The 288358-nt window shown below is 46.4% G+C and overlaps 2 protein-coding genes and 1 pseudogene across 2 annotated transcripts; 2 read left to right on the top strand and 1 right to left on the bottom strand.

Annotated features, from left to right (window-relative positions):
- The first annotated feature begins 106802 nt into the window (after positions 1-106802).
- NEK6 (NIMA related kinase 6) lies at positions 106803-196189 on the top strand. Its single transcript, XM_037797887.1, has 10 exons — positions 106803-106945; positions 149798-149916; positions 159270-159410; positions 160802-160864; positions 165975-166085; positions 170614-170722; positions 171680-171787; positions 184302-184396; positions 191210-191323; positions 194616-196189. The coding sequence occupies exons 2-10, from the start codon at positions 149827-149829 to the stop codon at positions 194724-194726; spliced, it is 942 nt and encodes a 313-aa protein (XP_037653815.1). The 5' UTR covers positions 106803-106945; positions 149798-149826; the 3' UTR covers positions 194727-196189.
- Positions 196190-197242: 1053 nt separating this feature from the next.
- PSMB7 (proteasome 20S subunit beta 7) lies at positions 197243-277550 on the bottom strand. Its single transcript, XM_037797886.1, has 8 exons — positions 277463-277550; positions 276937-277030; positions 276061-276158; positions 274661-274801; positions 263340-263455; positions 228834-228892; positions 200465-200616; positions 197243-197471 (listed from the first exon to the last, which is right to left on the bottom strand). Exons 1-8 carry the CDS (start codon positions 277522-277524, stop codon positions 197360-197362), a joined length of 834 nt encoding a protein of 277 aa, XP_037653814.1. The 5' UTR covers positions 277525-277550; the 3' UTR covers positions 197243-197359.
- Positions 277551-284046: 6496 nt separating this feature from the next.
- Positions 284047-287354, top strand: LOC119545279 (annotated as a pseudogene).
- The last annotated feature ends 1004 nt before the right edge of the window (positions 287355-288358 follow it).

Below are 288358 nucleotides of genomic sequence, written 5' to 3'. Positions count from 1 at the left end.
AGAGATTTATTTGGGGCTGTCCACATGGACAAGGAGGGGTGAGGGAGGGAGCTGAAGCTGGAAATGGCATGAGGCAAGGCAAAGGAGTGCTTGAGACGTCAATCCAAAGGCCAGAGACCCAGTCCCATCTGAGAGAATCTGGCCTTATGGTGTTTGGGTCTCACTTTCTCAGGCCCCTAAGCCCCTCTAAGTCACTCCTGCCTCTGTCAGTTCCTGAGACAGTCCTCTCAGTTTGCTTTTCCCCAGCCGCTTCCAGAAGGACCATTCTTCTCATGGCTAGCTCTGAACAAATCATTCCCTTGCTTTAAAAAGTTACCTCTGCAAGTCTTGGTTTCCTCACTTGTAAAATGAAAATAGTAATAGCTGCCCAGTAGTCATTGGCCTGGCTCAGGAGGATAAGACATGGTCAGGGTTTTGGATTGGGCAAGCCCCGCTGCCATGTGGCCCCAGGATAGCAAGCCTCTGTGGCTGCACTCCATGGTGTGGTTGCCAGAGAAGGGAGAGCTGAGTTAGTGGTTGCTCTGGTGGCTGCCCTAAGCCTTTGTGGTTCTGAGTTTTGCTCCCTAAGAAGGCCCAGTCTTCCAGGGCTCAAAGCCTTGCTCAAGGCTTATGTTCATTTTGAAATCCTTTTTGTTCCACTCTAGCCATGAAGAATCAATTGCAAGTCCTCAAACATGCCTTATTCTCTCATTTCTGGAACTTTGCACATGCTACTCTCTGGCTAAGGCTCTCTTCTACTCTGAGTTGTGTGGCTGATTTCTATTCAACCTCTAAGTTCAGCTTAGGCTCCTCTTCCTTCAGGAAGCCTTCCTTGACCTTTGGTCCACCTTGTGAACTCAGGTGCAGAGTGTGTTTGGTTGATGAGTGGAAGATGAGACGGGAGAGGTGAGACTCATTTCCTCCTGTCCATAATCCACACCTGTGGCTGAAGAGGCAACTGGCAGCTGGAGGAGTCATAAGCTGGGGCCAGGGAAGAACCCCTCTGGCGTGGCCTCTCTTGGGAAGGGCCCAGGTGTGGCATTTTGTGATCCTGGCCCCAAGGGTGGCTCTGCTTACCTGGTAGAGGCAGCAGCCTGTCCCTGGAAAATCTGAGCCAACTGCCCAACCCCCAAACTCTTACCTAGTAGGAGGGGGCAGAGGGCAGAGAAGAGAGGGAAGTCTGTGCTGGGACCTGCATCTAAGTCTAGGACTTATCTTGATGTCTTCATGTCAGTAAACTCAGCAGATGGACTTTATTAATATGTGCATCAGTGAGTCTGCTGGTACCTGTGTGTTGGTGGGTATGCATGTGTCTTTGTGTCTCTCTGCACAAGTATGCCACCCATGGGTATCCATGTGCATGAGGGTACCTAAAGGTATGCATCACAAAATCACGTGCTCTAATACACGATATGTGATCTGTGTGCAAATTCACGAGTATGTGATGTATGCAATTGTGTGTCAGCAAATATTCTAACGATTATGCACTCTGGCCTTGGATATTCATTCACCTGAGTTCAAATCCCAGCCCATCCACTTCTAGCTCTGTAACTTGGGCAAGTCACTTCACTTCTCTGAGCCTTATTTTCCTCATCTGTAAAATGGGGATGATAATGATAATGCCCATCTTAACTAATTTTTTATTGAGATTGTTCACAAACCATGCAATTATCCAAAGATCCAAAGTGTACGATCAATTGCCCATGGCACCATCATACAGCTGTGCATCCATCACAATTTTTTTTCCAATTTTTAGAACATTTCCATTACTCCAGAAAACAAATAAAGAATAAAGACAAAAAAAGGAAACCCAAATCCTCCCATGTCCCTAACCAACGCCCTCCATTATTGATTCGTGGTATCGGTAAAGTACATTTGTTACTGTTGATGAAAGAATGTTAAAATGCTACTAACTGTAGTATATAGTTTGAAATAGGTATATGTTTTTCCTATATGCCCCTCTATTATTAACTTCTAGTTATAGTGTTCTACATTGGCTCTAGTTCATGAGAGAGATTTCTAATATTTGTACAGTTAATCACGGACATTGTCCACCACAAGATTTACTGTTCTATACATTCCCATCTTTTAACCTACAACTTTCCTTCTGATGACATATGTGACTCTGAGCTTACCCTTTTGACCACATTCATAGACCATTCAGCACTATTAGTCATTCTCACAATGTGCTACCATCACCTCTGTCCACTTCCAAACGTTTAAGTTCACCCTAGTTAAACATTCTGCTCATAATAAGAAACCGCTTCCCATTCTTCAGCCCCTTTCCACATCCTGGTAACTTATATTTCATCTCTATGAGTTTACATATTATAACTAGTTTATATCAGTGACACCCTGCAATATTTGTCCTTATGTATCTGTCTTATTTCACTCAATATAGTGCTCCCAAGTTTCCTTCATCAATCCATTTTTTTAAGACGCTTTTGTTCACACACCACACACTCCATCCTAAGCAAATAATTGATGGTTCCCTGCATAGTCACATATCTATGCATTCACCACCATCACCACTATCTATATAAGGACATCTCCATTTCTTCCACAAAAATGGAGGAAGAGTCAAAAGAAGGTAAAGAGGCAAAAGAAAGAGAAAGAAAACAAAAACAAAAACAAAAACATGACAGCTAGGAAGCAACAAAAGGAAAGATAGCATTAAACCAAAGTAGAATAAAGAGTCAGACAACATCACCAATGCCAAGAGTCCCATACCCGTCCCTTCTATCCCCCCCATATGCATTTAGCTTTGGTATATTGCCTTTGTTACATTAAAGGAAGCATGATACAATGTTTCTGTTAATTATAGTCTCTAGTTTCAATTGATTGTATTCTTCTCCCAATCCCACCCCATTTTCAGCACCCTGCAATGTTGACATTCATTTGTTCTCCCTCATGTAAAAACATATTTGTACCTTTTATCACAATCGTTGAGCATGCTAGGTTTCACTGAGTTATACAGTTCCAGTCTTTATCTTTCCTTTTTCCTTCTGGTGTCCCACATGCTCCTAACCTTCCTCTTTCAACCATACTCACCATCATCTTTGTTCAGTGTACTTACATTGCTGAGCACTATCTCCCAAAATTGTGTTCCAAACCTCTCACTCCTGTCTTTTCCTTTCTGTCTGTAGTGCTCCCCTTAGTGTTTCCTGTAGAGCAGGTATCTTGTTCACAAACTGTCATTGTCTGTTTGTCAGAGAATATTTGGTTTTTCTCTTTCGGTATCTTAAATATATCACCCTCTTCCTTCTCGCCTCTGTGGTTTCTATTGAGAAATCTGCACATAGTCTTATCAAGCTTCCTTTAAATGTGATGGATCACTTTTTTCTTGCTGCTTTCAGAATTCTCTCTTTGTCTTTGATGTTTGATAATCTGATTATTAAGTATCTTGGCATAGGTCTATTCAAATCTATTCTGTTTGGGGTATGCTGCACTTCTTGGATCTGTAATTTTTTGTCTTTCATAAGAGATGGGAAATTTTCATTGATTATTTCCTCTCTTATTGCTTTTGCCCCTTTTGCCTTCTATTCTCCTTCTGGGACACCCATAACACGTACATTCCTGCATTTCGTGTAGTCATTCAATTCCTGGAGATGTTGCTAATATTTTTCCATTCTTTTCTCTATCTGTTCTTTGTGTGTAGGCTTTCAGGTGTCTTGTTTTCTGTCTCTTGAGATGTTTTCTTTTGAGTGTTTTCTTCTGTCTCTTGAGATCTGCTGTTGTATGTCTCCATTGTGTCTTTCATCTCTTGTATTGTGCCTTTAATTTCCATAGATTCTGTCAGTTGTTTTTTCAACTTTCACTTTCTGCTTTATATATGCCCAGTGTTTTCATTATATACTTCATCTCTTTTGCCATATCTTCCCTAAACTTTTTGAATTGATTTAGCATTAGTTGTTTCAATTCCTGTATCTCAGTTGAAGTGTAAGTTTGTTCCTTTGGCTGGGCCATAACTTCGTTTTTCTTAGTGTAGGTTGTAGTTTTCTGTTGTCTAGGCATCTGGTTTCCTTGGTTACCCCGATCATGTTTTCCCAGACCAGAACAGGCTTGGGTTTCAGAAGGAGGCAATATTATCAGGTCTTCCTGTGGGTGTGTCTTAGAAGATTGATACACCCTTTGAGGCCTCAAGCCACTGTGCTTTTCTGCCCAGCAGGTGGCACCTGTCAGCCTGTAGCTCCAGACTGGTGTAAGAAGGTGTGGCCCGTGGCTGTTTTCCCGCAGGCTCTGGGGTCTGGTTCTGAATGGAAGGCAGGTAGTAAAGCTTGGCACCACCTCTTTCCTCTTAGGGAAGATACACCCCCTGGGGAGATATCATTTGCATTCGAATAGTCTCTCTGACCCTACTATCTCCACCCTTGTCTGGGTCAGAATGCTGGGAACTGAAAATGGCTGAGGTTTTCTCCACTGAGCTGAAAAATGGACAGAAAGCCCCCCTTCAGGACCAGTCCATGGCCCCCTCAGTTTCACCCATCAGCCAGAGATAGCACCTGGTCCTCTGGGCTCCCCCTCCCTCCCAGAGAGGTCCTCCAGCTCTCCAAGGTCAGTCATCACCAAAAGCCTCTGTCTGCTTGTTGGGGATTCAAAGCTTGCATTGAGCAGTCAACATTTGGTAATTAAAACCTCAGTTGGGCTGGGCTGAGGTATATTCACTTGTTCAGAGAGCGCTGCTCTCTATCACAATGAGGCTTTGCAGTGGGCTCTCAGCTCAGGTCCGCAGTTTTTAGTCACAGATTTTATGCTGTGATCTTGGGCATTCCTCCCAATCCAGGTTGGCTTATGATGTGTGGACAGTCACATCTGTCCCCCAGCATTTATTCCAGGGTATTTACTAGTTGTTCCTGGTTGTTTATTAGTTGCTCCAGGGGGACTAACTAGCTTCCACTCCTCTCTATGCCACCATCTTCTTCCCATCTCCATCTTGACTATTTTTGCAAAGAGATTAAGTAAAACAATATGTGTCGAGTGCTTAGCACAGTGCCCATTCAGAGGAAGCACTTGACAAATATTGGTCATTGCTATTTTTTTATGTGTGCTCATAAGTATGTGGTTGTCTTTGGGTTTGTGTGTGCATCCAGGCATGTGATTCATGTGCCAGCCTGGGGTTAAATATGTGGCTTTATGTGTTTATGTTTAAGCACATGTGTCAGAGTAGGCATCTGTCTATATTTCACTTTTCTTTTTTGTTTTTTTAACTTTCCATGATCCCCTGGCAGCTCTGAACTTGGGTGCTAGGACAATCACTAGGAATGACACTTAAGCTTCTTCTTTCAAGTCCCTCCCTCCTCAACCCCTGGTCTTTAAAAACAGATGATTCTTCTTCCTCAAAATCAAATTTTGGGTTATCTGGATCCCAGACATGTACACATTGACCCCACCCATGCTCAGATGACATATACATGGTGCACACATGTATGTGGACGTATATCCACACACATTAGCACCCATGATAGTCCATGGCTTACCTGTAGATCCCCCAAACCCAGGAACCAAAACAAGGTGGGCACTAATTAGTACTTCTTGATTGAGTGACTCCATTTTGACCTTGGAAGGGGTTGGAAATATCTTCAAGCCCAAAGAATCCTGAGCATGACAGCTAGAAAAGACAGGTCCTGAATCCTGCCTACAACTTGGAGGCAATCATTACTACACGTTCCTTAAGCAGAGTGCACAGGCGTGGAGACCGATGGATATGGGGTCAAGATTTCCCCTCCATAGGCTCATCAGGTAGAGTAGAACTGCACTTGGCTGCATTTTCTCTGAGCCCCTCGCCTGAGCTTAGCCCCCACCCCAGTGCTGCAGATAGTGGAAGCTCAGGTCTAGTCCTACCCTCAGGGAATTCCCGATCCAACCAGGCATCCTGTGTGGGGTGGGGGAGGGGAGCGGTGTAGCAAAGGCCCAGGGAACTGTGGGACATGATTGGATGAGGGTGAGGGGAGATCCAGTCTGGGGGCTCAGGGAAGGCAGAACCTAGCCTGGTCCAGGGACTAGGTTAGCTGTGCTACTCAAAGTGCAGATGGTGGACCAGGGAGTTGGGTAAGGAAATCTGAGTCAGTGCTTACCAATTTGACAAAGTAATTTTACATTTGTTGAATCTAATAATTTTAAAAATGGGGTTTGTGTGTCTTTTTTTAAAAGTCATATTTATTAGGGGTATAATTTACATATAGCAAAAATTTCCCTTTTGAGTGTACAGTTCTGGGTCACTCAAGATACAGAAAATTTCCATCACCCCCAAAAGTTTCCTTTTGCTCCTTTGCCATCAGTTCCCCCTCTCCAAAACCCAGCCTGGAAACCACTGCACTGTTTTATGGCCCTATAGTTTTTTCCATAATGTCGTATAAATGGAATCATACAGAATGTAGCCTTTTGAATCTGGCTTCTTTCATTTAGCATAATCATTTGAGATTCATCCACGTTGTCATGTATATCAATAGCCCTTTCCTTTTCATTGCTGAGCAGTATTTCATTGTAAGGATGCACCACAGTTTGTCCATTCGCCACTGAAGGACACTTGAGTTGTTTCCGGTTTTGGGTGACTATGAATAAAAACACTGTAAACAATTGCATACAGGATTTTGTGTGGACATATGCTTTCATTTCTCTTTGTTGAATACTTAGGAGTGGGATTGCTGGGTCTTATGATAAGTGAGTGTTTAACTTTATAAGATACTGCTAAACTGTGTCCAAGGTGGTTATATCTCACTTTGTTTTTTAATTTCATTTTTTCCATAGGAGTTCATTTTTCATTGTATTTTACAAAAACATCCATCCATGATGGATCAGAAGAAAAAAAGCTAACTCTACCCCACAGTTAGTTTGAGAAGCACTAGTTGGGGGAAAAGTCAGTAGAAGAAGCGCTGGGGAAAAGTTTCCTGGCAGAGAACGGCCTGTGCAAAGGCCCTGGGGAATGAAGAGGCCCAGTGTAGCCAGAGAGCTGCAGCTGGAACTTTGGGCTCAGGTGGAGCGGGTGAGCTGGGAGGCTGCGGATGGGGGCAGGGGCTAGATGCAAGATGTTGGCGGCTGAGTTGGCACTTTATTCAGAGTGGGGGAAACTACCGCAGAATCTTAAGCAGGAGAGGGAAATGATTTCATTTACATTTTTAAAAGACCCTTCCAACTGGGGCATGTCAGCTCCCTAGAGGCAGGGGAGCTCTTTCAGGGCCAGAGAAGAGGAGGCCTAGACTAGGGCAGTGGCAGCAGTGGGGTTTAGAAGGTAAAATAGGATTGGAGGGTGGGCTAGATGTGGGTGGGCAGTAAGGCTTTGAATGAGGTGGGGGGGACCCATAGTTGCTCTGGCTTGGCCTGGATGCCTCTTTAGGGGAGTTGATGGGGTGGGGAGGGGCCTGCGGAGGTGGGAGTCAGGTGGGGAGAGAGCCTTCCCAGCTCTGTGGCTGGGGGCCTGCCTCCAGGAGTGCTTCCCCCGTCCCAATCTGGACCTGATTCAGCTGTCACTCAGGCAGGCCAGGCCTCTGAAGGGCTGCAAAGAGCCAGTGATCTGTGTAGGCCTGGCCAGCCCTTTGTCCCATTGGGATTTGGTCTTTGCCAAGAGTAACAAAGAGCTCAGTAAAGAACTGGCTCTGGGCTTGATGTGGGGGTGGGGAGGAAGGTGGGAGGAGGGGCAGGGTCTCATCTCAGGCTCAGCAGAGCTAAACTCCTTGCTTTCAGCCTTCCTTTCAAGCCTGGTGGGTCTCGGAGTGTTTGAGCTTGTGTGCATGTGGCTCTAAGTTGTGTGAATACATGAGTGTGCATTGTGCATCTCGGTGTGCATGCCTCTGAGTGTACTGTGTGTTGATACATGTACAGGTGTCAGATAGTCTCACTCTGCCCCTCCAGATCCACTCTCCACCCTGTATCGTGCCCCAGAGAGGCTGACCCTGTGGACCACACCCCCCAGGCTCCGCCCTGCCTGTCTTCCAGTTGGGTTTGCCAATGGGAGGCCTGGGCAGGAGATGAGAGGGCAGGGGCAGGGGCTGCATTTCTTTCATTGTCACAATTTCTGCTGAGCAGGCCTCTCCAGGGCTACAGCTCTCACGAAGCCTTGTAGGGGCTCACTCCCCTTGACTCTTCAGGCCACCAGCTGTGAAGGGCTCCCAGCTACCTATAGCCCCAGGTGCTTTGCTATGGTATGTTAGTTTCCTTTGACCTTGCCCTCTCTTTCATAAATTGTCCCTTTATTAAATTCTCCTCACCTTGTTTGGATGCACAAGTGTGTAAGTTTGTGCATGTGCGCACATGCACATACCTGCATCTGTAGGTGGGGATGGGCCTGGATGGACCTGCTTGCACATCTGTACATGCTTTGTGTATGTGGGCACCTTATGTGTGCACACGTGACCATCTGTGGCTATGTGCACCTGTATGTGCATGCCCATGGGAGTGTGCACATGGGAACATTTTTGAGTGTGTTTCTACGTGTTCATGGATGTGCATTTCAGCTGTGTGTGTCTGTGTGTGCATGTTTGGGAAATGACTGTGTGTAGCTATGAGTGTGAGTGCTGACAGAGCCAGATCGGGGAGGAGGACTGACGGTTGGAGACACCGGCTCCTACAGGCTCCCTGGCAGCCAAGTACTTCAGAGAACCTCCTCCCAGGCTCCCCCCTGGGGCCTCTTTAGAAGCTTTGCCTCTCAAAAGGGTTCTGCTCCCAGGAGTTCAGCTTGTTTTGTTCAAAAAACATCAATGGGGGGGGGCCATCTCTGCCTCTAGCACTATCCTCTGGGATGCCTCCTTGTGCCAGGCTGGGCAGAGGTGACCTCCTTTGGCTGCAGTCTCAGAGCCTCAAGTCACTTGGCAGCATCAGACAATGTTCAGAGAGCAACACCTACCCTACTGAAAGGGTTAATATCTTTACTCCATAAAGGGCTCATGCAAGCAAGACATGAAACCAAGAAGTTACCCAGCAAATGATCAGCAGTTTCAACTCTATTAAAAAAAGATTTCTGTGCAGTGAAAGGAATCAAATAAGTTAAAAAGACAAATGAATTGATTGAAAAGTATCTATCATTTACATTGTAGACAAAGAGTAATATCTATAACATACAAAGAGTTCCTGCAAGCAAATAAGAAAATAAAAACAAACCAAACATAAAATGGGCTAAATATATGGTTAATATTTTTAAAATATTTATCACAAATGACCAATAAATAAATGAACAAAGTTTACACTCGCTCACTAGTAACAGGGAAAGTTAAAATTAAAATGCATGAGAAACTCCTTTTTTTCCCCAACAGATTTACTAAACTAAAAAGACTGATAATGTTCAATAATGGAGGGGATGTGGGGAAATGAGCATACTCATAGGCTATTGGTGGGACTATAAGCTGATATCACTTGGGGCAGAGAAATTTAGTAATATCTACCAGAATATAAAGTACACATATCCTACACCCCCAAAATTCCACCTGAAACATCTATAAAATTACTAGCACATGTGTGTGAGATGTGTCTGCAAGGTTATTCCTGAAAGCATTGCCAGTAATACAAAAATATTTGGAAATAACTTAATGTTCTTTCAGAAGAAGTGTGATTGAATAAACTGTGGTATAGCTATACTCTGGGGTATATCTATAATGGAGTACTATGACAGTACTGAAAAGAATTAAATGAAAGTGTATTATTGACATAGAAAGATATACATAATGTTTTTCAATATAAAAAGCAAAATGTAATGTATTTAATATATGATATGTATTATAACAGTCCCTGTTGGGTGACAATTTTCCAGGGATCATTCACATTTCTGCATGACTTGTGAGCAAGGCACTGACTGCCCATTTTCTGGGTTTTCTTTTCAAGGATATTTGGCAGATAGAAATCATGACTCCCTCTGGAGCAAAGAGTAGCCCTGTTGACTGCCCTTTGTAAAAGATTCAGGTTCCCTAAGCTCAGGGTTCCTCTCCTGTAACATAATCCACTGTGTGTGTAGGTGACATCTGGTCCTCTTCATGTCACCCTGTGGAAACTGGGGCTTGGGAAACATGCAAAAACACTGATACTTTGGCCACAGCTTTTGCTGTGAGTAATAAACTGTCCTTTGTCTCTGACCCAGAAGTCTCGTGTCTTCTGCCCGCACTCAGGAAACTGGGGCAGCTCTCTTCTACACTGAGTCAGGGCTGTCCTGTGTGGCCAGTTGGATATAGCAGAAGTGATGCTATGTGACTTCAAGGCTAGGTCATAAAAGACAGTATAGCTTCTGCCTGGTTCTCTTGGGATGTTCACTCTCAGTCACCAAGCTGTAAGGGAGTCCAAGTTGCCCTGTGGAGAGGTCCACAGAGAGAGAAACTGACAGCCAGCATCAGCTTGCCAGAAATGAGAGTGAGCCACCTGGGAAGTGGATCCTCCCATCCCAGCCAAACCTTCAGGTAACAGCAGCCCTGACTTGGTCAGCATCTTACTGCAATCTCAGCCAGAAGTGCCAAGCCAATCCCCTCCCAAATTCCTCACTCAGAAAACCATGAGAGATATTAAATGATTATTGTTGGTTTATGCATTTCTTATGCAATGTAGAGAACAAATACTTGGGACACAGGCCTCACCCAGTGGCAGTGTTATCCAGCTGAGGAAGATTGCGCTTTTTGGAGCTGCCCTCCAGGGCTGTGTGGTGTGGTGTGGTGTGGAGGCTGAGGTGAGAGCTGGCAGACCTGCACAGGGTTACTGTGGCAGGAGAGGGTGACCCAGGAGCAGAGAGGGGACCATGGGCTCGATGGAGGATGAGAGAGGCTCTGGGCACAGTCTGAAAATTACAGCAGCTTCAGATGTTAGCCTGACAAGCCCCAGGATACACAGCAACCGAGGGAAAGGGGCATGGCCCCAGAGGCCAGCGGAGGCAGATGTTGGCACTGAGCCTAAGCCCTCTAACTCTTTCTACTCCACCAAAGGTCACCTAAGCCATTCTCTTCCCCCATTTCCTCCCCGGACATCAGGCACAACCATTAGGAAGAAGCTACTCGGGGAGACCAGACACTGTATGATGGATCAGTTGGAACCATTGGATTATACGAAACTGTGAACCACAGAGGAGCACTAAGAGTCCAACCTTTTTCCTATTGACCAATTCTTTTGGAGCTAGGAAGATAAGGTAAATAATGTTTATCTGCATCTTCACGTTGTGATGGGAATTAAGATTTGTAACCCTGGGGGTTTGAAGGATATGGCCATTCACCACCCAGCACCGGGGGCAGCAGTTGGGAGAAAAACTGGCTAGAAGTAAACACGCCAGCTCCTGCTGCTGCCAGCCCAGGGGAAGGAGGCACGGGGTGGGACTTGGGGTGTGGTCAGGGGGATCTCAGCTTTATCTGGAATGTTTGAGTTCATTTTTGGAAGGGAGAACATAGGCATATATTACTTGTGTAATTTTAAAAAGAATTGAAGCAAATCTTGACAAAAAGATTATTTGTTGTTAATCTAGATGATATGAATATGAGTGATGGTTATACTTTGGATTTTTCTGATTGTTTAAATTTCTCAGAATAATTAAGCAGGCGCATACACATATGCACATATAGATACACACATGCACATGTAAATAGATTGAAAAATGTCTGGAAGGATCTATGTTCACTTGCAAACAGTGATTATCCCTGAGGATGGGATCCCTGAATGGGACTGGAAAGGAGGGGCTGTGTGTGTAGGGGGATCTTTAGATTTTACTCTTTCTCTTTCTTTGTTTAACTAACTAAAAGCATTTAAGTCTACTAAAACTGTCCTCCTCAGGTTAGCTAGATCTAGGTTCAAATTCTGGTTCCACAACTTACCAGCTGTGTGATCCAGGGCAATTGAATGAGCCCATCTGAGCCCAAGTTCTCCCACCTATAAAACGGGGGGTGCTAGCATTACCGCCTTCCCGGGATTGGGGCAAATACCTAATGAGACAATCCATGTACGTCACTCAACACAAGGCCTGACACAGGTCAATGTTAACTTCTGAATGTAGCAAATTCTAGCATGAGCACGTACTGCTTTTGTTTAATTATTCCGAGAAATTTAAACAATCAGAAAAATCCAAAGTATAACCATTACTCATATTCATATCATCTAGATTAACAACAAATAATCTTTTTGTCAAGATTTGCTTCAATTCTTTTTAAAATTACACAAGTAATATATGCCTATGTTCTCCCTTCCAAAAATGAACTCAAACATTCCAGATAAAGCTGAGATCCCCCTGACCACACCCCAAGTCCCACCCCGTGCCTCCTTCCCCTGGGCTGGCAGCAGCAGGAGCTGGCGTGTTTACTTCTAGCCGTTTTTTTCTCCCAACTGCTGCCCCCGGTGCTGGGTGGTGAATGGCCATATCCATCAAACCCCCAGAGTCAGACACACCACGGATGGTGCAGATGCAGAGGGATGCCTCGAGAGAAAGGCAGCAGGTTAGCGGGAGGTGAACAGAAGCTATGAGGCAAAAGAAACCATAAGGAGAGCTCCATGAGCTACCCAGAGAGAAGCGGAGGAGAGAGAGGGGAGCTGCAAGCTGTGTCAGGCTCACCACAGGCTGGGGGAGCTGCTATAGCTTTCCGATATTTGGTTAGCCATGGTCACTGGCCCAAAGTCATGCAGCCACTTGCGATGCCACCCACACAATCCGCTCACCACACAGTGTCACCTGTACCATCAGCCCCACCACTCCATTTTGCCTGTATGGTCAAACCATCATACTTAGTATTACCTGCACATAGTGGGTCTCACTGTGAATAGCCGACACACTCTTATGGTGTCACCTGCACACAGTCAGATCTACAGTCTCTACAGCCTTCCCTGCACAACTGCAGTCACTATGATCTATGTTCATCGTGAATCTCACCAGACACTGTCATTCATACAGTTACTTAGTGTCACCTGCATGCAGCCAGGCAGTGTCCCCAGCTCAGATACACACAACCCTCCAGAGTCCCCTGCCTACACCAGCCACACCCAGTCATTTGCAGGCCCGTGACTCCATCAGTCATACCGTGTGATATGACATCACACACGATGTCACATGACACCTGCAGACCTGCCCCCCCGTCCCGCCCCCAGCCTTCGCTACACACTGTGTGCGCCTTCAGTCCAGCTGGGGCCTGGGTCGTCCTGCCCAAGGCCTGGGCCCGGAGCCTGCCTCTACCAGCAGGACCGCAGTCAGGGGAATTGTGGGCTCTCAGTGAGCTGAGGAGGCCGGAATCAGAGCACATGCAAAGGAAAGGCTTTGTTCTTGGTGGGCAGGTCATTAAGGGGAGCCGGAGCCCCTCTGCCAGCCCCTCCCCTCCAACAAAGGAACAAAACAGCAGCTATTTTTAGATTCGTGTCAAACTGCTCTCTCAGACCCTGGGGTGGGGAGTCCCGTGAGAGAGGCCTCTGTGAGGGCTCTAATGAGCAGCAGCAGTCGTGCGGGCCCTGACTCCAGCGGGTGCCCGGCCGCCCCTCTGCAGGCAGCTGGCCCCATCCCCGCTGGGGGAGGAGGGAGGCTCGGATGCTCCTGAGACAAAGAGAAGGCCCAGACAATGAGAACAATACCTGGGATTCTGGCAGGCCTGCTTCCCAGGGCACTTCCCCCACTCTTTGGAAGGAGTCCCTCCGGGCACAGGGCACAGGCACAGGGCAGCCTCAGGACCCCCACCACCTTATTTAGGCCACCAGGTGACCCACTGATCCCATTTCCCAGAGGAAGATGCTGTAGAGGAAGCCCTTGCCTGAAAATGCATGGACTCTTTCTACTCCACAAGCCTCACATGGGCAGGCAGCTTTGGGGTTACCTGGAGTTTGAACCCCAGCTCTGCCCGTTGCACCTGTAAAAGGAGATTGATAATTCACACCTCCCAGGGTTGTTGTGAGGATGCTAGAAGATGAGACCCGGGCACATAGTAGGTCTCAGCCAGCCCCAAGAGTCTTGGATGACTGTGGGCTCCTGGCACACTCTTGCTCAACACTGCATCTGAGAGCCCCAGCCACTGCCTGGCACATAGTAGGTGCTCAATAAATATTTGTTGAAGAGGTTAATGCAGGATCTCTACCAGCCTTCAGGTCTACGAGCTGGCTCCAACTGGAGTCACCCTCTTTCCAAGTCCTGCTCCCAGTGTCCTCTTAGAAAGAAATTTGACCCACTCTGGTCAAGCCCAGGTTCAGCCCGGGAGAGTCAGCCTCCCGGGTCTGGAAGCCCTAACCTGCAATGATAGGGCCCGGCCACGAGGGGGCATAGTCTCTTAAGGTTTTCGCACCAGCTCGCGTCCTTCCCGCCACTGGAGGGCCCGTGGAGGGCTGCAGCGGGCGCCGCTCACCCGGTGGGGTAACTCCCACCCCCTCCTGGAGCGCCGCGGGACGTTCTCCTCAAGCCCTGTAGAGGAGCAGCGTTTGCAGCCAATTCTGGTTACAGAAAAGCGCTTCTTCGGGTCTGACCTGATCCTTCTGCTGCTCCCCATCGCCTGCCCTGTGCTGTCACCTCTTCCTTGGCGAAGGGAGCCCAGGCGTCAGAGCCGAAAGGGCCCTCGAGCCGATCTGGTTTTCTCCCACCCCGTTTTGCAAATGGGAAAACTGAGGTCCACAGAGGAGAATCATTTTATCCGGGACACACAGTGAGGAGGTGGCCTGGCCAAGCCCAAAACTCAGGTTCTGTTTCTGAACTTGTGTCGTCTCACTCAAGAAGTATTTTACTATTGCTCTCAGGGAAGGAAAGAAGGGGCAGGAAGAAAATCTTTACAGGATTCTTGTGCTGTTTCAGATCCTTGGCCTTACCCCTTTTTTTTTTTTTTTAATAATTTCAAACTTACAGGAAAGATGCAAAAATTAATGCAAGAACTCCAATATCCCCCTACCCAGATACCCAGATTTACCAACCTTTAACCTTTTGCCACATTGTTATGTCACTCTATCGTCTAAATATTTGCGAGCAGGTTGCATACATCCTGCTCCTTTACCACTTAATACTTTCATGTATATTTCCTAAGAACAAGGATATTTACTTATGTAACCACATTAAGTACAATGATCAAGTTCAAGAAATTTAATATTGATATAAAGCATACAGTACATATTCCAATTTTTCCATTGTCCCAATAACATCCTTTCTGACCTTTTCACTCCCATTATTAGATCCAGACCAGGGTCATGTATTGCATTTAATTGTCATTGTCTCTTTGTGTTTTTTTTCTTGTTTTTTTTTTTGTGTGTGTGGATTCTTTTTTTTAATCTTCATTTTATAGAGATATATTCACATACCACACAGTCATACAAAACAAATCGTACATTTGATTGTTCACAGTACCATTACATAGTTGTACATTCATCACCTAAATCAATCCCTGACACCTTCATTAGCACACACACAAAAATAACAAGAATAATAATTAAAGTGAAAAAGAGCAATTGAAGTAGAAAAGAACACTGGGTACCTTTGTCTGTGTGTTGTTTGTTTCCTTCCCCTATTTTTCTACTCATCCATCCATAAACTAGACAAAGGGGAGTGTGGTCCTTATGGCTTTCCCAATCCCATTGTCACCCCTCAGAAGCTACATTATTATACAATTGTCTTCAAGATTCATGGGTTCTGGACTGTGATTTGATAGTTTCAGGTATCCACCACCAGCTACCCCAATTCTTTAGAACCTAAAAAGGTTTGTCTAAATTGTGCGTAAGAGTGCCCACCAGAGTGACCTCTCCGCTCCTTTTGGAATCTCTCTGCCGCTGAAGCTTATTTCATTTCCTTTCACATCCCCCTTTTGGTCAAGAAGATGTTCTCCGTCCCACGATGCCAGGTCTACATTCCTCCCTGGGAGTCATATTCCACGTTGCCAGGGAGATTCACTCCCCTGGGTGTCTGATCCCACATAGAGGGGAGGGCAGTGATTTCACCTTTCAAGTTGGCTTAGCTAGAGAGAGAGGGCCACATCTGAGCAACAAGGAGGCATTCGGGAGGAGGCTCTTAGGCACAATTGCAGGGAGGCCTAGCCTCTCCTTTACAGCAACCATCTTTCCAAGGGTAAAACCTGTGGTAGAGGGCTCAACCCATCAAACCACCAGTCCCCTATGTCTGTGGTCATGTTAGCAACCATCGAGGTGGGGTAGGGCAATACCTCTGCATTCTCCACAGGCTCCTCAAGGGGGCACTACATATTTTTCTCCTTGTTTTTTTTTTTGTTTTTTTTTTAACTTTTTTTTCTTTTTTAAATCAACTGTATGAAAAAAAATTTTTAAAAAACAAACAAACAAAAAAAACATACAATAAAAGAACATTTCAAAGAGACCATAACAAGGGAGTAAGAAAAAGACAACTAACCTAAGATAACTGCTTTACTTCCAACCTGTTCCTGCTTTACCCCAAGAAAGTTACCTAATATAGCAACATTTCTGTGAACTTGTTCCTACTATATCCATCAGAAATTAACAGACCATAGTCATTCCTGGGCATCCCCAGAACGTTAAATAGCTTATCTGTTCCTTTTGGATTATTGTTCCCCCTTCCTTAATTGCTCTCTATTGGTAGTTCCCCTACATTCTACATTATAAACCATTTGTTTTACATTTTTCAAAGTTCACATTAGTGGTAGCATATAATATTTCTCTTTTTGTGCCTGGCTTATTTCGCTCAGCATTATGTCTTCAAGGTTCATCCATGTTGTCATATGTTTCACGAGATCGTTCCTTCTTACTGCCGCGTAGTATTCCATCGTGTGTATATACCACATTTTATTTATCCACTCATCTTTTGAAGGACATTCGGGTTGTTTCCATCTCTTGGCAATTGTGAATAATGGTGCTATAAAACATTGGCGTGCAGATATCTGTTCGTGTCACTGCTTTCCGATCTTCCGGGTATATACCGAGAAGTGCAATCGCTGGATCAAATGGTAACTCTATATCTAGTTTTCTAAGGAACTGCCAGACTGACTTCCAGAGTGGCTGAACCATTATACAGTCCCACCAACAATGAATAAGAGTTCCAATTTCTCCACATCCCCTCCAGCATTTGTAGTTTCCTGTTTGTTTAATGGCAGCCATTCTAATCGGATGTGAGATGGTATCTCATTGTGGTCTTAATTTGCATCTCTCTAATAGCTAGTGAAGCTGAACATTTTTTCATGTGTTTCTTGGCCATTTGTATTTCCTCTTCAGAGAACTGTCTTTTCATATCTTTTGCCAATTTATAATTGGGCTGTCTGTACTATTGTCATTGAGTTGTAGGATTTCTTTATATATGCAAGATATCAGTCTTCTGTCAGATACATGGTTTCCAAAAATTGTTTCCCATTGAGTTGGCTGCCTCTTTACCTTTTTGAGAAATTCCTTTGAGGTGCAGAAACTTCTAAGCTTGAGGAGTTCCCATTTATCTATTTTTTCTTTTGTTGCTTGTGCTTTGGGTGTAAAGTCTAGGAAGTGGCCGCCTAATACAAGGTCTTAAAGATGTTTTCCTACATTATCTTCTAGGAGTTTTATGGTACTTTCTTTTATATTGAGATCTTTCGTCCATTTTGAGTTAATTTTTGTGTAGGGTGTGAGGTAGGGGTCCTCTTTCATTCTTTTGGATATGGATATCCAACTCTCCCAGCCCCATTTGTTGAAAAGACCATTATGACTCAGTTCAGTGACTTTGGCGGCCTTATCAAAGATCAGTCGGCCATAGATCTGAGGGTCTATCTCCGAATTCTCAATTCGATTCCATTGATCTATATGTCTATCTTTGTGCCAGTACCATGCTGTTTTGACAACTGTGGCTTTATAATAAGCTTCAAAGTCAGGGAGTGTAAGTCCTCCCACTTCGTTTTTCTTTTTTAGAGTGTCTTTAGAAATTCGAGGCATCTTCCCGTTCCAAATGTATTTGATAACTAGCTTTTCCAAGTCTGCAAAGTAGGTTGTTGGAATTTTGATTGGGATTGCATTGAATCTGTAGATGAGTTTGGGTAGAATTGACATCTTAATGACATTTAGCCTTCCTATCCATGAACATGGAATATTTTTCCATCTTTCAAGCTCCCTCTCTATTTCTTTTAGTAGAGTTATGTACTTTTCTTTGTATAGGCCTTTTACATCTTTGGTTAAGTTTATTCCTAGGTACTTGATTTTTTTAGTTGCTATTGAAAATGGTATCTTTTTCTTGAGTGTCTCTTCAGTTTGTTCATTTCTAGCATATAGAAACATTACTGACTTATGTGCATTAATCTTGTATCCCGCTACTTTGCTAAATTTGTTTATTACCTCTAGTAGCTGTATCGTCGATTTCTCAGGGTTTTCTAGATATAAGATCATATCATCTGCAAACAATGACAGTTTTACTTCTTCTTTTCCAATTTGGATGCCTTTTATTTCTTTGTCTTGCCGGATTGTCCTGGCTAGCACTTCCAGCACAATGTTGAATAACAGTGGTGACAGCGGGCATCCTTGTCTTGTTCCTGATCTTAGAGGGAAGGCTTTCAGTCTCTCACCATTGAGTACTATGCTGGCTGTGGGTTTTTCATATATGCTCTTCATCATATTGAGGAAGTTTCCTTTTCCTACCTTTTGAAGTGTTTTTATCAAAAACGGATGTTGGATTTTGTCAAATGCTTTTTCAGCATCTATTGAGATGATCATTTGATTTTTCCCTTTCGAATTTTTAATGTGTTGTAATACATTGATTGATTTTCTTATGTTGAACCACCCTTGCATGCCTAGAATGAAGCCCACTTGGTCATGGTGTATGATTTTTTTAATGGGTCTTTGGATTCAATTTGCAAGTATTTTGTTGAGGATTTTTGCATCTATATTCATTAGGGAGATTGGCCGGTAGTTTTCCTTTTTTGTGGCATCTTTGCCTGGTTTTGGTATGAGATTGATGTTAGCTTCATAAAATGAGTTAGGTAGTGTTCCATTTTCTTCAATGTTTTGAAAGAGTTTGAGTAAGGTTGGTGTCAGTTCTTTCTGGAAAGTTTGGTAGAATTCCCCTGTGAAGCCATCTGGCCCTGGGCATTTATTTGTGGGAAGATTTTTGATGACTGATTGGATCTCTTTGCTTGTGATGGGTTGATTGAGGTCTTCTGTTTCTTCTCTGGTCAGTCTACGTTGTTTATATGTTTCCAGGAAATTGTCCATTTCCTCTACGTTATCCAGTTTGTTGCCATACAGTTGTTCATAGTATCCTCTTATAATTTTTTTTAATTTCTTCAGAATCTGCAGTTATGTCACCTTTTTCATTCATTATTTTGTTCATATGGGTCTTCTCTCTTTTTGATTTTGTCAGTCTAGCTAGGGGCTTGTCAATCTTGTTGATCTTCTCAAAGAACCTACTTTTGGTGATATTTATCCTCTCTATTGTTGTTTTGTTCTCTATGTCATTTATTTCTGCTTTAATCCTTGTTATTTCTTTTCTTGTACTTGGTTTAGGATTGGTTTGCTGTTCATTTTCTAGCTTCTTCAGTTGATCCATTAGTTCTTTGATTTTGGCTCTTTCTTCCTTTTTAATATATGCGTTTAGTGCTATAAATTTCCCCCTCAGCACTGCTTTTGCTGCATCCCATAGGTTTTGGTATGTTGTGTTCTCATTTTCATTCGTCTCTATATATTTAGCAATTTCTCTTGCTATTTCTTCTTTAACCCACTGATTGTTTAGGAGTGTGTTGTTTAACCTCCAGGTATTTGTGAATTTTCTAAGTCTCTGATGGTTATTGACTTCTAATTGTATTCCATTGTGGTCAGAGAATGTGCTTTGAATAATTTCAATCTTTTTAAATTTATTGAGGCTTGTTTTATGTCCCAGCATATGATGTATTCTGGAGAAAGTTCCATGAGCACTAGAAAAGTATGTGTATCCTGGTGATTTGGGATGTAATGTTCTGTATATGTCTGTTAAATCTAATTCATTTATCAGATTGTTTACATTTTCAGTTTTCTTATTGGTCTTCTGTCTGGTTGATCTACCTATAGGAGAGAGTGATGTGTTGAAGTCTCCCACAATTATTGTGGCAACATCAATTGCTTCCTGTAGTTTTGCCAGTGTTTCTCTCATGTATTTTGTGGCACCTTGATTGGGCACATAAACATTTATGATTGTTACTTCTTCTTGTTGAATTGCCCCTTTTATTAGTATGTAGTAGCCTTCTTTGTCTCTCAAAACATCCCTGCATTTAAAGTCTATTTTATCTGAGATTAATGTTGCTACACCTGCTTTCTTTTGGCTATAGCTTGCATGAAATATTTTTTTCCATCCTTTCACTTTCAATTTCTTTGTATCCCTGTGTCTAAGATGAGTCTCTTGTATGCAACATACTGATGGTTCATTTTTTTTTGATCCATTCTGCAAATCTATATCTTTTAATTGGGGAGTTTAATCCATTTACATTCAATGTTACAACTGTGAAGGCATTTCTTGAATCAGCCATCTTATCCTTTGGTTTATGTTTGTCATATATATTTTTCCCCTCTCTCTATTAATATCCTTTATTGTACCCATACCGAATCTCTTTAGTACTGAACCTTTCTCCAAGTCTCTCTCTCCTTTATTTGTTTCTCTGTCTATAGGGCTCCCTTTAGTATCTCCAGTAGGGCAGGTCTCTTGTTTGCAAATTCTCTCAGCATTTGTTTGTCTGTGAAAAATTTAAGCTCTCCCTCAAATTTGAAGGAGCGCTTTGCTGGATAAAGTATTCTTGATTGGAAATTTTTCTCACTCAGAATTTTAAATATATCATGCCACTGCCTTCTCGCCTCCATGGTGGCTGCTGAGTAGTCACTACTTAGTCTTATGCTGTTTCCTTTTTAAGTGGTGAATTGCTTTTCTCTTGCTGCTTGCAGAACTTGCTCCTCTTCCGTGTTTGACAGTGTGATCATAATATGTCTCGGAGTGGGTTTATTTGGATTTATTCTATTTGGAGTTCGCTGGGCATTTATGATTTGTGTATTTATGTTGTTTAGAAGATTTGGGAAGTTTTCCCCAACAATTTCTTTGAATACGCTTCCTAGACCTTTACCCTTTTCTTCCCCTTCTGGAACACCAACGAGTCTTATATTTGGAAGTTTTATATTATCTATCATATCCCTGAGGTCCGTTTCAATTTTTTCAATTTTTTCCCCATTCTTTCTTTTATGCTTTCATTTTCCATTCTGTCATCTTCAAGGTCACTGATTCATTGTTCAACTTCCTCTAGTCTTGTACTATGAGTGTCCAGAATCTTCTTAATTTGATCAACAGTTTCTTTAATTTCCATAAGATCATGTATTTTTTTATTTAGTCTTGCAATGTCTTCTTTATGCTCTTCTAGGGTCTTCTTGATATCCTTTGTATCCCGTACTATGGTCTCATTGTTCATCTTTAGTTCTTTGAGTAGGTGCTCTAGGTGCTGTGTCTCTTCTGATCTTTTGATTTGGGTGCTTGGGCTTGGGTTATCCATATCATCTGGTTTTTTCATATGCTTTATAATTTTCTGTTGTTTTTTGCCTCGGCATTTGCTTAACTTGATAGGGTTCTTTTAGGATTTGTAGACCAGTTGAAGTCCTTATCTCTAATTTATCAGATCTACAGCTTCGTGGAGTACACTTTCTCTAACTAACCAGCAGGTGGCGTCCATGAGCCACCTGTTCTCCACAAGCCAGTTCTCCCCTGCTTTGCCTTTGTGGTGAGTGGGTAAGTGAGTCTTGTGGGGTCCAATTGGTGTACCAAGCTTGCGTGTGTAGTTGGTGTTGCCCGCCCTGTATATGGGGCGTGTTTCTGGGCAGTCAGGGAGGGGGGGTGGCTCTAACAATCAAATCTCCCTGGTGTTCCTGGAGTTTTAAAGCTGCTGCAATAGTCTAATACTTCAGTTCAGTCCTGCCACAGTTTGTCTCTGCCACTGACCCACAAGTCCTTGGTATTGGCGTATGGCTCCTGAGACTTGCAAGTGGGTCCCTATTCCAGGCCGTGCACCCCCTGGTCCTCTGTTGAGGGATGACTGTGCTATGTCACAGGTGAGTGCCATCCCCCCAGGGCAGTTCTGGGCTGCTGGGCTATGTAGGGAGGTTCCCAGTCTGCTGAAATGATGGCTGAATGGGGCTTTGTTAATTCACACTGCTCCACCTTCCCAACTCTGGGACAATCAGCTGAGGTTGCAGGGAAGGCTAATGTTCACACCCAGTTTTGTGGTGTGTGCCTGTTATTTGAAGCACTTCTGTCACACTGGGTTGTCTCGGGCAGCTCTGGGCTATGGGGCTGGCGATGGGCAGGAGTGTTTTCTGTCCACCAGGATGATGGCTGTGAGCGGACACCCCCCTTTTCTTGGGAAGTTGTGGTGTTTAGTAAATTTTATCAGCCACTGGATTATTGCCTTTTTTCTCAGACCTCTCTCAGTTCTGCTCTTGTCTTGACCTGCCCAAATTGCAAGTCTTTGAAGCTTTCTGTAATGGGCTTCTTAGAGTAATTGTTTTAGAAAAAGAAAAAAGAATTAAAAAAAAAAAGCAAAAAGGGCCCTCCTCACAGATCTAATGGGTTATTGAAATGCTAAGAGACAAAGCAATTAGGGCCATTAAGGAAAGGTCCACAGGGCAGAGAGATCAGCTTTTCTTCGGGATTTGCATATGAGCCTGAGGGCCTGAGCTGTGCCCTTCCCCTTTCTATGTTCACCAGAACTCCAAAAATCCTCCACTTTTATTTTGGAGTTTTTCATGCTGTTTTTTTCTATGCCTGTCTCCTCTCTACTGGGCTGGCTGCTCTCAGATTCTCTGGTGTCTGGTCTCAGTCTATCTATGGTTGGAGTTTGGATCAGTAAAATGAGTTTCCGATAAGGACTGCCACTGCAGTTCTCCCTTCTCCTTCCTGGACCTAACAGCCCCTCCTCCCACGGGACTGAGCCTGGCAGGGAGGGGTGCGGGTCCCCTGGCCGCAAAAACTTACAGATTTTGCTGATCTCAGCAGTTCGACGTGTTCATGAATGTTGTATGAAGTATGCCCAAAGTCAGATTGCTCTGTGGTGTCCAGTCCACGCAGTTCCTGGCTTTCTACCTACTTTCCTGGAGGAGTAACTAAAACATACAGCTCACTAGTCCGCCATCTTGCCCCGCCTCTGTCCTTGTCTCTTTAATCTCTCTCTCTCTCTCTCTCTGTGATAGCATATATGGAATATGAAATTTCCCATCTCAACCACTCCCAAGCATATAGTTCAGTTATTCATATTCACAATGTTGTGCTACCATTATCCATTACTAAAACTTCCCATCACCCCAAATAGAGACCCTGCACCCATTATGCATTAACTCCCCATTCTCTGTCCCCCTGCCCACCCTTGCTGCCCCTGTACTCTACTTTCTGTCTCTATGAATTTGCATACTCTAGTTATTTCATATAAGTGGAAGCATACAAATCTATCTTTTTGTATCTGACTTATTTCACCCCACATGATGTCTTCAAGTTTCGTCTAGGTTGAAATGTGTATTAGAACTTCATTCCTTTTTATGGCCGAGTAATATTCCACTGTATGGATATGCCATATTTTGTTTATCCGTTCATCTGTTGATGGACACTGGGTTGCTTCCACCTTTTGGCTATTATGAATAATGGTGCTCTGCACACTGGTGTACAAATATCTGTTTGAGTCCCTGCTTTCAATTCTTGTGGGTATATACTAAGAAGTGGGATGCTGGTCCATATGGCAGTTCTATGTTTAGCTTTTTGAGGAACTGCTTGGCCTTAGTCTTTACTCACCCTGTTTCATTGACTCTCTACCAACCTCTTGAAGAAGACTTTCTTATTTCCATTTATGGATGAGGAAAGTGAGGGTCTGTGAGGTTGCCTGAAGTTTCGTGACTAAGAAATATCCGTACTTGTATATGTCCCCAGAGTGTCTGATTCCATCCTTTCTGTTGTATTAGGTTATGCCATAGACCTCCTTATCATGAAGAAAGGAGTCATAAATTGGAATATTCTAGTGGCAGTAGGGGAGGGGGGATAGATTTTTGGGGGAGCAAAACACCCTGAGGAGATCACTGTTGCTGGAGAGAGTCTAACCTCAAACCCAAAGCGAAGATCAGAATCCTGGAGTGACCAGACAGGTCTAGAGGCCCAAGTTAAAGGACCCCTGACCCCAGAAGGGTCATGCACCTCGAACAGTAGGAGATTCTAGGAGAAGTGTTCTGAGATAGGAATGTGGTTTCTCCAGTCTTGCCAGGGAGACCCCTTGGAAAAGAGACAAACCCACATGGTATAAATTTAGACTGTCACAGAATGCCACAGAATATCATGGCTAGAATGCCATGGAGTGTTGCTGAATGTCAAGGAATGTCGTAAAATGCTCTGGAAGGTCAAAGAATGTCACAGGATATCGTGAATTCTTGTAAATGTCGTAGATTGCTGTAAATGTCAAAGAATGTCATAGAATGCTGTAGATTGTTGTTAACTGTCATAACATGTCAAGGACTGCCTTTCAATGTCATCGTAGAATGCGTAGATGGTTGTAAATGTCATGGAATGACTTAGGACGTCATCATCGAACATAGTAGGGTGTTACAGAATTTCAGCATCACAGAATGTCATGGAAACCTTAAGCCAGTTGGAAAGGACTGTGGAGATCTTCCAGGCTCATTTTTCAGATGGGAAAACTGAGGCCCAGAGGGAAGGGCCTTGTCTAAGGAAGCTCACACAGACAGTCCTTGCCAGGTGCACATTTGAAATCTGGGTCTCTCGCTCCCAATGCAAAGCAGCTCCCATTGGGATGGGGCTCTTGGGGACTAATTAACCCTGCAATGGAAACAGTAGTACCCAGTGGGTATTAAGCAAAACTCCCAATTCTGACTGGCACTAGCCCTCTGTCACGATGGAGCATTAACTCCACATTTGGGGCTTTCTGGCCTGGAATGTGAAATAATGAGTTACTTGCACTGATATCAACAATGTTCCTGTTCTGCAGCAGAGAGAGGGGTGGGTATGTTGGGGGAGGCCTCAGAGTCCTCTCCCCAGGCCCTTTGCCAGAAAAGGTGCCCTCTGCTTTTCCCAGGAGGCACTCCTTGCACAGCCAAAGACTCAAAAGTGTCTAATCTTGGCAGAGATCCTATGCCTGATTGACTGGGTGTGAGCCTGAGGGGTGAGGGAGCAAAAGGGAGACCCTGGAAGGAGAACATCAGATGTCACATTGGGTCTTTCCAGCCAGATGGCCCAGGTAGAAAGAATATCACTTTGGCTAAACTGATTGCAGTGAACGGGATGGAAGTTAGCAGTAGGGGCTGAAGAACCCTTCTGCTGCTTTGGCAGGTTTTGGGGGTGAGAGATCATGGAGGTGGGAGCCTCTGGGAAGTCATCTTCCCTGGCCTTTGCCCCCAACAGGAAGGTCCACCTTTAATAACACACACTGTCCTTCTCTCATTTTGTCCTCAATCCCCAAATTTCTTTTTCTCTTTCACTCTCCTTTCCTCACATAAAGATCCCCAGAAATAGCCTTCCCACTCCTCAATCCAGCTTCCTAGGTAAGCCCTTAGTCCTGTGAGCCAGCCTACAAATTCTCTGATCCACAAATAGAGAGAGTCCTATGCACCCTGCCTTAAAGGCAGGAGTGAAAGGGGGAGGATTTGAAGGATCTGCCCACAGCCTCACTGATGCAGAAGCCCCTTCCCCTGGCTGCCGGTTAAGGGACCTTTCTGGGCACAGAGCCCAGAGCCAGCCCAGGGTATTCCCAGCCCTGAGCAGAGAGTTGGCAGTGGCAGGAAGCTGGCTTGCTGACCAGAGCCACCATCCCAGCCAAGCCAGGGAAAATCTGACCCTCGGGAGCTGGGCTGGCAGTGACTCAAGGTGTTAGGCCCCTGCCCTCCTAGCAAAGTTTTCCCTCTTCTTTGAGAGTTTGCTCCCTGCAGCTGTAAAAATAACAAGGTCCCTGCAGAACTTGGTGGCAGAGCTGAGTTCAGGAAGGGGCACAAAGGGTGTGCAGGAGGAACAGTGAGTAGGGAGGGGCTCAGGGCCATGTACCAGGGTGGGTCCCAGTGCAGGGGGTGGGGTAGGTCAGTATCTGTGGAGGACTACAGAGTGGAACAATGGGGTTGAGTCATTTTTCTCTTGTCCACATTAATGAAGCTTTTCTAGCAGTGCATTCACACGTGTGTTGCTTGGGACTCCATGTTTGTGTGTGGACATGTGTGCCCAGGTATGCATGCACCCACCATGGGGTTCTGTGTATGTTTGCACCTATGCGTGTCTGCAGCTCAGTCTGCATGTTGGAATGTCTGCATGTGTGTGGCTCTGGATGTGTTTCTATGTGGGTGGGTGTGGTTGTGTGTGTGCACGTGTACGTATCTTAGCATGAACACAGTGGTCTCGGCATCAGCCGTAAGAGGATTTAGAGTTTGAGACAGCAGAGAGCAGAATTTAAGAGCTTTATTTTGGGTTCACTAAGATCTGGATTCAAATCCTGCCTGTGGTATCTTGGGCAGGTGATTCAGCTTCTCTGGATTACAGTTTTTCCATCCGTAAGTTGGGGACAAATCTAGTGCAAGGTTGCTATGAAGTCCTAACAAGATGGTGAATGTAAAAGGGCTTCCTAAACTATGAAAGGCAAACAAGGCATAGGAAAAGACTGTTCCTATTGTCCTGATGATGATGCAGGATTAATGCAAGACCTGAGGATAAATATGGTAATGATATGCAAACCATGCATGAACCTGGTGTCAGGAATAAGCGAATGAAAGAAGAGCAAACAATGTGCCAGGACCTTTGTGCACATGTTGGGGACAGTATTAATTAATGTGCCAATGTCATGTACATCCCCTATCCCTGCCCTTCATTTGCCAACCTGATTCCCAGATGGTGAATTGTGATGAATTGCAAGAATGGGTGCAGAGGAATAGGAGCAGAGAGACGGAAGGAAAGGGAAGAGGGCTGGGAGCAGAGAGGCTGAGATGATCCGTGTGATAAAGAACTGGAAGGAAGGGAGAGAAAGAAAGAGAAAAACAGAAATTTGGGGATCTGATGTGTGAAGGTGGTGGAGCAGGTGCAGTTGTGAGAGGTCGGGAGAAAAGAGGGGATGCGGACAGCTATTGCGAGCTGTAATCTGCATCTTTTCAATGCTTTTCTTGGAATTCAGTAAGGGATAGAAATCTTCTTAGAGTAATATTTGGTGGCAGCGCTTTGTGTGTTTGAGTGTGATTCTGTGCTGAGACTGGACCATTTGGGGCCACTGCCTGTAGTCTGAGTGTTTGTGCCCAGGAAGGATGGTCTGCCTCTGGTTGGAAGCAGTTCTGAGACAAAAGGGTTGTTGTGATACCTTGGAAAGGTGTCTTCCAATGAGGGGCACTCCTGACTCTTGATGCCAAGGCTTCTGGGTAGGTGCTCCCCTGCCCCAGGGAGGTGGATGGAAAGACTGGAGAGGATCCTGGGAATCTAGAAGTAGGGCCACTTGGGACTTCCAGCCTCAAGCTGGGCATGGCTCACTGAGAAGTTCAGGCAATGCAAAAATGCATTTACTTATAGTCTCTACCTCAAAGAACTTATACACTAGTATGGGGGAGAGAGAGAGAGAGAGGGAGAGGGAGAGACAGAGAGACAGAGAGAGAGGAGAGAGAGAGAGAACAGGACCCCATTTGACATTGTAATAATGATAATAAAGGTGTTACAAGGCAGGCTTGGAGAGGAAAGTGTTAACCAATCTACCTGGGCACAAGCAAGGAGCCACGAAGGTGATGACCTTCAACCTGAGTCTTAAAGGATGAGTTAGAGATTGCCAAGTGGACGTGGTGGTGAATTGTGGTACAGGAAGCAGGAATGGCATGTGCAGAGGCCAAGTGGGTTGTGACGAGTCTGGTACATAAGGAAAAAGGCAAATGACTGAAGCATTGGGTGTGCAAAGGAGAATAGAGAGCGGGAGAGGGAAGGAGGGAAGACATGAGTGGGTGCTAGAACACCGAGGCCATATCCAGGGTATGACCTTGAATTCAGAGTAAAGAAAGAAGTCTTATCTTGAAAGCAATGGGGAGCAATGAAGAGATGTGGAAGATTTTCATCAGGGCATAAAGGGATCAAGATGGCATTTTAGGAAGATTACTGTCTATTGGGTGGTACATGGGAGGGGAGACAGGAGGCAGCAAAAACAGTCAGTGATGAAATAGACATTCATTGAGTACCGTCTGTGTGCCAGGCACACTGTGGAGCACTTCATGTGCCTTATTTCATCTCACCCTCTTGACAACCCTAGGCAAGATCAGTATCCCTATTTTATGGATGAAGAAACAGGGACTCAGCAGATGAAGTGAATTTCCTAAGGTTGATCATCTTGCAAGTGGCCCTCGTGACATTCAAACCCAGACCCGTCTGACTCCAGAATGCTCATACTCAATCTCCAAGCCTGCGGTGAAGCACAAGGGCTCTGGATTCGGGTTGCCTGGGTTCAGACCCTGTCTTCACCCCTCAGAGCAGGTGGTATTGGGCAACTGACAATATCTTGGGCCTTGGTGTTCTCGTCTGTAAAATGGGGTTAATAATAGCATCTAATTCATGGGGTTGTTACGAGAATTAAATGAGTCAATGTGTGCAAAGGTCTTAGTGCAGTCCCAACCCACAGCAATTGCTCCCTGGGTTGATGTCTTTGGTGAGCACATGCTGACACCCCTGGAACAGGCCACAGCAGCTAGCGATCTGCGGAATGATGAGGCCTGGACAGGGAAAGCGCTTTGGGATGGAAAGAAGTAGGAGGAGTCAAGAGAGATTCAGGGAGTGGAATGGGTGGGACCTGGTGGGGAAGGAAGGGAAAGGAGGAGTTAAGGAGGTGGCTTGGCTCTGGCCTGGGGGTCAGGGTGGGCGGCGGTGCTGTTCACGCAGATGGAGATCCCGGAGGATGGGCAGGTTCGGGGGGGTGCGATGAGAGTGGCCTGGAGATGAGGCTCCCGCCATCCGCACTCCCCACCTGCCTCTGCGGCGTCTTCCCAGCTCTGACCCTCACTTAGACAAAGGCCTACTCCAAGCAGGGTCTCCTGTAAGAGCTTCATGTCCCTGGCAGAAGCTAGAGAGAGATGAGGTCTCACTAAAGCCAGCCAGAAGCTGCTGTCCCAGATGGGCCCAGACCCTCAGTCCAATCCCAGAGAGACTCCCGGGCTCCTGCTGGCTTGGCGACAGCTTGCTGAATTGGGTGGATCTTGAACGCCCACCATGTCTGGGAACACTTAGAGGTCTGGGGGCTCTTTTCTTAAATCACTATTGAAACTGCTACCAGACAGGCAACATCTTTCAAAATGTGGGTTTTACTCCTAATGTGTAATTTTGGGGGTATTTGGGATGCCAACACCTATTCAATGTTTTAGGAGAGAATGCACATATTGGTGAAGAAGACTGGTCATATATATGCTTCTTTCTTCTGAGCAAGCTGATTATAAATGCCATTTTTAAAAAAATTAAAGAAAAATAAGGCAAAATATACCAAACAGGAGTCCCTGTGGGCCAAGTTGTGTCATTTAGGGATTAAGGACCCGTTTTTTGTGTGTTTTTTTTAATTCATTTTTATTGTGATATATCCACATACTGTGCAGTCATACAAAGCGTACATTCAGTTGTTCACAGCACCATCATATAGTTGTGCGTTCATCACCAAAAGTAATTTTTGAACATTTTCATTACCACACACAGAAAAATAATAGGAATAAAAATTAAAGTGAAAAAGAACAATTAAAGTAAAAAAGAATACTGGATGCCTTTTTTTTTTTTTTTTGCCCCATTTTTCTACTCATTCATGCATACACTGGACAAAGGGGAGTGTGGTCCATATGGCTTTCCCAATCACATTGAAGGACCCAGTTTTGAATTCAGATAGTCCCAGTTGTGAATTCCTACTCAATCTTTCCAAGCTTTGAACCTCAAGCAAGTTACTTTTATCTCTTGGAGTCTCAGTTTCTTCATCCTCTAAATGGGTATGGAAATATCTACCTGACAGTGTAGAGGTGAGGATTAAAGAAGATGATCCCAGAGGGTGTGGGCCAGATCGAGTGCTTGATGGATGCAGGCTGCTCTGAAATTCTGGGGACAGGGGTGGGCCTGCCAGTGGTTGGGACTTGGGGTCAGGTGGCTTAGAGTTAGCACAGTTACGGTACGTGCCTTATCCCCCCCCACCCAACATAAAAATAGCTTTAAGTAAATAAAAGCAACATTTATATAAAAGATCCATCTGAGTGTAATATACTCTGTGCCACCTGGAGACCTCTTCCCATTTGATCCAGCTCCTAGCCCTTTCCCACATCCTGTGTTTCTGAGGCCACAGGATGCTTTGGGAATGAATGAGCTTACTCAAATTACAATATGTATATTTTTCTTAGTTTGCGGTTGAGGTATTTACATATCAAAAAATGCAACATAGCCAACGCTATTTGTGGCCCACACCACATCTGATCGGCCCATCTCTAATTTCACCTGCACCTGTGGTGGACAGTTAGGGTTTTCCCAAGGCAGATGGAAAGTCCAGAGGAGTTAACAGCCCCGTGGACAACTTTTAACCAATAGAAATAGGGGAGCCAGTGGACAAATATTTGTCTATGATCCTTTATTTAGATGGCCCATTTTCAGGTGCATTCTAGCATTCTACACAGTTCTTTAGAGAGTCCCCAGCAAGGTTGTATAGCATTTGCAGCTCTATATAATGCACCCTTTCCTGGCTTTTCCACTTTCCATGTCTCATTCCTCTTTCCACCTTACACCAGTTTCCTGGAATTACCATGCACCTAACTCTAGGACCCCAAAGTTCTTGTCACGGGCTCTGTTTCAGGAGGAACTCAAACTAAGATATGTAGGATTAGGTTTTGTGAACTCACAGCCTGGTGATTGGCTAACTGGAATTCTCCAGAAGTGGGCCACTTGAGACCATGACCCAAAGGGTCCAAGACTCAATGGACCCCTATAGTGATGATGGTTTCCTGTGCTTGGAAAACAGGCTGCAAATTAGGTGCCCACTTGTACCTGTGAACAGGAGATTTGAACCTGGGACAGAGGGTTTGTCATTTATCCAAGATTGTGGCAGGATGCTTAATATGACTGCTCCCAGGTGATGGCACATCCAAGTGCTGCATGGAGACCCTGAACTAGAGGAAAGAGACTGAAGCAAGGTGTCTGGGTCCACCAGGAACTCATGGCCAGTGGAGAGTTTCCTTACAACTTGAGTCTTAGTGGAGTTTGTCTTTTTGTTTTTTTTTTTAATGATTTTTACATTTACTTTCTTCATTTCATTTTTGAACTTTTTTTTTAAAGTACCTTTGACAGAAAAGAGTTATCTTTAAACATAAAAGAGATAATTTGAGCAATTAAAAAACTCTAAAAGATCAACAGAAAAATGGATCCAAATCCTGAAAAATAAATCACAATAAAATAAAGACAAATGGCCTATAAAAAAGGAAAATATGTCATCCTTTCTGGTGAGCAAAAAAAAAGTGGCAAATTAAAAATGATAAAATACTATCTTTTGCCATCAAATTGGCAAAGGTTTTTAAATGTTAGTGTCAAGTATGGTATGACAGACCCATGTTTATTTCATCAAATACATTCACTTCTTTTTCCATAGTGACAGTGTTTCAGGTGGGCACGTGGATACCCAGCTAGAGACTGTATTTCTCTGGCTCCTTTGTAGCCAAGTTTGCCCATGGGACAAAATTCTCACCAATGGAATGTGCCAGAAGTGATGTGTTTAATATTAGTTTCACTTGTTGTACTAGTCAAGGTCCCAACAGAAAACAGGGGACAGTCTCAAGTTGGGTAAATTGAGGAGTGCTAAATAAAGGAACTGTTAGAAAGATATGTGCAGGGTTCAGGAAATACAACAAGGGATGATCCAATATCTCTAGGCTATCAACAATATGGATCTGTTATTCTCCCTAGGCCTGAAAGGCAAGAGAAGGGAGCAAATACAAACCCAGAGAAAGAACTACATAGAATAAACTGTGAGGAAGAGCTTTGGTCTTCAGAAAAGGACAAAGGCAACCTGTGGGGACATGGAGGGGAGAAAACCAAGGAAATAGATACACTGATCTCCTGCCTCCACCCTCCAATCTCTTGCTGGTGTCACCCATTGACTGAACTAACTGGAAGAGAGAGGGCAAGAAAATTCAGAGGTCAGCCTCCCAGACACAGGGCAGAGCAGAGAAGGATGGAGAGTGGACCTGGGGTGGGGAAGGGTGAGAGTGAATATATCTAACACAATATCCACAATATCCAACTTGCCGCAAACAAAATTGCTTGCTCTTTACTGCCTCTCTCCTTTCTTATGGGATGAAATCAAATGAGGACTTGGGTCAACTTTGATTAGAGTTGGAGATAATCCCCTAGGGTATGGCAGAAGATGTAAGGAACTATGGACCCTGAATATTCTCAGGGAGGAGAACTGCCTCTCCAGCCTGATGCGTCCTACCTTTAGACTGTTATGTCAAAAAGAAATAAATGTCCATCTTGTCTGAGTAACTGTATTTTCTGATCTGTTTGTTACAGCAGCTTAGCTTGTACCCTATTTTATTGGCAAAGAAGTGATAATCCAGGCTCTCTAATACATTGTTGGAGAGAGGGCAAATTGGTATAATATTTCTCAAAGGCAATTTGACAAGATGTATCATGTGCTTAAAAAGTTAAAACCTTTTGTCTCCGTAATTTTACCTCTTGGAGTTTACTTTAAGAAAACAGTCAGAAATATTGACACAAGTGTATTTAAATATATACCCATAGCTGTGTTTTGAAATAAAAATAAATAGAAATGCTATAAAAATACCAACAATAAGGGAATGATTAATAGATTATGGCCCACCCATGCCCAGTGTTATATTATGCAGCTAGTACAAATGATTTTTTATATAGAATTTTTAACAACATGAGAAAGTACTAATAACTTAATGTTAAGTGAAAAATCAGGATGTAAAAGTATCATCTCAGTTATGTCAATATTCAAGGAAAAAAGACTGATAAGAAATATGCCAAAATGGTAGCAATGGTTGTCTCTGAGTGGTGGGATTATGGGCAATACTTTCCACCTTATTTCTACTTTTGTTTTTTCCCTAGTTTTCCTACATGACTATATATTGTTTTAAAAATAAAACAAAGTGTGTTGCTAAAAAGTACCCATGAAGAAATAAGTATCTATGAGCCAGCAAGAGTCTTTCCTTTGGAATTTAATAAATGTCCATGTGGTCTTTCCTCACTTGACTTTTCCGGTGCCCAAATTTGGTTCTTATATCCTGTCTCTCAGATATGCCTCATCTTCACTCTATCATAACCCCCAACTTCACTTCTGATTAGCTGGATGCTCTCATTTTCACCCACAGCTTCTCTGATACATACTCCCACAATTACCTGGGTTTGGGTCTTGTTAAATCCTACCTCATAACTAATCCTACACTTCCCATTCAGAATGATCCAAAGCCGTTCTTTGCGCATCCATTAGAAGAGTCTGGGTTCTGTTTATTTACCAGGTGCATCTCTGGCAGCTATGGGCAATCTGGTCCATGTGAACATTCGTGGCAGGTTGGAAAGTGGTAGGGAATCCGTAGGGAAAACAGACCAATTTTCAGCACCAAGGAGAGCTCCAAGTGAGTTGTATTCCTTGATGATTTCCTGCTCCTTTTATCCTGAGCAACCCATGCAGACCCTTGTAGGTCACATCCAAAGGGAAGAAATGTATATCCCTGGGGTCTCAAATGGTTTCATCTTTTATGCTAAGTATAATTGACTGGTTGTGGCTGCTCAGAATGCTCTATTGGTGAGAACTGTGGAACCTTGTATAGATTCAACAGGAAATCATGCCAAGGTTGAGTAATGATGTCTGCCAAAAGTAGAAAATGAGTGAGCCATGGGATGTTTGCTATGTATTTGCCAATTCTAGTCTGGTCTTTAGGGTACCTTGATTCTTAACTAGATAAAGCAAAACTATCCCTTCAAAAATCATAATTCTTTATGTTCAAGGTGCCATTGGGCATATATCTTGAACTTGTGCTTCATTTATTCATAGTCTTCTCCATTAGCTCTCATCAGATGACCATATGCACAGAGATCTACATTTGTGTTTGTTGTCTGTACATCCTGCCTTTCCAATACTCTGGTTCCCTGAACTCTAATTCATCTAGTTGAGACCCTGAACCTCTATTTTGGTTTTGCCAACTCATTTCCTGGATGTCTGACATTGCCTATGAATGCCCATCTCCTAAAAGTGTTCCTGCTTCAACCTAGATGGATTTCCCCTCCCCCCAATTACCAGAGCTGTGCCTTCCTTAAATGCCTATGTTTATGTCACAATCAGGGGATCAGGCCATAGAAATATCAATTCTATCCCAGACCATGATGGAGCACTCAGGTACCTTTGAAGTCTTTGATTTGATTTGATATTCTCCCTTCCTCCTGATTTGCTTTTCCATTAATGTCTCCAGTCTTGACCATGCTCAGTACTAGCTTTCTCTTTCCCACTATACCTCAAAATCAAGGACCTCCAATTTAGGAAGGTTACGTACAAAACGTGTTTCAACCCTCAACTGCCATCTCATCTGTCTTCTGCTGGGACTCAAGGCAGGATGTACAGACAACAAACACAATTGTAGATCTCTGTGCCTAACACCTTGAGACAACAACTCCAGGAAACTCAAAACCATTTCTTTTTCACTCTGGGTACCTATGCTCAGGACTCTTCTCATAGCAAGGAAGAATTTTTCCTCACTACAACAATCCATGAGAGACCTCCAGGGAATCTGAAAGCCCAAGACCTCCCCCTATAAGACAGTCTCCCTACAGAAGGAGGGAATAGCATGCTGAAATGGGTCTCTGGAATAAAGAACCCATACAATCAGTGACTCTGACATTATCCTGGCTTCACCATTACAACAGGCAGGATAGGATGTTGGTTTGGATGGAGAGATTTTGGTCCTGAGGGAATCTGGGCACAATGTTTGATTGGTGGAAACTTAAGGGAACATCTTAAGCCCTAGGTCAAACATCCACCATCACTTGCTCTTTCTCTTTTTTCTGTCTTTGTCTTTCAGAACTCCAGGCTCCAGCTCTTCTCCCTCTTGTTTTCTTCTTCCCTCTGTTCCCTTCTGCTCTCCTTCTTTCTTTTTTAGTTTTAAAAAGTTTTTAAATTTTTAATTAAAGAAGTTGTAGGTTTACAGAAAAATCATGCATAAAATAAAGAGTTCTCATATACCACCCTATTATTAACACTGCCTTAGTGAGGTATGTTTGTAGCAGTTGATGAAAGAACATTGTTATAATTGTACTATTAACTATGGTCCATGGTTTACTTTAGGGTTCACTGTTTGCATTATACAGTCCTATGGATTTTTTTAAAATTGTTATTCTAGTAATATATATACAAACTAAAATTTCTCCTTTTAACCACATTTAAATATATTTTTCCCATCCTTTCACTTTCAATTTGTTTGTGTCCCTGTGTCTAAGATAAGTCTCTTGTATGCAACATATTGATGGTTCATTTTTTTTGATCCATTCTGCAAATCTGTATCTTTTAATTGGGGAGTTTAATCCATTTACGTTCAACGTTATAACTGTGAAGGCATTTCTTGAATTAGCCATCTTATCCTTTGGTTTATGTTTGTCATATATATTTTTCCCTCTCTCTATTAATATCCTTTAATGTACCCATACGGAATCTCTTTAGTACTGAACCTTTCTCCAAGTCTCTCTGTCCTTTATTTGTTTCTCTGTCTGTAGGGCTCCCTTTAGTATCTCCAGTAGCGCAGGTCTCTTGTTAGCAAATTCTCTCAGCATTTGTTTGTCTGTGAAAAATTTAAGCTCTCCCTCAAATTTGAAGGAGAGCTTTGCTGGATAAAGTATTCTTGGCTGGAAATTTTTCTCCCTCAGAATTTTAAATATATCGTGCCACTGCCTTCTCGCCTCCATGGTGGCTGCTGAGTAGTCACTACTTAGTCTTATGCTGTTTCCTTTGTATGTGGTGAATTGCTTTTCTCTTGCTGCTTTCAGAACTTGCTCCTTCTCTTCCGTGTTTGACAGTGTGATCAGAATATGTCTCGGAGTGGGTTTATTTGGATTTATTCTATTTGGAGTACACTGGGCATTTATGATTTGTGTATTTATGGTGTTTAGAAGATTTGGGAAGTTTTCCCCAACAATTTCTTTGAATACTCTTCCTAGACCTTTACCCTTTTCTTCCCCTTCTGGAACACCAATGAGTCTTATATTTGGATGTTTTATATTATCTACCATATCCCTGAGGTCCATTTTGATTTTTTCAATTTTTCCCCCATTCTTTCTTTTGTGCTTTCATTTTCCATTCTGTCATCTTCCAGGTCACTGATTCATTGTTTCAACTTCCTCAAGTCTTGTACTATGAGTATGCAGAATCTTTTTAATTTGGTCAACAAGTTTCTTTAATTTCCATAAGATCATCTATTTTTTTATTTAGTCTTGCACTATCTTCTTTGTGCTCTTCTAGGGTCTTCTTGATATCCTTTGTATCCCATACTATGGTCTCATTGTTCATCTTTAGTTCTTTGATTAGTTGCTCTAGGTGCTGTGTCTCTTCTGATCTTTTGATTTGGGTGCTTGGGCTTGGGTTATCCATATCGTCTGGTTTTTTCATATGCTTTATAATTTTCTGTTGTTTTTGGCCTCGGCATTTGCTTAACTTGATAGGGTTCTTTTAGGATTTGTAGACCAGTTGAAGTCCTTATCTCTAATTTATCAGATCTACAGCTTCGTGGAGTACACTTTCTCTAACTAACCAGCAGGTGGCGTCCACGAGCCACCTGTTCTCCACAAGCCAGTTCTCCCCTGCTTTGCCTTTGTGGTGAGTGGGGAAGTGAGTCTTGTGGGGTCCAATTGGTGTACCAAGCTTGCGTGTGTAGTTGGTGTTGCCCACCCTGTATATGGGGCGTGTGTCTGGGAGGTCAGGGATGGGGGGTGGCTCTAACAATCAAATCTCCCTGGTGTTCCTGGAGTTTTAAAGCTGCCACAATAGTCTAATCCTTCAGTTCAGTCCTGCCACAATTTGTCTCTGTCACTGACCCACAAGTCCTTGATTTTGGCGTATGGCCCCTGAGACTTGCAAGTGGGTCCCTCTTCCAGGCTGTGCACCCCCTGGTCCTCTGTTGAGGGATGATTGTGCTATGTCACAGGTGAGTGCCATCCCCCCAGGGTGGTTCTGGGCTGCTGGGCTGTGTAGGGAGGCTCCCAGTCTGCTGAAATGATGGCTGAATGGGGCTTATTAATTCACACTGCTCCACCTTCCCAACTCTGGGACAACCAGCTGAGGGTGCAGGGAAGGCTAATGTCCACGCCCAGTTTTGTGGTGTATACATGTTACTTGAAGAACTTCCATCACACTGGGTTGTCTGGGGCAGCTCTGGGCTATGGGGCTGGTGATGGGCAGGAGTGTTTCCTGTCCACCAGGATGATGGCTGTGAGTGGACACCCCCTTTTTCTTGGGAAGTTGTGGTGTTTAGTGAATTTTCTCAGCCACTGGATTATTTATTGCCTTTTGTCTCAGAGCTCTCTTGGTTCTGCTCTTGTCTTGACCTGCCCAAATTGCAAGTCTTTGAGGCTTTCTGTATTGGGCTTCTTAGAGTAATTGTTTTAGAAACAGAAAAAAAAAAGAAAAAAAAAAAAAAGGCCCTCCTCACAGATCTAATGGGTTATTGAAATGCTAAGAGACAAAGCAATTAGGGCCATTAAGGAAAGATCCAGGGGGCAGAGAGATCAGCTTTTCTTTGGGATTTGCATATGATCCTCAGGGCCTGAGCTCTGCCCTTCCCCTTTCTATGTTCACCAGAACTCCAAAAAGCCTCTGCTTTTATTTTGGAGTTTTTCTTGCTGTTTTTTGCTAAGCATATTTCCTCTCTGCTGGGCTGGCTGCTCTCAGATTCTCTGGTGTCTGGTCTCAGTCTATCTATGGTTGGAGTTTGGATCAGTAGAATGAGTTTCCGAGAAGAGCCACCACTGCAGTTCTCCCTTCTCGTTCACAGCGCTGATGGCCCCTCCTCCCACGGGACTGAGCCTGGCAGGGAGGGGCGCAGGTCCCCTGGCCACAAAAACTTACAGATTTTGCTGATCTCAGCAGTTCCACATTTTCATGAGTGTTGTATGAAGTATGCCCAAAGTCAGATTGCTCTGTGGTGCCCAGTCCACACAGTTCCTGGCTTTCTACCTGCTTTCCTGGAGGAGTAACTAAAACATACAGCTCACCAATCCGCCATCTTGCCCTGCCCTCCCTCACTATTAAATATATTTTTCAGTGCTGTTAATTAAATTCACAATGTTGTGCTACCATCACCACAAAAACTTTATCACCATCCCAAATAGAAAGTCTGTACAATTTAAGCATTAACTCCCTATTCCCTGGTAGCCTACATTCTAGTTTCTAAATCTATGAATTTACTTATTTTAATTATTCCATATCAGTGAATCATACAATATTTGCCCTTTCTGTCTGGCTTGTTTCACTCAACACTAGTCTTCAAGGCTCACCGATGTCATTGCATGAGTCAGAACGTCATTCCTTTATACAGCTGAATAATATTCCATTTTATGGATATATCACATTTTGTTTATCCATTCATAGGTTGATGGACACTTGGGTTACTTCCATCTTTTGGCCATTGTGAATAGTGTCACTGTGAACATTTGAGTGAAAATATTTGCCCAGTTCCCTGCCTTCAATTCTTTTGGGTATATATCTAGAAATGAGATTGCCAGGTCATATGGTAATTCTATATTTAACTTTCTGAGGAACCACCAAACTATCTTCCACCAAACTATCTTCCACAGGGACTGTCAATACTTGCTTCATATATTTTGCTGTTAGGTGCATATATATTTATAATTTTTATGTCTTCCTGATGAATTGACCCCTTTATCAGTATATAATGCCCTTCTTTGTCCCTTGTAACAGTTTTTGACTTTAAGTCTATTTTATCTGATATCAGTATAGCTACCCCAACTCTCTTTCTTACTACTTGCATGGTATATATTTTTTCCATCCTTTCACTTTCAAGTGCTGATATCTTTGAATTTAAAGTGAGTCTCTTATAAATAGCCTATTGTTGGGTCATGCTTTTTTATCCATTCTACCAATCTCTGACTTTTGACTGGAGAGTTTAATCCATTCATGTTTAAAGTAACTACTGATAATGCAAGACTTTATTCTTCCATTTGCTACAATTTATGAAAGAACATTTTTATACTGTACTAGTAACTAGAGTTCATCATTTACAATAGAGTTCACCGTGTTGTACAGCTCTGTGTTTTTTAAAAAATTTTATTCTGTTACATATATATGTATATATATACATATATATATATCTTTTCAGATATATGTATATATAGTATAGCTCTAATGATTCCAATAATTGTGTCTCCAAGGGTTCTGTATCTATTGTTCATTTTATCCAGCATTTTAATATGAGAAATTTCAAACATATTAAAATGTGTTAGAGTTATACATTGAACACCCCTATACTCACCACATAGGGTCTACAATTAACATTTTGCTATATTTGCTATTTTAGTATCCTGGGCTACTGAAAGCAGATACTATAAAATGGATTGGCTTAAACAATGAGGATTTATTAGCTTACAGTTTGAGGCTGAGAAAATGTCCAAGTCAAGGCATCATCAGGGCAATGCTTTCTTTCCGACGACTGGCTACCAGTGATCCTGAGTTCCTCTGTCACATGTCAAGGCACATGGCAGTGTCCACTGGTCTCTCCCTTCTCTTCCTGGTTTTGTTGATTTCAGCTTCTTGCTTTCATGGCTTTCCTGCTCTTTGTCTGATTTCATTCTCTTATGAAGGACCCCGGTAAGAGGATTAAGACCCACACTGGTCTATGCCTTAACTGAAGTAACCCATTAAAAGGTCCTATTACAGTAGGTTTACATCCACAGGAAAGGATTAACTTTAAGAATGTGATTTGCTGTGGTACAAAAAGTTCCAAACCACCACATTTGCTTTATTGCATATCTATGCATCTCTCTATTCTTCTATCTACCCACCAAACTATTTTATATGTTATGCATTTCAGGAATCAGTGTGCTTCACCTCTAAGCACTTCAGCACACATATCATTAACTAGGGTTTGCTACTTGTTTATGGTTCTTATTTTTCTTTTGAGATAAAATTTACATATCTTACCTGCAAAAATTCAGTGAATTTTGATCAACACACACTTATGGAACCCAAACCCTGTCAAGATATAGAACATTACCAGCACCCAATGCTCTTTCTCAATCTGCTGTCAATCCCATTGCAGTGACTACCATTATTATTACTTTTTTTCCACCATAGATTAGTTTTGCTTGTTCTAGAATTTCATATAAATGGAATTACACAGGGTGTATACTCTTTTGTATAAAGTCTTCTTTCACTCAAAATAATGTTTTTTTTTTTAAAAAATTCATCCGTGTTGTTTCAATGGTTTGTTTCTTTCTATGGCTGAATACTTCATTGTATAAATATATCACAATTTATTCATTCTCTCATTGATGACGATCTGAGAAGACTCCAATATTTGGCTTTTAAGAATAAAGCTTCTATGAACATTCTTGTACACATATTTTTGTGTATTTGTACTTTAATTTACCTTAAATAAATACCTAGGAGTGAAACTGCTGGCCCATAAGCTCATACGTTAAGTTTTATAACAAACTTCCAGAACTTCTTCCAAAATGATTGTAACATTTTATACTACCGTCAATGATACGAGAATTTCAGTAACTCTGCGTAGTTTTGTCTAGAAGTTTTACGGTTTTAACTTTTTGTTTAGGTTTATGATTGCCAAACTAGTTTTTGTGCATACCATGAAATAGGAATCATTTTCCATATGCGTATCCAGTTGTTTCAGTCCTGTTTGTTGAAAAGACTTACTTTTCTCCAGTGAGTTTCTTTGGTATATTTGCTTAAAACTAAATATTTGAGCTCTTTATTTTATTCCATTGATAAATTGTTGATCCTTTTACCAGTGCCACACAATCTTGATTACTGTAGACTTTACAGTAAGTCAGGTAGTGAAAATCCTCCAATTTTTGTCTTTATTTTCTGGACTTCTGTCAACATTCTAAGTCTTTTCCATTTCCAGTAGAGTCAGCTGAATTATTTCTACCAAAAAGCTTGGTGGGATTATGATTGAGATTAACTTGAATCTATAGATCAATTTGTGGAGAATCGACATTTTAATATTTTTGTGCTTTCCAATCCTTGAACATCTTCTATCTCTCCATTAATTTAAGCCGTCTTTAATTTCTCTCAGAAATGTTTTGTTTTCAATATAGAGATCTTGAATGATTTTTATGAAATTTATTCTGAAGTATTTTATGTATTTTAATGCTTTTGTAATTTAAACTGTTTTTTTAGTTTCATTTTCCAATTGTTTGCCATTAATATGTATTAATTTTTGTATATAATCTTTGTGTTCTGTGGTCTTGTTAAATTCATGTACTAGTTCTTGAGTTGTTTTGTAGCTTCCCTGACGTTTCCTATTTAAACAATTGTGTCATGCCATATGCAAATAGAGATTTAATATCTTCTTTTCTGATCATCATCTTTTATTTCTTTTATATTGCCTTATTACAATGTCTAGGACTTCCAGGTCTGTTGTTGATTAGAAGTGAGTGAGAGTAGGCCTACTTGCCTTATTTATCACATTTGGGGAATGCATTTAATTTTCACCACTAGTGTTGTGTTAGCTGTACGATTTTTTAAAATGCCCTTTATCAGATTAAGAGAGTTCCCTTTCATTCCATTTTGCTGAGAGTGTTCTTTTTTTTTTTTTTAATCCTGAACGGGTGTTGAATTTTGTCAAATGCTTTTTCTGCATCAACTGAAACAATCGTATGTGTTTTTTTTCCTTATTAGTCTGTTAATCAGTGAATTACATTGTCTGATTTTCAAATGTTAAACTAACCTTAAATTCCTGAGATAAACTTCACTTGGTCATGATGCATTACACCTTTTATATATTATTGAATTTGATTTGCTAATGCTTTGTTGTAGTTTCTTTTGTTTTTGTTTTTGGTCTATGTTTCTCGGTGATAAGGATCTGTAATTTTCTCTTTTTTCATAATTGGTTTGTTGGGTTTTGGCATTAGGATTGTCATAGCTTCATAAAATGAGTTGGAAAGTGCTCTTACCTCCTTTATTCTCTGTAAGAGTTGTGTGGAGTTGGTTTTATTTCTTCCTTAAGTGTTTGATAGAATTCACTCATGAAAACATTTGGGCCTGGAGTTTATTTTTTGTGTGGAAAGTTTTTCAACAATAATTGCAATTTCTTTAGTGTTTATATTCATATTTTCTGGGTCACCTAGGGTCACTTTTGAGAATTTGTCTTTCAAGGAATTTGTTCATTTTATTTAAACTGTTGGATTTATTGGCATAAAGTTATTCTCAATATTCCCTTATCACTCTTTAATGTTTGTAGAATTTGTAGTGATAACCTTTCTTTGATTCTTGACATTGGTAATTTGTGATCTCTGTCTCTCTCTCTCTGTTTTCTACTTGATCAATCTGACTACAGGCTTATCCATTTTGTTGATCTTTTTGAACTATCGACTTTTGGCTTTGTTAATTTTCTCTATTGTTTGTCTTTGTTCTATGCCCTTTGAGTTCTGTTGTTATCTTTATTATTTCTTTCTACTTTATTTGCATTTACTTTGCTCTTCTTTTTCTAACTTATTAAGGTGGAACCTTAAGTAATTGACTTTAGATCTTTCTTCTTTTCTAACATAAGAATTTAAACTTTCTTGTCTTCCAATATGTGTTTGAACAGTCTTCTTTTTTAAGACAAGTATTTAAATCCATAACTTGCCCTCTAAGTACTGCTTTACATGTAGCTCACAGGGTTTTCTTTTTATAATTCAATTTTATTAAGATATATTCACATACCATGCAGTCATACAAAGCATACAATCAGTCGTTCCCAGTATCATCATACAGTTGTGTGTCCATCACCAAAATCAATTTTTGAACCTTTTCATTACCACACACACAAAAACACTAAGAATAAAAATTAATGTGAAGAAGAACAATGAAAGTAAAAAAGAAAACTGGGTGCCTTTTTTTTTTTTTTTTTTTGGCCCCTATTTTTCTATTCATCCATCCATACACTGGACAAAGGGGAATGTGATCCATGGCTTTCCCAATCACATTGTCACCCCTCATAAGCTACATTGTTATACAATTGTCTTCAAGATTCAAGGGTCCTGGGTTGCAATTTGATAGTTTCAGGTATTTACTGCTAGCTATTCCAAGCCATTAGAACCTAAAAAGGGTTATCTATATTGTGCCCACCAGAGTGATCTCTCGGCTCCTTTTGGAATCTCTCAGCCACTGAAACTTATTTCATTTCATTTCACATCCCCCTTTTGGTCAAGATGTTCTCCATACCATGATGCCAGGTCTAGATTCCTCCCTGGGAGTCAAATTCCACCTTGCCAGGGGGATTTACACCCCTGGGTGTCAGATCCCACATAGATGGGAAGGCAGTGATTTCACCTGCCAAGTTGGCCCAGCTAGAGAGAGAGGGCCACATCTGAGCAACAAAGAAGCACTCAGGAGGAGACACTTCGGCACAATTATAAGCAGGCCCAGCCTCTCCTCTGCAGCAAAAGTCTTCCCAAGGGCAAATCCCATGATTGAGGGCTCAGCCCATCAAACCACCAGTCCCCAATGTCTGTGAGCACATCAGCAACTATTGAGGTGGGGAAGCCCAACACCCCTGCATTCTCTCCCAGCAATGTTCACATTAGTGGTAGCATATAATATTTCTCTTTGTGCCTGGCTTATTTCACTAAGCATTATGTCTTCAAGGTTCATCCAAGTTGTCATATGTTTCATGACATGTTTCCTTCTTACTGCTGCATAGTATTCCATTGTGTGTATATACCACACTTTATTTATCCACTCATCTGCTTAAGGACATTTGGGTTGTTTCCATCTCTTGGCAATTATGAATAATGCTGCTATGAACATTGGCATGCAGATATCTCTCACAGGTTTTTTTTTTTTAATCTTCATTTTATTGAGATATATTCACATACCATGCAGTCATACAAAACAAATCGTACATTTGATTGTTCACAGTACCATTACATAGTTGTACATTCATCACCTAAATCAATCCCTGACACCTTCATTAGCACACACACAAAATAACAAGAATAATAATAAAGTGAAAAAGAGCAATTGAAGTAAAAAAGAACACTGGGTACCCTTGTTTTGTTTCCTTCCCCCTATTTTTCTACTCATCCATTCATAAACTAGACAAAGTGGAGTGTCTCACAGGTTTTTATATGTTGTATTTTTATCACTCAATATAAACTATTACACACTTTCCTTTGCATTTTCTTCTTTGTCTCATGGATTATTTAGAGTTTATATTGTTTAATTCCTGAATATCATAATTTTTATTGATTTCCAATTTAATTTACACTATGATAGAGAACAATTCTGTATAATTTCAATTATTTTAAATGTATTGAGACTGCTTTATGGTTAGCATATGTTCTATACGGTGAATGCACTATGTCCACTTGAAGAGTACTATGTTTTTCTGTAGTTACTAGATGTAGTGTTCTAGAAATATCAATTTTGGTAAATGTGATGGATAATGTTGTTCATAGTTAGATGTCTTTTCTTTTTTAATATGTGTCAAACTTTCTTCTTTTTTTAATTATTTTAATGATTTTGTATAATTATTCTATTAATTGCTGATAGAAAGGTGTTAAAATCTACAACTATAATTGTGGAATTGTTTACTTATCTTTTAATGCTATCACTTTTTGCTCATGTATTTTGAAGCTCTATTCTTAGGCACATACACCTTTATGATTGTTGTGTTTCCTGATGAATTGACCTCTATATCATGATGAAATAACCTTTTATAATCTCTGGAAATACTTACCTCTACACTACCTGATATTAATGTATGAACTTCAGCTTCTTATACTTACTGTTTACATGGTATATCTTTTTCCTTCCAATTACTTTCAGCCTATATTCAAAGTGGGGTTCATGTAGAAGGCATGTATATATAAAGGTCCTTTTAAAATTCCATTTTTGACAACCTGCCTTTTAACTGGAGTGTTTAATACATTCATATGTAATGTAATTATTAATATGTTTGAATTTAGTTCTAGCATTTTACTACTTGATTTCAATCTTCCCCCCTTTCAAATCCTTTTCTGCCCTGTTTTTGGCTGACTGAATTTGTTTTAGAATTCTATTTTAATTAATATATTGGGCTTTTGGCTATAGTTCTTTGCTGTCTTTTGTTTGTTTGTTTTGCTTATCAAACACTTCTGCATCATATTAAAAGCTTCATAACAACTTTTTAGGTGGCTAGACAATATTTTCTTAAACTTTCCCTTAATGTTCAATGTTTATTTCCAATGTTTCAAATTTATACTTATGCTTTGAAATATTTATGTAATTTTTGCATGAATTTTTTTAAAAAAACAAACCATTGCTGGATGTCAAATGTCTGTCTACAAAAGCTTTCACAATTTACACTTACAAGATTTGTGCCTCTGATTGTTTATTAGAATCATCATTATGATGCAGTGTGAATGAAGCACAGGTGCATGGGGACCGGTAAGAGTCCCCTCCCCTGCTACTTGGTCCTGGTGATATGGCTGAAGTATCTGGGCACCCTGTCTGCACCGACAGGATCCCAGGTGGTTCCTGTGCCCACCAGAGTCACCTGGTAGCCTAAGAAACCTCAAGCCAGTTGTACCCCAGGCTGATTCCATCAGGACTTCTGGGTGTGGTACCCCTGCACCAGCCCTATAAAAACGAAGACAAGAAACTTGCAAGTGGCTCTGTCAAGAGAATTAGATTCCACCTCTCTGTAGGAGGGTATATTTATAGGGATGGGACGACTTGTTGCCAGGTGTGGAGGGCTGTGCTCAGGGCGAGAGGGAGGGCAGATGGGAGCTGATTTTCTATCAAAGCTTGCTTTCCATAAGCCTGGCTTTTATTGGTTGAGTGCAGCTAAGCTAAGAGGCAGATCATCCTTATGTCATTCAGGCACTGAGATGATTCAAAGTTGGGCTTCATGCTTATGAAGGCTGCTCTATTTCCGGTGTTCATTTAAAGAAATCTGGGAATGTTTACCTAGTTTCTTCATCCTTTGCAGGTCTTAAAAGTCCTAATTTTATCCCTCCAGCCTCTGAGGCTGCTGAAAGTTCTGCTCAGCTTCTCAGACTCTAACCTGTCATTTCAGTTTTTGAATCAGCAAATCCCTTAGGTGGAAATATGCTGCCAAATACTGGGCTCACCTTTCTTATATCTCATTCTCCAGGTCTTGGCCCGAAATATCCACTACCTTGGTGGTTTTCTAAAATGCCTTCAAATTTTTTTTATTTTAATCCAGACTTTCTGTGCTTTTTCTCTCAGTGGGACGGCTGATACAAAATAAGCTATTCAGATGTTGTTAGGTGTGGAATGCCACCACTGATTTCCAAATATTATTATTTTCTGAACACTTTCAGCTTTTTTTAAAAGTTCAAACCAACAGTTAATTTTGACAATGTTTTTTTTTTTTTAATGAGGTTGTTTATTTTTAATTCTATCTTGCTATACTCAGAGAAGGTGGCCTGTTACATTATATTTATTTAGGTTAATTTTGAGGGTGAATAAAGAGTCAATTATTTTGTGTTTCATGGATGTTTGAAAAGAATATCTATTCTCTGTTTTATGGTTAGAAAATTAGATCCTTTATCTATCTATCTATTTTGTTCATTGTGTTATTCGATTCCATGCATCCTTATTTATTTTAAATTTCCTTATTTCATACTTATTTTATTTTTTTGATCTGTAATTTTCTGAAAGAGGTGGATATTAAAATCTGTCATCATCTTTGCATATTTACTTATTTCTCTTTGCAATTCAATCAGTATTTCCTTTATACATTTCAAAACCATGCCATTAGCAGCATCAAAGTTCAAAGTTGTTTTATCTTTCTGGTGTGGATTGTACCATTTTTTCATTTACTATGTTTTTACGTTAAATTCCTTTTTTCTATATTTTTACAGATACTACTTTCTAGTTGTTATTTATGTGGTAGATAGTTTCCAAATATGGTTGCCAACAAGTCCTCCCATCCCTATAAATATACCCTCCTACAGAGAGGTGGAATCTAATTCCCTTGACTTTAAATCCAGGCTGACCATTTGACTAGCTTAGTCTATACAGTGTGGGAGAAGTGATACCACGTCAGTTCCTTGACTAGCTCTTAAGGTCTTGCAACTTTAACTTTTGTGTTCTTGCAAGCCTGCTGCCATGAAGTAAAGAAGTTCAGACAAGACTACTGAATGGCGAAACCCATGTGGAGAGAGAGAGAGTCCTTATGTGGGAGCACTGAGGTTCCATATGTTAATAAAGCTTTCTTGGACCCTCCAGCCCAGCCCAACTACCTGCTGAATGCAACCGAGTGTCACCAGATGACACTACATGGAGCAGAAATCCTGACCCATGAAACAGTGAGAAATAATAAATCATTGCGGTTTTGTGCCACTGGGTTTGGTGTTATTTGGTACTCAGCAGTAGAGGGCTGAAACAATTTGTTTGGTATATCTCCTCCCACTGATTGAAATCTTTTGATCATATTTTTATTGGGCTGTATGTTTTCTTATTATTGAGTTTTGAGAGTTCTTTCTACATTCTAGACACAAATCCTTTATTAGATGTGTGATTTGAAAATATTTTCTCCCAGTCTGTAGTTTAATTCTCTTAGCAGTGCCTTTAAAAAAGTAGGAATTATTAATTTTGATGAAATCCAATTAGTAATTATTTTCTTTTATGGTTCTTGCTTTTGGTGGCATTCCTAATAAAAGTTTGCTTAACCCAAGGCAACAAAACTTTCACCTATGTTTTATTCTGGAGGTGTTAGGTTTCACATTTATGTCTAAGATAAATTTTGAGTAAATTTTGGTATATAATGGAAGGTATGGATTGTGGTTCATTTTTTCGCTTATGGATATATAATTTTCCCAGCATAATTCAATTGACTGCATATGTATGGGTCTATTTCTGGACTCTCAATCAATGCTAGTAATCTTTTCAAGAATCTTTTCAAGAACCAGCTTGTGATTTCATTGATTGCTTCTCTATTCTTAATTTCATTGGTTTCTGCTTGTATTTTTGTTGTGTCCTTCCTTCTGATTATTTGTATTTAATTTTCTATTCTTTTCCTGGTTTATTGAGTCAGAAGATAAGATCATTGATTTGAAATTTTCCTCTTTTCTAGTATAAGCATTTAATGCTATCAATTTCTCTCTAAGCACTGCTTTAGCTTTGCATTCCCAAATTCTCATAAATTGTATTTTCATTTTGATATGTTGTATTTTCATTTTTATTCAATTCAAAATATTTTCCAATTTCCCTGTGACTTAGTCTTTGACACAAAGGTCTTTTGTAAGTATATGGTTTAATTTTCATACATTTGGGGATTTTCCAGTTATCTATATGTTATTGTTTTTAGGTTTAATTCCATTATGATCTGAAAACATCCTTTGCATGAATTCAATTATTTTAAATTTGTTAAGGTTTATTTTCTGGCCCAGAATATGGTCTATCTTGGTGATTGTTCCATGCATATTTTAAAAGAAAGTGTATTCTTCTGTTTGGTGGAGTATTCTTTAAATATCAATTAGATAAAGTTTGTTGATGGTGTTGGTCTACATTCTTTCTGATATTTTTCTACTTGTTCTTTTGATTACTGAGAAAAAAATGTTGAAATCTCCAAATATAATTGTATATCTGTCTATTTCTCCTTTCAATTCTATTAAATTTTGCTTTGTGTATTTTTGAACCTCTGTTGTTATGCATTATGTCTTTTTGGTGAATTAACCCCTTTATAATTCCCTTATTTATTCATGGTAATATTCTTTGTTCTGATGATTGTTTTGTCTGATTTTAATATAGCTACTCTGATTTTCTTTTTTTATGCATTTTTTATTGTGAACTTTAACATATATGCATAACAGTGATAACTTTCAAAGTACGATTCAACAATCAGCGAACAAATTTCACAGAATGTCATGGGTCACCGTTCCACAACTTCAGCCACTTCTATTATTGTAAAACATCACATGCATACAGAAGGGTGTTAACTTTCAATGTACAGCTCAATAAGCAGCCATATAAGTAATTTAAAAAATTGTTATGGGTTACAGTTCCACAGTTTCAGTTCCTTGCCTATTATGCAATATAGAGTATACACAGAAAGCGAAGTCTTGCAAAGCACAATTCAACAAGTAGCCACAGAGCAAATTTCAAAGGATGCTATAGGGCATAGTTCCACCATGTCATCTACCTCCTTCCAGCTATTCCAACACCCCAGCATCCAAATAATATATATATTTATATGAAGTTTCAGTATTCATAAATCTTATGAATAATATTGTTAAATCTTATCTTGTTTGTGACTACCCCTTCCTCTCACTTAATGTCTTTCTCCATCTTCAAGGGTGTCTAGGTAGTGAGCACCCTAACTGGTTCAAAGGGGATGCTGACAGTATGGGGAAGGGGGCCGCGTCTGATTGTTGTTCTTAAAGAGGCTGTTGCCTCTGGGTGTTAGGACTTCTCTGGCATGGGATCACTCTGGTGGACTTAAGTTCCTAAGAGAAAAAACTTAGTGAGTGAATCTTTAATAGAATCTCAGGTAGGGACTAATATTCTTTTGATTAGTGTTTGCATGGTGTATCTTTCCCCATCCTTTTAGTTTTGCCCTGTTGATGCCTTTGTATTTAAAATGTGTTTCTTGGAGACAGTATATAGTTGGGTCTTTCTTTTTTATCCATTATGGCAATCATTATTTGGTGTATTTAAACTGTTTACCTTAAATGAAATAATTGAAATGGTTAAATTAAAATATAGTATTTTGCCAGCTGTTGTCTATTTTCTCTATTTTCTGTTTTATTTTTCCTCTATTCTTTTGGGTTAATTGAGTACTTTTTATGATTTCATTTTATCTTCACTATTGGCTTATTATTTATACCTCTTTAAAAAGTTCTTTTGGTGGCTGCTGTAAGGTTTACAATATCCATGTTTAATTAATCTCAGTCTACCTTCAAGTAATATTATACTGCTTCACATGCTGTGTAAGGATCATACACCGTATACTTCTAATTCTTCCTTCCCATCCTTTGTGCAATTATTGCCATAAATATGCCATAAACACACAATATATTGCTACTTCCTGTAACTTTGGGTTAATGCCTTTCCACAGTTTTGAAAAATTCTCAGCCATTATCTCTTCAAATAAATTTTTCTGCCCCATTTTCTCCCTTTTCTCCTTCTGAAACTACAATTACACAAGTGTAATGCAGAAAAGATAGGAAAACTCTCTCTTTTCCCATATGTCTTCCTCTGAATACCATGTCTTCCTCTCTTTTCTGTATTTTCCATTCTTTTGCCTATCTGACCCATCTGAATATTTTCTTCTGACCTATTTTCCACTTCGTGAATTATCCCTTCAGCTGTATTTAATCTGCTGTTAATCCCATTTTAATGAATTTTTAATTTCAGCTTCTGCATTTTTTGTTTTAGAATGTTCATTTGGTTATTTTTGTAGATTTCAGCTATCTGTTGAAATTGTCCATCTTTTTATTCATTTTCTTCATCTTGTTCATCTTTGGGTTTGCTTCTGTTGTTTATTTTTTCTATTGATTATTGATCACATTTCCCTGTCTCGATACATGTCTGGTAATTGAAAAAAAAATTATGCCACACTTTGTGTATAAAAGAATTATTGAGAGTCTAGGTGAAGGTTCCCCTCATTCCTATGTTAGGCAGACAGGATGGGGGAGCTAGTTTCCCCTCATTCCTATATTCGGCAGATAGAATGGGGAAACTAGTGACACTTCAGTACAATCAGTGATTTAGCTGGGTTGGGCTTAGTTGCACTTTTAGCCCAACTCTAATTTGTTCTTTTTCTTTCAGTATAGCCCTCCTGGGTTTTTGATTGTGAGAATGGCAGATTTCTAGCTTCTCAGCCCTAAATGTCCTCCTTTGGAGGTTCAAGTTTAGTCCTATAGCCTCTTGATGGGGAGAGCAGCAGAGTGTTTGGGGCAGGCCCCTCCTTTTAGGCAGACCAAGTACTGTGAAACCACAGGAGATTTCACTCCACATTTCAGAAGTTTCTAGTTCAGCCACTCAGCCTCCCACGCAGCCCCAGAACTCAAAAACTCTTCATGGGTGGCACTGGTTATGCATTGGGAATTTCTATAGTTTCCATCCATCACACTGACCCTATTAGACCACCAAAAGCCTTGCTGTCTTCTCTTTCCTCAGTAGAGACTCTCAGTCTGAGCCAAGCAAGACCTTCAGCCCAAACCTAGAATTGGGAAATGCCCTCAAAGAGGTAAACAGTGATGATACTCAATTCATTTAGGAAGGGCTCTCCCCTCTCTTGATTTTTGTTTGTTTTGTTCTCCTTACCTCAGCTCTGTGATGCATTTAATAATATGATTTTGCAATCTCTGTTTTTATTTCTAGTTAATGCAGTGAGACGATTGACTTGCTATAGACTACTATATCCTACCCAGAAACAAAAATCTCCTTCCCTTAAATATTTAACCCATATTTAAACTTGGATTTTCCTACATATGCCTAGACTACCTCAGTATCTATATCTTCTCCTGGAACAAGTTGAGAACACTTTCACTCCTCATTCTCACTCTTGAATACATCCCACATTGAGATCTAGGGTTTTAGTTTCTGAGTTGTTATTGTTGCTTCTGCTGCCACTACTGTTGTTATTTTACACTTTAAAAATTAGATGTAACTGCAAAGTTTTACTATTTGCCATTGTTGTTGTTCACCACTATTTCCTGTATCCCGTATCTTTTTAGTCTTGTCTTCATTTTGTTTTTCTTTTATGGCAATGCATGATTGATTAGTTCATTCAGAGGAGGTCTGTGATTGAGAAATTCATTCAGAGAGAAGATGTGCAAAGCATTTTCATTTCCCCTTCACTCTTGAAGCCTAGTTGAGTTAGGTATATGATCCTAGAATCAAAATAATTTCCTTCAGAAAACTGAAGCTCTTTTTCCATTGTCTTTCAGTTTTGCCAAAGAGAAATCATTTGTCAATTTAATTCTTATTCCTGAGAGTAACCCATATTTTCTCCTTTTAGCTTTTAATACTTTTCTTTTTGAAAGTTTACCCCGGTGTTGAGAAATGGATCTTTTTTTCCTTCATTTTTCTTGCTTAGCACTTGATTGATCCTCTTCAACTGAAAGACTCTTGTCTTTCTTCAGATCTGGAAAATGTTCTCACATTGTATTTTTAAAATTTGGATGTTTATCTTCTTCCCTCCATTTTCTCCTTATGGAACTTCTACTAGATACCAGATAAATGTTGAAAGTTGTGTATCTAGTCTCTTCATTTCATTGTGTTTTTATTTTTTTCATCCTTTTTATCTCTGGGTCATTTTGTGCTACATTTTGAGAAATTCACTCAGCTCATTTTTAACTCAATTCCTTCTTTCAAAAACAATTTTGAAATACTTCAATGATATAGAAAAGTATGGAGAATAAGTAGCAAACATACTAGTAAACATCACCCAACTTTGTCAGATCTTAACATTGTGCCGTTTTTGCTTATTTTTATTTTAAGAAACAAAATATTGCCAATACAATTGAAGCTCTTTGTTTTCTCCTCCTGATTTCATCCTCCTCCTTCCCTCTCCAGAGATAACAACCAAGTTGAATTTGATCTTTATGATTTTTTATGTTAACTTTTATTCACTTGTTTTAAGAATATCATTTGATAATTTTGGTAATTGTATACAGTTGTGTAACCAACACCACTGTCAAATTATAAAACAATACCTTCATCCAAAAAAACTTCTTCTTGCCCCTTTGCAGTTGATTCCCTGCCCCTAACCTCATCCCAGGCAACAATCGATCTTTCCGACACTATAGTAGTGCCCTGTCTAGCATTTCATGTGAATGGAATCTTTTGTATTTGACTTCTTTCAGTTAACATAACATTTTTGAGTTTCAACCATATTGCTTGTATTAGTATTTCATTACTTTTAATTGCTGAGTAGTATTCCAAAGCATGGATACACAACAATTAGCTTTTCCATTCATCAGTAGACGAATATTTGGGTTGCTTCCAGTTTGGGGCTATTATGAATAATGTTATGGATTGAATTGTGTCCCACAAAAAGATGTCTTAAAGTCTTAATCCCCAGCACCTCAGAATATGACCTTATTTGGAAACAGGGACATTACAGATGGAGTTAGACAAGATAAGATGATGTCCTACTGGAGTAGGGGCCTTAATCCAATCTGACTGGTTTCCTTATATGAATAGGAAATTTGGACACAGACAGAGGGGAGAATAACACATGATGACTGAGGCAGAGAAGGCCAGAAATTGCCAGCAAGCCACCAACAGAAGTCAGGGGAGGTGCCTGGGACAGATTCTTCTCTACAGACTTCCAAGTAAACGTGGCCCTGCCAACACCTTGATTTCAGATTTTTAGATTCCAGAACTGTGGGACAATACATTTCTGTTGTTTTAAGCCACCCAGTGTGTGGTATTTTGTTATGGCAGCCCTAGGAAACTATACAATGCTGCTGTGAATATGTGTGTACATATCTTTGTGTGGATGTATGTTTTAATTTCTCTCAGGTAAATACCTGGAAGTAACAATGCTGTGCTATGCGGTAAATGTATACTTGACTTTATAAGGTGCCAACACATTGTTTCCCAAATTGGCTGTACCATTTTGCATTCCCACTGGCAATCTATGAGCATTCCAGTTGCTCCATATTCTTGCCAACATCTGGGTATTGTCGCTCTTTTTAATTTTAGTGTGTAGTGGTACTTCATTATGGTTTTAGTTTTCATTTCTCTAATGACTAGCAGCAGCTGAGCATCTTTTTGTGTGCTCATTGGTCATTCATGTATCTCCATTTGTGAACTTCCTGTTCAAATATTTTGTCCATTTTTAATTGGGTTATTTGCCTGATTATTACATTATAAGTGTTCCTTATATATTCTGGATACATGTCCTCTCCCTATATTTTTTAGTGTAAATATTATTGAAGGATAACCGTTTGTATAATACGGAATGCATCAAAAAAAGGTGTATAGTAATGTTCATGTTTTTAACTTTAAATACTAGATACTGTACTGCTCTATCCTTCTGCAGTCATTTTTTCACTCAGCATTGTATTTTTCTAATTTGTCTCTGTGAATGTATGTAGCTCTAGATCATTCATTTTTTAAAATGTAATTTTATTGAATATATTCACATACCGTACAATCATCCAAAGTGTACAACTGTTCACAGTTTCATCTATAGTTGTGCATTCAACACCACAATCAATTTTTGAACATTGTCATCACTCCAAAAAATAAAAAATAAAAATGAAAATAAGAAAAAAAATAAAACAGAACACTCAAAACATCCCACACCCCTCCTCCCCTGTCACTTTTTTTTAATTGAAATATATTCATATATCACACAATCATCCAGAATGTAAAACAATTGTTCACAGCATCATCATATAGTTGAACTAATCAAGGTCCACACTGAATGGGTGGGGCCACGCCTCCATGGAAATTATCCAATCAGAGTTATCACCCACAGTTGGGTGGGTCCCATCTCCATGGGAACACACCAATCAAAGAATTGCAATCTAATCAACACTAACACATCTGCCCGTACAAGATTACATTAAAGATAATGGCGTTTTGGGCAACATAATACATTCAAACTGGCACACTCTCAGACCCAAATATTCTCACTCACTGCTTTGGCTTGTGTTTAAACTCCTCTGCTGTGGGCTTCTTGGCCCAAGCACTGAGTGGTGGGCGGTGGGGGATTGGGGATGGGGGGTGGGGGGTGGGGAGGATTGGGCAGGAAGGGGCCGACCAGCCTGGCTGCTCTAAATGCTACTTTAACTCACTCTTGTGATTGCCCCAGGTTCCCCTCCTAGTCGTACCCCATGGTGCTGTTGAAATTTAGGAATTCCACAAACTTTCTGCTCCACTGAGGACTCTCCTGTTTTCTACAACTTTATATATAGTATACATTTACATCTATATTTTTAAGGATCCAAATGGAAAAACCTGAAGCTATTTGCCTTTTTTTTTTATTTTAAAATTAGTTTATTTATCAAATAAAAAACACAACAGGGCACCTTCACTAAAGAATGACCAATGATGTCTGGAACATCTCCGTCTGCTGGGAAGGCACATGGCTGGCGTCTGCTGGTCCTGCATTGCATTTCAAAATGGCATTCTCCAAAATGTCCCTGGGCTTGTCTCTCTTAGCCTCTTCAGCTCCTGTGCATCTAACCATCTGGGGGTCCTCTCTTAGTTTCTCTGGAGCAAACTCTGGGCTAGCATCTCTTAGCTTCGTGTCTCCAAATGTCCTTCTGTCTGCATCTCCAAGTATCAGCTTTCAACAGCCATCTCGAAAATGTCTCTCTGCTCTGTGTGCGCTCCCTTTAAAAGACTCCAGTAAACTAATCAAGACCTACTCTGAATGGGCAAGGTCCAATCTCCATGGAAACAGTCAATCAAGAAGTCACACCCTAATCAAAAAGATTAATAACTCTGCCCCCTCAAGATTGCATTAAAGAATATGGCTTTGAGGGGTGGGGCATAATATATCCAAACCAGCATAGGGAGATAGGACAGTGTACCCAGTCTCTCATTTTTCTCCCATCTCTTGTGCTTCTTATCTTCCTTAAAGTCTGTCTTCTCTCTTTGTTTGGCCCTCTCTGACCTGGGGCCTCTGTGTTCCTCTCTGGCTGTGTTTGTGTTTGCCTCTGGGTCCCTGGCTCTGGCTCTGGCTCTGTTTTGATGTCTCTCGGTGACTCTATCCCAGTTCTGATCCTCTCTTTTCCTGCTTCTCTAAGCCCCATCATCCCCCGATCTCAGTGACGGCTCCCCATCAGTGGGAAGCTCTGGCCCCCATGGCTGGCTGGCTCTGGAGCAGTTTGTGGGTGGGGGAGCCCCAGATTGCTGCAACGTGGAACAAGGATTTCCACCACATGCTCCCCCTGGCAGACTGCCACCACAGCTCACAGCCTGCCAACATCACACTTCAACTTAAAGAGGGAAAACTGCCAGACCAATGTTTTAGCTACAGCCCTGTGTCAGGGTTGCATGGGGAATCTTGCAGCAGCCCCTGCCAAAAGCTAGAACTGTGAGGGGGTTAGGGAATGGGGCTCTGGGCTGCTGTGTGTTGGTGGGGGGTCCTGGCTGCCACCCTCCCTGGCCTATTTCTGGGTACCAGAAATCCTGCTTGGAATCCACAAAGGGCTCTAGACTGAGCTGAGTTCCTCTGTGCTCTCCCCAGGATGGGGGCTCATCCCTTCCTTGTTCATTCTTGGGCAAGTAGTCTCTCCATTGTTTCGCCTACAGTGTGGTGCCTCTTCCATCCATGGGCAGAGTAGCCCAGTGCCATGAACCAAGAGACCCCAAGCTCAGGAATAGTCTTGAACAAAGGAAAAGTCCCTGGAAGCACTCTGACTTTACTGGTCAAGAGTTAGGAAATGTCAAGACCAGGGTAGAACCACCCATCTCCAGCAGTGAAGAAAACCCATCCCTGCCAGTGCAAAATCTCCATTCTTTCTGGGACTTATCCCTGCCAGCATAGAAGTTTCCATCCTTGCTAGTGTAGACATGCACGTCTAGAGAAGCACTCATTCCAGCAACTGTAGGGATTCCTACTTATGAATGTAGAAGTGCCCTTCTCGGACAGTATAAATTCATCAGTACTGTCAGGATAACCATACCCGTCCCTGTCCCATTAGACATTCCCAGCTCAACCACTGCAAATGCTTTCATTCCTGTCAGCGTCAATCCCCGTGAAGAGCACACTCAAGGCCTTTCAATACAAAAGAGCCCTCTTGTTAGCTCCCACCAGGAGTCTGTTTAGATGCCCCTTCTTCCAGGCAGCCTTCCTATTCTTCCAGTGAAGATGCACCTCCCTGCAGATTGCATGTGCAGAGCCCCCCATTCAGGCCAAAGTAGCAGTGTATCCATAAGTATGGTATAGACGCATCTGGCACTGTCAGGGCATTATTTTCCCTCCCACTGTGAAGGAGCCCAGTATTCCAGTGTGAGCAATGCCCCCTTTTAGGAGTATAGTGGCTGTAGAACTGCAAATATAAAAACATGCATCCTTATTAGCATAGAAGTCCCCATTCTAACTAATGTAAAAACACCCATTCTTGAGACTTCAGAGGCTCCCAATGCTACCAGTGTAGATGTGCTCATCGATATGGAAGCATCTACCTGCGGGGGTCTACAGACTCCCGGCCCTGCCCCTGTGAATACACCCACCTGCTGCCAGAGGCAGGAAGGCCCCCTGAGACACCTGGCAGACCCAGAAGGAGCTCGTATCACCAAGGGGCCAGGGGCGGCAGCAGGGCGAGGTGGAACCACCTGATTGCAATCAACAACCTGGGGGAAGTGCCGCTGCCAATATAAACAGATAAGCACTAATAATCACTCTTTCTTAAAAGCCCCACTTGCATGTCCCATTTTTCTGAGAAACAGCCACCTGCACAGCTGCTCCTAATCAAGGACCATTTAATTCGTTCCCAGATCATTGTCTGCACTAATTGTCTTAAACAAACCGAAGTTCATTTCACCTTATTCCCAAAGGGCTTGGAGGGCTTCTAATTACCTGAAGGTGGTTCTCCACATCATCGCAGCCCAGCTTCATTAAAGATCACAATATGTTCCTCTAATAGGTTTCCCATTAAAATCCAATGGGTTCCCATCAAAATGAGTTATGTCCCAGAAAAAAATATCTACTAAAATATATTTTAATTAAAGGGAATTAAATATTGCATATGTCTGTTTCTGCCAACAGGTTGTACTTGAGACTGATGCTAGCAGAGTTGGAGGGGAGAGGAGGAAAAGAGAGGGAAGGAGAGGGGACAAGAAGGCTCAGTTGTGGGGTGAAGAGCTTTGGAATCTGATAGGCTTGAGTTTGAATCCCAGCTCTGCCACTCCTGGCAGTATGACCTTGGCAAGTTGCCTTACTTCTTTGGGCCTCTCTTTCCTCATCCCTAAATCCCTAGCTTGCAATTTGCTTTTGCTAGGTTTAAAGACTGTATATATAGCTTCACATATGAGGATTACTAAATATGTGTCACCATTATCATATAATATTATAAGTAAATATTGTATTAGTCAGCTGTGCTGCATAACAAACAGCCCAAAAAACTTTATTTCTCAGGAGGACTGCAGCTTAGCACTGCTCCACATATCATCTTGTTCTGGAACCCAGACTGAAGGAAGAGGCCCTCTCTGGAACATGCCATTCTCATGGCAGAAGGCAGAAATGCAAGAGAACAAGCTGACCCATGCGACTTGTGCCAGACATGTATATGTCATGTCACTCACTTTTCACAGGCCAGAGCAAACCACACTGCCAAGCCAGTGGCGGTGCAGAGAACTATACTCCCACGTATCAGAAGGCAAAGTAAGAGTGGGGCTGTATAATCCTTTTATAGAGGAGGGAAAGAATACCTGTCAAAAGGAAAACAATCTATCACAATCCTGTCATGAGGTATTTTAGCAACGTTTCCCAGCTTGCTCCAGCTTGATTCCTGGGACTAAAAAACATAGAAGCCCGAGTCCCACCTTGGAGCTACAAAATCAGGTTCTCTGGGGGAGTCTGTATTGTTAACAAGTGTCCCAGGTCATTTTTATCTTCAAGAATATTTGGGAAACACATCTTACAGAAAAGTGGTTAAGAAATGTGGGTTTTGAATCATACAGATCTGAGATTGCAAACCTTCTCCACCACGTATTAGCTATGTAACCACTGGAAAGTTGCTTAACCTCTCTGAGCTTCAATTTCTTCATTTTTAAAATAAGATAATGCATGCAAATCATATAGCACAGTGCCTGGTACTGGTTAAGCCTCCAATAAATAGTAGCTTCTCCTATTTTTAAGATAGCAGCAATAATAATGACAATAATGAATGTAAAGGGCCCTGCTCAATCCACTGCAATAAATGGTAACTGTAAGACAATAATATTAAAGACATAATATTAAGACAATATATTAATATTAAGACAATGATATTAAATTATGATGATGATAATAATATAAACATATAATCATATACTTGTAAGGATTAACTGGAAAAACTACCTACAGCAACAAACACTGGTTTGTGCTGTGAACTTTTTAATAACAGTTCACTGCCCTGGCTACACATTAGAATCACCTGTGGAACTTAAAAAATGTCCAATGCCCTGGCCCCATCCACAGAGATGCCAATTTAACTAGTCTGGGGTGCGGTCCACACTGGTCAAGTTCCCCAGGTATTTCTACCTTGCGGCGAAGTTTGAAAACCACTGCCCTAGAGACGTGCTACCCAAAGTGTGGCCCAGAAATGAGATGCATCAGCATCACTATCACCTGGAAGCTTGTTGGAAATATGGAGTCTTAGCACTCATCCTGGACCTGAGCAATCAGAATTTGCAATTTAACAGAACCCTTCCATGATTTTACATATGCTAAAATATGAGAGCCGCAGCCCCAAGGGCCTTGTTATCCCATCCTGAGCTCAAACCCTGCCCTGTTTTGCCTCTGTCCTCCTCCTCTCCAGCCCAAGCCCACCTGTCTCCTGCGGGGGCATCTGCAACTGGTCTCCCTGCCTCCTCTTTTACCTCCAGAGTATTAAACAATAAATAAGTAAATAAATAAACCAGATCCCAGCATGCCTCAGCTTGAAAGTTTCTGCTGGCTTCTGACTGCACTTAGCTTAGAATCTAAGCTCTTTGCCAGAGCCCACAAGGTCCTGCCCCATAAGGCCCCTGCTGGCTCTCTTGTTTCATTCCCACTCCCTCTCCTTGCACCCCTCCCTCCAGCCAGACTGAACGTCTTTCAGTCCTTGCACCTCTGGAGTCTTTGCAGAGGCTCTATCCTCTACATGGCTAACTTGCAAGCTTCCTGCAGCCCTAAACTTACAGACCCATCCCCTGGGCAGCCTCCCTGATGCCGTCTTCCCATTTGGGGATCACCGTTCCTTCTCTGGGCTTGAGCTCCCCCAGGTATCCCCATCCAGTACTCCAGTGCATTTTAACTGCCTGTTTTCATGTCCATATCCTCCTTCAGGTTCTAACTTCCGGAGGGGAAGCGGAGTGCAGTGTCTTTCTCTGCCATGTCTCCACTGCCTAGCTCCATGCCTGGCACACAGTCAGAGCTCATGAACTATTTGTTGAATGAATGAATGAAATTCCCCCCTGGCTGCTTATCTAGCCCTGCTTTCAGCCCAGAGTCCTGAGAAATGGACTGAGAGGTGATGGGAGGCACCAGCTCAGTCCCACCGGCGGCCCAGAGACTTGTTGTCTTCAGGTCCCTCTGAAAGGAGCTGCTCACCCATGCCCTCTGGTGACAGTCCATGGGTGTTGCCCTGTCCCCCCAGGTTTCTTCAGGCCAATGGCCCATGCATCCATTTTCACCATCTACTTCTCATCCACATTTTCCCTGACTGGCTGTGCTGGAGCTGGCTCGTGTGGGCTCCCGGGACCTGAGAGCCAACCATGCACAGCTCTCCCCAACTGTGTTCAGTGATGTCCTCTTGGTAGCCCGCCATCAGCCATGGTGGGAAGACTTACACCGTGGAAACTGGCAAATGCTGCAGAGTAGGACTTTGTTGGTGTTGCTTGGAGAGCCAGTTAACTAGCACTCCACTGGAATTACTCACTGCTTGCAATTTCAACCTTACTCAAACTCTCTGAGCTTTAGCATCAACACTCTGAGCCCAGTGTGACCAGGCTTCTCTCCCTCAGGTGGAATCTAGCTACTTTGGCCCCCAGTCCCACCCCACCCCCAGACAGCGGATCAGGGACAAGACCGTGTCCCTTGCCCCGGGCCTGGACCTGTTCTCTCAGCATCAAGGCAGCCACAACCCCCTTGGCCCACCTTGTTCAGAGCAGCCCTGGGGAGGGGCACTCAAGGCCCCCACTCCATCCCGTTGAGCAGTTCCTCTGATGTGAAAGGCTCATCACGGGACTCCTCTCCCCTCTGTCCTTGTCAGTGCCCACGAGGCAGCCTTGGCTTCTCCACTCTTCAGTCACACACGCCCCCACCACCCTCCTCTGTCCCGCTGGGCCACTCGGCCAGACTGCCCTGGGACCCTGAGACTTTACTTTTCCCTTTAAAAAGCAACTATTGGCTTATTGATTGCTTTATTATTTTAAATGCTTACACATGTTAATAATTAATTAATAAGTAATTAATACTTGCTGATTTTTAAAATTATCACACCACCCCAGTTACAGAAGTTATATATTTTCATATACACATACATATACAGGTAATGTGGGCTCCAAGATGAGACCTAATAATTTTTAAATTCTGGTGTACTTTCTAAGCTGTCAACAGTTCCCAGGTTTGCTTTGGGTGGGGAGGTTGCTCTTTGGTTTTGGTGACACCCACATGGACGGGCCTTTTCCTCACACAAAATTTCCATGTTCTGGAATGAAGAGGTTGGGCAAAGAGAAGCTAAACACAACTGCAGAATGGCTGTCGCCCTTGTGGGCATTCTCATCGGAGGAGGAGGCCTGTGTGTGTCCTGGGGTGGCCTGAAGCTGGGGTCTAAAAGATTCTTTCAGCCCTCCCCACTCCTGACTGCTGAGCCTCCGGCATTTGTTCACTTGTCCATTCGTTGCTTCACTCAACAGACCCTGTCCTGGATACAGGAGCTTCAACGGTGAACGAGTCTCGGTCCCTCCCCTCCTGGAGATTAGTGTCTGATGGTAAAGAAGTAAAGGCAGACAAAAATCAGGGCAACACGCAAAAATAGTTACAAAGTATGATAAAGGGACCCATATTAAATTGGGGGAGGATGAGGAGCCAGTGTCAGGAACAGCAGAGGCAAAGCAGCCAGGCAGAGGGCACAGCGTGTGCAGAGGGCCGGAGGCAGTGGAAGGCGGCCAGTGTGGCCGGAGAGCAGAGGGTTTCAGGAGAAGGAGGCAGGTCAGGCCCCAAAGGGCCTTGTGATCGGTTCTGAATGACTTGATCACCGTTGATGCCTCAAATGTCTGTCCTTGGTGCTGGGGGCAGGCCTGGTGGTGAGCAGGGGGCCATAGGGTTTGCTGAATGGGTGAGCGAGTGGAGCCCCTCTGGAGACAGCAGAGGATGGGGTGTGGGAGGCAAGGCTGGGGTGGGACCGAAAAGGGGGGGTGTAGCAGGGTCCAGGAGAAAGGGGTGAGGCAGTGACTGTGGGACTGGGGAGGCGACAGAGGGGAGAGATGGGTGAGAGCGGGCCTAGGGGAGCTGGGGAGACTGAGCCCAGGGTGACCCTGAGGTTTCTGGCACAGCAGCCCTGGTGAACCCCAAGCTCTGGGTCAGGAACTCACGGGAAAGCTTATAAACCCCCAAATTGCACAGGATAATCATGCTTTAAAATGAAGTAACGTGTTGAGTGTCTTCCATGTGCTAAGTGCTTCACACACTCATCCTTCTTCATCTTCACGACAACTCTGGCAGGCCAGTGCCATGATGAGGAGACGGAGGCAGGCAGAGGATGCTCCTGGGCCCTAGTAGGGGCAGAGCTGGGAACCAAACCCAGATAGTCTGACTGCAGAGCCCCACTCTGGACATGATATGCTGGGCAGAGTTCTCTTTGAAACATGCAGTCAACCTGAAATCCCACCTTGAAGGTGTCTCTGACAGCTCTGGTCCTTTCTGTCCAGGACCACTGTCCTTGCCTTTGGTGAAGTCCCACCAGAAGTCCAGCTTGAAACAAGGCTGGGAGCACAAGTAGTTACTGGGGAGAAGATGCCTGGAAGCAGCAGGAGGAAACTGGAGAAGTGAGACAGGGAAGGAAGGGAAGCCAACCCAGAGTGCACACGAGCAGGCAACCCCGAAGATCCCTTAGGGAGACCTCGGAGAACACACCTCAGAAGAACGGGAGCTGGGGTATTTATCTGCTAACTCCCCTCCTTGATTGGTTGGGGCTGCGCCCTGGGTGCTCCCTCCCTGGCACCTCCAGCCTGCCCCATGCCTGCCCTGAGTCCAGTTCTGTGGAGGGGAAAGCCCTCGGCCAGAGTCACAGGGGTCTGCAGCAAGAAGCCTTGGGCATTGTGACTGCTAAGGGGATTTGTCCAGGCTCCAGCATTCTCGGCGACGGCCCCACCTACAGCCTCTTGCCTCCGTCCTGAGCCGTTCTGACCTGGAGGCAGCAGGGCCACCTCAGTGCCCTCCGTGGGCCTGGCCTGCTATTGGCTGAGCTGTCATGGACCTGAGACCCAGGGGGTGCTGGGGAGCCCTAGCAGCCCTCCTCCCCTCCTCCTCCGTGGAAGACCCAGTGGCACCAACCAGAAGACTGGATTTCCCCGTGTGCGATTTCCATTGTCCACTAACCTGAGTCGCTGACACCCTTCAAGGGGGCTGCAAGCAGCCTTGTCCCTTGGGCAGGATGTGCTGCAGCCCCGGTAAGGCAGGGGCTGGGACCTGGAAAGTCATCGGGGCACCTGAAGGCAGCTTCTTAGGCTCCGTGTGGGCTATTTGTCTCTTTGGTTCCTTTCTCTCTTTCTTCTCTCTGTCTCTCTCTCTAACATATTGTTACCTCTGCCTCCCTTTCTTTCTCTCTCACTGTCTGTCTCTCTCAGCAGCACATTTCTGCTTCTCTACGATCAAGTCTTCTCTCTGCCATTCCATGAACGTGTGGCCACATACAGCCAGGCTGACTTAGCTTTAGGCCTCATCTCAGATGATCAGCCGAGAAGGCCATCCAGCATCTCTGAACCTCAATGCAAAAGTCACAGGAGACAGAAGCCAGTTGGCCCAGCTTGAACCTGTGCCCACCCCTGGTCCAACCAGCTGTGGACAGGGGAGCCCCAGGTGGGGGTGGGGAGAGGAAGTTCTGGGAAAAGGGAGGTTAAGGGCTGGCTAGGAGACTAAAGATGCCCACCACACCTGCCTGCCAGCTGGACCCTCTCGGAGATCGGTTTCGACCTGAATCAAGCTTGAGTCCCCTTGTCCCTCTGACCACCATCACCTGGACTACTGGCCAATCCCCACTCCCTTCAGCCCTGCACATGTTACTCCTTCTCTCTGGGCCTCAGCTTCCTTGTCTGTGAGATAATGGTAATAACCCCTTATAGAGGGTGGCGGCAAGATCCTACAGGGGACACGTAGGCTGCCACTTGTGGTAACCATGACACATTCAAGTTCCCCTAAAGTCCTAGAAGTTCCCCTGGTCCCCACCCACTTCCCCTCTTCCCCTGCCCTCTTTCCCCACTGCCAATGGGGTCACGCCCAGTGAGGTACCCCCCCACACACATACATCATGAATTTGGACACACACCCACGTGTGCCTGAGCTAGCTGTTGAAACCCCAACCTCTGACCATCCTCTCGGCTCACTGAGTGGCTCTTTGTGGACCAGCCAAACCTGCAGCCTGAAATCTGGTGGGGGAAACTGGGCAGCAGAAGGACAGGGAAACACCAGTGTCTTTAGGACATCAGACTCCATAGGTGTCTATGGACAGAAGAATCTGTTGATGTTATGTTTCTTGCATTATTGTTTGCTCATCCATTAAGCAAACATTCCCTGTGGCCCACAGCTCATTGGGGCTTTGGAGACACACAGCAGACGTGGTGCAGAATTTGGGAACCTCAGCCTATACTCTAAAACAACACAGACCTCACAGCTTACGGGGGCAAAAAGGTCACATGAAGATGAACACCCAGTCCTTCTAGCCCCAATCCTCTCCCCAGGGCTCCAGTCCACCACAAATCCCCCTGCCTACCACCCACACAAGGTATTTCTGATGGTCCCCAGGGGGTGTCTGCCATGTGCTCAGGAGTCAGGCTGGGCTGCCATTCACATCTCTTTGGCTCTGCCTTCCGACTGGGCCATGGCTATCCGTGGAGCTCTCCGGGCTCTGCCAGGCAGCCTGGCTGGCCTCAGAGGCCCTTGGCCATTGCTGCAGCAGCCCCTGCTCCACACAGGCCTGTGCCTTCCCCTGGCCTAGCCTCAGACCCTTCCCTACAAGGCCAGCCCCGAAAGCCCTATCCACTGAGGCCCTCACGTTCCCTGAGCCTGTGTCAAAAGGCTTTCTGCTCAGTCAGGAGGTTCCCATAGTGAAGGTGCTTCAGCCCCAAAGTGGTACTGGAATTGACGAAGCTGTTCTTTTAGTTCAAAAACACACAGCTCTTTCTCCCCTGGGTGCAACCCACACATAGCCAGAGTTGGGGTGACTTCCAGTTGCCAGCCTCTGCCTCAAATCTGGAACTGTCTTGTGCTCAGGCTCCATTTCTTCCTCCAGAATCCATCTTTCCTCCTGACTAATTCTCCTTGGGAGGTCCTGCAGTCCCTCCCTTCACCCAGGCTTCCACCGGCCATCCCCAGCTGCGAGTACCAGAAACCCCAACTCGACAGGTCTAGACTGGGGGGATTTCCATCTCAGGGAGGAGGAAACTGAAGGTAGGTGTGGCTGCCCCAGAGTCATTTACATCTGGGGCCCTGTGGTAGATGGAGTCTTGGTCAGCAAATATTCACCCACTCCCCCCACCTGGGGTGGGGACACATCTCAGCCATCATGCTGGGCATGGCCCCGTGGCTCGCTTCCAGCAAAGGCACGTGAGCATGAAGAGCCCAAGTGGGTGATTTGGTTTGGCCACTTGTGCTCCTTGGATCCAAACTGTCCCCGTCTCCTCTACATGTGGAGCAGCCAGAACCCGACCCACAGCCTGAAGCAGAGTGGCCCGGCCCAGCCTGGTGCCCTGAACCACAGTCAACCTACAGACCTGAGCCTGTGTGCAAGAGAATGTCATTGGTCACTGAGTTTGGGGAGGCTTGTTTCACAGCATTATCACAGCCATAGCTGACGGGGGCAGGGCTCTCGAGGAGTTTGCTTTGTCCCCAGGCCTATCCCTAACATGTCCTCTCACAGTCACATGGCAAGGCGGGAGAAAGGGCAGTTTTTCTTTGGTATTCTTTTTGTTTTTGAAAGCAAAGAGGACATCTTTCCCCAGAAGCTGCCCTGCTCCATAGACCTTTCCTCCTCATGTCACAAGCCCACCCATGCCCAAAGCAGTCACCAGCAAGAGGAGTGAAGTCATCGTGATTGTTTCAGGTTAGTGAGCATTTCCTCCCTCCCCGGGCTCGGGCAGGGGGTGCGTGAATTACACGGGCTCCCAGTGGTCGGCCAATCAGGGTTCCATTAGCAAGGATGAAGGTGAGCCACGGCAACTTGGTGGGAACCACGGCATCCTCCATGGATTCCTGCTGCCGTGGGAACAGGCAATCTAGTCCAATATCATGAATGTCAAAATAGGGCTGTTACTCCTGTGTTTCTGTGAGTACCGTAGATCCTCTTTCGGTTTGCAACCTTCAGGTCATGGCTGAACTACCAGATGCTTAGTTGCTAGACCATTTCTAAAAGCAAAACTTGAGACTGAACTTCAAAATAAAAATAGACAAAGCCAGAGACAGTCTGAATCATAGGGTATGTGTGTGGGGTAGAGGGGGTGAGGGGAAGGCAGGGAGCTCCAAGCCCTATTGGCTCTGCCTCCCTCTTCACTCCCTCCAATCTGGGATCCCTGAGATATCATCGAAGGACCAAGGATTCCACCAGAGCCAGTTAAGAAATCACTGCATAAAGAAAAAGGAATTCACTCTGATTGGGTGTCCATGTTCCAGGCGATTGTGCATACATTTGCTTCTTTAATCCAACCATATCCTTTATGACCATTTTAGAAAGAGATGAAGTAACTGCCGAAGGCTGTATAGTAAGCCAAGGAGCCAGGATTAGAAGCCAGATGTTGGATTGTCACAGTTTTGACATGCTAGGACCTAAATTTAGTCCACCCCAGCTGGCCTTGATTGACACCTGCCGGGGAAGTCCTCACCATTGATGAGACAGGAGCAGTACCGAAGGGCCCTCTGCACCCCGCCCACCCCACCCCACACCGCTGCCACCACCCGACCTCATGAAAACCCAGCCCGAGGAGGCCCCGCCAGTGACTCAGCCCCTTGCCCTATCTGATCGCCAGAGTCAATTCCTAGAAGTTGAAAGTCACTTCTCTTCTGTCCCCATTGCCACCACCTCCCACCACAAGTCAAGTTCTAATTTTGTCTTTCCACCACAGAGCCAGGAGGAAGGCAGTGACTGCATGAGGGGATTTCAGGGGAAAGTCTGGAGGCCGGGGCCTTGCCTGAAGTGTTAAGAGATGCAGAGGATGGCTCTAGGTGTGGGTGTAAGAGCGGTGTGCAGAGCATGGCATCCGCACCCAGAAACAGGGGAATAGGGACGAGAGCCCAGCTCGGCCACTCACCAGCTGTGTGACATTGGGCAAGTCACCTAGTCCCTCTTTGCCTCAGTTGTGTGTAAAATAAACAGGCAATCTCTCCTTCCCCATTTCACTTCAGAGAGAATCACTGTAATGGCTCAGAGTGTGTCCTTCCAGACTTTTTTCTTTGCAGGTCCACACTCAGAAGAGATGGATAGAGACAGAGATAAAGATGGAAATTGGGACAGAGAGATGGAAGTATGGGAATGGAGCTAACTCTAAACACAGCAAGCACATTATACTGTCCACTGCACTTGGAGAGGTTAGAAGGGTAGTACAGGCTCTGCTATAAAGTATTTGTTTTTGAAATATTTTTTATCTTTTTCACCAACCCCCAGTATAATATAAGCTTGACAAAAGCAGGGTCTTAGCCTGTTTTGCCATATTCTCAGGACTTGGAATAGTGCCTGGCATGTAGATGCAATCAGTTAACTTTTATTAAAGGGGGAAAATCAAGCACGGGGTTCTAGAGTCAGCCTGCTCAAGTTCAAATCCTGAATTTCCTACTTAACAGTAGTGTGACTCAAGCTATCTTTGCCTCAGTTTCCTCATCTGTAAGAGGGGGATAATAATATTACCTACCTGGAAGATTTGTTGTGATGATTAACTGAGTTAATATGTGTAAAGTGCTTAGAACCATTTCAAGCACATAGTAAGTGCTCAGTACATGTTGACAATTATTACAACTTGCTGCCTTCAGTAAATACATTATGGATGCTTTTTTCATGTCATTACATATGACACTATTTCAGTCTATTTAACAACTGTACAATGTTCCACTGGAGTTATATACAATGCATTTACCATAATTTTACTGTTACAAATAATGCTTGAGTGGACATCCTTGCACACATACCTTGGCAAAGTCAAAAACTGACTGCTTCTTTAGGATCAATTTTTGAAACGGAACTTCTGGGTCCAAAGTTACCCACATCAGACTTCCTGATTAGACTTAGGGACTGCGTTCTCAGTGTGGGTGATGTCATTCCCAAGGGGACAAAAATGGGTTATCGGGGGATGAAAAAAATCTTCTTGCTGTATATAAAGCACAGATAGACATGCAATCCCTGAGCAGATATGCAGTATATCTAAGGTATTATTAGGAACAAATGTCTAAAAAGGCTCCTTACAGAGGTGCAAGTGAAAAAAAGTTGAGAAGCACTGACTTAGACCAACTCAGAAACTGGACATGAAGTGGGTTCCAAATTGAAACAAACTGAAAGCCTCACGGTCAGTTCACCTTGGGAGCGGACTGTGACCGAAAGCGGGGAACTGAGCAATTATAATAAGGGCCCGGGCATAACTGAGATGGATGTGCTGACACAGGGCTCTGAACACGATAGAGACTGACTGCTCCACGTATGTCCCAGTGAAACACCCAGGGTCTTTGGGAGAATCCATAAACATCGGAGTTTTCTTTGATGGCCCATGTGTGGCTTTACTGCCGGCTGCCAGCTAATCAGCAGCTGACCCAAGGAAAGGAAAACAAAGTCTGTTGTTTTCACAATGTACGTGCGTTTTTCTTCTCTGCCCTCCTCTTTTTCTTATTGTATAAATCATGTTTTTTTTCTTTCATAGAAAAAATATCAAACTATTATTACTTTCCCTTGTATACAAGAAAAGAATATGTTAAGAATTTTTTAAAAAGATCCACACATTACATTTTTGAATACTACTTCAAATTACCCTCCCACTAAATTGTATCAATCTGTGTCCCCACCAACAATGCATGAAACCACCTGTTTTTTCTCCACACCCTCACTGGTGGTTCCAACTTTTTAAAGCCACAAAGTCCCTTATTTAAATGCACTCTTACTGGGAAGGCTTCCACCTTCTCTTGTCTGGGTTGTCACTTTGTCTTCTAAGTTGTCTACCTTTTCTCCACTCTTTTGTATATAGTGGATTGTGGTAAAGAATTGTATTTTACTGCCTTGCATAATTTACTTCTTTCTCCATCTTTTGATAACAGACCCTGCCCCTTTGCCACAAGAGGGAACCCAACCAATCAAAATATCCCTTTCCCTTGGATGAAATTGTTGCTCCAAGGGTAGCTTAAGACCTAACCAGAGTCAATCAGAATCCTTTGCAGGAACTGAGCCAAGAGGACATCTCTCCTTAACTGTGGCTGCTGAGCTGCCGACCACTGTCTTCTCTGACCACACAGCAGGAAGAAAACAGCACCAACACGCTGAAGGAAGCAAAGCAGAGCGAAGGGCAGAGAGATGGCATTATCTGAGCCCCTGGATCCAGCAATGCCTGAGTCCCTGAACATTCCAGTTGTGTAAGTTGATATGTTCTCTGTATTGCTTAATTTAGTTTCATCACTTGTAACTGAAAGTGTGCTAATACCACCTTTCCAATCAACCTACCAGAGGAGCCAGATTGATCTTCCCAATGACATTGATCATATCATTTCTAAACCTAAAAAGCTTAAAGACTCCCAATGGACCTAAGACAGAAAATTGGAAGTCTTGAATGTGGTGTACAAGGCCCAATAGTCTCAGGAAAGGAGAAGTAAATTATAACAGCTGCTAATATACATGAGAACTCTGGGAAATTGTGCACAACGCACCTCAGAGCTGTCTATGCAAGGGGGTATTCATTCTGCTACTCCCATTCATCATTGCTTGGAAGGATGCCCCTGGGGTAACTCCCTTGCGCCTCTGACCTGTTTTGCACATGGGCTGAGCTTTATCTGGAGAATCATGACACTTGATGTAGGGCACCTTCAGCATGCACTGGAAGAGTGATCGCTGAGGGGATCTGAATGGAGCACCAGCAGAGTCTGCTGTAGTCCACCCCTTGCATCCCCCAGATCTGCCCATGCCAAACATTAATTTCACTCCTATCTGTCACAATTTCTAAAAAAAGGAAAATGGAAACCTTGCAATAGAAGGGTTAATGGGACAGTCAATGTTGCAATAGGTCTCAAGGCCATAACTGATAAATGTCATCTCCTCTACCACCCATTGTAGATCCCCTTTTCCCTAAGTTGCTTGCCCAGGAGGGTAACCCAGACCACCATTCCTAAGAGGTCTGAGCCTCTGGTCATTGTGTCCCCATCAGGCTGTAGCTGCTACAATTGCCTGTGTATGGTGATCCCTGGGCACTGAAACACAAAGAGCTGCCCCCTGTGTCCCCTGGGTTCTGGACATACACCTCCCGATTCTTATTAGAAGGCAGAAACTCTATATCTGCCTGATGACCAAGATCAAGTACCCATGAGTAAAAGCTATTGGAAACTCATATCCCTTCTTACAGCTTCTCACACCAACTGCAATGCTTCAGTGACTCAATACAGTGCAATTCTGATGACCCAGAGTTAGGCCAGACCCCACAGGTTACAGACAACCTTCTACAAGCTTGCCCTTCAGATACCAGTCACAAGTTCAGGGGCCCAAGGCCACCTGCACTTCTGATGAACTGGTTACAAATTCAGTGGTTCCCACCACCCCCTTGAGCTTGATAATTTGCTAAAATGACTCCCAGAACTCACTGAAAGTGCTATACTTATGATTATAGATTTATTATAGTAAAAGGATACAAATAAGAAGAAGCCAAAAGGAGAGATGCAGAGGGCAAGGTCTGGGAGGGTCTCAAACACAAACTTCCATGTCTCTCCACGTGGAGTCAGAATGCATCACCCTCCAGGCACAGCAATGATGCATTTTCTCAATCATGAAAGCTCCTGGTGGCTTCAAGTGTCCCGAGTTTATAGAGTGTTTCATTATGTAGGCCTGGCTGATACAATCAATGTCCATTAGATTGAACTCAATCTGTGAGCCCCTGCCCCTCCCAGAGTTTGGGGAGTTGGGCTGAAATGACTAAAACCCCAATCCCCTAATCATCTGGTTGGTCTTTCTGACTCCCATCTGCCAAATCTCACTAAAAATGTCCCGTTGACCCACACTCACCCGGAGCTATTCAAGGAAGGGAACTCTGGGAAATGTAGTTTCAGCTTAGTTAAGGTGATGTAATGCAAAGCTTCCCTGGTTCAGATGATCAAAATCCCTTCGGACTGTATTGTGACAGAGAGCGGAAGAGCTAATATAACTCTGGAGTAAGACAGATGTGTACTTACTGTGTATACTGGTGTGTGCTCAGTATATACCTCTGTCTTCTCCCAGGTGAATACAAACTGTTTCTGACCCTCCTTTCCAATGGGGATGCAAAATATCACCTTCTACAGATCAATAGCCACATACCAAGCACCAGAGGCTATGACAATCTGTTCTGTTAAGACACTACATCTGGCACACCAGCTGTGATTGGGGCGATCACTTAGTAAAATCTGTGGTAATTCACCATCATCTGCCTTGATCCATTGGGTTTCTACAGGGTCTCTACTGGTGAACTAAATGGAGATGTGATAGGAACCACCACCCCTGCATCCTTTAAGTCTTCGTGGGTGGCTCTAATCACTGCTAGCCCTCTCAGTATGTGCTGTCAATTTGGCTTTACTCTCTTGGCTTGGGTGGGGGCAGTTCAGGGACTTCCCACTTCACCTTCCCTACTGTTGGGGATTGAATCATGCCTCCCACAATAGACACATTCAAGTCTTAATCCACGTCCCAGGAAATAGGACTTTTGAAGATGTTAATATTAGTTAAGGTGTGGACTCATTTGTGAATAGGATCTTTGAAGATCCTATTTGGATGAGGCCAAATAGAATCGGGGGGGAGGCCTTAATCCATATGATTGAAGACCTTATAAGCAAGCAAATCTAGATAGAGACACAAAAGATTGAGCAGGAGAAGTAGAAGCCAGTAGCCAGAGAAAGACACAGGAGGAGACCAAGGAGTCAGATCACCATGTGATGGAGACAGAGATGTAAACCGAAGAATCTCAAGATTGCAGCAGGCCAGCACCGGAACGGGAGGAAGCATGGCCTGTCAAGACCTTGATTTTGGACTTCTAGCCTCCAAAACTGTGAGCCAATAAATCCCTAAATCAACCCATGTGTGGTGTTTGTTATAGCAGCCCTGGCTAACTAAGACACCTACTGTGAAGTCTTTTATACCACATGGTAGGGAACCAAAGTGAGTTTCTCTCAACTGTTAAGTATGTCCATCCCAGTTATACCCCAAGACTGAAGAGATGACCACAAGGTGGATCATCAGCTCCATTAAACCCCTGTGAGATGGACTTAGGCCAGCACTCCATTTATTGCTGCTATACTCTGCCGTGAGAGTGAGTTCTCTGGTCTTACATAATAAATCTGTTCTAAGCTATCCACCTCTCTGAGCCTTTGGATCCCTTCCTCCGTGCTCTGCTAAGGCAGTTTTGTCATCTCCACATCATTTGCCATAGGCCAACTTCATCCCCAAGTCTCCAGAAGCCACCCCAGCAGCGTTACAGGATGGGCTCAGGGCTCCTGCATCACGGGAGAGTGCCGTTGTATCAGTAACCTCCTCATTTAGCATTATATCTCCTTGTCCTAATATAGGACCCCCAAGATCGCTCCCAGGGATGTTCTGGTTCCTGCTAGTACAAATTAGCTGGGTCCTGACACTCTTTTGGTGGATAATCCAATTTCTCCTATTAGAGCCCTTCCCTGCTTAGACCGTGTTCAGACCTGAGCTTCATTATTGGGCTGAATAACAATTAGGGAAAATGGGGAATGTGAGGAGGACTTCCCCATTATCTTGAGAAGCATCATCTCAGGCACTGCCGTCCTCTAGCAAAGGGAAGGGAGACACTTCTGCCAGCCCAGAGGTTCAGGGGAATCTGAGTTTCAGGTTTCTCAAATATATCCACCCAAAGGTCCCCACCACAGGTCTCAGGGTGCCAGTCGATCTGACTTCAGCAGAGAAGACTTTCTGGGCTGTGAATTTCACCCCCTGGGTACCTGCACTACGTTTTTAATCAGGTCTTGGGCCTGATTTTTAGCACAGTCTGCCCTATATTTTCAGGAGTTAAGGGTCTTTTTAAGCACAGCTCTGGCAGCCTTCAGGCTTTCACACTGTGCCCCAAATTGACAGTTTTCTGATCTGAACCTGTCATTTTTTTCTTTCAGGACTTTAATGGCAGTGAACCTTGGTCAACCATCTCTGCAAGCCTTAGGGTTACCATTGCCCCCATATCTCTGAAGTGCTGGAGCCACTGGATAAACTTGTGCATTTCCTTCCACCTGTACCTCTTCCCAAACCACTACCAATGAGAACCTGAATGAAGGAGAGACTGCAGCACACACGGCTCCACTCACCACCGGCAGTGCAGTCCTCATTGCCATCTGGCTGACGAGTGATTCAGTTTCAGAAACCCATCCTGAGGGTCTACTTCCTAGGACCATTTCCATTACCAAGTGGTGTGTAGTTGGGATTCCTAAGAAGCAGATCCTGAGACAAGGATTGAGTACAAGGAGATAGTTTATTTGAGAAGGCGAGCCCAGGAAATGGCAAGAGAGGAATGGGGAAGTGAAAGAAGGGAATAAGGGCAATACAGCGTGTGTTAATAAGCAGATTACAGATTACTCCTGTAGGCAACTGAGGCTCAATTTCACCAGGGAACTGACAGATCACAAAGTGCCCTAGAGTTGTGCTGCCCAAGGGGCCAGGAAGCTTGAGTATTTACCCCCTGCTCCTAGGCACCCTCAGCTGAGTGCTGCTACTGGAGGTGTTAACAACCAGAGCTGCTGGCTTCAGTCGGCCAACTCTGCAGGAGGGTGAAGAGGAAGCCCGCAGGCAGGGAACCACCAGTGTTTGCCCCAGTGTGTTCGAAAAAGTGAGTGCCGAGGGGATGTGGGTGGGGCCCGGACCGCGTCTGCTGCAAGAGGCCTGTTGAGAGGCCAGGATATGCATCAGAATTATTAAAGAATAAAAATTGCTAACATTCCTGAGGCTTACTATGTCTAAATACTGTACATGCTCATTTCATCTTCATCATAACTGTTATGTGGTACTTGTATCCCCATTTTACAGACAAGTAAAGTGAGACATGGAGATATTAAGCCATCTGCCCAAGATCTCACAGCTAGTAAGTCACTATTCTTCAAGCTCCATGTGGGCTATAACTGTGCCTGGTTTTGTTCACCAATGTTTGTGTAAACATTTAATACACATTTAGTAGACGGATTAAATGTATGATGAACTAATATGTCTATGTGCGGTGAGTTCCTTGAGGGCGGGAAGTGGAAACTTTGGTCTCGGTATATAGTGCATCCGGTCCATAGTTAGCACTCAATGAGAATTTATAGAATAACTAAGTGAATGACTTAGAAAGAGGCCAAGAACTAGTAGTTTCTTCCCCTGCCATGAATAGTTATGTGACTTTGGATAAATTGCATCCCTGACTTGGCCTCAGTTTCTCTCTCTATAAACACCCCGCACCAACACCTGCCTTATCCTTCCAGCCCCTTGCTTGGGTACTACTACTACCATAATCCTCCGATTGCCATGGAGACTTGCCCATCCATTAGCCCTGCTGCCTTCTCACTAACCTTTGGTCCCTCCATGCTTCATTCCCAACCCAATCAGTCCATTCATCACTACATCAGGTTCCCCTCTGAGTCCCCAACTCTGGATGTCCGTACCATCTTGCGCAAGTGGATCACATGCCAAGCTGGTGGGTTTCACTCTAAACTCATGAACATCGACCCCAGATGGATACTTCAAGCTGCTCCACAGAGCCCCCTGTGTTTCTCTTTCTGAGGTGACCATTTCCTTTCTTCTCTCTTTTCAAACTTATCACCCCCTGGGCACCCCCCTTGCTCTCAGCAGATAACCTTGCCCCTAACATCATTGAAAGAACAGATGTCAAGAGACGGGGGTGTCTTCTTAGTCCTGCCTCCATGCCTGTGAACCTATTGCATTTGCCTCATCTTTTTTCCTCCCTCCTGACACCCAGAGGCCATGACCTTTCTTGCAGAGGCCAATGCCACCACTTTTGGTCTGGATTCCATCCCTTCTCACCTTCTCCAGGGTGGAATCCTTTTGTTGTCTCCTCTCTCCTCCATCATTAGCACCTTTCTCTCTACTGCACATTCCCATCAGTGCACAGACCTCCTCCAGGTTCTCACAGCTTTATAAACGTCTCTCTTGGGCTCCATCCCATCCCTCCATCCTGTTTTCTCAGGACTGTTGCCCTCACGCACCGCCTCCTCCACCTCACCTCCTATCATCTTCCCTCTAGCTCAACCCAAATGGCTTCCATTCCTTGGAGCCCTAAGGTTTCAGGGAGGAGCGTAGGAGCCCAGGCAGGAGGCGGGGGACTCTGTGCCCCCCACTGGCTGCAGTCTCAGCAACAACGTGATCATCCAACCAAACAAGTTGGATCCAGCTTGAGCCACCTACTACTCTTTGTTGGATCACGCAAATGGACTCTTCTTGGCTTGTACTTCTCTTCGGGGCTCAGGTTTGGGACATATCATTTGACTCTTGTGTTGGGCCTGATTTGAGCTGATTCAAAGTGATTTGAGCAGGTTTAGGACAAATATAACTCACCATCACCAGCTCAAAATGATTTGAAACAGCTACATTGATTTATAAATCTCAGAGAAATTCTGCTGGTCCAGCTCGACTAAACTCAGGCCAAACTGGGGAGTTGCAGTCATTAGAGTCGGGGAGTGTCAGACAGCATGCAGCTTGAGCCAACCCAAACCTGTCTGCTGGTCCCATTGGGTTTGCTTTTTAAGTATATTGGGTTCCCTGTAAATTTTTTTTTTTCCATTTTTATTGAGATTGTTCAGATACTATACAATTATCCAAAGATCCAAAGTGTACAATCACTTGCCCCTGGGTACCCTCATACAGCTGTGCATCCATCACACTTAATTTTTGTTCAATTTTTAGAAACTTTTCATTACTCCAGACAAGAAATAAAGTGAAAGATGAAAAAAGAAAAAAAGAAAAGGAAACTCTAAACCTCCCCTATCCCTAACCAACCCCCCTCAATTGTTGACTCCTAGTATTGATATAGTACGTTTGTTACTGTTTATGAAAAAATGTTGAAATACTACTAACCGTAGTATATAGTTTGTAATAGGTATATAGTTCTTCCCTACATGCCCCTCTATTATTAACTTCTAATTGTCTTGTCATACATTTGTTCTGGTTCATGAAGTGATTTCTAGTATTTGTACAGTTGATCATGGACATTGCCCACCATAGGATTCAGTTTTATACATTCCCATCTTTTGACCTCCAGCTTTCCTTCTGGTGACATATATGACTCTGAGCTTCCCCTTTCCACCTCATTCACACACCATTCAGTGCTGTTAGTTATTCTCACATCTTGCTACCAACACCCCTGTTCATTTCCAAACATTTAAGTTCATCCTAATTGAATATTCTGCTCATACTAAGCAAGAGCATCTACATTTCTTCCACAAGGCAGGAGGGAGAGTCAAAGAAGGTAGAGAGGCAAAAGAAAGAGGAAGCAAAAAAAAAAATGACAGCTAGGAAGCAGCAAAAGGAAAAATAACCTTAAATCAAAGTAGAATAAAGAATCAGACAATACCACCAATGTCAAGTGTCTAACATGCCTCCCCTATCCCCCCTCTTATCTGCATTCACCTTGGTATATCACCTTTGTTACATTAAAGGAAGCATAATACAATGATTCTATTAGTTACAGTCTCTAGTTTATGCTGATTGCATCCCTCCCCCAATGCCTCCCCATTTTTAACACCTTGCAAGGTTGACATTTGCTTGTTCTCCCTCATAAAAGAACATATTTGTACATTTTATCACAATTGTTGAATACTCTAGATTTCACCAAGTTACACAGTCCCAGTCGTTATCTTTCCTCCTTTCTTGTGGTGTCACACATGCTCCCCATCTTTCTCTCTCAACCATATTCATAGTTACCTTTGTTCAGTGTACTTACGTTGTTGTGCTACCATCTCCCAAAATTGTGTTCCAAACCACACACTCCTGTCTTCTATCACCCTGTAGGGCTCCCTTTAGTATTTCCTGTAGGGCAGGTGTCTTGTTCACAAAGTCTCTCATTGTCTGTTTGTCAGAAAATATTTTGAGCTCTCCCTCATATTTGAAGGACAGCTTTGCTGGATACAGGATTCTTGGTTGGCGGTTTTTCTCTTTCAGTATCTTAAATATATCACACCACTTCCTTCTTGCCTCCATGGTTTCTGCTGAGAGATCCGCACATAGTCTTATTAAGCTTCCTTTGTATGTAATGGATTGCTTTTCTCTTGCTGCTTTCAGGATTCTCTCTTTGTCTTTGACATTTGATAATCTGATTATTAAGTGTCTTGGCGTAGGCCTCTTCATATCTCTTCTGTTTGGAGTACGCTGCGCTTCTTGGATCTGTAATTTTATGTCTTTCATAAGAGATGGGAAATTTTCATTAATTATTTCCTCTATTATTGCTTCTGCCCCCTTTCCCTTCTCTTCTCCTTCTGGGACACCAATGATACGTACATTATTGTACTTTGTTTCATCCTTGAGTTCCCGGAGACGTTGCTCATATTTTTTCATTCTTTTCTCCATCTGCTCCTTTGTGTGTAGGCTTTCAGGTGTTTTGTTCTCCAGCTCCTGAGTGTTTTCTTCTGCCTCTTGAGATCTGCTGTTGTATGTTTCCATTGTGTCTTTCGTCTCTTGTGTTGTGCCTTTCATTTCCATAGATTCTACTAGTAGGTTTTTTGAACTTTTGATTTCTGCCGTATACATGTCCAGTTCTTCCTTTACAGCCTCTATCTCTTTTGCAATATCTTCTCTAAACTTTTTGAATTGATTTAGCATTAGTTGTTTAAATTCCTGTATCTCAGTTGAAGTGTAGGTTTGTTCCTTTGACTGGGCCATAACTTTGTTTTTCTCAGTGTAGGTTTTAATTTTCTGTTGTCTAGGCATGGTTTCCTTGGTTATCCAAATCGGGTTTTCTCAGACCAGAACAGGCTCAGGTCCCAGAGGGAAGAAATATTCAGTATCTGGTTTCCCTGAGGGTGTGTCTTAGAAAATTGCTCCACCCTTTGATGCCTCAGGTCACTGTGCTTTTCTGCCCAGCAGGTGATGCCTGTTAGCCTATAATTCTTGACTGGTGTGAGGAGGTGTGGCCATGTTCCCCCAGGCTCTGGGATCTGGTTCTGAATGGAAAGGGCCCCACCCCTTTCCTCCTAGAGAAGACAGACCCCTCAGGTGGAGGTCATTAGCATTTCAATGGTCTCACTCTCTGCTTGTGCTGTCTCCACCCTTCTCTGCTTCACAGCCCTGGAAACTGAAAATGACTGGGGCTTTCTCCACTGAGCCAAAAAAGAAACAGATAGTCCCCTTCAGACCCAGTCCAAGGCAACCCTCCGGCTCTCCCAGGTCAGTTGTCACCCAAAGCCTCTGTCTGTTTTTTGGGGCTGCGTACCTGTAGTGAGCAGTTCACACTTGCTACTTAAAACCCCAGTTGGAGCTCAGCTGAGCTGTATTCGCTTGCTGGGAGAGAGCTTCTCTGTGGCACCACGCGGCTCCGCAGCTCGGGCTATGGGGGAGGGGGTCTCCCGACCTGGTTCCGCAGGTTTTACTTACAGATTTTATGCTGTGTTCTCGGGCATTCCTCCCAATTCAGGTTGGTGTATGATGAGTGGATGGTCTCGTTTGTCCCCCCGCAGTTATTCTGGATTATTTACTAGTTGTTTCTGTTTTTTTGTAGTTGTTCCAGGGGGACTACTTAGCTTCCACTCCTCTCTATGCTGCCATCTTGCCCCGATCTCCCTGTAAATTTTTGCTTGGAAAAATAATAGAATTTGGAAACCCTTGGATAGAACTATTAAGATAACTTCCAGTCTATAGTTTTAAATGTTAAGGAAAAGACTAAGCTGACTTCCATCCAATTTTATTTCATCAACATTATTGAGCACCTGGAGTGCAGCAAGAACCAGGCCCAACACCCCATATATGTTGCATTATATAATTGCCACAATAACCCTGCAAGGCAGGTACTGTTACCCTGGATTTACAAATGAGCAAACTGAGGTTCAGGGAACCGAGAAAACTTGCCCAAGGTCACTTATCTAAGAACTGGCAGATCCAGGATGCCAATTCAACTTGGAGGCTTAAAGAAACATGCAGGCCTGGGGGAGGAAGGCGAGTAGATTATCTCCAGTTTTCTTTGTCATTCAGCTTTGCCTCATTCCCTTTCATGGCTTGACAAACAAATACATTTGTTTGCTGATCTGGTTGGTCTCGGAGGAGTTTCCTTTCCTTCCCAGTCACTCCCAGTTTTTCTGACACAGAAGTCAATGACCTACTTTTGGTTAATAAAGGAGCCCCCTCTTCCCCACCCCGCCCCACCCCCAACCCCCACCTCCTATGAATCCCATTCCTCACCCACCCACAAGTCTCTGTGTTTCTTGACTCACTTAGAAGCTATACCTCCTAGTTGCGGAGAAACAAAACTCTTCAAATGGATGAATCCTTTTCTCTTAGGGGACCCGTCTCCCTTGGGTGACCCCTGATTGTGGATCCCCTGGGGAGACCAGGAGAGGGTCAGGCATGTGGGGGAGGTTGTGGGCAGCAACTTCTATGGACAGTTGTTCCAATGGTCTGTTGGTGGACGTGGACAACTGCTCCAAAGTTCCTAGGGTCATGTCACCCTGGAGTCCAAGGAAAATTCAAGCAGAAAAATGACTGGGCCCACCCACACCCACACCCACAGTTCAGCTGCCAGGCCCAGCAAGTACCCCCCAAATGGCCTTGCCTGCCTTTCCCATCCCCTGCCCCTTCCCTCCACCACCAGTCCCCTTAAGTACCAGTAATGGAAGTGCTTACTAGGCCCTGCAACAATTCACCCTTATCTTTTATTTATAGCTGACAAAGCTCCAAGCAGGAAAAATATAATCACACTTTAAATAATGGAAGTTGTAGGTATTAGAGCTACATGGGCAGTTACCGGAGTTGCAGCAATGTCTCCCTGCAGGCCTGACAGGGCGCATGCCGACTGCATTTTTAATTTTCAAAACATATTTCTTCCCAAATTATTCCGTGTTACAGAGGAGCCACATTTATGGGGGTGATAAATTACTGTAATAAAGTGCCTCTTCCTCAAATATATAGGACAAAGCCACGCTGCGCACAGCCCAGCACAGGCGGCCCCGAGAGAGTGGAGAGAAGTCCCACTGCCTCGCATCTCACTTTAATTATTTGGCCGATGTGTCCTACATTTTTAATACAGTCACAAGTTTTCTTTAAGCAAAGAGTTAGAACCTACTGCTAATTTGTATTTGTGCATGCCAGGGTGTATGAGGGGCACAGAGAGACAGGTACCTGTGTGTGTACCCACGGGTGGTGAGGCGTGCATGGGTGCCGATGAACCTGTGCTGTGCACACTTGTGCATCTGCCTGTGACGATGCCCGTGTGTTGCATGCGCGCCGGTGTGCAGTGGTGGCAGTCTGTGCGTGTGTGCATGAATACATCCCTGAGGGTGCCGAGCACACGTTTATGTGGCTACGTATGCATTGGCTAAACACGCATTTTTGTCTAGACCTGTCTGTGCACCTATGGGCACATGGGGACTTGGGCAGGTCAGAAGCACATGTGTATGAACATGTGTTCAGGCATGATTTTCTATGCTGCTCTGCCTTCTCCTCCCAGACTCGTGTGCATTAAAATCCTGCCCTCCTCCTGCCCTCGAACAATAAAGAACAGAGGTTGAAGCACAGGCTCAGACAGCCTGGGTTCAAATCTCAGCTCTGCCTCTTAATAGCTATGTGACTCTAGGCAAGCCTCTTGATACCTCAGTTTTGTCACCTGCAAAACGGGGTTCGTAACAAGAGTTTCTACTTCATAAGGCTGCTGGGAAGATGAATGGGTTTAATCTGTGTAAAGCACCTTGCACATAGTACCAGTGTTAACTGTTGCACTTCCTTCCTTGCTTCCTGCCGGACATGTCACAGGCTGCTGGAACCTCCCTTGAAAAGTTACATGCAGACGGGAGCCAACGATGGGGAAACCACAACTCCCTGAAGAAGAGGCTAAGCTCAGCATTTACTCCCTCCGTGCCCCATCTCACCTCGTGGGGTTGGGGGCACTGGCAGAGGGAGGGGTGAGGACCCACCCTGCAGTGCCCCTTGGGGGCCCACGTCCTGCTACGCAGGTTTGTGGACCCCCCAGGGCAAGGCTGTGCCCACTTCACCGCTGCTTCCCCAGCCCCCAGCATAGATAGGGCCCGGCAGAGTGGGCACCACTGGACATTTGCTATGTGGAGTGGGAGGGGAGACAGGGTGGATGATGGGTGCAGGCAGTTTATTGGGAGCAATGATTTCGGGAAGGAGAGAGGATGTGGGGCAAGTGTGGCAGGGAAGGAAGAAAAGCCAATGGGGGTGTGCAGTGAGTACCCAGGGCCCAACCCCACGGGGGAACCTCTGAGCCACCATGTGAGACAGGCCTCAGAGTTGTCCCCCAAGCCAGGGGCCAGCTGGTGTGTTTCTTCACTGTCCACCATCCCTCACTGGGTGAGGGATGCCCCTGGGGACTCTTAAAGCCCTGGCACTTCTGGGTTGCCCTGGGTGAAGGTTGAGCATGCTCTTGGGTGCCAGAGAAAGCCACAAGCAGAGAAGTGGAGATGTGGGTGCTCGGGTAGGAAGATGTCAGTGAGCTGGGACAGTCCGCAGTGGTGCAGAGGAATTGGAGGAGGACCAAGGGGATATAGGCAGGGCGTTGACAGCATCTGCTCCAGGTAAGTGTTGGGTGCATGGTCGTGAGGGTGACTGGACATGTGCATCTGTGGAGATCAGTGAGATTTCTCTTGGCTGGAGAGGAAGAGCTGGTCAGTGGAGTGGCCCCGAGGACTGGGTCTTCCGCTGGAGGACTGGTGGCAGTCCCTGAGTTGTCAAAGTCACAAGGGCAGCAGACAGCCCTTTCCAAGGGCTTCCCAACCCGAGGACTGATGTCGGAGACGAAGGCCTGGGCCTCCGACTGTGGCTCTTTTGTCCTGCCCTTGCCCAGCACACAAGCAGCTTGCCCCTCACAGACTTTTCCAGGACTGAAGCTAGTGCTCAGGGGTTGGAACCCAAGAGAAGGACGGAAACCAGGGGAGATGTTCTGCAGCCTCATCCCCACTACTGCCAGTCACACACCCCAGTTCCACAAACTCCAGGCTCCGTTCCATTCCCCATGTGCATTCTCCTGCCTCCAGGATTTTGCAGGTGCTGTTCCCTCTGCCTGGAATGTCCTTCCCCTACTATCAATAGGGAAAATTCCAGCCTGTTCTTTAGGGCTCTGCTCAAATGCCATCTCTTGTACCAAACCTAGGGCCAGATGGATCCTTGCCTCCCTCTGCTGCCTGGAGATTTTCCCTGGACCCCAGACCTTACACCTACCAGCAGGTATCTGGTGGTATTATAATGTACGTGCTGAAGCCACTGTTCCCAGCCACACCTGGGTTCCTCGAGGACAAAGACCAGGCCTGTGCCTCAGCTCACACCCCAGTGCCCAACACAGAGCCTGGTACGGATTTGGGGCCTCAGTTTCCTCTTCTGAAATATGGAGGTGATAACAGCACATACCTCATCACAATCATTGTGAAGCTTAAGAGAGTGAAAATGTACTTATTATAGTGTCTGGCACCAGAGAGGTGCTAGACAAGTGCTAGCCGTGGTTATTAGCAAGGTGGTTTAAAATGAGCTCAGAGGACAGGGCCAAAGGAGAATGGATAATAGAACTGCCACGTCCTGCTATTGAGTGGGGTGCCTACCACTGCCCTACACCACCCCATTTTACAGATGAGGACACTGAGACTCAGGAGGGGTCAGGAAGCTAGAAAGGGGCAGAGCTGGGACTCACCTCCAGGTCTGTTTAACCACAGTGCTCATGTCCTCCCCTGCACCATGCTGCTGCCAGCTCTCTCTCTCTCTCTGTGTCTCTCTCCCTCCCGGCTAACATCTGCCCACCCCACCCCACTGGGGCCACGAGATGCTGTCGAGGTTAGTGGGTAAAACGCAGGAGTTGATGTTTGACAAACCTGGGCTCCGTGCCGACCCACCACTCACCAGCTGTATGTGACCATTGCAGATTCTGTGGCATGGTCTCCCTGAGCCTCAGTTTCCCCACTGTCTCCTGAGGGAGTTCTTGGACTCTCTCCAAAGGCAGATTTTCCATGCTGCTGATAAAGCTCAAGTCTCAGGGTTCCTCATTTGTATGGACTCTTTCTAAACAAAAATTCACTTTCATAAATAAATCCATATTTGTGATTTTTTTTTTTTCTCCTTAAAGATGGCCCTCCAGAGTATAAACTTCAGGCCCCCCGAACCTGGATCTGCCCCAAGACTCTCTCAGGTCCCTCCAGCCGGGAACCAGAGGGACAAGATGAGGGGAGGGTGGCCGCATATCCCCCACCCCACCCCGACATTCTGCCCTCAGGTCAGCCTTCCCCTACCCCCCATCCTCAGTGGCAGGTCCCACAGCACAGATGGGAACACGGAGGCTTGGAGGGGTGGAGGGACTCATAGGAGCTCACACAGCAAGCAGTGTCTAGTGTGAGAGCTGGGCTTTGAACCCCTGCCTCCCAGCTCCAAGACCAGTGTTTCTTGTTCTGCTGTGTGATGAGGGGATGCAGAGGGCTGGCCTGGGGGTGGGACACTTTCTTCACCTGTGAGTGCTTCGGGCTGTGGCTAAGAAGATAGCTGGGTGCCTCTTAAAGGGGCCAGGGGCAGAGGCAGCCGTGGGCGGGGGTGTCCGGGGACCACTGCTAAAATAAGTAGTGGCTTCCTCTGAAATGCCTTCTGTGGTCTATGCAGGGGAAGGAAGTGGCGGCCCGGAAACAGGAGGGGGCCGAAGGGTTGGGGCCTGAAACTGCCGCTGGCAACTCGGAGACCAAGCTCGGGGCACCCCCCACCCACCCAGACACCGCAGCCTTGGGGCCTGCGACCAGGAGGGCCTGGGGAGCCCTGGCCCAGTCCTAATATGGCAGGCCTGAGACTACAGAGATTCCCTCCAAGCTGCTCTTGGCCTGGCCCCTTTCCCTCCCCCAAACCACTCCCCATTCCTGAGCCGTGTGGGGCCTTTCCATGCCTCTGTGCCTTTGCATGTGCCATTCCCTTCACCTGGAATGCCCTTCCCCACATTCTCCTTTAAGACCCAATTCCTATGTTACCTCTTCTGGGAAGCCTTCCCCAACCACCCTGTAGACACACACATGCACGCACACACAGACCTCATCATAAATAGTATTCATTAAGATGGCTAATGTTTATCAGGTGCTTTGTGTTTATAGCATGCCAGGACTGCTCCGCATGGATGATCTCATTTGATTCTTACAAAAACACAGTGCAGTGGGTTCTAGCAATAGCTTCATTTTACAGATGAGTAAGCCAAGGCTCAGAGAGCCTGAGCAATTTCCCCAAGGCTGCACACCTAGACAATGGGCAAGCCACAAGTGTAACCCAGGTCTTACCCTATGCCTAGTCATTTAACCTGGCACCATCCTCTTAGACCAGGAGGTAAATGGCGCAACACACCTGCCAGAGGAGACTGCACTGTCATACTCACGGAGCTTAATTTTTGGGGCCCCTGCCTTGCTCATGCCCCTGGAGTAGCTGGGAGCCACAGAGTGCTCTAAGGGGAGAGGGGAAGCTGGATTGTAATGAGGAAGCATTTCTGTGGAAACATTTCTGGTCAACCATGTGATGACATCTCGGAAGTATCTTGAAGTTTGCTGTACTGTCTTGGCTTTTCTAAATAAATACTCACTTTCAAATCAAATTTTGAATTCTGTTTCTTAAAGAGGGGCTCTCCAAATTGAAAAGCTCCAGGCTCCACAAACCCTAAATCTGTCCTGGTGGGACCCTACGACTTAGCCACTGCGCTGCCTGCCCTCTACCCAGCTCTCGCCAAGCTCTGCAACCACTGTACTAGCGTTTTCTGTTTATGAATTTGCTCCACTGACCCCACCCACCACTCCCATTGGCTCTGAGCTCCTCACAGGCAGAGTGATCCTTGGTTTCTTGGCAGACTAGAGCCCTATGAAGCTTGGTACCTATGAAGCTAGAACAGATTTGTTGAATGAACGAATGAACGAGGATAGGTCCCTTTAATACCATCAGTAAGTATGAGAGGTAAAATTCCAGTTTAAAAATTCTAGGCTGGTCTCCCTGTGTGCTAACCCTGTTAGGTGCTGGGCTGACCATCTGCTAAGGATTCCACTCAGGTCAGTGTCTGGCAAGAGGCCCAGGAGCCCCTTCTGCCTCCCTGCCCTCAGCAAGGCCCACAGCAGCCCCTCATGGCCTTTCAAGCCCCCAAGGAGGAAGCCTCCTTTCTGTAGCTGCAGCAGGTCAAAAGCCCTCTCCAGAAAAGAAGGAAGTAAAAGTCTTGCGGGGCATGAGTCATCAGATGGCACCCTGGGAGGGGACTGACGCCAGGAGCAACCTGGAGTGGGAGGGCTGGGCAGGAAGGGACGCCCAAGAGAGAAGCCATCCAGGGACCTGCAGGAGAACCTCGGAGGGCGGTCTGAGTGGGAGGGCTCCTGGGACCATCTCCTGGTCCCTTCCCAGACACTGGGACCCTCAGCTGGGAAGAGGACCTGTGGGAGACACCAATTCAGACCTCATGTCTCTGAAGGGCTGCTGAAGGGTAAAAATTAGATGCAGTCTGTGCAGCAGAAAGAGCCCACAGGGCCAGGTGGGCAGACCTCACAGAGGCTGCTCCCAGCACTTGGGTGGGGCTCTGGTGCCATGCTGTCTGCCTGGCAATAGTGATGTCCAGTGGCAAGTACAGAGGTCAGGGTGTGGGCTCTGGATGGGAACCTCCTGACTTGGAATCCCAGCTTTGCCCCCCACTAGCTGCATGATCTCAGACAATGGACTTCATCTCTCCACACACCCCACTTCCTCTTCTGCGAAGTGGGATAACGGTCCCTGACCCATAGGATTCGTGTGACAGTTAGATATATTAATATGTGTAAAGTGCTTAAAAGAGTGCTTGGTCCAAGGGAGCCCACAACAAATGATGACAGTTGTATCAGGCGGGGTATAGTCAGGAAAACAAAAATGCTCAAGGTCTTTCAAACAGAGGGAATTAAATTCAGGGAATTGTTGTGCAAGTGATAGAAGAGCTGAGATACAGAACAGGGGCTGGTGCAACAGCTCAGAGATTAGCAACAGCATGAAGCCGGTGCCACACCTGGGGCTGGTGGCCAGGGGAGGGGGTGGATTAGCAGAGCAGTGCTGGGAGCATGACCAGGAGGAGAGAGACAAAGGAGAGAGAATCCTCGTGACCATGCTGATGGGTTCTGCAGGCCAAAGAGGGTAAGGAATGAGTCTGGGGGACAAGGGAGAGAATGGAGGGGTTCAGGAGAGTGCCACAGACAAGAGTACGGATTTCAGTGATCCTCTACTTTCTTGGAGCACCATCGTCATTTAGATGCTTTACTTCTTGGAGACTCAATTTCCTCGCCTGTAAAATGGGAATAAAAATGATAAGACATGACTTGTTTATAGGGGTTGAATAAGATAATATTTGTAAAGGACTTGGTAGAGTGCTACTCAGAGTAATGAAGGATTCAATAATAGCAGCAAACACTTACAGAACTTTCAGCTCTCACAACAGCCCTGTGAAGAAGGTCCTACTGTGAATCCCATTCTACAGGTGAGGAAACTGAGGCACCAAGAGTTCAAGTCACACAACAAGTAAGTGGCAGAGCAGAGCTTTGAGCCAGGCTGTCAGGCTCCAAAGTACTGCTCTCAACTGCTATGCTAGGCTGTCTTGATTTTCCCATCAATGGCTCTCTCCCAGCTGGCCTCACCCTGGTTCAGTGCCTCTCCTCAGAATTTTACCCAGGGCCTCAACCCCAGACTGATAAGCAGCATCTGCTCCCAGCTGTAACACCTGACACCAACTTAGTGCCTTTCTCCCAGGCCTTGGGATCCCTGGAGTCCCAACGACCTGTGGTTGAGTCCTGGCTTTGCCATATTCCAGCCATGTGGCTTTGGAGGAGCTGCTTCCCTTCTGACCACCTCAGTTCCCTCGACTTGTCCTGAGTTTGCTGGGTTGTAGTAAGGACGATATGTTCAGGGAGCGTGTGGCACTAGAGGATGGCGGATTCAGTCCATTAAATGCTTACCAAACATTGGCCATGTACACAGAGTCCTGGGGACGGTGCCAAGTATTTCTTTGCTTTTCCCATCAAGTTCTCAGCCCATGCAGAGAGTATCATGGGAGAGTGGGCTGCCGTTGCCTGTTTGCCCTTCTCCCGCAAAAGGCTTTCCTTAGGCCCCCTTACCAACTGGCTTCCTGCCAGGTTGGGTCAATGGGCAGCAGGGGCAGGAAGTTGGAGGGTGGCAGGAGGGGAGAAGCCAGGGTATTCCTCTCTCCGCCTCTGCTTAGGGGGAGGGAGCAGATGTTAGTGTTAGGTTAGGGCTAGGGTTAGGGTTAGGGTTAGGGTTAGGGTTAGGGCTGGGTTAGGGTTAGGTTAGGGTTAGGTTTAGGGTTAGGTTGCTCTTCTGTGTTTTCAGCTCCAATTGGACCACCTATCCCACGATGGTTCCAGCTCCACCCCCCACCCACCCCCAGTGGCCCCTGCCGTGGTTCTAACTGCCGCCAGCCAGTATCACCACCTCTTCCTTTTGCCTCCCCAGCCTGGAGTTGTAGCCGCTTCCTGTCATTGCTGAAAGCCATTTGCTACTTGGCTTCTCAGCCCTTCCCTCTCCCATGTAACAAAATCCCTGCATTAACTTTCTTCCAACTGATCTACCTAGAGTGGTTTCTGGTTTAGTGACTGCCCCTGAGTCTTCTCCCCTAGACTTTCCTTCCTCTTCTCCACCCCTAGTGTCTTTATCCCAGAGGGTCAGAGTCAGACCCCTGAGGTCATGTTTCCATGCTGGACTGGAAGGGGCTCTAGCTCCTCATGGCTCTGCAGTGAATCAGCTCCAAGACAAACAAAGCTTTCTCATGCTGACACTGTCTCCGTGGCACAGCCTGAATGTGTTATTATGCTTCTAGGTTGTCCCTTTACCTCCTTTTACCCAAGACACTTCTGTACCCGGGCTGGGAGGAGCTGCTGGGACTTGGGACAGAAGAAAGTAGTGATGGGGCAAGGACAAGCCCATCCTACCTCCCTTGCAAACACCTGGCACGTGGTAGGCATTCACCTCCCACTTCACGACCTTCACTGTGGCTCAGACCAAAGCCTCAAATTTAAAAATAGGCACCAAGGGTCATGCTGGCTTGTGTCTGCGCTGGGAGAGCTGCCCCAGGCCCTGCGCCCTAAGGGGCAAATGCCTTTCAGGAAGCAGAGGGGTGTAGTCCTGTCTCCCACCCAGGGCTGCTGGGACCCCTTCTGGGGGCTGCTCACAGAGGCAGACCCACATTGGCCTTCCCACTCCCTCTCTCCCTTCCAGAACCCAGGGCAGAGGTCATGCTCGCCAGGCCCCTGCCTCCGGGCTGCAGCGGGGCCCCTGGAGCCCAGCACACCCTCTCTAGCAGTTCTCTCAGGCCCTTTCTGGACTCTGCCTGTCCTGGGCTCTGGGTCCCCTGGCTTACTCGGTCACTTCAAGCCCTCTGCCCCTCACCCAGGAACCCAGTTAAATTCCAGGATTTCTGGGCTGTCAGTGTCCCGGTACTTGTATGTTCTTTGGGGTGCTGTACACAAGCCACCGGAAGGGTAGAAGGAGCCGAGAACTCATCCAGCCCATCCTTGCCCCCTGGTACACGTGGGGAAATCGAGACCAGCCTGGAAGCTTGCAGTGAGGCTGGTAGGGAGGGCTGGGAGAGGGGTCCAGCCCATGAGGCCAGGGGCACGGGTCCTGCACCAGCACTTGCACAACCTCCACATGCTATGTGAACTCACATATACCAAAGAGATCACACACATTCATGACTCCCCCCCCCCCACAGACCACAGGCTCAGCGATTGGGGCTCACACATGCACAAATATACACACACATGTGTACCCCCCAATGGGCAGACACGCCTACATCCACACCTACATGCACGCTCATCAATAAACAGTCACAGCCACACACACAGGGCCCAGGCCCCCACAGCTGCATGTGACCCGCATAGAATCACTGCTGTGTGCACAATCACACTCTGCTAAGTGGTCCACAGCACATGCGCATGCAAACAGCTGGCATATACACACAGCAGTTCACCAAGGTGCCCTGCCCTATGTGGGCACATCTGCAGACACCGTGAATTCATGCATTTACCCCTATACAGGTACATGGGTCCAGACTACCCTCCATCCAGACGACCCTCCAGCATCATCCCCAGGTGGGTGACCATCTCCCACAGAACATAAATGTGCCGCCTGCCCACGTGCAGGCGCACACCGACACAGGGTCTCACACACAAGGAGCTCCCCCTTGGCTGGCTTCTTCCAAACCCACCGCAGCAGCCATGTGCTCTGACCCTCATTGGGGAAACCCTCCTGGAAGAATCTGGAGCCACCTGGCTGCCCTTGGGCTTAGGAAGACACCCTGCCCTCCCCCTCCCTGCCTCCTAAACCAGGCGCCTGGGGCAATGGGGAGGGGAGAAGGCTGCCCTCAAAGCTCAAAGTCCGGGGGCCAAAGTCTTGTTTGCAGGCACTGGGAAGTTGCACAACCTGCCCCAGCCAGCCGGGGTGACTCTGGTTTATTGTCTCTGGCTTCCCCTTGGCTGCAGGCCCAGGCCCAGCCACTGGACCCGACTGAATTCTCTGGGGGAGGGTGGGGAAGGCGGTGGTTCCCTCCCCTGCCTGGGGAACCAGGCCTGGGGGCCAGGAGAACACATGCCTGAGGCTGAGATGCACCGAATTTAGAACTCAAACTCTCCTTTCCCAGATGGGAAACTGAAGCCCAGAGAAGGCAGGGAGCTTGCTCAGGAAGGCACAGTGTTGAGGAAATACATTTAAAAACAAATCGTCTCCCACTCCAGAAAGAAAAATGATTTTATTAGTGACTAAGCATTAAATCAGAATGTGATGCATCACAAGCAATCTGCTAAAGAGAGTTCACCCTTTTTATGGAGCTAGGCAGATACAACCTACTACGTTCATGTTCTCAGCATATTCCTTGTGTCTTTATGATTGGAGGTAGGTGTGCCATTTGAAGTCAGTGCCTTCTGAAGTTAGGCCCATGTCCTCCAGGAAACTGGTAGATGGAGAGTTGTTTTCCTTGGCAATTGCCTTTCAAAGAGAAGGCTGCTAGATCCTAGGGGAAACTTTCCCAAGTTGTGAGTTTCCTCTCATTTGACCTTACAACAGCAAGCTGGGGTTGCAGTGGGGCAGGCACCCAGGCTCAACTGTCTTCCAGTAGCATCAGAACACAGTTCTAATGCAGATGAGCACAGCCACTCTGGGTGTAGGAGGGAACCCCGGAATCTACGAGTGGGGACCACCCTCCATGTCTACCTCTCACCGTGGCTGAATTGGTTTATCAGAGTGTCAGTTTGCCATGTCACCAACTCATTGGCCTTACCAAACTTACCCAGGCTTATACCTTTTCTTTAATTAGTGAAGTTTCTAGCAATGTGTATGAGATGAATTGACAAGGACTTTGAGGACAATGTGCAGCCAAGATCCCTGAAGTTTTGGAGCCTTCAAACTCCTCTTCACCTCTGGGAACTGCAACCCAGACTGGGGTGCAGGCACCCCTCCCCTGGGCCTTTATTTCAGTTCTTCTTAGCAGCGTAGCAAGGAGGTGGGGATTTACTGAGCATTCCTGCAAATATTTGGAAATCTTCAAAAGCTGTTAAAAAATCATCCTGTGCCTGCCTACCTTTTCTCTCCCTTCCTTCCTCCCACCCTCTCTCTGTCCATCCCTCCCTTCCTCTCCACTTTCCTTGCTCCCTTTCCTCTCTCCTCCCTTCCATGTGTTCTCAGTCAGTTAAAACCATTAGGCAGGCCTGAGTGGGGTGGCAATGGTGGCCCTTATGAGGTTGCAGTTAAAGTGGAGAGTGGGGGGCAATGGCAACCTGGTGGGGTCAGAAGATGTACATGTGTAGGGGATTGATCAGATAAATAACCAATAGTGGCTAAAGGGAGCCAAGTTTCTCACTACGAGGAAGGGAGGTACAAATACAGAGGGAAAGGAGGAAACCAAATGAACTCTGGGGTGTTGGCCTGAAATTGGACCTGTCAGTGAGAACACATGGTTTAAAATATGTAGAGATAGACGGCAAAATAAATATAGGTGGAAAGGTGTGTGTACATATATATGTATATGTGTATATGTATGCATATGTCTATATGCATACTATATATGTATCTACACATATATATACATTTAGTATATGTGTATGTGATGTGTGTATGCGATGTGTGTATGTGACATGTATGTGACATGTGTGTGCGACGCGTGTATATGATGTGTGTATGTGATGCGTGCGTATGTGACGCGTGTGTATGTGACGTGTGTGTATGTGACATGTGTGTATGTGACGCATGTGTATGCGTACATATATCCCCCAGCTCTATTCACTGAGAAGGTCTGGGAGCAACACCCCAGTAGCTATGAATACCTACCACCAAGATCTTGGTTTCAAAATACTGTTCTCCCATGAAAAGGAACCAGGTTTTTTGGAGGGACGGCTGCTTCCCAGGTTGGGGCAGAGAAAATACAATATGAGCCTGGAACATCTCTTTGTGTCAAAAAGTAAAGAAGTACCCAAAGAATGACGGGGACATTTCAAAAGGACATAGGAACCAGCCTGAAGGAGCTCCTTGTAATGGATTATAACTCTCAATAAAATAGGAATCTGTGAATCCAACCTGTTAAACAACCAAAGGAGTAAATAAATGGAGAAAAGAGAAAGCTCTTCCTTACAGTAGAATGCCAAATAATAAATGAAGAAGGAAAAATCACCAGTTGTCAACTATAATAACAACAATTAATTCAAGTAAGAAACATCAAAGAATGCTAAAACCAGTAGATGAAAATGGGACAAGGATTCGGCTATTTACAGAGTGCTGAAACATCTCTGAACAAAACACTTATTACTTACGAAAGTCACAAGGTAGGTTGATGGTGGAGAAACCTGAGCAAATGATCAACTGATCAAGTTAACACCACCAGTTGTGGGACAATGGACGTTGTGTGCAACCTGATGGAAGGCAGTGAGAACAGCATCTTCTACCTCCTTTCTCCAATCGGGATGCCCAGAGGGGCTAAACCGGACCTGGAATCACTTTTCAGGCTGACCCCAGGTCAACCCAGAAGGAATTTCTGAAGGAGGTGACAGTGTTTCTCCCTCTGGTTCCTGTTCTCTCCTCTCCCTGCTTCTCACATCCGCCCATGAGGCTCTTGGCAGCTCCAGTCCCCATTTCCCAGCATCAAGCCCTGGCAAGATATCCCGCCACAGCTCCTTGCCTCCCAGCTGGTAGCTGGGATCCCTGCCAACCTTTGCAGCCTCATTTCCCACCCTCCTTCCCCCACATACATATACCTCCACATATACCCTGAGTTCCAACCTCCTAGAACCTCTCTCTGCTCCCCAAACAAGCTCAGGTCTTTGTACACACAACTCCCTCGGTCTGGAATGCTGGCTTATTCACCTGTTGAACTCTGATTCATCTTTCAAAATCCAACTCAAACTATTCCCTCATTTAAGAAGACTTCCATCCTCTGGCATTCCCCCCCCACCCACTCTAATCCGTCTGTCTCCCAGACTAGCCTACGAGGGCCTGTGGGGTGAGGCCAAACCTGGTTCAGAGCAGAAGAGGATCCAACACTTATTGGGCTAACTCTAGGGAGACCCCGTGATGAACACCCACATTCCTGTTTGGTATAAATTCTTGACTCAGTTTTACAGATGAGAAAATGGAGACTTGGGGAAATGAATTAACTTGCCCAAGGAAGGATTCATAGTCTTTTAAAAAGTAGCCAAACTGGACTTGGCACACACAGGTTGATGAACTCCAAGACCAGCGTTCTTCCCTTGCTCCCTCACCCATTGGGTCTCCCACCTGCTGGCGCCAGACCTAATTAGGGCCTTGCTGGCCCTGAGCTGGGCTAGGAGGCAAGTGTGTCATTAGAGCATGAGATGGCTGGAAGCTCCCACCATGTGTCGTTATGTTTAATTACATGCGTTCAGTCTTCTGTGTGGGCTGCTGGAGCCAGAGCGTCTCCTTACCCAGGTGGCCAGGGATTTTCTGCAGCCAAGTGGTGGGGCCGGGGGTGCCGAAGGGCCCTCTCAACAGCCCTGGGAGCAAGGCTCGTGTTCCCTGCATTTGCTGGAGAAAGCCAAGCTCTAGGCCCCTCCCTGAGGCTGCCTGGAAGGCCTTGGTGGGGAGATGCTGTCAGTCCCTGCCTCTCTGGAAGGGGAAGACATTGGAGAAGAAGGAGAAGGCTACAGCCCCAGTTCTCTCCATCCCACTCCCAAACAGACACAGGCACATATACACACATAATGCAGAAATGTGGTTTTGGAACATTTACCCCAACCTTTGATGAAAGAGGTGCTAACACTTTTATTAGCTCCTTTGTATGTTCTCTTTGGGGAAGGGCAAGTGAGAAGGAACATGGAACAGAGAGAGGACAGGTCCACTGTCCAAAGATGGGCAGTGGAAGCAATCTGTTGCACATATTCATTTAATAAATATGTCTTCAGGGCCTTCTGTGTGCCTGACATTGTTCTAGGCACTGGTGTTAAACCAAGAAATGAAGTCCTTGTTCTCAAAGTGTTTAATTTCTAAAGGTAAAAGGGACAATAAACATATAAATAAATATATAACATACCAGATGGTGATAGGCAGGGGAAGGGGGAGGAGAACCTGTCCAGAGATGATGGCCAGGCTGAAGGAGCTGGATGGAGAACACTCGGAGGGCAAGAAAGGAGCCCACTGTACAAGTTACTTCCTCCTCCTCTAATATTGCTTTACTTTAAAAAAATAGAATATGCAGAACATACAGAAAGTATAGAAAATTATATGAGAAACACGTATGAACCCACTATCCATGTTAAAAAAAACAAGTCTTTAGATTGTCCAAAAAAACAAACAAACAAAAAAAAAATAGAAACTGAAAAAAACTCTCACTGATACAATCACTGTCCCCTCTGTTAGTCAAGGTAAGCTAGGTTATGCTGTAGTAACAAACAAATCTCAACTCAGTAGCTTTAAACAAGAAGGCCTATTTCTCTCTCACTCTCTGTACCCAATGAGAACGGACTGGAGACGGCTGTATTTATTGTGGTCTCTCAGAAACCCGGGCCAATGGATGCCCCTCCACTCTTTGATGCTGTGATATCAACAAAAGGCTTTAGGGTTCACTGTGGCAGAGAAGAGAGCATGAACTCATGCACGGGTTTTTAGATGTTTTCATTTAGAAGTGGCATATGTCACTATCTCCCACTTTTCCTTGGGCTAAAAGCAAGTCATGAGGCCATGTCTAATTTCAAGATATCAAGAAAGTAGACGTGCTCAAAAGAAGGAGAAAGTTGAATTTTTGGTGAGCAATGTTAATATCTACCATTTTCCCATCCCATTTTCTCCTATCCCTCACTCCCAGGTACAAACCAACCCTAATCTGGAAGTTGTTAAGTATTCTTTTCATTGATGGTTTTATTTTCAATATGCTTGTATGCATCAATAAAGAATATATGGAAAGGAATCGCAGAGGAAATTAGAACATGTTTTGAACTGAATAAAAATAAAAACACCATATATCAAAGTCTCTGTTGATGCAGCTAAAGCAGTATATAGAGAAAACTACATAGCATCAAATGGCTATATTAAAAAAAGACATTCCAAAATTAATGATCTTAGACTTCACCTCAAATAGACTAGACAAAGAAGAGCAAATTAAACCCAAAGCAAGCAGAAAGAAAGAAATAATAAAGATAAGAATAGCAGTCAGTGAAAATAGAAACAGTAATACAACAGAGAAAATAAGTGAAATCATAAGCTGGCTCTTTGAAAATGTCAATAATTTTATTTTCAGAACTGAGCCTGGCGATTCTTCTCTTTTCTCTCTGTTCACTTCCTATTCCCATACTTTTTCTTCTCTTCAACAAGTATTTCTTGGCCCTTCCCAAGCACTTCCTCTTCCAAATTCCCTATCTTTCTGTTCTACAAAATGTCCCTAATCTGCATCGGCCCATGAACTGAACTGCCAAAGAAAGCATTCTCTAGGGGAGCTGGGAGTGAGGGGAGGGAGATGCTCCAGAGTGAGCACAGAATTCTCTTTATCTACACGGGCAGGCTGTGGACACTAGAACCAGGGCCAGGGCAAGGGGCAAGCCAGCAGCCCAGGGCAACAAGTTTAAGGAGGCACTCACTCTCAGGGGCGTGCAAGGGCAAGGTTGGCACCTGCACACAAGGGCCTCTTCACTTTGGTGTGTGTGACTGTGGGAAAACACATATAAGTTACCATTTTAATCATTTTTAAGTGTACAATTAAGTGGCATTTAGTGTACTCACAATATGGGGCAACCATCCCCGCTATCTAGTTCCAGAATTTTTTCATCACCCCAAAAAGGAAACCCCATACCCATTAAACAGTCACTCCCCGTTTCCCCTTCCCCCCAGGCCCTGGCAACCTGTCGTCTACTTTCTGTTTCCATGGGTTTAACTGTTCTGAACATTCCTTATAAATGGGATCATACAGTATGTGACCTTTTGTGCCTGGCTTCCTTCACTTAGCATAATATTTTCAAGGTTCATTCATGTTGCAGCATGTATCAGAACCCCAGTCTTTTTTATGGCTGAATAATATTCCACTGTATCTAAATGTAGACATTGGATTGCTTCCACATTTGGCTGTTGTGAATAGAGCTGCTGTGAACATATGTGTTCAGTTTTTATTTGAACATCTGTTTTCAACTCATTTGGGTATATGCTCAGAAGTAGAGTTGCTGGGTCATATGGCAACTCTATGTTTACCTTACTGAAGAACTGTCCCCTTACATTTTGCACCCGAATATGGCAACTCTCATATTTAACTTACTGAGGAACCATCCTTGCATTTTGCACCCTGGCTCCTTGCCTGCCCCACCCTGGTTCTGGTCCTGGTGCATACTCACCCATTTACACCTTTCACCCCCATGCCACCACCATCCCCATCCTCGTCAGTGGCTCTGTGGCAGAGGGGTTGACATCTGCAATGATTGCATGTCATATTCAGGGTGGTGGTAGGGGGTGTCCTACGAAGATAGGGAAATGCCAGCACTTGGGGCTGAAGACATTGGCAGAGGCCAGAACCCAAACCACCTCTGACTTTACTCTCAGGAGCTAGGACTTCATGCTGTTGGTTGCAGGGAACCCAGAGAAGGGAAAGCATGGGGGTGGGGTGGGGGGGTACCTTTTCTGAGCTGAAGGAAAGTTTATACACTGCCTTAAGATTTGAAAGAGCAAGGGGCACAGGGGAGAGTTCATGGGAGGGGTCACTCCAGTCCAGTTCTACCCCAATTCCATGTAGGAGCGGAGAAGAGAGCCACTTCTGCCCTGTGGGCCTCTGTTTCTCAGATTGGGAAGTGGGGATAATAAGCTTCTCCTTTCAGTCATAGATGAGATTCTGGGTGTGAGCTGGCTTCACACCCAAGCCTGCTCAGGTGGCTTCTGCAACGTAGCATGACTTCCGGTAGATCCGGCCTTATTTGGCATCACTGAGCCTGCTGAGAAGTTGTGTGTAGTTTAAAATTCCTTAAAGTGAGACCAATAAAAAATACACAGGGAAGCTATTTAGAAGAACGCAGTGGTGGATCCTTCGGCGTGACTTCCAAGTTTAGTAAATCAGAACGCTCGTATGCTGGGTTTGCAGCTCAGCCAAGTTCTGAAAAGTGTTAGTCCAAACTATGTGGAGGAGGAGGTGGCAGGACTCAGATTTCCTTGGTTTTCAGGGTACAGGGACTCTCTTTTGCCCAATACTTTCATCTAAAAGAGGCTCAGATCCTCTCAGGTGGACTTGGAGGGAGAGGGCTCCAGAGAGCAGAGGAAAGGGGAGTCGGTGCTTTCCCCACCCACAGGGTGTGAAGTTCAAACCAGATTATGTCAGGGTAAGAGGAGGATGGCAGGGAAGGGGAGCAGGGGCCGTCTCTGGAGAAGGATGGGATGCTTTAGACTCCAATTCAATCTCCATTTCCAGAGAAACATAACTCTCTGTGGGGTGCTAGGCATATATTATCCCATTTATTTTCTCCAACAATCACTTAATTTATAGATGAAGCCAGCAAGGGTCAAAAAGGTAAAGTGCCTTGCCAAGGTCAAAGGGCAAGTTAAGCATTAGGGCCGGGACTTGAACCAGATCTCGTGAAGCACGCTTGAGGGTGTTTCCACCAAGCCACCTTGAAGTCCCCTTGGGAGCCTCAAAGAGTCAGGCATGTGGGTCGTATCTGGGTCAGAGAGTACCTTCTAAGTAGTCAGTGCTAATGTATTCTTGTGTGGGAGGTGGCTTCTCTTTTTGGTTTGTCCTGGAAAGTCCCATATCTTTCAGAGAACTCCTTCCTAGCATTCTTATCTGGAATTTATACCAAGAGCAGCCAAAGGTCAGGCTGGACTTGGAGGCCTGAGAAGGGGAGTGAAGGGTCAGTCCATCCCACGTAGCTCTCCTGGCCAGAGGTAAATCCATGTTCCTCAGCCCATCACTGTCCTGAGCTGAGGTCTGGTGGGCCTGGGAAGAGCCCCTGAGATAAGAAGGTGCCAGCACAGCAGCGCTGCCTGGGATTCTAAGAAACAGCAGGGACTTTAGAACTAGACCTGGGTTCAAATCCCAGTTCCATCACTGACTTGCTGTATGACCCTGGCCAAGTTTCCTCATCTCTCTGCATTTTGCTCTTTCCATCTGCACCGTGGGACCAATTCTCATCAGATAGGAGGGGTAAGATTCTATGAGAACACACGTCAGTGCAAGACCCCACATGCAGCACCTCCCATCAAGCTCTCCACGGGGTCCTGATCCCGCCCCCAGCTCCTGTAGCCCCCTTCCGAAGAGCAGGACTGTGCCCAGAGTGCTAGCTCTTCTGGGAAGGCCACTGGGGACCACTGACCAGGAATCACCATGCTTTATCTGTCCTACCACCCTTACCCAGGCCCATCCTGCCTGGGCACTGACTCGGCCCTGGGGAGAGAGCGTGATGGAACAGACGGGCCTGCCCTTTAGGAGCTGACAGTCCAGCAAAGGCTGCTGCAGTCGGATACACAAGGGACCCCAGAAGAGAGAAAGATGACTCTGCCTGAGGTTGGGGAAGATTTCACAGAGGGGAGCAGCTGAGGGAGAGTCAAGATATTTAAAACCTGTTTGTCATGGTCACTGACCAATCAGCAAGGACGCCAGCTATAAACAGTACACAGGACCCATCCATGTCCACCAGCTGATTATTAATGCCCTGGTAAGGGGCATTTGATTTGGGTCCTGATGGATAAATAAGAGTTCTTCAAATGGGTAGGAAGAAAGAGCATTCTAAGCAGGGGGAACAGCATGTGAGCAGACCTGATGGCAAGAAAAATCGTTGTATGCTTTAAACAGTGTGTCTGGAGCATAGGACACAAGTAGGGGAGGGGTAAGAGATAAGGACAGAGAGGGTCTTGAATGCCAAACTAAGTTTGGACGACTACAGGCATTCCACACTGTGCCCCAGACGAGCAGGCACTGCAGCGGGAGTTTCCAGAGGCTGACTGCGACTCCCATCCTAAGCACGTATACCCTATGGGGCAGGACTGTTTCCTAGGGGTGTGGTTCCAGGCTCCATTCTCCCCGCAGAGGGACTGGCAATGGTGGGCTAGGAGGAGGGACTGTAGAGAGTCTGTTGGGCAGGGAAACTGAGGCAGATACTCAGCTGTATGGGTGGAACCAACAGTGGCAGGTAGAGAGTAGCAGTCTGCTGGTGGCACTGAGGCTTCCTGTCTGCTAAGGGAATATTTTGGGAATAAGGAGCCTGGTTCTAGCACTAGCTTTGCTACTTATGCACTGTGTGACCTTAAGGAAGGCACATACCCTCTCTGGGCCTTAGGGTTACCACATGTAACATGAGGGAGCCTGTTGATTTTTCCCTTGGAAATTAAGGGTCCTCCAAGCTCCTGCCAGCCACCCTGCCCTGGCATTGTGGGCAATGAGGGCTGAGGACTCAGGCAGAGCTGAGTTTGAATCCTGGCTTTGAGCTTTATTGGATGTCTGGGCCTTTGTTTCCTCACCTATAGAATAAGGAATTAATTCACTAGGTCAATACTGTATGGAATAAATGATAAAAATCTGGTGAACTGGAGACAAGACCACAAAAGTGGTAGAAGAGGAGCCTTCCCCCCGCCTTACCTTCTAAGGGTGTTCTTGGTTTGCAAACCTGCTAAGTGGGAGTTCGGTGGAGAGCTCGGAGGCTCACCAAGTATTTACTGTTCTCCCAGAGCACTTTTGAGTGTGACCTGGGGCACTATTCCTAATAACCAGCCATAAACCAGGACTGTCCTGAAGAAACTGGAATCCACAGCCCCCTGGTGGGGCGTGGAGATGCAGAAATCAAGACGGAGAGACGGAGATGGGGTTCGTGGTCCAGCAGGGACTTGAGGGGCCACGAGGGTAACCTTTGGAGAAAGGGAGTCATGTCTCCGGCTGGCTTGAGGAAGATTTTCTGTGGGATGTACTGTTTAGTCCCCAAAAAACTTCAGTAAAAAGCTTTGTTTTTCAGCCATGAAGGAGTTGGATTTGTGTTGGATAGTTTTTTTAAATCTCATGCAATTGCTTGCTATTTTGGGGGGTGGGGAGGGGTGGGATGTGATTCCCAGCTGCAACTGGTCTTCGGATGGGAGCAGGGATTATAGTTGGTTACGCAGGTAAAGCTTTTATGACGCCTAGAAGGTAGTAAATGTGCAGTAAATATCCATCACCTTCCATCTGTACCAACATGTGCCCTTGCACTGGGACCCTGGCCCCCGTTTGTTTTGAGCCCCCAAACTAACCATACCTTTCCCACTCTCCAAGTGGTCTGTGGCGCTAAGGACTCCCCACCCCTCCCCACCAAGAATTCTTAGCCCTAGCAGCGCAGGAACTCCTCAGAGAGCCTGCTGGATTGGATTCCTTTCCGCTTCCTTTCTCTTCCTCGCCGGTGGGGGCTGGGCTGGGCTGCAGCTGGCGGGCTGGGGGAGGTGGAGAGGCTCTCCCCCAGACCCCTTCTCTGCACAGCCCCTTCAACATGTCACACCCGAGCCCGCGTTCCTCCATCCCTGATGCCTCTTCTGGGAACGCAGGCTTTCAGAAACCCGAGAAGACCGACTGGTGCAGGCCAGGGGGAGGGGGACCCAGACGGGGTGGGGGGTGGGAGGCTTGGCTGCTGCCTGTGCTGGAAACAGAAACGCAGGCTGCCCCCTCCCCTTGCGGCAGCTCTGGGCTTCCAGACCGGGGAGCAAACAGCACCGGCTTTTGCAAAACCGGTTTAGGGCGAAGGGGTGGGAGAAGGAATGGAGCCGTGGTTGTCTGTAAAGGTAGAGGGACTTTTGCCATGTCCACCTGACGAAGCCGATGTGTGGGTCATAGAAGTAAGTGCATAACTTAGTGCCTGGTGACAACAACTCACTCAAGATGATCTCTTCCTTCCTTTAGTATTCACTGGGCAAGTTACTGTTTCATTTGATATGAATAACAGGGTGGCCATATAATTTATCATCCAATCCAGGGCACTTGCAAGAGTGTAAGGGGACACAATTATCAATTTTGCTGGGATATTTATGGAGGCATAACCCAGGACCATCCTGGGCCACAGGGACACCTGGTCACGCCAGGAAAGTGTGTCTTCCCTGTGCCAGGCTCCGGGTGGATTCGGGAAATGAATCCATCACCTTCCCTGCCCCAGAGGAAATAGACGAGGCCACAGACAGACAGCCCTCGTTAAGCTCAGTATCAGGAGAGAACGAGTGTCCAGAAAGCAAAGCGGAAACAAAGCCCCCCATGTTTTGTGAGTTTATGAAATGTCTTAAGAGGCCCCCGACCCTGCTGCACGTTTTCCGTCTCTAGGCAGCCACTAATGCCAACCCTTGACTTCAGAGCTCAAGGCTTTTGAGTGTTCCAGCAGGGACTGACATAGCAGCAAACCCTTTGTTACCTGAGTATTAACCGTCTCTGAGTCTCAGTTTCCTCTTCTGTAAAATGGCAACAAGGAGCCCTGCCTCAGTGAAGGGAACATATGTGGATAAGGGGCCAGCTTAGTTCTTGGGGTGGGTGGGGGTGGGAGTACAGGGTGGTGGGGACAGCACGGGGGCATATGCAAGTCCCAAGTGGTTGGAATGATGGCCCCCAAAAGCCCTCCCTGCCTCCATATGACTCTCGTTGCTTGCACATTCCAGGGCCTCCTGCATGTGGGATCTCCCCTGTCTACTCCGCAGCAAAAGCTCAGAGCTGGCGGCCGTGGCTGCCAAAGCGGGGAGGAGATAACTGTTTCGTTGGATCAGCAAAGCATGAAAGGCTTACAAAGTGCTTCCCTCCGGGCAGGAAGAGCAGCTGACATAAGTGCACCTTTCCTTGGAGCCTCCCCTTAGCCTCCCAAGATCCTCTAACCCCAGAGCACAGTGTTTAACTCTTCACCGAGCATTTTCAGGAATACAAGCTCATGTAGCCACCTGGGTCTTGTGAGAGAGGCTGATTGCCCCCTGGAGGAAACTGAGGCCTGAAACGGGGAAGCGATTGCCTGAACTTGTGTGGCAAAGGAGAGGTAGAACTGGGCTTTCAAGTCTCAGGAGAACCCACATCTGGGCTCTTTCCACATCCCTGCAGATGCCTGGGTCTGGGAATCAAAATATATTAGCCCCAAAGCCAAATCTCACAAGCAAGAATGGAGACCACTGGGGAAATTGCTCTTCCTTGCTCCTCCAAAGTTTTGTTTTTCTTGTCCCGCAGCCAGACTGTAAGTCCTTGAGGGCAGGAGCCATGGCTCAAGCTTCTGTTATCCCTCACAGTACTTAGAACAGTACACACAGTAGGTGCTTGCTAAATGTGGAGTAAATGCAAATATTTTGGAATATTATATAGCCATAAAAAAGGAAGTAGCTCTTTATAGGGTGAAAGGAAATGGTCTCCAGGAAGCGAAGAAAACACAAGGGGCTCAGCAATGCAGATTGTGCAAAAAATAAGAAACATTTGTATACACACACATACATAGATGTATACACACCCACACAAGTTTGACAACACTGGTTTCTTCTGGAGGGAAATGAGGTAGCTGGGAGCAGGAGTGGAAAGAAATTTTTCATCATGTATCCTTCCATACATTTTGAGATTCGAACTGTGGGCAAGTATTACCTCCTCGAAAAAGAAAGTAAATAAACTTTTTAAAAAGTGGAAATAATGAAAAATGCAGCTCGGTATTTTAAAAAGTGAAACACTTTAACAACATGGAGTGGACTGATGTTTCCTGCTTCCCCAGTCCTCATGAAATGTCAGTTTAATTTTCCAGGGTGTGTTGGAAACCGGAAATCCTAGAAAGTCAAGGTTGGCAGGGCTCTTGGAGGACCCCTCCCATTCCATTAGGGAAACCGGGCCCAGGGTCATGCAGGGTGGGAATGGCAGAGCTTGGGAGAGAGGGGATGGAGGGAGAGACTCGTGGCCTTGACTTCTTGCCCAGTGGGTTCCCGGTCCTTGTCCACAAACTAGCCGCATTTGCTGCTCATGAAAATGTGACTCAAGTCCCACAAACTCTTGCGGAGGTTCTTAGATGGACACACAGCCATCAGGATGGAGAGAAGGGCCCGCAGACAAGAGGCTGCTGTTATGCCGTTGGCATAATGTCAAAAAGGGATCACCCCTGGAGACTGCAACACTGAGAATGTCCTAAATGCCACTGAATTTTTCACTTTAAAATGGTTAATTTTATGTTACATGCATTTCACCTCAATAAAAAGAAAGACTCCCCCAGCGCAGTGATCTTCACATACAACCCTGAAGTTGATCATGCAAAACAAGACACTTTCAGAGTGAAAGGGATGCTATTAATCATTAGGCGGGAAAAACAAGCACAAATGAGATTTCCTGGACAAACTGGGACTATGGTCCCTCTTCAAAAAAATCCCACCAACTGGAAGCTGGCAAGAAGACATTTTAGACAAAAGGCCTTCAAAGGAAAGTAATGATTCCTGATCCTCCTGCTTCTATTCCCTTCTCCCCTCTTCCCAAAACACTGACAACAACATCGGCTTTGGGCAGACACAGGTTCTAATCCTGGCTATGTTCAAACCACTTTACTTCTGAGTCTTCTTATCTGTGAAACAAATTGTGACTCCCGTCTGGGAAGGAGATGCTGTGAGAATTCAATGTCTCACGCAGAACCAGGCGCGGAGACCAGAGACCGTGCCCAGCAAGCATTAGTTTCTCTTCGTCTCATGCAGAGAAATAATGAAACGACGCAGGCTTAATCCTGAAACTCCTGGGGTGAACAGAGAAAGCCTCTCTCCCGGACCAGATTCGCAAATCCCCCCGTGGGAGGAAGAATCTCAGGCACAGTGTTGATTCAATTCTGGGAGTCATTTTGCGAAGCACCTCTTTGCAGTGACTCATTTTGGAACTCACTAAAAAATTCTTTGAGTTGAAAACAAAAGTTGGATGGGGCTCAGGTTGCATTGTGTGTTCTACCTCACCCTGGCCTGAATAGTGGGGGGTATTGCAAGGAATTTGGGGGATCTCTGAGCAGAATTTAACCTGATTTTTTTTTCTCAGCATGCCACTAGGGACGGGAACATTCAAGCAGAGCCCGGGCCAGAGGCAAGGAAGTGGGGGGCAGGGAAAAGGGAGGCCAGGAAAATGGGGTAGGGATGACTTTTCTCCTCCCCCAAGTCCTGCCACCGTGTCCCCCTTTCTCTGGAAGCCAAAGAGAACGCCCTGTCATCTTCTGCTCCTCAATTAAGTCCAAGGTGAGGGGACGACGGAGGATGGGCAGGGCTTCATCCTTTCCTACAATGCACTAGGAGAGTAGGGGGGTTCAGCCCAAGACATCGGATCTCCTCCGGCCGGACCCACCTCTGCCGATGGATGGGATGCCGATGGGATCCCTACCCCATTTTCCTGGCCTCCCTTTTCCCTGCCCCCCACTTCCTTGCCTCTGGCCCGGGCTCTGCTTGAATGTTCCCGTCCCTAGTGGCATGCTGAGAAAAAAAAAATCAGGTTAAATTCTGCTCAGAGATCCCCCAAATTCCTTGCAATACCCCCCACTACTCAGGCCAGGGTGAGGGAGAACGCACAATGCAACCTGAGCCCCATCCAACTTTTGTTTTTAACTCAAAGAATTTTTTTTTTTAGAAGTATCGCAAATTTAATGTTAAAGAATTTGAATTCAAGTACAAAAATTAAACAACACATGATTTCAACATTAAAAAACATAACACTTCTTATTCAAACAACTATACAATGACTATCAAAAACATATGAAGCATAACTACAAAAACCTTAAATAAATTAACAGCAAAATTACATTTTATTTTTACAACTTATAATTAACTAAAATATTTATAGTTATTTTTAAGGACCACAAAAGTAGACTGCTTTCTCTTTAGTACTGCATAAAATTTGCTTCTTAATCTTTTGGCTTCATCATTTCTTTCTACATAATAGTTAGATGCTTCTGGATAAATAAGTGCTCCAATCTCCAATACAGATAGTGATCCCTGGCAATCAAATTTAGTGTAACCATTGTCTGCAGGTGTTTTCATATTCTGAAATGCTATTTAGCAAAGTTATTATGCAAAAAACACAACAAACTGCTGGGTTCTATTGCCCACTCAAGAATTAGAATTATTTAAAATTAGGTCCTAAAGTTTAAAAAGAATAGTAGTTTGTTACACCTTTATCAAGAGAAACCAAAGAATTTTTTAGTGAGTTCCAAAATGAGTCACTGCAAAGAGGTGCATCGGACCCATCTCTGCCGATGGGTGGGTGTCCTGGGCCTCATCGCTTGACCTCTGTGAGCCTCAGCTTCCTCAACTAGAAAGTGGAGACATTACTAGCACCTGTTACAGGGATGCTGTGAGGCTGGAAAAGAGCTTAAAAATGGTAGAATCTCATACAGATATGTGGGGGTGTCCTTCTCTTCCCAGTGGTCCGGTGCTGCCCCCAAAGTCTCCTTCTAATGCAGGTTCGGGGTTCTTTGCCCTGTAGCTTGCCGGGGCAGGCCTGCCTGGCACACAGTGGATCTGGAGTCACTTAGCTCCTTCACGCAGGCCTCTGCTCGAGTGTCACCTCGTCAGAGAGGCTTTCTTTAAACACCCTCCATCAAAAAGCACCCCTGGCCCTCCCAGGTCTTCCTTACTTTATTTTCTCCCCTGAACTTATTATCATCCCCAAGAAGCCAGCAATTTCTGGTTGTTTTTGCGCCCCCCCCCCCCGCCCCCAACCCAGAATGAAGCTCCAAAGGAGTCAGGGCTGTATTTTGTTCACTGCTGTAACCCCAGTGCCTAAAAGAGGACCTGGCCCATAGAAGGTACTCATAGCTACGCGTTGGGTGAATGAATGAACCAATGTTTGCTGCATGATACGGCTGATATCACTGATCCCGCTAGCAACACTGCAACACATTGCCGCAGAACTTGTATTTCCTTTTATTATATTTTGCAATGTTTATTTCTTATATTTAACTCTTCTATCTACCTGACATTTATTATGGTGTATATTATGTGAGGGGAGGCTGTAAATGGATTCCCAACTAAGCAGCTAAACATCTGCAGAATGATCCACGTGCCCCCTGTTGATTTGTGACGTCTCCGTTTTCTTTGGCGAGAGGCTGGGACTGTGTCTGCACCACCTGCTGTGGTGCCCGCGAGGCCAGACTGCCCTGGGATTAGGCCACCACAGCGCTGGAGCACACTGGAACTGAATACTCTGTGGTCCACTTTCCAGCTCAACCACTTACCAACTAGGTGACTGTGGGTGTGGAAATTTGCTTTTCTAAGCCTCATTGACCCTGTCTGTAAAATGGGTGTGATTGCCACATCATGCCTCCTTCACAGGGCAGTTGTGGGGCTGACCACCGCTGCAGTGGGGAGCCTGGCACACAGCAGGTGTTCAGATGTGTCATTATTGTTCTCGATCATGGTACGTGGAAGCACGTCCACTTCACTGGATAGACATCTACCCTATGCCCAGCCCAGGGCTGTGACCAAGCCCGGCAGCTGGCAGGGGAGCAGGGTTGACCCCTGGATCTGGCCTTCCTAGGGGACAGAGCATGGTCTTGTATGTGGAGAAAAAGCAAGTGTGAAAATGCGCTGTCCCAACCAGGAGGGTCCTCAGCTGGGGGAGAGAGGGTTCCCCTAGGAACAGCAGGGAACTGAGCTGTCGCCTTCTGGCCCCTGGAGGCTCCCTCTCCTTGGAAGGGAGTGTTAAGCATTCGTTGGTGGATCTTCTATTTCTTCCAGAAACCTCTGCACATTGGCTTCTGCTGGTCCCAGAGTCCACAGGAGGTGAGGAACTCCAGAAGAGGCCTTGGAACTTGCTTCAGAGCACGCATTCAACCGGCACACAATAAGCGCTTGTTCTCAGCCGCTCTCGGTATGATCAGGGCTGTGGTGGGGCCAATGCTAAGTGACCAGAGACCCAAGGAGCACGTGGGAGAGGTCCACGGGTGGACTGACCGCAGACTCTCTGTTAAGTGTCCAGAGCCCGAGCAGAGGGGGAGACGCTGGGTCTGCCTTTCTGTGTGAGCTTGGGCCTCAGTTTCCCCGTCTGTGAAATGGGGAGGGGGTTTGGTTGAGTGGATTACTCTCCGTCCAAAGGACTTGGGGGAGTCGAAGGGTGAGGGAGCCGCCGGGGCGCCCCCCGGAGCCCGCGTGGCGGCAGCGCGCGCGAGCGCAGGGGGCGGCGCGGCCCCGAGGCCGGGAGGGGCGGGGACGCGCGCGCGGGGACGCGCAGGCGTCGGCGGCGGAACCGAGCGGTCGAGCGTGCGGCCGCGGCGCTGCCAACTCGTGTGGGACCCACCGCTCCCGCCGGCCGCCCGCGGGTCAGCGCGCCGATCCTCCCGCCGGGTGCCGGAGCCCGCCCGCGCACCGGTGAGTGGCCCGGGGCCGGGGCTGGGTCGGAGAGGACACCGGGACCGGGCCGCGGGGCCGTCATCCCCACACTCGAGTCGAGTGCAGTGCGCGTGCACTCGCGCGCGCCCGAGGCTCCGCTCGGGAGAGCGGGAGGGTGTGCTCGCGGGAGACGGGGGGTGCGCGTGTGAACGTGCGAGTCTGAGTGTGGCTGAGTCGGTGTGCGGCTGGGCGTGCGTGGGTGGTGTGTGTCCATCTGTCCCTCGGGGTGTGCGTTTGTTGGAGTGTGTGCGTGCTTGTGCTGGAGTTTGTGAGTGTGCACATCGAGTTTCTGGGTTGTGGGTTTTTTTTTTAATGCGCATTAGTGTGAGGAAGTGAGCATCACCCCCATTTATCCATTTGCGTGTTCACTGTGTACCAAGGATGCCAAGTGTGGCACATGTGATCTCATTTTGTTTTTGTGAACCGAGTATCCGTGGGTTTCACAGAGTATGTGTGCGAGTACACGTGTATTGCAAGCGATCTAGCAGACTGTGAAGCAAAGGTGTACATATGTGGATGTGGACGTGTAATTTGTGTACAGGCGTGTGCGAGTATGTTTATTATCGGGGGTGAGGGCCCCTCTTTGCGCCCACCAGGCCTCTGTGAGGAGCAGGCCTGGCGTGGGCCTCGTTTGGTGAAGGAGGCACCAGACGACAGACCCGCAGAGCCCAGCTGGGACTGGGCAGAGGTGGACACCTGGGAGCCAGGCCCGGGCAGGACCACTGGAAAGCTGCTCAGTAGGTTTGCAAGACACAGGCTGGGCAGAGCCCCTGGGTCTGGCACTGCAGGACTTGTGCCTGGTTCTTCCTAAAAACTCTTCTGGGTCTCCTGGCTTTGTGCTTGACTCCCTCCGGCCCACGGGGTTTTAACCCTTGCCCCAGGGACCCCAAGACACTTGTCTGTGTATCTGCCGGTCTCTCTCTGCCCGCCCTGCTAAGTAGGTAGATGTTGGTTTGACTGATTTGTTTGAAGCCTGGGCTCCAAGCGTGAGTCCTGAAGACAGTTAGAAGTTCATCTCAGTAGGCTTGGGACACTGTCTTCCAAGGTCTGTCCTTGAAATTTTGATGGACAGTTTTTTGTGCTTTATAAATGCTGAAATATATGCTGTCCCAAGTCTTAATTGCTTTAAGGCAAACTTTGAAAACTTTGGGGCTTCCTAGTTCCTCTGAATTTTCAATATTCAACTTGCCTTTTCCGAGGGGGAAAATGTCCTCTTAGGAGCTCTGTGTCGGCACAGGCAGGCCTTGGAGTCACAGTTAAAAACCACATCGCTAATGGAGGAAGAATTTCATTGAAAGGGACGCAGAGCCGGCCGGGAGCGCCTACTCCCAACACGGCAAATTCGCCGAATGAACTTTGGACGTCTTCTTTTAGACAAACAAAACCTGGAAGGAAACAAAAAAAGACCCACATTCTTTTTCTTTTTTGTCCTGAAAAATTAAAAAAAAAAAAAAAAATACCATTTGGGTTTGCTGGAAACACTGCCTCCCTCTTCCCCGATCAAGGCCGAGCCCTCCCTTGAACCCCCACCCCCAAATAAAATGTGCCTGTGGGGAGCTGCGGAATGAGTCACTCCCTGGCAGAGAGCCCCACGGGCAAACATTTGGGAAGGTTCTTGCCTAACTTCCCAGAAGAAAAGGCCCAGGATTTAAAATGGTCCCTGTGGTTTATCAGCCTCTGCCTTCCCGTCTGCTTCGGAAATGACTAAAAAAGTAGTTTCTATCTCCCCAAAATAAAGTCTCAGACATAAGAACCAGCCCATGTTGGTCTGGGTTTAGGGCCATTCAATTTTCAAGAAGCGGAGCTCCTGGCTTTGCCAGATCGCTTTGCTGCCAGGTTTGAGCAAGAAAGGAGAAGGGGATGGGAACGCATTATTTATGGAGCACCTACTGTGTGCTGGGAACTGCTCTCGGCTCTGTGACTCCTCCTGATAGTCTTTGGGAGGCGTTGCTGCGGAAAGTGGCTTTTGGTTTTATGCATGAGGAAACTGAGGCTCAGAAAAGTCACGCTGTCTCCTGGGAGGGCTGAGAGGAGGTGGGGGCAGAGTCCCCAGCTGCCTGCCTGACTTCACAGCCCATCCTCTTTGCACTGCAGCAGGGACATGACAGCTGATTTCCTAAGGTGCACAGACTCCAAGCTGAATGCTTTTTACACACATCCGCTCACTTACTTCTCACCAGGAGGTAGGGGTTTCTGTCTCCATTTTACAGATGAGAAAACTGGGAGTACAGAGAGATTAAACAGTGTGCTGAAGATCATGTGCTAATATGTGCCAGAGCCCGGATTTGAACCTAGGCTTGTCTGGGCAGAGCCCATATTCTTCCCACTGTACCTGGAAAGTAACACTGGCTGCATACCATGTGCTTGGCCTGGTACTAAGGTCTGGGATCATTACCCTGATTTCACAGAGAGGAAGACAAAGACTCAGGGAAGCTAAGAAATCAGTAAGTGGCAAAGTCAGGATTCGAACCCATGACCTTGAACTCCAGCTATGAGGTTCATAACCTCAAACCAAGTCTGGCTGCATTTGTCCAACCTTTTGCCTCTTATGCGCTGAAAAGCCAAGTGGATTAAGGCATGCCAGGCCCCTGCAGGACTGGGTCGCACCCTCCTGAAGGCTCTGCTGTCCTTCCTTGTCCACTCTTGCACCTCTGGTGCAGATGACCAGGGCCAGAGCTATCAGCTAGAAAGGGCTATAGTTTACATTTTTCTTTCCTTTCAAAGTGCCAAGGATCAGTTTCATAAGGGAGGTGTCAAAACAATTGTTAAAAGAGGAAAATATTCCCTTCATTTTCTCAGGTCAAACCAAGCAAAGAAGTTAGAGGGTGGAGAATGGCGGCCCCTGGATGGGCCATCTGAGCTTACAGACAGGTTGACACCTCCAGGCTTGTGTGTGGTGAAAGCAAGCTGGGACCCTGCTCCGAGGAAGAGCCCGTAGTTCCAACCCCGAGCTTGAAGAGTTACCTCCAAAGGGCCCGATGCTCAAATCTGAGTATCTGACAACGTGGTCATTTTTACATAGGCTCTTGTCAGCTGTCAGTTCAGTCCCGTGCCTGTCACTTTTCCTCGTTCATTTCCATATATATCACAGTTTATACTTCACCGGACTTGAAAGGAGTGCTTGGGCTTATGTGTGAGCGCCTGTGTGGTTTGAGTTGTGTTGTGCCTCTGCAAGTTTCCTTTGGTGTTGAAAGGAAAAGGTATTTCTCTCCCTTCTGAGCATGTTCTGCACATTGATGAACATTTGCAAATTGCTTTGAGATGCGTTAATTTAAGGTGTGAAATAATAGATCTTGTGCAAAGGCTCAGCCACATTTCTGGCATTGATGGATTTCTCTTCCGTCTGGTCTGTGATTTGGGGAGGTAAAAATAGTCCTTGCTTCCACATTTTTATCCCTTTTTTTTTTTTTCTTTTTTGCTGACATCATTCTTAGGAAGTGGTGCACACATGCCATACAGAACTTTCCTAGGCCATCATCTCTGGCGGCAGCAGGAACGCAGAGCTCTGGAGAGCAAGGGTGCTCTTGGAGAGAAGGCAGTCATCTGGGGTGGTCTGGGTCCCCCCTGGGTGTCTGTGAAATTGCTTTAAAATGAGCTGCCGTGGGTGGCTGGGCCTGGCTGCAGACCAGGGACAGACTATTGAGGGCTTCAGTGACTCCTTTTCATTTCCAACTTTGGGGTAGTGGCGAGATAGCTTTTTGGGAAAATGTTACCTTTAAAAAGAAAAAATTAGGCCAGTGACTTCACCCATTGCCGTCTGTGTTGAGTGGCGTCCATACAGCTCAGTGCCTTCCTTTGGCCAAACCTGAATTAAACCAATGGTCTTTTCAGGCTCAACTTCCAGACAGAGAAGCCGCCTTTGGGGCAGATCAGTCGGTGGTGTAATTTCCTGTGACGTTAAATTGGGGAACTTGAAATTGGAGTGTGATGTAGCATTTTGACATCTGTCTCTCTGAGGGGATTTGCTTGGGTGGAAACAGATCCGTATACACAGGCCTCAGGTTAGCTCCAGGCTGGCACTGTTGTCTCCAATTCTGGATTTTTCCACAGGCGCCTTCTCAGGTGGTCTGGTGGCAAAGGCACTGGACTTCTAGCCAAGCCTCGCTGGCAACCACTGGCAGGATCTTAGCGTCCCCACCAAACCCAATTCGCCCCCGTAGCTGACTCCTGGGAGGTGAATGAGGGGAGGCAGCTGGAGTTGAAAGATGGCGCGGTCTGAAATGCATTCAGTTCCAACGGTCTTGATTCACATGGAGCCGTTCTTTCTTTTAGGCATCTGCGTGACGGTGACCTCATAGAAAAGAGAAAAGGGGCTTTATGTAAGAATTCCATAGAGTGTGAAGGAATTCTGACAAGAGAAGGGGGAGGGAAGTAGCCGCTGGGAGCCTGCAGTGCTGCATTTTCCCCCATGTTGTTTAACCCTCACACATCAGAATTAGGCTGGGGGTGGTGGTGGTGGGAGACCCTGCTTGGCCCCAGAAACAAAGTTGCTTTTAAGAACTCCCCTGTCCCTGAGTCGTAGCTGAAGTGACGGGTTTAGTCCCTCCGACATGTTCTTCCTGTGGGTGAGCAGCAGGACTGCATTTGTCCACGTCTCCTTTCTCCAAAGCCTGCCGTCTTTTGTCCCTGATTGTCCACAAAGTCTTTGAAACTGGGAATTGTCGGGAAGAGATCTGCAGATAGATGGAGTTACTTTAAAAGGACCTTCAACGCATTCAGTAGGCTTCTAATCTAGGGAGGAGCGTCCCACAAGAGCCCTGGGGCTTGAGAAGGAGTTGTGGGATTTACAGTGGCCTGGGATTGACAGGCTTTGGGAGTTGGAAGGACTCTCGGCCAATTGGAAACTGAGGCCCAGAGAGGGGAGGACTCTCACCCACAATCAAAGCTCAAAGACTTGAGCTTAGGCCCCAAACGGAGGGAGGTTTTTGTTCCAGAGCTGGCACTTATGAGCAAGTCGCTTCAACTCTCTGGCCCTCAGTTTCCTCATCTGGAAAGTAGGGACAGTGTTATGACCTCATAAGGCATGGGGGAGAATGAAATGAAAATGATGCCCATGAAGTGCTCAGCATGGGGGTAGCACCTGGGAAGCACCTGATGCTCACTCCCTGAGATTTAAATTACTAAGGACTTGTCCAGGGTCACACAGCCAGGAAGTTTGGCTCATTGTCCCAAGAGTTTTCAGTGCCCTTGCACAGGACGAAAGGAGGTGTCACTGGCTCCTTCCAGGAGCTGCCGAAGCCCTTTTCTATGACCACGACCTCCCAAACAGAGGGGAAGGGGACAGCGGCAGGTTGCAAAGAGGCAGGATTTAAATGTCAGGATGGCCCCGAGGTGTCTTGGGAAAATGTTTGTAAATAAATAATTCGCTTTCCTCCCTTCCCAGCCCCCCACGAGGTGAGGAAAGGGAGCCTTCTACGTGTTTGGTGCATCCTCTTGGAGTTGGAGAGTTTCTGGAGGCCCCCAGAGCTGTGTCAGCCGTGGTGTTTTATTAAGCGAGGCAGATGTTTTGTTAATTATTTACACAGCATAGCCCCACCAGTGAGCTGTGCTGACAGAAGCGGCTGTCACAGACCCGGGCCATGGGGCAGACAGTTCTCGGTCAGAAGTGAGCAGGAGGCCCTCTTCCCCCAGGGGTCCTTGCGGAGGGTCCCCACGGCGAGGCCTGCGGGAGCCTGTGTGTGCTTTGCGCCCCTCCCTGGGCCATTTGGGGTTCCCTCAGACCAGCTGGTTTTCCCCGAGGGAGAGGGGAGAGATCCTTGTCTTCTAAGTGGCCGCCCTTCCCGAGGCAGCTTTGCTGGACCTATGCCGAGCTCTTTGGGCGGCTTCACACCCGAGACCCCACCGCGGTTTGTGTGCCAGGGAGAGAGCATCGGCAGACTCTGCACATCTTTGAATCCCGTGCCTCCCTGCCCCACTGGGTGAATTTGTCTGGAAAATGGAGGAGGAACCCCGGGCTCATGGCCCTGGCTTCTCAGGCACGGTTTGGAATGATTTGCCCTAAAAATCGAAATTTAGGATTAGAAATCTGTAAAGAAAGGGGCTTGGGATCGTAACCTTCCCTGAAAGGCCATTAAAGATGAGGGACTTGCTCTTCTCCAGTTACCTATTTTGCATAAGGTGGTTTTGCATAGGTGTTAATTTAAGAAAAGGTTCTGATGCGTAATAAAAAGAAGAGTATGAAGGCCTCCGGTTTACAGATGGAGATACTGAGGCCCAGAGAGCCCGACAAGCCTGAGGCCTCCGTGCGTCCGTGGCCGCACCACGCTTGAAATCCGCGTTCTCAACTTTCAGGCCAAGGCTCCGTTCCTGGCTGTTGGGTCTGGGCTGCGGGTGACGTGTAAGCACAAACCCTTCACTGCCTCATGGGTTGAGTGGACTCTGTTCAGTTAACAAGACTCGCCTGTGCTGGCTGGAACGTGGCACATCCATCCACCCACTCATTCATTCGTTCATTCATTCAAGGAAGACATTCAACCCTGTGGGTCAGGCTTTGTGCCCGGAGCCTGCACTGAGCTGTGCCCCAGCCTCTCACCTCCAGGTGGGGACAGAGGTTGGGTCACGACCACCTTTTAGGTGCTTGTGAACAATTTGCAACAGGCGTCTCTGGGGAAATGGAGGGTGGAGGTGAGGGTGCTTCCAAGAGTGAGGGGTGTCCGAGCCAGCCTGGAGGGAGATGTGAGGTTGGCTGGGCAGGGAGCGGGCATAGAGGCATCCTGGGCAGGTGTTTGGAGGCTGGGAGTTCTGAGAGGACTGGGGTGTGGGGCAAGTAGGCTGCAGGGTGAGTGGGTGAGTGGGGAGGTGTGGGACAGGGCTCTGGGTGCAGGTGTAGAGCCCTGGGCTGCGGACAGGCCTGGGTCAGGAACCTCCTGCCACTTCTTCAGCCTTTGATCCCTTCAGCAGCTCCTCTGTGCGCACCATGTGCCAGGCGCTATTCTGACCCCTTTCCATGGATTAATTTACTTAATCCTCCCAGCAGTTCTGTGGGGTAGGTACGGTTATACCCGATTTATGGATGAGGAAACAGATGCACAGTGAGTCCAGGATTCATGGTGCTTAATTACCTTTCGCATCAGGGCTGTGAGAAAACCTGCAGCCCGGGGGTCTGGTAGTGGAAGGCAGAGGCCGCCCCCCAGAAGGACCCATTATGCTGTGAGCTAGCACCAGAGGAGGCGGCTAATCCCAGGGCCTGGGGGACGGCCTCCCAGGTGGCTGGAAGGAACAGCACATGGCAAGATACCGTGCTAGGAGCACAGATTGCTTATCCAGTGCCCAAGAGAAGGCCAGGGAGGCTCAGCCGCAGAAAACACGGGTGATCGGCAGGAGGGGAGGCTGCTGAGGCCCCCCAGGGTCTGGGCAAGGTTTGGTCTCTATTGTAAGAGGTGGGCCCCTGCTACTTCTCCAACTTCACACTCAGCAGTCCCCCCCTTGCTCACTCCTCAGGTAACACTAGCCGCCATTCCTTTCCTCAAATGTGCCAAGTGTCCTCCCACCCCATGGCCTTTGCACTTCCCTTCCCCTCTCTCTGAAATCCTTTTCCCCTGATAGTCATGTGAGTTTCTCCTAGCCTTTATTCAGGACCCTGCAACTGCCACTTCTCTGGAGAGACCCCACCATCCTCACCCCTTCACTCTCCATCCCCTGGCCCGGCTTTATTTTCCTTCATGGTGCTTACCTCACCCTGACATCACATATTTGTTTTCGACCTCCCAGACTAGAATGTAAGCTCCATGAGGGCAAGGACTTGGGATGTGGACCACAGCTGTACATTCCATCCTCAGTGCCCAGCATCATGCCTGGCATACAGCAGGCACTCTATTGGGCAAATGGAAAGTTTTGAGTGGGCAAGTGGCAGGGTCCTTGGAGGGTGTTTACATGGAGTTAACTGATCTGTTAGCACACTTTGCTGGCTGCAAGGGCCCCTCCTCCCTCCTCCTGTGGTCAGTGAATGGCGGAGTTGCATCCAACTAACCCTTCTCAGCGGAGAGGAGGTTTCTAGAGAAAGGGTTCAACCACAAATTGCTCCAAGTAGGAGGAACTTGGTTGTTGAACCATAACCTAGAAGAGCTTGTACATTCCACAGTTATATGGGTCTCCTTCCTTTGCCACTTTTCCGCAGAGGTGGCTCCTAAATGTTTGAAGAATGGGTGCCTGGGGTCATGTCTTGAAGCTGCATTTTCATATCAAGCACAGTTTTTTTTTAGAGGCTACCTCTTTTGAAGTTGCTTTGAGAAGGGAAGGGGCTAAGCCCTCCAAGCCACCTCTGGGCACAGACATTGCTGTTTGGCAAATGAGCTGGACCTGAGATCTTGCCCCAGCCCAGCAAACAGGGAAACCCAGGATTGAAAGAGAAAATGGTTCCCCAGCTGCTACGGCCTTGGCTGGCCACCAGGGTGGGTGTCCAGATGGCGGGACCACTGGGCACCACACGGCATACAGACAGGGAGCCAGGGAGAGGGAGCCCACACCCTGGGTTTGGCGGGTCCAGCCGAGCCCAGCCGTGTTCAGTTACGGCAGGATGTCAAGTGTGGACTTGGCATTCCTGGCTCTGTGTCTGTGTGCATTTCCTTTGTTCGTCTCCCCCAGGAATTTCAGTGGCCTTTTGTGTTTGTTTTAAATGCCAGCCTCCTCCTCTGAGAGCCTAAGAAGAAATGAGGACTGCGTTTTTGTCTGTGCCAAGGCTGGGACAAGGGTGGGAGCTGCCTGCTCTTGGAGCCAGCCTGATGGTGACAGGGCAGCATTTGGGAAGCATTCAGCGGTTTGTCCTAAGGGGTGAGGGGCACAGAGGGAGCTGGGCTGGGCGCTGAAGCCACTGATGGATAAGACTCATGCCCAGGTTTCACGGTGCTGCCAGCAAGCAGCTGCTGAGCACCCCTTTGGGACTAGCACCTGTGCTGGCCACTGGGAGAAACACACGCGAAGACAGACGAGGTCCCTGATGCACCTTCTTGGGGAGACCTGCAAAGAAAATACTTAGACTCCAAGCTAGAAACAGTTTTCATTTAAGCATACTTTTATGGTGTCTTGTGTCTCCAGATATCAGTAATCCAGAGGGTAGGCACATGGCGACCATGGTTTCCAAACTCCCAAAAGGGCAATGGTCTGTAAAAGTATTGTGGCACCATTTGGGGGCAAGAGAGGCAGTTTGAAAGCCGTCTTTGGTTGCTGGTGTGTGAGAAGTTCCTGGGTAACTTGAATGGCTCATGGACGGCATCTTTGAAATTGCACAGTGCTGAGAATTTGGGGACATATGGTCACTGTGATGTGCTAATGTTACCATTCGAGATATTTAATTACCTAGAAAAAGTCCTTTTCCTACCCACCAAGGGTAACGAGATACTTGATACGTCCGGAGGAGGGTCTTTTGCAGTGTGATTTGGGTCAGCAGACAGGGAGTCATTATCCCTCATTAATTTTTTAGCTAATTAAGTGATTTATCCAGTCACACCTTTATTCCTTCAGTCGCCATGCATCCATCATTTTTCTGGGTGCCTAGTAAGTGCCTAGCTAGTGCTAGGCACTGGGGATTTAATGAAAGAGGAGAGCAAATATCACTGATCCCCACTGTGTGCCCAGCCCCATGCCAACCCATTGCGTGGGGCAGCAGAGGACAGATGAATTAATCCATTTCTCGGTGCACCTTTACTGAGCACCTACTATGCACAGACCCGTGGAGAGGCAGAAATGAATACGGCACAGCCCCTAGAGGCTTGAGCCCTCACCCAGCTTTGATGGGGTCTTTTGGTCCCCGCCCTCTGCTTTCTGTCATAAACCCGGTCAGCCCCCATCCGCAGACCACATGGTGACTTCTCCAGAATGAACCGGGAACCATCCAGATGCCCCAGGAGCCGATGTGAGAACAAGCATCCCCTTCACACATCGCGTCTCAGTTCAGCGTCTTGCCACCACCCAGCATTTTGAGACAGAATGTGAGATCTCGTGGTTGGCTAAATACATAAATATTTTATGTCTCGATATTCTGAAAACGAAGCCCAAATGCGCAGAACTGCAGCACATCAGTGCTATAGATCATATGTTATAATAATTTGATGACATGTTGCTTAAATATTTATGGACTGATGCGACATGACAATGGGGGAGAGTGGAGTCTAGGAGCAGAGTCATGGCAGATGCTAGAAAGGATGGAGCAGATCCGTGAGATCCCAGGAAACGTCACGCGATGCTCGGGCCTCTAATTTGATGTTTGGAGGCTTCGTGACAATAGCGACGGCTGACATTTATTGAGCACTTGCTGTGTGCCAGACCCTTCACTGACAATCACTTCATTTAATCATCACAGCAACCTCGCAAGAATGGTACGCCAATGACATATGGGAAACTGAGGCCACAGCTTCCACCCCAGACCCTACAACTAGTGAGGGCCCAGGGTCAAACCCAGGTGGGCCCAACTCTGCAATCTAAGCTGTCAATGGCTGTGCCATTTGGCTCCATTAGGAAGCAGTAATATCAGAGAAGCCTGCCACCCCTGCCTGGCCGACCCCTTGCGTGGTACAAACTGGACTTTCTAAATCACGAGAGAGGAAGGTGATGTCTGTAAAATGTCGGGGGGGAGGGGCAGCAGAAAACAAGGAATGAGTAACTAACTGAGGACGGGCTAATCACACGAAGGCAAGTGACGTGGGAAGTGGGCAGCAATGGGCAATGTGGAAGAGCCTCCTGTAGCTCAGGCCTGGCACATAGTGTTTAGGAAATGCCAGTTTCCACACCTCCGCCTTTCTTTCCGTGGTTGGCTTTGCAGTTGTTAGAGGAATTCACTGCAGACTGTCCCCCGTGCGGCGTCCTGTGCCTCCCAGCCTTCGCCTCTGCCTTACCCTCTCCAGGATGCACTTGGGAGAATCCAGTGCCCTGATGTCCGGGCCTGGGCTCCTAGAGACGGCAGCCTGTTCAGTCTCCTGCAGCTCTGTGAGTTAAGTCAGGGTGTCCCCATCTACAGATGGGGGTTTGTGCTCATCTCCCAGAACAGACCCCAGGGTCTTTGCTCCAGGGTCCGCCCTGAGTGAGCTGGCCACAGGAGCCATGGCAGCCGTTCTGTTCCTTCCACGGCCAGAGCTCTAGCCCCCCGACTGTGTTTTCCTCACTTCTGTCTGTTGTTTCCTTATACTGCATATGGGGAGCTCCTCGAGGGTAGAAGCCAGGAAAGGTGGGTCGCTGCATTCCCAGCACCTGAAACAGGGCCTGGCACACAAGGCGGCAGTAAGTGACAAACCAGAGAGGATCAAAGAACAAGACTTGCGGGGCAGGAGGGGACGGAGTGTCTGAGAAGCTTCCCAGGGAGTGAAGGTCTCAGGCCCAGTGGTGTCTTCCAGACCCAAGGCTTTTAAACCGCGTTCTCAGAGGCCTGGGCGTCCCCCATGGTGGAGAGGGCAGGTCGGCATATAAATGGAAGGCAGGGCTGGTTGTATAATTTGTGGGGGCCAGAAAGGAAAAAAAGCTTTTTCCTTTCCTTCACGGTCTTCCTCTCTACCTGTCATGATGTTTTTAATTTGCTATTGAATGTTCTGTTCCCTCGTGTTTGGGGATATGGCAGGCATCCGGGGCCCCACCAAGGACAGAGGGTGGCAGGGAGGTGGGAGCGGGCAGCTGAGATCCCATTCTGGGGGCTGGTGGGAGGTGGGAGGACCATGTGTGAGCTGTGGCTCCAAAACCCCGGTGCATACTTGCTGTTTCATCAAATTTCACTTAAAAAACAAAAACAGAAAACCACGAACCCAAAGAGAAAATGATTGAGAATTTCAAGATGGTGAACATAGAACATTAAACCCCAAACATGGGGCCCTCCTGAGCACAGGGCCCTAAGAGGTTGCACTGTTTGCTTGTGCATCAAGCCAGCTACGATGGGAGGGGGCTGTAGCCGCTTCGCAGGGGCATGCACGTCTCCAACGGAGATGCACGTTTCTCTGGTCTTGCATGGGGCTTCGGAGCCAGAGTTTGTTTGAAGGAGACGTTCTGCTGTTGAAGGAGAACTGGTCCACACACCACTGCCCGGGGAGGTGACAGCTGGCCCTCCTCAGCACCTGTCCCTGCTGTCACAGCCCCAGGCCTCTCGTGCAAGGGACGCGCTGTGGACCTGGCCCCTGTTTGGAAATGCTCTCCCTGTTTGAATCCCTCGCACCGTAAGCGGATGTTATTGCATCGACAGACCCATTCGCTCTGACTTCCTGTCCTGGAGTGACAAGGATCAGAAATCAAATGGCGAAGTCGCTGACCTGCTCACTCAGGAAGAACGCCAAGCAGGTGGTGCTCCAGAGTCAGGCGGGTGGGGAGCTTGGATTCCATTAGCCACCCATACTGTTCCCAGCCCTGAAAATGGGGGACCCTGCAGCCACAGGGTGTGGGTTCTGGCCATGCTTGAAAACGTGACTGAAGGAGACTCAGACAAGGAAATGAATGGTTACTTAGTAACTGCTGTACACCAGGGACCTGGCTATGTGCTTAAGATGTGTTGGCTTAGTTAATCCTACACGACAATGCTGGGCTGACCCCACTTTCTAGATGAGGGTAACTGAGGCTCAGAGAATGACATCACTGATCCAAAGCCAGAAGCCACACTGTTTGAAAGTTGGGATTTAAACCCGAAGCCAGTGCCCTTTGCACAATCCCAGGCCCAGCTGGGTGGCTGGGATCACCGCCTGGCTGAGCCTTCTGCCCTCATGGTCTGCTGCCTGTGCCTGGGGACGGGGCGGGACAGGAGCCAGGCCTCGGCTGCTGCTGCCTGCCGGCTCCTGCCTCTGAGCAGTCACCCTCGTTCTCGGCAGGGAGCAGGCCCCAGGACTCCAGCTCCAGCTTTTCTCCTCCAAGATGGAGTCAGTCTTGTGGCCATTCCTATGCCCAGAGAGGGAGGAGGGAGGCCGCAGGGCTGGACAGACCTGGATCCAGGTCGCACCTCTACCCTTGGCGTGCGTGTCTCCTTGGCCCGCCACTTCCCTGTCAAAGCCTCAGTTTTCTCATCTCTAAAGCGAGGGGTAATATCAACTCCTGGCTTTGTTAGATGCTTTTTCTGTATCTGTCAAGATGAGAATATGGTTTTTCTTTTTCAACATATTACAATCTATGGTCTTTATGGACAGTAAATGTTACTGTATGGCATGAGGGCTGGAGCTTGGCAGCCCCTGTGATGCTCAGGAGCACCTCTCCATGCTGGGGCACATTGGAAATCACTCAGCCAGAGCTCCCCTCCCAACCCCACCCCAGAATTCACTCATTCAGTCTTTCATTTGGTCGTTCATTCATCCAACCAGGCCAGACCCTGTTCTTAGATATAGTAGTGAACAAAACCGATAAAAGCCCTCCTTCTAGTTGGGGTGAGAGGGATCATGAACAAGAGAAATGAGAAAAATATGTACAATGTCACTGAGGAGAAGAGCGTTGGAGAGAGTGTGGGGAGAGCAGTGCCTTTGGGGCCGTGCTGTGGGAGAGTGTGGGTGTCCCAGGGCTGTCTCATGGAGTGAAACGCCCCTCCGTCTCTTTCTTCCCTCGAAGGGCAGTCATTAGGGATTTACCATCCTGCCAGTTGAGCGAGGACCCAGTTCTTCCAGAGGGCCCGGGACAGCCTTGTCGGACTTTGCTTTGGCTCAAGACATCATTGAGAGGCTTCTATGGTTTTCCCAGGTGGATTGCAGGAGTTTTTCTCGGGCTCTCCCAAGACTCGCCGCTGGTCACTCTGACGGCTGCTGGTCCTTAGGGCTGCCCTGGACTGGACTCTGACCTGTGAGTTTTCCACATATTGTTGCACTGACTCCTCATGGTGGCTCTGCAAGGCCGGTTCTCTTATTCCCAATTTGCAGATGAGGAAAGGGAGGCTTAGCCAGTCTAGGTCGTTTGCCTAAGGCTGCACAGTAGGTTCTTGGCTGAGTATCTGAACCCAGGCCTTCGCCCCCCAGAGCGTGCTTCTTGCCCCTCAGTGCTGTAGTGTGGATGGATTTTTTGTTATTCTGTCAGCAAAAAATGCACCACAGGTTCAGCCCAAAGCAGCAGATGTGCAGTGAGCACCTAATATGTGTCAGCCAATGCTGGGTGCGGTGGGAGAGAGCACCAAGAAGAGAAACAGAGAGTTGGCACTCAAATTGGCCTGAAAAGTGACTGTTTCCCGCCTCAGTGGGGATGGTAGGTAGTCCTAGCTCCAGGGCCGGGGGGTGGGCACCGTTAGGCCGTTTTATGGATGAGGAGCTGATTCCATGAGCATTTGCCCTGCCTGCCGCCACCCATCTGCTTCGGACTGCGACCACCTTGGCCTCCACCCTCGTTTCATATTTGGACAAACTGGGGCCCAAAGGAGAATTTAGAGGCTTGATCCTGAATTGGGGAGGGGTGTGAGCCCTTGGCGTAATTGTGGAAACAGAAACCCGTTCCACGCTGAAATTGCCTTCTCCATGCCACCAATTTCAGTGCAGGAGAAGTCTCAAAAAATGATAGTGAGTGAGCAGGGCCATACGTGTGTGATTGGGGAAGGGACCTTGTGTCAGACACTCCTCTTGGGACCGATGGTGAGGGCGACGGGGTTTGATGGCATCAGGAGGAGACAAGCCATTTAAAAGAAAATGTTTTTGAAGCTGTCCTGTCCCACCATTGGCAAACAGGCCTTAAATGGCCAAGACACAGCCATATTTCATATTCACAAAATGGTGAGCTGGCATTAAGGCCCATTTATTTAAACTGGGAGTCGACGAGGCTAAAGACTTCAGCTCTGAGCGGCAGCTGGCCGCCTCGCTGCGGCAGGGGGTCCTAATCTTCAGGGTCTTCTTCCCATTTACGGGTTTTTTTGTTGTATATTTGTAAAATGAGGCTTCTGCTGGCAAAAGCAGGTTTTAGCAAGAGCGGTGGCTCTTTCAAGACCTAATAAGGCCCCCAAGGAGGGTGTGTTCCGGCAACACTTTTCTACCCCCCCGGAGGCCGGGCCTGATTCCGTCTTGTCTTGTACGCTTTGGGCACAGTGTACCATCCGTCTTGCTTCCCATTAACGGAATTACCGCCATCACTTCTGGAGGACAAGATGGGCCCTGGGGAACTGCCTTGGGAGGGGAGGCAGGATTGGCTGCCAAGCAGTTTTGCTTAGAGGGGAAGGAAAAGGAAAAGAAAGAAGAAAGATCTTAGAAACGGGTCTTAAAGAGCCTCGACCGTGGAAGAAAGGGGCAACAGGGCAGGTTCCTTCCCGCTTCCCTGCTCACGTCCCGTGTGACGCCTCCCGGGAGAGTCATGGGCACACGATGGATGGCTTAGCGTACTGGTGGACTTGCAAGGGACTGGGTGGCTCTGCCCCTTGAGTTCATAGGAAGGGAAGGAGGATGGATGTTTATGGGGTGCTTGCATACACCCGGCCCCGTGCTGGCTGCTGTGGGTATGCCATGAGGAGTGAGTATCATTGGCCCCATTTTCAGATGAAATAGCAAAGGCCCAGAGAGTGTGATAACTTGCTCCAGGTCACACAGCTCATAAGCAGGAGCACTGGGATTTGAACTGTGGTCTGTCCACTTTCAGGGGCTGCCCTCCAGAGAACCCACAGGCCCCCTCCCTGCGACTATGGGAAGGAGCCAAGCAAGGACTCGCAGTCCAGACGCCTGTCACCCCCATTTTCCTGCCTTGCCCCCTGTTTGCATGGGAGAGTGTGCTGACGTCTGGGGGTCTTGGCTGTTGTAAGACAAGCTCTGAACCCAGAGCTGTGGCCATCCCTTGGTGGAATTTCAGGCATCTGGGACCCTGTGAATGAGGGAAGGAAGTGGGGAGGAGGCTGTCTTTACTCACTCCACCTTCCATCCCGCATGCCCTTCTGGAGCACAAATGGCAGTCACTGTCATCTTGTGTGCCCCCCTGATAGAGGGATAGTAACCGTCCGCAGGGCCGTGTAGAGAAGGCTTTGGAGACTGTGGGGTTGATTAGCAATGTCTGCTGCGTGCACAAGAATGAGGAGCAGGGGAAGGAGAGGAGCCAGAGCCAAGTTCAGGAAATTCTTAACCTGAGCTCTGATCCCAGGCCCCGCTACTACCACCCCGTCGTGTTTCATTCTCATTGCTGGTTGGTCGTGATGGGTCAGCAAACTCAGGGAGGGCAGGGCCGGACTGGGCTCACTCCCCGCCGAGCTCAGCACAGTGGGGACTCCACAAATACTGGAAGGGAGGATGGACAAAGGTGCTGTAGTCCCTGAAAGGGCCACCCTTTGGAATTCTTTTACTGGAAATGTTTTTAAAAACACATTTTTAAACTTCTAGGGATGAGATTTAGCTGTCCACATAATTTAAACCAGGGCCCTCCCCTCCGCACCACTAATTAGCTGTGTGCCTTTGAGTCATTGACAACCTCTCTGAGCCTCTGTTTCCTCACCTTTGAAATGATCATTCTTTGCTCACATGATGGCCCTGTAGCCCAGAGCCTGTAGGAGCAGGTGGACATTCAGAAACCTGCTGTGGGCACACGCCAGGCCCTCTCTCTGCTGAGTGGACCTTCCTGCCATCTTGGCCTGTCATGCCTTTCTTCTTTCTTCTCAAACATCTCTACTCTGGGAAGTCTCCTCTGGCCCCAGGACACTGCTTAGGGACCCAGGCTCTGAGCCCCCCAGCCAGCCCCTGCACTTCCCTCCCTGGTGGGGTCCCCCATCCCAAGATACCCCTTGAGGGTGGGTCTCCCGGCCCAGCCCAGCCCCTCAAGGGCTGGGTCAGACCCACCCTCCTCTGTGGCCCTGATGCCCAGCCGAGGGCCTGGCCCAGGGAAAGCCTCGGTGAAGATGTGATGGAGGGGCGCAGTGCACCCCCAGTTTATTCCTTGGGCCATGCTTCTGAGGGAGCAGCTGAGGTGTGCAGGGGACTCAGATGCCATGTCCAAAGCCCAGCCCCGTGTCCAGGGTGAATGGGCTGGTCAGCTGGATGAAACTGGCCCTGCGTGGCAGAATATTGTACCTGCCTGCCTACTGTGTCTGCTAGGGGTGCTTCTGTAAAGGACAGGTCGTTGGGTATCTGGGGGTGCTGGGAGTTTGGAAGGGCTCTGAGTAGGGGACCAGCCCCTGACGCATGGGTGCAGCCTGGGTGCAGACTGGAGGGGTAGGAGGGGGCTCCAGGCCTAGGAACAGAAAGGAGGGGACAGGGCTGGCCTGGGGCGAGTGGGGAGAGAGGTGGGCAGCCTGGAGCAGAGGTGAGGCTGGCAGCCTGGGCACCTACCTGGAGATCCCTTTGTTGGGGAGCGAAGAGGTGAGGCTATAGGGTCTCAAGGTCCTGATGGAGGACTGCAAGGGTGGCAGGGGGCGAATGAGGCCCAGGTCTTGGTGTCCTCCCTTTACAAGAGGGATGAGGTGCTCTCTGCTCTTTGCCTTTCCTTAGTCCCCAGACACTGATACCTGGATTTGAGGTGGGTGTGGGGTGGGGCCGAGGCCACATAAGCCATAGGGTCAGCATAAGAGTGAGAGGGGAAAACAAGAAAAAACCCAAAGCAATAATGAACTCCTGCTGCCAATCGAAATCAAAGGGGCTGATGAAGTCCCCAGGCTCAGTTGGTGTGAGCAGTGGGCCTGCAGGTCACTGAGACCTGCTCGGAGGGGAAAGCACCCAACCTGGACAGCCAGCGAGCACGGGGTGGAGGCTCCACTCCCCCCGCCCAGCTCCTCCTCCACAAATACCAGTTCTCTTCTCTTAACCAAGTTGTTATTTTTAATATTTAAATATTTACTATCTTTTTCATTTTTTTAACAACTCCCTCCTCTTAATGCTTTTTCATCAGAGCGCCTGGGTTTATGTGTGCCATCATCACCCATGCCTTGCCTTTACTGGCTCCATTTTTTGGATAACGAACCCAAGGCTCAGAGAGAGCATGACCTACCAAGGTCACAAGGTGTTGAGGAGTGATGTGCCCCGGAAAAGACATGTTCCCATCGTAATGCATGTTCCTGTGGCTGTGACCCTGTTTGTAAATAGGGCTTTTGAAGGTGTCGTTATTAGTTAAGGTGTGGCTAAATTGAGTCAGGGTGGATCCTAATCCATGAGACTGGAGGCCTTAGCAGGAGGAAATTCGGGAAGTCTGCAGAGAGAATTCAGAAACTAGAAGCAGCCAGAAGTCAGAAGTCAGGGGGAGGGAGGGCTCGCCATGTGGCCGAGGACAGCTGTCAGCAGGAGGCTGCCGACTCCGGGAGAAAGCACGGCCTTGACGCCATCCTGATTTTGGATTTTTAGCCTTCAAAAGCATGAGACAATAATGTTTGTCATTTAAACCAACCCATTGTGTGGTGTGTGTCACAGCAGCCCTGGCAAGCTGAGATTCCCATCAGGAATTTGAATCCAGGATCTGTCTCCCCTGGAGGCCTGTGAGCTGATGCCTTCAGGGGTCTGTAGGGGTCAGCAGGTGGAGACAGGTGTGCCAGGTGGAGGGGGGCGTGCCAGGCAGAAGGGGCGGGCCAGGTGTAGACAGGTGTGCCAGGTGGAGGGGGGCGTGCCAGGCAGAGGGGGTGTGCCAGGCAGAGGGGGCGTGCCAGGTGGAGGGGGCGTGCCAGGTGGAGGCGAGCATGCCAGGTGGAGGGGGCGGGCCAGGTGGAGGGGAGTGTGCCAGGTGGAGGGGGCGTGCCAGGCAGGGGGGATGGGCCAGGTGGAGGGGGTGGGCCAGGTGGAGAGGTGTGCTAGGCAGAAGAGATGGTGTCTGCAGGAGCCAGAGGTGTGAAGCCACAGGTTGTAGGAAACTGGCAGAAGCTCTGTGGAGCTGGTGTGGTGGAGTGATGGTGTCACCTGGGGTCACCCAGATGGGTAGGCCCTTGGGTATTAAGCTCAAGAGTGGTGATTTTATCTGGAAGCCTTAATGGGGTTGTGATCAGATTGGTGTTTCAGGAGGTTGCACCTGGTGGCAGGTGTGGAAAGCGGGTTGATGCTAAGGCCAGGAGGTGGGGTGGCTGATCAGGATGGCGGTGATATTGGCATGGACTCTCTGGGGCTCTCAGCTGTCCGAGGCCACAGGTCCACCCAAAAAGCACTTTTGACTTGGTCCCCACCGTGCCCCCAACCCTTTCCTGCTGGGTGTCAGAGCGGGAGGCTTCTCACGTCGCACCCTCAGCCTCTCTCACAGTTTTCTTGTGAAAAACAAGGCTGACGCCTACCCACTTGCTGGGGACAATGTGAGAATAGATGATAAAATATGTAAAGCTCGCCATGCTGCTTTTGGTGGGGGTGGGGTGCAGTGGATGTGTTATTTTCCCTAAATCCAGATTTCTCTGTGTCGTCTTTTTCTTCCCCCGCCAGGGAATCTGTTTTGATTTCTGGGGATGAGAGAAGCATCAGCCAAGGCTGGGCCCCGTTTGAGACATCTGCTGTAGAATACATTTATTTCTCTCGATTTCCAGGCTGGCTCATTAATCTGCAAGAGCCCTGCTTCTCACATGCTTCCCGAGGAGCGAATCATGTTGTCACTTTGATTGATTTCTGATTCTTCCTTCCTTCCTTTATTTGCTTATTTGTTTTTGGTCTGGAGAAGTCAGAGGTGAAGCCATGAAAGTGAGCAGCTGGGAGTTTTAGCACATTTCTGCATGTGTGGTTTGTTGGGGTTGGGAGGTCTTCACTTCCGCTGACCAGGAATGGGCCTGTTTTGCAGCCGATGTGTGCCATGCAGGGAGGAGGATGGGATCACAGCATGCCTGCTGTTGGGTTTGGTGTGAGGCAGGGCGAGGGGGTCTGTGGATGAAATGGCTGTGCACAGGATCTGTCCCACCGTCATTTTCCATGGAGGCGCGGTCCCTTCGGAAGATGAGCCCAGGCTAGCGCATGAGCCCCTGCTGAGTAACACCAGAGTGACTCCAGAGGGGCCTGGGTTCCACCCACCAGGAAGAGGCTCAGCCACATGCACACGTGCGCACGCACACACACACGCACACTGGCCCACCACAGGACCTTGCACTCCCTAGGGTCTAGAGGGCTGATGGGTGAGGAGCTGGATGAGGGCTGGGAGGGGGTCTTTGCAGAGGACCTGAGGTGGGGGCTCTTCTGGGCAGGGCAGGCCTTTTGAGAGGGGGCATGTGGGAATGCGGACCCTCAGGCAGAGGATGGATGGAAATCCCCAACTTGCCCTTGGGCCTGGGTGCTCTGCAGAATCTCTATAGAGGGGCAGCCAGGAGCCTGGGTATCTGTTAGGGTGACCTGGGGAGCTTTTAAAGCCCCAAGCCTGGGTCCCCTCAGACCATTTAATCACAGTCTGGGGATTGGGGCACTCAGTGAAGGTGTCCCAGAGGGGGTGGTTTCTGCTGGGTCTTGAAGGCAAAGTAGGAGTTCCCTGGGAAGGTAATGAAAAGGGAAAAAGGTGGTCCTGGTAGAGGGACCATCACATGCAAAGACACAGGGGGGTGGAGTAGGGGGTGTCTCATATCTGAGGGTACCACTTAGACAGTGGTATGCTGTAAGTGCTGGGGGCAGGACTGAAACGCACCCTTCCTGCCCTCTGTCCTTTTCCTGGATGACACATTGGCCCCCGGGTGGGGAAGGAAGTATGTTCCAGCATTTTCCTTGTCCCTTCCAGAACTATTGGTCAAGTCCTCCCTGGCTTTGTCTCTGAAATGCTGGCAGTTCCATCGGAGGAGGGCTACTGGTTTCTTCAGGCACATCTGCCCAGGGAAGCCTGGAACATTCTCTGCTCAGGGAGATGTACCCTTTCTCATTTACTCTGACTTCTAGGGCCGTCTCCCTGGGGACCTGCAGAAAGCTGGGATGTCAGGCATTGTGTTTGCTAATTGTAATTTCTTCCCAGAAATGTGTTGGGCACCCGCCTCTCGGGGTCCTCCTGTGCTCAGGACCTGAATGTCCCCATTTAGAGTGCTGGCCCCATGGCTTTGCCTTTCCCTCCAAGCACCAAGCTCCCCAGGCCAGTGTCCACACTCACTTCCTCCCCCGAGGGACGTTCCCCTCATCGAGAGCACCCCACGCCAACCCCCAGCCCATGCTGGGGAGGGACAGCAGAGACAGATGTAGGTGGGAAGGGACCAAAGTGGCAGGCACAGGCTGGGCACTCTACCTACATGATCTCTTTAAACTCCTCAAGCAGTTCTTTTAGGTGGGTCCTCTCCCCATTTTTCAGATGAGGAAACAGGTTCAGAGAGGTGATGAAATTTGGACAAGGTTTCCCAGCAAGTAGGTGGAAGACCCCAATTTCAATTCTGGCCTGGCCCTGGGGAGGACCCTCAAGGGGTGGAACAGCCCCCCGCCGTGGGAAAACAAACTTAAGAGAAGGCTAGACTCTCTGTGTGGGCTAGCCTGGGGCCTGATGTCAGAGGCAGAGCTTTCCCGCCAAGAAAGATCTGGGAGTCTGCCAGGGTCAGGCGGGGGATGGGAGGGTCTTCTCTTGGGCCCCTGGGAAGTGTGGGGGCTGGGTCAGTCCCCAAACCAGCACTTCTTTTTTCTGGCTTTGGTTACCTCGCCTATGCAATGGGAGGATGGGACAAGCCCGTTTGTCTGCTGAGTGCTTACTGTGTGCTAAGCAATGTGCTGCATGAACTGATTTAAGTGGCTCAACAACTCTGAAGCCAGGTCCTCTCATTTGCACCGTCTGACCCATTCCTCAGCTTCATTTCCCTCTGGCACTTGCTCTGGGAGGGCAGGGCCTTGTCCACCATGTCCACTGCTGTGCCCCCGTCCCCTCGAGCAGTGTCTGACTCAGTGAGCCGCTCGAGAAATGCTTGACCAATGATGGCGGAATAAATTAACCCTCGTTTTGTAGAAAAGGAAACTGAGGCTTACAGAGGACAAGCCCTGTGCCTTCAGTGGCACTGCAGAGCCAGGGTTGGTGCCCCGGCCTGGCCGGTGGTCAGCTGGGGCCCCCTTCGTCCCTTCTCCAGCCAACAGCCTGGAATTCCAGGGGTGCCTGTCTGTGTCCCCAGTCAGAATTCCCAGCAGGTTCACACTACCCAAAGAAACTTCTAGTCCTCACTTGCGGCTTTGGATGGGCTCAGAAAAAGCGTGTCCTGTGACTGCTCAAGGAATCTGGGCATTTCGCCCAGAAAGGAGTGTGTTTCCTGGCTTCCTGAGAACTGGGGCCCACCCCGCCCCTGGCCTGGGAGTGCAGAGGGGGAGGGAGAGGCGGACTCTAGCCCGGGAAGGTGACAAAGTCAGACCTTCTCATCCAAGGTCCACTGGGGGCCCTGCACCAGAGACTGTCCCAGCAGGGCCCCCCAATGCCCTGAGCATCCTTTGAGATGGGGCTAGTGCTCTTGAGTTCCCGGAAGAGAAAAATTCTTCCCGCTCACATGAATTTTCTCCGCCAGCCGCACAGCCAGCATGCCTCACTGGTTCCTGCAGGGCAGACGTGGTTGCGACGTTCACTAAGCACAGGGTGACCGGCATCTGCTGGGTCACCGGGCCTCCAGGGCCAGCTGTTTCCAAAGCTCCTCTGGAAAGCCAGGCCTCTGGGCCCCTGCTCTGCGGGTTTATGAGGTGTCTTGAAGGAGAGCTGGAGTCATCGGGCCCGTGATGTCTGCACGTTGCATAATTTCACAATTTGGTTTTCTTTTCATGGGAAGAGTGAGTGCTTCTCCCCTGACCCACTTTGTACTTTCCTTTTCTTTTCCACTTGACCAGGCGACTGCCTCCTTGACTGGCCTGGGTGCCTCCTCCCTCAGGCTGGAGGATCGCCTAGTTCTCAGAGGGGGTTAACTGGATATACTTGTCAAATTTCTGAGAGGGAGAAAACCTACTTTTTTTGCATTTACAGGAGAGCAGAGGAGGCCAGCTTTGCTTCTCCTCAGCCAGGATAAAAAAGAAAAAAAAAAATAAATCACCACTCAGAATCCAGCTGCTTGAGTTTGCCGATTCCCGAATGGTGGAGCAAGGCCAGGCCCAGGGCTGTGTGAAATTCTCACCGATCCACAGTGAGATGAGAAAACTTAAGGGCAGAGCGGGCGTCATCTACTTTTTTAATGCCGATGCCCTTTCTTTTATAAAGGACAGTGATAATAGATGATGATTTTATTTTTAAATGTCAAATGCAACTGGCAATTGTGTCCCCCAAAATGCCATGTGAAAAAAAAAAGAAAAACAGCTGGCAACCTTATGTCCATTTTCAAAATTTTGGTGGGGGGAGGCTTTCCAGGCCTGTGAAATCCCCAGGCTTGGCAACCCATGATTTAATTCCCCTGCAGCACCAGAAATAGAAGTTGAGCTTAGAGGAGTCTGTGATGAAGTCCCGGGAAACCCGGGGGGCCACGGGCACACACTGGGGGGCCACGAGGACCAGGAGGAAGGAAGGTCTGCTGGACGCTTTGCAGTGTCTGCGGCCATGCAGGTTGGGTTAAAAGCGTTGTAAGAAGATACTGCCCAGCTGCTTGCTGGTGTGTGGATAAGGATGATCTGTAACCAGCACACGAGTGCTGGAATGAAAAGCGATGCCTACTCTGTGCCGGGCACCAGACTGGTGCCGTGGGGCCAAAGGATGAACCAGGTGAGGCCCCCAGCTCCAGGGAGCTTCCTGCCGTTCCCACGGTGGTGAACACAGATGCAAGCAAAGATCCAAATGCAGGGAGGGAGAGCAGGCATCCCAGCTCCCATGGGTGGTGCCGAGGGAGGCAGGCCATGTTACGTCCCCCGGGTAGCACGGACACGCAGCCAAGGTGACCCAGCCCAGGGCTCTGTGATTCCGACTCTGTGCTCTGCAGCCTACATTCCTGTATCTGCTTTAATCCAGGCGCCAGAGACGAGGAGCTCGGTCAACTTCGGTACACTTTTTAAAACGCCAGCCCCCGGCGTTTAGTCCTTTGGCGCCATCGGCCAGGACGGCTGAAGGCTGAGAGCCTCTCGGTGCTCAGCAGACGCTGCCAGCCCTGGTTGCACTTGTGGAGCCGGGAGAGTGGCCCCTCCCGTAATGACGGCACCACACTTCTGGTTCCCTGACCAGACCCGTCAGCAAGGCCTCTGCCTGCTTTGTAGACCAAGGGTGGCCCGTGAGATGGAAAGGGAGTGAATCCAGGTCCTTCTGTTGCCCCAGTGACCCTTATCTATTTTGGCAAAGGCTCTGTGATCAGATGATTCTGGGTTAGCATCCCAGCCCGGACAACCCCTGTCTGGGTAATCTTGAGCAAGCAAGTCCCAGAGCCTCTCTGAGCTTCACTTTTCCCCTCCTGTAAATTGGAATAATCATTCTGGCCCTGCCCATCTCTGAAGAACCAGGTGCTTCCTCCCTTGGGCTGGATGATCAAAGTGAGGACTAAGTGAGTGAAAGGTTGTAATGACCTTTAGTGAATCCTACCTGTGAATCCACAGGGCCCGGCACACAGTAGGTGCTCAAGAAATACTCACCAAATAACGGAAAGTATCCTGGAGCCCAGAATGTAAACTTAATGCCATACGTGAAATACGACGTCGGTGCAATCTGCTAAGATGGAGCTTCCTTCCTTCTGGTTCAGGGAGGAGGGACGGGACGCAGTTACCTGGATGCCAGGCCAGGAGAGGGCAGGTTCCATGTACGCACACAGCGTTAGGGGTGGAAAGATGCTGCTCCTAAGCTGCATCTTGGGCTTTGACTCATCACATGACCCATCAAGTAAAATTATGCCTGGTCTGGGTACCGTGGCAGGCGGGATGGTGTGCAGAAGGGCACTGGGAGGGGAGCGTGGAGAGGGGAGTTCTAGCCCCGGCTCTGCACCTCTTACCTGCCAGGTGCAGACAGTTGGCCCTGCTCTCTGAGCCTCCCTCCTCTCTGCAGGCCTCATACCCCCTGCCTCTGTCTGGGCCTCTGTCCCACAGCTCGCTGCTGGGCCTGCCTGGCCTCCGGGCCTTGGCACATGCTGTGTCCTCCAGACGTGCCTTCCCCCCGCCCACCCATGCAGAGCTGCCTCCTATTCCGAGGAAACACCTCCCCGTCCCCAGGCAGACTGCACAGACCTCTCCCCGTGTGTCCACACCCTGGCTGTGCAAAGCAGTGGGCACAGTGGTTTGTAGTTTTTGGTCTGTGAGACTCCTGTCTCTGAACAAGGAGCCCACTGAGGATGGAGGCTGGTTCCCCTTGCCTGGCACAAGATAGGTATCCAATATGTGTTGTTCGAATGAAGAAGCGATTGAATGTCCTTGTACAAATCACTCTCTGCTCCATGCCTCGGTTTCCGTGTCTTTAAAATAAAGGACTGGTGGATTCTTTGGGGGGCCTTTCTGTGGTCTCTGGTGAGACCTGAGCCCTCAAATGAGCGGACTCCCCTCCAAGAATGGAACGGAAGCGTGCAGAGACTGCACATCCATTTGTTGAACCATTATCCACCATTGTCGCAGCCCTGTGAACCAAGCTCGGGATTTTCTGGGCTCGCAGCTCGACATTCCCAGTGAATGGATTTTGTGTTTTTGAAGAGCCATGACTGAGGCAGCCTCCTTGGGGTTATTTTAAACTGCAGTTGGGCCAGCCCGCCGGGTGATCAGGCCCTGCCCTTGCCCACCTGCCCCTCTGCGGGAATTCTTCTGATGCTTGTGGAAGGAAGAACGTGAGCATCCAGCACCCCCGAATGGCGCATGCATCAGGTTCTGCTGGGGTTCACCACGACTCTCGCACTGGACTTCCAACCCCAACTCTGCAGTCGTTGCACTTCCCTGACTCTCAGTCTCCTCATCTGCAAAATGGACCTAGTACCGCCCATCTGTGAGCTAGCCTAGCCAGATTCACATGCAGTGTGTGGCACTGGGTGGGTGCACGGGACACAGTGGCCGTTACTCCTTAGCCCATGTGTTCCTTACGCTAGAGATTAGAGCGGAATAGAGATCAGCAGCCCGTTTAACCCTCCAAAAAATGCCTGTTGTCTGAAGAATGTTGTTTTGGAAGACTCGGCCCAGGTTTTGGGTCAGAACCGAATTCACTCAGGAATCTCAGGGTTGAAGACCCAGACATATTTTAAAAGCTTGGTGACCCCCCCACCCAAGCCTTTGAGCCTTCCACATGGATGTGCCGAGGTCAAGCCCTTCGGGAATCTCTCGCACAGCTGGGCTGCTTGTTGCCTCGGGAGCCTTGTTTCCACAGAGCAGGCTCTGTCTGGTTATGAATAGATGTTTTTTCCTCTCTTTCTTGGATGCCTGAATGGCAGTCTCCCTCCTGCGGTCCCGACTCCAAAACGGACATCAGAGCGGGGGCAGCCATTCCCGGTCAGACTGCAGGCTCCCAGCCAGGCTCAAAGAAGCGGGTTGGTGGCCGCGGTGACCCGGGGACCCTCCTGAGGGTCTCCCGGGCTGCAGTTTATAAAGGCTCCTGAGCGAACTGGAGAAATCAGAGTTCATGGAAAAGGCAGCAGATTCAGAGCAGCAGCTGAGATTGAAAAGGACGGTTCAGTGTCTCCAGAAACAGGCCTGCTGGCTCGGTGGCATCCAGGCTACAGATGCAGAGCCTGGTAGAGCAGGAAGGACACTGGAGATGAGCCAGTCCACACCACAGACCTGCAGGCTGGCCGGGCCGGGGGCTGTGTGGCCATGAGCTCTGCAGCCAGCACTGCCTGGGCTGGATTCCAGGTCCTCCACCTGTACTGGACAGTGTCCCTAATCTCTTTATGCCTCAGTTCCCCCTCTGAAAAGTGGAGATAATGATGCACCTGCCTCCCATGACTGTTACGAGGGTTAAGTAGCTTCCTATCACTGTAGTGCATTAGAATAATGCTCGGCACATAGGAAATAAGTAAGAGGAAACTGAGGCCCAGGGAGGGAAAGGGAATTGTCTGTGGTTACCCGGCCAGTCATCGGGGCAGCCAGGATGGAAACCCAAGGCTCGTGATTCTAGTCTCGGGGACATTTCCCTCCTCCCACTCTTCCCCCGCAGTCAGACTTTCTCAACTCTGCCTTTTGCAAAGGAAATCGCGTGACCCTTCAGCCCGCAAGAATTCAGACTGCACAGAATTTCTGAAACCAACTTGGGCTGGCTGGGGGCCTTGCTGCAATTCTATTCAGCTGTTAGTTCTTTTCTTCCTCGTCTTCCCTTTTTTTAAAAAAACTTTATAAAGTCTGTTCTTTCTGTGTCCCCAGATATAAAAATTAATGTCTTGGCAAGGGAGTTTGAAGACTTAGGTCCCTGCCATGTGTCCCTGAATGGAAGCCTCAGTTTCCCCATCTGTGAAATGTAGTTTCTCCCGTTGACAGGTGGGCAGCCCCACCTGCCAGCCTGTTGGTTGCCGGGGGGACAAGCAAGCCAAGAGGTGCCCCCCAACGCAGGTCTGTGTTGATGGTTTGGGCAAGTGCTGACTAAACAAAGCTGGTGACGCATCCTTCTAGGAAGCGAGGTGAAACCCACCAGAAATGCTGCCCGCTTCCGCCCAAAGGTCACTTGAGTCATCAGAGTTGCCTGCACTTTTCTCAATCTCTTGTTCCAGCGAAACTCTCCTGGGCCACCCCGGGCTGAGTCAGGGGCGGCGAGGTATGTCCCATCTGCAGACTTGCAGGGCACCAGAGCCCGATTCTGTGGGGCGCCCCCGCCATGAGCTCTGAGGCTGCCCCTAGGCTGTGAGTGCCAGTCCCAGCCTGCCGGTTACCCAGAGAGGTACATCCCCCTCTGAGCTGCAGTCTCCACATCTAAACAGTGAGGCGTGATCCTGCCTGGCAGGTGCGGTGGTGAGCCCAGCATAGCTGACGGGAGCCCCACCTCACCCCTTTCCCTTTTTCCTTCCTGCCCCCGAGGCCCTGGCTCGCCTGGCATCCACCAGGGCCCCGGGAGATGTGGACATGCCCAAGTCCTCCTTAGCTGAGGGTGGACAGAGGACGCTCAGCTGAGACAGGAAGCCTGGAGGCTGACCCTCGACCATCAGGGCCCAGGGCACTGTGAGTGGAGCCCTGTTGGCCTGTCAGTGGGGACCCAAAGGGGAAGCACCTGCTCGGGGCTTCACCCCAAGCAGGCCACGTTGCTGAGCCGAGAGCCGGGGAATCCCAGTCCTGCCCCCTGCCCGCTGTCTTGTTCTCTGCATATCAGCCCTGCACCCTCCGGGAGGCCGGCCCCAAGTGCCCCGCAGCAGGCCCGGAGCAGAGGAGGACAGACGGGCTGAGCCCCACACTGCTCTACTGCCCAACAGGGTCCTCAGGCAAGTTTCACCCACCTGAGAGCCCCATTTCCTCATCTCAAAAATGGGCATTGCCCCCACTTGCTCACCTCCAGGGTTGTCTGGTGTGTGTAAAACTCCCTCTGAGCCAATCAAGAGCTGTGTCCAGATGTGAAGAATCTGTCTGTCACATCCCCTGCGGCAGGGACCTTTTCTTGGATATTTCTGTAACACCAGCTCTCAGAAAGTGCCTAGTACAGAGTAGGTACAGAATGAATGAAGGACAATTATTTATTAAGCACCTGCTGTATACCAGGTGTCACCCAGGCACTTTACCTAGGTGCTCTAATCCTGACAACTACTCCAGGAGTTTAGATGTGTCCCCATTTTACAGATGAGGAAACTGAGGCTCAAGAAGCGGAAACAACTTACTTTAGATCACACAGCAGGTGATTGGAGAAGTCAGGATTCACACCTCTTAATTAAGCCCATGGGTCCTTCTAAACGCTCAGGAAGGGCCACTGGGTCCCCCTCTCCCAGGGGTGCATTGGTAAAATGCCTGATACACTGTTCCCCCAGGGAGGGAAAAAACACTGGTTTGTAACATTTGCCAGTTTCCATGGTGTAAATATTCCCACTCTGACTGATTTTGCTTAAAATCAGCTGCCACATAAAATTCCTGACTGTTGAACATTCAGCCCTCGAAAGCCAGTAGTGATGGCCCCAGTACACCTCTGCACCCCTGCCCTTTGCACAGACCCTCGCATGCCCAAGGAAGACCCCAGCATTAGGAGTGGCCTGTGGCCAGGGACGGAGAACTGGAAGTCAGCCAGCGGGCTTGGTGGAGAGCAGCCCACACCCACGCTTCCAGGCCCCCCAGCCCTCCTTCTCCAGGGGCCCTGGAGCCCCCTGAGGTCTGGGTATCACACAAAAGCCCGGGCAGGAAGGATGGGACCTAAAGGAGGATGTACAACACCAAGACTGGACTATTACGGCCCGCCAGTGTCACCATGTATGATATTACTGCTAGGGTCTGGAGCAGAGCCCTGTAAACGCCGGGATATAATGGACAATAAAAATTGCTGGAAAATAGTGACTCTCTTAGGACCACTGTCATCCCTGCCACAAGCCGCCTGCCAGAACCGTGAGCCCCGTGATCATGAGGCTCGATTGTCATGTAAATATATAGGGTCTCTTGCCAGCTGTGGGCCACGATTTATTTTATTGAGCCGGGGTGGGGGGAGGGGAAGGCTCAGGTTCATCTTCATGGGAACTTCGTAAAATGCTTTGCCATCGCTTCCCAGCCTCGGGGAGGGTGACGCAGAAGCCGTGCGGCCTCTCCTGTGCTGCCAGAAGGGGAGACCCTCCAGCGGCCCTGGGTGCCCCCTGCCACGTCCGCAGGCCCAGGGGCCTGGCAGGCCACGAGACGGGGATTCCCCCTGAGAGCAGGGACTGGGCTTGCCACGAGCAATTGGTTTGCTGAGTGGGCTGCCAGAAATATTTGTAGCAGGGATATTGCTGTTGAATGGGTGCTGGTTTTTTATGATGATAATAGTAATCTTAATAGCAGCAGCAGCGCCATTTACTGAGCTCCTGGGTGTTCCTGAGCTGTCACTTTTGTGTGCAGTCCCAGGCTGGCCACTTGACTGCATCTCTGTCCTTGGTCCTCGCAGCAGCCCCACGAGATGGGACCTCCCTGTTTACAGAGGCGGAAACTGCAGAGAGATGACCATAGGAGTGGCCCAAGCCTGTGTGGCTGGACGGAGGCAGTGCAGGATTTGAACTGGGGGCTCTCAGACTCCAGAGCCTGTGCTGGGCTGCCTCTTTGCCGTCTCATGGCTTGGCCCTCTAGTCCCAGCTCAAGTGCCGCCACCTCCATTGGCTGCCCCAAGTGGGAGTTAACGGCTCCTCCTTCTGGGATTCTGTGTTTTCCTGGTTTGCAGGTCCTTACCTTGCAGACAGAAGACTCAGGTTCATGTGCCCATCTGGGCCCTGCCTCTCTCCATCTGGGATGTCTCCAGCAAAGTCGCACAGTCTGTTTGAGCCTCTGTTTCCTCCTCTGTCAAATGGGCACTGTCTGCCTTGCAGGGTTGCCTTAGGAGCACATGAAAGCCCTTGGCCCAGCCCCCGGCACTCAGGTGTATGTGTGTGTGGACACCCCCCCCATATGCTTACCACCCCCACAATGCCTACTCTGCCTGTGTGTCTGCAGCCCCAGAGGCATCTGAGCCACGTGCCCATGTGCTTTTGCTTTGCTGTCAATGGGGAGGACAGAGTGCAGGGATGCTGGAGGACTCAAAAAGTATAGAGAGCACATCCTCTCAGCGATGCCAGACCCAGAAGATCTGGTTTTCCTCCTGGGAATGAGCACATGGTTAGATATAGGATCCTGAGCTCAGCTGTAGGGTGCCCAGCAGGTACAAATCTTGCACCACCTCATAAAGAAAAAAAGCACAGGAAGGGCTCTCCTAGGCTGGGGAACCCAACCCACCTGTGTTGTAGGTCTGGAAACTGAGGCACAGAGACAGGTCGCACAGGCCCAAGGCCACGCAACCGTAAGTGGTAGAGCCAGCCAAGTTCAAAATGAGCACGTGCTTCCCAGGCCCGAGTCTGGAGGTCAAGGAGGATCCTGGTGGGGAAAGTGACACTGGAAGTGGGGAGGTGCCATGCTGTGGCCCTGGAAGCCATGATCACGTGCTGGCTGTGGCTCCGTATGGGGTGGCAGGACGGCGTGGGGGAAGCACCACCACCCAGACAGACGGAACTGCGCCCCGCCTCACCAAGGTGCTGGAGGCTCGTGGTGACTTTCAGGAGGCTCCGAGTTTCCAGCAGTCCCCCAAGGGGACCGCACGCTCCTCTGTCTCCCCTTGGCACGGCTCTCTGCCCTCTCTTCTGTATACCCAGCGGAGCACATGGGGAGGGATGGGCAGCAAAGGAGGGGGTGGCTCCTAAGGGAAGGGGGGCTCAGCCGAGCCAGGTTAGACGTCTCGGAAGCAGAACACCATAGGGTTGGCTCGTGTGGCTTGAATCTGCGTCTTCCCTGGGTCCCGACCTCACTGCTCAGAGCCCTGCACTGTGCCCCGGGCGGGAGAGCCACGTCTTTGTGCCTGAGGGGATTCCTTTCCAGCAGACAGGAGGCTGGAAGCAGAAGGAAAACAGTAATTAGGGAGAAAACAGTATTTAGCAGAAAGAAAAAAGTATTTGGGCAACTCAAGGCCCTGACCCAGCCGGTCCAGAGCCTCCTCTGTGAATCAAAGCTGATGACACCCGGGCCAGCAGGGTTGCAGCAGGACATGGATCTGTCACCCCGCTGCCTCCTCAAGGAGGGTGACCCAGACCAGGAGTCCAGCCCCTGAAACCTGGGGACAACTGGCCTGGGCCCAGCTGCGGGCACTGAGGGGCCAGCACCCGGCATGTGCCCGACACTCGCGCCTGGCAGCAGGGAAGGTGTGTGTGCTGGCAGGCGGCCGCGCTCCAGTGCCAGAATCTGGCTTGGCGCATCTCCGGGGCTCAGCTGCCATATGCCGTGCCCGTCCCAGCGGTCGAGCTGCAGATGGGCGCGGGGGGTGCTTTGCCCCGGGTAGAGGCGGCTCTTGTTCTGAAGGTACTGGCCACAGAGAGCTCTTTTGAGGACTGAGGGCCAGGGCTGGGCTGCAGAACCTTCCAGAATTGCCTCCCACAGACTCCCTTTCTGTCCAGACGGACCCACGGGCCTGTCCAGCCTCCAGCCTTTGATCCCACTGTGTCCTCTGCCTGGAATTCCCTTCTTCCGTTTCCAATCCTTCCCATCCCTCTGGGCCACCGCAGACTCCACCTGTGGTAGAAAGCCCGCCATGGCCTTAGCTAGCCGGAGGCTGGGGTCCGTCAGTCCTTTTCTTGGGGGCACTTTTCATCTTCTCTTCTGGCTCGTGGTTATCCATACCGAGGCACTCTCCTGTGGCCTGTATGAGTCTTGTTGGGGTCCCCACTTCTTAGCGTGGGTCCTGCACAGAGAAGGCAGTCAGAAGGATGTGCAGAAGTGGGGAATGTGGGAACATGCAGAGTCCTCAGTTCCTTGAGCCGCAGCCTTGTTCATTGGAGAGACGTAATAATCAAACAGTAACCCCATTGATTGGTGTTGTGATGTGCCAGGCCTGGTGCTAAATGCTTTTGATTCATGTAATATCATGCAACCCTCCAGCAGCCATGTGTGTGTGTGTGTGTGTGTATGTGTGTGTGTGTTGGGGGGAAGGGGTGGTAGTAAATACTATTTGTGTCCCTGTTTTATGCGTTAGAGCACACCAGGGCACACATAGCCAGGATGGGGTAGAGCCAGGACTCAAACCCAGGGCCGCCGTCTCCCAAGGCTCTCGTTTCTCATGGGCCACAAACATTTTTTGGCCCAGCTTTTGTAGGAGAGAATAGAAAGGGTCAAACCTAAAGGGACAGTGAGAACTTTTATGCTTCTTAGCATTTGCTTGGTCCCAGTGGGGATGGGGGTCATGGAGCACATGTGCTGAGGGTAGGGACCCCCCCCATCCCACCCGGTGCCCGGCTTAATCCTGCCACCTGCTGTCTGCGTCCCTGCTTCTGGGCTGGGGTGAGGGGCCGATGGAGCCAGGAGGCTCTCCCTTTGCCTGAGTCGTGTGGAGTGCGGGGTGGGGCTGAGGAGTCCCGAGTCCCTGGCCAGATGCTGCTGCTGCTGTGCCCAAGGCCTTGGATATGTCCCTTGTCCTCCTGCCTCAGCTCCCTGGCAGGGAAAATGGGGGAGCAGGCCCGGGAGATCCCAAAGTGGACTCTGATTGCGTCCCAAGCCACGCTGGCTTGGGGGACACATGTACTTGCTCTGAGACTGTCCGGTGACCACTGCCATCGGATTCCAGTCCCTGGGGTGACAGCAGCAGGCTCTGTGGTGGCTGTGACAAGTTCCATTCGACATGGAGGTGGCAGCTGGAGCTATTTTTGGAGTAGTGTATGTTGAGGGAGTTTCCTCTTGGCGGAGGCTGGGGACAGGAGTCTTGGGCAGGGGAAGTCCCAAGTGGAGACGGGGTGCCCTCTTCCTTCACCTGCCCTGGAGACGCCTCTCCCGTGGCCCGGAATAGAGGCCACCAGATCCCCAGGGGCTCCAGCACTGTATCTGCCCTCCACGCCGAGCTGAGCAGCCCTGAGCTTCTGGGGGGCCACTTCACAAGGTACCTGGGCTTTGCCCTGCCCCCTGCCTTGGGAAACCCCTTCACCCTGTCCCGCTGGGCGAGGCTGGTGGCTTTGCCCTCGGGGAGGTGCCCAGCTGTGACAAAGAGCCAGGCTTGGAAGACCTTGGGTCCTGGGCTCAGCAGCCACCTTGTCCTGGCTGCACCTCTGCCACCTTCTCCCCGCTTGACCACCTTCCCGGTGGGAGCTGCCGGTAAGGCCAGTGCCATACGCCTGGCATGACCTTCGTCACTGCCCTGGTGGGGGGAAGGTGCCGCCAGCCGCTTTCCTGTTGAGTAATCCCTGGGCTTCACCAGAATTCCTGAGGTTACAAGGGAAGCAGAAAGAGCCATTCTTATCTCTCTGGGGTAGGTTTTGGTGCTCCGGCCAGGTGACAGGGACCCAGCTGCCTGGGTCAGCAGAAGTTTCTCCTGCGGGGAAGATCCATGCCTTCAAACCTTAAAACGGGTGGAAGGGAAGATTAGGGGAGGCCAGGGGTTCAAGGATTTCCCTAATTGGAGAACCCTGGGTGGGACTACTGCTGCTCTCCTGGGGCCCAGGGGAGGGGTTTTACAGACAGTGGAGCCCTGCATCCCACCAGGGCTGTTCTGTTGACTCGCCTCCTTGCACAGTCTGTTTGCAGAGCTGGGGCTGCAGTCCGAGACAGGATGTGGGAGTAGAGGAATTTCTGCTTCTGAAATCAGTCCCTTCCCTTAAGCCCCAGGGATGAGATGGCCAGGGGGCCCCAGCTTCTCACTCCTGGCCTCCGGTCTACTGGGTCAGCAGCCGTGTATCTGGCCCTCCCTCTGCCATCTGCTAGGGCCACAGACATGAGTGATTTGGTCTCTGCCCTTGAGGAAATCTCTGTGTCATGGGAGAGAAAGACTCATAATCAGGCAGTGACAGCCTGGGGTTGCCAGGCCTGGGAGCCACAGGGTGACTGCCCACCTGGGGGGTCATGGGGGACTGCCTGGAGGAGGTGCCCGAGTTAGGCACCAAAGGAGGAGTGGGATTTGCCAGGGAGGTAGTTCATTTCAGGCAGAGGGTGCAAAGTGTGCCAAGGCCTTGAGGAAAGACGAAGTTCATCTCCCTGGAGGGTAGGGTCCTTAGGATGGCAGGCCCACCTAGGGCCCCGTCACCTGCCAGAGTGAGAACCCAGGTTCTTAGGCTCCTTAGGGGCTCTGTGGATCACCCCAGGCTAAAACCTGAGCTTTGGAAAGACTTGGATATAGGTTCAAACACAGGCCCTGCCATTTACCTGTTGTGCGAGCTTGGCAATCACTTAACTTTCTATGCCTCAGTTTCCTCATCTGTAAAATAGGGAGATTGTGGACATCACGATAGGAATTTGGTGACATTCTGTGTGTGAAGCCGTGGCTCCACGCCTGGCACAGAGGATGTGCTCAGCAGATCCTAGCTTCATCTCCAGTTGGGAGGGGACAGGTTGTGAACTTGCTAGGTCCCTGGAAATGGGCCTTCTGGGACAGAAACCAAATTCTTCGTTGCACGTTTAACTAAGAGGCAAGACGTTTATGGCTCCTACATTTTTTTTTCCTTCCAGAATTGGGTTTTATTACCCTAGAAGAAGGAGGTGAAAGGTGATAAGGAGCCTCCTCAGTTTTCAAAAGAAGATTCTTGGAAACCCAGCACTGTGGGGTGCGGTCGGATTTGAATCGCCTGGTGATTTTTGTCTGATCTTTGATCATGGGGGGATTCTGAGCTTGAAGGCAGAGGTTTCTTGGTTAGGGTTTCGGGAGGATGGGAGGAGCCCCCTCCACCTCCTATCAGTCAGCAGTTTATTCAACCAGCTCCCACTTGGTGCCCACTTTGTGCCAGACCCTGGGCTGGGCACTGGACATTTGGAGATGACCACCAAGATCTGTCCCCATCTTCAAGGGCTGCAGGGGAGGCAGTAGCCCGTGCTCCAGAAAGCCTGACTTTAGGGAGGGACTCACGGGGACGCCATCGGCTGGGGAGGCGAGGGAGGGCCTCAGTGTCACCTGCGTGACCACTGTGTGCCAGGACCCCGGGGTCCTCGTGGCCACCCTGGGAGGTCGGGGCTGTTTCTCTCCCTTTATGGATGAGGATGAGGACGTCAAGGCTCCAGGAGGGGACAGGACTTTCCCAAGTCCCCACGAGAAGTGCTAGTGGTTGAGTAGGACACAGAGACCTGGACACAGAGACTTTGCCCGTGGAGATGTCGCAGGTGGGCGATCAGCCAGGGGTCGGCATGAAGAGCGGCCCAGAGGGGCCAGGGGTGCTGGGTCCTGGGGAAGCACAGGTGCTGCAGTGTGGCTGCCGTGCGGGGGGAGAGACGCTGGAGGCCAGCTCGGGCTGGGTGGGAGGAGGCTGGAAGGCCTTGCTCAGACACACGAGCCTTTTCCTGTCGACCTTTGGGAGTGGTGGGTTCAGAGTTGCTTGTTAGAAAAAGCTTTCTTGTGGTTTGGAGGCCGGGCGGAGGGGGTGCTGGAGGCTGGGAAGGAGAGGAGGCCATTGCAGGGAGTCTGCTGAGGAGGGGCCGCCAGCCCAAGGGCTCTGGGGTGAGCGGAGGAGTATTGGGGAAACAATGGGCAGGACTGGATGAAGACCAGGCGTGAGCCGTGAGAGAGGGCAGGGAGTTCCGGTTGAGCCCCTGGGCAGACCTAGAGAGGCTGGCCCTGAGACGGGGTCCCGGGGAGGACGGGCAGAAAGCTCCCCCTTGGGTGAAAGGAGCCTGCGGTGCCTGGAGGCCCCAGGCTGGAAAGAGAAAGATGAGAGTGGGTGGTGGGTGAAGATGGAAAGATGGGGGCATGGTGGGTGGGGAGTGAGTCCAAGTGGGAAGACAGACCCGGCACCTGGGCTCGCTTGGTGTTGTCCCTCCACCTTGCTGGTCCCCAGGCTCTGCAGCCCCACCTGTGCCCTGAGGAGGTGGGAAGGTGGTTAGGAACCTCTCTGTGTGGCTGCACTGTCCTTCCAGAGAGCTGGGCAAGGCTCCATTTCTCTGCACCTTACGGAGGCCAAGCTGGATGTGGAGCCCCAGAGTCTGAGCAGCGTGTGCGGCTTCGGCAGGGGGGTGGGCAGGACCAGTCAGGAAACCAGATGCCATCTGTGGCTCATCCCCTCCAGCTTGCCAGGCCCCGAGGACTCTGGCCTGAGATCTGGCTGCTTCCTGTCAAGTGATGAATGGGTAACGTCCATTTATCCCAAGACAGAGGAGAACGGGGGCTGGGGTGGGGGGAAGACACAGCAGCCAGAGTCACACCTCTGGGCTAGAATTCATTCATTCACTCACTCATTCATTCATTCATTCACTCTTCCAAGACAGTAGGCACTAGGGGAGCCAGGCACCCTTGGTTTCTAGTGAGTTCTGCCTCTCACCTGCTGTGTGGGTTTGGCCATGTCACCTAAACTCTCTGAACTTCCATTTCTCTCTCTGCATAGTGGGGATTATGGTAGCCCCTGCCAAGGGTGACTGTAAGGTTGGCTGAGACACTGCACGGACAGCACTGGGGCCTGCCTGGTGCGTAGTCTGTGCTCTACTGGGGCAGGCTGTTACCGTCCTCCCCACCAGCCAGTCTGCGTAGGGTGATGCTTTCTGCTCCAGGTCTTGCACTGGGGACTTGAGTCAGTTGAGTGTCTGGTTGCCCACAGTGTTGCTAGTCTAAGAAGGAGCTGTGAATTGCAGCTCTCTCTGCTATGTGGACTTACTTTGGCAAGTCACTTTTCTCCTTGGAAGCTCAGTTTCCTCTTCTGCAAAACAGGAGTGATGGCACCTCTTGGGTTTCCTGGGAGATGTCAAATCACCCAGCTCCTGGGAAGCACTTGATGGGGGTGTTGGCTGATGCTGAAGCTGGCCCAGCCTCGAACTACTGGTGGCTGGGCTCTGAGAGCTGTCGTGCCCCCTTGCTGGGCCTCAGGTCTCCAGCTGTGTGGGGTGCGTCGGGCAGTGCTGGCCTGTGGCGGGCCGAAGGCTCCAGGCAGTGAGCATCCAGCCTAGCCTTCACCACCAGCTCAGTGGTTTTTCACAAGCGAAATAGCCCCAGGTAATTCATTCGCTCCAGAGGAAAGAACACTGTGTGTGTAAGCCATAGGAATGGGTTCCTACTCTGGGGAACAATGTGAAGCTGTTCATGCAGTTGGAGAGACGTAGAAGGGCCTTTCTTGGAGAACGCGCCCAGGACGTGGGGTCCACACGAGGCCAGGCCTCTCAGGGCTGCCTGTGCGATTATCCTGAGGGCTCAGCAGGGCCTGTCAGCCCAGGAGCCACACTGGCCTTGGCTGCCTGTACCCCAAAGCGAGGGGCAGTGACACCCCTGCCTCTGTGAACCAATTCCAAGTGTGCTGGGCCCCAGCCTGGTGGACACCCCGTGAACCCTGGCTGTACGGGCCCATGTGCACACCTGTGCAGAAGTGGCAGGCAGGACTCAGACTGCATTTCCCCCTCAGGGTTTCAGAGCAAGGTGAGGCGTAACCAAATACTCGCTCACACACAGTGTGCAAATGTACCTCCATAAAACCCCCAACACTCAGACCCTTGCACACTTAAGCCCCCCCAAACCTCCCCCAGGCAGGGTCCTTGGCCAGAGCCTTTCTGAGCCTTCCTGCCGTCTTGGGTTCATCTTTCACTGGGAGGGCCACAAGGAGCTGCTGGCCCCCACCAGGTGTGGCACTTGTCCAGGGGCAAAGGAGGGGCACAGCTTCCCCCAGATGAAGTTTCTAGAAATTGGGAGGTCCAGGTCAGGTGACAGTCTTGGTCAGAAAGGTCCCTTGGGCATGGCCCTGATCCCCTCCAGAGAGCACCCAGATCAGACCCAAGCCCCGCATCTCCCTAGGGTCACACCCCACATCAGTAAGAGCCTTGTGGGGGGATGGGGGGAGCAGGGCGGAGAGGGGAGCATCAGAGGGCTTTGTGAAGACAGGCAGCCCGGTATGCATAATGATGAAGAAGGCGTTTGCTCTAGAGCAGTCCCAAGAGGCCGTGCGGTAGGCAGAGCAGGCCCTCTGGGCCTGATGTGAACCTGGGCAAGTCACTTTCCCTCTCCAAGCCTCAGTTCCCACATGGGTCACATGGGGCGCTGGTTCCTCCATTGCCAGTGAGGATAGCGCCAACGATGCTGACAGCGGCTAAATCCTCGGAGGGCCCTTCTCATGCACCAGCCTCTGTTCTAAGGAATTTACCTCTGTTAATGCCTAAGCCTCTTAAGGACCCTAAAAGGTAGGTCTTTTTATTAGCCCCATTTTCCAGATGAGGAAACTGGGTAAATGTGGGTAAATGAATGTGGGTAAATGAAGCCGGGCCAGGATTTGAACCCAGGCAGTCTGGTTCCTGACCTGCCCACATTTAACCCCTGTGGTCCTCCTGATCCAGCCCTGGGCACCTGGCAGACACGTCGGTTCACACCAAAGTCGGGGGCTGGGCAGGGGAAGCCGCACTGTGTGTCCACAGAGCCTCGGAGACGGCAGGGCCCTTGCTTCTCCAGAAGAAAGGCCCTTTGTGAGGTGGCGTTCAGTGGGGGCCTGTGGCTCCGAGTCTCACATTCCATGGATTTTTCGCCCCTGACTTGGACCTGGCAGCCGCCGCCTCATTGTTCTGCAAGTTGGCAGGAGCCACGGGAGCAGGGGGCAGCAGTTCCCCACGTTACCCAGAGGTGCTCAGCCACCTGCGTGGAGGGCCTTTGCCTGCTCTTGGGTCTTGTCCCTCCAAACGCCCTTTGCCTTGGTCTTTCTGCATCCGAACCCCTTAAAGAATCAGTTTCTGGCAGGAATTTCTGGGGTAAGGGGGTTAGGTTTTGGTCAGGGATAGAGAAACAATAATGCAAATTCTCTAAAATCAAACACCCCTGGAGAGCTCCAAGAGGCACTGGCTGTCTTGGAACCAGCAGGTGCTTTGGAGTCAGTGAGATCTGGGTTCAAATCCCCCTTCTGCAGCTTACTAGCAGCATAATATTGAGCCTCCCTTCTCTGAGCTTTATTTTCCCCATCTGTAAAATGGGGCCACCCACAGCCCCAAAGATGAATGGGAAAGACCTGGCCCACTGAGAGTGCTGAGACCCTTCACGGCCTGCCTTCTTTCCTTCCTTCTCTCCTTCCGCTGCATGTGTGGCCCTCTCTGGCACTTGGGGACAATGAGCCCTCCTTGACTGCCTCTTTCCCTCTTTCCTGGAACAGAAGTCATTCCTCACCATGCAGCACAGTGGTTATGGGTAAAGATGTCATAGATTCAAGTCCTACCATCCACGCAGCCTGGGCACATCGCGAAACCTTTCTTACCTCAGTATTCTCATCTGTAAAACGGGCACAGTAATAGACCCTATCTCCTGGGGCTGTTGTTAGAATGAGATGGGCTAATATGGGTGGAAGAGCTTCTAGCAGGCACATGCATAATAAGGACAAGACAGTTGTTAGTTGTCATCATCATCATTGTACTATTATTTCCGAAGAGGCCTGGCCCCGCCTCTCGCTGCTGCTGGAGACCCCATTTGAGGTCTCCCCGAGTGAGCTCATCTACCGCTGCCTCCTTGTTGGAGGATGCGGATAACGTCACCACACACAGAAACACCCATTAAGCTCCAGCCCACTGAGCCTTGCCCAAGGTCCCAGCTGGTGAGATGGGGTAGGGGTTTGGATGCAGGCCTGCTGGCCCCGAAGCTCCTAGGATTTGTAGGCATGCAAGGCGGGGCCACGGGGAATCCAGAGCTGGAAGCCCACAGGGGTTCCAATCCCTAGGAAGCCCCGGGCAGCCGAGCAAGGGCGTGTGTGGGTCTCCACGGGAGGCCTTTGGGCCACCTGGTGCCTCCTGAGATAAAGAGGAACCTTCTTGCTGAAGACAGTTCTCCTCCAACCTTTTCCCGGAAGTCTCCCTAAGGGCAGAGGATGCTGAACATGTCACCTGCAGGGATCTGGGGGTGCAGCCCAGAGCAGCCCCAGAGCCTGCGGGAGACTCCGGTTTTATCTTAAAATTCATGCGCATTTTTCATTCTGCTCCCTCTTAAATCACTGTGCCTTTTCTTCCTGAATAACAGCCTGAGCCTCTGGAAGCTTCTCTGGTTTATCTGTTTATCCTGGGGCTTTTCCTACTGGTCCTCAGTGTGTCAGGGTGGGGGTACACCCCAAGTGCAGAAGCTCAGTCACAGAGAATGGGGAGACCTCGACAGGGGCCGTGGTCCCATCTGCATTCGGGGAGCTCGTGGCCCACATGGAGGAGGAGGGCATGGCAGGGAGAGTGCCAGGTGCTGGGACTCCTGGGTCCAGGTGCATCCAGGTGGGAGACAAGGCCTGCACCGAGGCAGCGGCAGGGCTGTGCGGGGAGGGGGAGGCACACCCAAAATGTCCCTTCATGTGACGCTGGTTCCAGATAATGCTCTCTGTCTCTGACTGGTGTCCTTTAGAGAAATAGGTGTACAGAGAGAAAAAAAGAGAAAGTGAGAGATTTACCTATTTATCATGATAGGCATTAGTTTGAGCCATATACAGTTGCCATGTTTGTGGGTCAACACGAGTTGAATTTCAGCAGTTTCCTGGGGTTCTGCTTAGTGTCTCCCAGGGTGGACTGATGGGCCAGGCTTGGTGGGGAGCTCTCAGCTGGCCAGGGCTCCCCTGCTCCCCTGGGGCCAGTGCTCTGCGGTCTGAGGTGTCCGCTCCCTTGCGGCCTCACTTTCTGTCATTTATGTTGTGTGCTGGCGAGCGGCCTTACCCTGAAATGGCCGGCGAAAGGCATGTAAGGGGGTGCTGGGCTGACCCCAAGGACGAAAAGAACAGGTGCTGGATGCCAGCATGGAAGTTCTAGGGAGGCTGGGGGTCCTTCAGGGCGCCGCTGGGGAGGCTGAGGGCCGATCTCTGCAGGCAGTTTAGGGGGTGGTGGACGTCTTTCGATCATGTCAAAGGGCATCATCAACATCCCTGCAGCCTGGGAGGTCTGGCCCACCAACCACTGCAGCCAGAGAAAGCTTTACCGTGGGGGAGGAAGGAGGAGTGACTTCCAGCCCCAGATGCTGTGAGCACATCTCCAGGACCTTGGCTGTTACAGCCTCCCTGGCGTGGATTCCTTTCCCAACCCCACTGCCCAGAAACCTCTGTGTTAACGTGCCTCCTTAGATGGTGCTCGAGGCAGGGATGGCTGCTGACCCACTGGACCTGGGGAGGACTCCCCATTTTGGAATTGGCTGGTGGGCATGGCTGGGGGTGCAGATGACCACGTTAAAGATGATGAGAGGCAGAGTCGTCAAGGGAGAAAGGTGATGTCTTAGGTTGGGTCCACAACCCGGGCACCTCCTCCAGGCAGTCCCCCATGACTCCACAGGTGAGCAGTCACTCCGTGGCTCCCAGGCCTGACAACCCCGGGCTGTCACTGCATGATTATGAGCCTTTCTCTCCCATGACACAGAGATTTCCTCAAGGGCAGAGACCAAATCACTCACCTCTGTGGCCCCAGCAGGTGGCAGAGGGAGGGCCAGATACACGGCTGCTGACCCAGTAGATAAATACCAGATTCCAGGAGCTGTCCACATAGGGGCTCTATTTTGGCTGTGTCACCTGAGAGGTGTCCTTGGGACATCCAGAGTGGGGTCTGATAGGAGCAGCAGCGGCCAGTTTCCTGGGCCCCTCCCCTCGGGCCCCACACCACCCTGCTACTTTCCATGCATCAGCCCCGGGAGAGCCCAGGCCTGGCCCTGGCCCTGGTACTTGCCTGCTGAGGAGATTGGCAGAGGCTTGTCTGACACCAGAGCAGGTGGCCAGGAGGGGAAGCGAGGCTGGCGGTGATGCTCAGTGGTGTTTAGTGTTTAACCCAGGACTGGGCACCTAATGGGTGCTTCCTCGGGCACGGCTGCTGCCCTCAGCCCAGGTTGCTGAGTCCTTCTCACCTTCCATCACTTTAACCGACTTTTCTGCTTCCTTCTTCCTCATGTAAGGAAGGACCTTGTGGTTACACTGACCCCACCTGGATAATCCAGGATAATCCCCCTATTCTAAGGTCAGCTGATTAGAAACGTTAATTCCATCTAACATAGTCACAGTTTCCGGGCCATGATAGTGCCTACCTTGTGGGGTTAGGGTGTGCTTTGCATCAGATGCTGTGGCAAATAGCAGGTGCTCAGTAAGCACCCGTGGCTGCTGCTGTTCTTGGGTGAGCAGGTGAGGAATGTGGTCCCTGTCTGGAGCCAGCAGGCCAGGGTTGGAGTCCAGCTCCTCCTGTGATCTTGGGCAGGTTGCTTAACCTCATTCTGTCTCGATGTCCTCTTCTGTAACATCGGGGTGCTACAGGGAGGTTGTGAGGATGCGCCCATTGTGTAAAGCAGGTCGTGCAGTGCAGCTCCCCGAAGCACCATCCTAGTGCTCTCCATGGTGGTCGTGGTGGCTTTCGGGACACAGAGGGCTGGGGTCATGGCGTGGTCAGGGTGGCTGTGGGGTCACAGCCACCTGTGGTGCCCTGAGCACTGTCATCCCCAGTTTGTCCTCACCCTCAACCAGTCCTCGGCTGAGTGAGGTTTGGGGGGAAGGCGGGGCTCCCTCTGGCCCAGTGGTGGGGTAGAGAGACCACAGCTTTTGCCACCAGGCCTCCGTGCATGCCCTAGCCCTGCTGCTTTTAAGCTGGCTGACTGCATGCAAGTTATCTAACTGCTGTGCACCTCCACTTGCACTTCTCTAAAATGGGGCAAATAAAAGTCCCTGCTCCTTGGAGACCATTGGAGGAAAAGGTGAACAGGCACGTGTGTAAGAAAGTCCGTTTTCTGCCACAGCCCGTGCCCGCGTGAGGCTGGCATGCAGGATGGCGGGACAGCCAAGCCCCATGCCCCACGGAGGGAGCCTGAACAACCTCTGCCACGTCCCCGGGCCCGCGCACCCTCCTGACCCACAGGTAAGACCTTTTCCTGGACAGCTCTCTTTTTTCTGGGAAGTCTACATGGATATAGGAGGACTTTCTGGTGTATTGAGCTTCTGAGGAATGCAGATCCCTGAGGCTGCTTTGTCCAAATCCCCATCCATTGAAGGAAACCTCTCAGCAGGCTCCAAAATGAGCCTCTTCTTGAATGCTTCCAATGATGGAGAACTCACTATCGAATCAAATGAGCCTTTCATTTAATTCAGCAACGCTCAAAGAAGCCTCTTCTCCATCAGAATCTGGGCTGGGACTCCAGACTCCAGTCCTGCCATAGGAGATTTCTTTGTGAATGGAACAGCTTTATCTCCAAGGGATCAGTACTGGTCAGAGGGACCTAGAGGGGGCTATGGGAGCCCAGAAGAGAGAGTGAGGGTCTCAAAGATAGGCAGAGGATGGGGGTGAGGGTTACTCAGGGTCAGAAAGTTTTTCTTTACATTGATCCAAAGTCTGCCCCTTTCTTTGGTCCTAACTGCATCTGCCCCTCTTCAGCCTCGGTCTCTAGAACCAGGCGCCTCAAAGAACACGAGTTTCCCTACACCTGCCTTACCCTCTGGAGGTACCTGGGAGAGGCAGGCAGCCTTCTGCAGCTTTCCTGAAGATGCCTTCAGGGTTTCTGAGCCACCACACATGTCCCATGCATTTGCACATGCTGTTCTCTGGGCCTAGAGTGCCTCCCCAGTCGTGCCCCCAAGTCTCAGCCCAAATGCTGCTGCATCTGGGGAGCCTTCCCGTTCGCCCCCACCCCTGTGGATGAAAGGCCTCCTCCATGCTGCCGCCACACCTGTGTGTGCCTGGATCGTGGCCATGGTCAGGTCATGCAGGGGGACTCGTGCCTGGGTCTTCCTGAGAATCCCTCGAGTGGGGCCTGCACCGACACACTCCTCCAGGCCAGGCATGGAGAAGCCCCTCGAAGCTTGCTGAATTAATGAACTGCATGGATAGGTAGTGCACCCACCCAGGACATGGCTGCTTTCAGGGAGCACACAGCCTCATGGGAGAGAAAGATAAGAAACAAGGTGGAAGGAGGAACTCAGGGGGCCTGGGACGCCCCAGCAAAGCATCTGATCCGAACTAGGGGGTCAGGGATGCTTCCTGGAGGAAGTGATATGCAAAGACTTGGAAGGGACAGAGAGGTTGGCGGGGCCAAATCCTGTAGGGTCCTGTAGGCAGCCTGGAATACATGCAAAATAATTGCCCGGGTTGGGTTTTTGTCCCAGGACTGTGAAACCTGAGTCAGGAGGAGACTTAGAGACAGCAGCCTTCCTGAACCATGGAAGGCTTGGCATGGCTTCTAACTGCCTAGCTCCTGTTAGAAGCTTAAGGTTGAGTAGTATGTAGATTTATTTGTACAGGTTATGCACGGCACAAAGGTGCCGGGCCAAGGAGACATCTGGGTCTGAAGTCCTCCCACAGCCGTGACCAAGCCATGGTCCCTGGTCAGAGACGGGGGTGCCTTTGCTGCTTCACACAGAGGCCTCATGTGAGCCAGCACACTCTGGGCTGTGCACATGTGTGCAAATGTGCGAGTACATGGGGGTTCCATAGGCATCTGGGCTATCTGCACCCTCCATCCCCATTCTGGACTGGTTGCAGGGGCCCATTTCCTAGGTGCAATCTGGGGAATCAGACCCCAGAAAGTCAGGAAGCCTGTGGACACTGTTGGTTCAGTCCACCAGGATGTTGCACTGATGGCTGGGGGCAGTGGGGCCTCCTCAGGTAATGTAGCAATTTGTCATACTAAGTCATTCACTAACAATTGAGTCCCCCTTGATTAATCTCCCAGAATTAGCCAGTTGCATTTTGAGCAATTAGGGTTAATTACGGCCTCATTTGGCAGAGGAGAGAGGCCCTTAATTATTTCACGAATGAGGCAAGGAAGCGGTGGGATGTCACTGCAGCGGTGTCCGCGGCGTCTCGTCGCACATACTGGAGTGGGTAGCAACATAGTTAAGTGTAATTAGCTAGGACCACTCAGTGTGAGGCTGCTCCTGGACAGCAGCCAGTGGACAAAGACACCCCCAGTCCCACCAGCATCTGACTGGGTTTGCACAGTCAGGGTGCAGAGCAGTGTTTGCTCTGGGACTGCTCCAGTGTGGGGCGAGGAATGACGACAGTCAGGCACTTTCTCTCCCCCAGTCTCATGAAGCACTGATATTTAAACACTGGGGAGATGTCATGGTCCAAATCTCACCTGTTTCAGGACAGAGAGGTGTTTCGAACTGACAGCAGAGGCATTTTCTTTTATGGCAGGAGGCACTCATGTTTCCCGGAGACCATCCTTAGAAGCAGGGAGCCAGGCTCCACTGACGTCAGCAATGCCTTGACATGGGACGAGCTGGGCTGGGTTCCCAACTCCATCTCACCAGCCAGTGACACTGGGCAGATGACCTCTCTGACCCTCAGTCTCTTCATCTGCAAAATGGGGATAATAATAGTCTCTCCCACCTCATGAGGTGGACGTGAAGATTAAGTGAGATCATGTAGTTTGAGCATCCTGCATTACGTCTGACATGGCCGGTCTTGAGGAAATGGTGTGTTTTTTATCTTATTCTTAGTTTTAAATTCATTTTAGTTTTCACAGCCAAAGACCCCAGAGCTGACCAATAACCCCAGTGTAGAAAGAACAATTGAGGAAACACTGAAATTGTGGATTTTTTTAACCTTCTGTGCCCAAGCCTTTCCAGCCTTGAGAGCCATCAGCACATGAAAAATGTGTTTGCTGAACCTGGCAGAATCATATGTGAAACTCAGATATACTTGGGAAAGCTAAAAATGCTTGCTTTGATTGTGGTTTCTAATGAATGACTTAGAGAAAAGAAGCTTGAAACTCCCCATTCTTTATGATTTTATCAATTTGCTGCAGACCGTTTTCATCTAGAATGAAACACGAGGCTCAGCTGACCCACTAAGAACCACATGAATTTCCATGAAATTAAAGATATTCTTGCCTGAGAAAGCCCCAACTAATGTGTCTTCCATCTGGAAAGTCTTTGCAAACCTGCCTGGGACGTGCCAAGTTCAGTTATATTCGAGCACTATTTTGAGAGAGGAATGTGCGTAACTTTGGAGGGGATGGGGTTAGCTGTCGCTATATGAGGTCCAGAAATCTTTGTGGAAATCTTCCCAAAGAAATGGTGTAAATGGAGAAGGTTTAATGACCAAATATTAACTGTCATTAAGATTCAAAAGTGTTTGCTCAGTGTTGTAAATTCAGCAAGTGTCTGTCTGGTTTCCATGGTGGGGGGCGGGAGGTGTTGGCAAACCAGTGCTGGTGCCTGCCCTGGGGGGCTTGCATTCTGCTGGGGCATCCCCCACCCCGTGAATAGGGAAAGAGGCCCCAGAGGCTCAGCCTGCTATGGAGGGGTGGACAAGAGGCTGAGGGAGCCCAGAGGATGGGGCAGCTCGTTCTGCTCCAGGCGTGGGGGTGGGGGCAGGAAGAGCTCTAGAAAGGGGTAGATGGGCAGACTAACAGATGATCAGGAGTTAGGAGCAGGCCAGGGGAGGAGGACATTTCACAAAGAGGAAGGAACACAGCACATGGAGCCCTGGAGGTGTCGGGCCAGTGGGATCAGATGTTTCAGTCCCTGTGCTTAGACAAGGTGGAAAAATGGCTGGTGTTTCTGAAGAGCCTTGAGTCTGTCTTAAACAGTTTGGATTTGAATCTGGAGCCAACGGAGAGCCCATTATGGGCTTTAAGTTGACAAGGAAGTCCTTGGGTTTTGGTGTTAGAAAGCTCGCTGGCAGCCGAGGAGGAAGGTGCCCTAGAAGGAGGTGAGACTGCATCGGGGCGACCAGGGAGGAGGTGGCTGCAGTCACCCAGGCTGAGGTGATGCCTCGGCCTTGAACGGGGCCACAGCTCCGGGCCCGGGCCAGGGAAGCAAGGATTCCGGAAACTTCTAGGGGGGAAAAGTCAACCACACTTGGGAACTGAAAGGATGAGGGAGAGGCAGGCAGCAAAGATGCATCTACCTTCTGCCTTGGGGCCGGATCTCTTTATGGCTTTCACCATTCAAACCTTTGCTTGTTAGCTTTTAGAGCTGGTTCCAGATTCTCTCTTCCATGTGTTTAAGCCCAGCTTTCCCTGAGTTTGGTTAATGAGAAATATCCTAGGGGAGCCACTACAATTCAGATCATTTTGGGTTTTCCTAGGCATCTCCCATGCTCTGGGCACCGTACTTACTGTCCCCATGAGCTGAAGACCCATCGAGCAGAGTGTAGACTTCAACGTTGAGGCAGTAACGGTTGTAATAACAACAGCACGATGTCTGTCACTTATTTCATTTCGTTCTCCTACCAACCAGGAGAAGTAGGTCCTGTCCACTCCATTTTGCAGGTGAGGACACTAGGATGAGTCATATGCCCATTTTGCTGCAGACGGGCGAAGTTACGATCGGAGCCAGGTCTTTGTGGCTCTACATTGTCTTCTCACCACTAGGTCTTCCAGAGTGCAGATGAGCTTTTGGTTTGAAATTAGTCAGATCAGGAGGAGCTGAGCAGGGTTGGCCTCCTTGTAAGGAGTCTGACAGTGAGGTCTCTGTAAATTGTGCCCCTTTTGTGCACACGGACTTAAAACATATCGCTATATACACACACACTTAATCCCTTAGAAGTTCCCTACACACAGTGTCAGATGTCTTTAAAGGCGAAATTCATTTGCAGGAAATGTCATCCTGATGAAGTGCGCCTTTTAAAATCATAGAAATGGTTGCCTTAAAACTAACCATGCATTGCAAATATCAGGGAAAAAAAGACCCATCCAGTGTAAAGATGATTAAAATTCAGGTCAGAAGTCTGACTTAGTCAGGCTAAATTTTTTAATGGGATTTCAGAAAATTAATTGGGCGAATGCATTTTTATTCTTTAACATGTAATTTTATGCTCCCGTTAAATTTAAAAAAAAAAAAGGATTTATCGATGGCTGAGGCTTATTGTGGTTTAAATATTTTAAACTCAAATTAGTGCTCTCCCCCGGCCTTCAGCCCCCAGGCCCACTGTGACCTCCAGGGAGGGCGCGGCTGGACGCGCGGGCTCAGCTTCCCTATCTCCTCCTCTGACCCCCGACCCCTGCTCTCCTCCTAAGGGGCTTGACACACCAGGGAAGGGATGAAGAGTCAGAAATGGCCCTGAGCGGCATGTCCCTGCCAGCAGCCCACGGCACAGCCTTGGAAAGGGAACCCATGTGAGCCTGTCGTCCAGCACGGTCCCAGGTGGCCTGTGTAGGTGACGAGGAAGTCAGGCTGCATCTCTTACCCACCAGTGCAAGGCAACCCCACGGCTTGACCGCAGCCCCAAGGTTACCGCCGGCCCCTCAGGTCGGCGGACCCTCAGTGGGGTGGGGACAATTATGGGGATTCCGACAGCAGCGGAGAACTCCCTAAGTGTGTTCTGGGTCAGGCACTGGGCACGGTCTCTCTCAGCTCGTCCTCACCCCTGGGTAGTAGGGCCGCCAAGACGTCTGTTCCACAGATGCCAATAACAACGTTAACAATAATAATAGCGGCACTCAGCATATGGCTTCTCCTGTGTCCCAGGTCCCCTCCATTCATTAACTCACCCCAGCAGCCTTCTGCAGGGGAGCCACTATTATCTCCCATGTGCAGATGAGGAAGCAGAGGCCCAGAGAGCTCACCAAGGCCCACAGCCAGGAGGGAGCAGAGCTGGGTTTGGAACCCCAGCCTCCAGGCCCTGGCGTGGGCGTCTTCACCCATAGAGCCAAGCAGTAGTGACCCCGCTGCCCACCTTGCCCCAGGCAGGGGATGTTTGCATTTTCCCCAGTTGCCAGCACAGAGTCTCGGATGTGGCAGGGGGCAGTAAGCATTAGCTGACTATCACCTGAAAGGTGATCGGTCATTAGTCAACAGTTATCCTCATTGGGGCCACCCTTGCTTGAGCTGTTCTGGCAGCTTGGGGAAGCATTATCTTGTTAAGTCCTCAAACTCCTCCCGTGACGGGCACCAGCTCCGTGTTTACCCAGTGCACCCTTTTCACCACATCACCCCCTGGAATCCTCAGAGAAATCCTGCAGGCCAGTACTGACACCCTGAAGTCATGGACGGCTGACCCAGGGTCACCTGGTTGCAGGGGCCCCCGCAGGCTCTCCAGGAGGGGGCACAGGTGTCGGAGGCAGCCTGTGTTACATTGGTTCCCTTGGAGCCCCTGAGTTAAATTGGGGTCAGGGCTCTGCTGGCTCAGGTGGCTGTGCCAGGGACAGGGCCCCTCTAGGGCGGTGGTCACTCCCTGAGCCCGCCCAGCCTCTGCCCAGTGCCCGACACTGCCCAACCCCCCACATGTGGGGCTGCTGCCTGTGTCACCTGTCCCTGCCACAGAAGCTGCATTCTTCTAATTAGGTCAGATGGGTTATGATGGGAAATGCAAATCTGGGTCACTGCGTGAGCACTTGTGCAGTGGGAGTCCTGCTGGGGCTGCTGTGATGTCATCTGCATCAGCCGGGAGCTTGGGGGCCACCGTGGACATCCCTGGGCTGGGTGATGGGGGGAGGGGACTCCTGCCACGGTCCCACCACTACAGTGGAAAGAAACCCAGTGTCCCCGGAAAAGGTCCCTTGGAGGTCACTTTCTCCAAACTCTTCACTGTACTGGGGGGAGACTGAGGCCCGGAGACAGGAGGGACCACACCCCTTGTCACCTGGCAGTGCAGCTGGGGCTCTAGGTTAGACAAGGAGCTCAAAGCCCGGCTCCCCCACTGACCAGCTGTGTGACCTGGGGCTCAGTTTCCCTATAGAATTGGTAGTCACCCTTGCTTTACCAGGTTACTACAAGATTTAAGTCATGTAATCCATATAAGCAGTTAGTATAGTTAGTGACACAGACTAGGTTCCCAGTACATGACAGTGTGTCATTATTTTTATGATCATGTGTGATTCTTCGATGTGCCAAGAAAGGTACCTTGGCTTTTTTGGAGGGTGTATGATGACGGCCACGTTCGTAGAGATGCTGCGGTGCAGCTGCACACCAGCCTGTTTCGTGTTGTTCAACAAATGTCTCTAGCACTTGTGCTGGGCAGGTCAGAGTAACGGGGTGGGGTCGACACCCCGTAACACAGGACCGAGACAAGCCCACTTTTGGAGGGGAGCTGAAAGAAGTGTGGCTGAGGCAGGAAGTGGCAGGCCTTGCTAGTCGTGGGGTCTTGAAAAGCAGAGGAAGAAAGTGAGCCTGATGGCCTTTGGGTACAGAACTAAGGGCTTAGGCTCCCGAGTTCCCCCAGTCTGGGTTCAAATCCCAGCTCTGCCAGTACTCGCTGAGGGGTCTGGAGCAGCGAGCCTGAGCTTTCTGAAATGGGGATACTGGTGATGTCCAGTTGCAGGATCATTTTGAGGACTCAACAAGATGGCACATGGAAAGAGTTTTGCATGGTGCCTGGCATGCAGTAAGTGCTCAATAATCGCCTTCTGTTCTTAGAGGGGTACTCAGTATATAGGTAGGTTAATTGCTGTTTCCAAAAGAGCTCACCCAACAGCAAGTGGTAGAGAAAATCATCATCTTCCTCCTTCGCCAGCCACTTGGTGCCCAGGCAGGAGCACCTTCCAGTCACCTGCCACGTGAACTAATTACACCTCAAGACTGCAAAGTCAAGGTTGGCCCAACTTTGGGAGGGAGGCAGTGGCCCCAGGCTCGGACTTTCATTATCCTGGCAGGAGAGCGCATGTTGGGTTTTCCTTGGCACAGAGCTGGGACGTGGCCCAGAAAAGCTGGGAGCAGGGGCCAGGGAATTGGCTGCCCAGGACCCCCGTAGCCCCTCAGACCCGGCAGCTGGCCCTGAGCACCTACGGTGTGCCAGGCTCAGCAAGAAATGATTTACGTTGCTATGTCATGTCACCTCAGAGCCACCCTAGGAGATACGTTTGCTTCTATTGTCTCTCCTTAACAGACAAGGAAACTGAGGCAGTGAGTGACTTGTGTAATGGCCCAAGGCCAGCAGCCAGCGAGCGGCTGAACCGGGACTGAAACCCAAGCCGACTGTCCCCGGAGAGCATGCTGTAAGCCCTGTACTCAACAGCCAGTCACACATGGCTCCAGAGGCTCCTTCCAGGGTTCATTGGTCTAGACACCTGTGTTGAGGGTGAGGGAGAGTTCTGGAACACAAGGCAGTACCTGAATCTTCCACCCTCACAGGTGCTTCTGGCCCAACTCAGGGAGAGATTTTTCACTTCAGAAAACTCAGCTGCTTATTCCTGCTTTAGTGGAGCTTCCGGTGCTTCTCACCTCACCCCTGCCCCCCAAACTGAACTCAATAAACATTTCTGAGCTCCCAGCATGTGCAAGGCATCCAGCAATGACTGGAGCTCAGTCTCTGTCCTCACAAATGCCAGTGATCCCCCCGTGCTCCCAGGCACTCAGGAGGGGGAAGGGGCTCTGCCCAAACCCACCAGGGAAGGCTGCTTGGAGCTGTGTGACATGGGCAGGGCTGACCCCTCTGGGCCTCGGTTTCCCCATCTGTCAAGTGGAGGCATAACAGGGCCTCCTCACCAGGGGCAGACAGGAGGTGGGTCTCTGCCCCTCCCCATCAGGGCCCAGCGCCGACACCTCTCTCCTTTCCTTTTCCGAAAGCATGTTTGCATGTGTGTTACGGGGCAGGGGGTCACAGGGCCACTTGCTGTGTGGCAGCTCCATCCCTGGGCAGGTCCTACAGCTTGAGGATGCATTTCAGTACCATCCCCTGTGGAGTCGTTGTGAAGTCTCTGGTTTCCTCATGTCACCCCCAGTAAAAGAGGCAGTTTATCCAAAGAATGGGCTCAGAACGTAAAGCTGCAAATTTTCACCAAGCCAAGGAATCAAGCTTTGCCTCATTTTCTCGTCTCTGAGATGAGGGGAACATGCCATTTCTTACGATGTGGTCCAGCATTGTAGCAATACCTGTGGTGGCTCAAGAGTTGGGCTGGGGGGTTGGTGAGGCCTGAGCTGTGGTCCCAGCAGAGGCTGCCCCGAGCCCTGTGACAAGTCCCCTATCTCGTGCCCTTACCCTGCATGCTGGGGTCTGACCTGGGCCCAGGGACTTGGGAGAGAACAAGGCAGGGAGGCCCCCGGGGTCACAGGGCCCACCTTCTGGGGCAGGAGACGGAGAGTGGACAAGCGAACAGGTTATCAGGTAACTATGGGTGGTGACATCCTGTGGAGGGAATCAGCAGCCTCAGCTTTTCATCTGCAGAGTGGGTGGGGCAGTCATGGGGTCACAGGGGCACCCGGGGAGCTCGTGTTAGTGGGGTTGCTGGTGGAAGGCCCCCTTTCCCCTTGGAGGGTCCCTGCTGGGGGTGCCGGGGGCCCCAGAAGGTCCACCTGTCTGACCGCACACCCTCTGTCGCCCCCCTGCAGAGGCATCTGGCCACCTTGTCTTTCCGCTGCTCGCTGGCCGACTTCCAGATTGAGAAGAAGATCGGCCGCGGGCAGTTCAGCGAGGTATACAAGGCCACCTGCCTGCTGGACAGGAAGACGGTGGCTCTGAAGAAGGTGCAGGTGAGCCGACAATCTTGCAGGTGAAAGCCACACGGTGGGAGCTGCCTTCTGTATCTGAACAGAGTGGCCTGGGCTCGCCCTTGACTTTTCTTCTCTGTCCATGAGGGAAATAAGCGCCCAATGCCCTGGGCTACAGAGAGAATCAGGTGGACTGTGTCTGCGAAAGCTCACTGTAAACCCTAAAGGAAAAGAAAAATGAGCATGCAATGAGCACCTGCTGTATACTGGGTTGCACTAAAGAGCTTCACACAGGTGACCTCAGGGAACCTTGGCCCCAGCCCCATGGGTGGGGGCTGTTATCCCATTTTTCAAATGAGGAAAATGTGGTGGAGACTTGATCACCTTGCCAGGGCCACGGTGAGTGAAGTGGGAGCCGACTTTCAAACCCACATCCGACTGGCTCTGATGCCCAGGCTCGCACCACGGATCTGGGCTTGGAGCCCCCTCCCGACTTCTGTCCCTCCTAAGTGGAGGAAGGAGTGTCAGGCGGGCAGGTTTTAAGAAGCAAAGTCAGCCCAGGAGCATTGAGTGAGAACCAGTGGGCCCGTTTGAGTGCTGCTTTACTGGAGAAAATCAGTTTTCAAGCCTCCGGCAAAGCTTTCCAAGCCCCTCAATTTGCTCATTTGTCCTTAAAGAAAGAAATTAACAGCCTGGGCAGAGGATGCCGGGAGAGAGAAGGCAGCTCGGATGAAGTCACGGGGACGGGGAGCCAGGGCCGGAGGTGCAGCTTGACGGTTCCCTCGTACGAATGTCGCACGCAGCTTAAGGTGGCCCTGGCTGGCTGGAGGACAGATCGGCTCCTCTGTCCAGAAAAGGCCCATTTTCTGCTCTTCATCTTCCAAGGAAGATTTTACCTAGGTCCTCTTTGTCTTGGCTGTTTTCTTGCTATGTTGTGGTGCTTTTATTGGGGTGTGGAGGGGGTAGCTGCTAGAATGCCCACCTCTTGTTTGCACCTGGAAGTCAGAAGGTGCTGAAATGAGCTCACCTTTCATGAGCACCACGGGGCTGGGTGACCTCCCGCTTCTTCTGACTATTCCACAGAAGGACCCCGTGAAGCCAGGCTGTTGTCCCCATTCACAGAAGTGAAAACCGAGTCTCCACTAGTCAGCTGTGTGGCCTCAGCAAGTCACTTGATTCTCTGGGCCTCGGCCTTCTCCCCTGTAAGTCGGGGACAGTAACCCCCGCCCATGGGAGTCGTCGTGAGGGTCCAACGTGGAGTGGTTTTTGCCACGCCTGGCACGTCGTACGCACAAGCAAGGACCACTGCTCTTACGAGGTTCCTCAGCCAGGAGGGGAAGAGCGAGGGCTTGAACCCAGGTCCTCGAGGCTCCCCGGGTGGTGCCGGGCTCCATGTTTTAACCACCCTGCTTCTTTTTTTCCTTCCTCCGAAGATATTTGAGATGATGGACGCCAAGGCAAGGCAAGACTGTGTCAAGGAGATCGGCCTCCTGAAGGTGAGCGTCCTGGGCCAAGTGGAGCCCCTCATGTCCCCAGACTGGCCACAGCATGTCCACCACAGCCCACTGCCACCTGGGACCTGTAGCCCCCAGTAGGTTCAGAGACGACCCCCTGAGGGAGGCAGCAGCTCCTCAGGGTCCCTGTGGGGGGATGGGGCCCTGCCTCACATCTGCCCAGACTTCATTGTCCCCTGCACCCAGACTTGTCCTCCTGCACACTCTTGCCTCCTGTGGACAGCGGTGCCTGGCATGGACCCCGCCAAGGACATGCAGATGCGGCCACTCCGTGGCCTGTGGAAGGAGTCCAGGGTGGGCAGCCGAATGATTGCTGTGCTGTTTGTCTCAGTCTTTTTTCTCACCCTTTCTCTACCTTTGTTTCCTCCTCCTCTCTCGCATCCTTGTTCCTTCTTTCCTGTCAGCCTCTTATTGTTTTATTTTCCACTGTGGCAAAGCACATGCATTTGAATATCCAGCTGAACCCCACTCGGTTGGGGCTCCCGCAGCAGGACCATCTCAGCCTTCCAGAATCCACACAGTCCCCTGGCCTCTGTGGGGCCTGCTCAGGAAGTGACCTGTCCCTGGGTTCCCCTGGCCGTCAAGTGTGTGGCCGGAGGACACTGTGCCGTCATCCTGCTGAGCTTCTCCCCAGGCACCCCCCACAAAGAGCAGGCAGCTGCTCAGCTGAGGCCCCTCGGATGCAGGCGGGTCCCCCTCACAGACATGCCTGCTCCTCTGTGGGCAAAAGCCCTTGCTCAGCCGGAGCCAGGCTGACTGGGTGGGGTTGTACTGAAGGAGGCATATGATGGGGGTCTGTGGTTGCCCCTCTCCCCTCCCTGCTGGTTCCACGTTGGTGTCCCAGGATCAGAGGTGACAGAACCTCTGGACTAGACTTAGGCCCTGGTCTGGCCTTGGGGATTCGCCACATTCTCCCCATGCTTAGAATTCTGCCTGAGCTCTCGGAGGTGACAGGGAAGGCTGGGAACAGAGAAAAGGGCAAGCTTTGTCGGTACAGGTTCAAATCCTGGTGTCTTCATTGATGAACTGTGTGACCAAGCCTTTGCCATCACCTCCCTGAACCCCGGTTTGCCCACCTGCTCAGTGGCGAGAACACCCGGCTCACAGGATAGGGGAGGGATGAGAGGATTAAACAAAATAACACCTGAGAAGGGTCCATCAGTAGAGCACACAGTGGGCACTCACTCGCTGTCCCCCTTCCTTCCCAGGAAGCACACAGTTTCTGCAGCGTATGGTAACGCGGGCTGCCCATGGCATGGGGCTCACCAAGGCAGAGGCTGCAGCGTCTCGGTTTAGCAGTGTAATCCTGCCCTGGGTTCTCAGGCCTGAGCCCTGCCTCCCAGGTGGTGAGGGGCAGGCAGGCAGCCGACAGTGACTGTCTCGGGAGATCAGGCCAGGGGAACCCAGAGGAAAGCCACTTCCTGGGCAGGCCCCACAGAGGCCAGGGGACTGTGTGGATTCCAGAAGGCTGAGATGGTCCTGCTGCAGGAGCCCCAACAGAGTGGGGGAGATGAGGCTGGAGAGGTCAGAGGGCAAGATCATGGTGGTCTCAGGGCCAGGCCAGGACACTGGACTTGAACTTGGGATCAAAAGGGGAGCCACTGAAAGTGAGAGAGCCAGGGGCAGTGTGACCCGGTGTGAACTTTAAGCACTCACTCTAGCGGCCACGGGCAAAGATGAGTCACAGAGGCAGGGAAGCCTGTGGGGAGGTGTCCTTATCTCTATGATAGGTTGAAAATGCCCTTCAAATACTCATATTTAAAATTTTTAAATAATGGTCAATTCTGAGACCCAGGTATCTTCTTGGGGACTCTGACCGATTTCTCCCGCCCCAGGAACGGTGGTCGAGATCACCCACTCCCCCACCGTCCCCACCCTGTGGCCAAGAACAGCCGTGTGCCGTAACGTTGGCTGGAATAACTACAAGCCTGCGTACCAAGCGCCCGTTCCAGGTCAGCCCAGTCCAGGTCCCTGGGCGCAAAAATGGGCGGCCGCAGCCCCTGCCTTGGAGCGGCCCCTGCCTTGTTTCCTCCTGCGTGAGCTGGGCCTGCTGGGGAGAGGGATTGAGTCCCCTTCCCCAGGGCCACGGTGGAGCCAAGTGCCATCGAGCGTGGGCGTCAGAGGCAGGCACACCCGTCTCTCTGGCTCTCTCGCTGTGCAGCCTTGGGCAAGCTGTTGACCACTCAGAGCCTTGGCTTCCTCTTCTGTAAAAGGGGTTGATGACACGGCACTGTCTTCAGAGATGTTGGGGGAGTCAGTGGGAAATGTTTGCATAGCTCGGCCTTGTGTGTGGTGTGTGGAAGTGCTCGGCCAGAGGTGGCCCTGCTTGTCATGGAGCTAACCTCTGCCCGGCAACGCCAGCCCCGCTCAGAAAGTCAACAGGATGTGCCAGGGGCATGAGGCGTTTCCTGTAAAACAGAAGGAGTTATGGTTCTCAGAGGGGACACTGGGGGACAGCATGCATATCGTTTATGCCAGGTCCCCCAAACTGAGGCCTCCCAGTGCCCGGGCATGGCGGGGCAGGAAGGCAAGCCCAGTTTGAACGCAGGCAGATCGTGCATGTGAGCACCAGCGAGTGCTAGACAGTGGGGATGCAGGGCAGCAGGGAGGAGAGACCCATAGACAGACAGACAGACCATGTTCCATATTACGTCAGGGGCGGACCACAGGGCCAGAGAGCAAAACCGCCAATGGCAAAGATTCAAAGCTGGGAGATGCTATAAACCGGCCAGACCCAGCAGACATCTGTGGAGCCCTCCGCCCAACAGCCGCAGAATACACCGCTTTCCACGTGCACAGGGAACCTTCTCCAGGGTAGACCGTATGTTCAGCCACAAAACAATAAATTTAAAAAGATGGAAATCATACAAAGTATCTTCTCCAACCACACTGGAATGAAGCTAGAAATCAATGACAGAAGGAAAACCGGAAAATTCACAAATACGTGGAAATTAAACAACTCCCTCTTGAATTACCAGTGGGTCAAAGAAGACATTACAAGGGAAATGAGAAAATTCTTAAGAGACGAATGAAAACGGAAACACACTATATCAAAACTTAGGGATGCAGCAAAGGTAGGGCTCAGAGGGAAATTTATAGCAGTGAATGCCTACATTAAAAAAGAAGAAAGATCTCAAATCATTAACTTAAGGAAAGAAGAGCAAACTGTACCTAAAGCTAGCAGAAGGAAGGACACAGTGACGATCAGAGTGAGAGTGAAGATAAACAAAATAGAGAACAGGAAAACAGTAGGATTAATGAAATCAAAGAAGGGGCACCTTACATTGATGGGCATTTACTATAATTTCCTTCCTTCTGGCCATCTGTCCGTCCCTCAGCAACCACCAGCACAGCCAGGACCAGGGGCCTCCAGGACCCCCCCCCCTCCGAAGCTCATAGTCTGGCAGCAGAGAAGGACAAAGAACAAATCTTTGGGTGCGCGCTCAGGACAGGGGCAGGCATGGGTTGTGAGGACACCGGAGAGGCAGAGCTGGCTGGGGCCGCCAGGAGGGCCCCCCGTGGAGCTGAACCTTGGTGGGCAGCTGTCCTGAACTCCCGATGCATGAATCCAAAGGCTGCCGGCCCCTCCCTGACCCAGATGCCAGTGCCAGACAATGCCAACAGCATCTCATACCCACCCAGGCTCACCAGGATGCCACCGGCTGAGAAGTGGATTCTGAGTGGAGAAGGGTAGGGGGTTCTAGGCTTGGCTCGGCCCCCAGCTTGCTCTGTGACTGGGGGCCAATCCCTTCCCTTCTCTGGGCCTAATTGGCCTCCAGGGCCCCTTTTTGCCCCAATCTGTGCCTCCCTGGGCCTCGGGCCTGCTCCAGGAAGGGGAGAGGGGCTGCCATCGTGAACTATACAGGGACACTTCTCTCGCAGTGTGTGTTTGGGTGTTTACTGAGCCAAGATGCTGGGCAGCCCAATGGGACAGGGTGGGCAGGAGTGGTGCCACGGCCAGGGGTTGGTCCAGAACAGGTGGGCTGAGAACTCAGATGGGCGGCGGGCACCAGGGCAAGCGGGTTCAGTCTCTGGGGAGCCCCAGTGGGGAGTCAAGGGAGAGACAGCACATAAGGCTGCCTGGTTGCAGGGTGCCCACCCACTGGGGCTGGCTTGGAGAATGCGTGAATGGGAGAGGCATGACTGCATGGTGTGCCAAGGTTGCTCCTGGTTTTAGAAACTGAGGAGGGACCCAGGTCAGTGTGCAGCCTGGATGCGATGCACGTCTCTCTCCCACATCTTCTGTCCCTGCTCTAAGTTGGCCTCTGTTTTGGGGCTGCAGAGAGCCCTGAGGACTGCGCCAACCCTGTTGGGGCAGAATATTTGAGTCCCCTCTGCTGTCTCCAGATCCTGGAATCATTTTGCTGTAAACAGTCAGTTTTGCTAATAAGCAGACCTTGTTTTGGCCTTTTGTAAACCCAAGTGGATGCCAGCAGGGGCTGAGAGGCGATGGCACTGTTGTGTCCAGCTGCACGTCCCAGCTCCACGCAGGAACCTCGTCGAGCACCGGGCCATCCTGGGGGCGCCAGGGCAGGGTGTGGGCACTGAGCACATTAGAGCAGCCTTAACCCAGAAATGGTTTTTTCAGATTTCATGGGGGTGGGGGCTGGGTCAGAAATAGAGTAAGAAAGGGAAGGAAGGAAGGAGACAAACCCTTGTGAGTACCACGGGCTGAGCACCAGGGACAAAGGAGGGGGTCAGCCCACCCTCGAGGGTCGTGAGTGTTGATGAGGATGACGACGATATCTACGACCATCTGTTGAGTCTTAGCCCTGGGCCAGGCACTATGTTACATATTTCAAGGGCATTAGTCCATCCAGTCCTCACAGCTGCTCTTTAAGACATTGTGCCAATTTTACGGATGAGGAAACTGAGACTTGGGGATGCAAATTGGCTTTCCCAGTGTCACCCAAGCAGGAAGAGGCAGAGCTGAGATCCAGACTGACTCCCAAGCCTTTCCCCTGGCCACCTGCCTCTCCAGCAAATGCCAGGGCTCCCGTTATGGGGTGCTGGCTGGGGGCCGGTCCTAGGCAGCTGCTGAGGCTGTCCTGTCTCTGACTAATGTCGTCTCCCTCCCTCTCTCCTCGGGCAGCAATTAAACCACCCAAACATCATCAAGTACTTGGACTCGTTTATTGAGGACAACGAGCTGAACATCGTGCTGGAGCTGGCTGACGCGGGCGACCTCTCACAGATGATCAAGGTGAGGGTGCGCAGCGGGAGGGCAGGGCCCGGAGCTGCCCAAACACAGGGGGCCCAGGGGGCAGGCAGCCCCCTCCTCGGCCTGCTCTCCTTGCTGCTCCAGCCTCAGCCAGAGGCAGTTGCCTGGGGACACTGAACCCCCTTGAACCCCCTTCTCTGGTGCCTCAGCTGTGGTCCAGGGAGTTGACCACTCAGGCTCTGTTCCCAGTTGCCATTGCCGGGCATTCCCTTTTTCTTCCCATCAGCCTCAGGGAGGCTCACCTGAAAAGAGAGCCCAGTCTGCCCAAAGCCAGGCAAAGCCAATGCTCAGACAGGCTGGTGGCTGGGAGCAGGCCTGCCCCGGGCACCTGGGCCACTTCTCTAGTCTCACAGGAGCAGACCCAGCCCCCTGGGCTACGTCAGATCCCGGCACATGGAACCTGGGAGAGTATCTTGTGGGACCAACTGCCTCATTTTACAAAAGGGAAAACCGAGCCCAGAGAGGTTAAGAGACTTGCCTGACAGTGCCCAGCAACGTGGGCACAGAGCCTTGCCTGTGGTCCAGGTCTCTGTTTCCCAGCCTAGGACCCCTCAGTGGACGTTGTCCCCAAGGTGGTCTCCCCAGGGCCCCACCAGCCCCTGAGGGGCGCCATCATTCCCATTTAGTGGCCAAGGCCAGGACAGCTCTGGAAGGTCCGTGACTCTCCGGGTTGCACAGACAGGCTCAGCTCTGGGTCTGGCTCTTGCTCTGCCCTGCATGGCAATCCTTACACCACTTTGCATCCTTTGCACACCTCCTGGGTGCTCAGGACCAGGCCCGCTGTGAGCCTGGACTCAGCCTCAGTGACCATCCCCACTCTACTGGCCAAGCTCCACTGTGGGCCATGACCATGCCGAGCACACACATGCACCACTCACTGAGTCCACAGTATCCTCAGATGAGGAAAGCAGAGCTCAGAGGGGTTCAGTTACCTACCCAAGGCAGCACAGCCTCTAAGTGGGGGAGCCTATGTCTCCCTGAGCCCTCAGTCCCCACTACCGGCTCTGCCCTGCTGGCTGGGACCCATGTCCCCAGGCCACTGTTGCAGGTCCCAGTTGCCAACCTCCTCCCCAAGCCCTGTCTGTCAGGCTCTCAAGCAGCACTGGGCTGTGCTCGGCTTAGAAACAGGGCCGGGAGTGCATTTTCTGTCTTTCCCACTGGCACTGGGGATTGAGCGATTGCTCAGTGCTTGCTCTTCTGAAATTTGGCTCCAAGGAATACGGACATCGTTGGGAAGCGACATTACTTGAGCTGTTATCACCTGCTTTTATATTTTCGTTGACATATTAATGCGTTTGCAGAGATGTTAATCTTCACACAGATCCCTGGTGGGAACAGATGTGGTATATCATGTCTTAGTTCTTCTTTCTCCCTCCCCCCTCCCCTTACACTTGTTTCTCCTTCACATGTCATTCTCTCATTGAACACGCATGCACGGAGCACCCACCATGTGCCAACCCCCATGCTGAGACCTGGGGGTGCTGCTGGCGTGGGTCCTGCCCTCCAAAGCTCGTGTTCTGAGGGGAAGGCAGACCTTTGAACGGGCAGCTGTGAACCCACACCAACAAGCCAAGTTCAGATCCTGGGGGAGCCTGGGAGGGTTCCTGGAGGAAGTGACACCTGAGCTGAGCCCCGAGTCTGGAGGCAGGAACAGCTTGTGCAAGACCCAGAGGGATGAGATACCCAGGAGCCCACCGAGCAGTTTGGTCCGGCAGGAGTGTTAAGGGAGGGAGAGCATGAGGCCGGGAGGTTGGGAGGTGGGGGGCGAGGAGGGTCAGACCACACAGGGCCTCGCGGTCCAAGCTCAGGATTCAGGACCATGCCCCAAGTCAGCGAGGAGCTCCCTAAGAATCATGGGGCGGGAGTTACATGGTCGGCTTTGTGCTCTAGGAGAAAGATGGGTGCTAAGTGGGCGGGGGAGGGGTAGGAAGGAGGTGGGAGACCAGCGAGAGGCCCAGCACTTGTCCAGATGGGTCGAGGCCGGGCGGATGGAGAGGAAGGGCCAGGCCCCTCCTTGCCCTCACCCTGGGACACGGGCCGGCCAGTGTACCCCACACGCCTCGTGGCCTCTCAGTCTGTGGAGTGGGCTACAGTAGCACAGAGTCCTGGGTGGGGGGCCTTGGGTATATCCCTCCCCAGCCGGAACCTCAGTTCCACCCCCGTCCCCGGTTGATGCGCAGGAGAGAGCACTGTGGGACTGCAGGCCCTGGGCGCCCCTCTGAGCAGTGTAGCACGTGGTGTCCAGCACCTCTTCGGCACCTGGCCCAGGGTGGGGTGCAGGCCCCCTTACCCGCCCACCCTTCCCACCCTCGCGGTGCCCCTTCCCTGGGTTTCCTGAGGCCAACGCTGGGACTCAGGGATCAGATCATCCTCTAACTCCAGCAGGGATTTGAGTGCCAGGACGTGTGTCGATTGGGTTTCTGGGGCGGCGGCCTGGCTTCCCGGCTCCTTGGCCCACTCAGCATCTGCCTCTGGCTCCGCGGCTCAGGTTTCCTTCTCATCACTCAGCATGGTGCATCCCTTCCCACCATCCAGAGCCCCAAGCCCCTCCCCTGGCCCCCCAGCCTGGCTCGGGGTCCTCACCTGCAGAGCCTGGCTTGGTGCTGTCCCCAGCAAGCAGGAGAGGCCCGGCAGGGTGGTGGACATACCCCGGCCCTGGAGTCGGACACAGCAGCGGGCTCCCTGTGCCTCGGTTTCCTCCTCTGTCACATGCCCAGCAAGCACAGCGTCTGGTCCTTGGCTCAGTTTCCAGGCCCAGTTTCCAGGCCTTTCCCACTCTCAGCTGCCTCTGGGCCTCAAGGGCAGGGGGTCCTCACCGTGGTCACCCCCTGCCCCGGGCTGGCCTGGGAGGCTGCCGGACAGCAGGGTCTGCATCCCGACCACCACGGCTGCTGTGCCGGCATTATTTACGAACACACTGACACTGGGAGCTGCCGCCGCCCCAGAACCCACCAGAGACTCTGCGCCTCCCTGCTAAATGTCAGGCAGCACTGATACGATGTGACATTTAGAAAATCACCACTCGCGGTTTTGCGTGTCCTGCTTAAATGCTATAATGAGGATTAACTAAACATCACAGCATAAATAAATAACAGCTCAGCCCAGTGCTGACGCCTGGAGGTGGCCAGGGGGGTGGGGGTCCGTGTTGGGACCTGGGGTGGCTCCCTGTGAGGACCCTCTCCCAGAACAGAGCCCCAGAAGAGCCGCACAGGGCTGTCCCGCAAGGCCAGGGGCTTCCCCTTGACCGTCCCCATTGGAGGTGCCCAGGTCAGGACCCCAGCTCTGTGACCCGGGGCCCTCTACTGGGGCTCGGCACCTCACCAGGTGGCAACTGGTGTCGTTGGAAGGGGGTTAAGAGCGTGGACTTCCCAGGTGGGAAGTGTGGCAGGAGCTGAGTCTGCCCTTTAGTAGCTGCTGTGAGCACCTCGGTTTCCTCATCTGTAAGATGGGCCCAGCACAGGGCCTGGCATGCTGTGGGTGCTCAGCAAATGGCAGGTCCTTTCTTCTACCCCAGGCCCCTTGCCTGGGCCAGGGAGTATGTCCTGAGTCAGTTCCCATCATCCCTGACCAGAGCAGACGGCCCCTGCATCAGAGCAGCCGCCCTGACGAAGGGCTCCCAGCTCTGCCTCTGGCTGCTTTGGGGAAAATGGTTGCGATGAAAGCCCCTAGACAAAAACCTGTTCTCAGGTTGCTGGTGTCTGAAGGTCATTTCCCCCTGTCCCCTCCTCCCCCCTCCTCCCCCCTCCTCCCCCCCTCCTCCCCTCCCTCAGCTCCCCTCCCTCAGCTCCCCCCCTCAAACCCAGCACCCAGCCCTGGGCCTGGCACACGGGAGACCCCGAGGGCTTGTTTGTCAGAGCCGTGGACAGGGACACAGGACCTGCCTGTTTTACTCCTTCAGGACCTTTTGTTACTCATGGCATCCCCGGTGCATCCTGTTTTTTTTTTCCTGGAACATTAAATGTTTTTTCAGCTAATAAAGTAGATTAATGCCTGTTTAAACTGGAGTGAGGTCCATTTCAGAATGTCAAGCCCATTTCCACGAGGCTCTTGCCATACTTGTTAATGATCATGTTGCAGTGAGACTCGCCGGCTCCGAGGAGGTGGGGGGCAGGCGGGGTCAAGATTTAACCACCAGACGTGTCCTGGGTGCCTGTCTCCTGGGTCAGGCTGGGGCTGGGGGCAGAGAAGACACTGTCCCAGTCCCTGTCGGCAAGGAGCAACCTGTTGGGGGGTGAAGGGAGATGGACATGTGCCCAGAAGATTCCAGAAAGACTGACTGAGAGCAGCCTTCACCAAGATGCAGACCAGGGTCCATTCCTGGACACCCACTCTGGGCCAGGCCTAGGGACGAGTAAGACCTGCCCACCCTCCAGGAGCTCGCCCTTGGGTAGGGTGAGCAGCTGGACCACAGCGTCCTTGCTTCCCAAGTTTACAGTTTGTTCGGCAGCCTGACCCCTCACACCCGCTCATTGGGGCCTGTCTGTCTCTCTCCTGCCGTGCCCCACCACAGTACTTTAAGAAGCAGAAGCGGCTGATCCCCGAGAGGACAGTGTGGAAGTACTTCGTGCAGCTGTGCAGCGCCGTGGAGCACATGCACTCCCGCCGGGTGATGCACCGAGGTACGTGCTGGCCCTGCCAGGGCCGCGGGCAGGGAACCACACCACGGGGCCAGGTCACAGCTCACCCAGCTCCTCCCAGCTCCTCCCAGCTCCTCCCAGCTCCTCCCAGTCCGCCCAGCTCCCTGACCGCCCAGGAGGAGGATGGACCCTTTATTCCCTACACAAATGGGTGTCCACTGTCTCGCCTGCCTGTAATGAGGTCAAAGAATGGGTGCATGTGTGACTGCACACACACGCCTCATGCCTCTTGCCAGGGACCTCCCCTTTGTGGGGACACCTGGTGCCAGATGGTTACATGAACCCCAGGGAACAGTGTCCACATTCAGCCTATCGTCTCCAGTGCAGGACCAGCCCAGATTGGTTTGCAGCAGTGGGCAGCGGAGGGGCTGGCCGGGGAGACAGCACAGTCGTGGCCAGTTCCAGTACTACCACCAGCTCTGCTGGGGGCAGCATCCTGGACAAGGGAACTTTTAATAGGGCCTTTGACGTCTTCACAGGAGTTGGCTGGGCATAGGAGGTGAGACACCTGCAAAGGAGTGTTTACAAAATTTGACACCATCCCTGAGCTGTGAGGAAGGAACTGATTGTTTTAAGCACTGCTGGCTGCCAAGCAGGGTGCTGGGTGCTCAGCGACTCCTCCATTCATTCATCTACCTGTACTTGCCATCATCTGCTATAGGTGAGGCTCTGCCCTCTCCACTGGGGTACAGCATGGGTGCACCATTCATTCATTATGCTAAGCTTTACTGAGTGCCTACTGTGCACTAGGCATCAGGGATACAGCTGTGATAAAGGAAACGGCACAGAAGTCCCTGCCCTCCTAGACCCCCCAGCAGCCTTTCACAGGCTCAGAGAAGAAAGGAGAACCTCCGAGGTCCCTGCAGGGCCACCCTCCCCTGGCCCACGCCGGCCTCCTCTTTCCTCTCGTCCTACCCTGGCCCTCCACTTCCCCTGCAGACATCAAGCCTGCAAACGTGTTCATCACGGCTACGGGCGTCGTGAAGCTCGGGGACCTCGGCCTAGGCCGCTTCTTCAGCTCCGAGACCACCGCAGCCCACTCCCTAGGTAAGCAGGGCCTGCCCATGCCCCCGGAGCCCCAGAGTCCCCAGGGGTTCCTTGGTCCCCATGCAGGGAGATGCGAACATCCTCCCCACTTGCTCCTGTGGTTCCTCCAGGGAGTTCAGGCAAGCACCCCTCTGAAAATTGGCATCTACCCTCCATTTATTCCTCCTGCTCCGGAAAGCACCGGCTCTGTGCCAAGAGCAGTGACCTAGAAGGGAGCAAACCGGGCCCTGAGAGGCCCCTGGTCACCCTCAAGTCACCCCAGGGTCCTTCCTGACAGGATGGCTGAGTCCGTTTGAGAACTGGGGAGATGTATCTCTGTTGGTGCATGTGAGCGTGATTCCATCTTTTTAATTTGACGGACCACACTTCCTGGGGGTGGGTATTTGGGCTGGTTCCTGTTTCTGGTGTTTAAACAGGCCATTTTGAAGTTGTGTGAACTGGCTGCTCACCTGGAGGAGGTGACATTGTAGCTGGACCATGAAGGGTGAAGAGGAGCTGGTGGGGAAGAGCATTGCAGAAAAGGGAACTGGTGTGCCCAGGTAGCTGAGCCAGCTGCTTGGTTTGGCCGGAGAGCAGCGTCCTTGGGGAGGGTGCTGCAGGAGGTGGGGCACGAAAGGCAGGCAGGGTCTCAAATGCCGAGCTCGGTGTCTGGACACCATCCTGGGAGTGCAGGGAGGGGGCTGCTGAAGAGCTGGGAGTGGGAAGAGACTTGGTCAGATGTGTGTTTTGGGTTATGCGAAACAACAGCAAACTTCATAATGCTGCATCAGGTATGTTACTTAATGTGAAATTTAGAATGATGGGCACTGGGAGAAATTTTCATTTATTAGAATATAGGAACCAGCAAAGCCCCCAGTAAAACACCAAAAATAGGACTCCTTGTGTGTTACAGAGGCCTATCAGTGCTCCCCACTGCTGCCATGTGGGAACAATTCACAGAGGCCCACGGGGAGGCCAAGGGCATCCTGCTTGCACCAGAGCTCAATTCCTGGGCTCTTTGAAGTGTTGTTTGCAGAGGAAGGTGCCCCAGTGGCTCACTCCCTGGAGCACGGCCCCAGATCTGGGCAGGGGCATCCTTGTGCCAGCAGGAGGGAGCAGGGTCCTGCCCATGCAGGCTGATCAACTCCCCTGAGAGGGGCTCAAGCCAGTGCCTCTCACCTTCCCATACCTGCGTGGTCCATGGCCTGTGGCTGGACAAATAGCGTCATCTGGTGATAGTAAAGGTGCTTTCTGGTGGAAACTCACTATTCATACAGGTCCCAATGACATAGAGACTGAGCATACAGCACACAGGAGAAATGTTCTCACTCTAGAGATCAACAGCTCGAGTGTGTGTGTATGTGGTATGTGTACATGTGGGGTGTGTGTGTGTGGTATGAGTTTGTGTGGTATATGTGGGGTGTGTGTGTATGTGGTATGTGTACGTGTGGTGCGTGTACATGTGGTGCATATACGTGTGTGTGTGTGGTGTGTGTGTGTGGTGTGTGTGTGTGGTGTTTGTGTGGTATGTGTATATGTGGTAGCCATACATGTGGTGTGTGTTTGGTGTGGGGTGTGTATGTATGTGGTGTGCATACCTGTGGGGTGTGTACATGTGCTGTGTGTGTGCTTTGTGTGGTGTGTGTGGTGTGAGTTTGTGTGGTGTATGTATGTGGTATGCAAACGTGTGGTATGTACGTGTGGTGTGTGTCGTGTGTGGTATATGTGGGTGTGTGTATGTGTGTGTGCAGGGTTGTGTGTGTGTGGTGTGTTTGTGTGGCATGTGTGCATGTGGTGTGTGTGTATGTGTGGTGTGTGTGTGTGGTGTTTGTGTGGTATGTGTGTATGTGGTATCCGTATGTGTGGTGTGTGTTTGGTGTGTGGGGGGTGTGTATGTATGTGGTGTGCATACCTGTGGGGTGTGTACATGTGGTGTGTGTGTGTTTTGTGTGGTGTGTATGTGGTGTGAGTTTGTGTGGTGTATGTATGTGGTATGCAAACGTGTGGTGTGTTGTGTGTGTGGTATATGTGGGTGTGTGTGTGGTGTGTTTGGTATGTGTGCATGTGGTGTGTGTGTGTATGTGTGGTGTATGTGGGTGTGGATGTGGTGTGTGTACGTGTGTGTGTCTGTGTTTGTGTGACGTGTGTGTGTTGGCTGTGTGGAAACTCCCATCCCCCCTGCCCGTGTCTGCCCCCGTCAGGAGCAGGTTCCTGTTACTGGCTCCACAGGGGCCTTGGGCAGGCCTCCCCGGGAGCTGGCACTTTATGGCTCTTCCTTCGGCTTTGAAGGAAGGAGTGCGAGAACCCACCACCCGTGAGCTTTAGGATCCTTCACTCAGCGTCATGACAGCTCTGCGGGGTCCCAAGATCCTTACGTTTCATGGATGAGGAACCTGAAATCCAGGGAGGTTGGTGACTTTTGTTCAGAAGTCGCTCTGCTGCAGAGCTGAGGCTCCGGCCCAGACCTCTGCTCCGGAGCCTGTGCCTTACCCGGGCTCCCCAGCCACTGACTCCGGATGCATGGAGGAAACCCTGTCTTTCCCGGGCTCCTCAGACCCTTCTCTTGTTAAAAGCGTTTGAAGAGCAACTAGACACCTTGACAATTCAATAAACAATAGATGATCCTGGACAGGATCTAGCAATGGAGGAGAAAAGGCACACTGGGGCATTATTGGGACATATGAAAAAATCAGAATATAGCTGTAAGCTTTTTATCAATGTAAAATCTCTTGAACTTGATAACTGCACTTAAGGTGGCTGCATAAGTGAATAACCTTGTTGTTAGAAAACGTACATGGCAGTATGAAGTGTTCAAGGAGCATGATGTACACAGCCTACAAAAGTAGGGGTGATAGCATGATACAGTAATTATGGCAAAATGTTAAAATTGGTGGATCTGGGTGTCTGAGGGGATAGGAGTATGTCACCGTTCTCTGGGTTTTTTATTATTTTTGTAACTGTTCTGTGACTTCAAAAGTATTTCAAACTAAAAGAAAAATTTTTTTTAATTAAAAAGGTAGGAAAAAAAGTGAACCAGTTTGGGACTGTGTTTACCTCTTTGGTTTAAAAACTTTGAAAAGGCCAGAAAATTAAGGGAAACTGTCAAAGAAATGAGTTAAAATTGCTGCCTCCATCCCCGTCAGTCAGGTTCCAGCCCTCCTCGGCCCCACTCCAGAGGAGACTGCAGCGCTCCGTCAGAGCAGGTTAACATCACATCATCAGGAGCGGGCAAAAATACCATCTCGTCCGACAATGTGATTTTATGCTCTTCGACTGGTGCACTTATTATATTAATGAGAAGGAATTGGAACTTGGGGAAAAGCTGCGCCGTGGGCTGGGCTCCTCCCGTGGCCCCTGAGCCACCGACCAGGCCCCGTGCTGGGTGGGTAGGGACCCTCCTGGGCCCTGCCCTCCCTGCAGGCCGGGCTGTGTGCCCAGGTCCAGCAGATGCCCCTGAGCTGAGAGGCCAGCATGAGGTTTCCAAAAGTCACAGGCTCCTGGAACCAAGGGCCTCAGCCCCAGCAGCAAACCCAACTCTGCAATCCAGACAGTGCAGCAACAAAGCCCAGGGCTGGAGGTTTCCAGGACACCGGGAGACACCCTTTTCCATAGCTTGGTTCTGCAGACAGATGACTAAGTCTTGCACCCACATGCAGTTGGGCAAGAGATTGGACTAGTTGCCATTGCATCATGACCCGGGAAGGATGGGGGCTGGGGCACTGTCACCCCTGCACATGGGTATGAATTATGCATCTGCCGCGTCTCCTGTGCACCTACTATGTAGGGATGCTGTGGGTGCCCTGGCAAGCCCCCTGGCTCCTAAGGCTACTGATCCAGGAGCTGGGCTTATGCAAATCCCCTCTCCTCCGGCCTCTTCCACCCTGGCCCTTTTGCTAACACGAGGCTGGCATGAAAGGGTATCAGTGCCATGGTTGGGCTGACAGGTGCGGTACCCAGCGGTGGCAGAGCTGCTGCCTCGGTGTCAGGAATAGGAGCTGTAATTAGAGCGCGGAACAGAATGAGCGTCAGACGAATTACCAGGCAGCAGATCATATTTGTCAGGAAGGATTGCATACATAAAAATTAAGTGACAGTACACGCCGGTGTAATGAAAGAAAAATGAAAGATTTGCCTATACACAGCTCACAAGCTACAAGCAAGTGTCTCGCTCCAAGCAACAGCAGCAGCTGCAAGACAAATTGTGGGGCTGGGAGAGCAGGCCCTGCTTGCTCGGCGGCGGTGACAGGGCAGCCGTGACAGGGCAGCCATGGGCTGGGCTAGGGGTGGGAAGGGAGGCCTGCTCGCCTCAGGCTGCCTCTCAGGAGCTGGAGGAACAGGTCCAGTTGAGGGCAACCCCCCTCGTGTGCAAGCTGACCACCTCAGCCCTGGGCTGGGTGCAGGGGACATGAGGGGCCCCCAGACTGGCAGGGAGCAGACACAGTCAGTCCTGGAATTAACGTGGTAAAGGGACAGGCAGAAGTGTCTCCAAGGCCTCCTGTGTGCAGGCAGGTGCTGGGCTCAGGGGTTCTAAATGGCACCCCCAGGAGTTCCGGGATCCACTGTAGGGTTCAAGCCGCCTCAGCCCCTCCCTTTACTTCCCTGGTCAACTGAAGAGGTAACAGAACGTAAGCCTTAAAAAATGTTTGAGCTTTTCATGAAGATGGCGCCGAAAGTAAAGAAGGAAGCCCCTGCCCCTCCCAAAACCGAAGCCAAAGCAAAGGCTTTGAAAGCCAAGAAGGCAGTACTGGTACTGAAAGGCATCCACGGCCACAAGAAAAAAATCCGCACTTCATCCACATTCCAGTGGCCCAAGACGCCGCATCTCAGAAGACAGCCCAAATATCCTCGGAAGAGTGCCCCCAGGAGAAACGAGCTTGACAACTCTGCCATCATCGAGTTCCCCCTGACCACTGAGTCACCATGAAGAAGACTGAAGACAACACACACTTGTGTTCATTGTGGATGTCAAGGCCAACAAGCTCCAGGTCAAGCAGGCTGTGAGAAGCTCTATGACATTGACGTGGCAAAGGTCAACACCCTGATCAGGCCTGATGGAGAGAGGGAGGCACCTGTTCCACTGGCTCCTGACTGTGATGCTTTGGATGTTGCCAACAAAATTGGGGTCATCTAAACTGAGTCCAGCTGGCAAATTCTAAATATAAGTTTTTTGACCATAAAAAAAAAATGTTTGAAAAAAAAACATAGTGCTTTTTATCTTTAATCATCATAAGACTCACTGTCTCCATTTTACAGATGAGACTGAGGGTCAGGGAGGTGACCATGTGCCCGAGGTCCCCCAGCAGGTGGTGCTGGAGCTGGGGTGTCAGCCAGGTCTGAATGCTCGTCTCTGGGGCACCATAGGAGGGGGCTGACAGAGGATGGGCAGGGTGGAGGGGGACCGACCACAGCAGAAGAGGCAGCCCTGGGACTAGTGGGGGTCGGGGGGGTCTAGTTGTGAGCCTACAGGGAAGGAGGATGGCACTTCCTCTCCTTGGCAGCAGGCTGGTGCCCCATCAAGTGTAGACCGCACTGTGCTGTGAGGTGTCTGCTCCACACCTGGGCAGGGTGGGCCTCATGGAGTGTTCGCTGGACGTATGGACGACCTCACGACCAGGTTCTCCTGGTGAGACACCCGTCAGTGTGGGCCCAAAGGACAGTGCACACGTGTTCCCAGGCCCTCTACCCCCACCTACCACCTGGCCGTCCTCGCCCTGCTCCATTCCAGGAAAGCAGGACACCTTGGGGGAGTCCTTGGGAACTCTGCCTGTCCAGAAAACCTGCTTCAGCAGATAGACCTCAGGCCTGAATCTTCAGCCCAAGGCTCTGCGCCCTGATTCCTGGGTTGGGGGGGCACAAGTGGCTGCCAGGTGCTCCTGGCTTGTTTGCCACGTTCCTGGCATTTCCAGGGACACAAACTGTTAGGAAGAGTTGAGTGGATGCCAGAGAGGGGACAGGGAGGGTCTCGGGGAAAGGAGGTGAGGAATCGACCTGGGCCTAGGATGCAAACTACAGTTCATTCATTCGTTCAACAAGCATTTGTGCCAGGCCCCAGGCCACTCACTGGGAAGGCAGACTTGGGCACTGCCCTTGTGGAATTTACATTCTGGGAGACAAATCCATGTAGAATTCTCAGTGTCCTAATCACCACTTCCAGGTTTTATCTCAGTTAGATCTCCTGGGGCTGGGAGAAAGCAGCTGTGCCATGGGTGAGGCCCCTTGGTGATGCCCGTTGGCACCTACGGCCAGAGCCACGTGGCAGTGGAGCTGTGCTCCCCCTCCCCTCCCCACTCCCATCAGCTCCGATGCCTGATGCCTGTAGAATCGCGGGGTCGCCCTCCCCCATTCTCTGCTTTGTTAAGAGGCCCTCAGTGCCAGGAGAAATGGGCAAGTATTTGTATGGATGTAAACAACCTGAAATTAAGTCAACACCGATAGAACTTTTTTTTTTTTTTCCTCCAAAATTGCTGCTTTTACTGCCTCTGTGCCTAGCCCAGCAGGGGTAATTAATTTGAGGAGGACTTTGATACTAAGTGGTAACATGGGTGAGCTCAGTGGTGGGTGGGTGGGTGTGTGTGTGTGTGTGCCCAAGGATCCAACGGAGGGGGGTTAGAGGTGAGCATGGACAAACCTGGAATGCCAGGCTGAGGGTCTGGCCCTTCTCCTGGGGGCGGGGGCGTGGCCTCTGTCAGGGTGGAGCATGGGCTGGAATGGGGGTGGGTGAGGGGCTGAGCGCGCTTCTAGGGGAGTGCGGTGGGGGGGTGGAGAGGACGGAGGGCACATCCTCAGGCCCCGGAGCCTGCTGGATGCCGGGGTGGGCGCAGGGCGTTTTAAGGACAGGGTCACAGGTGAGATGAAAATGCAGACCCCTGTGCGGGGTCTGGAACGTGGCCTTTGTCTGCTTTTTTTTGTCCTTCCCCTACTCTTGTCCTCGCCGCCCCCTTCCTTTCTCGCATCCACCTTCTCCCTCCCAGTCTGTGAGCATTTCGCTTTGCCCTTCATACGGCAGTGTCTTCTCGGAGCCCTTTCAACCCACACCTCCCTGTAAGGTGGGTTTTATGATTCCCATTTCTAGAGAGAAACGAAGGCTCCAAAGGAGAGGAAAGGACCCCAGGGACCATCGCGTTGGAGCCCTTGATGGGGAAACCAAGGCTGAGAGGATGTAATTTGCAGCTAGCGAGGGGCTGAGTCTGGCTCACACTCAGCTGCAGCAGCTCCAAATCCGCTCCTGTCCGGTCGAAGCTGCTGCCCCGCGGCGCGCGCCCGCTTACCGGATGCAGCTCGGCCACAAGGCCACGTTTCTCCGGCCATTTTCACAACCGCCATTTGGGGAAGAGTTGGTTTCACAAGCACGAGCTCACGTCAGCGTCTCCTTCATGTGAAATCTTTGCCTTCATCATGTCTAATGAACACGTTTCAAACACCGCGAGCATTTCAGAACGCGGCCCAGTTTGTTTTGCCAGGAGCGGCGCATCCCGGGGAAGCGGGGCCTCTTTAATCAGCTTCCGCCTTTGAGGTCCCGCGTCCTCCTGGTACCTGCCGGGTTTGAAATCCGGGAGTTCTGGGGGGAGGTGCCGGGAGGTCAGGGTTTGCCGGGCTCCTCCTGCAGACGCGGAGCTCGGTCCCCCGCCGAGAGGAGGGAGCGGCTGGGGAGGGGCTCCCGGGAAGGGGCGCGGAGACCCCGGCTCCCCGGCGGCCGGGCGGGGGCCAGGCCCAGGCTTGGCTTCAGGGCCCCCCTGTCCCTGGGGGCGCCTCCTCGGCCGGCTTCTCCCACTCTTCCCCAGAATCATCGACACGTCCCACTGGCCCACTGCAAGCTGGGGAATTCTTTGAAGTCTCCCGTTTTTATCTTTAAAGCCCATGCAGGTTGTGAGTTACCTTCCATAATGTTTGAGTGTTTGTTGTTGGTATAAAATCCGGGTTTTACGTGACTGACTGACTCTCAGGTGAAGCTGGCATAGCAGAAACAGGTGCTGGGTTCACCCCCTGTGGCTCCGTACCCCCAGCACAGTGCCGAGGACCCCCGGGTGAGGTAGAGTACCCGGGTCAAAGAGGCACAGGCCAAGGCGGAGCAGCCCCTCCTCTGCGTCAGGGGACTGGGAAGCCTGCAGGGCCGGGGACGCGGAGCACGCAGGGCCTCACTCGGGACGGCGCAGTAAACATTTCACATCTATCCATTCCCGTGTTCCACAGATGTTTACTGGACATCTGAGAGAACGAGAGGTGGGCGAGTGAGGCTCTGCGGAGGCCACTCTCGGGCTTTAATGGACGTCAGCTTGTGAGAGACGCAGGCGCCCGACCTCCCCCCCCGGAGACCGATCATCCGGGTCCTGGGTTGGGCTGGGGTCGGGACTTAAGCCCCTCCAGGGGGTTCTGCTGCAGCCGCGGATCACGGCAGGCTCTCCTTGGTACTCATGGTCTCTTTCTGGACACTTCCTGGGACTGCAGCTCACTACTTCTGATGGGCCCACTTCCGGGAGGGCCCAGCACAGCATCAGGGTTCACTTAACATTGGATGGAGATGGGTGGACAGACGGATGGATGAATGGACAGATGAATGCTTGTTAACACTGGATGGGTATGGAGGGATGGATGGATGGATAGATATGGATGGATGGATGAATATGGATGGATGGCACGCAGATGAGGGGTAGATGGACAGTGAATGGGTGGTGTCTGCAGCACTGATATCTTAGAAGAAAGTCCAGATTACATTTGGGCTTTTGTCTTTTTTTTTTTTTTCAAACCATTGGAAAGTGGGGGGTGGGGAAGAGCAGTGAAGAGGTAGAGAGTGGGGTCGGAGAGTGGAGGGTAAGGGTGGGCACCCCCTAACTGTTCTCTCCCCCACTCCCCCAAGGCTTCCACCCTGAGCAGCGCTGAGGCAGGGCTCTGGAGCAGTGTCTGCCTGCCTCGGAGCCCCAGCCGAGGGAGAAAGTGGGGACAGAAGGGAGGGACGGACCAGATGTCCAGGCCTTCCTGAGCAGCTGGCTCTCCCTAGCCAGAGGGGGCAGGTCTAAGCTGGGGCCCACCAGGCGGCCGAGGGAACAGCACGAGCAAAGGCGCAGGGGCAAGAGCAGGTGAAGGGCAGGACGGGGCCAGGTGGGGTCGGGGGTGGGGTGAGGACTGGGGCCGGACGCCGGGAGCTCAGGGGCCTCGCTCCAGATGGGCCTGGCCAGACAGCCCCAGACCCGAGCACTGGCCCCTTCTGCGGGTCATCTCTCACCCCAGAGTCTCTCCTATGGAGACCCAGAAAGGTCTAAAGTGAGTGGAGAACACGGCTAAGGAGGGGGAGTGTCAGGGCTGGTCCCACATCCCCGGCTGGGAGGGGGCTTATTTCATCCTCACTGGGGACGAGGCCTCGTACCTCCACCCCTCCCCGCCATCTGTGTGTGTGCTCCTATCGAAGGTGGAGACGATTTACACCTCACAGGCACATCCGCAGAGCTCAGGGTGCTGGAATCCTCTTACAATTTGTCCCGAGAGTCCCACTGTTAACCGAGAACTGTTCGGATTTCATCCTGTGGTTTGGATATGGCAGGTCATCCATTTCACATATGGCCATTCATTTTAGTTTTGCTCCCTCATGACCAAAATACATCTACTTGGAGTTGCAGTTTGCTTTCCCAATAAAATCTCACACAGGTTCATAAATTGACTGACTGTTCTTTCTGCTGAACAGCAATTAGCCCCCTGATTCCAGCCATAAAGTATCTATAGAGGATGATGCATCTTTCAAAAACATGTATCTAAGTGAAGGCTGCTGTCCTTGATTAGGGGTCACTGCGATTCAAAGGGTGCTTGGTGCCCTCATAAAGCCAGAATCGGGTTTGAGATGCTGGGGCTAACAAAGATTGTCCTTCTTGGGCAGCCATTGGTTAAATAGATAAGGCACTAGGCTACAAGAAGAACGTGTCGACACTGACATACGCTATCTGATAGCATGCTAACCTAACGTGTTCCTTGACGCAGCAAGTAGACAATTACAGGGTACCCACTGTGAGCTGCTCCTCTGCAGCCCAGAGCAGTGGTTTCCAGCACTGCTCACAGCCATTCCTCTGTGAGTTTTTCATCCTTCTCCAATAAAATGAGAAAAATAAGAAGCATATATTAAAGTTTTCAGCAAGCTAAACTTTTTTGATTTAAAGGGCTGCCCTTGATTTTGAGATTATAGATTTTCTACTTTTTCCAGTGTTAAACTGTCCCTTTCTTTCTAAAATAATAGTGGTACTAAATGGATGGCTTTTGTGTTTTCTAAAACACCCTTACTTGGTAAAATTCAAGTTACCTACCCTGTATTTGCGGTTGTCCTAGCCTGTGAAGGTCTGAAGTCTGGGCCCCTGCTTTAGGGCACCTGTTGCTTTCCGAATCCAGCTCAACAAATGGCTGGTTCTCCTCCCAGGGTCCCCGTGTTTCTACATGTCTCTGTGTTGCTGGGCGTCCCCCTTCCTAGCATCTTAGGCCATCCCTCAGGCTCAGCCACACTGGGCTCTAGCTTCCCACACAGACTCTGGTCAGAACAGACACCCCACTGCTGCCACATTACTTGGTGTCCCAAGCCATTGAAAGTGTTCTCCAGACAACAACCTTAAAAATCTGGTCCTAAAGCCAATTATCCTCCAAATGGTCTGAGATCAGAATCAGATTCCTGGGTCCCACCCCAGACCTGCCAAATCAGTCCCTCTGCTGCAGCTTGCATGCCTCCAGGGATGGGGAGCTCACTTCCTCTCAGGACAGCTCCAGCTCTTCAAAAGTGTTTCCCCTCTGCCTATAGGCTGCACTACAGGGACTTTTAGCCAGACACATCCCTCCATGGTTTCCTGAAGTGTTGGCCTTTGCCGGGGGAAGAAGAGGGACCCCAAGGAGAATTCTGCAGTCTTCTTGATGCCAAACCTCATCCTCACCATTAAAAACTCCTTTTCTATTTGTTAATTGAGGTATGATATACATAAGGAAAAGTACACAAATCATAAGCACACAGCGTGATGACACAGTGTAAACACACCCATGTGACCACCACCCAGGGCAAGCTGTAGAATATTTTCAGGGCCTCAGAAGTCTTCCTCGTGCCCTTTCCCTATCACTACCCCATAGACCAGTTTTTCCTGTTCTTAAACTTCATATACAAGGAATCAGATAGCATGTGCACTTTTGTGCCTGGCTTCTTTCACTCGATATGATGTTTGTGAGATTGATACATTTTGTTGTGTGTATCTGAGGTTTGTTCTTTTTCATTGCTATATAGTATTCTGTTGTGAGCATATGCCATCATTTATTTATCCATTCCATTGTCGGTTGACATTTGTTTCCAGTTTGGGGCTGTTAGGAATAAAACCACTGTGGACATCTTTGATCATGCCTTTTGAGGACAGAAGCACTCATTTCTCTTGGCTATATATTTGGGAGTGGAATTGCTGGGTTATAGTGCAGGCAGGGTTTGGTTTTAGTAGATACTTCTAAATCATTTTCCAAGGTGTTTGTACCATGTTGTGCTCCTATCAGCACAGTGTGAAGAGTTCCAGTTGCCATTCAGTGCCCAGTTTGGTGATATCAATCTTTTAAACTTGAGCCACCCAAGTGGGCGAGGTGGTAGCATCTCATTGTGCTTTTGATTTGCATTTCCCTGATGAGTAATGAGAAAAATAGCTCCATTTCATGTGTTTCTTATTCTCTTTTGTGAAGTGTCTATTCAAGTCTTTGGATAATTTGGGGGAGCGGGTTGTTTGTCTTGATTTGTAAAGTTTTAAAAATGTATTCTGAACATGAGTCCTTCCTTTGGGTGTATGTCCTAAGACTATTTTCTCCCAGTCAGGGGCTTGCTATTTTTCCGCTGTGAATGGTGTGTTTTGATGAACTGAGGTTCTTAATTTTAATGAATTCCAATTTTTCATCTTTTCCTTTATGGTTAGTGCCTTTCCTATCTTGTTTCAAAAATCTTGACTTACCCACATCTGGACGTGCCGAACGGCAGCAGCCGAGGGTGGTGGCGTTTCTGGAGCCTGGGGGTCTGGGTTGGAACCCCAGCCTTGCCACTTTGATGGGAGTCTCTAAACCTGCCTGGGTCTCACTTTCCTCATCTGTAATATGGGGGTGCCTCGCATGGGGCTGTCAGGAGTGGTAACGAGATAGCACAGGTGAAATGCTTGGTAAACATTAACAGTGCTTGTTTTCTTCTCACCTCAAGAGCCTGATCTGGACTCTCCCCAGATTCCTTCAAGGTCATTGGGTCAGTTGCTTCCCAGAGCCTGGCTGCTGCTTCTCCCTCCCTGGAGAGTTGGCAGACCCTGATCCCAGCTGCCCACCCCCAGATGGATTCTTAGGTCTGGGGTGGCTCCTGGGAATCTACTTTTATAAAGTTCCCCAGGTAATTCTAACTGGAGTATGGGAACCTCCAATCTAGTCCACCCCATCGTCCGACAGAGCAGGGGGCAGGCCCAGAGAAGGAGAGGAGCTGCCCAGGGCCCCACCCCCTGCCTGGGTGTTCCTGTGGGGGTCCTGCCCCAGCACGGAGCCTAAGCACTGCCCCCTCCCTGTGTTGCAGTTGGGACACCGTACTATATGTCTCCAGAGAGGATCCACGAGAACGGCTACAACTTCAAGTCCGACATCTGGTCCCTGGGCTGTTTGCTGTACGAGGTGAGACTCTGGCCCGCAGCTTGGCGGCATTTGGTAGGACACGCATGGTGGGCCCCTGACTGGGGTGGGAACTCAGGGACATGCCGTGTCTGTGTGCGGCATCCAGACCGACAGGGTCCTGCCCTGCACCCCCTCGGCCCACCCCCCACCCCCCACCCCTTCAGCAGCGCCAGGCTGGAGGAGGCTGTTAGAGGATGGACAGTGGCAGGCTGGGTATTGTCTCACCTTTAGGTCACTCAGAGTCTGGGAAGGGAGACAGATAGAAGCAGAAGTGCGAGTTCAGGGTCTGCTTGGGTGAAGGAGGGAGACCGGGCAAGAGGATCTAGTTGCTTGGGCCACCTGTGCTTGCTGCAGACCCCCTGCAAACCCCAGGTTTTCCTGGCAACCGCACTGACACACTGATGATGTCACTCATTCATCTGTCATTCTCTGATGGATCAGGCCTGGATACGGGGACCAGGGAGGAATCACACTGGCCTTGCCTCTGAAACTTTCCCTGCTGGGGGTGTCCATACTCTTCCTGGCCCAGGAACTTGGGTCTCACAAAGACCACTGCCCCCTGCCCCAGGTGTGAGATGGAGCCGCCAGGTGGCCATTTCCAGATCTGGGGCCAGTCTGGACAAGTCAGGAGCAGTTCAGAGTCTTGGTGGGCTCGGGTATAAGACAACCTCAGTTAGCAGAAGTCCCCTCCCATTTTGGCTGGCCACAGCTGGGCAGGCCCCTTGGGAACAGGGATCTGGGGAGCACATGCCACTCGTGGCTGTGAAGCTATGGCAGCCACCAATGGGACGGAGGCCTGAGCCCCCTCGGGGCTCCCACCACCCTGCCCTAGACCGCCTGGTGCTGGGCAGCTCCAGAATCCCATCCAGCTTGCTGAGCCCAGTCTCCCCACCTGTAAAATGGAAATAGAAGTATGTGTGCTACGTCACCACAGCCCAGAAAAATGAAATAACAGGCCTGAAGGGGCTTTGGATCCCCCAAGTGCTGTGCAGGCACCTAACCTGGTGTGGCTTTAGAACTGGAACTTGGCTTATATTTCTGCTTTCCCTGGAGCTGAAGTGAACTATGTTGGACTCGGGCTTGGAGCTGATACGCTGAAAGAATCTCACCATGAAGCTGATGTGGCTGGTGATGGTCCCATGGCTGCAGTGCTCAGGACCGCGTGCTGAGGGGCCCCTGGGTGTGTTTTGTTGGTGTCTGCAGGGACTGAGTTCTTCGCCTCCCTGAGACTGTGGACTCTGGGAACTGACCATGACCCTGGTAGGCAAAATGGAGGAATATGCCGCTGCTGTGCTGCCGTCACCATGGGGGCCTGCTCAGAGAAGGCGCCCGGGACACGGAGAGCAGGCCCCTGCAGCCTGCACAGCTCCCTGTTTGCTGTGGCCCCTGGGAAGCCAAAGTGCAGCTCAGCCTCTGAAGGACCCTGTTTTGTCCTTCTCCCCCTTTATATTGTCCCTGGTCTAGATGTTTTTTCCCTTTTACTTTCCCATGTTTTGTTTTGTTTTGCATTTTCATAAGCCACTTAAGCCCTCTATGAACCTGAGGGTCTCCAAATGTGGCCAGGCTGGGGGCTGGCAGTTGACTCTCTCTGCTCACGCCAAGCCCTTGCCTGAGCACAGCCTGAGCCTTTGTCTCAGCGCCGCAGAGGCATGCGCAGTCTCGTTGGGGCCCAGTCGGGCCACTCCTCCTCCTCGCTTGTCTTGGGCACCCAGATGCATGTCTAAGGAGGCCACGTCCCATGTTAGTGAGGCCACATCCCACGTTAGTGACTGCCCTGCAGCAGGGCTCTGGGTGGGCCAGAGCAGGGCCCAGCGGCCTGCAGCCAGGGAGGGAGGAGTCGGCAGGAAGAAGTCAATAAAATAAGTCAATAAAGTCCCACGGCAGGATTGGGCATCCTTGGGGACAGCGGGAGCTGATCTAAAGCTCACGGCCCTGGCCCCCGCAGAAGAGGATGTGCGGAGCTGCCTTGGCTGACGGGGCAGCCCCTCCGAGAGTGATAGCCCGGGGTCCGGCCCCCACCCAGGCCTGTGGCTAACCCCCCAGGCTGCTGCCCCCTCCTCACTCCCCCAGCCCTGCAGGGGAGGGGAAGCAGATGTTTTCCCCGGCAGTCAGGGAGGGGGGATGCATTCGAGCCCAGGGCTATGGTAATTGGAAGGAAACATCCCGCAGGCACGACTGGCATCTCCCGTGACACAGCCTGTGGCGGCTTCCCCAGGCGCCAGTCTGAAGAGCTGGTGGCAAAGGCTCCCCCCTGCCACACACACTCACACTCACACACACTCCAGACCAGGTCTGAGGACTTGGCTCACCCCAGTGGCACGCACACTCGGGCTAGGATGGCCTGGGTCCAAAGGTGACAGCTCAGGGCCAGAGGAAACCTTCTCCAATGCAGACAGACGTGCCCTTCCCCAGCACCCTGTGGGTTTGGAAGTCGCTAAGCCCCCACCCCACCCCATATTAGTTTCTTATGGCTGCTGTAACAAATCACCATAAACTTGGTGGCTTAAAACAGCCACATTTGTTCTCTTACAGTCCTGGCATGGGAGGTCTGAAATCAGCTCACTGGGCCAAAGTCAAGGTGTGGGGAGGGCGGTTCCTTCTGGAGGCTCTAGGGGAGAATCCCTTTCTGGACTTTTCTAGCTTCTGGAGGCCGCCTGCCTTCCTTGGCTCACACCACCCCAACGTCTCAAATCCGTCCTCACGTGGCCTTCTCTTCTGCAGTCAGGTCTCCCTCTGTCTCCCTCTTACAAGGACTCGTGATGACATTGAGGGCCCACCCGGATAATGCAGGGTGATCTCCCCACCTTGAGATCTGCACAGGCCCTTCTGACACGTATGGTAACAGCCACAGGGGCCAGGGCTCCGACCTGGTTCTTGGGGGACCTTTATTCCGCCTGCCACACCCCCTTTCACCTGGGCTTCCAGACCCTCACCAGCAACCTCCTGAGGTCACCCGAAGGCGCTGCCTGCCCTGCCTGTGCTGGGTCGGGTGCCAAGTGGAGTCTGTCTGATCAGGAATCACATGCCCAGTTCCTCGGCAGCCGGGAGCATCGCAGTCCTGGATGCTGGAGGGAGTTGTCAGAATCGCACGAAGCAGGTACCAGTGCTGTCGTTAGGGACTCTTCCTGGAGATGAGGGAACTGAGGCTCGGACAGATGTCCCAAGGGTCACACAGCTCAGAAGTGTTGGGACAGGCATAGGTGCCCACGCTGTCTGTCCAATTCCACTCTCCGGTCCAGCCCCAAAGTGGGAATGGATGTGTGGTCTTTCCAGGGCCGGGCCCTTCTCCCCAGCCACCGGGCTTAGGCCTGACCACGGTGGCTCGCCCTCCACCCAGAGCCGCTATGAGGGCGAGAGCCTGGGCTGACCTCAGAGCTGCCCTCAGCGGGCACAGCGGGGAGCTCCCCGCAGAGATGCCTGAGCTCAGCTGTGTCGGAAGGTGGAAGGCCCGGTGCTTTATTTTCATTACCCAGCACGCCCCGTGGAGGCACCCAGCAGGCTGCCTGGGCTCTGCAGAATTTATTTATTTACATGGGAGTTCAGCTCTGACAATGGAGCTGAAGGAATTGGCTCGCCTGGCGCCAGCCCCAGGATCCTCAGCAGGGGGACAGCTCGTGGCAGCCTTGAAAGAACCATCCGGGATTGAGACTGACAAGAAAGGGGGCCAGTTGTGCCTTCCACGGAATCCCATTTGGGGATTCTAGCCAGGGCTGCAGAATAGCCTGGGTGCCCCCTACTTTGTGGGGGAGCAGGGCCGCCGGCTGCTTGGCTGCCTTCTCTGGCTCATCATTTACTCCAGCACATGCTTGGGAAATACTGGACAATGAGATGGTGTCTGAGGCTCTGTCTGGGTGGGAGTCAAATGTCATCGTTGTCCTCTCTGAACTCGACTGTCCCATCTCCCTCTGACATCTCAGATCATAGCGCAGTTCCTCTGAACCTCCCAGAGGGGACAAGGGCCCATACTGTCCCTTTTCCTTGGTTGTGTGTCATCCTGATAACACCAAAGAGGAAAAAGTTTTGCATTTGAGAAGCAGCACTGAGAGCCGTGGCTTTGGCAGTTCTAACAAGGCAACCAGTCTCAGCCCGGAATGGTAGTTTGTATTCTGCTTTGACCTGTCAGGGGCCGGGCAGGCACGTGTACCAGGAGATCTTAACCATCCTGGGAAATCATTCTAATCCCAGCATCACAAGTGACCCCAAAGGTTCCATCACAGCTGGCTGCCCTGATCTGGGTGGAAAGCCTGTGGCCAGCAGCTGGACGGGAACAGGCAGGGACACAGCTTCCGCTAGAATCTGCGTGTATGAAGCCTCTTGGGCTGCAGGGGTGGGTTTGGAGCTTGGATGGAGAAACTGCTGTTAGCTGGGAGGGTGGAGAGGGAGCCTCAGGTATAGCCTCTGCTGATCCTGTCCAAAAAGAAGCTTTTCTGAAATGACATGATGAGCGCGCTGGAGAGGACAGAGGGCTATCTGAAGTAAGGGGCAGGTACGGAGGCCTTTTGGACTCTTAGAGCAGTGAGACTGAGGCAAACCTGCTCTAATCTGCAAGGACCACCCAGTCCTCTCCCAGGTCAGACACCTGACAACCAGGGTCTGGCATTAGCAAAGCCAACATTTAAACAGTCCCTTTCTGCCCCAAACAGAAACAGCTTCCAATAGAATCCATCTCAATCCTTCAGCTATGACTCAGAGGGCACCGGCTCACCCCAAGTGACTGCCCTGGGGTCTCTGCTACGACAGCAGATGTCTTTCTGGAACTGCCTAGTTAATCCTTTGCAACCTAGGGTCTCATTTTAATTATTGGAAATGTGTCACCCAAGTGATGCCATGCTGCATACTCTGTGGTAAAGCCAGCTCCTGGGCAGACTGGCAGGACCCTGCACCCCCATCCTTTCCATGCCAAACACCAGAACCACCCTCTGCAGCCCTCCTTCAAGGGAGGGTTTCATGGTCTGGAAGGTTTCCCACCCTTCTCAGAAGGGCCTGAGCCCCCAGGCAGCCATCAGGAAAGGAAAGAGAGCTGTGATGCTGCCCCTGAACTGCCCCCCACCAAAGGCCACCTTGGCACGGCCCAGGCACTGGGCCCACAGGTGCTGCCCAGTTCCGAGGAACCCCCAAATCTCCATTCCACACTCTGCTGCCTCCCCAAGGCTATTTCTTAACCCAAGAACACTGCCCAGGCCTCTGAAGACCTCTGGGGTCCCTCTCAGAGAGACTGGTCCTGCTCTTGGGGTCACCACACCTGATCAGAGGGACAGAGATAGGGCAGGCTGGGAAACAAAAAATGATGTCACCCAAAGACCCAGTTAGCACAGGCTCCTCCCTACCCTAGATGAGGCTTGCTGGATCCCCTGCAGGGCACCAGGAGGAGGGAGGTTCCCGAGGTACACAATGCCCTCCCAGAGCCTGGGGGCCCTTGACCAGGGTGCACGTGTGACATGGCCCTGGCAGCCAGCTCCTCAGAAGGGAACCAGGGCGGGCACAGCTAATTCATTAGCAGGAGGTGTTGAGCCATCCTCTGGCGGCAGGCAACAGTGAGCGGGAGTGACAAGAAGCCCGTGAATCCCATTATAATCAGCAGATGGGGCTGGCGGCACCTTGCTGGGTAGCCACGCGGCTGCTCCCTAGCTTCTGCAGCACCCCCTTTGAAGAGATCCCCTCATCAGTGTTCTGAATGGTGGGGTGGGGAAGTCCAGGCACCCTCAAGAAGGAGGCTTGGTGTTCCCCGACTGGGAGAGGACCCACTGGGGCTACCACCCAACAGTCTTTTCCCTCCCCAGTGCCTTCAGGGTGGGCATGGGTGTAGCCAGGTTCTATGGCCCTTGTCCCCAGGGATGGGGACAGACATGCTTGTAGCACCCCTCCATGTGCCAGTCCAGGCCTCACTACAGTTCCGCAGGGTGGAGCCTCTTCTCTTTGTACAGATGAGGAAGCCAACAAGGCCAGATCAGGAAAAGGACTGATTTGCCCAAGGCCGGCCATACAGCAGGCAGGTGGCAGAGCTGGGATTCAGGCAGAGATGTGACAACTGCAGAGCCAGGCACTTCCCTTCCTCCCTGGAGCCCCCTGAAGCAGAGGGTCTCCGGCCCCCTGCAGCCAGGGGCAGCCAGCAGGCCAGCGGCCTTCCGCCCTGGCCATGTCTGGGCAGCCGCTTTCCACAGTCCGCAGCCGCCGCCACCCTGAGCTCTCAAACCTTCAGACAAAAGCTCTAAAATGGCCTGGTGAGAACGGCTTAAAAAAAGGCAAATATGAAATGCCTCCCCTCCCCTTACCCCTTCTCCCACAAGTTAGTCCTTAGGTAAGTAGTTTTCTAAATTTATCTTTGGAATTGCTTTTTAAATAAATTAGGTGGTATACCAGAGAGAACCTGCCAGGCCAAGGCACAAATCCTAGCGCCGCCTCCAGCAAGTGGAGCCTGTTTCCCCATCTGCTACATGCACACGACCAGATCCATTCCTTGAGGGCTGAGGCGTGAGGTGGGGAGGGGCCTGCACCCTGCTGGCCCACCGTGTTCGGCTGTCCCTCCCTCACTGCCACTGAAGATTAGTCACTGAAATCCTTGTCCCCATTTGTTCATGTAGAAGAAAAAACAAATGGGGTCCTCAAGGATTGTGTTAAAACCGCCCTTTTCTGTTGAAACCCAGCTTCCTTGGGGTTAGGAGAAGTCCTGCTGGACAAGTCGCGGGGACTCGGCCCCTCAAACCCAGAACCAGCGAAGGACCACACCCCCATCTGGAGGGGCCCCTTTCACCTCTCGTGTCCTTGTCAGCCTCAGGCTGGAAATTAATTTCTGTCGTCTCCCTCCCCTTGCAGATGGCAGCTCTCCAGAGCCCTTTCTATGGAGATAAGATGAACCTCTTCTCCCTCTGCCAGAAGATCGAGCAGTGTGACTACCCGCCTCTCCCTGGAGAACATTACTCTGAGAAGGTGAGTTTGCTGCCTGGCAGTGGCTGAAGCCGGGGACCAGGCCTGGTGAGCCCCACGCGGCCAGCAGGGGCTCAGGAGGGGCAGTTCCCAACTGCCACAGCTATGGGGTCAAGCTTTGGTTCACATAGAGTAGATAAGGGAAGATTTCTGGGAAAGTGACTCAGAAGAGAAAAAAGTAGATTAATTTTCTCAAAGAGGGGCTTCACAGGCACCAACCGGTATGGGCTCCCTGACAGCAGGAATGCAGCTTGCCCACTAGCAGCAGGAACAAGCAGCCCATCAGCACACTTCTGCCAACGTTTGGCTCCTAACCCAGGAGCTTGGCCAGGGACGGCTCTGCGTGGTTTTAGACACCGTGAACCAGACACACATGGAGGCGGGAGGCGGGCAGGGCCCCATCTTGCCCACACCACCAGTGGCTGCCACTCCTGCTCCCGTGACACAAAACCACAGCAAGCGCCAACTCCCTTGTACTGTAACAGAACTAAGTCACACCTGGGGTTTTTATTTTCAACACTTTATATTCAGCGCAGGGGCTCTGGAGACAGGCTCTGACAGGTTTGGCACTGGGCTGTCATGGTTAGATGTGTGTGAGATGGTGTGTGAGCGTCATCTCGTGGAACCTCAGTTCCATCATCTCGAAAACAGTGCTAATATTCCACCTTCGTGGATAAATTGTGAGGCCGAAATGGTTCTGAAAGACAGGTGCTCAACACCTGGAAGGCTGTACAGCACAGCAGTGGTTAAGGTTGTAGACAGAGATAGGTTCACACATGCCCTTCACTGTTCTTGGGCAAGTCACTTCACCTCTCTGAGCCTCGGTTTCCTCATCTGTAAATGGGGTAATACTAGAATCCACCTCACAGCACTGGTGGGGGAACTAATTACAGTAATGCGTGTGATGTGCTCAACCTAGCACCAGCTAGCACGTACTGAGCACTTAGCATCGTCATCCAAGGTGGCCTCTACTGAATGTAGCACAAGCCTGGCTCAGAGTAAATGTTCAACCACCATAAGCTGCTTAACTCCAGTGCTATGGGTGTGAAGGGGAATCTGAGACCTTCCCGAGTCTGCCCCACAGGACCACAAGCCATTGCCTCAAGATAGATAATAACAGCTCATGTTTAATTAGACTTGCTGTGTTGAATCCTCATGTCATTCCATTTCACCAGTGAGGAAACTGAGACCCGACAGGTTAAGTAACTTGCTGGAGGTCATGCAACTTTTAAGTGGTGAGGGCAGAATTGGAACCCAGATTACTGTCTGAGCCTGCACAATGCACCCCACCACTGTGCCACCCCGTTTCTTGACAGCATGTCTCTTCAGTAGCCGATCATCCAGCTGGGGTGAGTCGGTGCAGCTCACTAGTCACGTGCTGAGGCTCTGAGGCTTTGGAAGGATTAGCCCTTGCCCTCCAGGGGCCCAGGCCTTTTCAGCCGAAGGTGGAAAACAAAGTCTCCCGAGGCACCTCAACCCTGTGTCCAGGCAGGCCCCGCCAACCAGAGGCCACCTGGCCTTTGCACCCCTTCTCCAGCAGCCTTAGGGGTCAATGCCATGTTCACTGGCTTTGCGGGCCCCCAGAGGACGGAAAGTTAGGGTCGGGAGCCCCCTTCCTCTCAGCCCTGGCTTCTGTTTCAGTGGCCTGCAAAATTCTTACGTGTACCTGTGGAGGAAGGACTTAGGCTCTGCCGCATAAGTTGGCAGGAAAGGAAAAACTAGTTTGGTTTCTTTACCAAAAAGTTAATAGTTGTGTTTGGTTCTTCCTTTCTCATCTTTTGTTTGAATTTTAAATTCTTTCCTACTTAGAAGGAAGAAACTTGGAGCCATGCAATGCAGAGCAATCACAACCTCTCTCTGCCTCAGAGCAAATGGGAACTGTAATCTCTGCCTCACAGTTATGAGGCTGAAATGAACAAAACCACGGGAAGCCCTCAGCCCCCTTCTCTCCCGAATCAGTCGCTCAGTCCTCACGAGCTCCTACTCCCTAGAGCACCCGGTTCCCAGCAGTTTGTGCCACACTTCCAGGGCAGGCAGGTGGTCTTACGTTGATGCACGTGAGGTGCTTCTTAATGTTTGATTCATGAGAATTTCAAATATACACTTACTGCCAACGTTGTCGTCTGCTCATAAGCGAGCAATTCAGGTCACAGAGACATCACCTTAATCCGTTTTCTTGGATGTTTAACCTGTCAGAGGCCAACCACAGCTACCTACTTTACTCTGAATATTGTAAGGTTCAGAAAAGAATTGTCTCATCCATAGGCGACCTCAGACTCCAGGAATATCTGATGAGGCTGCTGAGCTGTCCTCTGTCAGGGACATCCCAGTGTTTTTAAAACAGTAGCGCCCCCCCCCCCCCCAAAAGACACAAGCACAGGTTGAAGGGGCTGCCTTAGTAAGGCTCTACAGAGACCAGCTGGAAAATCCTGGATCTGGATGAGCCCCTTATTTTGCAAGAGGCGCAGCCCTGGCTCACCCAGTCTGAAAACACCTCACTGGGGAATCTGTATGATAGCCCTGGGCCACAGGAATGACCCTTCACTGCCCAGAATCCCAGAATGTGGCAACTGAGCCCACTTGAACCCCTTCTTATTCAGGACCTCCCCTCTGCTGTGGCCTGTGACCCTGGACCCATCACGACCCCACAGGGCCAGCCAGCCCCTCCATAGCAAGTATTTAAATGAAAAACATTGCAGTGAGCCCAGAGATGGAAGTTAAGATATAGGCTTTTTAAGGTCATTATTTTAATTACCATTAAAATAATTGGCACTCTGGCTATCTGAAGAATGTGAGGTGATCAGAGGCTCAAGGCACCCCCTCCCCCACCTCGAGGCAGGAGCAGCCTCCAGTGTCTATAATTAAAAGCTCTGGCTTTCATGAGCACAATAAAGAGGCCAGGGGGTGGGCAGACTGCAGCCCTGCTGCATGTTAATGCATTTATTATGATCAATAAGCCTTTTCCCTGAGTTTTGTCCTCTGGTTTTGGCATCTGCATGACTGACAGCAGACACACACACACACACTCACACTCACACGGGAACAGATTTGCCCAGTGGACAGTTAAAAGTTCAAAATTATTTGGAGTTCTCAAAGCATGGCCTTTGGGGCCAGCCAGGCCTAACACTGTCCTGGCTATCCCTTGGAAGCTGTGTGACTGTGCACCAATCACTTCCCTTCTCAGATCATCTTCTAGTTGCCATGAGGATTAAATGGGTAAAGCAGGTAAAAGTGCTGAGTGCAGAGCTCAGCAAGGCTGCCTTCTTCAGAATAACAGTCACTCTCTCCCTTGCAGTTACGAGAACTCGTCAGTATGTGCATCTACCCTGACCCAGGCCAGAGACCTGACATCGGATACGTGCACCAAGTTGCCAAACAGATGCATGTCTGGACTTCAAGCACCTGAATTTGGATGCATCGTGCCTTATAAGAAGCCAGCACCACTTTGACTCGAGTCTTCTTCTGTCTGAAGTGGCCACCTGGTAGCCTAGAACATCAAAGGTTCAGCAAGTTCCCTGAAGGGGGTCAGGCTTTTTAGCACAGATGCTGATGGCAGAACATCTGGGGGGTAGGGGCACTGGTCACGCATTACTGATGGTCAAATTCAAAAGTTCTTTCTTTAAACTGTTGTGAACAACCCAGGCTAGGTTGTTAACATGGATGGGTGGCTCCGCGAGCCACTGAAGGACCCCTTATATCTGGATTGTAATGTGAATCCTTAGATAATTCCTTCAGTGACTTGTCAACATCTATACTACCAGAATTGCAGGAAGCTGATTTGTGTAGGGGGCCTTTGAAATGGTTGGTAGCAATTCAGTTTAGTTCTTAGTGTCTTTTCAAACAATCAAGCTGTGTGCTTAATTTACTCTGTTGTAAAGGGCTAAAGCGGATTTTTTTTTCCCCAGTAGAGTGGAGATTTTACTAGTAGTTTTGTCTCCGTTAGAACTTGATGAATGACAACGAGAACCCAGCATCTGACATGGAGCTTCAAAAGGCAAATGGTATTTGGAAGCCATGAGTGCTATCCTTGCAGTCTGGTCCAGTCACCTTCTACTGAACACCTGCTGTGTACCAGGCACTTCCTCATCTGCTTGATTCCATTATCAGTGTTAAACTGTTTTCCTCAGTGGGAAAGAAGCATGGGAGACAAAAAACACAAGGGCTTTGTGCCCAGGCTATTCTCTGTACAAATTCTGGGTCTGCAACTGCTTATCATGACCTTGGGCAAGTTTCTTAACCTCTCTGAGCCTCAGTTTCCTCATCTGTAAAATGGGACTAATAATACCTACCTTCAAGGTTGCTGACAGAATTTGAAATAAAATATGCAAGTTATTTAGTACAGTGTGGATTCTCCAAAAATGGTAGCTGCCACTCACCTCTTCACAAAACTGAAGTCCATGGTCTGTATAAGCCAAGAATTAGCGTACAATTGTTTATGTGTAGGAAACCAGAGATGTGTTTTTATTTCTTGTTCCCAGATAGGATTAACTGTGAAGACTAATTTATAAATGTGAACTTACGGAAAACTCAAGCTCTGAAGGAAATAGTCTGAATTTTGTTTTTATACTCAAATTAATCCTCAAATGGTGTAAACTGTCTTCCACTGACTTGGTGACAGTCTAGCCCTCTGGGCTGTGGGATGTCCTGGCCAGGTGTTTGCTGACATCACCTGGCTGGCCCCGGTACACTCACTGACCAGGCCTCGTGGGAATAAAGGAGTCGGGGCTGGGACACTGCTCTTTTTCCACATGTGAACTCTGTTCTGCTGTAACACTGTAGGTTTTGAGATATTTTCTTCAGATACAAACCTTTGCTTTGTACTTGTTCTCCATGTTTGAAATAAATTGGGGGGTAAGAGGTGTCTGTGAATGAGTATGATTTATGGATAATTTGTAAATGGCTTCACATATTTTCCTTCTAAACCAGTAGCGTCAGCAGCACAGTTTCTTGAGGAATCTTTAAAAACAACTTCCCAGTAATTCTGAGTAATTCTGGAATTTTTTTAAGCTCCCTAGATAATTCTGATAATCATCAGCCAAGCTGGTTCACTAAATAATTTCACTGTTCTACCCACACCACTCCTGCTGGTTGTAACAAGGGAAACTGGCCTAAGAATGGGTTTGTTCAGACCACGGTACTGGGCGTCTTTCTCATGTCCCCCAACAATGCTCTCTCCAGGAGAGTCAAGTCCCTGTCTTCCTGCCTAGCACCTACCACTCAAAGTTTTTCAGAGCCCAAAAAGATTTTGAGCAAATATTCTGCTTACAGTCTCAGAGCCCCTGTTGTGCCACTTCTTGGCAGAATCAGCCTCAGAACACAGGAGAACCTGCTTTCTGTACTCCATCCACTTTCAACACCATGAGAACAATTCTGTTTAATCATCAGGGGGCCTACAATTTTAACCATTCACCAGACATGAGTATTTGTGAAATGACCATGTCCTAATTATTACAAAACAATAAACCCACAAGCACTCCTTTTGATTTCTGTGAAACTAGCCAAAGTGGAGTTCACCCAATTTCATGATGCCATGGCAAGGAAAACTAGGAAAACTGTCCACCTACCCCAACTCCCTTTTCTTGGTACTTAGATCTGAACTAGACCCTAGAAATTGAACTTGGGAATTAATCTTTGTCTATTTCTTTATTTTCCTACTTGGCTTCTGTGCTGCACCCATCCAAAAAAAAAAAAAAAGCCTGGGGTCAACTTGAACAAAGAGAAAGTTAAGTAGTACAAGGGATGGGTATAAATGTTCACCTGAAGAATCCAAGTAACCCAACCAGATTTCCTGAGGCTTTAAGCATGCTACCTTGCTCTGACACCCTCCACAACCCAGACTGGTACTCATCCTGAAAGGGAGGCCAGGTCAACAGGCTTCAACAGCCAAAAACCCCACATAGCCTCCAGACTTCAGCCACTGAATTTGGTTTTCATTTTTTATTGAGTTTCACTCACCAAGCACTGGCTGAATGAATGTCTTACAGAGGGGACCTCCAATACCCCACTCTTCTATAGCAGTAACCACTGGCCACTGACCATTCAGGAAGTGTCCATTGTTTGGACTGTTTCTTCCACCACCTCAATTTCCAGGGTAGTGACTTTTTCAGTGAGGACTGCAGTGGTCCCTTTCTCACAACTGTATCGGCCAAACCTAGTGAGAGAAAAACAAAAGCACAGAGTTAGATTTCCCTTCAAGGTGCCCCACTGAGGGCTGAAGAGAGTGAAAAATATTCAGGCAAGGCAGCGAGCTGTCCTGGCCTGGAACCCCAGCTCTGTGACCACAGCGGGAGGGCGGCTCACCCCCCTCAAGGCTCAATTTCAGCATCTCTCGAGTGTAGTTATAATGCACATTTAAAAAGATATGCAGAAAGCAGCTGGCACTAAGGGGGCACTCACATTTCCTTCCCCACCTCACATCCCCAGTAGATGCTGGAAAATATTTGGTCATTTGACTTCAAGTTTCAAGCACCTTTCAGTAACCAGCAGAAAATAAACATTTATGTTTGTGATCACTCTTCCCTTGTGTAGGAACAAGGATGACTTAACTATTGGCTTAAATGTTTTAAAAACATTTGAAAGCATGAACAGTATAAAAATCATCTGCAGCCAAACTTGTCACTTTAGACCACACTCAAGAGAGGAGAGAGAATTGTCTCTACAGGGACAAGGTAGATCACCACTAGGACACACCAACACCTTTTCTTAGAGCAAATCTGACAGTGGTCTCTCCGAGCACATGGCAGTCTGTAAGATACATATTTGAACTGTTAATTCTCACACTGGGGCCAGGAATTATGATACTGTCAAACAGCAACACTAACCCAACTGTTCCTCTGGTATGTCCCCAGCTGGGACACTGCTTCTGTCAACCTGGCATGCCTAGTACGATGTAACAGAAGGCTGCTAGCTGTGCCATGGCCATGTGCTCCTTGAAACCCATCCTCTCACTGAGCACTTGGGCTCAAAGAAGGATCAAGAAGCAAAAAAGAGAGAGAGAGAGAGAGAGAAAGGAAGACTTGAAGAGCTCTGCGTCAAATTCAGGAGCTTGGGCAGCAAAGAATAACTTGCCTTTATTTTTGCAAAATCTTCCCATCCCACCATACTCTCTTAAAGGATCCAGGCAGCAGCATTTTTATGCCTCAATCCCCCCCCTTCTTGGTTTGAGGAAATCTCTCATTCCCCAGCAGACTGGAAACTTGGCCAGATGGTAGTCTTGGAGCCAATCATAAGTGGCTCCTACTGTATGCCTGACTCATCTGAACCACACCCCAATGTCTGCAAGAGGCCTGAACAAGAGCCTCTTCACTATCCTGGGTTACAGTGCCTGGTTTTGGCAGCTTGCAGGGGTGGCTTCTACCTTAAACAATATGGATTGCAAACAAGGCTGTGGAGGGCTGAGAGCCAGAGGAGGCCACAGGAATTTTTAAGGCAAGGGTTGCACTGGTATCAGTCCCCCATCCTGACTGTCCACTCTGAGAAAGGGGTCCCCCAACCTATGCAGTGCCCCAATCGGTCAGTCACTAGCAGAAAAGATGACAGTTAAGATCCAGTAGGGTATGGACACTGTTGGTGCAGTGCCCTCTGCCCCAAGGCACTGGGAGAGCAGCTCTGTCCAGAGGGCAGGTCCCTGCACACCCACCATGTGCCCAGCACCTTCATATCACCTCACTGAATCTTCACACTAGTTGACTGGGTTGTTTGTTTTGGTTCTTGTGTGTTTACAGTCTCTTTTACAGATGAGTAACCTATGCCCCAAAGATGACATGCCGCTACTGCATTCCCTTCTGGACAAGAATTTCAGTGCTGAGCACAGGGTCCTAGTGCAACAACACACACTACTTTGCACTGTCTCAAATGTGGTTTCCAGAATTCTCACCTAGGACACTATTCAGTGTGAAAAGAGTGTGAGCATTCCTGCCTCCCACTCACAGCCTCTTCAACACAGATTTGCTCAAGTCATGCAACATCTTGCCAATACCTGGTGAAACAGGCCATGCAGGGGAACTTGGCTCAGGTCTTCAGGGAGCTCAGCAAAACCCATTCCCTCAACAAAGCTTCAGGCCAGGAAGGTTGCTCACCTTTCTGCTAACGGCCTGAGGAACTTCGTGGAATCACTAGAGTTCACCTTGTCAAGCTCCATCATCTCACAGACAAGGAAACTGACTTGCCCAAAGTCACCAAGCCAGTCACAAACATTTCCTCAAACCCTGAGCCAGAGCTCTTTCCTGCTGTGCTGCCCCCACCCCTCACCCCCCATCAAGAACACATTCAACTTTCACAATTTTGAGTGCAAACTACAACTACTACCTGCTGAGTTTGAATGTTCTTTCTTGTGAATTACATCTGATATGAAGACTGAGTATGGGTGAAGGTTAAAAGCAAGCATTACAGAAGGTGATGTCCTTGCCTAGCTGTGGGGCTAAATAGGAGGCCCAGTTTATGATTACTGCTCTGCTACACAAGCCTTCTTGGCCCAGCCACATCAGATGAATGCAGCTGGAGACAAGCTCAGAAGCCACAGGATGGTCTAGGCTCACCTGCACACACACTAGCCACCAGGTTCTGCTCGGCAAGTCAACTAAAACCTCATCCCCCACCCCCTGGGTCATATCACTGAGATGTGGCTCCCACGGGCAAAAGGGCAGGATTCTCTCTAGAGTAGGAAACAGCAGAAATGCACCAAAAGCTAACTTTTGGAAACTATTATCCAATGGTTTATAACATTTGAGAAGTCTTGGATCACTCTGAGAAAAAGCTATGGGCTGTCTGCCCTGAAAAATGCACCTTCCATGGCATTTCATATAGAATTTCAGGGGATTCTTTAAGAGAAAAGGACAACAGATGATTCCCACTTCTTCCCACCTCTTCCCACCAACTTCTAGCTTAGGGCTCTTTCCTGGGCCTCACATCACCTGTCCCATCACTATTTTAAAAATTAAATCACTTTTCTACATTGGCCAACAGCCCACAATCATAACACAAGTAATGACTCAAAGATCTGTTGTATAAGGCTGACTTGGGGAAATACTGGATTTACTTAACATGGGAAAGAATCAAGAAGACTCTGTCCAGCCACCATGGAGATATCAAGGTTGGTCATGGAAGTCAGGAGGCACAAGGAAGATTTTAATCCCCTTCACTTACCTGGTCCCCTTCTTGTTGGGCACTGCGTATGGGCGGAGAAAATCCAGCTTGCTCTTGCTGATGACACAGAGATCAATGTTGCTTCCAGACCCCAAGTCATTGAAGATACCAGCTGCAATGGCTTCACTTACCAGCTTCTTGGCTTCCTCCTCCTATGAAAGAGAATGGCAACAGCAATGTCCACAGCCAAGATGAGGCCCTGCTCTGAAGTCCTTCAAGTGTTTTCATAGTGTTCAACATCACCTGTGAGCTGCTCTCCCCACTACGTGGGACCTGACTCCCAGGGGTGTAAATCTCTCCAGCAACACAGGACATGACTCCCAGGGATGAATGCGGACCCGGCATAGTGGGATTGAGAATATCTTCTTAACCAAAGGGGGGATGCGAAATGAAGTGAAATAAAACTTCAGTGGCTGAGAGATTTCAAATGGAATCGAGAGGTCACTCTGATGGACATTCTTACGCACTATATATGTAATACTTTTAAGGTTTTAATGTATTAGAATAGCTAGAAATAAATACTTGAAACTATCCAACTCCAAGCCAGTAGCCTTGACTTTTTTTTTAATTCAATTTTATTGAGATATATTCACATACCATGCAATCATACAAAGCATACATTCATTTGTTCACAGTACCATTACATAGTTGTGCGTTCATCACCAAAATTTTGAACATTTTCATTACCACACACACAAAAATAATAAGAATAAAAATTAAAGTGAAAAAGAACAATTAAAGTAAAAAAGAACACTGGATGCCTTTTTCTTTTTTGCCCCCATTTTCTATTCATCCATCCATACACTGGACAAAGGGGAGTGTGGTCCATATGGCTTTCCCAATCACACTGTCACCCCTCATAAGATAACATTTTTATGTAATCATCTTCAAGATTCAAGAGTTCTGGTTTGTAGTTTGATAGTTTCAGGTATTTACTGCTAGCTATTCCAATTCATTAGACCCTAAAAAGGGTTGTCTATATTGTGCGTAAGAGTGCCCACCAGAGTGACCTCTCGGCTCCTTTTGGAATCTTTCTGCCACTGAAGCTTATTTCATTTCCTTTCACATCCCCCTTTTGGTCAAGAAGATAACCCTGACTCTTGAAGACGACTGTATAACAATGTAGCTTACAAGGGGTGACAGTGTGGTTATGAAAACCTTGTGGATCACACTCCTTTTATCCAGTGTATGGATGGATGAGTAGAAAAATGGGGACAAAAAGTGAATGAAAAATAGGGCGGGATGGGGGGGATGATTTGGGTGTTCATGGATGATCGTAAGTAATGTGAATATATTTCAATAAAACTGAATTTAATTAAAAAAAAAATCACCTGTGAGTAGGCATTTTTTTCAATGCCTATATTACAGATGAAGAAAAGTACTCAAAATGACCTGATTTTTTGCCCAGGTCCGCAGCTGGTGAGTGGGGGAACTGGCTGGGCATCTCAACCCCTTTATGTACACATCCCCTCTTCACCACACCACTTCACAGTCAGGTGATCACCATAAATCTGAGAACTACAGGCTGACAGCAATTTATCACCTAAAATAGGAGCCAGTAAACATTTCTTGTAAAAGGCCAGGTAGTCAATATTTTAGGGTTTGTGGGCATATAGTCGCTGTCACTGAAGCACAAAAGCAGCCAGAGACAAGAAGTAAACGAGGTGTAACTGTATTCCAGCAAAATGTATTCCAATAAGATTTTATTAACAAAAACAGGTGGTGGGCTGGATTTGGTCCACTGGCTGTAGTTGGCTGACCCCTGATCTAAAATGTCCGATGACGGCGGGAACCTGCTTCCTGGTCACAGAATGAAAAAAGTAAATATCATGGGGAAAAACTAACATCAAAACACAACAGCAGTTCTGGAGAAATGCTGGCAGAGCCAAGAGTGGAGCCTCTTGTCCAAGAGAATCTGTCTTCTCCCACTAATAAGCCTAACAAGTTCACCAAAGTTGCTTCATTAAGAAGCAAATCTAAGTCCCAACAGTTACCAGTGAACAAGCAGATTAATTCATTTTTCACCCAAGAAGGCCCATTATGTGCTAGGTCCTATGGTAGGAGCTGGGGCTGCACAAATGGTTGAGGCTCCAAGGTCACTGCCCTCTAGGGGCTTAAAGCCCAGTAGGGGCATCAGACCCAAGTAACTACAATGGCATCATACCCAAGTAACTAAAAGGCTAATGGGTAACTGACAAGGAGCTGCAGGGGCACTGCCCGGGACAGTGAAGGCTTTGGGGAAAGGCTGAAGGACAGGCCATGCACCAGGCACCTCAGAAAACAGAGCAGTGAAACAGAAGGCAGGCAGCAGAGGCAGCAGGGCAGGACTGGGAGAACACCAAGTTCAAGCTCTTTAAGCAACAAGGGAAAAAATTAACCTTCCAAAGAAGGGAATCCAACCCGCCAGGGCATGAGAGCCCATAAAGCATGTAAGCTAAACTAAGGGCTCATCTAAGTGATCCCCTTTGAGAAACACTGATCCCCCACCCAAACCCCTGCCCAGGATCCTCAAAGTGCAGGCTCACAGACTTCAAGTTGTGAGAGATCTGCCAGACCATTCAGGGCTCCTGTTCCTCTGCCTGCCCCAAACCAGGAAGTGGGATTCCAGGGACAAGAGCGCCCTCTATGGACTCAGAAAAGGAGAGAGAAAGCTCTGCTGAAAATGGGATCCTCATAACCCAGTAGCAAGGACTAGGAGATTATTATGATCGTTATCCCACCAGGATTTGTTCACCTTCTCAGTAGCACATAAGTGGGGCCAAATGAAGCCAGTTATTCTCTGTCCATGTACGGCTCCCATAAGAATTCATTCAAACAAAATTCCCCTGATCGGGAAATTCTCTCCTGGGATTTCCAACATTTTGTGAGGCCAAAAGCCTCACTGGAAACCAGTAAAGCATCCAGTGCATTGCCGACGAAAGCATCTTAGAACACAGATATGGAGATGGCAGCTGCTACTATGCAAATAGCAAAAACCAACCACTTTAATGAATGCGACCTTATTCCAACTTGGTTCTTTGAAAGTGGTCAGTAGATTTTTATGATTAAAAACAAAAGTGAAGCCCTAGAAATCAAGAACTTATTAAATGACCCTAGACATGCATGCATGCACAGGTGCAGGGAAGGCACCCTGCTTGTTCCTCTGCTCCCAATCTACTGTCTCCCCTTCCCCTCTGCTTCTTGGCTGTTTCATTAGTTCCTTTGCTTTGTTTTTCTCATCACCGCTGCTGGTGCCTTGAGCCAGTCAGCAGTACCTACGGGGCATCACAAATCCTGCATGCAAGTTAGGACTGTAGATTTAAATTTCTCAAATTGTTTTTTCTTTGGGGACTGAGATGGAGGAAGATTTAAAGGAAACTGAAATAGTCACATGATATTCAACATGCAGATCTAATGTCATTCAGATTTGGGATATGGAGATATATATATAGTACATATATACCAGAATGGTGACAGTGCTATGAAATTATAGGTGATTCTTCCTCTATTTTGCAAATATTCTGGAATGTGAGTAGATAATTTATAAAACTTAAAAACGTGTAAATTTTTAAATGTATGATTTACTCATGAAATTATCATGCTTGCTGTTATTTAAATATAAGGCCTTTTAAAAATAGGAAAATATTCCTTTTAAACTACTCTCCTCCTCCCCACCAATTCAAGGGGAGATAATTCTGTAAAGAAGAAAATCTCACAACTCCTTTATTTATTTTTTACTTTCCCTCATATACACAGGACTGAAAATGTTATGTAATGAAATGAACCTTCTTTTCATCTATCAAGCACCTGTTATAATGAGCCAAGTACTAAGGCACTCTGATGGTCAATGCACATCCCTCAACCATCCTAAGGTGGTATTATCAGAAACTATGGCTGAGAGAGATTCAGTGACTCATCCAAGGTCGCACAGCTAGTAAACAGGGAACTGCTATTCAAACCCAGGTCCATTGGGCTCCAGAACCAGGATGCCACAGTACATCAGCTCACAAGTAACCTGCCTCAGTCTTGCGTTAGGGGCTCCTCAGCTCATCAGGAGCAGCGGACAGCAGTTCCCTGGTTCAGGGCTGTGTCACTTCCCCATCACCAGTGATCTTGAGAACCTGGGCAAGTAAGGAAGTAGGGTGGTTGCCAATTTCTCTTCGGGCCAACCTCCAAAGGTCGTGTCATTTCCATGTTTGAGGGCAGGGAGCATGTTTCCCAAATTGTCCACAAATCACCACCTAAAGAGCTTTCTTCACTCTCAGTAGTTAAACTGCACATCTCTTCAATCTAAGTGCCAACAAGCAAAGAGGGTCAGCCATGACCAAGTCAACTCTATATTCCCTACAGGCTAAGAACGACATTAGAGTAACATTTCCACAATGGAATTTGTCAGAGATCAGTATTTAAGACCTAAGGTGTTATTTCACAAATTCCACAACAGGAAAAGAAAAAAAAAACCTCAAATGAAAACATGGTGAAAACTACCAAGGCACTACTGTCTACCCATTACTTCAACAAATATGTATGGAGACCAACTATGTTCCAGAAACTGCTTCATATGTCGGATATTGTCTTTGACTCCAGTATTTCTATACCAGGAATTCCAGATGCATATGCAGGCATGGTCATATTGTGTTTTCTTTAAAAAAGAATTTCACAATTAAACAACTTTTGTCTTTAACACATACTACCAAATATTTAGAAAAACCATCAAGAAACACCACAAACTAAGAGCAAAGGTGGAGGGAACATCACAGTTTTATCCATTTCTGGCCCACAATAAATGCAGGAAGCATTGTTTCTTCCTTTAGGATTCATTCTTCATAGGGAAATTGCACCTCCCCTTTCCGAAAGATGCAGAGTGACCACTGTCCTGAGCAGCATCTGCCCGGAGACAGCTCCAGAGAGGGGCTCTGACTAGGGCCCTGCAGAGCCCATGACCCCAGCTGCTCAGACCCAGGTGCGATGCTTTTCCCCACTGCCGAGGCCGGCACCACCCCCCACCAGCTGCTCATGGATTTACATTGCTCGTCAGAAGGGAACCTGGAGATTCAATGTTTAGATGGACCAGTGGGACTCAGCCTGGCTACTGGAAAAATGGCCTTTCAGGACAATGGCAGCTTCCTTTTACTTTGAGACACTCAGCCAAAAGACTACTATGACCCCAGTGACTGAAAGCTATTTGGGGGACCGAGGTTCAAAGTCATCCTGGCAGGTATGAGGACAGACAGACTGGGTGTGACTCCTCAGTCTCCTACCTACTGCTGTGCAGCTTTGAGCAAATCACTTCACCTCTCTCAGTTTATTCTCCTCCTCTGCAATACAGCAATAATAAATCCTACCTCACAAGATTGCTGCAAGAATTCGAAATGAAGCCCAGAAAGCACCCATACTCTCATGACTGGCACATAGCTGCTGCTTAATAAATGGTAACTTATTAAATAAAACAAGCCAAAGAGCACCAAAGAACACAATTTATCTCTAAGCAGAGATGGCCTATACCAAACCAGGCCAGGAGGAGGTCCAAACAAACATGCTGACAAATCTTCACACAGCGCCATGAAGACGTTCCTATAATAATTAATCCAAGCAAAAAGCACACTCCCTAAAAGTTCAGAGAATATAAAAGGAATACTTCCTGCTTTATGGCTACAAAGACCAAACTAACTGGGAGTATCAGTCCCCCGGGCCACCCCTGCTTCTTAAATGAGATTACAATAAGAGTGATGTACTGTACTACAAGTCAGCTGTGACAAGCAGCACTTTATAGAGCTATCTGTTTGTCTCCATCACTGCATCACACAATGTGTCCCTGGACTCCAATGTGCAGCTCCATTTACCGCTACATGACAAATGGGCAGCACTTGTAAAAGGCACAAAGAGGTCCACGTCAGCCATGTAATGGTCACCACAGCTGTACCCCAGTGCTTGAGGGGACAAAACAGACCCCCAAGTTCATTAAACTGACCAGTAATGGCTCTTTCAAAAAGTGCCTTAGGAATCATACAGAAAAGGCTAAAATAAATAACTCAGCATGGAGGGCTAATCTGAAATGGTGTTTGATAAATTATTTATAACACAGGCAATTGTCTGCATTTAATATTGGAGCTACTAGTAGCATCTTTAAAAGATGATTTATGTGTTGTAATGCTATTAAACTTTATATTGGCCCACTGCTAGCTATAAAGTCTGCTGAGATTTAGAGAATGAGTTTTAAACTGTCACTGCAACATCATAGGAGATGGAGACTGTATTAAATCTTTACTTTAAACCTGTTATCTAGAGAGTTGCATTTTGTAGACACTCACAAATTGATAGATTACCTCGGTATCAGCTATGGTGCAGATCCAAAATAGTACTACAAAAAAACTTAGCACATTATTCTTGTCTACAGCTACAACCGAATTTCTCTTCTCACTTAGGTGATTTTTAGATTGGGAATATCACTAGAGTAAAATGTAGGTGCCCCAGTCAATGGGCATCCTGGACAGTCCAGCATCAAACTAAGACTCTTTAAATAAACCTTCTATATTTGACTGTTCAGTTATGCATACTGAACAGTGCTTTACTTGCATTGGGGATGGGCAAAATATTAAATATGCATTTGTGTGAAAACCTAATTTACTATTTTAGATACATCTTTGGAATGTGAAAATACACAAATATGGCAAGTCATTTTAAACAACCATTTTTTAATTAAAAATTTTTAAAACATTTAAAAAGAGAATTGGTTATCTGCTAGAAAATACAGCCCTCATATATGTAGCTGAGGCAGTAGGAAAGGGAAGAAATATTCAGCCTTTTTTAATGAAAAAGACAGTCCCCCTGGCTTTCCCATTTTCCAGGGCACTGCGGAAGTGTCCCTTTGTTTTATGTCCCACCAGCATGCCAGGAGTCAGCGGACAGTGGTTCTCCTACCATTGCTCCAGGCAACCAAGCCTGAGGACAGCATCACAACTGAGCCCCCACACAACTTTCATCAATTCTGCTATTTGCTACTGAATCTACAAGGACCATTTAGTTTAAAACAGTCTGCACCTTTATTAACAACTAAGGACTTTACTTAATGAGAACTGAAGCAGTCCAAATTCATCTTGTAAAATCTGTATTACCTTTTGTCACTTTAACTTGAAACAGCAAAAAATTCTATTGCTCTGATGATCTGTAGTAGAGCAAGAAAGGGTGTGATGAGAGTTTGGACTCTAAAAACGAAAGGACCAAAACTGTGTATCTCAAGGGTGCATTCCAGGCAACTAGCACAACAGTGCTGGGCATACATGTCAAACAGATAAGTACAGAAACATTAACGTCAAATGTATCCATGGTTTTGTCAAACTAAAAGATAAAATTATGAGAAAGATCAATACCAAAATGAAGTTATTCCAAAATCAGATCAGTACCAACTGGGGACCAGGGAACAAGAGCATTCGAAGACAGCAAAACACTACGAGACTTAAACACAAGGCCCTGTAGAGACCTGTGGACATGATGAGGTTCTGACTATGCTATCAGTGTGGCCTGAAGGAGCCATTAATGGTTGATGGTTGAATAAAACTGAAAGAGTTCAGGAATTATTTAAAACAGTCCCCCCAAAAGCAGTATGCTTCCCGTACCATGTAACAGTCTGATGTATCCCATGTATAGCCATGTATTTTATAGTAGAAAAAGTTAACTTAATCTTTGTTTCATACTGGTCTGTGTGACAAAGCAGGGCGTCTGAGTTTTGTTTTGGGTTTGCACTGTTTGGGTAAACAGAGTCCACCTGGGAATTGTTAAGCATAATTTAATTGGAGCTGGTGCCATGTGCGTCCACACAGAGGGGGGTGAGTTAGTGACTGTGCATCTTTAGGTTCTAGATAGTACTGCCGTTTCTTTCCTCCACAGTTTTTTGTTTTGTTTTTTGGGTACCAAGACCTAGGTGATGGAGATATAATGGAGAGATGGAGAGAAAGCATGCTGTGGGTACAGGAGTGATTTAAGGGGTTTTAAATAAGGATGGAAAGGGGTGTTCATGTTCAAGGAATTGCCAACCAGGTCACTGAGTGCTGCAAAAGCCTGATGACAACTTATGGCTAGGAGAGGAGATGCCAGAAGCTGCACAAACACAATGTGCCAGAAAAGTCTGTCACAGAATAAGGAAAGCTCCAGGAGGGGTGGGTCACTAAGGAACATAGTATTTAATGTTCTCTGAGCCACAGGGTGCCCCATCAGAAGAATGGGGATAACGCCTCTGTCCAAGGGCTGTTGTGAGTAATTAAGGGGTAGGACTGAACCTGACAGAAATGAAACTGTTAGCAAGTTCTTAGGTAGAAGAAAAGAGCTAAGGATGTGAAAGAACTATACTGGGCACCCACCACACATCCCTGGGTTTGAGCCAAACACATTTATATTACTTATTTAATCCTCACAATTACTTCTTGAGGTGAGACCTCTTATCCGTATTGTATAGATGAGAAAACTGAGGCTCTCAGGACGGTTGGCTGATGCATTCAAAGGCACATGGCTGTGTAGAAATGGGAGAGCCAGGATTCGTACCAAGTTAGTGCCTGGCATCACCAAAGCCCATGTTTTCCTATTCCACCAATAGGAAAATTGGTGGTGGGCAAGCAGTTTCGCTAGATTCTGTGAGAGAAAGGAAAAGCAACAATACTTAAGCTTCCAGAGGGAAAAAGACGAAGAGAGACAAGAACAGATTGCTTCCACAAGAAGAAATCCATATCTTCAGTATATGTGTATACCAACATACATTTCCAGGGCTGCATTAAATCAAATGTAATCAGAGAAAAAAACAAGAAGGGTTTAAAGAGAGTGAGAAATAGGCTCAACAATCCTCAAAATGAAAACCAAGCTTCCTCAGATAATAATAAAATCTTAACATCTCTCTCCACAAAACAACCTGGTCAATAACAACTCTGCCAATAAATTACTGGAGACACTTAAAGGGCTATCTACCTGAAAACAGAGGGGGAAAGAATGAAATGAATTTGTTCCTTGTGCCACAACAAAAATAAAAAAGAACAGCACTAGGATTTCCCAGGATAAGGAGATGAAGTGCTGTCAGACACAGAGATTGAAACCAGGATCTGAGCCAAACAGAAGAGCCATGTCCACATAAAGCCTGTCCACCTCCTAAGTCTGGAGGACAGAAAAGCACTACCCAGGAGCAGGGAGTGTGTGGGAAGGCAACTATGGGGAGTATATCATACTGGAGGAGCCTGCTTCTATAGGCTCGGAAGGGTTAGGAAGGAAGCACAGAGCACCCTTGTTCTAGGAAGTTTAAAAATGACCACAAATCAAGCAAACATCAAATGATGTAAATATCTTTGAAAGAAATGTACAGGTCAGTTTAGTTCAGCAAGCATTTACTAATGCCCCAATACTAATACTCTCTCTACATAATGTGTCAAACACTGGGATTAATCTGATCAGACACAGACCCTGCCTGTGAGTGTACAGTCCAGAGGGAGAAATAAGTAAAAAAAAATTCACTACAATATGGTAGACGCTATTAAGACAGATCTGCCAAAGGAACAACAGGTTAACAGAGGTTTCATGCAGCGAAGCGATGTCTTGAAATACAAGTCTTGAAATACAGGTAGATGCAGTCAAGCCAAAGGATGGTGATAGAAGGAGTAGAGAGAGCCATGAAAATGGGAAGTAGAAAGGTGAGGTCAGGTAGGTAGTACAGTGTGGGTGAAGCACAAACCATGACATGGTGAGTGGGCTAAGAGGAGGCTGATGATGCTGGCAGGGGTTGAATATCAGAGAACCTTGTGGGCCCTACAGACAGCCAGTCTTTCATACCAGGCAGCGGGAAGCTGTGGAAAATTTTAAGCTGGAGAATGACATAGTTAGATTTGTGCTTTTAGACACTGCAACCTGGAAGAAGTGAGGGAGGAAAGGCCAAGGGCCTCTGTGATGGCAGTATTCCTATGCGAAGGTGGGGCAGCAAGGATGGGGAGGAGAAGACAGGCTGCAAGGAGACTCATCAATAGGAGTAGGAGACCGGTGTGGGCAAGGAAGAAGCAGCAGTCAGGTGAGAGGTGCAGCGGAGGGAGAAGCAGAGGGTGCCACACAGAATTCTAGCATCAGTCCTGAGCACGGACCACTCTTTGAACAAAACCCAGCCTTCACAGAAAGGGTTTTTTTAACTTCTTGGCAGCTATTTCTCTGGTGGATGGATGGGAAGACAATGATGAAGTTAATTACATTTTCTACACACTGATAATCCTCTGCAGGAGGCACCCTAAAGAGGGTCACCAAAAAGGGACAAAATAAAAGGTAAAGCTAGTCAACATGGGACATGGATTCCAGGAACAAGCCTGGCATCAGGAATTGAAAATACCTTTCTGACCAAAAGGGTGAAAAGAGAGGCCAACAAAATAAGGTTTTAGTGGCTAGGAGAATTCAAGTATAGTCAAGAGGCTGTCCTGGGGGTTACTCCTATGCAAGTTTCAGCTAGATATGCCATATGGCCACAATATGATAAGCCCAAGTCAGCAGTAGTCCCGAAAACCTTAAAGAATACCCAGATCCCTATCCAAGACTCTATAAAAGTTTCACTCACTAAGTTTACTTGTCAGAAACTTAAATCCTTCCGAGTGCTCTATGCCAGCTAAGTCCAAAAACCCAGAGGCATTAGCCTCTTCAAGAACATCAACCAGATGTGTCCCCTTTGCTGATAAAGTTGACACCCTTTTCAACATGAACAGGTTAGAGTGGTCCCTGCCTAGACATCCCTGAAGATCAGGAAGTGATAGCAACAGAAAAGATGGAATTTAACAAAGGATTATGAATACTGAATCTGAAAATAATTTTCTTTTTCTTAGTTGCTAGGGTATTAGAATAGTTAGAAGGAAAGAATAGAAATGGTGGAACATAACCCATAGCATCCTTTGAAATTTGTTCTATAGCTACTTGTTAAATTATAATTTGAAAGCTATACCTTTTTGTATATATGTTATATTTCACAATAAGGAAATAACTGTAACTATGATACTATAACTCATAATAACTTCAGAAATTTCCTACATATCTACTTGTTAAATCATATTTTGAAAGATATTACCTTTTTGTATATATGTTAAATTTCATAATAAGGAAATAACTGAAACTGTGGAACTATAACCTATAATATTCTTTGAAATTTGCTAACTACTCATTAAATTACACTTGGAAAGTTATCACTTTTATGTATATGTTATATTCTATGATAAAAAAAAGAATAAAGAAGAGAAAAAAAAAAGTAAAGCCAGTGAATGTTCTGCTCAAGTTGTTTTAGGAAAAAAATACCTTCACTAAACCAACCCTCTGTCAGTGGCAGGGGCTCTCAAAATATACCTCTCTTGCATGGTAGAAAAGAGGTTAACTCGGGGAAAGAAAGTGCTGAAAGAATGTAAAGAGAAGTCCCAAGAGAGAAGTGTGGTTACGAGGGGTTGGCCATGTGCACAGTAAAGCTATGAGGAAACAGAAGCGCACCAAAGCAAAGCAGACAAGCAAGAGCAGTTGCATGGGGGAAACCCAGTCAGTAGGAGCTAACTCAGGTACTTCCTCTCTATGACACCCCTGGATGAACACCCTTCCCTGGACTCAGGCACATGCAGACCTCCAATTAACTCTTAGTTACTTAAGGTTTAAAAGGGGGTGGATTACAAAGGGGCACAAGGAAACTTCTGCAGCGGATGGATATAGTCACTATCTTGAATGTGGTGATGGAGGAGTTGGGGGAAGAGGAGGGGTCAAAGAATTTAAGAGACTAAAGATCCAGGTATGAATCCAGTCCTGTTACTTACCAACTGTGTGACCCTGGTAGTAAAGTCACTCAACATTTTTAAATCCCAGTTTCCTCACTCATTTGCAAAAGGGGCCTAAAATCAGCCAGCACCCAGGGAGGTCATGAGGAGAAACTGCAGGCACAGTACCTCGTACGCAGAACGCCCATGATGGTTTGCTAACAGGATCGGATTCTACCCTTTTCTCTTATGCTCACAAACACAGTTATCAAGGCAAAGTCTAATTCTTTGAACCACTGATGCAATGGGCAACGGGTATGAACACGTTATTTTCAACCCCCAATTCAAAATAAACCAATTAAGTAGCCACTACACTGCAAATAAAATTCAGTATGATGCTGCAAACCCTTTATTCACTTTATTTACTGTCATATCAGTAAGAAGTGTACTATGCAGCACATTTTCATGTAATGCATTTCATTAGAAACTGTATTCTAAAAAAAGGCGGAAAGAGAACTCCCACATTTATTGTATGCAGACACTGTGCCAAGGACATTATTCCACTTACTAATCTTCAAAATGACCCTTTAATGTAGGTACTTCTCTTATTCCTATTTTACAAATCCAGGAAACCAAGGCTCAGAGAGGGAAAATGACTAGTCCAAAGGCACACAGCCAACAAATGGAAGGTCTGCGATTCCACAATTCTGTCTGACTCCAAAGCCCATGATTTCCCCCCCCAAGACAAGAGAACCTCCAAACAATTAGTCTCCAAAATTACTAATGATGCCTGTCTAGTCTATCAGTTATGTAACTGATAAATCACTCATGGGTCTATCTTTTTAAAATACCTCATCCCTAAACTTCTTCACAGTTGTGAAATATACTGCTTAAATAACATCATGCTAACATTCTGTATCATTCATCTGGCTTGTTACATTTGATAAAATTAAGAATATCCTCATGAGTTTTTCTAATACATAATCTATACTCCTCAAATCCCAAAGCAAATCCCTATCAAATCCACTGCATAAGTACTACATTCAAACGTTTACAGTTTCCTGAAATACATGTATAAACCTACCACCAAATAGTATGAGTGAACTTGTTTTGTGAACACTCTGTATATGAATAAAAAGATACCATTTAACTTAACTTTCACATCAGGCCATTGTGGATTGTAAATCTTAACTAAAACTGACCAAGACACACACACTAATTTTCTTTATAACTTTCAGGGGAAGAGGTAATTAAAGCATAAGAACGCAAACTCTTGTTAAGTCTGACCAGCAATTTACAAACATGGTCCTCCTAACAATCCCTTGAAGTACTGACTTAAGCCCATTTTGTGAGTGAGTTTTATATTTTATATACTGAGGCTACAGAGGTACACAAGAGGCAAAAATCAGCCTTCAAACCAGACCCTTTCAAAATCCATGCATGCATTTTTCCATCATGCCTCTGTCTTTGCTCCTTTATCACCCCGTTTCAATTTACCTGAGTTAAAAGAAGCCAAGGTATTTGTCAAGGCATCAAAGTTAATGAGTCCTTAAATCTTTTTAATATTCTGCTATCACTGCAGTGAATGTAAAGTTACCCCTTCTGAATTTAGAAAAACTATATTCCAACATCACGACAGGAGGGACAACTATGAGCATGACTGCGTTCTACAGATACAATGTTCATCGCAAATCTTTTCAAAAATCTGTAATAGTAGGCGGAATTTTAAAATATCTCCTCAGCACAACTTCACATCATTTTTTTTATTTTTGTTTTTTGCACAATTCAGGGTTAGGGGAGAGTGGTATAAATTACCTCACAGAAACCCACAAGTAACATTAGCTGTTAAGGTTAAAACTTTAACTACCTTCCCGAGGTATGCTGTTGGGGTCTCATTACAGCAGGTAATCTCACATTCCGCCATGCACAACACGCCAAGTACCAGCGTCTCCCAATTACGTTGCAACATAAATCTCAAAGGACATTTGAAAAGTCTACACAGCTCCTGCACCCACTGCCGAAACACAACCACCTCTAATGGAACGTGGCAGCTTTCTAAATTAAATATTCACACACAGGGACAGGGATGCTAAGCTTCGGTCTTATCTTGCACTGAAGAGCAGTTGCTAATTAAAAGGCCACACTGACTCAGGAAATGACCACCCAGACAACTTTAGACACTGTCTGGAGTTTCAATTTCTTATTTCCAAATATGTTTCAACTGTCCAAACTTCCAGGCTTACACAACGGAAAGAGAACTCACATGACATGCCTTTGTACTTGTCCCTTGTCTAAAATGGTCTCCTCTCCTTCTCTTTGGTCTCCACCCCTTCCCCAAACCCCAAGACAAAAAATTCAGGAGTCACTTGCTCTTGGAGGCCGTCTTAAAAGTCCCCCATCAGTTCCTCATCTGCGTTAACCTCTATGCCCCCCTTACATGTACCATTCTTGTACTTTTCACACCATACTTTAAGTAATTGTTTGAGGGCTTGTCCACTCCACTAGACTGTAAATGTCCCTAAGAAAGAGACTGTTTCTCATTCCTGTGAACGTAACCAGGCACAGAGCTTGGCCCACGGCTGCAGACCAATAAAACCCAGACGAATGGGACACGAGCCTACTCTTCATCTCCCTGAGCAACCACAACTGGCCAATAGCTGCCAAAGGCCTTACTGGCAACTCCAGTGCTGATATAGATGTTCTCCTGGTGATGCAGGGACCAAGAAACTTCAGCCCAGTGCCCTTCTGCCTTTGCCAAATTTATGTCTCTTAGGAGTTTTTTTAAAAAGAGCATACCTCTCCCCCCACTTTTTAAAAGACTCCACAGAAACAGAAGGTATCCAGGGTGTATTTGGCTATTTTTGGAACTGTTTTTACTTCGGTTAGCAAAACCTAGACTTGATACAGGCTGTCATACCAAAAAAATGACTGTCATAATAGTAGTAATGGCTTCGAAATATCTCATCTAAGCCAACTTTATTCTCATCCTTCTCTACTTAAGAATTGCCAATCCCTTCAAATATTGGCAGTTCCATTTATTCAGATCTTCTGATACATAAAATTTGCTGACTTTTCCCCCCTTGAATTGATAGATATATGAAAACTGTGAAGCTTTTTTTGGCTAGAAACAAAACTTCTCTGTCTGTGCAAACTATAGGGACATTTTTAAATTACCATATGTTTTAGATCAGAAGGCAATGGTAGCACAACATTGTGAATGTAATTAACAACAGTAAATTATATATTTGAATGTGATTAAAAGGGGAAATTTTAGGGTGTATATATATATGTTACTAAGATAAAAATTAAAAAAAAAATACAGTACCGTACAACACAGTGAACTCTAATGTAAACCACAGACTATAGTTAATAGTATAACTATAAAAATGTTCTTCCATCAATTGTAGCAAATGTACCACACTAATGCAAGGTGTTAATAATATGGAGTATATGGGAACACTGTATTTTATGCATGATTTTTCTGTAAACCTAGAACTTCTTTTTTAAAAAAAAAACAAAGAAACAAAACAAAACAAACAAACCACAAAAAGAGTACAGTAGCAATTAAAACTTTCAGCCCGTGAAAGCTGACAACTCACTGAAATAAGGTTCAAGCCCTCCAGTCCTACTCTTTCTGGAAGTGGTCCCATTTAACATTCAAATGCCTGTGTTACTAAGTTTATCGTTTTTATTTTATGTTAATTTTCATGTACAAATAAACCTACACAGGTAACACATATAAATATTTAGCCCCAAATGCTATTTAAACTTAATTTTTCTACAGCGCTATTTGATTTAAAAAAAAAGAAACTTTCCTAAAATTCCTAATCACACTTCAGTGTATATAGCAAATGTGTAATGTTTGGCTGCTTTGCACACCCACATGCCCACCACCTCCCCCTTTCTGACATCACACACCACACAAGTATAATAAACCATGTTAATATTTCATACCACTGTGAAATATGCTGGAGTATCAATTCAACATCTGCTGTCTTTAGGGTCCAGGAGTCCCACAGAGACACTTTCAATTTGTAATTGAGTTCTATGCTGAATTAATCAGCAGTTTATCTTTTCTACTAAAATAACATCTTCACCACTAACCCAGATTTACATTAACAATTTATGCCAAATTACCTGCCAAGGCAAAACTTATAAGATTCTAAGCTACCATCCAGTAACACTCAGTCCTATATTTCATTTCTTATATTTCTCTAACCTACATATACAAGAAAAGTAAAAATCCATTGTTTAGGAGCTAGCAAATCTCTAACTACAGATGACTTCTTGGATTTGTAACACAGTTTTACTTTTGACAGTGAAATTCATGGGGATTTTCCCCTCTTCCCCAGAAAGCCACTGTTCAATAAGTAGTTATGATTCAAAATTTCTACAATGGAATAAAATCAGTGAATAATAAAAGACCTTCTTTTATTTCTTTTCCGAAGGAGCTATGACATTCCAAATATTGCTTTGGCTTGAGTAATAGAAAAAAAACAACCTAGATGAAGCGTGCATGTTTAGTGCCTTAAGTTCCGTACCTTTAACCCAAATTAGCAATCTGATAAGAAATGGATAAGGAAGTCCATCGTCTCTTTAAAATCAAGATGCAGATTATTTTACAAGCAATGTTGACCTTTTAATTCTACCTTTACAGTTGAAAATCAGAAAGCAATTATTTGATTCAACATTATCCCTGAATACAGCTCTTACCTCTCTCTGGTTAAAGAGTCTCTGGTCACAAAGAAGTTTTATTTGGCCTGCTGGGTCTTTGCCGCAGGTGCAGCAAGAAATATACTTTGTGAAATATTTCTCCTATATGGTACTTTTCCCCCTATATTTCAGATATAGGAAATATGTAAACCAAAAATATTTCAATTGAACACCTGCACCAGAAAAAAATGCATCATAAATAACTGCCCATTACAGATGAAAATTAATCCCTTCTTTTCAATCTAATTTTCCAACAGATGTATAAGGGAATTTCCACTGTCATATAGAATGGCCTTTTTGAATACTACCCCTGGATGATAGTACCAAGTATAATGCCCTGCACTCAGCTACTATCCAATAAATTCAGTGTTTACATAGCAGGGTAGAAGACACAGAAAGATTTTTGCACAGAAATATCTTTGGTAAAAAACTCAAAGAGGTCTCAAAGTCAGTAACCATGCCAGTATACCTTTTGTAGATATCCTTTCATTACTCCTCAAAAAATTGAAAAGAGGGACCATTAAAACTTTCACAGGCACGAAAAGATGCTCAACATCATTAGCCATTAGGAAAATGCAAACCAAAACCATCAGATACCACTTCACACCCACTAGAATGGCTTATTAGTAAAAATAAAATAAATTAAAATAGCAAGTGTTGGTGAAGATGTGGAGAAATAGAACACTTGTACATTGTTAGTAGAAGGGTAAAATGGTGCAGCTGCCCTGCATAACAGTTTGGCAGTTTCTCAGAAAGTTAAACATAGATCTACCATGTGACCAGGCAATCCCACTTATGTGTATACAACCAAGAACTGAAAGCAGGGACTCAGATATTTGTATACAATAGACAAAAGGTGGAAGCAACTCAAGTGTCTATCAACAAATGAGTAGATAAATGAAACGTGGTATACACATAAAATGGATATTATTCAGCTATTAATGCTACAAAAGGATGAACCCTGAAGACAACATGTTGAGTGAAATAAGTCAAACACAAAAGGTCAGATACCATATAATTTCACTTATATGAAATATCTAGAATATGCAAATTCATAGAGATAGAAAGTAGACCACAAGTTACCAGGGGTGAGTCTGGGGTGCTGAGAGGGAGAGCTAATGCTTATTGGGTAAAGACTGTCTAATTGGCATGATGGTAGCCCAACACGAATGTAATTAATACCACTGAACTGTATACTGGAAAGTGGTTAAAAAGGGGGAATTTTATGTTGTATATATGTTACCACAATAATAAAAAAAGGGGGGGAGGGAGTCTTCCCAGGTTACCAGGGTTTCACATATTAACCACACGATGCCCTGGATCCCTCCTATTCCTTCCTGTTTGGGATCATCAGTTTCCTCTACTAGTTTACTTGATGTGAGTTTCTGACATGGCTCTTCACCTAGGGTTTAAGCTCCTCTGAAAACAGGGCCTCTGGCTGGTGGTTTTTGTAACACCATCCCTACCCCATGCACAGCTCACAAAAGGTACTCAATAAACCATGCCCATCCAAAATAAAAAAATAATAAAAATAAATTAGAAAGGATTACTTTCCTAAGAGTTGTTGATTCTTGAATTCCAGCATACTGGCCCTAAGAGGAATCTATTCCCAGCTCACTGGAGATTTTGGTGAACTATAACTTTCCTTTTTGGCCTCCTCCTATCAATCCCCTTTATTTCCTGAAACTAAATGGAAAGAATGAGACACACTTTCTAAAATTTCTTCACTGCTTGCCCAAAACATCCTGCTTTCAACTTCAACTTTTATCAAAGACAGAACAGGATGGCAGGTGTGGAAATGAAAACCAGCCACCAACATTAAATGGGGCTCTGGAGACCCAGAAACAAGGAAGGCAACAGACTCTTAACAAAAACTTAAGTGGCCATTTCTAAGTCAAGGAAAATGAATGAATGCTAGAGAATCAATGGAAGAGAAGCAATTATTTTTGAAACACCAAACATTTTGTGTGGTAGTAAGCAAAGTTCTGGTCTTGAATCATCAGGTGAAGGACCAAAGAAAACTTCTGACTGCCCTATAAAACACCACAAAATGAAATTTTGAGCAAGAAGATCCAAGGGAGTAACCCTAACTCAAGAAGTCCCTTTTTGCCTCCCCAAAGTTGGCCCACCAGTGGGCTCAAACTCAGGAGAACAAGCTAACTTTTTAAAAGGGGACAACTCAAAATATTTGAAGCTGGTGGGAAGCATTAACCAACAACAGGTTTAAAGGGAAATTCTCCAAATCACCCACTGAATCATAAATGCCAACTTCAATATCCATTTCTAAAATTAACTAGTCAATTCTGTTGGGAATCACTACTAAGAATGTTCTGTACGTTGCCCCAGGGATTGTATCTTTGGGTCCTGAAATTCTACAATTACTGGGTAAAATTAATAAATCTCCTGAGCTATATTAAAGACACAATTTACTAGGTCTAATGCCCTTCTTAAGGAATGCCAAAATGCAAGGATTATGAACAAAAGCAAAAGACAGCAGCAACCTCAGGGAGAGCCTCTAAAAGCAACCTTTTAATATTTAAACAATGCACAACGAACCCAATTATTGCCCAAATACAGTGCATAAAGACCTGTGCCAAGTGTTTCAGTAGTTCCATCTAAATATTTCTATAGTTGCATTAGTTCTTAACCAATAAGGAATCCATCAAAACCACAATGAAATACCACCTCACAACCACTAAGATGGCTATAATCAAAAAGACAGCAACAAGTGTTGATGAGGATATAGAGAAATCACAACCCTCATATATTGCTAATGGAAATGTAAAATTGTGCAGCCACTTTAGAAAAGTCTAGCAGTTTTTCAAAAGGTTAACTATAGAGTTATAATGTAACCCAACAATTTCACTCCAAGGTACATACTCAAGAGAAATGAAAACATGTCCACACAAAAACCTGTATACATGAATGTTCTTATTGGCATTATTCATAATAGTCAGAAAGTGAAAACAATCTAAATGTCCAATAGGATAAATAAAATAGGTATAGCCATACAATGGAGTATTACTGAACCATAAAAAGGAATGAAGAACTGATACATGCTATAATGTGAATGAACCTTGAAAATATTATGCTTAAAGAAGCCAATCACAAAAGACCACATAGAATATGATTCCAACTATATGAAATGTCCACAATAGGCAAGTCCATAGAAACAAAAAGTAGATTAGTGGTTGCCAGGAACTGAGAGAATTGGAGAGAAATGAGTAGGGGTTTCTTTTACGGTTCTAAATTTGACTGTGGCTGCACAGCTCTGTGGATAGACTAAAAATCACTAATTATATACTTAAAATAGGTGAATTATATGATATGTGAATTACATCTCAATGAATGTTACTAAAATAAATAATACTAAGGCATCCTACACATTTAGAACAGAGGACCTAAAAAACCACAATCAAAATATCTAGTGACATGTCACAAGTCAAAGAACATTCTAAAAGTAATTAAAAAAAAAAATACATCTCACAATAAACAAACATGTCAGCATAAATCCTTATAAGCATTTAATAAGAAAGAATTTTGGCTCAAACTCTATTATTTTCCCTACACATACAAGATACCTAAAGAGATATAACAACTAGATAAACATAGCCTTAAAATTTAAAATCTGGAGAAGTTAGTTCAGCTCATTAAGCTGACACCTATTAAGGTACTACAAGAAAAACAGCTTTAAATACCATCAATACAGATAGGAAAATCATTGTTTACAATAGTTATCAGTCAGATTTTTTTTAATTTTACATTTACTTAATATTCTGTGTTTGATGCTAACAGGGTTCAAGTCACACAGGAAGGTGCTTTGGCTTAACACTGAATGTCTTCCTTGATCTCCATTGTCTGCTGTGTGGGTTCTGTCAGCAAACCTCCCAGCAAGTGGTCACCTTCCTATGGAGTCATTAAACCTCTGAATGTCAGCTGGTGGGATTAGCCAGCAGTTTCCACACCTGAGCCCCTGTGGCAGGGACAGAGGCATTTAGATCAAGATCACTAATGAATACAGAATTCATATGCCGCTTGTCAGGGCTCCTGAGCTCAGAGTTGCACAGATGCAACCTAAATAAGACAGAGGACAGAACAATTGTTGACAAAGATTAAAAAGTTTTGGCAGTTTGGAAAAAAAGAGCACCTCGTTACTCAAATTTGATAGTCTTGCTTATTTTTTTTTTATTTTTGTTCAAGTTATTCATGATTTGCCTCAAGTGGACAAATGCCATCCACCAATATTTAAAGACTTCTTGGTCTCATTACTAAATGTGAGGAGGGCTATGACATCTTATTAGCTATATTGAGAATACTGAGTAAAACAGCTCTCCCATAAAGAATATTGAAAACTTTTGGGGGGGGGGTTGGAAATCACAGGATATTTGGAGTAGAGGCAGTTGAAAGACGAAAAAAAAAAAAAATATATATATATATATATAGAGAGAGAGAGAGAGAGAGAATTCAAAGAGAAAAAATATCCTCTATAATTAAATGATTATTTATATTTATCAATATCTCTTCATTTCTGACTCCCTTGCACCTTTCTATTCCCTGGGTTCCTTCCAATCAGTGATCTCAACAATGAGGTTTACACACCTCCTCTGACATTTGTTTGGCTTTCTGCCATCTTCATAAAACTTCAGAGAAAAGAAGCAGTGGGAGCAACCCACACCTCTGCTCGCCTGGAGTAAGATGTCTTCCTCACTCTGTGGTCAGAGAACTTCAGGACTAGCAAAAAGGCAGACTGCATAGTAACTGAATATTTCAGAGTGCTCAAAAATCAGACTGACCAGGGCTCAAATCTAGACTTTATCACTTCCTAGCTGTACGACCTCAGGCAAGTTATTTAAACTCCTCTCAATCCAATTTTCTTTCCTACAAAATGGGGATAACAAAGTATGGACCTCACTGGATGGTTGTGAAATGAACGAGATAATGCATTGAAAGCTGTTAGAACAGAGCCTGCTGGCATGCTGAAGCACTCAATAAGCATTAGCTATTATGATTACTCTGTTTTCAATATTTCCCCCATAGTTAAAAAGGCACATACTTTAATGACCTATGTTATGTGTTAAATAAGCTTCTTCTACGTCATAGGTCTGTCACTGATTTTAAGCTTTCAGATGAGAAACAATGATCATATCTATTTATATCATGCTATAAATCGCCAAGCTTGATGCCCACACAATCATGTTAGCTGTTACTATGTGATATCTGTATCCTACCAGTGAATAATTAAAAATAAAATAGCTGCCATATTTGAGAGCCTATGCTGTGCAAGCCACCATAAAGGGTGTTTTACAGACCATATCTAATCCACACAGTAACTTGGGAAGTAGGAATCTGGATCCTCATTTTATAAATGGAGTCTTAGGGCCATGACTTGCCCAGAGTCATGCCATGAATACACAGTGGAAGCAGACTCGCAGCCCAGTGCTTTAGCTCCTAAGCCTGATCCCCCTTTCCATCACACTCTTATATTTTCCTTTAGAACTAATCTACATGCCAAATGGAACAGTTTTTTTTTTTAATCAAAATAATGCAGATCTCTCACACTATTGTCCAACTGCAAAGAACACATGAATCTGCAACTTCACTGTCTTTCTACTCTTGGACTTCAACAACAACAAAAAAAACCTATAGTTTCTTCTAAGATTTGCTGTCAAAATGCCATATTAGTTTCAAGTCTTTCATTATTTAAGGTGGATCTACAGCTGCTTGCAATGACAGATTAATTCCGTTTTCTCAGTAGCTAGGTGTTTGGCATCACGTTTGTGAGGTAACTACAAGCCTTTAGGGTAAGAGCTGCTCACATCTTTAGCAATCTATAAGGGCTTCTCTAGAGGCCAGCACTTGCCAAGTGATGAAATATGACTCCATAAATCAGATAGCTGAAGTGGCACTTGCATACGTCACCATCTATCTTCGTAGCTATTCTCTGAAGGGTATAGTGTAAGAGCTCATCTCTTGGTATTGCAAACAGAAAATGGACCATCACACTTGGCATTGACTAAGCATGTGCTACTTAAAACTGAAGACACACTAAGGCTGGGGGAGGGGGGAGATCCTGCTGGTGTTAACACGCCTTAGGCAGTGGTAGAAGCTTCAGCAACTCATCTTCAAAAGGCCGAGAGCCATAGCTATAGAAACCTGCAAAAATTGGCTAAGCCTGCAGTCTTCATTTCTTTAAGTTGAGCATCTTCAAAGTCTAGAATTCTAACTGTAGGGCACAGCAGCTGCCACTGCAGATCTAATCCTCCCAGCTTTTGGCAGCTCTCAACTTGAGATTCCAGCAAAAGAATTTTTCAAGTTGCTATTATTGCCTGTCATGGATTTATAAATATTGTGCACTATCTGCTGTGGCATGGCTCTCATGGGACACCAGAGCATGCCAAATGCATAACAGAACGAAAAATAGTTTCTCGTCTTCAAATAAATGCTAATTTTTTTAACTGTGCTCACACGATGTGTTTGGTGACCAACTTCAATAGTACAGAATATGTATCAGAGGGGGGAAAAAGCTGATTGTCTTTTCCAGCAGCATTCAGCTGCTACTTTCATTAAGCTTGTTTAATTAGATTCCAGATGCTAATTTGCAAGTCGATACCAGAGGGTGCAGGACAGTCTGCCTTTGAATCATCTCCCTGTGATGTGAGGGTCCTGCCGCACACCACTACCCTTCAGCAGCCCTCGCACGATATTCTGACAATTAGTGCAAAGAGGGAACAGTATTGATCTTGACAGACTAAATATTAATCTTCTGCCCATTTTAATGAATTGTAATCTTCAAGAGTTTAAATTTCTCACCAGGCCAAATGAAAACATTCCTTCTTACAAAGAAATGGAATGGAAGTAAAACTAACCAATGTGATCTGATTCATTTCCTTAATTCCCTCCCCACTCTACAACAAAATTTGTATTTTATTTTGGCAATTTTAGCAATTTTCAAGATACATAGCTCCACCAAGCTAAAACCCTGAAATTATATTTCTAGGTACTATGGACAAATTCGTTATACTTAACTGGAAATTAGACGATAAAGGCCACAGGGTGGTTAGCTCTAGCTTCTCATCCAGCTGGCCTTGGGTAACAATCAGGATCAGGGGCTTAATTCTTATACCAGCCTTAACAATAGTGGGGAGAAAAAAAGTCTGGGGGAGTGGCTCCGTGCAACTCATCATCACCAAAAAGAACTTGTCACATAACCAACTCCTTGTCATTACGTCAACGCACACATTTCAAAATCTACTATTCTGCTAATATTTTGGTACAATGTTTGAATAAGCACCTCTTGACAAAAAATAGAACCTGAGATTTATCACCAGTAAGTAATACAAACTTTTATGCCTTCATTTCTATCACAGTTGAGGACAGAGCACTGAAGGTGGAGTCGGCAAACAGTTTCAAAGGAAAGTTAATCTGGTAACTAATGGAGGAATGTGATAGTCTCATAATCCAGCCACTGAGCAGGTGAGGTCCTGAGTGAAGTTGCTTTTGACACCTTTTTACCTGTCTATTCAAGAAATACTAGCTGAATACCTACCATGTACCAGTTACAATGCTGACTGTAAGGAAACAGAAATGAATAAGTACAGTCCTTGCCCTCAAAGAACTTCCAGACTAACAACAAGGATAAAAACAAGAAAATAAAATTTACAAGAACACTAAAAAGGCAGCATTAGGGCCACAGCCAGGTGAGAATTTTTGAAGATTTTTAATATAAGTGCCTTAAACTCACATGGTTAGCTGGCAATTTTTCTGAAACCTTGAATCAAGGGTTTTTACCTGAGAGTTCAAGTTACTGGCTCAGATAACTTGAAACAGCAGAGGGCCATCTTAGGCACTTATGAATCCCAGCTGGGTTTCAACATTCTGCTTTTGGGCCTGTAATTTCCAAGTGAGCATTTGCCCTTGGCCCCAACTTTGCTCTGTCTGTGTATTTAATGGGGTGCTTGCCTTGTTGACTCTCACCCAATACTGTTCATTATTTGAGAAGTGTGCTGTTATCTCTAAAAGATGTTCAGCACTTTCCAGATGGAAAGGAGTCTCTTCTATTTCCCAGGTAGTTTTTGATGACTCCGATTTTGCTTTAGTGCAGAGTTATCCCATCTCAACTGAACAAACGTGTACTAAACATTAGGAGCTGGAGAAATATTTCAAAGTCCCTACCCTCAAGGAGCTCCCTCTCTCACTAGCAAAAGGGGGAGATGCTCCTGAAAAGCCATGAAGCAACAGGACAATTGAGTATAGGGACACAAATGAGGAAGCAACTGAGGGCGTTTCTGGCATACACTGAAGGATTTAATGGCAAGCAAGTGCACACTATATTCAACAGTGAGCAAGCAAGAATGGTTGCATGGAACAGGAATATAGACCTGTTTCCCAAAGTTTAATATTCATACCCCTAAGGTGACATATGATGGTGGTACATAAACACATCTTTATGTATATTAATAGTATGTACTCATTTTCATGTGTCTTGGAAAAAATATATAACCAGCACATCAAACCTAGGCTTCCATAGATAAAAACTGTGTTTTAAAAATAAATTTAAATTAAAAAGATGAATTGATGTGATTGCGGGAGAGAAAGGAAATGGAAGTGACTAGAAAGGAAAACTTTTTGCGGAAGGAAATGTTCTATATCTTGACTTAAGGGATGGTTACTTGGGTAATTACAAATGCCAAAACCCACTGAACTGTACGCTTAAGATCACCACACTTCATTACATGTGAGTTAATTTAAAGAAAATTTTCAAGAAAAATAATAGTAGAGGTAGCACCTGGAAATGGCAGAAACCTTAAATGTGGTATACAAACGAGAAATTCAAGAAATCAGGCTGTACCAGCCCCATCCAATAGAAATAAAACGTGAGCCACATACATAATTTTAAATTTTCTGGGAGCTAACTTTAAAAAAACTTAAAAAAAAAACTTTAAAAAAATAGGTAAAATTCATTTTAATAATATTTTTACCTAAATACCACAGTCCAGGTCCAGCAATGCCCAAGGCACAGGATTCTACTACCAGAAAAAAAAAAAAGCTTTGGGCTTTCTATAATTTATTACTTTTAACAATAAACCCAAGAATTTATTCCATTAGTCGACCTAAAAATTACTGTTTGACAAAGAATTCATAATTACAACAGCCTAAAACCACCCCCTCCCAATGCAATTCTCCATGAGATATGCAACAGTTACTGTCCTAGCAATCCAGTGCAAAATGGGAGAGGCAGCAAAGCTGCACAAGGCATGCCCAGAATTCTTTCCCATACCAGAAGGAAATAAGCAGACTTAGTCACCCAATCCTGTAGTCTCAAAATAGGCAAGAAAGAAAAGTTCTGGAGAGCTTCTTGCCACAGAAATGTAGAAAGCCTCCCAGGAAATAACAAAAATAAAACACTTGAAAATCTGAAACGAAAATGTCTTTGTTTCCAAGACTCTTAGAAGGTGACAACACCTTGGTGGAATTCTCTTTCATTACAAAGAGGTCCCCAAACACTGTTTCCTTGCAACTTTGCTAGGCAATCTCAGCTTTCCCCAGATAACGCATCATTTAATATTCACTAAAATGCAGCAGTGTGGCCAGCACAATTACTTGCTTGGTCTCACAATATATATAAATATTTTTTTTAGTATCTATTAACATCTCTTTAGATTTTTAAAATATTATGTACTGTCAGTTGTTATACTATTATTTGCCCTCTGTTTCACTCTGAAACTCAACCACTGGAGAAGCAGATACTACCTTCATCTTAATAAAGTGGTTTTAACCGACTGTTAGTCTGCATTAAATATCAGTAACTTAGGTGAACAAAAACCAGTCACCTAAAATTGTAAATTTAAGTAATCAATCTGAAATGGGAACTTGGTTAACCTGTTTTAAGATCTCACAGACAATGAAGAGCATTAAATGCTCTGGGTTACAGATAAAATTGACCTAAGGAGCACATTCTTCAGATTGATAATATCTGAAAAATTTTATTGAAGGGATGCTTATATTTCCCTTTGCTTCCCAAAATGACATTAATATTAAAGTCATGACCTTTGAATCATTTCAAATTCCAACTCTAAATCATGTAAAAATTACTTTAGTAGACTTTTTAGTCACTTAATAGACCTCAAATATTCAACTCTGCCTGCAATTCCCATTTTTCTTTAACATATGGAGGTCCCAATGAGTTGAAAATAGACAAAGCTTTCAAGAAAATTTGAAAAGATTAATGTGATTTAAAGGAGGACTTGACATTACTGAGGTGGTTTTCTAAATGAAAATCATCCGAGTCCTGTGCCTGTGTTAGTTAAAATGGACTGGCAGAGCCTTAGAAATTCCTCCCCTTTAGTTAGAAAGCTGGGATACCTTTTTCTTTTTCTTTTTCTTTTTCAAATGATCTAGTATATACTATTTTTTTCTCATGTACTTAAGAACCCCAAACAGAAAATGCTGATATGGGAATAAATTTTCACATTGAGAAATGTGAACAGAATCCAAAACTCATTTAAAGTTGATACTTGGACTTGTTTACTACTTGGACCTGTTTACTACTCCAATTAATTACTTACTCCAATTAATTGGAGCAAGACACTACTATTTGAAGTATTATTTTGAGTATGAAAACAAGTAGCTAAATCCTATCTTTAGTCATATGCTTTAATTCCTGCAGATGTCCAAGAAAGGCAAGAAATTTGGTTGTTGGTAGCCAGATCACTCATCTGTATAATGTTTTCCAGCAGGAGACCCCTGTCCTGGTCTAAACCCTACTTTCTATGGCTCTCACAGCACTTGGCCCAAAACTAAAGGGCCAAAAGAGCTTCTGACACTTGGTGCTCCCATAACAATGAGATGGTGGAGATGTTATTACTTTTAACAATAAACCGAAGAATTTACTCCATTAGTCTGGCCTAAAAATTACTGCTTGACAAAGAATTCATAATTACAATAGCCTAATTTAAATTTAAAATATGCAATCTTCTCCAGAGATGATCAGGCATAAAGTACTTTCAAAAATAACTCCTAGAGATATCCTTTGGTACCTAAATAAAAGAATACTACATAGTCAGAATTGGCAGAAACCTACATATTAATAAATAGGGTAAATCACTTCATAAACTGCCTACTAATTTATTGAAAATAAGTTGATACCCCCATCAAAAAACAGACACATGAAAAAACTAAGAGCTGATGAAAGCTGCCTTCAGGACTTATGTGCCTACATGCTTTATTAGTGGCGAGGATGAAGGACACATAGAGGAATAATACTGAACATAATGAACACTCTTTTGAAGGTGACAATGGAAGACCTATGGATTTGTTCATGGAGATTTTGGGGCATTGCTTAATGGGGGAACACCTATCATGAAAGCAGTCTTAAGTGGAATGTCATTAAGACACCACCTTCCCCACCACCTAAGAAAATAAAAGGAAAGAGTCTCTTAAAATATGTTTGAGACACTAGATCCACAAAACCTGAGAGGAGTCTGTCACACACATGATCTCACTCCCATCTTCTGCCAGATAAAGAACAATCTACAGGAATTTTTTAAACCGCCCCCATTTTCAGGTCAGGTCTGTGTAACATGCAAAGACATACAGTTTCTCTATTCTTAGCGAAAGAAAAGAAAAACCTGTCATTTTGAGATACCTTCACACAGAAAGCCTAGTGCACAAGAAAACATTCTACACTGCAGCAGCATTTACAGCCAAGAAGATTCCTAGACAGCCAGAGCCAGGGGAAAAAACTAATAGTGTGGACTTAAGCCCGAGAGAGGCGACAACAGGGCCACCACAAAATGAAGCTTTCCCAAGTCTTCTCAGTGCCAAAGAGCATTCCAACTAACAACAGTATTGTACAAGATTTGGAGGAATCAGCAATTTGCAAATGTTCAACATACAGCTAGAAAATATCTGAAAGTGAATAAAACTGCAAGAACTTTACATACCTCCATATCTGGCCTAAACTTATCTTCAAACACAGCCATTGCTGCCAAGGAACCAGAACCTGTAAGAAAAAGATGCACTTTAGTGTATTTTACCTACTCCAACATTCTCCATCTAAAATTTACCTCAGGGCAGTAAAACTGGCAGAACACCTCCAATGTCACGTTTAAATACAATGTAAATATTAATCCTACAGGACCACATAAACCAGGTAACCACTGATCTTCCTGGAGTCACACCATTATCTCAGGCAAACCTGCAACAGGCCCAACCACTATTACTGGGAGGAGTAATTGTAAATCATTTACAGTAAAATGCTGAAGCAGGAAAATGAGGCTATGAAGAATTTGGATTTTTTCAAAAAGTGAATGCCACACAATTTCATATATCTTATTCTGTGAATCTTGTGCTCCACAACAGTGCCTCGCCAGGATGCTGAGTATAGTGCTAAATACCAAGCCAGTTTGAAAGTACAGATTGTTTTAATGAGCTGGCCCTGGTGCAGTCACCTTGACATGCAGGGAAGAAACTACCGCATCGGCAATGGTAACAGGACTACAAGCTGCTGCCGCCAGGTTATTCCTGCTACAACTGTAAAACACTTTATTATGCGGCATTTATTTGGAGCTATTATTTTTAGTTTGTACTTTGAAGAGTAGCAGCAGAGTAGACAAAACAACAAAGAAACAAAAATTTATTATCATGATAGCAAATGGCTGAAAGGTTATGCTGCACAGATATTAACAGATAGCAAATTTATCCTTACAAAAGTAGGAAATAAAAGCAATACGAATAAGTATGGGCTTACGAATGGTTGTAAAAGGCAGCTCAGCACTATTTGAAAATTTAAACTTGCTTTGTTCAGAAACCAGAGAATCTTTAGGAAACCATCATCTTGTCTTTACAGGGTCCTGGCAATATTTCAGGATACTCTACTTACAGAGAGAGGATAGAGTAGCCCACAATTTTTTACTCCAATTAGAAGATTTTTTTGGCATTTATTACTTTTTAACTTGTTTTGCATAACACTATCTATTTAGCTGGGTCACAGAGAAAACCATATTTTCTATTTAAAATGATTTGTGCACATCGCTTGACCACCTCAATGGTTTAGCAAAGGAAAAAGGCAGCGATTAAACAGTTTCAAATGAGGTGTCCTGCTGATTTTATCAAGTCTGCTGAATGTATAATGAAAAAGGAGAAGCGGACAGCAATGCTGCCTTGAGAAAATACAGACTACCTTATCTGAACCATTTAAGGAGGTCCAATTATAGATCAAATTTAAAGGGTAGAAACAGCAGATTTACAGACACAAATCAATGAACATGGTAATCCTGATGAACATGACAGATACTCCCCTTATGGAATATTGTTGTGGTTGAGGATCATTACCTTCACAGTACCGGATATATCACATCTAAAGCAGTAGGAAACCTCAAGTGTAGACCAGCATTACAAGCAATGACTATTCATTTAGACTTTGGAAGCAAAAGGCAACCCTATTTTCCCCTCTCACACTTTCTTTCTCCTTAAAAAAAAAAACTAAACTAAAATGGAAATCTAAAAAGGATATTAAAAGCCCTTTGAAAAGGAGATAAGAAATTAAACTAGATATAAACCAGTGTACTCAAATAAAACTAGCATATACATAAGAGCAAATTCACCCACCAAACCGCTGAATTTCAAAGTAAACATGTTATTGAGAATCTGTAAAACGAGTCAAATTCCACCAACATTTTGTGAGTCACATGCTAGTTAACTTTAAGATTCAGACGTCAAGGGGTGGGGTGGGGAGGGGAGTAAGCTTTCTGTTTTAAGGCAAGGTAAGAACAAGTCTTAGGCTTTGTGTTGGTTTGAATCTATTATGTACTTCATAAAAATCTATTATGTACCTCATTTTAATCCAACCTTGTGGGGACAGACCTATTGTTGGGTGGGACCTTTTGAATAGATTATTTCCATGGAGATGTGATGCCACCCACTCAGGGTGAGTCTTCTTGGTTTACTGGAGTTCTTAAGAGCTGACATAGACCCAGACAACTGGAGATGCAGACAGAAAGATGTTTGGAGATGCTAAGCTAAGAGATGAAGCCCAAAGTTTGCCCCAGAAAACCTAAGTAAGAACCCACAGATATCTAAAGAGAAAGCCACTGGAATCAGAAGCTGAAAGCGATGCAACCCGTGAGCAAAGGACCAGCAGACTCCAGACATGCGCCTTCCCAACTGACAGAGGTGTTCAATATGCCTTACACCTTTCTTCAGTGAAGGTATCCTCTTGTTACACCTTAGTTTGGAAACTTTTATGGCCTTAGAACTGTAAATTTGTAATCTAATAAATCCCCTTTATAAAAGCCAATCTATTTTTGGTATTTTCCATTCCAGCAGATTTAGCAAATCAGAACAGACTTCGTAATAAAAACTAGCTGATTCTGTGTGGAAAACAAAGGACAGCTGTCTTGAAGAAAGAAGAAAATTGCATATGAGAAAATCTCAGAAAAAAATATTTCCAAATACAAAATACTCTGCAAAGAACCCAACAGCAGGCGCAAAGTCCAACAGTAAAGGAACCAGAGGCCCAAAATAAACATTAGAAAAGGACAAAGGAAAGGCAGGTATTTACCTAAGAGCTAACAACTTTGTGGAAAACTGCAAAGAATTATTGTTAAAACCCATTTGAATAGATCATAATAAAATTTTGTTAAAAAAAAAGAAAACTCAAAGTTACCTTAAAGGCTTTTTTTTTTTTTTTTTAATTATTAGCCCAATTTTTTCTCCTGAGCCAGGAGAAAAACTTCTTTGGTAGTTTCATAATAAATAAATTATTTTTACTCTTCGTTTTCCTAGGCATATATATTTCCTCTGCTCAGCTTTATCCAATATTGTAAGAAATGAAACATATTTCTCTCCCAATATTTCCTTTATCAAAAACTTTTCTTAACAATAAAATAAAATAAAAGCTTTTTTCCTGCTTAGAAACAACACTGCAGAAAATTTTTTATAAATGTAAATTACAAACTAAATCCATAGACTCTTAGAACAAGAAGAGATTATCCAGTGTAGGGATTCCCTCAACATTATCAGACATGTAACTACTGGGGCTCTTGTCACTTGTATTTCTGGCTTCTTTTTACACCAACCCCTAGCCCCCACCCTACTCCCAACAGACTGGCAGACAAAAACACACACACACACACACACAGCTGCAAAATTTTCTGGGAAGCAAGAGCTCCCTAAACTTCCTGATTCTGCTTCACCCCAAATCAAAGATGAGCAAGCCCCAAAATATACTTGAAAACAAAGGTAAATTCAACAGTAAAAACAATTTCTAAATTACTTGCAAATTAGAAAATGGCCTCTTCAGAAATACACAGAAGTGCTAGGAGTTGAAGTACAACTGACTTTGTCAACAAGCAAATAGCAAGAAAACAAGATGCAAATCCTCACAAAACGTCAAGTCAGTGCAATTAAGGGATGGAACAAAGATGGCCAGTAAAAGAAAAAAAAGATGGTAAACTCAATGAGACTAATATCTTCAGTATTTTCATTTAAGTTGCCTAGATAACGGTACAACACCCAAAAACTCTACATAATGTCATCAGAAAAAATGCCATATTAGTACAGAAGTGACCTAAAAAAAACCTTTAAATATTATATCCCATTTTCCCCATAAACCATCATAATGTCCATTTCAGTATCTAAATGATCTAATCTAGGACTCTCTCTCATACCCAAACTGTAGGCAAAAATCCTCTGAAGGATCATTTACCCTCATTTTCTATTTCAAAAACAACAGCTGAAACATCAAAACTGTCTGGTTTGAATAAATGAACAGGAAAGCCAGAGGACAGTTTACCCAGTACATGTGACCTCTGCTATAGACAGTAGGTATGTCATGTGAAAGAAATCAGTGTCAGAGGGAATACACATTTAACAAATGCGGGATGAGCTCTATGAGCACAGCTTGTGAAGCCTGCCCTCAAAGAACTTATAACACAGTAGGGAGGAAAATGCAGTAAAGAAGATGCAAGATCATTTTCTTGAGCACCCATCATGTGCCATGCATGATATTTTGTCAGTTACTCATCCTTAAAACAATCCATTAAAACAGTGAAGCTTCTTGCCTAGCAATATAGGACTAAAAGCACAGGGGTAGGATTCCTGCGCCTCAGGTATGACCTTTTGTCACTCCCTCATTCAGAAAGTTCTATATGCCAAAATACGGTTTCAAAGAAGACATGTACAACCTTCCATGATCAGATCATCAGCCCTCTTTCCCTCCAAACGCACCCATACTTTATACTCCACCAATATCAAACCCAGGCCATTTCAAGTCTATCACATCTGGGCACATGATATACCCTTTGCCCATTTAACTATCTATAAAAATCCTAGTCAGAACTTTCAAACTCCAGCTAAAAGATTATAGCCTCCCAGAAGATTTCCCTGAGAACCATCACACACACTGACCCCAAGAGAGTATATCACTTCCATCTCTGCAACTTGTCCATCCTTTCATAGCTGCATCTTCCAAACCTAATGGTCTGTGGCACACAGCAAGCACTAAACAGGTATTTGTTGAATTCAGCTGTACTGAATTGTAAATACAATTGCCTAAATGGAGGAGCCAAGGAAACTCTGAGCTCACCCTGAAGGAATGATAATAGCCGTAAATGCCTTAATGAAGTATAAAAGAAAACATTTATTTACTGCCTGTTTTCCATACTGGGCTGAATATAAGAAAAACTCAGCTGTAAAGCAAGTTCAGTTTTTAAAAAGAAAAGTCTTTAAAACCACAAAACCATGTCTTATTATATGTCCTAGAGTGGGTCCAATCCACCGTGATATCATAGGATTGAAATGCCCTCCTTCGGTTTCTGCATTCTACTACCAAAGCTCTCTGTCTCATCAGTAGTTTCCATGTAGCTGCTCCTTAGCAACCTCCACCAAGTCTGCCCTTTTTAGCCCACCCACAGTTACTGAGGAGCCAGTGTTGCTTCTGTAACAAAGCTCTTTAAAACAGAAAAATGAGGTGCAATTCAGTGACCAGCATTGAGAATGATAACATGCAAGACACTGTGAAGGCTACTGAGTTACCTCTCACTCACCTCCTGCATCTACCGTCTTCCCCAAGCTCACCAGGCCACCCCACCCTCCCTACTCAACCATTCCTTGACTCCCAAACCACCCAGGAACCAGGCTGGGAGAGACAGGGATGGAGGGTTGGATACATAACACAGCCCTCTGTCACTAGTGGGGTTCCAGGAACTGCTCTGCACGTCCTGATTCACTGCAGTCCACTCAGATGGCCAGCACCTCGACTTGGCCGCTCCCACTATGTGCTCATTAAAAAACTCCTCCTTCTGCAGGCACTCATGTAGAATTCTCGAAAGAGAACATGACGTGGTCCCCCTGTCTGACTGTTAGAACCTGACTCACCCATAGACCTTCAAGGGGACAGTGTCAGTGGCCTAATAACTGCTGACCCTCAAGAGAAGAGGTCCCAGGCACAAATGCCCCAAGGGCCGCGTTCCACTTCGCTTTGTCTTTAATAACAAGATCAATCTTTTAAAGTGGAGTATCTGTCCTTATTAATAGCACGCCACTGGCTTTTAAAAAATGACTCACTCCTGTAGGTAATGTAAAATATAAGTCCTGAAACTCAAAAGAATATGTACAACATGCAGAACATTAATAACTAAAAAGAGCACATGGATGAATAATATGAATACCCCAACAAAGAAAAAGACACAGCAGTTTACAAAAAGAGAAAAGGCAAAGGCCTATAAAATTTGGAAACACTGTTCAAGTTCACTAGTAACCAAAGAATTATGAATTGAAATAAAATAACCATTTTTTGCCTTTTAGTTTAGCAAAGATTTAAAAAGATTAACAATACCCAGTGCTGACAAAGGCATGGTAAAATAGGCACTCTAAGACACTAGTAGAAGTATAAATTGACACAGCTTTTCTAACGGTCAATTTCGAAGCACTGATCATAAATCACAAAGCTGTACATAATCACCAATCCAATAACTCTACCTACTAAGGAGTTATTCTAAACATATAAATGGAAAATTTCCCAAATCACATACATAAAAAAGATCATTGTTTAGATTAGTACAAAAAACCTGGAGGCCCCCGTCCTGATCAAGATGGTGGAGTGAGACTCTTCAGGACTCTGTAGCTACAAAGAAGCTTTGAGCAACAAGCACGGTTAAAAACTACAGTAACAGGGTAACCTCAGGCCCACAGCCAACCCATGCTACCAGTGCAGATCCCTGATCCCAGTTCCAGAGAGAGAGCAGAGTAACCCTCGTGCACGTACCAGGAGCATACATGTATGGCCCGGTCTATCTGATGGTGGCCTGAGGGATTCACTGCCCAAGAATTTGCCCTGCATGTAGAAGGCAGCTCTCATTCTATAGAGCTCTTCTACAGAATGCTGTGGGAAAGCAGTCAAGTCATGCTGCCTGGAACAAGGGACTGCTGGCCATGGGACATACAGTGCAGTGCTAGGACCGTAAGGACACTGTCACCTAGGGAAAGGGGGAATTTGTATTGTGTAAACGGGGGAATTCCTAGAGCCACACGTACGTGTCTAAGACAATACACATGCCCAAAAAGAACCAGGCCCCTATGCTTTGGCCTGGAGCTATTCTCTAAACTCAATGTATGAGTAAGCACTGAAAGAGAGCACTGGCACAAGTCAATATGCAAAGCTCTTTAAGCTGTGTCAAAACACTAGCTGAATTCAAGCTTAGCAAGCAAACACCAAACAGTCCAAATCCCAGTAATACATTAAAAATATTGAAATGTCCAGATTTCAAGAAAAGATTACAAAACATACAAAGAAACAGGAAGCAATGGCTCACGCAGAGGAGAAAATTAAAGCATTAGAACCATCAATGGGGAGGATCAGACTGGGACATACCAGACAAAGGCTTTTTAAAAAATGGTCCTAAATATGCTCAAAGAGCTAAAGAGAAACATGGACAAAGAACTAAAGGAAATCAGGAAAATGATAGATGAACACAAAGAGAGTATCAATAGAGAGATGGAAATCATGAAAAGGAACTAAACAGAACTGAAGACTACAATAACAGAAATTAAAAATTCCCTAAAGCAGATCAACAGCAGACTTAAGCTGGCAGAAGAAAGAATCAGTGAACTTGAAGGTAAGGCAACTGGATTTATCTGGTCTGAGGAGCAGAAAGAAGAAAACTAAACAGAGCCTAAGATCCTGTGGGACACCATAAAGTGAACCAATATACATATTGTGGGAATCCCAAAAGGAGAAGAGAAAAGGGGGCAGAGAGAATATTCAAAGAAATAATGGCTGAAAACTTCCAAAATTTAATGAAAGACATGAATATATACATCCAAGAAACTCAACAAACTCCAAACAGGACAAACCCAAATAGACCCATGTCATGGCACATTATAATCAAACTGCTGAATGCCAAAGAGAAAGAGAGAATTCTGAAAGCCACAAGAGAGAAGCAACGTGTCACATACAAGGGAGCCTCGATACGATTTCTCACCTGGCTGGCTGCTGCTGCAGTCTGGGAGAGACAGGAAGGCCCTCCCCGTGGGAAAAAAGGAGGAGAGAGTACAGTCCTGATCCAACTGTTGGCCAGCAAAGTTGACCCTCTGGGTCCTGCAGCCTTCATCCCTTCCAGGCAGGAGCCCAGGGCGCCCATGGTGCCATTGTTCCCACACACAGAGAAACTGTAGTGAGTGACTCAACTCCACCGTGGCTCCCAGAGCACATCCCTCACCCTTAAAGCCAGCAGCTTCTGGTTGGCCCAGTTCTCACCTGGCTGGCTGCAGTGGACTGGGAGAGACAGGGAAGCCCTCTCCCCAGGATCAGAGGGGGACATGGCATAGTTATGATCCAACGGTTGGCCACAGAAGTTGACCCTTTGGGTCCTGCAGCCACAATCCTTTCCAGGCAGGAGCCCAGGGTATCTGCAGTGCCATTATTTCCACACACAGAGAAACTATGGTGAATGTCTGAACTCTGCTGTGGCTCACGGCACCCAGCCCCCACCCTTGAGGCCAACAGCTGCTGGTTGGCTTGGATCCTGCCAGGTTGGCTGCTGCAGACTGGAAGAGTAAGGTAAACCCTCCCACCTGGGAACAGAGGGGAACACAGCACAGTTCTGATCCAACTACTGGTCAGCAAAATTGGACCTCAGGGTCCCACAACCTTGGTCCTTTCTGGTCAGGCATCCACAACACCACAGAGCCATTATTTTCACCCAACTCAAAAAGAGAGGGAACAGAGGACTAAAAATAACTTACCTTTATAGGGCTGTGGAGAATAGGTTCCTGAAGAGTAACATCCGCAGGGAGGGCTAGGAAAGTGCAGTCTAGGGAAGGTGCTTTTCTGACCCTTTCCCCATGGCCCTCTGGAACTGGTCTACACTCCCTGCAGGCTGAGAAATACTGACAAACCAAGTGCCAAAGAAGACCTTTAACACAAACCCAATCAACAACAAAATCTTAAGACAAGAGAGGGAAACCGACTTACAAAATACTCTTATCAAGATAATCAGATGCCCAAAGACCAGCAAAAAATTACAAGATGTATTAAGAAACCAGATATGGCCAAGCCAAACAATCAAATCAAAAAGTTGGAGAAGATAAAGAATTTGGAACTAATCAAAGATGTTCAGACAAAATCTCCTAAATAAATTCAATGAGATGGCTAAAGAGATAAAGGATATTAAGAAGACACTAGGGGGAGAGGCGGGGCAAGATGGCGGCATAGAGAGGAGTGGAAGCTAAGTAGTCCCCCTGGAACAACTACAAAAAAAACAGAAACAACTAGTAAATAATCCAGAATAACTGCGGGGGGACAAACGAGACCATCCACTCATCATACACCAACCTGAATTGGGAGGAATGCCCAAGATCACAGCATAAAATCTGCAAGTAAAACCTGTGGATCCAAGTCCCGAGACCCCCTCCCCCATAGCCCGAGCTGCAAAGCCTCGTGGTACCAGAGAGAAGCTCTCTCCCAGCAAGCGAATATAGCTCAGCTGAGCTCCAACTGGGGTTTTAAGTAGCGAGTGTGAACCGCTCACTACAGGTACGCAGCCCCAAAAAACAGACAGAGGCTTTGGGTGACTGACCTTGGAGAGCCGGAGGGTTGCCTTGGACTGGGTCTGAAGGGGACTATCTGTTTCTTTTTCGGCTCAGTGGAGAAAGCCCCAGTCATTTTCAGTTTCCAGGGCTGTGACTCAGAAAAGGGTGGAGACAGCACAAGCAGAGAGTGAGACCACTGAAATGCTAATGACCTCCACCTGGGGGTTCTGTCTTCTCTAGGAGGAAAGGGGTGGGGCCCTTTCCATTTAGAACCAGACCCCAGAGCCTGGGGGAACATGGCCATACCTCCTCACACCAGTCAAGAATTATAGGCTAACAGGCGTCACCTGCTGGGCAGAAAAGCACAGTGACCTGAGGCATCAAAGGGTGGGGCAATTTTCTAAGACACACCCTCAGGGAAACCAGATACTGAATATTTCTTCCCTCTGGAACCTGAGCCTGTTCTGGTCTGGGAAAATCTGATTTGGATAACCAAGGAAACCATGCCTAGACAACAGAAAATTAAAACCTACACTAAGAAAAACAAAGTTATGGCCCAGTCAAAGGAACAAACGTACACTTCAACTGAGACACAGGAATTTAAACAACTAATGCTAAATCAAATCAAAAAGTTTAGACAAGATATTGCAAAAGAGATAGAGGCTGTAAAGGAAACACTGGGCATATATACGGCAGAAATCAAAAGTTCAAAAAAACAACCAGTAGAATCTATGGAAATGAAAGGCACAACACAAGAGATGAAAGACACAATGGAAACATACAACAGCAGATCTCAAGAGGCAGAAGAAAACACTCAGGAACTGGAGAACAAAACACCTGAAAGCCTACACGCAAAGGAGCAGATGGAGAAAAGAATGAAAAAATATGATCAACGTCTCCGGGAACTCAAAGATAAACAAAGTACAATAATGTACGTATCATTGGTGTCCCAGAAGGAGAAGAGAAGGGAAAGGGGGCAGAAGCAATAATAGAGGAAATAATTAATGAAAATTTCCCATGTCTTATGAAAGACATAAAATTACAGATCCAAGAAGCACAGCGTACTCCAAACAGAAGAGATATGAATAGGCCTATGCCAAGACACTTAATAATCAAATGTCAAAGACAAAGAGAGAATCCTGAAAGCAGCAAGAGAAAAGCGATCCATTACATACAAAGGAAGCTTAATAAGACTATGTGCGGATCTCTCAGCAGAAACCAGGGAGGCAAGAAGGAAGTGGTGTGATGTATTTAAGATACTGAAAGAGAAAAAACCGCCAACCAAGAATCCTATATCCAGCAAAGCTGTCCTTCAAATATGAGGGAGAGCTCAAAATATTTTCTGACAGACAGTGAGAGACTTTGTGAACAAGACACCTGCCCTACAGGAAATACTAAAGGGAGCACTACAGGGTGATAGAAGACAGGAGTGTGTGGTTTGCAACACAATTTTGGGAGATGGTAGCACAACAATGTAAGTACACTGAACAAAGGTAACTATGAATACGGTTGACAGAGGAAGGTGGGGAGCATATGAGACACCAGAAGAAAGGAGGAAAGATAATGACTGGGACTGTGTAACTTGGTGAAATCTAGAGTATTCAACAATTGTGATAAAATGTACAAATATGTTCTTTTACGAGGGAGAACAAGCAAATGTCAACCTTGAAAGGTATTAAAAATGGGGAGGCATTGGGGGAGGGATGCAATCAGCATAAACTAGAGACTGTAACTAACGGAATCATTGTATTATGCTTCCTTTAATGTAACAAAGGTGATACACCAAGGTAAATGCAGATAAGAGGGGGGGATAGGGGAGGCATGTTAGACGCTTGACATTGGTGGTATTGTCTGATTCTTTTTCTACTTTGATTTAAGGTTATTTTTCCTTTTGCTGCTTCCTACCTGTCATTTTTTTTTCCTCTTTCTTTTGCCTCTCTACCTTCTTTGACTCTCCCTCCTGCCTTGTGGAAGAAATGTAGATGCCCTTATATAGATAGTGGTGAAGGTGGTGAACACATAAATGTATGACCATGCAGAGAACCATCGATTATTTACTTGGGATGGAATGTATGGTGAGTGAACAAAACCATATTAAAAAACAAATGGGTTGATGACAAAACCTCAAGGGCAATATACTGAGTGAAAAAAGCCAGACACATAAGGACAATTATTGCAGGGTCTCACTGATAGGAACTAATTATAATATGTAAACTCATAGACATGAAATATAAGGTACCAAGATATAGGACGAGGCTTAAGAATGGGGAGTGGTTGCTTAGTAAGAGCAGAATGTTCAATTAGGATGAACTTAAATGCTTGGAAATGAACAGGGGTGTTGGTAGCAAGATGTGACAATAACTAACAGCACTGAATGGTGTGTGAATGAGGTGGAAAGGGGAAGCTCAGAGTCATATATGTCACCAGAAGGAAAGTTGGAGGTCAAAAGATGGGAATGTATAAAACTGAATCCTATGGTGGGCAATGTCCATGATCAACTGTACAAATACTACAAATCGCTTCCATGAACCAGAACAAATGTATGACAAGACAATTAGAAGTTAATAATAGAGGGGCATATAGGGAAGAACTATATACCTATTACAAACTATATACTACAGTTAGTAGTATTTCAACATTTTTTCATAAACAGTAACAAATGTACTATATCAATAGTACGAGTCAACAATTAAGGAGGGTTGCTTAGGGATAGGGGAGGATTAGAGTTTCCCTTTCTTTTTTTATCTTTCACTTTATTTCTTGTCTGGAGTAATGAAAAGTTTCTAAAAATTGAACAAAAAATTAAGTGTGATGGATGCACAGCTGTATGAGGGTACCCAGGGGCAAGTGATTGTACACTATGGATCTTTGGATAATTGTATGGTATCTGAACAATCGCAATAAAAATGAAAAAAAAAAAAAAAAAGAAGACACTAGGGAAGCATAAAGAAGAATTTGAAAGAATACATAGAAAAATAGCAGACCTCACAGAAATGCAAGATAGTGTAGATGAAATTAATAATATACTAGAGACACATAACAGCAGATTTCAAGAGGCAGAAGAAAGTATCAGTGAACTAGAGGACAGACAAGCAAACTCGAACACATTAAAGAATAAATGGAAAAAAAACTGGAAAAACTTAAGCACACAAATATACACATTATAGATGTCCCAGAAGAAAAGGGTAATGGGTCAGGAAAAATATTTGAGGACATAATGGCTGAAAATTTACCAACCCTTATAAAAGATATACATAGGCAAAACCAAGAAGCCCAATGTACTCTAAATAGAATAAATCAGAACAGATCCTCTCCAAGACACATACTAATCAGAATGTCAAATCCCAAAGAGAAGGAAAGAATCCTGAAAGCAGCAAGAGCAAACTGATTCACCACATACAAGGGAAGTCAAGTAAGACTCAGTGCTATCGTCTCATCAAACACCATGGAGGTGAGAAGCAGTAGTGTGATATATTTAAGAGAAAGAGAAAACTGTCAGCCAAGAATCCTTTACCTTGGAAAGCTGCCCTTCAAAAGTGAGGGAGACCTTAAAACATTCACAGAAAAACAAAAGCTGAGAGTTTGTTAACAAGAGACCTGTCCTACAAGAAATAGTAAAGGGAATTATGCCAGCTGGGAAAAAAAGACAGGAGAGAGACTTGGAGGAGAATATAGTAATGAAGATTATCAGTAAGGGTAACTAAAAGGATAAAAAGAGAGAAAAAAACAGATCTGACAAATAAAAGCCGAAGGATAAAAAATAGCTGAAGTAAGGATGACTTTTACAGTAACAACATCGAATGAATAACAATTGAAAGACATAGACTGGCAGAATGGGTAAAAAAGAAAAAAAAAAAAAAGATCCATCTATAGTCTGTTTACAAGAGACTCATTTTAGACCCAAAGATACATCAAGGTTGAAAGTGAAAGGACAGAAAAAGATATTTCACACAAGCAGTAACCAAAAAACAGCTGGGGCAGCTATACTTATATCAGACAAAATAGACTTTAAATGCAAAAATGTTATGAGAGACAAAGAAGGACATATGTATTGATAAATGGAGCAATTCACCAAGAAGAACTAACAATCATAAATATTTATGCACCTAATCAAGGTGTCCTTAAGTACATGAGACAAACACTGACAAAACTAAAGGGAGTAACAGATGTCTCTACAATTATAGGGGAAAACTTCAAGACACCACTCTTCAATGTATAGAACATCTAAACAGAGGATCAGTAAGCAAGCAATGAACCTAAATAATATGATAAATGAACTAGACCTAACATGCATATATTGAACATGGCACCCCAAAACAGCAGGATATACATTCTTCTTAAGTGCTCATGGAACACTCTCCAGGAAAGACCACATGCAGGGGCACAAACAGGTCTAAATAAATTTTAAAAGACTGAAATTATACAGTGTTTTCTCCAATCATAATGGAATGAAGCTGTAAATCAGTAATAGCCACAGAACAGGAAAATTCACAAATACATAGAAGTTAAACAAAACACTCTTAAAAAATCAGTGGGTCAAAGAAGAAATTGCAAGAGAAATCAGTAAACTTCTCAAGACAAATGAAAATGAGAACACAACATACTAAAACTTATGGGGATGCAGTAAAAGCAGTGCTGAGAGGGAAATTTATAGCCCTAAATGCCTACATTAAAAGGAGGAAAGAGGGAAAATCAAAGACCTAACTGAACACATGGAGGAACTAGAGAAAGAACAGCAAACTAATCCCAAAGCAGGCAGAAAGAAAGAAATAACAAAGATTAGAGTGGAAATAAATGAAACAGAGAAAATGGGGGGGGGGTGTCAATGAAACCAAAAGTTGGTTCTATGAGAAGATCAATTAAAATTGACAAACCCTTGGCTCGACTGACAAAGACAAAAAGAAGATGCAAATACATAAAATCAGAAATGAAAGGGGGGTCATTATTATGGACCGAAAAGAAAAAATGAGGGAGAAATTCCCAGAAAAACAAAAGCTGAGGGAGTTTGTCACCACTAGACCAGCCCTATAAGAGATGCTAAAGAGAGTTCTGCAGGTTAAAAGGGAAGGACAATAGACAATAGATTGAAGCCTCATGAAGAAATAAAGATCTCGGATAAGGGTAATGAGGAGTAAATATAAATGCCAGTATTATTGTATTTTTGGTTTATAACTCCACTTTTTACTTCCTAAGGGATCTAAAAGGCAACTGTTTAAAATGTAATGACAAATCAATGGTTTGGGACTCATAATGTATAAACATGTAATTTGTGACAAGAACTACATAAAAGTAGGAGGGTGGAGGGTATAAGAACATAGTTTGTATATACTATTGAAGCTAAGTTGGTATCAAAGCAAATGAGATTCTTACATATTTAGGATATTAAATTTAAGCCCCATGGTAACTACAAAGAAAATATCAGAGAATGTACAAATTCAGAGAGACAGAAATTAGTGTACAGGTTGCCAGGGGGTGGGGTGGGGGCTGGGGAACAGGGAATTAACGCAAAATGGGTTTAGGGAGACGGGAAAGTTTTAGGAGACGGGAAAGTTTTAGTAATAGAAGGTGGTGAGGGTACCACAACACTGGGAATACGATTAATCCCACCGAATGGGATGCTTGGGAGTGGTTAAGATGGGGAAGTTTATGTTATATGTTTGTTCCCACTATAAAATTTAAAAAAAGAGTGACTAAAGACACAATGACAATTAAAGGCAATACATAATCCTAGACACGATCTAACAAGGGAGGAGAGAAGGCTCAAAGGAACATTATTGGAACATATGAAAAAACTGGAACACAGACAGTAAGCTTTATATCAATGTTAAACTGGTAACTGTACTTAAGGTAGATATATAAGTGAATATTCTTGTTCTTAGGAAATGTACATGGCAGTATTAAGTGTTCAAGGAGCAAGTGTTCAGAAAATGGGTTGACAAATTTTAAAGAAAGAAGACTGATAGATTAACGGACAGACATATTATAAGAGAAGTGTGACAAAACGTTAAAATTGGTGGATCTAGGTATCTGGAGGGATAGGGATATGTTGGAGTCCTCTGTATGGGGTTTTATTATTGTTTTTAACTATTCTATAAGTTGGAAAATATTTCAGAACAAAAAGTTTAAAATTAAGAAGTGGGTTAAAAAACAACACTGTAAAGTAAGAAGAAAAAAAAGAAGAACTGCAGTCATTAAAAATGACAGTTATATATATATATATATATATATATATTTTTTTTTTTTTTTTCTGGCCATGGAAAGATGTCCATGATCTAATATTTAGTGGGGGGGATAAACACATTCAAAGCAATACTGAATAGATATATTTATATAATACGTATTACAAAAAATCTGGAAGAATATTGTTTTAGTTTCCCAGCTGCTAAAACAAATACCAACAATGGGTTGGCTTACATAATGAGAATTTATGGTTCATGTTTTTGAGGCTAGAAGTGCAAAACTGAGGTGTTAGTAAGGGGATGTTCTCTCCTGAAGACAGTAGGGTTCTGGGGCTGGCTGCCAGCAATCCTCACTCCTTGGCATTTCTATCACATGGCAATGCACATGGCTCTCCTTTTTCCTCCAAGTCTGGTTGACTTCCAGCTTCTGGCTGCTCCCCATGGACTCACTCTGTGGCCTTCTCTATTAGGCCTCCAGTAAGAGGATTAAGACCCATCCTGATTCAGCTGGGTCACACCCTAACTGAAGTAATCTCATCAAAAGGTCCTATTTATCATGAGTTCACACCCACAAGGATGGATTAAGATTAAGAACATGTTTTTCTGGGGTATATAACTGCAAGCCACCACAAATATAAATCAAAATATTATTATGCTTATTTCTGGGTAGTACTATTTTCTTTTTTCTCTATCTGTATTTTCCAATTTTTCTTCAAAGAGCCTGCATTCCTTGCAATTTTGTTAAAGCATAAAGTTGGAGAAAATAAGAATCCAATATTGTGAAGAGATGAAAAGAAAATGCAAAAAGACCAAGACTTTGCTGTAAGTCTTCCTATATAGCAACATCAGCAGGTAGCTTACTCCTTAAATTGTATACAGAGGCCTCAAGGTCAATCTATGCGGAGTCAATAATCCCAAGGAATGGCAGCAATCATCACAAATAAGTATACCATGTGTCTCTTTACCTCCATCCTTAGAATGATCTTAGAGATAAAATCTTAATAATGAAGTCCTTTGAGTATATCAGTGCGGAGCCAAACCCCATTTTACCAGAAGTCTACTAGTGGCAAACAAAGTACAAAACAGATTATAATGAAAACAGCTGCAATATGTACACATGGTATTTAAGATATTTAACACCTTAATTAGCACAGTCTCATCTATTTTGGTTGCTCTTATGACAATAGAAGGGCAGGTAGTATTAGTCCTATTTTACAAAAGGGTAGACTGAAGTTCAGAAAAATAATGAACTTGCCGAGATCACATAATCAGTGATTATCAAATCAGGGATTTTGAATCCAGATGTTTCTGAATTTAAAGGGTGATGTTCTTTACATTCCACCATGCTGCCTCTTACATAAAGCTAAGTCAAATGCCTAAAATCAAGATTGGCAAGCCTGGAAGAAGAAGCTACGTTTTCTTACAGCCCAACTCCAAAGCAAGCCTTCTTTTCAAATTTAGTTTTTCTTCAAATTTCAGCAAAATGATTCCCACACATCTGGATATAATTATTTTGCATTGTTTCGTTTGTAAATTCAAGTGAGACTGGAATTTTATTACATATTTTAAATGACTAAGCATATGCCAGTCCCTGTTTAGCAATGCCACTCAAGTATCTGGTTCTAAAGACATTTATTTTAAAATAGCTAGACTTGAAAATGGACTCATGCTCATGCCCACCCCCCCACCACACATCCCATCCCCCCCAAAAAAAACACCGAAATTAGTCTTCATTCTCTAAAACCTCTACCGGGTCTTTAACCTTAACTTATCAGCAATTATTAGCTCAATTTGAATCTAACTTTCTGAGAGAACAATTCAACTCAGGACAAAATCCGAAATGCATCAAGAAAATTTTATAATCTTGCTCTACATATTGCTTTTACTTGCTTCATGCATTTAAAATTACTTGCATTAATATGGCTTGGAGACAGTGTGTTTTTTTTTTATATGCATCAGAGTTCACTAAAGTACTAACATCAAACTTAGCAATTCTATTATCTGTCATTAGACATGAAGAAACAATAGAAAGGTGAAATTATTTTCTAAAAGCTGCTGCTCTAAGTCGAACTCTATGAGGGATCTGAAAACCAGCAGGTAGAACATTCGCTTCTTCTAATTTGCTTTTTCTAAAAAAGGTCTACCTATGCTCACAAACTCTCAGATTGAGGAAGGAAAAAATATTTATTGGAGTCTTTTATGTCCTGGACCCTAAACTCAAGTACTATAGGTATTTCCCCATTTTACAGACAAGGAAACTGAGACTTGACTAGTTTAAATAATTTGCCCAAGGCAATATAGTCAACAAGAAGTGGAGCCAAAGTTCAAACCTAGGTCTTGTGGTTCTTGAAACCATACACTGTTCAGAAGGGCAACTTCCTACTCACTCCCTCAAAGGATTTCCAGGTACCCACCTGGAAGCAGGCTCTAGGAACACAAAGATGCACAGGACGTGGACAGCTCTAAAGCTTCCCAGTTATTTTCCCTCAGCACATCACTGAGGCCCTCTGGACCCTGCCAAGCTCCTAAGCTGCTCCAGGATGCACGCTGCATCAAACACAATGAGAAGGCTTCCCCCTGAAACTGCAGTGCAGCAGCCCTAGTTTCCTTACACACCAAAGGGGATAAGACTATTTCTCTTCCTCAGACAGTGGCTGTGAGGGCTAAATGAGATGACACCTGTAAAGCAGAAAGCCTGTTACATAGTAAAATCTCAATAAAAGCTAGCTACTGTAATTATTCTCAAAGTCCTCATCCTTCAGGAGCTATTTTAGACAATCACTCTCAACAAATCCAAGAGTTGGCAGCTTTAACAGAAAGAGAGGTCTTCAAAATATGTTTTCTCCATGTCATGAAGTTCCGAGTAGTGGCAGAAAACGGATTTCCACTGCTCTTCCCCAAATCAATTTAACCAGATCTTTTCAGGAAAAAAGCTGCTCCTTCTCTTAAGGAGTGGTCCATTTTAAGTATCCAAGGACCTGTCTGCCACTGTGGCCTGCCAAGGTGTAAGATGTACACAGCATTAAAAGAGTAACACACAGAACTTCCTAATCCATCAGTGTCAGCTCTCCCTGACAGAGTGCTTACTCACACTTTCTCACGGCCACTCGTCCTGAGTAAAATTTGGTGCTTTCCACAGACCCATGGATTAGGATCATTTTTCACTGTTCCTGACTGTGAGGCCTCATCTCCTGGTGTTGGTGCTTGCTCTGGAGACCAACACTGCCAATGTATGAAGAGCTGATTTATGAATATGTAACAATATTGGTGCCAGGGGACTATGCTTAGCCACTAGAGAGCAGGGGAACACCTCTCAGGACTGGGTAAAACTAAGACACAGACTTTAAAAGGTTTAATTGTATGCATGCATTTCATTATAAGTCTTGGCTAAAAGCTTGCCTTGGTTAGGCAAGCCAAGCAATCACACAATCTTGCATTGCTTGCTGAAATCCAGATTTGTCCTTTGTCAGCATAAACAGTTTAATTTGATGTTTTCACTCCTGAGTAAGCACTGAGTATTACATTTAAACCCCTCATGAGGGGGAAGAATGCTTCCTTTTCATCAGCAAATGTACCTCAATGTCAGAGCCTCTACCTTTTATTCCCAATGAATTAAAAAAAAAATTATTTAATACGCTTAGAAATATATTTTAAAGCAACCAAAGACATTTTCACACAAAACCTAATTTCTCAAAAAATGCAGTTCCTTTTATAAATGTAATGTCAGGCAGTCAAAAAGGAGTTAAATTTTATGCAGTAAATAATTTAAAATACCACTTGAAGATTGGAACAGAGATTTTTCTTGTAATTACAACTTCATCATCTCATTGACTAACAATCAGGGGCATCCAGGACTAAAAAGTGAAAGATTTTCTTTTATGAATGTATTTTTTTAATGAAATGCCACAAGGTATGCAGAGAGAAAATCATTACCCTTAAAACAGAGGCGTCACCTACCCCTATGTTTAAGGGATAAGACGGAGGATGAAAATTACCTTATAATATGCCTCTCAATCAGTCTCCTACATCGTTAGGCCGCGCCAGGAAACAGAAGCTCTCACTCAGCACTCCGCTGAGCACAGAGCGCACACCTCTCCCTCCTGCTGCAAGAGTTCAAGGTAGTCTGAACTGACAGATCTCTCAAAGGCGTCCTTTCCTCTGGTCCACATTTCAAAATAACTTCCCAAATTGCAGTCCTTTTCCAAGTTTTGAGGTCCCTCAGAACCCTCAAGGACAAAAGGACCATAGATTTTAAAAATTTATAATGCATACCTAGTTTTAATCATAAGTAAAGTTTATCTTGTCCATAGATACAATAAGAAATCCTACTTACTAGGGAAAAAAAATGGGTGGGGCAATTTTACACATATTTCTCATTTGTCTGTAGACTAGGTGGTATTATCTCCATTTTACAGATGAAAAAAGTAAGTTCAGAAAGATGAAGGACTCTACATAAAGTCACACAGCTAATAATGGCAGAGTAAGTATCCAAACCCAGATCTGCTTGACAGTAAATCCCTACTTCTATGAACTACACAGTGAAAAGTCTTCTGATGTACAAAATGACTTTCCAGTTCATCTAACCAATGTAAGAAGTAAAAGAACCTCAAGCACTAGATTATTAAAGTATAAAGACATTTTTCTGGTTTTGGGCAAATTCTGGTCTAATTCTGAAACAAGAGCTCATAAAGATGAACTGGTTAACCTCACTTTCTCTAAAGAGGGGTTTTCAAAGCAAAGAACTTAAAACTATGAGCACTGCATTTAAATGTTCTAAAAGGAAACATGACAAAGGCTTTTATTTGGATGTTGAGTAAGAACCAAACTCAAATCAGAACAGACTTCACAGTAAAATGTCAAAGCACAAAAAAGGAGAACTAGAACCCTATACATTAATTCAATACCTCACCATTTTACCTACAAGAGACATTTAATATTTTTTATGCAGAATCAAGAACAAAGTCCATTTCTAATTAGAACAGATTAAGGACCAGCAAGGGCTGGCTATATTACATTCCCTGTAACAAGATGGATTTTAGAAGGAAATATTTTCTTGTTTCCTAACATAATGGCACCATCTATTGGCTTAGTACCACCTTTGCAGCAACCAGGACTCAAAATGCATAATTCAGTTTTCATGGGGTTTTGCTTCCCAGTTGTTTTTCTTCTTGGCATTCCATAGCAGGATACAATTCCTGCATAAAATTCATGCACTGCACATTTAAAATCTTCTAAAATGCATCCTACTTATATTATTCAAAGTATACAAAAATGTGCACAGAGAATATGTCAGAACTAAAATTATCAAAACACCATGCACCAAAGATCTACTATGTGCTAAATACAGACTTTTAGGTATGTTATCACACACATTCCCATGGTAATGGTTCTAACCATTATTTTACAGATGAAATCAATGTTCATAGTAAAAGAGCTAATAAATGCTGGACTTAAGATGTGAACCCAGTGTGACTCCAAAGATCACTCTTTTTACCATGCCACACTGCCTCAAAAAATAATGCCAAGAGCAACACATACACTTAAAAAGCACATAGTGATTTAAAGAACATGTTCACAAACCACATGACATTTCAGAGTCCAAATAACCCTGCAACCTTCTCAAGTCAAGAAAACACAACAACCAGAACAACCCATTAGCTTCTTTTTACGAATAAGAGATTTGAGGTTCAGAGAGGTTAAGTGACTAGACCCTAGTTAAGCAGGACTGAAATGAAAACCCAGGGCTTCCGACTCTTTTTCCAGGATTCTAAGTTATACCTTAGATGGTTACAGAAAAGCCCCTCTGGTGCCTGTTTCCTGGACCAGCACAGTCCTCCATTCCACACCACCTTTGCAGCAACCAGGACTCAAAATGCATAATTCAGTTTTCACACAGTGAGCAAGGAAAGAAGGACAGACACTGATGGAGACACATGCTTCTGAAGCCCACCTTTACTAGGGCCCTGTAAACTGGGACTTAGTAGATGCATCCCAATAATTAGGAAACTGTATAACCAGTTTACGGAGATAGAATTTTATCTGGATGGCCCTGGCAGTGACCCCAAGGCTTCCCTAATGGTGCATACCAATGTTTATTCCTTAAGTTAGTATTCTTAAATTGTCCAAGGGCCTCATTTCCAGAAATGTTGTGCTTGAAATTTTATTCATGTTAATTCTCTATGTGAAAAAGTGGGCAAAAATAAAAATATTATATAACTTGCCAATGCTGCTATGAGAACTGCCAAACTAAAAGCAAAGGATGATCCCCAAGCTTCCTGTGACACTACTTCAGTCTGCCCAACAAAGAAAAGCTGACACGTTATAATAAGCTAATTAATCTGAGAATTAAAGGAATTCACAGTTTGTCGGTAAAAAATTTAACTAAAACCCTTTTCCCTTTCTTAATAATGAAAAGTCAAAGGAGCTTGCCCACCTTTCAACAATCACACTGATCAATCACTGGCAATCTCTTCCAAATTATTCCCTTAAAAAAAGAAATAATTAAATGAAGCATAAAGGGCCCTTTCTTCTTTTCTGAGAATGGACCAAATCACATTTGGCCTGGCCACATGCCACACATTGCAACAGTAGTACAGCCAACGGGAAAAATCAGAGACCTAGAGATCAGCGTTCCCATCCCAGCTCATGCACTTCCTGTCTGTGTGACCTTTTTAAGTACTGAGCCTCAGTTTCCTTATCTGTAAGACAGGGATGACAGTATCTATTTCACAAAGTGTTACAAAGATTAAAGTGAGTAAAGCACCTCACAACAGCTGCTCACATTGCAGCTGGATGAATGTTGCTGTTGTTATTATTAACATCACATCCGCAAAGGTTTTAGGACAAAGTTGCCCAAGGGTCACAAAAGAAGTTCAATACATTCTTCTCCCAAGTAAATCCTTGGAAAGGTCACTCAGAGAAAAAAGGCTCCTGGACCTAGGGCTCAATGCAGGATCCAGCTGTGCCAGCATTATAAAGATGAGCAAGACACGACAGGTGTCTTCTATTCAATGTAAATTAACAGTAGCCTTCAGGCGCCTGGCTAGTCGCCAATAAAGGCCCATGAGTAGACAAAATTTAGACACCCTTGTCTTACGGGTAATTTGTAGCTTCTAGCTCTTATTGTCAAATCACTCTAGGGGAAAAAAAAGATTAATTACAAAGTTTTCCTTTTATTTCTCATAATAAAAAACTCATAATTTAACTAAGACATGAGAATTAGGATGAAATATGCATTTGCTCACTTAAGCTACACTTACAGAAAGCCTCAACCCTCAGTGAATGTTAATGTTCCACAGGATCATTTTAATTAGGAGGGCCTTCTATTCTACCCATAGTTTGAGATTTGGTTTGTAGTGCACCGAAATAAATAACATGAATTAAAACAAAGTCCACCAAATTTTGGCACTTCTGGAGATCTCTCTCAATATCCAGCTCCCCACCCCCACCAAAAAGAAAGAAAGAAAAAAAACAATAATAACAAAAATCCAAAGCTAGAAGAACTCATTCATTAGGAAGAAAGGTAGCCCTGTACAGCTATTACAATGGGGAAAATGTATGCAAACCTTGCTCAAAAGTGAACAATGGCAAAAACAATCTAAAAGAGTAACAAAGACAAATCTCAGGGCAGTACAAAACTGTATTTTACATTCTCTGGTAAAAGGCTCCTCTTCACAATGGACTAGGATTAGAAAGAAAGAAAAAATAAAAATCATGTTGTCTTGGGATGGTAGAATTGTGGATAATTTTTAAAATTTCCTTTGATACTATAAAGCTGTTTCAATAAACACTGTTTTAAACATGCAGGCTAGAAAATCTGCACACTGAACATTAGAAAATATGCAAAACAAACAGATGCCCTTTGGGAATTTATATAAATATTTTTAGTATTTGGAAGCAAGGCTTAATAGCTTAATGAAATAACATCTGTAAAATGATAAAACCACAGTGGCTGTGTTGTACTGGGGCTTGACGAGGGTTCAAATCCCAGCTTTGCCACTTAACAGCAGAGTGATAATAGGCAAATTGCTAAATCTCTCTAAGCTTCAGTTTTTCAACAATAAAATAGCAATAGCATCCTTTGCACAGAACTTTAACTGAAAATAATGTGACAGCACCCAGCAGACACTGGCACAGAGGCACTCCATAAAGATGCTTTAAATGTGAAATAATACTAAACTTAAAAAAAGAAAACAAAGAAAAGAGCTATCACATAGTATACTGAATGCTAAACAGGGGCCACACAAATGGAATACAATTCCTGAACCAACTCTATTTCAAAGTATTGTAAACTGTTCACAAACAATAAACAGAAGCTAAGGTTTCCAACATTAAATTTCAGGCATTCTTTGACATAAGCAAGTTAGACAATCAGAAAATTAATTTACCATCAAATATTCACCGAGTCACACAGGACTCTGTCAGATTCTGGGAGTAGTAAGACATAGATTCTACTCTCATACGTCCCCAAATTTCACGGGAGTGGGAGGGACAAGGGCTGGGGAAAGTAGAGTATGGCCAAGGCTGGAATCCTGGAATCTGTTTCACATCAAATGCCCTGGGAGGAACTTGGTAACTCAGCCTGGGGCAGTCATGAGGCGATAGCTTCTGGGCTAGACCTCCAATGATGAGCAGAAGGCACTCCAGACAGAAAAGCCATTTCTGAAAGGCAGCATAGCAGCATCGTGGTGGGAAAGCCTTTCAGAATTCCAGGGTGCAAGCGCAGAAGAAAAAGGAAACTAGACTAGAAAAGGGGTCTAGAGTCCAATTGGGAAGGAAAGTGGCTCCACGTGAAGGAGTTACGAGAACACTGCAGCCAAGAGCAAGCAAGGGGCGGGCACTGAGGAAGACAGGAGAGGAATGACAAGGAGATCAAGGATCCAGCATAAGGGTTGGCTGGGTTTCTCAGTGCTCTATTACGACAGAGACTATCCCTGATGCCACTAGACTTGGCCACACTCTCTACATTTCTGGCCAGGATGCAATCTCCCTCCCTGCCTCCAAACTCCCTCACGCCAACCCTCCTCCCTACAGCTGCCAGGCTATTCTTTCAAACAAGCAAATCTAATCCTATCATTCCCTGGCTTGGAAACATTAGATGATACAACATTAGGTAATACAACTCAGCCTGTATCACCTGGACCCTCTCCAGCCTATCTTTCCAGCCTGGCTTCTGCTCCACCCACGTAAACATGCCATACATCTTCATCCCTCTACGTCTTTGCTTGGGCTGCTCCCCCCGCATGGAATACTCCCCACCCCAATCCACCCACTGCACTTGGCATACCCATCCAGAAAACTATGGCCTTTCCAATCCCTGATCACACTGGTCCCTTGTGTACCAAGGGGCTGAAAAGTCTTTCCCTTACTGGGGGGAGAGGAAGAACACAGAGTGCAAATTTCTGCCCTCCTTCCCACTTATCATTCAGGTCTCAGCTTAAGTGTTACTTCTTCCCATTTTTCACCTATCAAGCTGGCAAAAATACCTAGTGTTAGTGAGGTTGTGAGAGAAAGGTATTCTCATACTCTGTCAGTTAAGAGCGTAAATTCCGATCTTTTTGGACAGCAATTTGGCAAAAGATCTTAAAAGGTAAAACGCTCTATACAGCCGTCTGTTACTCTTTTGGGCTGCCAGGCATCTGAACTTCCTTCCTGTGTCTGGGGAACCCCGCCTTATGAGTAGGAAGATGAGCTTCACCAATCAGAAGCACGCGCCCTTCCTTATAAGGAACTCTCTCTGGAGCTGAAAGGGATGGCAGGAAGACTCAGTTCCTGAGGCAGCCAGAGCAGCAGAGTGAGTGACCTGCCAGGGTCCAGCACCAACCAGGCCCAGCAGTGCAGACCAGAGTATCCTGTTTGGCTGCAATGGCCCATTCTGCAGCATGATTTTAGACACTGTTCCTGGCCATGTGACTCCAAATCAGTTTTCATCCTCCCAGCTGTTCTGTTGAACCACATGCTTTTCCTTAAAAAAATTCCTCTTTTCCTTAAATCATGCAGTGATTCTGTTGCTTGCAAGAAAGACTTCTGACCAACACATGCACACACCTTTATCCAGAAATTTCACTACTAGGAACTTATCTAAGGTATATACTTAAACAAGAACACCAGGACACATGTTTTTTGCAGAAATCTGTTAGCCAAAATATCCATCAATAGGAGAATGAGTCAATAATATAATTCTCTGTAGCTGTCATTACAGAACCAATATAAATCTACTTATGTAGACTAAAAAAATTCCCCAAATAAAATAAACAATAAGGGAAGAACACTATGTATAACATGATCCAATTTACGTATCTTTAAAAGGGATAGAACTAATAGGGAAACATCTTCAAGACCTAGTAATAGGAGGTAGCTTCTTAGACCTTACACCCAAAACCCAAAGCACAAGCAACAAAAGAAAAAATAAATGGGAACTCCTCAAAATCAAAAGCTTCTGTGCCTCAAAAGACTTTGTCAAAAAGGTGAAGAGGCAGCCAACTCAATGGGAGAAAATATTTGGAAACCATATATCTGATAAAAGACTGGTATCTTGCATAGATAAAGAAATCCTAAACTCAACAATAGTACAAACAACCCAATTTAAAATGGGCAAAAGATATGAAAAGGTATTTTTCCAAAGAGGAAATACAAATGGCTTAAAAACACATGAAAAAATGTTCATCTTCACTTCATTAGGGAAATGCAAATCAAAACCACAGTGAGATACTATCTCACACCAATAAGAATGGCTGCCATTAAACAAACAGGAAACAATAAATGCTGGAGAGGATGTGGAGAAATTGGAACTCTTATTCATTGCTGGTGGGAATATATAATGGTACAGCTGCTGTGGAAAAGTTTGGTGGTTTCTCAGAAAACTATATATTGAATTACACTAGGACCCAGCAATTCCACTTCTCGGTATATACCCAGATCTGAGAGCAATGACACAAACAGACATTTGTACACTGATGTTCATAGCAGCATTGTTCATAATTGCCAAGAGATGGAAACAATCCAAGTATCTTTCAACAGACGAGTGGTTAAACAAAATGTGAGATACACACACAACGGAATACTATGCAGCAGTAAGAAGGAACAAGGTCCTGAAATATATGGCAACATGGATGTACCCTGAAGATATAATGCTGAAATAAGTCAGACACAAAAGGAGAGATAATGTATGTTACCACTACTACGAACTCCCTGAACAATGTAAAATCAACGTCTTTTAATGCAGAATATTTGAGATCCAGTGATAGACAGAAGCTAATGGAGGGGTGTTCTAGTTTGCTAATGCTGCCCATTATGCAAAACACCAGAAATGGATTGGCTTTTATAAAAGGGGGGTTATTTGGTTACACAGTTACAGTCTTAAGGCCATCAAGTGTCCATCAACAAAGGGTACCTTCACTGGAGAGAGGCCACTGGCATCCAGAAAACTTCTGTTAGCTGGGAAGGCATGTGGCTGGCATCTGCTCCAGAGTTCTGGTTTCAAAATGGCTTTCTCCAAGGACATTCCTCTCCAGGCTGTCATTCCTCAAAAAAGTCACTCTTAGTTGCTCTTTGGGCGTTTTTCCTCTCTTAGCTTCTCTGGAGCAAAAGTCTGCTTTCAATGGCCATCTTCAAACTGTCTCTCATCTGCAGCTCCTCTCTCTGTTCCTGTGTGTTCTTCAAAGTGTCCTTCTTGGCTGTAGCAAGCTCACTCCTTCTGTATGAGCTTGTATAGTGCTCCAGTAAACTAATCAAGGCCCTTGCTGAATGGGTGGGGCCACACCTCCATGGAAATTATCCAATGAAAGATCTCGCCCACAGTTGAGTGGTCACATCTCCACGGAAACACCCAATCAAAAGTCTCCAACCCAATCAACATTAATACGTTTCCTGCCCATACAAGACTGCATCAAAGATAATGGCATTTGGGGGACATAATACATTCAAACTGGCACAAGGAGGAATGACAATCTAATATGTTCAGCTATGTTAATGAGGGTGAATTCAAAGGTGTGGGAATGGATAGGGGTGATGATTGTTTATTAATGGGATTATAAGTATCAGAGCTGTGTTGAAGGTGAATAGGATTGAAAGGGGTTGTTTACAGGCATTTATCCCACAGATCAGCACTACAAATATAGACAGGTATTTGCATGATATATTTCTAAGGTATGACACTAGTACAGAGTTTACAACAGAATGGTATATGGGGAAAATCCACTTATTGCATAGTAGAGACTATAATTAATAGGAATACCTTATTAGTACCACACAAATACTAGGGACAAATAATTAAGGGCTGAAAAGAGCTACAGGGTGTTTTGTGTCATGAGAATTGTTTAAAATGGAGAGTGATAAGGATTGTACAACTAAGTGATGATAATGTAAGATATGCATGGATTATCGTGGACATAACATATGTGAACTTAGGAACCCCTATTTATAAGTCAAGTCCTCAATCTTGAGGCTTACTCTTGTGAAACTTATGGTTGTAAAGGGGAGGCTAAGCTCACCTATGATTATGCCTAGGAGTCACCTGCAGAGAGCCTCCTTTGTTGCTCAAATATGGACTTTCTCTCTCTAAGTCTAACTCTGAAATAAATTCATCACCCTCCCCCTGAGATGGGACAGGACCCCCTGGGGAAAAAAAGGATAGAACTAAATAGACATACAGGTATGAAAGTGTATTCATAAAAATTTTCTGGAAGAAAACACAATAAATAAACAATAAAGTGGTTACTTTGGGGGAGGGATATAAAGACTTATCTTTCATGTAATACTTGGGCCCATTTGAATGTTTTATCATGTTCATAAATTACTTTCATTAGAGAATGTCTTAACATAACTTGCTCAGTGAGGACTTCCCAAACACTCAACATCGACGTAGCCCTTCTGTTATTCTCTCATTACTGTTCTTTTCCTCTACGGCACTTATCACGTGTTCTTTTATATTAATTTGAATATTCAACTATTAAATGCTTGTCTCCCCCAGGAGGCTATAAATTCTAAGAGCAGGTGCTGTGTTGAGAACTATATTCCCAGTGCCTAGCACACAGTAGATGCTAAATAAGTATCTGACAAAGGAATGAAAGTATCTTATTCTTCTTTTAAGACTTAGCTCAAGTGAAGTGAAGCTTTCCCTGAATCCTTCCAGTTTAGAAACGACACTTCTCCCTTGGATCTTTGTACCTATTGCCCTTGTCAGTTTATACATCTGTCTCCTCAATTAGATTGCATCCTGAAGGCAAGGACCCTTATACTCATCTCTGTGTGGTGTCTGCTACAGTGCCTTTACAGAAAAGACACCCTGTAAGTAACTGATAAGTAAATGAAGAGATGAATGAACAAAATCTCCAAGTAAAAATTTACTCATATAGTAAAAATCAGATACCACTTTATTGATGTCTCTTCTTAACTGGCCTTTTATGATACCAAAACCAGGTTGTATGGGAAAAGTGGTTTTGAAAAAGAAGTGTCCTATAAAGTCACAAAGCTGTGGGACCATCACCCTGCAGTCAAACCTGACTTGTAGAGACACAAGACCACTACTGACCAGGAAAAAGCACAAGGTAGCACTGCATAAATAAAATGAGTGGACACAAATCTGCTTGTTTACTGACCTTCAACAACTCTTCCTATATTTAGCAATAAGTTTAGAAGACAAAGTATTACTTTGTGAAGTACTTTTTTCAATTGAAAAGCAAGAGAAACCAATTCAATTTTCCCATTTGAAAAATGAACTGCTTTATATCAATGTTAAATTTTCTGAATTTGATAATTTTATAAAGGTAATATAGGAGAATGTCCTGAAGGATTTAAGGCTGGAGGGTTATGGTTCAAAAAATAAAATGGTTCAAAAAATAATAATAATGTATGAAAAAAACAGAGCAAATTTGCAAAATGTTGAGGACTGATGGATCTTAGTAAGGGTATATGATTGTTCATTGCACATTATTGTAACTTTCCTGAAAATTTGAAATTTTTTAAGTTAAAAAAAAAAGGAAGAAAAAAATGAAAAAACTTAATAGAAAAGATTATCCCGGAAGATTGTGGAGTGGAAAGTACAGGAATCAGTCCCTCTACCAAAAAAACTATGGAACTGGAAGGAACTATCTGAATCAATCATTTGAAACCCTGGAGTCTAATGGAACACTATGAAGCATTCAGGAAAGACCTTGTAAATTGAGTAAATACAGGTGAATTTCACCATCCACGCAGTGGCTACTATCCCCCATCCCCCCGATCACCTGGCAGGCAGCAGCGGGGATTGCAGCCCAGGCTCCTAGCACAGCTTGCTGGTGTAAAGGTCAGCTATAAAGACCTAGTCCTCCAAAGTCCAACAGTGGTCAGATAGCTAATCAATGCTCTTTTGATTACTTCAGATCACTGGGGGGGCCGGCTCTGAGGGTGACCACTGCTCCAATCCCCCTCAGGCAAAAGGAGCATAAATCTTGAAGAGGCAGTAATTTTTTCTGTCTCTTTTCTAATTCCATTCCCCATGGGGGAGCAAAACTAATTTCAAGAAAACACAACTTGACAACTCCAACCACCACCAACAACAAAACCTAGGAATCCCAGAGACGTAGGAAAACTAGATCTCCAGAATTATAACAATATAATGGTTAAAATGTCCAGTTCTCAACAAAAAAAAGCACAAAACACACAAACAGGAAAGCATGGCCCATTCACAGGATAAAAAGAATTTGCCAGAAGCCATCCCATAGGAAGCTCATACACTGGAACTATTTGTCAAAGACGTTACAAATGTTCAATGAGTTAACAGTATCCATATTCAAAGAACTAAAGAAAATTAGGAAAATCTAGTCTGAATAAATTAAAGAGATGAACATTATAAAAAGGAACTAAACAAATGGAGTTGCAAAGTTCAGTAACTGAAATGAAAAACTCATTATAGGGATTCAACAGCAGATTTGAACAGGCAGAAGAAAGGTTCAGGGAACAGAAAGACAAGACAAATAATGGCCAAAAACATCCCAAATCTAACGGAAGACATGGATATAGGCATCCAGGAAGCTCAATGAACTCCAAGCAAGACAGACTCTAAGAGATCTACACAGCATACTCTATAGCAAAATTGTCAAAATCCAAAGACAAAGATTTTGAAAGCTGCAAGAGAGAAGTGACTGTCAAATAAAAGGGATTCCCCAATAAGATTAATAGCAGATTTCTTACCAAAAAGTACAGAAGCCAAAAGAGTGGGATAGTATATTTAAAGTCCTTAAAGAAAATAAAATTGTCAACCAAAAAATTCTATACCCAGTAAAATTATCTTTCTAAAAAAAAAAGGAGAAATTAAGACATTTACAAATACACAAAAACTGAAAGAGTTCATTACCAGAAGACTTGCCCTACAAGAAATGTTAAAATAGTTCTTCAGGCTGAAATAAAAGGGCATTAGAGAGTAACTCAAAGCCATAAGAAGAAATAAAGAACATTGGTAAAGGTAGCTACATAGGTAAATGTAAAATCCTTTAATATTGTATTTTTGGTTTGTAACTGCTTTTCCTCCCACATGCTTAAACCAGCAAATGTGTAAAAAAATATATATATACACACACATATACGTGTGTATATATATATATATGGCATACAATGTATAAAGAAGTAATCTGAGATAATAACAATATAAAGGGAGAGGAATGGAGATATATAGGATTAGAGAGTTTGTACACTATCAAATCTAGGTTGACATGAGTCAAACTAAGTTGTTATTAAGATGTTAATTGTAATTATAAAGGCAACCACTAAGATAATGACTAAAAAATATAGAGAAAAAGAAAGAAGGGAATCAAAATGGTTTACTACAAAAAAGCAACTCAATATTAAAAAAAAAGGCAGAAATGGAGTAATTGAGGGAAAAAAAATACAAGACCTACAGAAAATAGCTAAATAGCAGAAGTAAATTCTTCCTTCTCAGTTATGACCTTAAATATCAATGGATTAAACTTCCCTATTAAAAAACAGAGATTGGTAGACTGGATTAAAAAGCATGATCCATCTATATGCTGTCTAAAAAGAGACTCACAAAGTCCCTTTTAAAGACACAAAGAAGTTGAAAGCAAAAGAGTAGAGAGATATTCCATGCAAACAGTAATCAAAAGAGAGTGGCAATGTGTATATTATCATCAGATAAAACAGACTTTAAGTCAGAAAAGATAACAAGAGACAAAGAAGATTATTATACATTGATAAAGGGATAAAGGCTCAATCCAACAAGAAGATACAATGATTATAAATACATATGCATCTCACAATAGAGACCCAAAATGAGGCAAAAATTGACAGATTGAAGGGAGCAACAGCTGCTTCTACAATAATAGTTGGAGACTTCAATACACCACTTTCAATAATTGACAGAACATTAAAAAGAATATCAATAAGGAAATAAAGGACTTAGCAGAACAACACTATTAGCCAATTCAACCTAATGGACATATATTGAACACTGCACCCAACAACAGCAGAATACACATTCTTCCCAAGTGCACATGGAACATTTTCCAGGATAGACTGTGTTAGGCCACAAATCAAAATCTTAATATATTAAAAAATACTGACATCATGCAAAGGATCTTCTCATAACACAAAAGAATAAAGCTAGATATCAGTAACAGAAAGAAAACTGAAAAATTTACAAATATGCAGAAATTAACACACTATTAAACAACCAATGGATCAAAGAACAGGCTACACATGTGACCAACAGAATGGAAATAACACATAACTGTGGTCAGCTGAGTTTTGACAAAGGTCCATTCAACAGGGGAAATAATAGTCTCTCCAACAAATGGTGTTGGGGAAACTGGAAATCCACATCAATAATTAATATTTTCCATATTCAAAAATTAATTCAAAATGGAGCACCAACCTAAATATAAGAGCTAATACTATAAAACTCTTAAAAGAAAACACAGGAAAATATCTTTAGGACCTTGTAGCAGGCAACGGACTTTTTAGATCTTACACCAAAAGCACAAGCAACAACAACAAAAATAGATAAAATGAAATTCATCAAAATTAAAAACTTTTGTGCATCAAAGGACATTATTAAGAAAATGAAGACAACCTACGAAATGGGAGAAAATATTTGGAAACCACATAATCTGGTAAGGGTTCCATACTCAAAATATATAAAGAGCTCCTACAACTCAACAAAAAGACAAACAACCCAATTAAAAATGGGGCTAAGGATTTGAATATACATTTCTCCAAAGAAGATATTCAAATAAAAAGTAAGTATATGAAAAGATGTTCAACATCATTAGCCATTAGAGTAATGCAAATTAAAACTATAATGAGATACTACTTCACACCCACTAGGATGGCTATTATCAAAAAAAACTGAAAATAAAGTGTTGATGAGGATGCAAAGAAATAGGAACCCTCCTACAATGCCGATGGCAATACAAAATGGTGCAACCACTAGGGAAAACAGTTTGGCAGTTCCTCAGAAAGTTAAACATAAAATTACCATGTGACCTGGCAATTCCACTCCTAGGTATATACTCAAAAGAACTGAAAGCAGGGACTCAGACAGATATTTGTACATCAATGTTTATTGACAGCATTAGTCACAATAACCAAAAGGTGGAAGCAACCCAATTGTCCAAAAAGAGATGAACAAAAAAAATACAATATATTATTTCTCTCTCTAAGCCCAACTTGGCAAATAAATTCATTAACCTCCCCACTACATGGGACATGACTCCCAGGGGAGAGACTCTCCCTGGTGACAAGGGACACAACTCCCAGGAACACGCCTGGCTGTAGCATGGAGGGATTGAAAATGCCTTCTTGACCAAAAGGGGGAAAAGAAAGGTCACAAAATAAGGTTACACTGGCTAAGAGATTTCAAACAGAGTCAAGAGGCTATACTGGAGGTTACTCTTATGCAAGCTCCAGGTAGATATCCCAAATGACCACAGTAGGCCAAGCCCTAACCAACAGTAGTCCCGAAATACTCAGGTCCCTATCTGACATTCTATAAAATTTTCACTAAGTTTCTCTCAGAAACTTAAATCCACCATAGTGTTCCTATGCCAGACAAGTCTAAAACCCAGAGGCAACAGCCTCTTTAAGAACAACCACCAGATGCAGTCCCCTTCCCCAACAAATTGGGTGATCACTGCCTAATTGACACTGAAGATTGAGAAAGTGATTAAACAAGAGGAAAGGGTAGCAACAGACAAGACAGGATTTAACAAAAGTTTACAAATACTGAATCTTTTTATAAATATTTTTTATTCAGATGCTAGGGTATTAGAATAGCTAGAAGGAAATAACTGAAATGCCGGAACTATAACCCACAACATTCTTTGAAATTTGCTAACTACTTGATAAATTGTACTTTGAAAGTTAACACTGTTATGTATATATGCTAAACTTCACAATTAAAAAATGTATTAAAAAAAAAAAACTAATGCACAAACAAAAAATGTGGTATATCCATACAATGGATTATTCAGCCATAGAAAGAAATGAAGTGCTGGTACATACTACAAATGGATAAACCTTGAAGACATCATGTTGAGTGAAATAAGTCAGACACAAAAGGATAGTTGTTGTATAATTTCTCTTACATGAAATACATAAAATAAGCAAATTCATGGAGACAGAAAGCAAAATAGTGGTTACCAGGGGTGGCAGGATTGGTAATGGAGGAGTCATTTCTAAATGAGTAGGAGTTTCAGTTTGGAATGATGAAAATAGTCTGGAAACAGATAGTGGTGGGGTTACACAGTATTATCAGTATTCTTAATTTCAAAGAATTCTCCAATTAAAATAGTTAAAAATGACCTTATGTATACTTAAACACAATTTAAATTAAATTAAATTAGAAAAAGATTATAAAGATCTCATATATACTTCACCCAGTTTTCTTCAATGGCAATAACTTATATAACCATACTAAGATACCACCCTGCATTACTTTTTTCTCCCAGTATTTATGAATTTCTAACATATTATAAATATACATACTATTAGTGTTGTTTCTTGTCTATCTACCCATACTAAAATGTAAACCACTCATGAGCAGGAATCGTTATCTAACTTTGTTCACTGATATATTCTAAGTACCCAGAACCGGATCTAATACGCAGCAGATAATAAATAAATATTTGCTGAACAAATCAAAACACTATATTGCACTGTCTCTTCTAACAGGAAATAGACCAGCTCTTTTAAGAGTCCATCCTGATAAATAAGGATTCTGTAACATCAGGGAAAGATTACACTCACCCATGGTGACATAAGGCAACTTATCAGTTGATCCATGAGGATAGATGCTGTAGAGATGAGGTCCAGTAACATCTACGCCCCCTAAAACTAGGGCTGCACCAATGTAACCTTGATACCTGGTGATCAGAGAATGCATAAGAAAAAAAAATGAGTCTACATTGCATCACTGTAACTTAAGCAAAAGATGTGTGAGTAGTCAGACAACAAAGAGCTTTTCTTATACTATTTCATTAAGAGGTTACTGTTTTGATAGAGCTAAACGGAGACTGGAACTAACATTGGTTGAACATCTGCTATCAGTCAATATAAACTGTAAATTGTGAGGCACCCACACACCTTAATTCATCTAATCCTCACAATCACCTTTTATACAGGATACTATAATCCTCATTTTACAGAAGAGAAAACTAAGACCCAAGGACATTAAGTACTTGCCCAATGTCCCAGAGCCAGGAATCAGAGGCTGAGTTTGGTTTATTCCAAAGATTATCAGCACCCTTTCTGTTACACCTCTTTGTGAGCAGCAGGTAAGGATATGCTCCTTGAAGAGTAACAAGGAGTTGCTAAACTCAAGCAGTTCAAAGTATCAACCTCAGCACAGGTCAGAGGAAAATGGCTCATGTCAAAACACTTTGAATAAATTCTTAAAATTATCATCACAGATACGAACTCATATTGAGGAAAAAAGAAAAGTATTTCATCATTCACAGACATGAGTGATGGAAAAAATCCATGATAGCCTGTAAAACCCACTGCTACCACCAGAAAAATAAAGCTATACCTCTACAGGGAAAGAAACTGGTCCAAATTCACAAGTTACTGCAGAGTCAAGACAAGAATCCAGAGGTCCAGATGAGAAGCCAATCCCAATGCCCCACACTAGGCAGTGTCTCTTCCACTACAACAGCTGCCTACTTGATAAGGTGTTTAAATAAAGTCTAATAATCAGTTCATTCCCTTTCAAGCTAAAAAAATAATCTTTGCTTGATTCCTTTAAGAGTCTAAGATATTTTGGCAAGTTACTGAAATCCTTAAAAACTAATTCAGAATTTCTACTTCTGGGAATCTATTCTAAAGATATAATCAGATAAATATGAAGAAATGAATGCAGAAGGATCTTTACTGCAGCATTGTTTATGATGCTAAAAAACTGGAAATAGCCAGGAGAACTGGCTAAATGAACTATACAGCTCTACAAAAGAGTATTACCCGATCATTAAAAACCATGCTACATTTTCCAACACAGTACTGATGGTAATATAACTTCGTACAACCTTTCTCAAGGACAGTTTTAGCAGTATGTATCAAAATGTTAAATGTGCATACCTTTGACCCAGAAATTCCACTTCTGGGAATTTACTCTATACTACAAGCCTAAGGAAATAACCACACAAGTATCCAGAGGTCCTACGTTCCAGTGTTCATAGTGTACCTTATAATACTTTAAACACCTTATATCAGGCAATCTCATTAATGTTCAAAATTAAAGTATAGGACATCCTTAGATACAATACTGTGATAACATAAAAAATGATGGTACTGATCACTGGTTCTTTTTTTTTTTTTTTTTTCATTGAATCTGTAGATGAGTTTGGGTAGAATTGACATCTTAATGACATTTAGCCTTCCTATCCATGAACATGGAATATTTTTCCATCTTTTAAGGTCCCCTTCTATTTCTTTTAGTAGAGTAATGTAGTTTTCTTTGTATAGGTCTTTTACATCTTTGGTTAAGTTTATTCCTAGGTACTTGATTTTTTTAGTTGCTATTGAAAACGGTATCTTTTTCTTGAGTGTCTCTTCAGTTTGTTCATTTCTAGCATATAGAAACATTACTGACTTATGTGCATTAATCTGGTATCCCGCTACTTTGCTAAACTTGTTTATTAGCTCTAGTAGCTGTATCGTCGATTTCTCAGGGTTTTCCAGATATAAGATCATATCATCTGCAAACAATGACAGTTTTACTTCTTTTCCAATTTGGATGCCTTTTATTTCTTTGTCTTGCCGGATTGCCCTGGCTAGCACTTCCAGCACAATGTTGAATAACAGTGGTGACAGCGGGCATCCTTGTCTTGTTCCTGATCGTAGAGGGAAGGCTTTCAGTCTCTCACCATTGAGTACTATGCTGGCTGTGGGTTTTTCATATATGCTCTTCATCATATTGAGGAAGTTTCCTTCAATTCCTACCTTTTGAAGTGTTTTTATCAAAAACGGATGTTGGATTTTGTCAAATGCTTTTTCAGCATCTATTGAGATGATCATTTGATTTTTCCCTTTCAAATTTTTAATGTCTTGCACTACATTGATTGATTTTCTTATGTTGAACCATCCTTGCATGCCTGGAATGAACCCCACTTGGTCATGGTGTATGATTTTTTTAATGTGTCTTTGGATTCGATTTGCAAGTATTTTGTTGAGGATTTTTGCATCTATATTCATTAGGGAGATTGGCCGGTAGTTTTCCTTTTTTGTAGCATCTTTGCCTGGTTTTGGTATTAGATTGATGTTAGCTTCATAAAATGAGTTAGGTAGTGTTCCATTTTTTTCAATGTTTTGAAAGAGTTTGAGTAAGTTGGTGTCAGTTCTTTCTGGAAAGTTTGGTAGAATTCCCCTGTGAAGCCATCTGGCCCTGGGCATTTACTTGTGGGAAGATTTTTGATGACTGATTGGATCTCTTTGCTTGTGATGGGTTGATTGAGGTTTTCTATTTCTTCTCTGGTCAGTCTAGGTTGTTCATATGTTTCCAGGAAATTGTCCATTTCCTCTACATTATCCAGTTTGTTCCCATACAGTTGTTCATAGTATCCTCTTATAATTTTTTTAATTTCTTCAGGATCTGCAGTTATGTCACCTTTTTCATTCATTATTTTGTTTATATGGGTCTTCTCTCTTTTCGATTTTGTCAGTCTAGCTAGGGGCTTGTCAATCTTGTTGATCTTCTCAAAGAACCAACTTTTGGTGATAGTTATCCTCTCTATTGTTTTTTTGTTCTCTATGTCATTTATTTCTGCTTTAATCCTTGTTATTTCTTTTCTTCTACTTGGTTTAGGATTGGTTTGCTGTTCATTTTCTAGCTTCTTCAGTTGATCCATTAGTTCTTTGATTTTGGCTCTTTCTTCCTTTTTAATATATGCGTTTAGTGCTATAAATTTCCCCCTTAGCACTGCTTTTGCTGCATCCCATAGGTTTTGGTATGTTGTGTTCTCATTTTCATTTGTCTCTACATATTTAGCAATTTCTCTTGCTATTTCTTCTTTAACCCACTGATTGTTTAGGAGTGTGTTGTTTAACCTCCAGGTATTTGTGAATTTTCTAAGTCTCTGATGGTTATTGACTTCTAATTGTATTCCATTGTGGTCAGAGAATGTGCTTTGAATAATTTCAATCTTTTTAAATTTATTGAGGCTTGTTTTATGTCCCAGCATATGATCTATTCTGGAGAAAGTTCCGTGAACACTAGAAAAGTATGTGTATCCTGGTGATTTGGGATGTAATGTCCTGTATATGTCTGTTAAATCTAATTCATTTATCAGATTGTTTAGGTTTTCAATTTCCTTATTGGTCCTCTGTCTGGTTGATCTATCTATAGGAGAGAGTGATGTGTTGAAGTCTCCCATAATTATTGTGGAAACATCAATTGCTTCCTTTAGTTTTGCCAGTGTTTCTCTCATGTATTTTGTGGCACCTTGATTGGGTGCATAGACATTTATGATTGTTATTTCTTCTTGTTGAATTGCCCCTTTTATTAGTATGTAGTGGCCTTCTTTGTCTCTCAAAAGATCCCTCCATTTAAAGTCTATTTAATCTGAGATTAATATTGCTACACCTGCTTTCTTTTGGCTGTAGCTTGCATGAAATATTTTTTTCCATCCTTTCACTTTCAATTTCTTTGTATCCCTGTGTCTAAGATGAGTCTCTTGTATGCAACATATTGATGGTTCATTTTTTTTTTATCCATTCTGCGAATCTGTATCTTTTAATTGGGGAGTTTAATCCATTTACATTCAACGTTATAACCGTGAAGGCATTTCTTGAATCAGCCATCTTATCCTTTGGTTTGTGTTTGTCATATATATTTTTCCCCTCTCTCTATTAATATCCTTTATTGTACCAATACCAAATCTCTTTAGTACTGAACCTTTCTCCAATTCTCTCTGTCCTTTCTTTGTTTCTCTGTCTGTAGGGCTCCCTTTAGTATCTCCAGTAGGGCAGGTCTCTTGTTAGCAAATTCTCTCAGCATTTGTTTGTCTGTGAAAAATTTAAGCTCTCCCTCAAATTTGAAGGAGAGCTTTGCTGGATAAAGTATTCTTGGCTGGAAATTTTTCTCACTCAGAATTTTAAATATATCGTGCCACTGCCTTCTTGCCTCCATGGTGGCTGCTGAGTAGTCACTACTTAGTCTTATGCTGTTTCCTTTGTATGTGGTGAATTGCTTTTCTCTTGCTGCTTTCAGAACTTGCTCCTTCTCTTCTGTGTTTGACAGTGTGATCAGTATATGTCTCGGAGTGGGTTTATTTGGATTTATTCTATTTGGAGTTCGCTGAGCATTTATGATTTGTGTATTTATGTTGTTTTGAAGATTTGGGAAGTTTTCCCCAACAATTTCTTTGAATACTCTTCCTAGACCTTTACCCTTTTCTTCCCCTTCTGGGACACCAATGAGTCTTATATTTGGATGTTTCATATTATCTATCATATCCCTGAGGTCCATTTCGATTTTTTCAATTTTTTTCCCCATTCTTTCTTTTATGCTTATATTTTCCATTCTGTCATCTTCCAGGTCACTGATTCGTTGTTCAACTTCCTCTAGTCTTGTACTATGAGTGTCCAGAATCTTTTTAATTTGGTCAACAGTTTCTTTAATTTCCATAAGATCATCCATTTTTTTATTTAGTCTTGCAATGTCTTCTTTATGCTCTTCTAGAGTCTTCTTGATTTCCTTCATATCCCGTACTATGGTCTCATTGTTCATCTTTAGTTCTTTGAGTAGCTGCTCTAGGTGCTGTGTCTCTTCTGGTCTTTTGATTTGGGTGCTTGGGCTTGGGTTATCCATATCGTCTGGTTTTTTCATATGCTTTATAATTTTCTGTTGTTTTTGGCCTCGTGGCATTTGCTGAACTTGATAGGGTTCTTTTAGGGTTTGTAGACCTATTGAAGTCCTTATCTCTAATTTATCAGATCTACAGCTTCGTGGAGTACACTTTCTCTAACTAACCAGCAGGTGCCGTCCACGAGCCACCTGTTCTCCACAAGCCAGTTCTCCTCTGCTGTGCCTTTGTGGTGAGTGGGGAAGTGAGTCTTGTGGGGTCCAATTGGTGTACCAAGCTTGCGTGTGTAGTTGGTGTTGCCCGCCCTGTATATGGGGCATGTTTCTGGGCAGTCAGGGAGGGGGGGTGGCTCTAACAATCAAATCTCCCTGGTGATCCTGGAGTTTTAAAGCTGCTGCAATAGTGTAATCCTTCAGTTCAGTCCTGCCACAGTTTGTCTCTGCCACTGACCCACAAGTCCTTTGTATTGGTGTATGGCTCCTGAGACTTGCAAGTGGGCCCCTCTTCCAGGCCGTGCACCCCGGGTCCTCTGTTGAGGGATGACTGTGCTATGTCACAGGTGAGTGCCGTCCCCCCAGGGCAGTTCTGGGCTGCTGGGCTGTGTAGGGAGGCTCCCAGTCTGCTAAAATGATGACTGAATGGGGCTTTGTTAATTCACACTGCTCCACCTTCCCAACTCTGGGACAATCAGCTGAGGTTGCAGGGAAGGCTAATGTCCACGCCCAGTTTTGTGGAGTGTGCCTGTTATTTGAAGCACTTCCGTCACACTGGGTTGTCTGGGGCAGCTCTGGGCTATGGGGCTGGCGATGGGCAGGAGTGTTTCCTGTCCACCAGGATGATGGCTGTGAGCGGACACCCCCCTTTTCTTGGGAAGTTGTGGTGGTTAGTAAATTTTCTCAGCCACTGGATTATTGCCTTTTGTCTCAGAGCTCTCTTAGTTCTGCTCTTGACTTGACCTGCCCAAATTGCAAGTCTTTGAAGCTTTCTGTATTGGGCTTCTTAGAGTAATTGTTTTAGTAAAAGAAAAAAGGGATTTAAAAAAAAAAAAGAAAAGGAGGCCTCCTCACAGATCTAATGGGTTATTGAAATGCTAAGAGACAAAGCAATTAGGGCGATTAAGGAAAGGTCCACAGGGCAGAGAGATCTGCTTTTCTTCGGGATTTGCATATGAGCCTCAGGGCCTGAGCTCTGCCCTTCCCCTTTCTATGTTCACCAGAACTCCAAAAATCCTCCGCTTTTATTTTGGAGTTTTTCGTGCTGTTTTTTTCTATGTCTGTCTCCTCTCTGCTGGGCTGGCTGCTCTCAGATTCTCTGGTGTCTGGTCTCAGTCTATCTGTGGTTGGAGTCTGGATCAGTAGAATGAGTTTCCGATAAGGGCTGCCACTGCAGTTCTCCCTTCTCCTTCCCGGAGCTGACAGCCCCTCCTCCCACAGGACTGAGCCTGGCAGGGAGGGGCGCGGGTCCCCTGGCCGCAAAAACTTACAGATTTCACTGATCTCAGCAGTTCCACATTTTCATGAGTGTTGTATGAAGTATGCCCAAAGTCAGATTGCTCTGTGGTGTCCAGTCCACGCAGTTCCTGGCTTTCTACCTACTTTCCTGGAGGAGTAACTGAAACATACAGCTCACCAGTCCGCCATCTTCGGACCATGTTTCATTTCTCTTTTGACTGAAGTTTATTCTCGCCTCAACCCCAATAAATCCCTTCTTGGCAATAAGTATTACCAATTCACTGAACCTTTCTTATTTCACAATATAAAATTTTCTTCCTCTCCATGCTCCCAGGTATAGAAGCTTTAAATAACTAGGTTTTTATTGCTGTTCTCAGAATAAGATTCACCTTAGCATTGCCTTACAAATAGCAAACTTTCGATTAGTATTTCCATACACTTTATGTTTAAGGGTGAAACAAAAATCTAGGATTATCTTTGTTATAGAAACTGTTCACTGTTCTAGAAAAGAAGTCTTCTAACAAAATTTCACTCAAAACTCTCAAAATATTTGATGAAATTAATCAAATATTTTTGCAATTAGTAATCATTAACTTATTTAATTTTAGCATTCTCATCTTAACCAAGTAGTATTCTTTCACTTCCTGCTTCATTTGCCAGCAAACAAAACTAAAATATAGCTAGAAGAGAATATAAAATGTATAATGGTTAACAGTTAGAGACAGTATCCTGTCACTGCAAAGCATTTTGATCTTTGAATTCCCACTTATCTAGACATATGTTTTTAGAGTGACTGGACCATGCTATAAAAAGGGTGTAAAAGACACTGACTCAGTTTTACTACAAGATAATAAACCTATTCCACCTATGTCTTTCAGAGCTGATCACTGGTTCTTAAACTTCATGGGTCACAGACCCCTTTGAAAAACTGATTATAACTGTGGAACCCTCCCCCCCATAACAAGTGTACACACAAAAGTTTTTTTACTATTTAGGAGGGTTACAGTTCTCCAGAATTCCTGCATGGGCTCAAGGTAAGAACTCTTGTGCTGAGCTCTTCTGGTGATGGAAATAATATTCAAGTTATAATATTGTGTAGACAGGGAAGTTATAAAATAACACATAAAACAGACAGTAGGATTCATTTTTTGCAAATGCATAAATAGCAGTATATATGCATAAAAGATCTGAAAGAACAGATCTCAAACACAATGTGTATGTTTAAGTGGTACAACATCAGGTGATATTTACTTGTTTTCATGTTTCTACAGTGTCTGAATATTTTACAATCATTATACATTAGTTTTATAATAATTTGGAGGAAAAAAACCAAAGTTATTTTCATTTTGGAATGCTTCAACATGGAAAACTATTCAAGATGCATTTAGGTTTAGGATAGTATATACAACTATGATTCCATTTTTATAAAACAAAAATGTATTACTAAACATAGAAAAAATGTACATACACTAACAGACGTCCATTAATGTACACAGCATGTACACAGATAGCATTACTATACACCAATACTAATAAGGCAGTATTGCTCAACCCCTGTACCAGACACAAGTCTCAACCTTTACTGCATGTTGGGAGTGGAGGGGAGTGGCTTTTAAAATGCCATTTCCTGAGCTTTTAAAATACGTAGTATGTACATTAATCTGTTAACACCCAATCATTTATGGGTGTTAGGAATCCAGATAGTTTTTACAGTTTTCTTTAAATTTGTCTATTTCTTTTAAGTTTTTTACTATGAACATATACAAGGGAAGGAACGAGAGAGGAAAGAAAAAACTTAAAAGACCAAAGACAGACTGGAAGTATACACAAAACCAAAATAGCGATTATCCCTGAATGGCCAAATTTTCTATTTCTTCTTTGGACTTCAGTATTTTCCAAATTTTCTACAATTAATGTATATTGCTTTTATAAGAAAACAAGCTGCTGATACAATAAATAGCCTCTAAATATTCAAATAATAATTTTCAGAATACACAAGATTATTTCACAAAGATAGCACTTTTCTATTAAATTTGAGGAGGCTCCATGCTCAAAAGGAACAAGTATCACCGTACATCTTTTACATCTAGCCATCAAACATTTATAATACATAAAGATATTGCTTAAATAAGGGAAAAGATGTCCATTTCTGTTTATCAAACTCTCTTTTCTCACTGAGAACAAATACAAGGAAAAGTGTTTTTCAGGAAAAAAAAACATACAATGATAGCAAGAAAAGTACATTTTGTACTTTTTCAGACTGAATTTTATGAGGATCTAACTGTGCAGCAAGCCCAGTACCAGGCCTTGTTTCTTTTTTTTTTTTTTTTTTTTTAATTCAGTTTTATTGAAATATATTCACAAACCATACAGTCATCCATGGTATACAATCAACTGTTCACAGTATGATCATATAGTTATGCGTTCATCACCACAATCTATTTCTGAACATTTTCCTTACATCAGAAAGAATCAGAATAAGAATAAAATATAAAAGTGAAAAGAGAATACCCAAACCATCCCCCCATCCCACCCTATTTGTCATTTAGTTTTTATTCCCATTTTTCTACTGATTTTTTTTCAATTTTTTAACTTTGTTTATCAAAAAATTAAAAACAAACAGGCAAACAACAACCAAAAAAACCCCACAACATTTCAAACAAAGCAATGGATTAAGGAAAACAAATAACCTAAAATAACTACTTTGCTTCCAATATGTTCCTACCATACCCTAAGAAAATTAATAAACCATGTCCAAACAGAGGAGTAAGAAAAACAGGCCTTGTTTCTTTATTCATTTACTCCTCAGAAGTCAGAACGGCAGAAATTATTGTCCCCATTTCATTGAGGAAGAAACTGAGGCTAAGAAAGGTGAGATGAACTGCCAAGGGTCCCACCAGCTGTAAGTGCTACAGAGGGGACTTAACCAAAGTTCTGAAGTCAAATCTTATGCTTTTTTCCTTACACCACTCTGACTTGTTTTCTATAACTCATCAAAAATGTCAGAAGACATAAAGAACCATAAATATCCTGGTTTAAATTTTTTAAATTTCCCCTCAGAACTGTCTGGTAACATTTACCTTTTACAAAGTATGCTAAACTAAAAAACAGAGAAAAAAAACACTGAATAAAACAGAATTTAGAATTCCTAAAACATTACAAAGAGAGTAACAGAAAGTGGATTATTTAGCTAAATGCTTTAAACAACATTGCATGGAATCTTGAAATATTACATTTGTGGCAATTTTAACAGTTTAAAAACCGTATTAAATGTAATGCCCTATATAGCCACAAGAGGGAGCTTTATATTTAAAATCAAAATCCACAAGTGTCTTCAGAAATCTCGTCAGTAGGTGTGCTTTTAACAAGTTCTACTCACACTGTACTGGGAGAATTTATGATTGGCAACAATTCTCCTGGATTAGAATGATGATTATATGCACAAATAAATGGAAATCACTGACATAAGGGCTCACTGTAGCTAGAGGATGAATTAGATAGATGAGGTTTCCTAGCCACAAGGCTTAGTCTCATTATAAAAATGAGAACTGTATGATTGGCCTTGCTGCAGAGCTACACTAAACCTCATATCCACTTACTGCAAGCCCAGGGGTTATGCTAGACACATAGATGTGAAGCTGCAAATTCACAGGAAGACAAGGGCCAGGCAGGAAACAGAATGAAGGGAGCCAGACAGGGACTAAGACAAACTGCAGAACATGCACTAAGGCATGTATTATCCCATCTTCTTTCTGAATTGTTTCCAAAAGAAGACAGAAACACAGATTTTTAATTAAACTCTCCCGATTTGTAAGTATTGCCCATGGTTTTAAAGAAAAAAGAAACACTATGGGATACAAAATTTATCTACAGGCTGAATATGGCTTATGAGCTTCCAGTTCACAATCTTTGTTTTGAATCATGCGCCCTTTTAATTCTCACAAGGACCCTGAAGAACAGGAATTATGACATCCGTTCTACATATAGAGAAAGAAGAAATAATTTGTTAAAGATAAGGCAAGTCCCAAAAGGAGAGTTCAGGATTCAAACCCAAAACTGAATGCTCAGGCTATTTCCACTATAAAATGCTGACTCTTACGAGCTGTAAATGAGAAAATGGACTTAAAATTTGAAACCTGTTGAGAGCTATATAAACATAAAGCGATAATGTTATTAAAGGAGAAAGAGAAACAAAACTACTAGTATGTGGGAGTCAGCAGAGACAAAGGTCAAGTCAGGCAAGTTAGTCCACCTCTTTAAGCCTCAATTTGTCCATTTATAATAGGAGATAACAGTCCCTATCTCAGAGTTAAAAGGATAAAATGAGACCACACATAAAGCACTTAGCACAGCATGAGAGATGGATACATGTTGGTTAATATTAATATTCTCATGCCCACTCACAGCCAACTACGAATACCAAACTTTTCATTTCATTATTATGTCCCTAAAAGAGAAAGGAAAAAAAAAAATTATTTGTGTTTGTATGAGTATGTGTGTTGGGGCAAGTGTGGGGGAGGGCTGATCACAAAATAAACTCAAAGATTCCATCCAGCTCTAACCTTTCTACTATTTCTCATATCCAATAATATCACTACGCCTCAGGAAATGACTCAATTTTGGTCACATGCAATTTACTGGTGACAAAATATCCCGTAACTTCAACTACACTACCAAATGCCTTATGAAATTAAAATGCTTTTTTAATAACAATTGATTTCTAGAATACAAGATATTCCCTAGCTTTTAGGCTTCCCTTGGCTGAAAATCTAAGATACGAGAAAAAGATGCTACAGAAATCCCCATCCTGGAAACTTACCTGAAAAGCATCTGCTTCAGCATCCGATTGGCTGTCACAACTCTGGGCAGGCGGCCAGTAGAGAGGGAATGGAGCTCCAAGTTGGAAGAAATAAGCTGGGTTGTCATCTCTGTGTCTGCGGCTGTTCCAGCACCACAACAACTAAAAGAACATGATTAGAAACTTAGCTGAAATTAAATTACCAGAGGGCTCAATTAGAAGTGGAACTTCTTGGACAACTTCCACAAAGTTCAGGTATACAGACATGTTTCTGAGTATATCTGGACTGTTAATCGCTGTTTAATCTCATAATAAACAATAAAACTAAATATGCATGTAATTATATGCAAGTATATTCCCCGTGGTCCAAAGAACATTTCAAATCATTGGGTTTTGGTGCTCCTAACAGAGCATGCATTTTAACAATCTTACAGACATATCCAAGTTATACAAAAGAGCAGGCTATTCTTAAAAATCTTGCAATTCAACATTTACCAAGTATTTACCATATACCAGTCATCATATTAAGCAGTCAGAATACAGAAAATATGACACAGTCATGGTGCATGAATTCAAAGATGAGTGGAGACAAAAGCAGACAAGAAAATAATGTCCCATATAATACAGTACAATAGATAAAAATGTTATGGGAAACTGGAGGAGAGAATAATTCTGATCTGAGAGGTTTCATCTGAGCTGGATTTGAGAGAAGGAAAACACTCCACAAATGGAGAACAGGAAAAGAGCCATTTCTAAGTAGAGGAGCTGGCAAAAGGAAAAGTGAAAAGTCCTGGAGAATGCACTGCACATGAGGGAAATCAGGACAGTCCCAGCATAACTGGAGCACGGGGCGAAAGTAGCTGAACAAGAGGCTACAAAAGTAAGATATTCTGAGATTATGCAAGGCTTTAAATATCACACTAGTTTCGTTCTTGTTTTTTTTTTTTTTTCTTTGCTTTTTGTTTCACACTAGTTTTGATTTTATTCTTAAAGCAGTGTGGAAATGTGAAAAACCTCTTGAACATGTTTTAGAAAGAAAAGGGACATAACTAGGACTGTGTTTTACAAAATCCAAAATGGGAGAAAAGATCAGAGACAGAAAGGCCATTTAAATGGCAACTGTAATAGTCCAGCTGAGAAAAAAGAACCTGAACAGAGGCAAAAAAAAAAAAAAAAAGAAAGAAAAGAAAAAAGAACCTGAACTAAGGCATTCAGTGGGAATGAGAGAATAGAATGTATTAAAGAGGCACAACTGGTCACCAATTGGAGACTGAAGCAGAGAAGACTTGGGATAATTAGCTTAGGTGACAGTGTGGATGGAAATGTCATTTAAGGGAAATAGGAAATACAGGTTGAATATCCAGTTTCAGTGACCTGTTATGTTTAAAAATACAGAAGTATTCAAATTAATGAATACTTACTAAATGTTAGGAGATATGAAGTGTATTTTTGAACAGTTCTTGTCAGCAACAACCATCCCCTCAGTTGCCCTTGTATCTGCTCCAAGAACTATGCCATCCTATTAAGAAACAAATGTTTGAAACAATTTTACATACATAAAACCACAGCTCTCTAGTTTAGGAGAAACAACAAAGTTGGTCATCCCCTCCTCCCCCAACTCCACACAGCCAGCCAAAACTCCAGTCAAAAATATTGTGCTGCACTTTTAAATCTCAAGAAAAAAACTAGTAAACTTTATTGGTTGAATCCTGCATAGGGGATAAAAACTCATCCTGTTTTCAGATTAGAAAAATGAACCTCAATGAATTCCTCACAAATCACAGAGCTAATCTGGGAAAGTCTGGATTCATCTTTCCAATAAAATAGACACTTCTATCAATTTCTTTTTAGAAATGTCACTTTTTACCTTTAACAACAATAACTGTTGTTTCTTTTGACCCTCACAACAAGCTAAGGTAGAGTAATTATCCCCATTTCATGGATGAGGAAAAGGTGACTGTGAGAAGGGAAGTGACCTGTCCAAAGATGGAAGCAACAGAGAAGTTAAATGGGTAGACACATCTGTCTCACCCCAAATCTTGTGTTTTCCCATTATATCATTCTGCTTCCTACAGTGGTAACAAGATAAAGAAGTAAACTGACCTCCTATCAAAAGCTCTGCAAAGAGAGGGGGAAAAAAATCTCCTGACAAGACAAGTCTCTCCTAAAAGGCCTTTTCCTGGTATACTCTATAACATCAGCCCTTCCCGACCGAGCCAGGAGAGGTAAAGGAGGCTCAGCAGCTTGGTTCCCGTCATCATTTCAGTCACTGCTGCTCCTGGCCTGGCCTGGCTTACCTTATATACCACCCCCGCAATGGTCGTGCCAGTTTTCCGGGCTGCTGGAAGTTTGTATCCTTTCTTTTCAAACTCGGCTTCCAAGACAGCATTCCTGAGAGCAAAAAAGAGAAGAAAGTGTTGACGGGCAGGACCACCTTGTACCTCAATGGCACGAAGAGTTCTTAATAGGGAATTCAAGAAAAGGAAAACGACTATTTGCTTTCACGCTCAATGTCCACTCAATACTCCCAACAGCAGGACTACCGTCCCGTTTTGCAAACAGAGCCTCAGAGAGGGGCCGCAATTTGCCTAAGGAGACGGAGATTCAAGGAGCCCGGGGGTGCCGGGAAAGTGGAAGGGCCGACCCGGCCTGTGGAGAAACCCATGCCCAGACCCTGATTCCCCTGAGTCACACGGGCCGCACGGGCCGAATGCACCGTATCCACCCCTCGCTTGTACTTCCCAGATCAGGCCGCCACCTGGCTCCGACCCCGGCACCGCACTCCCACTCCCGCCCTGTACCGGGCACGCGACGTGGCCTCACCTGCGGCAATTAGCAAAAGAAAAACCTCCAACCGGAGGCTCATACATCGACACGGCTGCCATCTTTCAAAGTAAGCACTTCCGGGCCGGGGGCGGGAGCAAAAAAATAAAAAGAGATAGAGAAGAGCACTTCCGGTGCCGCCGGCGACCCGGGACTGAAGAGGCGGGGCAAACTCCCCGTTAGATGGTTTGTCCTCCTAGAGGACAGCGCCCCAAGAGGCGGGGAGGAGAATCTGACGCCTGGAGCCGGGGAAGGACTTGTCCAAGGTGGACACCCCAGAGACCAAGTCTCCTGCCTCCCAGACCAGACCTGTTTCTTCCATTAATTCATCTCTGTGGCAGCGGGGGGGAAGCACGTGGGCTTCAACGACAGGCGCACCCAAGTTCCAGACCCAGATCCACCACCTCCTTACATTGAGCAAATTCCCTCAACTCTCTGAATCTCAGTTTCCTCTGCTGTAAAATAGAGATAGCACCTATCCAAAAATTTGCTGCGAAATGGCCAATAAGCACATGAAAAGATGATCAACGTCATTAAGTCATTAGGGAAATACAAATCAAAACTACAAGATGCCACTTCACATACACTAGGATGGTTATAATCGAAAAACAAAAAATCGGAACCCTTACACACTGCTGGAGGGAATGTAAAATGGTGCAGTTGCTGTGGAAAACAGTTTGTCACTTCCTAAGAGTTAAACATAGAATTACCATATGACCCAGCAATTTCACTCCTGTGTACATACCCAAGAGAACTGAAAATATATATTCACAGGAAAACTTGTACACAAATGTTCATAGCAGTAATTTTCATAATAGTTGAATGGTGGAAACAACCCAAAAGTCTATCAACTCTTGAATGAATAAGCAAGGTGTAGTATATACTATCAATGGAATATTATTCAGCTGTAAAAGGGAATGAAGTACTGATACAGGCTACGACGTGGATGAACCTTGAAAACGTTAAGTGAAAGAAGCCAGACACAAAAGGCCACAGTTACTGTGATTCTATTTATATGAAATATCTAGAATAAGCAAATCCATAGAGACAGAAAGCAAATTAGAGGTTCTGAATAACTGTGGGGAGAGAGGAATGGCAATGACTGCTTAATGTTACAGAATTCCTTTTGGGGATGATGTAAATGTTCTGGGAGTAGATAGTGGTGATGGTTGCACAACATTGTGAATATACCAAAAGCCACTGAATTGTATACTTTAAAATGATAAAAATGGTGAATTTTATGATGTGAATTTTGTCTCAATTTTTAAAAAGCTGCTGGGAGAACTGAAGACTGTACATTCAAAGCATCTCTCCTGGCACATAGCCACCTGCTCAATAGCTATTATTCATGCATTCATTTCATCCTGTCAAGAACCTTAAGAGATAGGTATGTAATCCAATTCATTTTACTGATGGAAATTAAGGCTCAGGAAGTGAAGTAACTTGCTTGGATTTGCAGAGCACATGTATGACAGCCTCAATGACTGTGAAATGAATTAATTTATTCACTCAGCAAATAATAATTGAGCATCTAGTCTGTGTCAGACACATTCTAGGAATGAATGAGTGAATGGCATTTAAGCACCTAGAATCAATGTCTGTCACAACAATGTATTCAATAAATATTTGTCAAAGATCGAATTTCCTTTTATTCCTTTTTTGTTCCAGGCTGCTGTATGCTTGAAAAGCTCCCCAGGTTATTGCAATATGCAGTCAAGGTGAGAACCACTCCCCCCAATGCCTTTCTTCCTCACTACCTTCCTGCAAATTTAGTTGTAGGGGTTGGAGGAGGGAGGTGATAGAGTTTGCCTGGAAGAGAGTGGTAGAGATTTGGAATGTTGTAATTGTGATCTTAAACTTGAAAACTCAGAGATGATAGTTTTTCCTGTTGCCATAGTTTATCCTTTACCTATGCATACTTGTGGAAAGGCATGTCATTTCAAGCTCATGGACATGTCACGACTTTCAGAAACTCACAAACCCATAATTCTTCCAGTGATTAATCCTGGCCAGCATTGGTTGCCCACATTATTGCTGATTCTTGCAATGAAATAACAATAGTTAACTTCCTTGAGTGCTCACCATGTATTAAAGTATCGCATATATTATCATTTAACCTTCACAGCAAATGTGTGAAATCTGTACTAATATCCCATTTTACAGATTCTGAAACAAACTCAGAGAATAACTTGCTAAAGATCACACATAGCTATGTACCCCAGAAAAACGTGTTCTTAAACCTAATCCATTCCTGTGTGTGTGAACACTTGTAAATAGGATCTTTTGATGAGTTTACTTCAGTTAAGGTATGGCCCAATCCAGTCAGGACAGGTCTTAATCCTATTACTGGAGTTCTTTACAAGCAGAATGAAATTCAGTTAGATAGAGAGAAAGCCACAGGGTAAGCAGCCAGAAGCTGGAAGTCAACAGAACCCAGAAGAGAAGGGAGAGAATTTGCCATGTGCATTGACATGTGACAGAGGACCATAGGACCAAAGATCACAGATAGCCAGTCCCAGAACACCAGTCTTCAGGAAGAAAGCATTGCGTTGATGATGCCTTGACTTGGAATTCTCCTAGCCTCAAAACCATGAGCCAATAAATACCCATTGTTTAGGCCAACCCATTGCATGGCATTTGCTTGAGCAGCCAAGGAAACTAAAACAGAGACCGACCTGCTTCTTTGGTAAATACAAAGAAAAAAAGTAGAAAGACTTTGGGCTCTGCCCTAGAGAGGGAACTGACTCTATTAGACCTAGACGGGACAGGTCATTCCACATGCCCCAGATTCTGTGAGGGTCAGTAAATAATTATAGAATGAGTAGATGCCTCCACAACATTCGTCAAGTTCTCACACTCCTCTCTGGGTTCAGCTTCAGCGAACGGAGGTATGGACAGAGAATCAGACACAGTTCCTCTCCTCATGAGTTCACAGTCCAGAGGAGGAGAAAAAGTTCCCAGAAGAACTCACAGCCCAGTTTTCCCAAAGCTGGGCAAAGGGGATGCGTAGGATAGAGCCGGGGAGAGGGGGGTGATGTAGAAGTCTAGAGGCTCAGAAAGAAGGGGTGTGAGCTAATCGGGGTAAGAAGGCAGGAGAGACAGCTTGGGGTATGGAAAACAAAACAAACAAAAAAACAAAAAAACAAAAAACCCTGGACACCCACCATTTTCAGGAAACAGTAAGGAGTCTGGTATAGGGGCATCAAAGGGAAACAGAGCAGCCTGCAGACCCCAGAGGGTGGCAACAGGGCATCTGTGTCCTGCCAGAGGGTCTGGGTGGGAGCTCAAAAAGATAGAGAAGGCTGTGAGCTCAGTTTGTCCACAAGGCACTTCTCTTATCTGGGTTTCGTTGGTATCGTTTTCACATCCAGACAACCGAGAAGGTTGCATTGCCTCATCTTAATGGCCTCTGGAGGTTGCCGGCAGAGGCGGCTAGAGCCCAGCAGAGGGCGCCCGAGAGCCTCCAGGCAGCCGGCCTGGGCTGTAAACTGCTGACCCCACGGCAGAGCAAACCCCACTCAGCCCCCACAGTCCCAGGCCCCAGCCTCGGTCCCTCTAGCCACATTGGGAGCAGCCCTGGGTCTCCAGAACCGCAAGTTTCTCTGTCCAGCACAGCTGCTACTCCCTGGGACTGGAGCCCCAGGGCCTCAACACAGTTCCGTTTAATCCCTGGCAGTCTCACCAAATCTGACTGACTACCACTGCTCGGGGTGTGCCTGTGCTACCTAAGGGAAGTCATCAGACTCTCCGTGCCTCAGTTTCCCAATAATATAGTAACCACCAACATTCCCTGAGAGCACCCCACACCCTGGGCTCTGTCCTAACTGCTTTATATACGGGAGCTCTTTGTCATCTTGGGCACCTAGAATGTACGAGGCCCTGAGAAAATGGATGAGCAAGAGACAGGCAGAGTGCCTGCCCACAGGGAGCTGACAGCCCTAAGGATCAGGTGTCATTGCCCCTCTTACAGATGAGGCAACTGAGGCCCAGAGAGGTGAAGTCACTAGCTCCAGTCACACAGCTGGTAAGTGGCAGAGTCAAGATTCAAAGCACCCCCCTGCCAGCCCCAGACCAGACACCACATCACCCCCACTGCCCCAGCAATTATGGCCTCACTGGAACCCAAGATCCCACATTCCTTGGAGCTTTACCAGAGCAAAAGCAAGGTTTCCTCCTCTATGACTTTCACCCAGCTAAGCTGTGTGACCTTAGGCCAGTCTCTTCACCTCCCTGAATCTCAGTGTGCTGGTTTGAAGTTGTTATGTACCCCAAAAAATGCCACGTTCATTTAATCCATGCCTATGGGTGCAGATCTATTGTGGGTGGGATCTTTTGATTAGGTTGTTTCAACTAAGATGTGACCCACCCAATTCAAGGTGGGTCTTAATCCTTTACTAGAGTCCTTTATGAGGATAGAAGACAGAAAAACCCCACAGAAGCTCAGAGATAAAGCTGCTGAAGCCAGAAATTAAACTCGGGAGAGAAGGACCAGCAGACTCCAGCCATGTGCCTTCACATGTGACAGAGGTGTCACAGATGCCAGTGGCCTTTCTTCAGAGAAGATATCAATCCTGTTGATGCCTTAATTTGGACATTTTCATGGCCTTAGAACTGTAAATTTGTAAGCTGATAGATTCCCTTTGTAAAAGCCAACCCATTTCTGGTATATTGCATTCTAGCAGCTTTAGCAAACTGAAACATTCAGTTTACTCATCTGTAAAATAAGAGAAAAGTATAATGCTTACCTTACTTCATACGCACCAAATGAGATCATGCAATGTAAATTGCAGTGTACTTCATTCATTCAATATTTATTAGGCCCTTCCTTGGTGCCAGGCTCTGTGCCAGGTAACACCCTGAAAGATGTTGGCTAGGGGATACACCTCCAGCTCACTGTGCTAAGTGCCCTAAAGGAGACACGCCAGAGCACAGCTGGGGAAGGGCTCCCAAGTCTGCCTGGGGACCAGGGTGGGTACCCGGAGCAAAAGGAGTTAGCACCAAGATCAGGAGACACGAGGGTGCATCCCACACTGAAAACTCAGCCGTGTGTGGCCCAGCATCACCCTGGAATTTGCAAGGACTCAGCAAGCAGCTTGGGCTGGCAGAGGCTGGCTTCCCCTCACCACCTGCAGGCTGCCAGGAAATCCAGTGTGGGACCCGCCCGAGATGGCCCACCCCCATCCTCTGTCAGGAAACACACACATCTGAAAGTGCCCCCCACATGGAGACAGGAGACTTGGCTGTCTTCCTGTAGCAGGAAAGCAGCCCATGATGCTCCTGGTTGCTAGGGCAACTGGGCCCTTGTTTTTCCTTCTTCATAAATAAGCTATAAATAGGGCGAAACTGAGCACCTTCCTTTGCATGAATTAGAGCGGCTGCTCCGGGGTGCTGAGCTTCCCTGCACCGACCCTGGAAACAGCTTCGGTGGGAGGGGCACGACGGGCATCGCAGGGCCGCAGCTGAAAGCGTGGATTCCACCCACCTGCTCCAGACTCTCCTCGGGCACTTGCAGAGTCTAGGGCCCACCCAAGACCCATGGAATCCCAATCACTGTGAGTGGGGCCTGGGGATGGGTGTGGAACCGCTTAAGCCCGGTTCAGGAGATGAACCCTGAAGTGCTGCAACTGCAGCTGAGGGTGAGAAGGAAGCACCCCCCTCTTCTTTCTATCCAGGGCCCACACAAGTGGCAATGAAATCATGAGAATCCTTCCCACCTCCATAGCACTTTAGAAATTACAAATCCCTTCCCCTCCCTGCTTAATTGTCATGGTTAATATCTATTTGTTGAAACCTTTCTATGTGCCAGGCACATGTTAAGTACTTTACATGCCACAACCCCATTAATACTCCCAACCGCCCTCTGAGGGTGGTGCTGTTATGATTTCCAGCTTACAGGTGGGCAATGGGCAGCTCACAAAAGCCGTGCCTGGCCCAAGGTCACATAGCTGGTAAGCAAGGAGCCAGGATTTGAACCCAGGGCTGCCCAGCTCCATAACCCCTGTTCCTAACCCCAGCCTCTCCTTTCAGCATATCTGGTTCTCTCAATAACCTGTGAGGGAGGGAATAGCAGACAGAAAAACTGAGACTCAGAAGGACCAGGGACTGGCCCACAGACACACTGTGAGGAAGAGCCAAAGCTGACATGTGGACTTGGGTCCCTAGAGGATGGGCCACAGAAAGTGGGATTGTTTTCCCTATAGAGGGAAAGATTCAGGGAGACACGATTACTGGTGGGTCAAGGCAGGCTTCCTGGAGGAGGTGGGCTGAAATGGGGTCTTGGAGGATGGCAGAGGAGAGAAGAAGAAAAGCATTCTGGGCGGAAGGAACAGCTCATATAAAGGCTCAGAGGTATGATAGAGCATGTTGAGTCTAAGAATGACAAGCAGGTCAGTGTGACGGTGTGCCATGGGCGGTGGGGGCAGCCCAATTATAAAGGGCTTTGTAGGTGGCTCAGAAGCTTGGGCCTGTCCCAAGGGCACTGGGACCATGGAAGGCAGAGCAGCAACATGACCTCTCTCAGGAGGATGGGCTGCCCCTCCACAAAGGGAGTTTGTGCAGAGTTTCTCACCCAAGGACAAGGTGTCATGACAGCAGTTGGTGTGCAGCAGCCAGGTGCTTTCTCCATCTGAGCCTTGTCGTGTCCACCTCTGAATGTGCCCCCTTACCTGAGGGGCACCACTGCTTCCTCTTCTCCAGGGTTTCACAACTGCCTCACCTTTCCACGGTAAGGCAAATGCTGCCCCATTCATTCATTCATTCATACATTCCTTAAACAAATGCCAATTCTGTGTCTAACACTGTGCTGGTAGTCAGGAACACAAAGACTCTGCCCTCAAGGGGATTGGAAGCAGACATAAATAAGAAAGTTAAAATAGCAGAAGGTTCTGGTAGGAGCTGCACGGGATACAGAGAGCTCGAAGGGGAGAGAGGTCAACTCTACCAGAAGGGGGAAAGCATCAGTAAATGCTTTATAGAAGAAGTGGGATTGTGAAAAAAAAAAAAAAACCTCAAAAGATGAGGAGGGGTTGATTGGCTGCTTGCAGGTAGGAGAAGAATGAATGTTCTAGAAGGAGCAGACACACAGGGGCATGAAGCAGCCTGGCAGGCTGGAGAGGATGAAGCAAGAGGAGTTAGGGAGGAGGTGTAAGAGGTAGAGCTGGAAACCTGAGCAAGAACCGAGGCAGGTGGGACCCATGAGCCAATCCAAGAGTATTAAGCAGGGGAATGATGTGGAATCAATCTGGCAACCGGGCTGGGGGATGGAATGGACAGGGAGAGACCGGAAGGAAAGGGCGCGGAGGGAACTACAACCGTGAACTAGGGAGGAGAGGATGCTGGCCCGACCGAGGGAGATGGCAATGGCAAAGAGAAGGGAAGTCTCAAGAGAGATTCTAGGAGATGAAATGGACAGAATGTGGTTGAAGGTCAGATGTGAGGAGCAGGGAAAAGGAGGAGCCGGCATTGTTCTCTGGGTACCTGACTCAGGTGAAAGGATGGATGGGGACACAAAGGTCCACGTGGGTCCTCCGGGACGTGTCATGTTTGAGGTCCAGCAATTGACCATGTGGGCCTGGAGCTCCAGAGAGGGAGAGAGGTGCAGGAGTTCTCCCCCAAGTGTGAATGAGATGCCACCAGAGACAGGGCAGAGGGAGAGGATGGGGCAAGAACAGAGGCCAGGGATATCCATATTTATTAGGCAAGTAAAGATGAGGACCAGGCAGAGGGTGGGGAGAAAGAACAGGCAAGGAGGCAGGCAAGGAAGTGGGGGGGAATAGCATCACAGGCACCAAGCTCGGAGGGCCTGGAGGTGGTGGGAGAGCCGCCAAGTCCAGCACCACAGGGTCGAGCAATACAAGGACGGAAATGTATCCATGGGAGCACCCACACCTATTGCACTGCTTTCATTATCAAACCTAACAAAGACTTTCTTCCTAGTGATAATAGTGTTAGTGATGGTGTAAGAAGAGCACTTCAAAAGCTGCTAGTGGAAGTATAAAGCAGTTCCAAGATTTCTAGAAAGCAAAGCCATTTGCCCCAAAATTTCAAGATCCTCAAAAAAGTTCAGAATATTTGACTACAAGTTTCCCCTTTTTGGGATCTATTCTCAGGCAAAGATTGTTGTGTAAAGATGTTCATTTGTAGCATTGTTTATAAGGATGAAAATCCAGAAACCCCTTTAATGTCAAACAATGGGAGAATGACTAAATAATTTGATGTAATATATGAGCTGTTAAAAATTGTGTTTTCAATGCATGTTTAACTACACAAGAAAAGATGGAAGGGGGCACAACGTATGTGATTCCAACTTTATAATATGTGTGTATTTTCATTATATATGTAAGAAAAAATACCTTAATATTAATAGTGGTAATTGCTCACTGGTGGGATATCAGTTAATTTTTTTATTTTCCTCTTTGTGCATCTCTGAATTTGGTTTTCAAATTCTCTGCCCTACATAGTCATTGCTTTTTCCCCCTCAACTTTTTATTTTGAACATTTTCAACCCTTCAGAAAGTTGCAAGAATAGTACAAAGTACACGCACAGACCCTTCACCCCAGATTCAAATTTCTCTCTCTCTTCCTCTCTCTCAGTCTCTCTCTGTTGAACCAATTGTCCATTGAAGATAGTTGCAGACATCACAGCATCACAGCACTCCATCCCTAAATATTTCAGCATAAATCTCCTAAGAACAAGGGAAGTTTCCTACATAACCACAATGCCATTATCACACTGAGGAAATTTAATATGGATCCAGTATAACGTAATATCCGGTCCAGAATCAAATCTCCCTGTTGTCCCAGTAATAACCTTTATGATTTTTGTGATCTAGGATTCAATCAAGGATCACACACTGAATTCAGTTGTCCTGATTCTTCAGCCTCCTTCAGTCTGGTAGAGTACCCCAGTCTTCTTTTTCATCTTTCATTCAGAGTCCAGATCAGTTGTTTTGAAGAATGTTCCTCAACTCAAACTTGTCTGATCTCCTCATGATTATATCCAGGTGAAGCACTTGGGGGCAGGGGTTCCTCGTAAGTGATGTTATGTCCTTCTCAGGGCATCACATCGGAGAGGACAGGATGTGGCTTTGTTCAAATATTAGTTTGGTCATTTGGTTAAGGTGGGCTCTATCAGTTTTCTCCATTGTAAAGGTTCTACTTTCTCTTTGCAATTAAAAAGGAATTTGTGAGCCAGGGCTCAGCGCGTTGGAGAGCATGTGGGGTGTGGGGCGGGCAGCAACTGCGGCCATACTCCGAGCCAGGCCATCCCGGCCACCTGCCGGGTAGGTGGTCCTCTGTGACAGCATGCAGCTGCCACCCAGGCACTGCAGCACCACCCCCAGTGGCAGGCTCTTCCACACCACCCCAGGAGGTACCAGCATCATCTATGACCAGAAATTTCTGATGGAGTGTTGGAACTCGCGAGTGCCCAAGATGCCTCCCCAGGACCTACCCACCATTCCTAGGGTCACCAGCCCTGCCAGTGCTGAGCACCCCGTGGAAGCCAGCCAGAGCCACCAGCATGACAGCCCTGAAGACAAGCAGGCAGGTGGTGAAGAGTCACAGTTTGAGATGGACATTCAAAGGACCAGCCATCTGGATGAGCAATGCCACTGGGCCCCTCAGTCCCTTGTCAGGAGAAGGGTCCCCCCAGCCAGGCCTTATGGAAGTTACCATCCTGGGCAGGCATTGGGTGGGTGTTGGCCACCCTGGCTCTCTCTCTCTTCTCTCTCAGGGCACCCACTCCCCCTTCCTCTTAGTGAACACCAGTAGATACCTCCATGTGCCTCTGTTGATGCAGGAGCTGCCACCAGGGGGTGACTCCTGTGAGCCCACCCCTGCAGCCCAAGGGCAGAAAGCACACATGGAAGTGGACACCAAGGAGCCCTTCTGAACTCATGTTCCCAGCCCCAGTCCTCTGGGGGCAACTCACCCCTACCTTAGTTTGGGGTGCAGTGGGAAGTCTTCCCTACTCCTTCTCTAAGAGTGGAAATAAAAGCCACCTCAGCCCTAGAAAAAAAAAAAAAAAGACTTTGTGGGGGAGTCTTCGAGACTTTGTGAATTTCCTACTCTCAAATGGTCTTTCACCCAATCTGATAGCATCTACCGAGATTCTTGCCCAAATCAGCTATTGTGGTGTTAACTGTAAGATGTGGTTCTCTATTTCTTTCACTCCTTAGTTGGCACTCTTCTGTAAGGAAGAGCTTTCCCTTATCCTGCCTTCTTCTTTTTCTTAATTCTTTTTTTTTAATTCAAGGGTTCTTTTTTTTTTCTAATTTCATATGTTATAATCCATTCTTGTTAATAATAGTTTTGACTCCAATTTCAAAAAATTTGGCCAGTGAGAGTCCCTTTAAACTGGCTCCCCACCATTGTTTGATTTCTGGCACAAGAAAACCATCCAGTCTCATTTAGCCTGTTCCCTGCCCCAGTCCAGGAATCAGCCATTTCTCCAAGGAACCCTGATTCATTGAAGTCAGGATTTGATTGGTATTTGACAATAAGATCTGGGAGCTAGGTGTGCTTAATGCTAGTAGGGTGTTATTGCTTCTAGGCTTTTCAGTAGACAGCTCTAGAAAGAACAATTTCAAAAATTCATGAGTGACACAACACACCCATTTCTGACATCAGATTTTCCAACAGTTATTGAACCTCTTCAACCAAGAGAACTTCAATAAAGCTCGGGATAAGATCCTCTCAGATTAATTACTCTCTGGTCTTGATCAAAATCAGGAAAATATTGAACCAATGATGAAAGTAGAAAATCTTCTGACATCTCCATTTGGGAATTATTGTCTGGAGGAACTCCCAATAAATTATTCTCTATTTAAGGCAAAGAAATATCTAAGGCCAGTTTGCCTGAAATGTTGTCTAGAGGGAATCTGAAATGTGCTTTTT

This window comes from Choloepus didactylus, chromosome 10 (assembly GCF_015220235.1).
Source record: "Choloepus didactylus isolate mChoDid1 chromosome 10, mChoDid1.pri, whole genome shotgun sequence".
Taxonomy (NCBI): domain Eukaryota; kingdom Metazoa; phylum Chordata; class Mammalia; order Pilosa; family Megalonychidae; genus Choloepus; species Choloepus didactylus.
Note: the sequence above shows the minus strand (reverse complement) of the source record. Positions and strands in the feature narration are given on the sequence as shown.

Excerpts from the sequence above, each read along its gene's own strand:
- PSMB7 (XM_037797886.1), bottom strand. The coding sequence starts at position 277,524 with ATGGCAGCCGTGTCGATGTATGAGCCTCCGGTTGGAGGTTTTTCTTTT. Across the intron at positions 276,159-276,936 it reads TTGCGGGGGTGGTATATAAG|GATGGCATAGTTCTTGGAGC; the intron begins GTAAGCCAGGCC and ends GTTTCTTAATAG. Across the intron at positions 228,893-263,339 it reads GTTGCCTTATGTCACCATGG|GTTCTGGTTCCTTGGCAGCA; the intron begins GTGAGTGTAATC and ends TTTTTCTTACAG.
- NEK6 (XM_037797887.1), top strand. The coding sequence starts at position 149,827 with ATGGCGGGACAGCCAAGCCCCATGCCCCACGGAGGGAGCCTGAACAAC. Across the intron at positions 160,865-165,974 it reads AGGAGATCGGCCTCCTGAAG|CAATTAAACCACCCAAACAT; the intron begins GTGAGCGTCCTG and ends CTCCTCGGGCAG. Across the intron at positions 166,086-170,613 it reads ACCTCTCACAGATGATCAAG|TACTTTAAGAAGCAGAAGCG; the intron begins GTGAGGGTGCGC and ends GCCCCACCACAG.